This window comes from Salvelinus namaycush, chromosome 6, assembly GCF_016432855.1.
Source record: "Salvelinus namaycush isolate Seneca chromosome 6, SaNama_1.0, whole genome shotgun sequence".
Lineage (NCBI taxonomy): Eukaryota > Metazoa > Chordata > Actinopteri > Salmoniformes > Salmonidae > Salvelinus > Salvelinus namaycush.
This window is the reverse complement of record NC_052312.1, coordinates 16,317,514-16,605,871: the sequence shown is the minus strand read 5'-3', so window position 1 is coordinate 16,605,871 and position 288,358 is coordinate 16,317,514. Positions and strand designations below refer to the sequence as shown.

Sequence of the window (288,358 nt, the reverse complement as noted above, 5' to 3'; positions counted from 1 at the left end):
AACCATTTCCGCAGCATTCCACCAATCAGGCCTTTATGGTACAGTGGCCAGACGGAAGCCACTCCTCAGTAGAAGACACGTGACAGCCTACTTGGAGTTTGCCAAAAGGCAGCTAAAGGACTCTGACCATGAGAAACAAGATGATCTGGTCTGATGAAGCCAAGATTGATCTCTTTGGCCTGAATGTCAAGCGTCACGTTTGGAGGAAACCTGGCACCATCCCTACGGTGAAGCATGGTGGTGGCAGCATCATGCTGTGGGTATGTTTTTCAGCAGTAGGGACTGGGAGACTAGGATCGGAGGAAAGGAACAGAGCAAAGTACAGAGATCCTTGATGAAAACCTGCTCCAGAGCCCTCAGGACCTCAGACTGGGGTAAGGGTTCACCTTCCAACAGGACAACAACCCTAAGCACACAGCCAAGATAATGCAATAGTGGCTTCGGGGCAAGTCTCTGAATGTCCTTGAGTGGCCCAGCCAGAGCCCGGAATTGAACCCAATCGAACATCTCTGGAGAGACCTGAAAATAGCTGTGCAGCGACACTCCCCATCCAACCTGACAGAGCTTGAGAGGATCTGCAGAGAAGAATGGGAGAAACTCCCCAAATACAGGTGTGCCAAGCTTTTAGCATCATACCCAAGAAGACTCTAGGCTGTAATCGCCGCCCAAGGTACTTCAACAAAGTACTCAGTAAAAGGTCTGAATACTTATGTGAATGTAATATTTCAGTTTAAATTTGTTTATAAATGTAACAAATGCCAACTGTTTCTGCTTTGTCATCATGGGGTATTGTGTGTAGATTGAGAGGGGAAAACGTTGTAATAAATTTTAGAATAGGGCTGTAATGTAACAATGTGGAAAAAATCAAGGGGTCTGAATACTTTCTGAATGCACTGTATTTGCATGTGGAAATGTTACAAAATGCATATTTGAGTCAGGAGAACAGTACAATGTATGAATTGCCAGTGTCAGTCCATTTTTGAGGCGATAATCCACAATGTAGTGTCATAACCAGAAGTAAACACTTGTATAATGCGTAATATCTTTTTGCAAGACTACAATGTCCTCAAAAGCCACATGCCATTATCGGCAGACCATTTGGCCAAAATGCATTGAGGTGAGCCACCTAGGTTTTGTTAGGCTAATGTTCAGAGTAAAAACCAAATAAGCTTCTGCTGTGTTATTGTACCGGAAAATCCAATATAAAGAGCTCCATTTGAGCAAAAGCCCATCTGCTATATGATCTGAGGGCTTCCAATACTACATTCAGCATAAAATGGCATATGACGGTGTTGATAAATAAAGTCCTTTACACTTCTGTCTTTTTCCTTCGATATCTGAAAGGTAATGATGAATGGAAGCATTTCTATCAAGCCCAATAGGCCGTAGTACTATTCCTGTTATGAATTATGCATATACAGTATAATATTGAGTGGAAGGCTCCTTTTTAATTAGTAGAATGCACATTTCCAATACATTCAAGGGGGCTCAATCCATTCGCTTGATCAGAATCTGATCTCGAGTGAATCTTTAAAAAATATATTTCACTATCTCCCGCTACACTTGTCTGAGCCCAAATAGATTTCAATAGTGATAGGATTGGATATAAACTGAGCGGGACAGACTGCCTTATCCAGGAGGTTCCTTGCAGCAGTCACTCACTTACATTGATACATGCGATTGGCCCATGAGAGTAGTGATGTTGGCTATTCCAGTCCCAACCACTGTGTGCCTGCAATCATCCCTTGAACCAGGATCATAGTCATTAAGGCACACTGTAAGAATAAAAAATGAGCAGTTATTATTGGACAGGGTCAGGTAGTCCCTCCCTGTTTCAGTCTGTTTTCTAACATTTTGTGTCTAATAAATTACCCAGGTTGGTATATAAGGAAAGGTTCCCCTTTCAGTTTGTGGTGCTGCGGAGCCAACTGGCAAAATAATCTTGCCTGCCAGACCTTTCTCACCTTTCGATGTGGAGATTCCTGGATTGACGCAGCGGCCTGCTGGAGCAAAACGTTTTTTTTTTTAAGTGACCCGTTTTTGTCTTACCTTGAACTTTTATTGACTGCCTAAAAGCCGACGTCTGAAAAGCGCTTAAGCAGGGTAGTTCTTCTTCCTCTGTCATTTGAAAAGGGTAGCTGTTGACAATGCAGACCCCCCCCTGCCCCCCCTGTCGTGCTCTTTTCATACGTATTTTGACACTCGCGCCCACGTGTGTGTGTGTGTGTGTGTGTCATTCATAAGAGTGCAGGCAGGGTTGCCAGGTCTCGCAAAAATGTCCACTCAAAACCTGCACAAAAAGGCCTGAAAACTAGCTCAATTAGTTGTTTTTCAGAGCAGGAGTTGCCACATTTATACAATAAACCCTTTCCCCCCAACGTTATCGAGCCAATAAAGAAGTAATATCAACGTAACTTGTAACGACATTAGAAGCCACATTCTGTTTAAATCAAAATAATATTTCTTGTGAACTATGACGTAATAAACATATTTGAAAAGGTAATTTGCCCTTTATTAAACTCGCCAGATCATTTTACATCAATTGATGTGGATTTTAACTCGTTTGACTGCTATGATTAAGCAATAATGCATGACGCAACACGCAGTGCCTGGATACAGCCGTTAGCCGTGGTGTGTGTATATATCCCAAACCAGATGTTAAGACTACAGACCGTTATAAATGGTCAATTTTTGTGAGATTGACTTGTCATTTCAATAGGTATAATCTGGGTTTATGATTGTAATTCAACTTTGGTTTGCAGGTATTCTGTAGGCCTACGTCTTATTTCAGATAGTCTACAGTAGCCTAGGCAAGCTGTAAACTGAGCGATTTAGCAGCTTGCTTAGTTCAAATCAACAGACTCATTTATTCAACATGAATAGCTTGGCGATTTTCTATGGTAATTGCTTGTGTTTCCCAATAGCCGGCTGGAATAGGCTACTAAAGATGGGGTTGTACTTTCAATCACTGAATTAAATATGAATATGTATGTGAAGTGAATATGCTTGTCAACAGCAGCCAGTGTTTTTATATTTGTTTTAACGTGTAGCTTAATAAGACTGATTTACGTCAATTTAATGTGTAATGAGAACTGATCGGCAATTGCGAAAGTTTTGATAACTTCCAATTGAATTAACTGAACATGGCCATTTAATAATAGCATAATAACACAAGGCTACTACAACAGCAATACACTGAAGTTATAGGCCACTCCAGGTAGACTACATAAGTGGCACATTGATTTGCAATGACTCCAGTGATATAGTAATGTCAACATATTTCTTGTATAAAACTGTACAGTAGCCTACAATGGCATATAAATGAACGGGCTACTTGATGGCCAACAAATGTTAATAAATGCAAATGTTATTCTCCACATTTAATGTCAGTTTCATTGAGCACTTTTCCCCATAACAGAAGCACGTGAGGGAGTTCCATAACTTACATTTCAAATTCCCTCTCATGCATAATAACAAGTTAAATAGACTACCTACAACTGGTAAAACGTTGTCACGACGTGAACGTGCTGCTCTGTCTCCTCTCACTCACGTGACTCAGCCAATGGTGGACTAGGCTGCAGTGCTCTCTCAACACACACACCCACCCCTCCAGCCCTACTCACTCACTCACTCACTCACTCACTCACTCACTCACTCACTCACTCACTCACTCAGCAACAGCCTGCCTCATTGCCTGATAGTCAGCAGCAGCAGGTCACAGTGAAATAGAAAAGTTTTTTGTTTATGCCATGGCGGCCACAGAGCAACTTAGAAGTAGGCCAAAAATCTGCGACCAATACATTGTCACCCACGACATTGTTATCAAAGTAGCCTAATTTTGCTGGAAAACCGCAGATATGGCAACCCTGAGTGCAGGAACTTGAAAGGCGGCTAGAGAGGGATCATGCAAATCATGTATACCACCTGTCTCCTGTCATAATAAAAGAAAGCGTTGCCACATACAACGGATAGGTCAACCTGGACTTGGGGATAGACGTGAGGTAGTGGGTTCGTGACGAGGCAATCCGTGATGGGCACGGAGTGACCCAGGTGTCCAGCCGCGTCTCTGTCAGCCGTGACAGGTAGAGAGGTAGCTCAGTTAGGCTGTCATCGCTCCCCCTGGCCTCTCCCGCGGTGCCGAGCTGCCGCCTGCCTGTTGGTGGCAACGTTGGGATTTCGTGGGAGCCGCAGACTGTAATCAGTCATTATGTCAGCAGCGCCCCCAGGAGCCCCGCTCCGGCTCATTCAGCCAAATAATAAGCAGCCGATAACTGTGATGGCGCGCAGGCAGGGGCCCCGTAGGGTGAGGAGCTGGAAAAGGGGGCCTTTTCCACTCGCCCTTGTACACAGAGCTATCACCTTCAGTCAAGGGCTGGAGCAGGCTTTCATAGACCCCCAGCAGCCTCTCTTCTCACGGTCAGAGGGCCACACGCTCTTCTGGCTGGGGCTAACATGGAACGTGTGTCTGTGTGGCTTGCTCTGTCTCTGTCTGTCTGTTCACGTCTCCAGGTTTTCTGATTAATTCAATATTTCTTTACAGATCTGTAGGAATGATGTTGATGAGGAGGATTAAACCACAAAGAACCCCTACCTTAGGTTGACACAGTGGTGTAGAAGCCTACATTTCCTGGTATTCCCTACATTGGATAAACCTGATGATGGTTTCACCTGAAAATATGATCTGGCTTTCGAAGTTGTAACAGACCCTGTTTGTTCACCAAATATTTAAGCGTTTGCCAAAAAATGCTATATTAAATCTGCGTATCAAGTGGTAGCTTTCCTCTATCATTCTTAAACCAGACGATGGCTTTGTGCCGAATGGCACCGTATTCCCTATATAGTGCACTACTATTGACTAGGGCTCACCCACAAGGTCCAAGGATGGCCATGGGGCTGAGAGAAAAATGTGCAGTTTTATAAAGATAATTTCCTATTTTATTTATATATATATATATATTTTACCATAGCATATGAACACATAAGACATCTGGGGAGCCTGACCTCCGGGGGATCCCCCCCCTCCCCCCCCCCCCCCCCCCTAAAATCCTGTGCCCCCCCCGAGTTTGTGGGGGTGTGTAGTACACCAGTGGCTGACTGTTGAAACGTGTATTGAATAAGATATCCCCCCCACTGCCCTCCCCTAGATTTTTGTCATTCCATAACAAGGTCCACAGTCTCCCATTGTCCCTCTAGCATTCCTCTGCTCAGTAGTATTGACTGGTTCTGCTGGGTGACTGGTGCCATATTACATCCATTTATCATCAGTACGACAGAGCGCTCTGAACGTCCCGTCCTCTTCACCAGACGTTTGACAGCCACATCCGTTCAACAAGGCTCACTCCATCTGCCTTGTCCATAACTGGTGGCTATGCACAGCCTACATATAGACACATCACATCCTACACGTCACATCTGTAGTACAGAGCAAGATCTCAGCAGGATTTTTTTCCCAGCTGTAACAATGGATGGAGGGAAATTTGTACAACGATTGTTAGATTTGTATTTAGCTTTTATCACTTTTATTTAGGTGCTATGTGTTGGAGGTGGTTCGATGAACCGTGCTTTAGTGACGAGTAACCTTGGCTGAGACCTGAAGACTTGAGCTGATACCTAGGCTTTACCTCAACCGGCGAACATCCATCTGCTCGCACTGTGGTAATTCGTTAACTTGCAACTGATGTCACAGGCATGCAGTTAGATCTGGGCTGCCTAGTTATTCACAGGCCATGGTCTCATAAATTACCACAATGGGGGGGGGGGATACCAATTCAGTCAAGATGAACTGTTAACATTCAGTGCTGTACATGCCAAATGGATGGCTACATATCAGCTCATATCTAGACCGATGAAAGAATTTATGAGCATGCTTATCATACTGGAGCAATGTGAGACTGCAGTAGGTAGCTAGACTATGAGCTCAGGTTTGACCCTTCACAGTTAAACTCCCACCCTTAATGATTAATAGGCACTCGCAGTCATGATATTGTTGCAGCAGTCTTTGTCTAAAATGGCACCCTATTCGCTATGTAGTACTTTTGACCAGAGGACATAGAGGGGATAAGGAGCCATTTGGATAGAACACAGTTTAAGTCGCTCTTAATCTGCCAGGGTCCTGTGGCTTTAACTTTAATGTGATATCAACCCGGGATATTTCTGTGCCATTCCTGTGGCTACAACTCCCCCCAATGAACAGAATTGATTGAGATGAGAATCATAGATTGCTTTGTGCCGGGCAAAAGTTATCTAATTCGGGGAGGCACATTGCAACTTGTTTTTTTCTCTCTTTCAGCCCCTTGCAGTAAGACATTTAAGCACCTCACTGTGGTGAATCTTTTTTTTTGTTGTATAGTTTGCGGTGGCGGTGCGGCTGGCGAGACCAAATGTCCACTTACTGGCTCTGCTGTCAGAGATGAGTCGATGTGAAAGGTTACGGTCTCTAATCTTGTTTATGTTTTTGGTGGTGGTAAGCCCTCTGAAAGCCAGCTTTGTGTCAAACACAGCTGGGTAGCCTCGTATAATTGCAACAGGGCAGAAATAATTGGAGCAGCAGCTTAAATGCAGCCACTACACCCAGGTCACTAACTGATTTCTATCTGCACAGCTTTCAGAACAAATGTGTCACATGATAAATCGTCATATTCTGCCAACTTTAATGAAAAAAAAATGGGAATATGGCAGTGCACATGTGCCAGTTGATGCGCTGCGATCAAGATAAACTGATGTGACGTTGGCTTACGGTACATAAACTAATAATGTAAGTCTGGCGCTCAAACTGAAATGTGGCATTTGAAATGCTGAAGCGGTCTAAATGGTGAGATGGCGGAGCAAATTCTGTTGTATTAGTTACAAAAGCACTCTGCCAATTTATCAACCTGACATTTAATTTATAATAGTAACAGTGAGATTGGTGCATTTAACTAATTACAAAAGCATCCGGTCTTTCCATGACTGTCTAGCACAATCTGAAACTAGGCTTGAATTGATACTCATATTTAAAACAACTTTGTCCTCTCACCTGATGCTCTTGTCATCCCCACTCAATATAGAATCCCTTGACACATGAACCTAGTATTCGGACCAATACAAGCCTCAATACAACAGGCAGCCGCTTTCTCCTTCCCTAATAGGCCAAAACCTCCATCGGAAGAGTTCGCCACCTTTCTCCACCCACTGCTTGGCTTTAGATTGGCTCCTCGTGACCCTATAGAATTCATCATTGGCTACAAACCTACAGCCCCTCCGTCCAATGAATCCTCCATCCTGAAGTGGTCAATAACCTGGCCTTCCATCTAATCATTGGGAGTGTGGAATACGTGGTGCCAATGCTTCTGCCCCGGGGAAGGCTTTTTGCACCGCGTTCGACTGATGACTTTGACGGTCTTGGTTGTGGGGGAAATGTGGATTGGAAAGATGGTCGAGAGCAGTTTTAATTGTACTGACACTAAAGGATGAAATTGAACAGGAATGAAGTGCTTTTGGTGCATCGATCTTGCTCTGGACTCTGCTGAGGCAAAGGGAGAGGGAGAGACAATTGTAACCTTCTTTCCATTGCCTGGCTGAATGCAAATTGAGCATCCGCATCGCTCTTTAATTTTTAATAAAAGGGAAAAGCACACCGAATACGAGAGCTCCTCTCAGACTCTCAACCATCATGTCCAATTAGAGCCTGTCTCTGAAAGGACCCTGGACGGAGAGTCAGCCTGGACTGTGGCCATACAACCACTTTATACACATTTTATGATGTTTGGATCTGTTTTGACAGATGACAAAGGTTGCCAACCCCAGGTCCCGTACCGTTGTCTCTCGTATGACAAAGGTGGCCAACCCTGGTCTTGAGGGGGCTGCAGTGTCCTGCTGGTTTTTCCTTCAAGGCTCTCTGCCCATCTGATTTAACTGAAGCCATTATTTTAGCAGTGTCACCCCACCTGGGTGTCAAGAGATTGACTGGGTCCTTAATTGCTTTCAAGGCCCCCTAAGTACGATTGCGGCTCCAACTCTATTGTGCAGGAGTTAGGTCTCCCCAAATAAAATGGCTGGATTTCTTTGAACACAGATAACCGCACTCAGCTTTCGTTTGCTTCCGTATGAACAGTACTTTCCCGCTAGAACTTCACCCCGGCCAGGAGACCTGAAGTCACACACCAACAGATGCAGCGAGTCCTCATGCATAAGAAACCCCTCTCCGACAGCCATCTGTCTCCCTCTGTCAGTTACCATGCGCCGTCAGTTTGTTTTGTTAGCGCCGTGTACAATTTTAATGACATGCAAAACGCAGCATCCAATCTCATGGTCCTCACACCTCGTTCTGAAAAATCTCATTCCTCGACCTATCTTTGACCTGAGTAACAGAAACCAGAACAATCTCTACTGAGAGATCCGTAACTCTGAGTAGGTCTGCCGCTGCTTAACTGTGCTATACTGTTACCCCACAAGACTGCTGGTTTAAATTACGTTGCCGGGCTACATTAAAAAGTTGAACCTCACTTGACCTTAAGCAAGAAACCCTAACAACAACCACCACAACAACAACCACCACCACAACCATCATAATGGATCAGTCTTACCTCTCCATGGTCTGACATTAAATTGAGGGGCTATTCTGTTGGCTGTGGAAGTGAGGAGGATTTGAAAAGGAAAGTGCACATTGACGTGAGTAAATTAGACAGACACTCATAAGCAATGTATAGACTTAGACAATTGTTGTCTGTTGTTTTGCTTGCAACCTGCTCAATTTGAAAAGTGGCCAATAGCGAGTGCTCGCAATCTGCTTCAAAGAATCCCAGTGACATTAGTATGCAGCCCCATGTTCCTCAGTCAAGCATAGAACCGCTACCCACAACACACTGCCTGCCATTATGATTGCTTCGGCCCTTTTTCTCAGCCTGAAATGACTGAATTCTTTATTTTTGTGACGGAATATCGCAGTTCATAGAAAATAAACTGCCCAAGTTTATCTGGAAAGCTGTTGACGACTGGAATCATGACTCTGCTTGAGCAATTCATCACAATGTCACCCTCGGCAACGCTCAGAGAAGGCGATATATCTGAGGACTTCTCATTTCGAAGATGCCAAACACTCTTTGGTTTTGTTGAGTTTTCATTTGAAACCCAAATGTTTACCACCAACACTGCTATTTACTCTCTCCTGCAAGCTTTAACGGTATTCCTCCCAGGCTCACCATTAGCAAGGGGCATCTAGCTACCCGATGAGGACATGGCCCTTATCTCTCCCTGCCCCTAACAAGAATTGAACACGTTTGCCGAGGCACAATGTCACTTTACAGCAGTCGACTGTCAGTTCTTATCGCGTCAGCCACCGGCAGAGAATAATGCAACAGGGCTTCACCAAAACAGAGATGCCTATCACTCCATCCCTAGTTTTTATTTAATTTTTTATTATTATATATATTTTTTGGCCTACATATTTAATGTAAACTTGGCAACACAAATGTGATTTACTGGGTTGATAACCTGTGGATTTAGGGGTTACACATTGTGACCCCCCCCGCGTAACTTTTTTAGTAAGACTTTAGAGGTCTCATACGGAATTATTGGCTGTTGTAGCAAACTGTTACAGGGCCCTTTTTCTGCACATACTGTCATCATGCCTTTTTTAAGATGGATGGCTACAAGTGGTATAGGCCTTCTCAGTAAATCGTGTGCTTAACTCCTTTCACAATCTCGGTTGTTTCTGGCATCACACCCGATTTTACTTTTCCCAGGCACCGTTCAGAATGTCTCTTTGGGCAGTCCGTTTTATTCATTGATTGCTATTGGAGATCGTCCACTTGTATTGTTAGAAAATGATCTACACCTTTATAACTATCATTATCAAGGAATTAATATTCCAGCATTTTATAAACAAAACAAGTGCACACTTTCTTTCCCAATAGTTTGTGAGTAGAACCAACATGACAGTTAGTCAATCAGTCAGTCATGAATGAATACATTGTTCACCCCCTGCTGAGCGTGGAATTCACACGGCCATGTTTTTGTACCTGTAATCCAGCCCTATTGAATCGCGGATTCAATTACTTTTTTTTATTTATTTTTTTAAATCAGAAGTTCATTCTATTGTGCTTCTCCCCATGTAAAGCCAGCCATAGATGTATGCCTGGGCTGAGGGATGGCTGTCCAATTTTACGCATGGATGGCTGCTCTGCCTGCGTTGTCTGTGTTTTAAAAGCCTCTGTCAGATGTACGTTTAGGATGTATTGCTGCGCGGCCCGTGTGTAATTTTTCCAGACATTGACCATTTCTGTCAAAGCCCCCAATCAGCTTGTGCAGTGCTATGATTTGCGACGTGTGTGTGTGTGTGTGTGTGTGTGTGTGTGTGTGTGTGTGTGTGTGTGTGTGTGTGTGTGTGTGCGCAGGCGTGCAGGCAGAGGCTCATACTCTCTACTGAAATAATTGTCCTGTTTTCCCCCGTCATTATTCATTTTGGAGCTACTCAGAATTGAACTACCTCAAAGGTCAAAGGGCATATCTTGTGTTTTTGATAATGGGAAATGAATACCGAAATGGGGGAGTTGTCGGATCAATTACGTCTGATACCTTTGTTGTTTTTGGGGGGGGGACTTTTACACACTAGTTGCCTTCCCAGAACTGATACGTAGTGAGGCGATAATAGAACATGTGAAACTTTGATACGAAAAGAAGTCGGTGATAAATCAAGAAGGTTATCCGTAGAAGTTAGGTGACTTGTGTTTATACTGTGTCGTATTAGGAAGTAGTTCATATGCCACTAACTAATGAAAGACAAAATAGCACTGTTCATAGGTGGAGGAGAGACTTCCAATCAACTCCAATATGTAGTCCAGTGTATTCAACTCCTAATCCCTCTCTTCTTAATGTCACTATCACCTGGACAGGCCAATTAACAGTATTACAGTGGGACCTATACACTTGTCCACAATGTGATATGAAAGAGCGACATGTTCCCTTTTGTGTTATGATGTGTAGATCAATACAAGGTCAGACTACCCATTTAAGATGTTGATACAGGTTCAGTCGTGTTTGTTTGTATCCCAAATGGCAACACGTTCCCTATATAGTGCGCTATGCACTACTTTTGACCAGGACCTATAGGCTCTGGTCAAAAGTAGTGCACTATATAGGGAATATGGTGCCATTTGGGACACAATCTGCATGTTGTAGTAGTACAGAAGGCGTTGACGTTGTTTATCACCTCGTGGAGAAATGGGCACCCTTTCTAACCTCCCTGTTACAGGGGTCCTGGGATATCTCGGCTGTCTTCCACAAAGCCTGAATGGGAGCATTGTGTGTGTGCCCGACCCCGCTCCTTACACATGGAAGCAGGACACTAGACGGGCCTTGCCAGTAACTTGATCCCCAGTTTCAATCAGATGCAGGTTTGTTTTGTAACCCATTCCCAATGCCAAAACACAGTTTTTGTGTTGATGTGTGTTGCAGTGCTTTTGTGCACATGTTGAGTTTCATATCTGCATATTATTCCTCCACGCCCCCACACAAGCAAAAAATAATATTACAAACAACTAAATACGCCTTTACATATTTCTTCAAGTAAGGTCTTTAGATAATTTTCCTTTGCAGTGGAATATTGGTATTATACTCTAATAGTCTGCATTAATCTTGATCACGTCTCCTTGCCCTACAATATCACCCTGCACTGCAAAACGTGATGCTAAGTGCCGTTATTATGTGAGGGAGGAAAAAAGCGACACGTCTGATTGTACATGCACACGATGCTGTAGCCCTTTGAAGGACCTCCAGTGTCAAGTCCCACTAACGTCACCCATACAATTTTCTCCTCTATTGACTTTTATGTTCCGCCCGCAAGGTTGGTCATCCCATTGAGAGTATGTATGTATTCCAAAGAAAGAATAGCATCATTACCATAATGATATTCCATCTCAAAGATAAACACCCGTTCTCTTCCCCACACCTTGCCTCTCAAGCTTCGGCGAAGAGGGCAAAATTGTGGGGTTGACGCTAGTTCGCCTTGACACCCGCGAAGGTGGCCATCTTTGAAAGGTGTCTTCGACAAGGTGTTTTGCATGTTTACTGTAAATTGCGGGGTTGACGCTAATTCGCCTTGACACACACACAAAGGTGGCCACTTTGAATGGTATCTACTACAACAAGGGGTTTTACACATTGTGGGGTTGACTCTAGTTTGCTTGACACGCACAAAGGTGGCCAGTTTTTGGAAATGTTTTCTTACTCACAAATTGTGGGGTTGATGCTTGTGCACCTTGACATATACATTTTCTAAAATATATCTTTAGCAAGAAGCTGTTTTACACACCAGATTTCCCACCCACCTACCTTCTCTCATTGTGTGAACATAGCAGGGATATGAGGAAGCCTCCTCCGCTCCTCGACGCTTTATCCATCATTCATATCATAGGACACACAGGGACAACCGTCTGCTTGCACACTCAATACACACAGAGACAAACACGTCAGTAACACACATCTCGCATAGTTCAAGGTTCTGCCATTCACTAATAAGGCCATTAAGGACGCAAGCATGTGGGAGACTGCAGCAGAGTATCTAAAAGGTTGGAGGTGTTATTTGAATGTACGCCCTTCTCCACCTCCACTCAATGTCATGCAGATGGAGAGAGTTAGGGAGAGGACGGAGACGGAAGACTCAGCAGAAGACGCAGAGGGAGATTTGAGAGGAAGGACGATAGGAAGATGCAGAGGGATGGCGAGAAGGACGGAAGGGATGGAGAGAGGGGGGGAGAGGGAGAAAGATAAGATTATGCAGAAGGGAGTGAGATGGAGTGAATGAGGAGCAGAGAAAGTGAAAACAAGGCTGCAGGAAGGAAGGCAGAAAAAGACATTCTATCTGCACGTCCTCTGGTCTGGGTCGCCAACAACCGCAGTCAATTGTTATCAGTTTGCCTGCATTTAATTTGACCCTTGGGTCCAGATGTTGCCTATGCATAGTTTGTGTCTGTCCTGCTTCCCCATTCACGCCTAATGGTAGCCTCTGCTAACACCCCTAGACTGACTCCGCACATAATGTTTGACCTGCTGAGAATTACTGGAATAATATTTGCCATGTGTTATCTACCTGTAGGTTAAAACAAAGCTCTCATTTACTTGAATAATGTTATCAAATGAAATCAAATTTGTTTGTTCACATACACACACATTCATGGAGGTCCAGGCCCACCTCTTGTTTTCAGGAATTGCATGTCTGTCGTTTTATATAGGCTACAATGAGAAATGCAACTCAGTTTGCAGACTCGTTTTTGGAAACCATGAAGTTTGTATGAATAAATGGCAAGTATTAATAGATTTGATGGACAAAACTACCACGGCATCTCGACTCCATAGTATGGATACACAATGTCAATTGAGCTCTTTGTGTGGTATCCACTCTCTCCAAGCTGGTCCTATTCATACCCAGGACACTTCAATCACAATGCATTTTCTCTACATTAACATTGTCCATATAGCCTCTGGCTGTGTTCTGGCCTGTAACAACCCATGAGTTGAGAGACTTTCTTCAGCCGTTACGGCGTTCTGTCGCTAATGTGTCGCTAGTAACGCCACACTAGTAACGTGTGTGTGTGTGTGTTTCGGTCGTGAACAGTGGCTTAGTGAGCCCTGTCCTGTGACTTCCCGTCCTCTCTCTCGCTCTCAGCACATTCTCCACTCAGCTGACAAAGTAAGCCGCTCTTTGATGAGCTCCGGGGACCGCGACTGCCTCGCCTTTTGTGTACGACACAGGCCGTCACCCTGCATTAGTCAGCCATTAGTCAATTGTTAGCAGTGGTGGAAAAAGTACTCCATTGTCATATTTGAGTAAAGATAATAGAAAATGACTCGAGTAAAAGTCTCCCAGTAAAATCCTACTTGAGAAACAGTCTAAAGGTATTTGGTTTTAAATATACTTAAGTATCAAAAGTAAAAGGTGTATAAATCATTTCAAATTCCTTATTAAGCAAACCAGGTGGCACCATTTTCTAGTTTGTATTTTAACTATAGCCAGGGTTACGCTCCAACACTCAGACATTTACAAACAAAGTTTGTGTTCAGTGAGTCCACAGGATCAGAGGCAGTAGAGATGACCAGGGATGTTCTCTATTTCCCTGTCCTGCTAAGCGTTCAAAATGTAACGAGTACTTTTGGGAAAATGTATGGAGTAAAACTATTTAAGTAAAAATATTTGAAAGTACTACTTATGTACTTTACACCACAGGTTATTAGTCATTTGTTAGCCATTAGCCACTAGTCAGTCATTAGTCGGTAAATGTGTGCTCTTTCTAGTTAAAATTGTATTTTTAGCAGAATGTATATGGGCCTGTTAGGAGTGTTGATGTGATAACCCTTTGATTAGGCTATGTGCCTCTAGTGCTGTAAAACCTAGATTGAAGCAGCTATAGTTGGCTGTATGAATGGACTGTAAACTCTGTATAGTCCGCTAAAAGCTAGATAAAAGCACTTACAGCAGAATATATGAATTGTTTCGGTATTGTGCACTAAATGCCTGTTGAATGGACTTGGGTTTCGCAGCACACGGTATAGATTAACCTTTTATGTGTGTAGCATTGTGAAGACTTTTAAGGTCCGCTATCTCGGGTTGTACAATAGCTGTTTCCTTGGATGCAATCATGGTATGAATCAAACCTGAGGCCACACTCGATGCCTGTTCATTTGCTGTACCCTCAATGCACTGAAACTGATATGACAACAAATGGTCGACTTTTTGAAAGAAAGTGACGTTTCAGTTAATGACGTTTCTTTGGTTGATGTTGATTTGAACCTAGATGAAAAGCGGCTCGGGCAGCGATCTTTTAAGTTTCTCCTTTGGTATTCTCAACTAAAATGTTGCTTTCCGGATAGGTTACTCTGTAGTCAGCACGACAATGATATAAATGTGTATTCTCCTGTGAAGGCTCCCCGCAGTAATACAACAGTGTCTCAGACACCTGTAAGTGCCTCATGAAAGGCACATTTGTCTCTGTTTCACAACCCTTTGAAGAGGTTTTAGAAGCTCCTATCCCTGGTCGCCACCACCACTTCTGCCCCGATGAAAGTAGTGGAAGGAATCCAATATCTGGCTGAGAAAACACCTCAATGTGTAGCTCAGACAGAGAAGGAAAAGAAAAAGAGAGGGTAAAGTGTACTTACGAAGAACAAAACAAACATTGGTATAAAGATCCATTAAATCTGCATTTGGAGCGTCAATATCACTTGTGCGCTGGAGTTTATCTTCATGATTGTACAGAGTTGTTCTCCATGACACTAAGCGTGCAAGTTAAACCATTTTCAATTGAGATGTTCACTCCAATGTGAACATAATGCTTTGTAATTCAGCTAGTTTCCACTGTGCAAAACTCTTGCTTGGGGGGATTGGTGCAATATGGCTGGTGCAAAAGGTTCTTCAAACCCCAATGGACCTTCAAATAACTGACAGATGCTATGTCTGACCACCAGCCTGGTTCTCCAGATATTGACATATGGTGTCTGCCAATCTAACAACCTCCGATTTGTTTGGACGTAATGAATAATGTACGCGATGAGGCACACACGTTACTGGTTAGGAAAAAACATTGGGCCAGACGATGTGTAGACAGTCTAGACCAGCGGTTCCCAAACTAGGGTTCGCAACCCCATGTGAGGTCGCAACCATAGATTTGAATTGTTATAAAAGATATATATTTTATTTATATATATCTTGTCTTTATCTCAAAATCATTGTAATGTGGTTAACCTTAAACATCTAAATGAAAATTATTCATATCTAAATGAAACCAGAGTGCCCTTCGATTGTGGGAACAGGCTGCACTTGACCGTTGTGCTTGAGTCAGAATCAAAGAGAATACTTCCTCAGAGCATTAAAACTCATGGTACACTTCGCCAGCTCATATCTGTGTGAAGCTGGATTCAGCAGTGTTCTCGTCTGCATTAGTGCCGCGTTCAAAACCACTGGGAATTCGGAACTGGTAACTCCAAAATCTCCAACTTCCGATTTCAGTGTGTTCAAGACAACTGGGAACTCTGGGGGGGATGACCTTTCAAAAATCATTTTGAAATGTCATCCAACTCTGCATTCCAACTCTGGAACTCAGGACTCTTGTATTTTTCCGAGTTCCCAGGTTGGATGTGACCGCAGAGAAATTTGCACTGTTGACCACGCCCCCTGACTTTGAGAAGCGCCGATGCGACATACATCAAGCACACCATCTCGTTAGTGGTAGTGAGATGATACATTATGTCAGACTAATTTACAATTGACCGTCATTGACTGTCATAGCCCCACATTAAAAGTATGTGATCGTGAATTAAGACAATCAGAATACTGTTAAAAATGTTGGGGTCTTGAGAATTTTCAGATATCAAAATGGGGCTGTGGACGAAAGGTTTTGGAACCCCTGGTCTAGATGGTAATTTGTAGTACAGGGTGTCCGTGTCATCGGTACAACATTTTGATATTAAAATGAAGCAAATCAAACGGAAGTGTGATTTAGTGAGTGTTGTTGCTATGAACCTTTCAGATTGGTTCATTTTTAAAACACATACTGTGACAGCTGTTGACATGTTACATTGATTGGTCTGAGCATGTATTTTCTATACATTCTATACATTCTATAGCATGAGTAATATAACAGGTCAAAGATGCCAGTTTGGTAATGCAGAATAAAACAAGGCATGAGAGAACTGCATTACTGCAATATAGTACTTCCATGAGGTTTGTAGTATTGCTTTGTTGATGTAGGCTAGGATACAATCTTGTATATATTTGGTCAGATAAGACCACACAGTCAGTCTACACTTCTGTTCAAGCAAATTGGAGTGAAATTGCATTTATCATTTGATTAGTGCTTATTCAACCCCTCGTTTGATTTCGGATTTAACCCTTTGTATGATTTACTATTCCGATCCAGATGTGTGGACTTCAGCTGCCGTCTGCATACATTTAGTGTTTGCGACGTGGATGACATTTCATCAAGATCATTTTTGAGGGAATGCATTTCACAGCTCCTTTTGCTGCCACAAACCATAACATCATTACAGGGAGAGGATGACAACACATGTTTTGGCGCTTGCTGGTCTCACACACACACACACACAGAAACCATGGGAGTTTCTTTGTGTGTGTGAGTTTATTTTATTTTTTCAATTACGCACATTTCTGTAGAATTAATTATAGGGGAGTTGTCGTAAATCATATTAATTCAGCTGTAATTAAACTCGGCCTCTTCACCTCTGAAGCATTTTCAAAAGGTGAAAGGAAAGAGAGTGCAGAGGGAAAGAAAGATCGAAAGAGAGAATGAGAGGGGAAGAGAAATGGAACGAGCAAAACAAAGGGATGAAGAGGGAAAGCAAACGCAAGAGACGGATTGATACAAAGACGCCGAGAGAGAAAATGGAGAAAGGGGGTGAGGTGTGTGTGTGTATATAGATATATTCAGCAAAAAAAGGTAAATGGTGGAAAGATAAAGCGGTCATCAAAATGCTGATGTCGTATGGGGATATTTACTGCAGGGTGTTAATGCAGTTTAAATCAGGCTCTTTGTCCGGCGGCCATCAGAAGGGCCCTGTTGGGTCCTAATAAATCAGCCATTAAACGCTGATGTGTCCTGAATAGCGCTTCATACATATATAATCAACACATCACCAATACAGAGTGCACCCAGACCACTTGAAACATTTATGAGGATGCTGCTAAATAACTTGTAATGGTCAACTGAAGATGCACCAACAGTTAATATGCAGCTAAAATATACATGCAAATGATCATGTGTGTAATCATAACAAGTTGTAATGATGCCATTTTCAAAATGATTCTAATCCACATCCTCATCATCGTCATGGATTAAATCGATTCATTGTGTCGTGAATATCTTTTATTTATTTATTTTGCTCATCGGTCATTTTGGATTCTAACCGGTTTCTTTCTCTGTTCTAGGATGGGATATATGGTTCTAGACTCTGAGATGTGATGTACTGGATTTGTAAGGAGCTTTGACGAGAGAAGAATCATTCCCAGGTATGTGACAAGTCAATCCACTTCCTCATCAGATCAAACAGTTGTGATTAGCATAAGACAATTCTCTGCACTGTTTCCTCAAACTCACTCCCAAATACAGATAGTCATGAACACTTGAGTCAAAAAAATAATAATAAATTGGCTTGCTATCAAGTTACCCTCTTCAAGTGATTCAACCGACCTTGCAGAAATTCCAAAAAGTTTCCTTTGAAAGCATGAATATGCATCAGGGAAAGATTAAATACACATGCAGTCTCCTACACAGTATTCTAATGACGAGCATTCATTGGGTCCAATTTCACTTGTTTCCTTGTGTGCGATTTGATGGTTATGGAAATGATCTATGATAGGTGCTCATTAACATATGCAAAACTACAGGACAGCCCCGGTAAGCAATGCCCCCTTGGCAATGGGAGAGTTTTCTGGTTGATAACCACGCACATCCAACAAGCATGTTTGGATTGCGCTCCCTGATGCAAATTATGTTTTCGGCGTAATCATGCAAAAGTGCAGCTGGCTTCCATTTTGCTGTGCCTCGAGTCTCTACCCATCCCACGCCAACCCCCCCCCCCCCCCAAAACCTCTCCACCCGTACCTTATGCCTGTCTCGCCCCCCCACGAACGAACGAACACACACACACACAACCCATCCCCCCTCCCCACCCATTACTGCAGGCTGTGCGTTTTTCAGTAAACGCCACCCCCCTCCTTGTTTACGTTTGCTTCTCGCTCCTCTGCCCCCCCCCCCCCCCCGGCCCCCCCGGGTTGTTTCTTCTCTTTGCCACTCTAAGCGATTTGAGGCGAAGATATTGACGGCTCATCTGAAAAAAATGATTATCCAGGTCACCTGACATATCATCCGTTGTTGATGAAGTGACTTAATCGTAAGCCGTGGGATACGGCGGGCGGAATACGTTCTCAAAAGCGGTTTATAAATTCAGCAAAAGGTGGCATGTCACCTTTTTGAATAACTCCACACGGAATCACTCCAGGAGGTTTTGCAAGTTACAGTACATGGCACCCCGGCAGTCGAAAGGATTTGAATGGCATTTCCTCCTCAGCCGGGTTTTTCAGAAAACAGTGCAGGCGTTTATGCTAAGAGTAATCTGAGTGATAACCTGTTTTAATGTACAATAAATATGCATTAATGTCACAGCCAGTCCTTTCCTCTGCACAGTATGAAATTAAGCAAGGGCAGGAGTCAAATCTAATTGGCATATTAGTCACAAGGTGTCAATGAAGCTGAGGTGCATTTGAGTAACATAGGAGAACAGTGGGGTGTTTTCTTGAGTTGCACCTCACAGCCTCAGTTCGTCGGGACGTGGACTCTACAAGGTGTCAAACATTCCACAGGGATGGCCCATGTTGACGGCAATGCTTCCCACAGTTGTGTCAAGTTGGCAGGATGTTCTTTGGGTGGTGGACCATTCTTGATACACACAGGAAACTGTTCAGCGTGAAAAACCCAGTGGCGTTGCAGTTCTTGACACACTCAAACCTGTGTGCCTGGCACCTAATACCATACCCTGTTCAAAAGCACTTATATCTTTTCTCTTGCCCATGTCTCAATTCTCTCAAGGCTTAAAAATCCTTCTTTAACATGTCTCTTCCCCTTCATCTACACTGGTTTAACAAGTGACCTTAAGGGATCATAGCTTTCACCTGGATTCACCTGGTCAGTCTGTCATGGAAAGAGCACGTGTTCCTAATGTTTTGTACACTCGGTGTATGTTGTATGGAAGGGCTTATGTTTGGATTGTATCTTAAAGCTAGCACATGTGTAATGGATGTTATCCTTGTACAGGGGGAATCTCAATTGTATTTCCTTGATTCATTGCGTTCCTCCCCTCAGATATTTTCCTCATACCTTTTGAGGAGGAGGCTAGGACAGAGGGCATGAGGAAACAATTAAATACAACTGAGATGCACCCATATTTTTATTTAAATCTCTGGGACTTCAACTCCCCTGCTCTCTTCTCAGATCTATTGTAATGGTACGAACCTGCTGCTACCAAAAAAGGAGTGTAGGAGTGTATCTCACAAATGAACTACTATATTAGTTTTGACAGGTGTCAAAGGAACTTATATCCTTATATTACTACTTTCATTCCAAAACATCTTAACTCCCGATGTGGAATTAAGACCTTCATTTGATGCACCTTATATTGCCTAATGTGCGGTCACTTTGATTTAAGTCCAATCTGGCGGAAGGAGACATGATCGCCTAGGAGAGTGAGGTAGATACCATGCCGCGGGAACATGGAGGGGAGCCTTTGACTAGTCACCTCATACACCTTTCCCAGCATGCTTTGCATACCCATCTAGGTTACCATAGTGACAAGTGTAAGGTCTATTTGACCACAATGGGTTCTGATCACATGCACTCCTAGGTTTTGGTTTTGTTATCTTAAAGCAGTGCCATTTGTTTTGTTAGTTTGGCTCGACAGCCATGCTGTCTAGGTCTCACTGAACGACGCAGAGTAGTTTGAATGGAGTGATGTCTGCAACGTCCTCAAATTTGAATTCAGCCTGAGGACGGTTTACTTTACAGGTCTTCTAGTGCTTTGGCTAACAAAATGACCTAACGCCACAAATGAGGAACCTGTTGGTGTTCGGCCTAAATGAGTGAAAAGCCACAAGTCATTTGATGCACTTTTGATATCTATAGTGGTGACTTTTTTGACATGTGGCACCACGACACTGTGAAATATATTTGCCCAGGCATGTTTACAGTCACCTCTGCCCCAGCAGGTGGAGAGGTCCTCGCAGGGTGTGATACGCCCCCCCATTGCTTGTTTCTGGGCAAAAATGTCACGACCCCTTCCTTTCATTTCCATGATGCAAATTAGAATTGTCTGAAATTATATGCATGGGCATATTTTTTGTAGAATTCAGCTTTTGTGAAAAATAATCAAAATACTATTAATTTAATAGAAGAATTCCTCAACATACTCAACTAATAGAAGGTGTATTCCTTGATTTTAATTTTGTTTAAAAAGACCTTACCCCTTTTTGTCTTTTTGTATGTATCACATTGCCTACATCCCAAATGGCATCCTATTCACTACATAGTGTACTTAGAAATCCTTGAACCTGTCTCCTCCCCTTCATCTACACTGATTTTGAAGTGGATTTAATAAATTACATCAATAAGGGATCATAGCTTTCACCTGTATTCACCTGGTCAGTCTATCATGGAAAGAGCAGGTGTTCCTAGTGTTTTTTGTATACTCCGTCTATATGGAATAGGGTTCCATTTCGGAACCACCCAATGTCTTAATGTAGAGAATGTGTACATGCCTTGTCCTTGCTTGAATTCATTTTGTTTTCCTTTCTTATGCTCTAGTTGTACCACACTGCGTTCAACCTCTCCTTCACCCACATCTATCTCTCGCTCTTTCACCATCTTCCTTTTTTTTTCTGTTCATCCCCCGTCTCTCTCTCCCTCCCTCTTTTTTCTGTCTCTTTCTGAAACATCTCCCCCCGTCCCTCTCTACCCCCGGTCATGCTTGCTCAGCTCTTAGCCTGGCTGTGTCTGAGTGTCTACCTATGTCCCCCCGGCCTGCATATGCATACCGTGCTGTTTGCCTCGCTGCTGCTGCTGAGACAAGGGAATCTCAGCTCCTTTCCCTCACCAGCTTACATAACCAACTCATACAGTATGGATGGTTTGTGGCCCATCGGTGGCACGTTGTCAGGGGGGATTATCATTATAACGATGGAGCATAATGTGGTGGGACGGCTAATTGCACGGTATGGACCAAATTGATTGAAACAAAGCCAATAATAACAATGTACACTACACGACCAGAATTATGTGGAAAACTTATTGTCGAACATCTCATTCCAAAATCATGGGCATTAATATGGAGTTGGTCCTTCCTTTGCTTTAACAGCCTCCTCTCTTCTGGGAAGGCTTTCCACTAGATGTTGGAACATTGCTGCGGGGACTTGCTTCCATTCAGCCACGAGCATTAGTGAGTTTGGGCACTGATGTTGGACGATTAGACCTGGCTCGCAGTTGGCATTCTAATTCATCCCAAAGGTGTTCGATGGGGTTGAGGTCAGGGCTCTGTGCAGGCCAGTCAAGTTCTTCCACACCAATCTCGACAAACCATTTCTGTATGGACCTCGCTTTGTGCACGGGAGCATTGTCATACTGAAACAGGAAAGGGCCTTCCACAAAGTTGTCTAGAATGTCATTGTATGCTGTAGCGTTAAGATTTTCCTTCACTGGAACTAAGGGGCTTAGCCCCAACCATGAAAAACAGCCCCATACCATTATTCCTCCTCCACCAAACTTTACAGTTGGCACTATGCATTAGGGCAGGTGGCGTTCTGGCATCCGCCAAACCCAGATTAGTCCGTGGGACTGCCAGATGGTGAAGCGTGATTCATCACTCCAGAGAATGCATTTCCACTGCTACAGAGTCCAGTAGTGGTGAGCTTTACACCATTCCAGTCGATGCTTGGCATTGCAGATGGTGATCTTAGACTTGTGTGCGGCTGCTCAGCCATGGAAACCCATTTCATGAAGCTCCCGACGAACAGTTATTGTGCTGACGTTGCTTCAAGAGGCAGTTTGGAACTCTGTAGTGAGCATTGGCAGACTATTTTTACGCACTACGCACTTCAGCACTCGGCGGTCCCATTCTGTGAGCTTGTGTGGCCTACCACTTCGCGGCTGAGCCGTTGTTGCTCATAGACGTTTCCACTTCACAATAACAGCACTTTCTGTTGACCGGAGGAGCTCTAGCAAGGCAGACATTTTACAAACTGACTTGTTGAAAAGGTGGTATCCTATGACGGTGCCACGTTGAAAGTCACTGAGCTTCAGTAAGGCCATTCAACTGCCAGTGTTTTTGTCTATGGAGATTGCATGACTGTGATCTATTTTATACACTTGTCAGCAATGGGTGTGGCTTAAATAGCCAAATCCACTTCTTTTAACGGGTGTCCACATACTTATATGTAGCGTATATCACCTGTTTGAAAGAAAATGCATGGGACTTTCATGGTTGAATCATGAAATGATTTTCTCTGAGACAAACTGGAATGAAGTCATCAGCCTGGAGATGACTGGGGGGTGTTCAAGAAGGGTTGACTACCCCCCTCTGTCACACGCTGCATCCTCAATCCCAGAGGACCGTGCAGTGTGCAGAAGGTTCCACTTGGCTTGATTGGTCGGCCCGGAAGCCGCACCCCCTGCCATGTCGCCTCCGACGCATGACGAGTAGGGAGGGAGGGAACAAATTGGCAAAGTGAAGTCGGATTAAGGCCAGGGGGGCTTGCGATAGACACACTTCCTGTCCAAGTTTACTTGTACATCAATCTACAGAAACAGGGGATCCTGCCCTTTCTGGCAACTTACTATTATGGCGAAAGGGGATATTGTATTGTGACTTACAGTAGGCCTATTTCTGGGGGCCTCTCCCTAATGCAGAGCCTAGATCATGTACTCTAATGTAAACTAACAGCTAGAATGTGTTGATGCAGATTAAAGAGAACTGCCAGTCATACCACAGGGCCTGTTGGATATCGTATGATATGACTGAGGAATCTCAACCAGCACCACCCTGTGGTTTATACTGTTTTCATATATGTGCATACCGACTACCATTGAGGAGCTACAAAAATGTAAGCAGATATTGAACAATGGCAAGCGGTATGAGTCGTTCTGGCTCGGACAGGGCTTACTTCTTAATTACGGGGTATTTGAAACTCATACATCAGAGTATGCTGCAAAGATATACGGTTAGCTGGAAAGAGTCCCCTGAAGTACCTCATTTTCCAGTGTAATTGATGGATTTCACCTACAGAGATTTAGACGACTCTTAGGAGATTTTGCGTTTCTCCTCTTTCGTGGTCACAAATGCCTTTCACTGCTCCTTCTAAAGCTTCGACTAGGTGCGAGAGCAGTCACTGAGCAGTTTCTGTTTGAAGTGTTTGAAGCCGGCTTACTGGGAGTGATGATCATTTGAGGACATTACGGGGAGGAGTGGAGCAGATTACAGTTGGGCTTTTTATAGAGGGATCACTTAATCTTGTCCTTTTTAGCTCACTCATTAGTTCCTTCTTCTCCCAAGGCGATGCTCACCAAATGCTCGCAAAACCCTTCTTCCTGTTGGATGGCAGACCGTTAGACTGTCAGTTAACCAAATGGGACTTCCTCTGCCGCCTCCTCACCCACCGCCACTTTGGCTCAAGGGGCTTTAGTGTGGTCGTAGTCAGTCTCGCTCTGGAAAGGTATGCAAAGAGCTGTATAGGAGTGAAAGAGTCAAGGCACACGCCCTCCTATGTTGTCAGGCAGGTTGTCGCTGAGATCGTCATCTTTTTTTCTTCTTTTCGTCCCTTCCCTTCCCTCAGGCTCACACCTGTGAAATTAGGTGTCCCTTTGTGCCCGTCTGACTGAGAACTCAGGGTAGTGGCTACATAACAACCAGCGCACGCACACGCAGAGGTAATCAGAAGTTGACAAATGGGAAGGGCTGCGTTTTGAGGGGCAGGTTTCTCCGGTCTCCTCACTGGTCCAATTTGGGCATGGGGTACAGTGGAAATTATCCCAGTATCAACATGGGGACATTAACTTCTTAACTGTGACAGGTGGAAGCAGCAAAACGCATGTAAGTGAAGATAAATAGACCCCATCTAGAAAGCAAAGCGGCACCATCTTGTCAGTCATAGCCTAACCAAACCCTGCTCGCAGAATGATTCAGGACCACTTTGAATAGCCCAAATATCGTCCCTTTTCTGTGGTTTTCTGGAGACTAACGAAAGCGCCGTTCTCCCCAGCCTGGCGTATAGGGGGCCCTCTCAGGTCCGATTGAACGAGTCTGCCCTGTAACGGGTGGCTCTAAACCGTGGACAGACACGGAACTCCGCCGCAATCTGTTTCAGCCATTCCTGCGATTTATTTACCGCCGCGGCCCTCGCAATAAAGCCCCGAATTTATGGCATACTTTTTAATTAGAAATAATGTCTTGTAGAGTTTATGTGATGTACGGCTTAATCAATATATAGACTGTGGCAAGACCGGATGACGGACGACACTTGACAGCTCGCGGAGGAGCCTAACTTAACACTTTGTGTTTCAGAGAAATATGTTGTTTGCAGAGTAAGGAAAGTATATTCTCTCTCTCTTTCTCTCCCTCGTCTCTCGACAATCCACCAACATTTTCGTACAGATCGTAATTTCCTCCAGATTGAATCAGGCTCCCTTGTCACTCTGTATTTACCCAAACTATTATTTTACCACGGAGAGCCCCACTGTGCTGGTTATCACTGTTGTATATGTTTAAATAGCAGGAAAGCTGGAGGTTGGTTTTAGTGAATATGAACTGACAGATCAAGAGAGGAATGAAACTCAAGTGGGTATTGTATGAATCTCTCCCTCTCTGTAAGCTAAGGAAGAGAGGGAAACTATAGGCCCATTCAATTGAAACCGTTTAGATTCAGTGGCTTTGGTTTTTAAGTAAAACATTATTTTTTTTCACACAATACATATAGTTTGATTGTTTAAACACAGGAAAATAGGCAGTTGCTTTTAGAATGTGCTAGAATCACCCACCCTAACCCATAACTATTTGGACAAAAGGGTAACCATAGTTAATGTTTGTCCAAGCTAAATTCATGGTTAAGTCTACCAACATTGCATTAGTATTTTTAGATTACATATTATCATTACACTACATTAGTATGTTTAGATGACATATTATCATTACACTACATTAGTATGTTTAGATGACATATTATCATTACACTACATTAGTATGTTTAGATTACATATTATCATTACACTACATTAGTATGTTTAGATTGCATATTATCATTACACTACATTAGTATGTTTAGATGACATATTATCATTACACTACATTAGCATGTTTAGATGACATATTATCATTACACTACATTAGCATGTTTAGATGACATATTATCATTACACTACATTAGCATGTTTAGATGACATATTATCATTACACTACATTAGCATGTTTAGATGACATATTATCATTACACTACATTAGTATGTTTAGATTACATATTATCATTACACTACATTAGTATGTTTAGATTGCATATTATCATTACACTACATTAGTATGTTTAGATTGCATATTATCATTACACTACATTAGCATGTTTAGATTACATATTATCATTACACTACATTAGTATGTTTAGATTGCATATTATCATTACACTACATTAGCATGTTTAGATGACATATTATCATTACACTACATTAGTATGTTTAGATTACATATTATCATTACACTACATTAGTATGTTTAGATTACATATTATCATTACACTACATTAGCATGTTTAGATTACATATTATCATTACACTACATTAGTATGTTTAGATGACATATTATCATTACACTACATTAGCATGTTTAGATGACATATTATCATTACACTACATTAGCATGTTTAGATGACATATTATCATTACACTACATTAGCATGTTTAGATGACATATTATCATTACACTACATTAGCATGTTTAGATGACATATTATCATTACACTACATTAGTATGTTTAGAGGACATATTATCATTACACTACATTAGTATGTTTAGATGACATATTATCATTACACTACATTAGCATGTTTAGATGACATATTATCATTACACTACATTAGTATGTTTAGATTACATATCATTACACTACGTTAGTATGTTTAGAGGACATATTATCATTACACTACATTAGTATGTTTAGATGACATATTATCATTACACTACATTAGTATGTTTAGAGGACATATTATCATTACACTACATTAGCATGTTTAGATTACATATTATCATTACACTACATTAGTATGTTTAGATTACATATTATCATTACACTACATTAGCATGTTTAGATGACATATTATCATTACACTACATTAGTATGTTTAGATTACATATCATTACACTACGTTAGTATGTTTAGAGGACATATTATCATTACACTACATTAGTATGTTTAGATGACATATTATCATTACACTACATTAGTATGTTTAGAGGACATATTATCATTACACTACATTAGTATGTTTAGAGGACATATTATCATTACACTACATTAGTATGTTTAGAGGACATATTATCATTACACTACATTAGCATGTTTAGAGGACATATTATCATTACACTACATTAGTATGTTTAGATGACATATTATCATTACACTACATTAGTATGTTTAGATGACATATTATCATTACACTACATTAGTATGTTTAGATGACATATTATCATTACACTACATTAGCATGTTTAGATGACATATTATCATTACACTACATTAGTATGTTTAGATGACATATTATCATTACACTACATTAGCATGTTTAGATGACATATTATCATTACACTACATTAGTATGTTTAGAGGACATATTATCATTACACTACATTAGTATGTTTAGAGGACATATTATCATTACACTACATTAGCATGTTTAGATGACATATTATCATTACACTACATTAGTATGTTTAGATGACATATTATCATTACACTACATTAGTATGTTTAGAGGACATATTATCATTACACTACATTAGTATGTTTAGAGGACATATTATCATTACACTACATTAGTATGTTTAGATGACATATTATCATTACACTACATTAGTATGTTTAGATGACATATTATCATTACACTACATTAGCATGTTTAGATGACATATTATCATTACACTACATTAGTATGTTTAGATTGCATATTATCATTACACTACATTAGTATGTTTAGATTGCATATTATCATTACACTACATTAGTATGTTTAGATTGCATATTATCATTACACTACATTAGTATGTTTAGAGGACATATTATCATTACACTACATTAGCATGTTTAGATGACATATTATCATTACACTACATTAGTATGTTTAGATGACATATTATCATTACACTACATTAGTATGTTTAGATTACACTACATTAGTATGTTTAGATTACATATTATCATTACACTACATTAGTATGTTTAGATGACATATTATCATTACACTACATTAGTATGTTTAGATTACACTACATTAGTATGTTTAGATGACATATTATCATTACACTACATTAGTATGTTTAGATTACATATTATCATTACACTACATTAGTATGTTTAGCTCTCTAACATTTACTTACTTAAATCTGCAGTACGACCCAACCAAATTCACTTAGAAATGTGTGTTATAGACCTGTCATTCTCATTGAAAGTAAATCTAAGAAGTGGTAAATCTGTTTTATGTGCTTGTGAGCTTTTATTTCTATGCTTCCCGTTCTTAAGTTTCGTCTTTGCGTCTTTTACTTTTGGTTTTGTACACCAGCTTCAAACAGCTGAAAATGCAATATTTACGGCAAATATATTTCAGAGGTTTAGATGGTACAATGATTGTCTTTACACTATACTTGCTTGTTTTGTCATATAAACTGAAATTAAGTAACTATAAACATTTTCACAACCTTGAAATGGCTGCCATTTCTGCATTGTGCAGCTTTAACATTTTACATACAGGATACAGGAATCACATGTACATGATTCATGTTCACATGCAGTCTCAAACAAATAAATGACAGATTATATTGCCATGTTATGTTTTAGGGTACAAAGTTAATATAAGCAAAAAGATGTCAAAGCTTCTGGACATAAATCTCAATCTTTTCAATTCCGCTTTCAGTGTGTTGTCCTGAGGTGGTTACAAGGTCAGATCTGAAGGTTGTTTGTTTATGGAATGGGAGTTAGCGGATTTACCATTTACGGAATGAGCTTTTCTTTTTTAATGTACGGCTTGTCTTTTTATATTTCTCTACAAATATTTCTCTGTCCCCTGCCCCTAATCATTGAAATTTTATAAAAACCGTAAATACCACATCGCTTTTGGCGTGTGTTGTGAAAAACTAGGAATGGTGTCTTTGGGAAAGAATGAAGATGTAAGGACGAGAGGTGACAGCCAGTGAATCACATGCGTACAATGGTGAGTTGCTAACAACACAACTGCGCTAATCAGATAGATTGAGGGAGTCTCTGAGTAGCTGAAAGGCTATTGTCTCATTGTCTCTGCTATACTCATTTAATGAGTAAATGAATAACAAAATAATCTCCATCAGAAAATGTATGGAGAATGTCTGTGCATGCACGCACACACCATGTCACCAAGAGTATTGCACACGTGGACCACCTAACATCATTGACTCACTAATGGGTATGAAAATGTGATTCTCTCACTCGTTCGCGCATAAGACCCTCCATTCTCATTGATTAGTGTTGTGTACACTTCTCAGGGCTGGTAGAGACTCCAATAATGATTTCATGCTTTGTCTTCACAGACCAGTGAGTTAAATGGCCAAGAATGCTACGCTACCTGACCTTAGTCAATGGTTAACTGTTATCAGGCGATTCAAAGCATCCGGAATCTGTCACAACTGACCCTCCCCGACATCTTGACCCAAGTCCGCTTCCTAGGCCCATTTTTTTTCCCCTCTCTGAGCTTATCTGAGTACTTTGCGTACCCCGAGCGTATAGATAAGAAGTATTGGGCCGTCCTCCCATTCATCATGATCCTCTAATGCCCCAAAATACCCAGAATCGTATTTCCTAGGCCACAGGTGGGCCCGTGTTGCAACGTTGCGGCCACACAGCGGCTCTCCCCAAAGCAAACACAGACATTTAGTCACCCGCCGTCGCTTTTGTGTACTCTGAGGGTGTCGACCGAGCGGCGGTAATACCCGATACGGCTATGGTACACACGGCTAATCCGTCAACTGTTGTACAACACACCACTGTCAGGTACGCAGCTTTGGACGAGATTAACTGTGAAGTCCAGGTATTACTCACATGTAGTTTTTTCCCCTTCACCGTTTCTGACAGACATGTGTAGCGTGTATGGGAAATACCCCAGATTTCCAAAGCAAATTCTCCAGTTTAGTACAAAGGACAGGTGTTGCCAACCGCACCAAATGTGGCTAAAAGCAAAGCTTACGGCTGCCCAGTTTCAAAGTATTTTTGTGAGGGGATTTCTTGAGTAGAAAGAAGCTTGGGCAGACATTTTTTTTAGAAGACGCGGTTGCATGCCAGAGTAGGCTACCAGTACTGCCCCCGAAACCATAACTGGGCCTGTTCACAAGAATAAGGTCACAACTGGCTGTGAACTTTTTGCCTCGCCCTTAATTAGAAATTAGAACGCCATGTGACCCTGAGCATGTGCTCCATGGGTAGAATAATGAGAGCGAGCGAGAGAATGCTAAATTATGCATTGTACGTCTTTATGCGTTTTTAAACTCACAAAAAATGTAAATACTGCATTTACATACCGGTATGCTAGCTTGGATTATGAGGCCCTTTGCTCCACCAGGAGCTGAAAAGGAATAAGTCGAATTGGGTTTTGCTTATTGAAGTTTTCCCTCAGGGTGTAATGTGAGATGTCTGCTCATAAACATACCGTACAGTTTGTACTTCTTAACTGCTCTTGCAGGTCACAGGGCAGCAGACAGTTAGGTGAGGTAGTTCTCTGCTCTAGTACACACACGTCCCTTGATACAGTGTGGCAGGCCCCGGTGAATCATTCCCCTCCGTCACAGGTGGGGGAAATACAACTGTGCTATTGGCAGTCTGAACATGGCTCATAGCCTAGTGCTCAGCAAAGTGTTTGGATCTGGTGGAAATTCAATGTTTATGTGACGGGTGGGAGAAAGACATGGATCAATCGATTGAGAAGGAAGAGGAAAACATTGACTCTTAGGGGAAGTTAAGAAAAGACAAGATACTGTATGTATGGACAATACATGAGACGGGAGTATACAGGAAGCAAAATGTATTTTCAGAGGTTTTCTGTGTTTTTGTCTGTGTGCTTTTGCGCACGTCTAAGTCTTGTTTATTTTCTCGCACTTGTGTACGTCTGCGGGGTGCGACGTCTGGGCGCTCTCTGTGTTTGTGTTCGTGGAAGTCTGTGTTGTGTGGGAAGAGTCCGCAAGGCCCTTTTGATGAAAGGCTGATTGCCGGGGCAACGGGAGGCCTCTGTGTTTGCAGCAGATGTTTCCTGTCCCTGTCAGCGACTCCGGTTAACGGTATCCTTATTTAACCGCTCTCTGCTAATGGCCCTCGCCCGGTGTCGGATACCCGGATGGCTTTCCTCCTCCTTGTATTTGCAGGCCGTGGGATGGAAGGCGAACAGGAGGGGATATCACGTTCCACTGTGACGTTCCCTTCATTGTGTGGCTCTGCAAAATACTGGCCAAAATGTCCCTTTTACGGTAATTGGGGTGTGAAAGTGACACTCGCTTGCCTATTGTCTCGGTATCTGATCCTGGAATGCATTCAGACCGCACTAGTAGAGCAAGAGAGAGAGAGAGATATGGGAGGGAAAAAGTGACAGAGGGAGTATGTGGTGAAAAGAGGGGAATTCAGAATAGAGATTTCTGAGAGATGTCAGATAATGATTCTGTGGCTGAGTAACATGTGGACAAAGGAGGGAAATTGACAGAGTAATTATACATAGACAGAAATAACATTACTGTTATAGAGAAAGGGTGGTTGAGTTGGAGAGGCTCCAGAGAAAGCAACGGTATACAGTTGTAGCAGACTGTTGGATTCTGCAAAAACTGAAAGAGAGAGATGTGCGAGTGAGTGTATTTGACAGCTATAACCAGACTAGGTCCAGCTCTTTATACAAAGTACACGAGATGATTGAGAGATTCAGAGGGCCTAATTGTGCCACACCATCTGCCCACACTAGGAAACACGCCAAGCATGTGACACCTTCCAACAGGCTCGGAGACGAGCAGATGTGTCCGTCTGTCTGTCTTTTTGTCCTGTATGGTTGTATAATTGTGTGTACGTCTCTATATTTTAAGTATGTTTGCGTACGCGCATGAGTAAGGTAACGCTAGAGGATGCGCTTTGAAATCCCCAGTGGGCAGACATTCCAAACTGACACTGAAATATCAGTCTGTCATCCAGTCCAATCTAGGCATGGTTGACGCTTAAATAATTTTATTTTTTAAATTGGAAATGCCCAACCAAAAGTAGGAAGAAGAAGATGTTGAATTTCTGAGAAGAAACAATGACGACCCAAGATTCCCTTCTGTTCCACCCTCCTTGCTCGAACTGTGCTGAACTTGAAAGGGCTACGTGTAAGAGATAATAGCATTGGTTACATTCATCAAATTACCTCAATCTCTTTACTTACAGGTCTGAAGGTGATATTATCAACCTGAAAGCTTACTCCATTGTCTTACTGAAGGGATGGCACCCGATTAGGTAATAAGGAAATTGCATTTGCATGGCAAATGACCGAGAACTATCCTGACTCTGGCTATGCCAGGATTTCCATTTAGTTTCAGCACCCTCTGTTTAATTGTTATTGTCAAGAGTATTAAAGGGTGTTTTCTCAATGTCATTTCATCCGCAATTGCATTAGGCACCTCCATAATGATGCAATTATATAATTAAGCAATAAGTCACGAGGGGGTGTGGTATTTGGCCAATATACCTTGGCTAAGGGCTGTTCTTAGGCGCAACGCGGAGTGCCTGGATACAGTCCTTAGCCGTGGTATATTGGCCGTATACCACAAACTCCTGAGGTGCCTTATTGCTATTATAAACTGGTTACCAATGTAATTAGAACAGTAAACATATGTTTGTTGTTGTCATACCTGTGGTATACAGTCTGATATGCCATGGCTTTCTGCATTCAGGGCTCGAACCACCAGGCTTATAATATAGAGGATAACATTTCAATCAGTATCCCCAACTGCTCTTGTGGTGTTTCCGCCTGCAAAATGGCTGTGTTATGATGTGTTTTAGCTAATGTGAATGTGCTGAGTAAATGCTCAATGAAGTTAATGTATTTGTTCATAAAGCACTTTTTTAAAATGGCTTTTGTATATTTTCTCTATACAAGTTAATTGAGTTGTCCTCAGTGGGAACACATTTAAGGACTTTATTCATAGTTATCAGCTACCTTATCTTCTGCTAGTGCATTTACATAAAATCTCTGTTAATATCTGTTGGTTTTCCAAGCCACTAAATATGACAATAGATTAATGGATTGTTAATTTACTTGCCCGACAGCAATGTGTGTTGGTGCCAATCATATCCTATTTTAAATATGAAATAAACATTAGTAGCTCATCTGGTTCAAACATTTGGAAAATATTTATTGACTCTCAGTATATAAATCGAAATGGACTATGAGCTGATAAACACTTATACAGTATCATATCAATTCTTTACTCTCTTCTTTGCACAAAACAAATAATGACAAGACAGGCTCCAAAAAGCTACCTCAATTTGTTGATGTTTAATGACAGATTAAAACACATCCCACCCCTCACTCTCGCTCTGTGTCTCACTCTCTCTCGTGTTTGGCCACAGTAAGAAAGGGACGTTGGCATTCGCCTCATCCTGCGTACTCATGTACCCAAGTCCCTCTCATAATTATTATTCAGTGGATGCATTGGTTGGCACAAGGACAACACGTTGCATAATTTATGCAAGACCATCATACATTTTTGATAAACGTGCCCAGCCCCATTCTTGTGCTTTGAACTAAATAGATAAGCTATGGCCGGACATAAAATCTAGGCGGAGGAATGAAAGATGTTGTTTTTTTATCTTTATCTAAACTTTGAACCAGTGTTCACTTTATATATTAGTAGTTTCCATAAGGGGCCAAAATAAAATATTTCATGTGCATACTTCTGCATTGCCTGCCATTGACATAATAATGCAATGCTACGGAGAGACGCAGGGATGAAGGTTTTACAGCGTTAAGCATATCCCCCCCCATTTTGAAGGTGTTAAATACATTCCCAGGTATGCCGTTGATGCAGATGAGGTAGGTGTGTTAAGGTAGAGCGGTCTTCCCTGGAGAACCACCTCGGGGCCTTTGCTCAGTACTTGGAAGGTATTTTCAGTGCAGTGCACAAAGTAAGATGTCCTCAGAGAGAGAAGGTAGGCGCTGACGTTGTTATCCGGTATCCCAGGACGTTGCCGGCCTATTTATACCAACCTTAATGAAGAAAAAGCGGTGTAAATAGCTTCTCTTTAGTACCTAGCCACGTCCAACGGGAGCTGTGTGGTCTGTTTCACTTTGCATTCCACTCCCGTGAAATTCCAAGTCATAAACCTGTTTTCCCACTGCGTTGTCCATCGGTAGGGATATCGCACACCAGCCGTGTGCAACTGCCAGACCATTGCAATGCATTTATGGCTGCCAGAACCAGGAAAGTGCAAGTCATGACCACACCGCAGTGTTTACTGAAACACTGGAATATTGGCTGTGTGCTCTTCCATTTCTAAACAGAGAGGATTTAATGGACAAGGGGGGAACCATTCCCAACTACCCTCCCACTCCAGAGGTAAACGATACTAGTAAATGACAAGTCCCACTAATGAGCTTTTTGGCTCCTATCGCTGTCCCTCTGTCTCCGGTGTTGTGAGGAACGTAAAATAAACAAGATACCTTTTCTTCCATTATTAAATGAGACGTGGATATTCCATTCCGCTGCCAACCCCCATTTGAATCTCCGGAAAGAAGGTTTCTTTGATTACATTATATTGAAATGGAGCATTCTTTGAAATGTTCTTTGAATAATACATTGTAAGAGATGTTATACATTGAACAATGATAAACATTTCAGTTCGGAATGCAATTAGCTGACTTTCTGGCTTAGCTGAGCAACATTAAACTACTGCATATATCTTTATTTACTTTAGTTTTGTAAATTTTTCCGCTAACACTTTAAGTGATAAAGTGTTGCACTTTTAACTTGTTCAAATATTTACACTTTAAATGTGTTAACACTTTACAACTAGCTAAGTAGTACCTAGTTACAGTAAAAAGCTGATACTAGCAACATCAACATAATCATAACTGCTTGCTTAATTTGTTTATGCATGCGTCCTAATTCCAAACTAGTTTCTTATTTTGCTCTCCCATCTGCAATCATTCCTATTCATACAGAGCTCATCTGATTTAAGATCTGTTCTTTCTCCATGCTGCTCGAGCATTTCCATTTAGGCCAGCTGTTCATCATAGTGGAACAGATCAATACACTTCCCAGAGAGACTTATTTGCTTGGTAACCGTTGTTTTGTCTGAAAAATATGCCGGTCTATGGAGCATCAGAAAAAGGCGGCCATTTTACCCCAGAGGGTGTAGGACATTGCTTGATTACTGTTCTGTTGACCCTAACTTGAGATTGAAATTAATTTGAGGATGAGCTCTGATTGAATAGAAATGGTGCAGCATTGTAGAGGCATGGCCTATGGCTGTTTTTCTTCTGCATAATGAACATTGTGAAGGCAATGTTGTAGAAATGCTGCAGGAATGATGCAATACTTCACTGTTTATGAATAACCACAGAACAACATTTCAGTCCCACATAGACATACTGTACAGTACCAGTCAAAAGTTTGGACACCTTTTTCTTTATTTTTACTATTTTCTACATTATACAATAATAGTGAAGACATCGAAACTATGAAATAACACATATGGAGTCATATGTAACCAAAAAAGTGTTAAACAAATCAATATATTTTAAATTCTTCAAAGTAACCACCCTTTGCCTTGATGACAGTGTTGGATACTCTTGGTATTCTCTCAACCAGCTTCACCTGGAATGCTTTTCCAACAGTTTTGAAGGAGTTCTCACATATGCTGAGCACTTGTTGGCTGCTTTTCCTTCACTCTGCGGTCCAACTCATCCCAAACCATCTCAATTGGATTGAGGTCGGTTGATTGTTGAAGCCAGGTCATCTGATGCAGCACTCCATCACTCTCCTTCTTGGTCAAATAGCCCTTACACAGCCTGGAGGTGTGTTGGGCCATTGTACTGTTGAAAATGCTAGTCCCACTAAGCGCAAACCAGATGGGATGGCATATCGCTGCAGAATGCTGTGGTAGCCATGCTGGTTAAGTGTGCCTTGAATTCTAAATAAATCACCCCCACACCATCACATCACCACTTCTGTGCTTCACGGTGGGAATTACACATGCAGAGATCATCCGTTCACCTACTCTGAATCTCACAATGACGGTTGGAACCAAAAATGACACATTTGAACTCATCTAAACAAAGATTTCCACCAGTCTAATGCCCATTGCTCGTGTTTCTTGGCCCAAGCAAGTCTCTTCTTATTATTGGTGTCCTTTAGTAGTGGATTCTTTGCAGCAATTTGACCCTGAAGGCCTGATTCAAGCAGTCTCCTCTGAACAGTTGAAGTCTGTTACTTGAACTCTGTGAAGCATTTATTTGGGCTGCAATTTCTGAGGCTGGTAACTCCAATGAACTTATCCTCTGCAGCAGATGTAACTCTGGGTCTTACCTTTCCTGTGGCGGTCCTCATGAGAGCCAGTTTCATCACAGCGCTTGATGTTTTTTTGCGAGTACACTTGAAGAAACATTCAAAGTTCTTGAAATGTTCCGTATTGACTGACCTTCATGTCTTAAAGTAATGATGGACTGTCGTTTCTCTTTGCTTATTTAAGCTGTTCTTGCCATAATATGGACTTAGACTTTTACTAAATAGGGTTATCTTCTGTATACCACCCCTTACCTTGTCACAACACAACTGATTGGCTCAAACGCATTAAGAAGGAAAGAAATTCCACAAATGTACTTTTAACAAGGCACACCTGTTAATTGAAATGCATTCCAGGTGACTTCCTCATGAAGCTGGTTGAGAGAATGCCAAGAGTGTGCAAACATGTCATCAAGGCAAAGGCTACATTGAAGAATGTCAAATATAAAATATATTTTGATTTGTTTAACACTTTTTTGGTTACTACATGATTCCATATGTGTGATTTAATAGTTTTGATGTCTTCACTATTATTTTACAATAGTAAAAAGAAAGAAAAACCCTTCAATGAGTAGGTGTGTCCAAACTTTTGACTTGTACTGTTGTTCTACATGAAGTATTGCTTGAGCTTGTCTTTAACAGCTGCTATTGCCAGATGTTTTCGGTCAAAAAAAAATATATGCTGATGCAGCAAAAATAAACTAGTGGGCTTTGAATGTATACAAATTAACGGGAAATAATGTTTTTTTTCTTGGATGGTGTGATTTGTTTTCCCCTTGACTCCATGCCATCCATTGTGATGTCAGCTTTCAGTTTAAAGTGATCCTTTGGGGTTTTGGAAATGATGCCCTTTGTCTTCTTCCCCAGAGTCAGATTAACTTGTGGATACCATTTTTATGTCTCTGTAGACTTCCAGTCATTGCGCTAATGCTAATTAGCATTGACTCACAAAACTACATCTAACTTCCTTCATACTGGACACCGAGATATAAAAATGGTATTTTCAAGTTCATCTGACTCTGGGGAAGTAGATAAAGGGCCTAATTTCCAAAATCCTGAAGTATCCCTTTAAGTATTTATTACAATCCATACTAGAGCAGATGCTAAGACAGTGATGAAATATCCTGAATACTCAACTATCTTTCTCGGGGGACTTTAAATTCAAAATAAAGTGAGATGATGTAGCCTCTGCAGTCATACACCCGTACACTTGACAATTTCATGAGTTTTGTGTGACCGTTCATGTGTTCAGACCTCATAAGTAGATATTAAATCACATGGATGTGAGAGATAAAAAAAATAATCCACATGAATGGGAAATAATTTCCTCCATCTTTAATATTAATTTGCTATTGAGGCATATAGCCAATACATATCTACACAGCCGATAACACGGAACTCATGGACTCATCTTAAAATGTGAATATTTTGAGTTCTGAAAACATCTGACAACCTTGATTTGGGAGTGAACTATCACTTTAAGACAGTAGCTGGGGCTACGGCCTATTCCTTTGTTCAAAATATAAATAAATAGTTAACAACTTAACAATAAGGACGGGTGGCGGAAACAAATATTATCACATTTCCTTGTCTCACAGTGCCACATGGCACAAAGCTACTTACTTGCCCATTTGTTAATTAGCATAACACTAGCAACTGCCGTAAACTGATTCCTTTGTCTAACTTTTTAAAAGGAGTGGTAGAGTGTGATAATGTGGAGTGTGAGAGCGTTGCTGGAAATGGATATAAAGACCATATGTGGTTCCATGAAGCTCCAAACTTATTTCCAGTGTATTAGTGCTGCAAACTGCCTAGTGTTAAGTGCTTCATTTTTCATACTTGTATGGGATCCATGTTATGCATAATTCATGTGTGGATGGGCCTGACTCTGGAGGTACCTTAGATAAATATTTAAACACCAAAGTACCCACTACAATGTGACAGGCGGGCCCCACATTCTACCAGACACATCTCTGGCACTCCGGCACTCCCTCCTATTCACTACACAGTGCAGAACTTCACACACAGGGATAGAGCAGAGCAGGCCTTTCTTTGTGAGTTCAATTCATCCAGTTTAGTCAATGTGGGAGATAGGCTTTTTCTCCTCCTCATAACTTCAGTGTATTTGTGTGGCGACGCGCTTGGTTACGCAACCCTATTATTTCCTTGCGATAAGCAAGTTATTGACAAGTCAATTAAATCCACAATAAATGGAAACAACGATTATTTAGCCTGTGTCCTCCATCTAGTCCACCTTCATCCAAATATCCAATTTGTCCAAACATCCCGATGTCACGAAGTTGCATTAACCTCTCCGACACATATTTTTCGAAGGGAGACTGTTGTTGTAGTTTTTATGTGTGTTACAGACATCCCGCTAAGATAATTATAGACAATGGTTAGAAATGCATAAAAATGTCGTTTTTTTGTTGTTGTTGTTGCCATTTGTCTTCCGCATGGCACAACAGAGGTTAAAACCGTTGATCCAACATCCATCCATACAGGTAGTGAATAGGCTAGACAGGGTGGTTTTGGCACTGAAGACTGGAGAAGAGGAACATTGGTTTTTCGGGCCCCCTCTCTTCGAACTGATATCCTCATTTAAAACATCCCAGTGGAAGATAGAGGAGATGAATAGAAGGAGGGAATGTTACCATCGTCAATCACCCGTAGCAACACGATAACTCTGGAGCGTCAAAGCATGACATCCTTGTTTCCCGAATCCCAATGAGATGATGGCACCATTTACAGATTAAGCTAATATTTATTTAGAAATGATAATTTCCTGATTGTCTCATTCAGATCTCCTTCTTGCTTGGCATTGTGGCTCCTTTTATTCCACCCCTGCTATTTATTATTTTAATGATGCCCAGTCTGAATGTTTGCACTGAATTACACAAATTTGCCTTGGACTAATGACAATGCCCCAGAGGAACTGGGACACTGTGATTCTGCTGACTATGCAGTGCATACATTCAGAAGTATTACAAACAGTCGGGCATAACATCGAAAGGCACTCAAAATCTATGTAGCTGTGCCCAGGCAGTTTCTAGACCACTTGGGCAATGCTTTTCTGGGAAAATATCAGCAGAGCAATATGTGAGCCTATATCTCCAGAATGACAGATCTAATTTTTGAAACTATGTGCGGAATTCAATGCAGCCTCTCTTAACTTAGTTTCAAGTTGTATTAGTCATATGTTCGGGATGCACACGTTATACACCATTCAATGAAATACTTATGTGCAGGTTCCTTCTCGACAATGCAACAACAATAAATAATAAAGATAGGAATACGAACAAAGTAAATGGCTCAGTAGAATAAACATTTTAGCATAAGTGTATAATACAGGAAGGCACAATTTATAGTCCAGTCTTTATACAAGTTTTGGGAACATAGTTTAAACATGGCTGAAAAAAGTAAATGGTGCAATGGCTAATCTATATTAATTATTTTAATTCACCATTTATTTTTGAGTCATCTGTTGATCATTACTGGTAATAATTTAATGCTAATGCAGCGTTAAATGATTTAACACTAAGTGTTATGATTACTTGGGTACCACATGCCAGACAGAGTTTTGTACTCATTTATCAACCTTATCACAAATGTTATTAAACAGTCTTAATAACTGTCAAATCCCTACTGAGGTTACCACTGGGGCATAGCTGCCGAGTGCAAAAATGCATCCTGACTTCTGTCCGAATTGTTGACTTGACTATTTCGGGTTGGGGGGCATGCAATAATATTTTCTCATAACGGGGACATATTGGGGAAATAAATGTTAAGTCCTCTGGTAATGTCTCGCACAGATGATGTTATTACTTGCCAGCCTGAGGTATTTGTGTGCTTTGGGCGGCTGTCAGAAACCCCCATCCTCCCCTCCAAACTCCCCCCTGCGCTGAAACCAACTGGTCCAGGAAAAGGCATGCCAGACTCCCAGAGTCGGTCCCAGAGCCTCTCAAAGCTGGCTGCCAAGAAGTCAACAGAGGAACTCTGGCACGACAATGGACTACTACCCTCCTAAATTCATCGTGCCATACCCACATCCCTCTCCTAAAATGAATTTTCCTTTTTGGCCCCTCTTCAATGTGGAAGGAGAGGGGTGGGGGTTTGGAGAGGAGGAATGAGGGGAGTTTCCAGAGTTTGCTTTAAAGATTACCCCACTTCTGATGACCCTGTCCCGAAGGCAAAGTAATATAGCTTGTCAGATTGAGCCGAGAAAGAAATTAGGAGAAAAGGAAAAAGAGAGAAAGGGAGTGGAGAGGGGTAAGAAGAAAAGCTCCGCTTATCTGAGCTTTGAGGTCTCTGGCATTAACAGGAACACAGCAAGCCAATGGGACTCCCCAAAAAGAGGGCCGTATTATTGCTCCTGGGGTGGGGGGCCTCAGGATGGTTTTGGGGGGGATCAAAGATTGAGACCTCTTTCTGGGATTAGTGACACTAAATGTTTTGACCCAATGCTTTTTCAATGGAGTGCTAAGAGATTCCATCCAAGACGTCCGTCCAAGACGCCATCCCCTTACTAGCTCCGACTTTGCAGATTGAGATTGACTGTGATATGTGGTTGACCCACTTAGCCTTTTTAAGATGAATGCACTTACTATGTCATTCTGGATAAATGACTAAAATGTAAGACGCAGTGGGACTGAAAAGACCGAATCTGGTTCGAATCCCAGAGCCAGCCCAGCAAGGTGGAAAAATCTGCAAGGCAGTTAACCCCCCCAACAACACCTGCTCCCCGGGCGCCATGAACGCCGATTTAAGGCAACATTCTACAGGCCACAATGAGATGTGTTGCGCTGCATGATGCAAATGGTGGTCACAAATGGTGGCCTTTGTTTAGGTAGGGGTGTGGATCAGAACCAGTCAGTATGCTTGTTGGTATCTGTGACCAACAGGCATATCTGTATTCAGTCATTTGAAATCCATAGATTCGGGGCTCATTAATTTATTTAAATTGACTGATTTCTTTATATGAACTGTAAGTCAGTGTGTGTGCCTTTTTGAAGTTGTTTCATTTTATATTTTTGTTCACTGTAGAACGGCCAATTATACACGAAGTGTACAAAACATTAAGAACACCTTCCTAATATTGAGTGTTAAGTGTTCCACAGGGATGCTGGCCCATGTTGACTCCAATGCTTCCCACTGTTGTGAAGTTGGCTGGTTGTCCTTTGGGTGGTGGCGCATTCTTGAGCCACACGGGAAACTGTTGAATGTGAAAAACTCAGCAGCGTTGCAGTTCTTGACACAAACCTGTGCTCCTGGCACCTACTACCATACCTTGTTCAAAGGCACTTAACTATTTTGTGTTGCCCATTCACCCTCTGAACGGCACACAATTCATGTCTCAATTGTCTCGAGGCTTAAAAATCCTTCTTTAACCTGTCTCCCCCCCTTCATCTACACTGATTTGAAGAGGATTTAACAGGTGACATCAATAAGGGATCATAACTTTCATCTGTCAGTCTGTCATGGAAACAGCAGGTGTCTATAATGTTTTGTACACTGTGTATATAAACCTTGGATTGCTGATGCTACGTATTGGCAAGTGAGAGGCTCTGAAGCCACCCAGTGAATTGCAAACCACTGCGTATATAAATAGAAGTTGAGACTCCTTTCCTTTGTGTTAGCGTTAGCATTGTAGCTATCGCCGTTCTCTTGAGTGACTTGTTCGATGTAAGGATATCATATTGCGTTACAAGGAGAAAGGAAGTGTTCTGGCCTGGCCACTGTCCTCTAACACACTCCAGGCCCTGGTCTCTCTTACGAAATGAAATACAAGTTGCTCTCTGAAACTCCCCCGCCAATGGGTCTGTGCGCTGGCGTGTTATTGACACGGACAGCCAATGCTATCAACCAATGCTCTTATCCTGTCCATGTCAGGCGTCTGGGGCAAAACTTCTTCACATGTGGAAGTCCAGTGTGGTCTAAAAAGCCAAAAGCAATCATTGACTCTCGTTAGTCTGGTTTGATGAAATACCGAAGGGGGGGAAACGGTGTTTGTTTGCTGCGGCGATAAGCGGAGTTACATTGCTACACAGAGGGTCAATTAGAGATCGCTGGCTCAGGTTCACAAGGCCAGAAAATATGGAGGAATATATGTGTGTGTGTGAGGGAGATCAAGCTTATATATGTGTGTGTGTGTGTGTGTGTGTGTGTGTGTGTGTGTGTGAGTGTGTTTGTCAGACTTTCCAATAAGTGTCAGCTCTTTCCCTTGCTCCTAGTACATCTTTGGCTTTTGCCTAGGTTCGTCATGTTGTTCTGTCTGAGCCCACCTCCCACTTGCTTGGTTAGTTTCACTGGCTGTGCAGCTATGGTTAATAGTCCTCACTGTCAATCTATCCTCTCCTGTATTTGAATCTGCATTGTGCCTTTTTAAATCCTAAAGACCTATAAGATCAGCGTGGGATGCCTGGTGTAGTAAGCTGCTAATCACCAGGCAGTTAAACCCAGTGGTTTACAGTCTCTTTGCCTAGTTGGACGTCCTCCACTGCCTCGGACCGTCTGCGGTTGCGGTAGGCTTGCCCCAAGGGCTACCACTGCTCACAGAGTTTAATAGGTTGAAATCTCCAAAAGCAAACACAATCCTCTTTACGGCCAAGAGCCGTGGCCCTATCACACCCTAAGTCCACGGACAGTTTGTGTGTGTGTGTGTTCATCTGTGTCTATAGCTGTTCATGCCACTCCTCAAAGTGCACACCGTCTCCATGCTGATGGCTTAGTGGTTGGAGTATGGAGGCTGATGTAATTATCAATGGCAGGGATCGCCAATGAAATTCCTCCAAACCCCTAGCATTTGCATATTTGTGTTTTTAGACTGTGCTGTTAATGACTTAGACCCTATTCGACATTGGATTAAATTAAACAAGAGCACCATAAATTGTTATTTTGTGCAGTGTCTTTAGTAATCGAGTGACTGCACTTGATAAGCAGAGGAGGTACACGTAACTGAACTTAAAGGGGTTGCTAGCTGGGTTTGAGCTCAATTCAGGAAGTAAATTGCAATTCAGGTAATCCATTTAAACACCCTCATGAAAAACGAGTGGATAATTTGGACAAAATTATAACTGAATTGACAGTCAAGGTGGGTGGATTTTCAAATGAGTCTTACACTTTGTGATACTCACCCCCTGGTATAAAATGTTAAGCCATCTGCTTTCATTTCCCAGAGTGCCTTGCCCAAGCCCGAGTAGGCCTCTTGTGATTTGTCAGGTCTGAGTGCATTTTCTCTGACAAGACCCTGACTGGGTGTTGCTCTCCTGATGTCGAGAGACAAAAACACCCCCCGCGAACATGTTCGGTCAGCCCAATCGAGCTTCCATCAAACTACATTTTAATGCCTGAAGGCGTGGGGAGCTCGATAGCCCGGCTCACGCCTCACTCAAACTATTCCGCAGACACCACTCTTCTACGCCTCTGGCAGCGAAGAACAACATTTCTTAATTTCTTCCAATTATAGATGATTATCTCTGAATTTTTCTCATGAGTTGGATTCGGGGATCTAAGGGGGTTTGGGGTATGGAATTGTATTTTAGGTCAAGGACTGCTGACCACCGTCTCTGTGAAAGGGTTACATATTGGTATATGCAAGCAGTATATGCAAGCAGTAGTGAAAGATGGCTGGGTTAGCACATTTGGGACTACTCTATTTGTGCAGTCGCTCCTGACAATCTTGAACAAGCGCATCCGTAGTAAACTGAAGACAATTTGAACCCACCTGTATGCAACTTTTGCCAATCAGTTTTCCACTGAATCCCCTGATGCCTCCATCTCAACATTGAATCTCCAACGCTTTGAAAGGTTGAGGGGAAGCTACCTTTGTGGCGTTCAAACCAGAAACGTACCTGTTTCTCTCTACAAGGTCACCTGTTGTTCAGTTGCAAGAATAATCCTCAAAATTTGTATTATTCAGTGTGTGAGACCCTCAGACGTCAATCACTGCCCAGGGCTATTAGACATCACAAAGGCAGAGCACTAGGCCATATTCACCACTTTGACCTTTGACCTGTGTGTCAGCCATGTTTGTCAGTAGGGCACTTATCTCCAGACCTCCAGACGCCCGCTAGGTGACTAAGGAAAACTGGCCCAACCCAACCCAATGGAGTGGCCAATCAGAGGCATCCAATTGGGTTTGGCCGATCGCAGCATTTTTTTTGTTTCACCCTTTCCTGCTCTGATGGTTACATTTAGTGACCAGGAATGAATGACATATTCAGGAAGGAAGTCAGTTGGAACTTGAAGTCATTGGATCCTGAGGTAGATCTATGAAAGCCTGTACTCCAGCCATACACTCATTCATGCATGATTCATACACACACACGCTGTATACTGTATAAGAATGTGTGCATCTTCACACATACACAAACGCATACATTCACTAACCCACTCTCAATTTCTCGCTCTCTCTCGCCCGACCTCCCTCCCTCTCTCTCGCCTGCCCTCCCTCCATCTCTCTCGCCCTCCCTCCCCCTCTCGCCTGCCCGCCCTCCCTCTCTCTCTCTCGCCCGACCTCCCTCCCTCTCTCTTGCCTGCCCTCCCTCCATCTCTCTCGCCCGCCCTACCTCTCTCTCGCCCGCCCTACCTCTCTCTCGCCCGCCCTCCCTCTCCCTCCCTCTCGCCCTCCCTCTCCCTCCCTCTCTCTCGCCCTCCCTCTCTCTCTCTCGTCCTCCCTCCCTCCCTCTCTCTCTCTCCCTCCCTCCCTCCCTCCCTCTCATCCTCCCTCTCTCTCGTCCTCCCTCCCTCCCTCCCTCCCTCCCTCCCTCCCTCCCTCCCTCCCTCCCTCCCTCTCGCCCTCCCTCCCTCCCTCCCTCCCTCTCGCCCTTCCTCCCTCCTCTCGCCCTCCCTCCCTCTCTCTCTCTCTCCCGCCCTCCCTCCCTCTCTCTCTCTCTCGCCCGCCCGCCCTCCCTCCCTCTCTCTCGCCCGCCCTCCCTCTCTCTCGCCCGCCCTCCCTCTCTCTCGCCCGCCCTCCCTCCCTCTCTCTCTCCTTCCCATCGTCCTCCCTCCCTCCCTCTCTCTCTCCTTCCCATCGTCCTCCCTCCCTCCCTCTCTCTCTCTCTCGCCCTCCCTCCCTCCCTCTCTCTCTCTCTCTCGCCCGCCCTCCCTCCCTCTCTCTCTCTCGCCCGCCCTCCCTCCCTCTCTCTCGCCCGCCCTCCCTCCCTCTCTCTCGCCCGCCCTCCCTCCCTCCCTCTCTCTCGCCCGCCCTCCCTCCCTCTCTCTCGCCCGCCCTCCCTCCCTCTCTCTCGCCCGCCCTCCCTCCCTCTCTCTCGCCCGCCCTCCCTCCCTCCCTCTCTCTCTCTCTCTCGCCCTCCCTCCCTCTCTCTCTCTCTCTCGCCCGCCCTCCCTCTCTCTCTCTCGCCCGCCCTCCCTCCCTCTCTCTCTCGTCGCCCGCCCTCCCTCCCTCTCTCTCTCTCGCCCGCCCTCCCTCCCTCTCTCTCTCTCGCCCGCCCTCCCTCTCTCTCGCCCGCCCTCCCTCCCTCCCTCTCTCGCCCTCCCTCTCTCGCCTGCCCTCCCTCCCTCTCTCGCCTGCCCTCCCTCCCTCTCTCTCTCGCGCGCGCCTCTCCCTCTCTCTCTCGCCCGCCTCTCCATCTCTCTCTCGCCCGCCTCTCCATCTCTCTCTCGCCCGCCTCTCCATCTCCCTCTCGCCCGCCTCTCCCTCTCTCTCTCGCCCGCCCTCCCTCTCTCGCTCGCCCGCCCTCCCTCCCTCTCTCTCTCGCCCACCCTCCCTCCCTCTCTCTCTCGCCCACCCTCCCTCCCTCTCTCGCCCTCCCTCCCTCCCTCCCTCTCTCTCTCGCCCGCCCTGCCTCTCTCTCTCTCGCCCGCCCTCCATCCCTCCCTCTCTCTCGCCCGCCCTCCCTCCCTCCCTCTCTCTCGCCCGCCCTCCCTCCCTCCCTCCCTCTCTCTCGCCCGCCCTCCCTCCCTCTCTCTCTCTCTCTCGCCCTCTCTCTATCTCGCCCTCTCTCTCTCTCTCTCTCGTCCGCCCTCCCTCTCTCTCTCGTCCGCCCTCCCTCTCTCTCTCGTCCGCCCTCCCTCTCTCTCTCGTCCGCCCTCCCTCTCTCTCTCGTCCGCCCTCCCTCTCTCTCGCCCGCCCTCCCTCTCTCGCCTGCCCTCCCTCCCTCTCTCTCGCCCGCCCGCCCTCCCTCCCACTCTCTCGCCCGCCCTCCCTCCCACTCTCTCGCCCGCCCTCTCTCCCGCCCTCTCGCCCTCCCTCCCTCCCTCTCTCTCGCCACCTCCCTCCCTCTCTCTCGCCACCTCCCTCCCTCTCTCTCGCCACCTCCCTCCCTCTCTCTCGCCCTCCCTCCCTCTCTCTCGCCACCTCCCTCTCTCTCTCTCGCCCGCCCTCCCTCCATCTCTCTCGCCCGCCCTCTCGCCCGCCCTCCCTCCCTCTCTCGCCCGCCCTCCCTCCCTCCCTCTCTCTCGCCCTCCCTCCCTCCCTCTCTCGCCCTCCCTCCCTCTCTCTCTCTCTCGCCCGCCCTCCCTCCCTCCCTCTCTCTCTCGCCCGCCCTCCCTCCCTCCCTCCCTCTCTCGCCCTCCCTCCCTCCCTCTCTCTCGCCCTCCCTCCCTCCCTCTCTCTCGCCCTCCCTCCCTCCCTCTCTCTCGCCCTCCCTCCCTCTCGCCCGCCCTCCCTCCCTCTCGCCCGCCCTCCCTCCCTCCCTCCCTCTCGCCCGCCCTCCCTCCTTCCCTCTCGCCCGCCCTCCCTCCCTCCCTCCCTCCCTCTCGCCCTCCCTCCCTCCCTCTCGCCTTCTCTCTATCTCGCCCTCCCTCTCTCTCTCGCGCGCGCCTCTCCCTCTCTCTCTCGCGCGCGCCTCTCCCTCTCTCTCTCGCCCGCCTCTCCCTCTCTCTCTCGCCCCTCCCTCCCTCCCTCTCTCTCTCCCCCTCCCTCCCTCTCTCTCTCCCCCTCCCTCCCTCTCTCTCTCCCCCTCCCTCTCTCTCTCTCTCCCCCTCCCTCTCTCTCTCTCTCGCCCTCCCTCTCTCTCTCTCGCCCTCTCTCTCTCTCTCTCCCGCCCTCCCTCTCTCTCTCTCGCCCCCACGCCCTCCCTCTCTCTCGCCCGCCCTCGCTCGCTCGCCCGCCCCCCCTCGCTCGCCCTCTCGCGCGCTCGCCCTCCCCCTCCCTCCCTCTCTCTCTCTCTCTCGCTCACCCTCACTCAATAACATTTGTACAATATTCCCTCATATTTCCTGCGCACACACTAGGCTAGCATCAGATAATGACATTGCAATACATGCAACATTGGGATCAATGTTATTCATGTCTAAAATCTCTGTTTTCCATTCACCCGTCATCTAAAATTGCTGTTTGTATTTGTGTTTTACTCCCCGCGTTACAGCCTCTGAGTGAAGTGTCTGTGCTGACAGGCAGCCCTTTTGAATGGATTTGAATGGGTCTGTGACTTAAGGAGTCAATTTGACTTGGTTGCAGACGCCGCAGTCTGGTGTGAATGGAGAATTATGCAAACCCAGGCGGAGGAAATATTTCCGAGACGACAAAATTGAGACCTCAGCCAGTCAAACCGAGAAAGAAACGGAGGAAAGGAGAGCTCACTCTGACGACGTTTAACTTTGAGCGACGGCTTGTCAATAGGCAACGTGCCAAAACACCATATCTCATGACATAAGTGATTAGTAAGGTGGTTTGTCTTTGCTATGGGTTCAATAGAGTGGGACCCTCATAGTCTTGGTGAGCAATTTAGTGGTTGCCGTGTTTCCTGTTGTTTCTTGACCGTATTATTTGACCGATTTTTGTCTCCGGTTCAGCCAGAGACCGACTGAATCCCAATACAGGAACGGTCAGCTAGGTCATAGCCAATTACACTCCCCTGTCTCCCAGTCCATCCAATCAGCTGGGGTTATGTCAGACAGCATTGCAGGTTGACCCCCTACCCTACACAATCCATATGTGCCTGCATCGACTCAGGGACAGGTCATGTTTTTGTAGAGTTTTACATTCCGTGTATTGTTCTGCCAGAATCCAACTGCCTGTCTCTTGTAAAATTGGCTCCCGCCATTTTAGAAGTTTTGGTTTAAAAAAGAAAACCCAACAAGAAATAGGCTAGGTAGATTATAATGTGTTTATTCCAGTTCCAATATTTCAGTATGACGTTTTGGCAAAGTACATCATCTCAGGTTTTGGCTCGCCCGTCGAGGGTAGTTAATCGCAAACAGGGCGAGGTGGTTGTCATGGCAACGCCCGCTCACCTGACGCGCCATGGCGACATCAGCCGTTGTTGCCATGGCTTACCTCGAGCCAGGCCTCCCGAGGGCGCCTTATGACAATTCATGAGCTGGAACGCCACGCTTATACACCCACCACCTTCATCCCTTGCTCCACCCATCCCTCACTCCTCCATCTATCCATCCCTCTCTGTCCCTCTCCCTCCCTGCATCCATTTGTGCCGTGAGAGGGAAGAAAAAAAAGAAAAATTGATGGTGCCTGAGCTTTGCATCATAATAGAGGAGTGTCTCAAGGCAGATTTCCCTTGCCTTTTATACTCAGAATATCTGCATTTATTCAGTTAACTACACAACAGCTCCTGCATGCCTTTATTCTCTCGCCTGGTGGGACAATGGAACTCAGGCCATTTGAGTATGTGCATGTGTTTAGTAATACTAATAATAACGCTAGCCTACTGACAATATAGTGCTTTTCAAGACAATCAAAGGTCTTTCTCACCTTGGGATTGTGTGTGCGTGCGCTTACGCTAACATCTCTGCCGACGAATACCTCGGCCATCACTCACACACGGACAGGTGTCTTGAAAGTGCCAGCACATAGTAACTGAATGGGCTAAAGCTAGTGCTATTATCTTCTACTAGCTGTCGATCGGTGGCTAGCTGTGGCGTAGGACTCACTTGACAGCAGGCAGTTTAGATATACACTAGCTAACCAATCCGAAGTCCATTCCCAGTAGCATGTCTGAATCTAATCTAAATACAGGAAACCTGCCCTCTGTGACCATGTAGGGAAGTGGTATTTCTACATGAATTTAGGACAATATTTTTGATAGCTTATTTTTACATAATACATCAGCAAGACAAGTAAAATAAAAAGTAGCACTACAGTATTAATGAAACAAAATCTGGCGGGTTGGTATTTAGCCCCATATTAAGTAGTGTATGTGAGAGTGACTCAAGCAGGCGTGGCATGGTAACATTATACTTAGCATGATCCCATCAGATAACATTGAGGATCGGGTTGCACTTTGTTGCTGCTCGCATTGCATGGACGCATAAGCTCATTCTACCCTAATGAAAACGGCTTTAGTTTCCTTGCGTGGGAAAAACTGTGGAGCTACGTGAACTAATTGTAGGTGGTGATGTACATTTAGGACAACTCTGATCGCTATCATACCAATATAGGCCTAGCCAACTAGGTTTTGAAACGGGTGTTGTAGATCTGTGATATCCCAAATCATGTTGACTTGTAAAACGTAGAAGTTTGGAGAAGTAGCAATTTCAGAAAATATCCTGTTACTATCATTATTTAGAAAAGCTACTGGAGCTTTTGAAGTGTTGGCGTTCAAAGCAAGGCATTACTTGTTTGGTTGTGCGTGTAGTGCATTTTTGTCCGAACAAATCATATGTTTTCAACATGGAGCTAGTGGCAATCACGTTTTACAAGCCAATGACATGCAAACGAGCAGTTGTATCCAAATATGTAAAATGGTTTGGCGTACCTGATTACTGATGTGTTCTGGAACACATTCAAAGTGAGGAGCAGTGCAGCTTGAGATTGGATGTTGATATCAGTTTCATAGTGCCAACTGATTGCAGTGAGAGAGGTATGATTGCGGTGTCATCAGACAGCAAAAGCAGGGCCACAGGCTAGAACGATGAGCCATAGCAGCTTGGCTTACTGAAGTTATATGACTTGGCAACTGCTTTAGCCTGTTCATAGAAATTCATGCTATGACACTCTTACAGGATTCCTGACATGACACACAGGCTTTTGTAGGCTTTTGTTCCAGCCCTCACTGTCACACCTGTTTTTTATATTTTTTATTTTTAATAATCAATCTGGTATTCCGTCTGGGGGGTGTGATGCTGGGCTAGAACAAACACCTGTATGCCAGCTAGCTCTGCAAGGTGGTTGGAGACCCCTGCTGTTGTGCTTATGAAGCTGGATATACGCAAGACATCTCAGGCACACTTTGATAACCACACACAAACACCCATTGTGCATTGTGGGGGGAAATCATTGTTTTGCGTTAGACTGATATTGATTTAGATTTACCCATGAGCCCCTTGAGAAACAGCTAGTGTTTTCATGCTGTTCTGAGACAGGAAAAAGCAGGTGTTTGGAAGCCTAATTGTCTAACACAGTCAACTCCACTGTTCTTAATATCTCAATATTTACCCATGAAGAGGTTATCATTGTTAGGTACGCTGGAGGTGTTTGACAGTAAAGTTAAATGTTGAGGGACTGAAATTCATATGCAACTAATAAGCTAGTCAACTACGCTGCACAAAAATATAAATGCAAAATGTAGCGTTGGTTTCATGAGGTGAAATGAAATGTTCCAGACACGTTTCTCTCAAATTTTGTGAACAAATTTGTTTACATCCCTGTTTGTGAGCAGTTCTCCTTTGCCAAGATAATCTATCCACCTGACAGGTGTGACATATCAAGAAGCTGATTAAACAGCATGATCATTACACAGGTGCACCTTGTGCTGGGGACAAAAAAGCCACTCCAAAATATGCAGTTTTGTCACACAACACAGTGCCACAGATGTCTCAAGTTTTGAGGGAGCGTGCAATTGGCATGCTGACTGCAGGAATGTCCACCAGAGCTGTTGCCAGAGAATTGAATGTTAATTTCTCTACCATAAGCCGCCTCCAACCTTGTTTTAGAGAATTTAGCAGTACATCCAACCTGCCTCACAACTGCAGACCACGTGTATGGCGTCGTGTGGGCGAGCGGTTTGCTGATGTCAACGTTGTGAGCAAAGTGCCCATGGTGGCGGTGGGGTTATGGTATGGGCAGGCATAAGCTACGGACAATGAACACAACATTTTATCTATGGAAATTTGAATGCACAGAGATACCGTGACGAGATTCTGAAGCCCATTGTTGTGCCATTGATCCGCAGCCATCACCTCATGATAATGCACAACCCCATGTCACAAGGATATGTACACAATTCCTGGATTTACTTATATGAACTGTAACTTAGTAAAATCTTCAATTGTTTCATGTTGATTTAATAATTTAGTTCAGTATAGCTTGTCGGTAATTTTTAAGGAAGGAAACAGTATTGTTGAATGTTAAGGGACTGAAATTATAATGGAACTGATAAGCTACTCAGCTAGCTAGCTGTTAGCTATGCTACTTGCTAGCGTTTTTGTTGCAAGGAAACATTTGCATGGCATGGTAGGTAGCCTGGTGGCCTGGTGTTTTTTTATATTTTTTATTAACCTTTTATTTAACTAGGCAAGTCAGTTGAGAACAAATTCTTGTTTTCAATGACGGCCTAGGAACAGTAGGTTAACTGCCTTGTTCAGGGGCAGAATGAGCGTTGGGCCATTAACCAAAATGTTGCTGGATCGAATAGCCGACAAAGTACAAATCTGTCGTTCTGCCCATGAGGCAAGGCAATTAACCCTAATTTCTCCAGGGTCGCCGTCAATACTGGCTGACCCTGGCTGTGTCCCCACTCTCCGAGGGTGTCTCAGGGGAAGTGGGATATGAAGAAAAAAACACCTCACACTTGTGCAGCTTACCCACTTGAACATACAGTGAAACAGGACTATATACGCACCCCCTAATTATTATATTATTATGCTAGCTTAGCTACCTCCATTTTACCTTTGTTTCCATTTTCTAAAACCAAAGAAAAAAGGTACTACATGATGAAACTGGATGGGGGTTTGTGAAGAGAGAACACTAGATATTGCTTTTGCTTGGATCAATACTATCCATTACAACTGAAGGGTAAGCTATCACTGTAGCTCCATGTTCCCTAGATTTGAACTGAATCGGGGGCCTTTTTTTACTTTCGCTCAAGCGAGGCCAGCCAAGTGATTTGCCTGTTTCTTTTGTTACTTCCATATATCTTTGTCTCCCATTTTTTGCCTCATAATTTGAATAACAGTACTTCATCAATCAGTGGATATATATATATATATATATATATATATATATATATATATATAATATATTTATATATATATAATATATTTATATATATATAATATATTTATATATATAATATATTTATATATATAATATATTTATATATATATATATATAATATATTTATATATACATACACACACACACACACACACTTCCTCCTCTGCTATCTTCATCCACTGTCCTTTCCCCTTTTCACCAGATAGACCATGAAAAACACAATTAAAATCCATCTAGGCTATTTGGCACTGGCGGAATGCTAAAATAACGGCAAACAACAACACTGATTAAAAAGTTTTCTGTCTGAGACTCTGTAATGAAGTGGTTTAATTGAAGTGGTTTTAACTGGCGCTACTGCTAGCATGCAGTGAGTTTGGAAGCCTTATCTAAAGGGATTTAACTGAACAAGTACCCTTCTAACGCCAGCCACTATAATGTATCATAAGGCTCCTCGGAATATAAGAGGAGTTGGCAACCTAGTCTGGGTTTTCAACCGAGTCTCTTTTACTTTTTGGATTGAAACCGGTCCAAGCCCTTACTCATAAATATGCATTTTAGATACGTGTTCCTCAGTGGCTGGTTACTTTTCCTACTTACGCTCACACTTCTTTTGTAGAGAGATCGTGTTAATGATTGTGATGACAAGATTACTGAAAGGTAGCAAGTTCTGCATGTAAGGTGCATAATGTAATGCAATCATTTGAAGTTACAATCCCGTTATTAGCTGCTTTCATATTGTTTCCTTAGTGAAAGGCTGTAAATGTGAAAATTGAGAAATACTTTGTTTGGAACAGACACACACACACACACACACACACACACACACACACACACACACACACACACACACACACACACACACCACTGATGTAGATTGAAAGCGACTCTTATGTCCATGGTGCTTGGCCGTCTAGATTGGCCGTCATTGTCCCCTGTCAGGAGCAGCAGCCCTGTCGTTCTGGTGACCAGCCTCCTGTATTTTTGTGACAGTTTGGGTGCAGAGCTCCTAAAAAATACAAAAAAAGGCTACATCGCCAAAGAGGACATCTGAGGAATCAGTGATAGTGTCCCCATGAATCCTTCAGGCCATCTTTTTTGATCGCATTTTAGAATGTCTCCAACTAGCTGGGTCGTGTTCAGTGGGGCACACCTTAGCAAAAAGTTTTGAATTGGTAAATGAAAAGGTCTGTTTCTTATTGCACAAGTCCAGGTTGTCCCTTTCAGTTTCAGTCCATTTTCTTCCGTTTGGTGCATAATTAACATGCCCCTTGCTTGGTAGCACGTTGACATGACATTTTCCTCACTGTGCACCAATCAGATCAGGGACCTGTATTTCACGCTTCAAATTTCCTGTATTGCGATGATCAATCTTATCCTGTTTTGAGATCTTCTTTTTCTTACCTCCCCCACTAGACAGATTATTCTCAATTATTAGCTCATATGCAAGGGTATCTGTGTCATCAAATAATGGGATGCCATTCCACATTACCTCATGCGCAGGCCTTAAACACTATGCCTACAGAACAAAATTAATGCGTTATGGTCTAAACCAGTTGCCCTCGCTAGACCATGGTTTGAGGGGGGGGGGGGGGGGGGGGGGATTCAGCACTGCATTGTCTTCAAAACAGCCCATGTACATACACTACCAGTCAAACATTTTAGAACACCAAAACTATGAAATAACACACATGGAATCATGTAGTAACCAAAAAAGTGTTCAACAAAATCAAAATATATTTGAGATTCTTCAAATAGCCACCCTTTTCCTTGATGACAGCTTTGCACACTCTGGCATTCTCTCAACCAGCTTCACCTAGAATGCTTTTACAACAGTCTTGAAGGAGTTCCCACATATGCTGAGCACTTGTTGCCTGTTTTTCCTTCACTCTGTGGTCCAACTCATCCCAAACCATCTCAATTGGGTTGAGGCCGGGTGATTGTGGAGGTCAGGTCATCTGATGCAGCACTCCATCACTCTCCTTCTTGGTCAAATAGCCCTTACACAGCCTGGAGGTGTGTTGGGTTATTGTCCTGTTGAAAAACAAATGATAGTGCCACTAAGCCCAAACTAGATGGGATGGCATATCGCTGCAGAATGCTGTGGTAGCCATGCTGGTTAAGTGTGCCTTGAATTCTAAATAAATCACAGACAGTGTCACCAGCAAAGCACCCCACACCATCACACCTCCTTCTCCATGCTTTACGTTGGGAAATACAAATGCAGAGATCATCCGTTCACCCACACCGCATCTCACAAAGACACGGCGGTTGGAACCTAAATCTCAAATTTGGACTCCAGACCACTGTCTCCTCTGAACAGTTGATGTTGAGATGTCTGTTACTTGAACTCTAATAAACTTATCCTCTGCAACAGAGGTAACTCTGGGTCTTCTATTCCTGTGGCGGTCCTCATGAGAGCCAGTTTCATCACAGCGCTTGATGTTTTTTTGTGTGTACACTTGAAGAAACGTTCAAAGTTCTTGAAATGTTCCGTATTGACTGACCTTCATGTCTTAGTAATGATGGACTGTCGTTTCTCTTTGCTTATTTGACCTGTTCTTGCCATAATATGGAGTTGGTCTTTCACCAAATAGGGCTATCTTCTGTATACCCCCCTACCTTGTCACAACACAACTGATTGGCTGAAACACATTAAGAAGGAAAGAAATTCCACAAATTAACTTTTAACAAGGCACACCTGTTAATTGAAATGCATTCCAGGTCCACCTTATGAAGCTGGTTAAGAGAATGCCAAGAGTGTGCAAAGCTGTCATCAAGGCAAAGGGTGGCTATTTGAAGAATTTCAAATATAAAATATATTTTGATTTGTCTAACACTTTTTTGCTTACTACATGATTCCATGTGTCATTTCATAGTTTTGATGTCTTTACTATTATTCTACAATGTAGAAAATAGTAAAAATAAAGAAAAGCCCTTGAATGAGGGGTACATATACAGATTGTTGCCAATATCTACAAAGTAAGAGGTGTAGCTACATAGCTTACATTGTTGTGTTGTCTAACTTTTTATTGCACAGATTCAAGATGGTAGCATCATTTTAGGTGGAGTTCAATGTGTTCAGGGAGTTTAGTGTGCTGATGGTGAATGACATTAAGCGATGCAGGTTTGCATTTTTCGTCTTGTATCTCGTTCGAGGCAGCTCTGCAGAGTGGTCACTAGCTGGCACAGCCACAGTCATAAAATCAGAGTTTAAACCTAACCCTTACCTTAGCCCTAACCTTAACTAACCACACTGCTATTTCTAACCCTAATATTAAATTAAGACCAAAAAGCAATTTTTCCTCCCTTCATTTACAATATAGCCATGTTTTACTTTGCAGCTAGCCTATCTAAGGGGGATATCACTTAATTCTACCTTCAGGACAAGGCTGATGACAATAACCGTCAACCTGCTAAAACTAGTCAGGGCTTAACTGATGAGTACAGTACAATGACCTACAACCCTATACTAATTCCCTTTATAAATTCCCTTTGTATGGAATGGGCCACTCTTGATAGGCTGCACCCCTCTGTTTTTTTAACTCCAATATCTGTCCTCAAAATCTTAATCTAGTTTGGATTTTTGGAGGGATTATGCATTAGATAATTCCTGCTACATGCGATCTGAAAATGTCATGCAACGGAGGAAGGGGGATTATCAAGAAAGAGAACGCGTAACCAAATGAGATCACCAACATGCATGGGAATTGAGATTGAGTACAGCAGGATACAGTCATTTTGGTTTGCCTAGTCAAACTGTGATTGCTCTTTGACCTTTTTTTAAAGTCAGTTGAGACAGAATTTAAAAAATATATATTTTCTATTGAGATTAAGTGCAGCATCTCAATACCATTTGTAGAGGGTATAAACATTGTCTGTGCTCTTTTGGATTAAATAGCTCCAGATTATAATTTGGGATTATGATATGTTGCAGATGCACTATAATAGATAGTTTGGGGGCTATTCGCTAAATCTGTCTTAACCTCTATTTTGACGATACAGTTGCATTTTTATCCTGATATTATGATTCATGTCAAACAACACAACATCAAATGGTGAATATTAGACAATGCGTATCATATTCCCAAATGTTTCAAAATTGACATGCTACCTTTGTTTGACAAAATTCCTTATCAACATATTTAATGTGTATGATGACCCTGTTTTATGGTAACTAGCAATAGCCTCACAATTTTACCCACCAGTATTCACATTACCCACCAGTTCACCAGTGCCAACCCTCCCATGCGCTTACCATGGGTCACTGCGGCTCAATACAATTACATGGGAGACCATTTTGTTTTCTGATAATGGGGAAAAAGGCGGCTATACCACAATGGCCGCTTGTGACGCACTGTACTATACATTCTCCGCTGCAGACAAATCTCAAACTGTGAAGATAATGTTCACACCCACAGCAAAGGGGGAAAAAAGGCACTCTCTTTTCCGGTAGAAATTATCATCAACTGTCTGAAAATACTCTGAGACTGACTGGAATAGTGTGTGGTGGTAGTGGAGTAGTGTGTTACTCTACATGGGAGTAACTGGGGCTGGTTGACACAACATGGACAAACAAAAGTCAATCGCAAAACATCCTCCATGACCGTTATACTGTTGTACGGTTGAACGCTCCCAAACACTGTCATACTGACCCAATGTTGAGAAACTAGCTGTATCTCATTGACGGACAATTGGTGAAAGAATACATGAATGACTCGTAGCCTGAGAGACTGCTAAAGTTACAATACATCAAGCTAGTTTTCTTCACTGGAAATAAAAAGTAATTTTATTTCACAAAACATTGCCTTGTTGGAATATTCCTTGACTATTTGTCTTTATACACCACCTAAGGTTTACAACTCGAATTCAACTATTCATTTGGTACTTTTTTTACCTAAAACACATTTCTCTCTCTTCAGGATAGGCTTTGAGGACCGTAAAACAGGACTGCGGCGCAGCGGAGGGAACCGTAGCATACGGAGCACTTGCTTCAGGCCCACCAGGGAAGGCCTGACCCCTCCATTGGGCGGATCGGCAGCCAGGCGGAGGGGCCATGTTGACTGCACGCCTGCTCCTCTTCGCCAGCCTGTTCGCGCCAGCAGCTCTGGGTAAGCCCGGGATGCCGCTGTCCCATTTCATGTGTCAGTTTGTTTCAGTGTCTGTCACTATTTTAAAATGTCTTTCTCTTGCCCCATCCATGGTGACTGATTACTGGTTTTTCCCAAATTCCCTTGCTCTCACTTTTTCCCCAAATCTCTGTCTCTCTCTCTCTCCCCCTCCCCCCCCCCTGTCCCCTATGTATCAGTCTGTCTATGTATAGTATATTTCTCTCTGACACACTCTCTGTTTTTCTCACTCTCCAGACAATAGAAATATAAACTGTTTTCAAAGAATTATTAACACAGTTTTGGCATAGCGCACGTAGGAAAGATAGTAAAATGTGTGGTAAAGAAAGACATGACCGGTACACTGGGCTCTGCATTAGGATATTGAGATCACTTCGCAGGATTTTTTTTTTTTTACCTTCTGAACAAATTGCAACCACCTCAGATTTGACCAGTCTCCCCTTGGCCCCTGCCATTTGTTTCAGTGGAAAAGTAAATTAAGTAATTTAAATTCAGCTTAAACTAGGGTTTGGGAATGGGGGGAGGCATCACGCAATGGCCCATGAAGATGCTAATTTGATACGGCAAAAACATTATCGAGAGATTCCATGCAAATGTTATTGTTTTGGTGCCGTATCTTTTGGCTGGGTGGCGTTGCGCTTTAGCGGCACGCTAATCAAAGCTAGCTCTTCCGCATAATGGTTTTGCCATAATGTTTATTGGGAGTGGTGTTACGTGACTTCGATGTGTCACGCACCTGCCTTTTGTATTACTCTATTGATCTGAAGGGAACCGAGACATTATGAAGCTGCAAATTTACTGCCGACCCGCCAAAAGAGCTTGGGAGATAAAATGTCGGACAATGGGTTGCATATTAAAAACGCTGCGACTGCTGTGGCGCTGTAATTCTTTCTCCACAAAGAAGAGATACAGATGCACAGAAAACATAACACCCAGTATTTTATTTGGTGTCTTAGTTATTATTTTGTTAGCCTCAAAGTGGCTTAGTGTTTATTCTTTGAAGTGGGGCAAAGATCATGCATTACTAGATGCTGTCAGCAGATTAGTCCCAGATGTTTTGGAATGCTTCTGGTTGTAATGCTCGCACAGGGGTTTCTTTTCTCTCCGCAGTCTCTCTCCCCTCCGGGGGACACTGTCCTACTTTGGAATGGAAATCCCTTGTCAACCCCCTCCACTCCCAATATGTTCAGACCATGCACATGAATATGCTCCAATCACACCCACATACTGGCTGTGTCCCAAATGGCACCCTTTCCCCCGATATAGTGCACTACTTTTGACCAGGGCCCACCAGGGCTCTGGCCAAAAGTAGTGGACCATATAGGGAATAGGGTGCTATTTGGGATGCAGAGATGGTCTCCTCTGCTCACAGCTGCCTCTGCCTGCCTCCTATGTTTGTACATCAACATGTACACAACTGTCCGACCCCCTTCCCACTTAAACCCGTCTGAAGTAAGGAGAGGGAACGAGGGAATGCCCTTGGGGGAACGTCGGTGCGGAGTGGCTGGGATCTCTAAACATTTCTGGGATTAACTCAATGATGGATTCCAAGTTGAGGAGCAATGGGAAGGCTGAGGGAGGGAGGGAGGGAGGCAGAACAGACAAACAAGCTGACAGAGAAGGGGTGAGAAGGGTAAGCCATGCTCCAAAACACATGAGAAGCGAACACACACACACACAGTTCTCCTGTCATTGGGTAATGACGAGGATGCCAAACGCCTTTGCAACGCCACATTCATCATGACAAAATAATGGAAACACTTAAATGAGGGAAATGAGGGAGGGATACAAAGTATATTGAAAGCAGGTGCTTACCCACAGGTGTGGTTCCTGAGTTAATTAAGCAATTAACATATCATCATGCTTCGGGTCATGTATAAAAATGCTGGGCAGGCCATTATTCAGGCCACCGTGGCTATGCACAGGGCATGAGTGGTCACTGAATGGTTTGATGAGTGTGAAAACGATGTGAACCATATTCTGTATGCCCTCCAATAGAGTTCCAGACACTTGTAGAATCTAGGTGCATTGAAGCTGTTCTGGCTCGTGGTGGCACAACACCCTGCTAAGACACTATGTCTGTGTTTCCTTTATTTTGGCAGTTACCTGCATGTCTTTGTGCGTGTGATTGTGCAATACCACAGGAAGGATTCCATATTTATTACATTCTAGGGAAATCAAAGGGAGAATGCCCCATGGGCTAGTCCTCGAGACAAGAGAATCGTGAAACTGACACCCATTTCTCACAAAACGAGCCCAGCGCACACATCTAAATAGAAGTGGATTTGGCCACACTGGAGAGGGAAGAAGACATTTGCCGTGAGTGTGTGTGCGCCTGTGCATATTGTTCAGCTCAGAGCTTTAGCAGGTAATTGACCATCCAGGCATACACCCACACATAAAGGGAGACATACAGACTGGAATACACAGGAATACCTCACACTCATTCACACACACACAGGCACGCACACTCACAATCCCAACTGCAAGGCATTTACACGGCTCAGCATCTGCATATTGTGTGTTAATTCAGATCGCTTCCCGCAGCCGATGTGAAATGTCACCTGAGGGTATCCCAGCATCCCCGGCTACGGTTATCCATCAGAAATATGCTAATTCTAATCCAATCCCATTGGCTCCATACAAACCCCACCAAAAATAGTTTATTTCTCAACGTTTCCAAACCTGACATCCCTTAATGAATCTCCTTGTGCTGAGGCATTCACTACTGTACACCAGGGTATCCCTGCATTTGCCTAATTAAACCAATTACTTTCCCCGCTCCTATTTCAAATGGGGAAACTTCAAGAGAGCCTACTGGGGCATGTTCAGTTTTGTTGTGATTATGGAGCGTTTGTGAAGCGTGGAACGTAACAGGCCTGCTTCGTCTGAGCAGGTCGGGGTACTGTTGGTGTAAAAGGTCAAGCTCTATCTGAATTGTGTGAGTAGTTGTTTTAGTTCTCCCTTGTATCCCGGAGAACGTGACACGCATGTCAACAAAACAAGATGACAGGCGCTAGCATCTTATGCCAAAGAGAATTGAAGGTCATTTGAGATTTAAAGTTGGAAGTGAACTTTTACTTTGACTATAATTGGTATGTAAAGTGCTTACAGCGAGAGTGAAACGCTGCATGTTTTAGGGAAACGTTTTGATTCTTTGGGGGTTCGGTAAGACTTTTACCTGATTTTTTTTTTTTACTCAAAGAATCCAATATGAGCAATACAGTTTAGCACATTAGCATTCATGGGCACAAATTACTTGATGTGTGTTGCTCTCAACACCTTACTATAACTCTGTTAGGCCCATTTAATAATATTGAAATTGCAGATAGTCAGGAAAAAATTATTCAGGTTGATTAAACATTTGTCAATTGGATGCCAGTTTATTCCATATCTCTCATTACTGAATAAAATGTTTATTTGCTGTGTCAGTCTTTCCGGTTCGTTCCACCCATTGTCAACTCACCCGTGTATAATTTTCATAGAATTATTTGTTTTAGGATAACCTGAATGTGCATAATCCAGGTTTCTTTGTATTCTAATTCAATCATCTAAGTGGTGTAATTCCCCAATATATCTTGCCTGGCATTTTGGCTTTTATTATTAGATTTTTTTTATTTTTATCTTCCATACCTAGCAACAAAATCAATACCCTGTTCTTACTCATACTTGAGAGGAAAGTGGCTTTTGCGTTCTCGTGGCGTCCATCGTCTGCCTCCGCCATTGCCAAAGTGCTGTCAGAGCTCAGAACCCGAGTGAAACATGACAGCAACATTAAGCAGCGCTGGGCTTTTTGTGCTCGTGGGGTTAAATACCCCTACAAGTTTTATAGTTTGTTCGCACTGCCCCCCCCCCCCAAATATATCTTCCAAATGAATGAATTAGGATTCCCCCCATGCGGCTCCCATTGCATAATTCGGTAAGCATCGGGTGATGCCATTTAAAGTGGCTTGTGGCGGGCTGAATGGCATTTAATGAGGACTGATATTGACAGCTGGGTCAAGTGGCGGAGGATGTTGGTTTACATTAGGTGGAGTAATGTGTGCGTGTGGCGCCCGACGGACTACGCAGATAAATATTATAGAGTGACCCTTCAAACGCTACAGGGTTCCCTGCCCAAAAGACCAGGGGTTGGGGAGAAAATGGTCAAGTGGGAGAAAAGTGAGTAGGCAGGGACAAATGGAAGCCATGGTGTGTGTGTGTGAGAGAGAGAATCACTTTATCCAATTTGCATAATTAAGTATTTATCTCGGCAGACATTTCTGTGTATTAACCACACACGTACACCAGATGGTTAAGCTAATATTAGAAAACAGCATTACGTTAAAACAAACTGACATTCCTTCACATATCTGGCTTATTTGCATTCCATGGAAAGTCTAGGATAGGATACCGTAGGTGTTCCAATCAAAGCCTGCTATACATACTACTCATAGTTATGCAAATCTCCCAGTGCTTTATAGGATTGGCCCTGTAAGCTCATCCACCGCCACATACTGTATTCACACACAGGCACAACGTGGGGGGGGGGGGGGGGGGGGGGGGGGGGGGGGGGGGGGGGGGGGGGGGGGGGAAGGCTGTCCTTCATCCTCTTTGCCTGGTTATGTGTCACCACGGCAGCAGCGATTTTTTTTTTTTTTTTTTTAAATCCACCCCTCACGGTCATACAGTATGCTTTGCCTAATTACAGGGATTATGGCTCTATCTGCACTTAGGCACTTCTCATGCAAATTGATATGTGTACTTTGCATGGGCTTTTTCATTTGAATCTCATGATGAATCTGGTTTCATACGAGCGTGCTGTTCCGTGCTGATAAAACAAAGAATAGGCTACAGTAGGTTGGGATTCCTTCGGTTTTTTTAGAGGTGCGTTTTTACTTCCTGGGTCCAAGGTAGACGTTAGCCAATTGTCATTGATTGGTTTGTTTTGGTGTTGTTGATTTGTGAAATGGGACACATGGCTCGTGTTTGGACATGAAACAGTTTAAGCACCAATAGGCTACAACTGCTAGGATGGCCTGCTGAACAGGCTCCCCCTACAGTATGTCCGCTGAGAACGAAGGCACATCAACTCAAGGACACAATCATTTGTTCTTGGTCTATTCCTTTTTACTGTGTGGCATTTTATGTCAGTCAAAGGGTCAACCTAACAACAAAATATAACCATATCAAACAAAATTGCCACAAAAGGCACACAGTACATTACGATTCCACATTTAGCATCTTATTAATAAAAGCCTTGCCGTTGTTTCTATGTGTGAGAAATGGCTTTAGTCTGGTATTCTTAGCTGATTGTTCTCTCCCACCTGGGGGCAATTGGTCCACTGTAGAGTACCATGATAATGTTCCTAATGGAGCTCAGAGGACAATGTAGACAAGCACAGCCTTTATTTTACACCACAATGGAATGAGGAAGGGATTAATCATTTATCATTCAATCCAAACTGCCCCCCCCCCCCCCCCCCAATTGTAATTTACCACTTCACCAGCGAGGGAGAATTTAAGTGCTTTTTCTTTTCTTCTGAAACCAAGAATACAAAGGATATAATTACATTTACCTGAAACAAAAGTTTAGTGCTGAAAAAAAAGTGCTTTACACGCTCTCTCCCCAACTCTCTACTCTACCCTAAGTTTGGTAGGAAGTGATGGACAACACGAATGCCCCCTCGAATCAATATATGAAGTATTGTAAAGACTACATTGGGACCGAAGGCTGGGATCAAACATTACAGTGAGACTGATTAGCCCTGTAGACCTTGAGGATAAGAGAGACAGAAAGGGATGGCTACTGAGGATGGCCTTCAATATGACACACTAGCGATGGAGGGAATTCAATAGAGCCCATTGACAAAAGAAGGACTTTATTGTAGGAAAAAGCTGCGGCCTCGTTTGGGAATCTGGCCGGCCCATTGCATTTCCTTAATAATTGTGTTTGAAGACTAAAAGAGGAGGGAGGAAAGGGTAGAAGAGATACACAGCTTTCTCTCAGAGGAGTAGGATTCCCTACTCCTACACATTTTGTTTGTAACAATGTCAGGGTCACGCTGATTCAGGTTATCTGTGTACTTCTTGATTGGACGAGTGGTATCTTGAGAGAGACACACATGCACCCCCCCCCCCCCCCCCCCCCCCACACACACACACTCCCTTAACCTCTTTCTCACACACACACACACCCTCCACACACACTCCACTATAGCCCCCCTCCCCACTAGAAATTGTTGAGGCAGTCTTTGAGGTCACAGCTTGCCTTCGATCCCATTCGGGAGCTGTCGTGCCGCTGGAGAGATTGTCAATTTAGCCATTGATGGATCACCCTGTGAAGTCACCTCCCACTGTCCTCCCCTAAGTCCACCCAGGGCCCAGCTTAAGGCTGTTAGCTGCATGCCCGTGGGAGTGGGGAGACATGATAGGAATGAAACCTCCTCTCTCACCCTGCAGACACTACAGGTTACAGTATACACCAAGGAAGATAAGAAAGAAAATGAATTAAGTGCTTGGGCATCCGGTGTTTTTCCTAAGGCATCATTTGTATGTATTTACTTCAGAGCTGTTCCTGAAGAAGTTATGCATTTTTAGGTATTGGTTGTAGTTGTTTTGGACTTTTTGTGTGTGGCATTAGATCTATTACAACCTCCCTCTCTCACTGCATCCATGAGAAAAAATTGGCCCGTCTTTATCCCTGTCCATAATAATCGGAATCATTAGGATCTGAAAGGCAACTCTGAGATGCTTGACACATAGTATGTCGTATCCAACCTAAAATGGCAGGACAGTCCAAAATGAGAGGAGTCCGCAGTTAACAGCGGTCATTTAGGGGCTCTGTAATTATTTTCATCCTGGAAAACCACTGAGATTTCAATGGATAGGACATGGAGAGACCTCACAAAAGACTGACTGTGTCAACTGAGAAACATTGCAGGTGCACATTCCCCAGTAGTGCCCCCCCCCCCCCCCCCCACACACAGCGCATACACTCCCTGATCACTGGCCCTTGTTCAGTGGCATGGGGGACTTGAAGGGGATCCTTTTTCACTGTGATAATGCAGTCCTTTCTGTCTGGTGAGATGGGCAGGAGAGAGCAGTGGAACGGGAGACCCAGGGAAAGGAGCATGTCACTCTGCAGTGCAGCATCAAGCAATGTGGCATGAGATATCTCTCTCTACAGGCCCTCGAAAAGGGACAGTATGTGTACTCAGTCTGCTGTTTGAATAAAGGCTCATTAAGTATGGAGACATTTTAATAGTGTTAGTACTGCCTTTCTTGTTGATGCTAATTAACTAGATCTTTGGCAATGCACTATACGTATTAAGGTTCTAGCCTTTATCAAGACGACTGCCTTGTTCCCGGAGCCTTGTGTACGACACTGTGTGCGCGTGAACTTGGTCACCTCATGTTCACGCCTCATTCTCAAGTGAACTGCGTAGCTACGTCTGACTGTTGCCCAAATCAAAACTCTCCACAAGTTCCAACTCACGTCACGGTTCGTTTAACGCACACGGTGGGTAACATCCCTTGCCATGCATATTCCAAGTCCCCGCCTTTTGTCTTCGCGTAATAGCCTTGCGTGTGATCACTTCCATTTGAAACGTGGGGAGCGAAAGGGAATCAAAGGAGGTTCACTGGGTGCTGTTATTGCAGTTGTAGCGTAGCCACCCAAGCTAATCGAAGCGACACCACACCATTGTTGTGCACCGAGTGTATGCTCAATGAGATTACCTGCTCTCTGTGGGTGCCTGAAGAGCGAGGCATCGAGGAGTTGTCGCCTCCACCACCCCCTCTTTATTCCCCGTCCAACTTTCTCCTCCTCTCTCTCATCTCCTACCCTCATCTTTTTATGCTCTCCTCTTTCTCTTCTCACTCCTTCATCCTCATCTTTTCATTTGTATCTCGTTCTCCCCCTTCTTTCTCTCCTTTAGCGTGTCACGGTATGACTGGCAGGTCCATGTTTAATAATAATCTCGGGGAGAGCTCCGCCGCGCGACTCAATTAGCTGCTCACGCTACTGTGCGCTCCCGGAGCGCCAGCAGAACATGAGCTTTTTGTCACCCGGCACGTGTATGGGTGCTACGCTACACATGTGCTGTAGCTACGCTAGCCACGCTAGCCAGCACCATTCCCCTGGTTGTGTAGACTAGAGTAAACAAGGAACTATCTTAACATTGTCTTCGTCGTCCTAAATATAGAGGGACAAAGGGACATCCTCATATATGTACATCTGGGCTAAATGGTGCCACCATACTTGTATGTTTTGGGGACTGTCCTAGAAAACGTAATTGTGGGGATGGGGTGTTGAGTGACCCCAACCATCCATGGGCATTTATAGACCCAGAGGGAGGGATAGATGGAAGGGAGGGTAAGAGAGGTTTGAACGGTGCCAACCTACACGTAGCCTACTGTATGAGTGCTACGCTAGCTAGCATCTTTCCTGTGGTATATAGGTATCCCTCCCTACCCACATTACTACAACACCCAATGCTATATATGCTAATTAACAGAGCCGGGGGGAGGAGGGAGAGACTACTGTATATTCTCTCTAACCCTTGAAGTGTGTGTGTGTGTGTGTGCGCGAGTGCATGCTTGTTGGGGGAAGTGTGTGCCAGAAAAATGTTTGTGCATGCCCGAAGGAGTGGACCAGCAATTTTTAAACTCCTTGTGTACTTGTCGATTTTTATCAGATCAATCTCTCAACAGTTTGCTAAACCACTTGTATCTGATACTGTTGCCCATTTAGATGTGATAGATGTTGCTATAAATATGAAATGCATTTAATCCCATTTTAATTTACACGTTTGAATAATTTGTGTTTTTCATTATGCAAGTAAACATAACCGCTAGAAGCCATAATTTGTATTAATTCATGCGTTTTACCCCTCGGATATTAAACTGCAGCAAAAAATGACGTTAGACAGGAAGAATATGCAATTTGGAATACATAAATGACCTAAGTTTATCATGAAGGTTCAAGCTACTGTACTCCAATAAAGTATGTGTATATGTCATGTGAAGAGGAGGGATCTTAAGGCAAACAAGTTTCTATAAGGGTACAGCAGTTGTGAACGTAGCTTTGTTGCCTAGGCTACCTCTCACACTAAGCAGGAGGACCAGACAAAAGTTAAGAATCCTCTTGTCCTTACTTGGCTTACCCTCGCACTCCAAAACAAAGATATTGCCACATTTCTCATAAGCATGCAGAGTTCATAAATGCAACACAGGTTCTCATCCCGAGACAATATGGGCTTAATGTCAAATGTATTATCCGTTATTATTTTTGCTGCCGAAAACGACTCTTCCTCTCAGTCCTGCTGTTGAATATAGAATCTGTGTGGTGGAGAGGGAAAGATGTGTGTCCTAAATGGCACCCTATTCCCTATATAGTGCACTACGTTTGTCCAGAGCCCTATGGGCGCTACATATGAAGAGGGCGCCATTTGGGATGTGGTCGGACTGTGAGTGAGCGTATGGTAGTTTATTCTCTGTGTCGACTGATTGAGGTCAGAACAGATTAAGTGCTTTTCATTGTCAGTTTGAGGTCCGGGTTTCCATTGACAAACATTACCAGATGGGATCCTCACCCGCTGGTGTTCGCTCCAATACACTGTTATTGGCAATCCACATCATATTGTGGCTAAAGATACTATTATCCTTTATGTGGTGATTGTCATCAGGAGGGTGACATCACGGGCGTGAGTTATGCTGTGTTTACTCTGCTGTCTGTGCTCACAATAGCACAGTTGATGCAATTCACTTGAGGCTTGGATGCCTTTCAGGCTGGAACATTGCAGGTTTTCCCTATTCATTACAACATACAGTGGATTTAGATGAGTTTTTTTGTAAACCCTGTGGCCTTTGTCATAGGAAAACCTCAGGATAATATACTCCCAAAATGTTAACTTTTCAGGGTTACTATCACCTCTGGAAAGGCTTGAGGTCCAATCCAGCCTTCATATTCGTAATTTTTTTGGGGGCGGGGGGGTTGAATTAAAGATACTTAAAAATGAAAACTGTAGAAATGATAATGGACCTACATTCATACAGTTTCTTGCCTGTGTCCAGCTGGCTAATAATCACCTGAAATGAAAGCTAGACAGTCAGGGAGCATCAAATTCCCGAAAGGATGCTGGATCGAATCCCTGAGCTGACAAGGCAAACATCTGTCATTCTGCTCCCGAGCAAGTCAGTTAACCCACTGTTCCCCGGGTGCCGATGACGTGGTTGTCGATTTAAGGCAGCCCCCCCGCACCTCTTTGATTCAGAGGGGTTGGGTTAAATGTGGAAGACACATTTCGGTTGAATGCATTCAGTTGTACAATTGACTAGGTATCCCCCTTTCCCCTAGAGGATCATTTTTGGGCTAATTTTGACAGCGAGGAAATATAACACGTGTTCAGTGCGGCCCACTGGATCTCATTGAAGACCGAATGCGGCCCCTGGGTCGAAATGAGTTTGACACCCCTGGCCTAGATCGTAATAAAGGTCTGTGGCGGTCCGGTTGAATGGCATTTTAAGTGACTTCCCTTGGTCATCCAGTCTCGGAACGTTCAAAGTAGATAGAGACAGACAACATTCTTTGTCTGAAAAATGAAAGAGGAGACAAGACGTTGACACTGTGAGGTGAGTCTTACTGTCTCATTTTACAGGGATAGATTTATACGTTCCTTCCTGTGTGCAGTCAGTCAGGTGTTGCTGGTTGATGCCATCTGCTGTGTGTCAGTGGTCCATGTGAGAAAAGGCTGTTCCTTTTCTCTCCTCACACAGGCAAAACATATATATTTCTTTACCTCAATTAAACTTTGTGTCTAGGCTGAGGTAAGAATAGTAATGCCAAATCTGGAGGTTTGTGTGGGTGTCTCTGTCAATGAGTGTGTGTGTGTGTGTGTCTGGGTGGGTTGAGGAGGCCGAGGGGGTGTAAGTTTTGGCTGATAACTTCCCCAGAGCAACACTGAGGCACACGGGGGTTGCAGCCAGGGGAAAGAGGGGGGAGATGAAAGGAGAGGAAATAGACTAACAATGTCGATGTGACGGCTAGCTGAACAAAGCCCAGATTTCTCTCTCTTGCTCTCTTTTACTCACCCTCTCTTGTGAATCACCACGAACAGCAGTAGCCTCAGTGGCTGTCTTCCGGCTCCCTAGGCTGTCTTCCGGCTCCCTAGGCTGTCTTCCGGCTCCCTAGGCTGTCTTCCGGCTCTGGAAGAGCGCTCAGACCAGCTGACTAAGTCAGCAGTTCGCTAATGTGAAGCCGGACATTTAATTCAACTGAGTTTACATGTAGAGCATAAAAATGGAAAATGTACTTTCCCCCCCTATTCAGTCCTCAATATTACTGGATTTTAAGATCCTGTGGCATTCATTTCACTGTATTAGTGATCGTTGATTCGATATCGACTACACATTTGTCAAATGGCTTCAACTCGGGATTTTTTTGTCTGAGAATAATGAAGTAATTGAACCACACTCTTAATTATCCCTGATATTCCTTGAGCCGAAGAGAAATTGACGTCCACATGAACTATAATTTGCTTATTGGAGGGGAGTATCACGCTCTGACGACCCTGAAAAGCCACCTTTTTTTCATCTTGTTTTTAGGTCTGCTACGGTTCGGCACTTAATGCATGGAGTATCGTTTAATTAAATGAATCCTTCGTTGGATGGAAAAGTCACTTCACCTCAAAGTTTCAAGTGTGTGAATCAACAGTTAATGGGAGTGTCGCTGAGACTCACTTTCATATGTTGCTCCACTGTGTGGTTGCACTGTGAATATGTAAGGTGAGCCACTGTCACAATTTGTCTTGCTAACAGTCCCATCCCTAAGCATGCATGGGCTATATCCAATGAATTAATTAAAAGGTGCAATTCACAGCTTTTGCAGTTTCAGGGCAAGAGCTAGCGAGGTTTAGTTGTTACTCAGGCAGTCGATGTAGCCCCAGCCATTGACATTGCTGATTTTGTTCCCCTGTAATTTACCTTGGGGCTAATTCACAAATTCTCTGATGCAGTAAGAGCTTATTGCCTCCCTTGGCACAGCTGGCTGCTAAATTGACAGGTGAGGCACATATTTGAGAGTGTCGCTAGCGCTGTCAAGCCTTACTCACTTCCCCTATACTGGTGAGCTTGGTGTGTTGCCAGATGTGGAAAGGTAAATGCCGATGGAGAGGAGTGGGAGCAAAACAAATGGCCTGTTTTCACTGGCAAGTAGAATGGCTGACCAGACCCTGCTTTGTCCCCTATTAGACTAACTCATCCTAATTGCCACAGCGCTGTTTGAGGTGGTCAAAAGCCAATAAATAATCAGTGTGATTTGAAGGGCCAGTCAATCTAGGATCCACTGAAGAATACCTGGAACTGGAGAGCTAACCATGTTTCATTTGGTGTCTGGTCTTCCACGACAAGCATTTCATGTGAGGAATTTTTTGACACATCAAAGGTTCTATGGAATCGGAACACATAATTGGGAATGAACTATGACATTTCTCTGCATTGCAAAGCGTGTTTGATTAAATGTCTACATGATGTATTTTTGTTTTCGCTTTGTTTTATTAACTGCAATTGTTCAAAAGCACATCTTGCTCAATGTTGTCTTATAATTGTCTCTGATTGAGTAGGTCCCTTAGATTTGAATTGCCTGAGGATATATCTAAACTTAATTTACTCATAATGCTAGTTCTCACTTAAAAATGAACAATTATTTATACTGAATGGAACATTTCAACCTTTCAGTCACTTTTGAAGTAGGCCTACCCCCCATTCCATAAACAGTCTTGGGATGCCACAGGTGACGCAATCTCATTCGCTGTAAAGCGCAAGTGGGCGTGACCGCCTCCCTCTGCTCTAATCAAATAACAACCACATGATTCATGCACTAATTAATCACCCGCTTTGTGGGCCGAGCAGATCCAGCGACGTGGGGAAGAGAGACAGACGTTGGATGTGTTGAATCAGCCCCTCCCTCGTTAATTCAATTCAATCAGAGCTCATTTGAATTGGCCGCCCTCTGATTTGGTTTGTGTAGTTTGCAGCCGGAAACGAAATACTGTATTTCATCATGATATTTCCTCGTACTTTGTATTTTTTTGGTGTATTTTCCAATCCGGGCTTGATTTGAGATTGCATATTTATCACAAATCATCGACTGTGTGCATGCTGGTGCTTTCAGAAACTGGCTGACACTAGAGAAGGTTGAATAATTGCACAAGCCAGCATAGGGACTCTTTAGTCTCGGAAAGCCAGACCCTAGGCAACAGTGACTAGAATCTGGGATTAATGACGGACTCTTTGTTTACTTCGAAAAAACACAGAGGAAATTATCCGGCGAGGGTCCAGACGGACAACTCTCAACAAATCACGAGGCAGACATTCCAGAACATCACAAAAACCTTTTGTAGTGGTTTTAGTGAAGATAGTTGATGCAAACTAGCCACTTGCGAAATGCGCTCATAAAAGAATCGGCATCTTGCTTGCTATTGTTTTGTGTTGACGGGATGTGAGCAACAAGCGGATAAGGCAGTGATGTATGCAGTGACCGATCTGTACAGATGTGAAGCCAGAACATTGGTACATTGTGGGAGGCAGCCCTTCTTTTTAAAGAGACGATGGACAATTCCAACGGTACGAGTTGTGTTTATCTCCATTATGACAGCCATTTACACAAACAAACTCTCCAATCTTAATGTTTGCAGTCGTCGACCCCTTCCATCTGACAATTTTTCTGTTTCTTGGGCGATCAACTGAAATGCGTGCCCCAAAGGCCCTGTTTTGATATTAATGATGACTTTTAAATGTCATTGCTAGTCTGCTCTGTCTGAGCTGAAGTGCCCTGTGGCTCGGAGGGAGTAAAGGAAGAAGGGTCGGAGGGGAGGAGGTCTGGGCTGGTTTTCAATGACCTCTGTGACGCTCTACATGCAAGCCCTCTCTACATGCAATTTCCCCCAATTACTTAAGAAAATCCGCATTCAATGCCCACAATCAAACTCCTCTTTTGGTTTTCAATTTGCGGCCTCTGAGTGATTTGAAAGCTCGGGAAAGAGCGACATTATTTCAAGTGACCTTTCCAATGCCCTTTTTTGGTGAGTAATTGAGTTTCAGTATTTATTTGTGAATTATGGCATGTGTCTGTAGAAATGACTTGCTCCTCTCTGTAGATTCACTGTGAATTAACACTTTTGGATGAGTTGAAGTAAAGACATCTTAGTTGACCTTAACGTTTTATCAAGCGAGTTCTCCCACAATTCTACTTTTATTTTGCGTATTCAGCAGTGTGCTCGTCAAGAGACTTATCTTGGGGAGAAATCTCAGGAGGATGAGTACAGCAGGATATTCCTCTCAAGTATTAGAGAGCGAGAGAGTGGAACAGGATAGAACTGAGAGCTTAGATATCAGGAAGGACTTTCAATGAGACTCCATCTTGCTTTTAGCTCGATGGATGTGTGGACTTAGATAGCGATACGGGCAGGATGCTGGTGTTGGTAGCCGGGGAATCTGGTTATTGCCTACATTAGCGGCTGAGGGAATCTGTCGCCCAAATGTATTTGTATGGCTTCGTTTCCTTGTTTGTTTTAATGTGGGAGGAAGATATCACTTCGCTGACATGCTGTGTTGTTACCTTGTCTTTAGGTTACAGAGTGAGTGTCCCTTTTTAAGATCCACAAGGGATGTTGAGGTCATTCTAATAGCCCAGTCAATTGTCAATGGACATTCAGGGGAGTACAAAATCAGATCTATAAAAAAGTGTGTCAAAATATTTCTCAACTTCTTATTCAGACCTATTAAATACAATTAGAGAAGACTTTTAAGTGTATGCTGGTGTCTTTGTATACTTTCATGTTGAGTTAGCATAGCAAGTATAGCTTAGCATAGGCTGTAGTAAGCTTTGCTAGTTTTGACTCCCATCTTCAAGTATAACATGGAAACACTATTAGCGTTCCCTTTCCCAATGTTGGTCTATCATACCTGTTGGTAATTGGTTCTGGACAACTTTTGAAGCTGAATATGTCATGACGTTTGATTATAGTTGTGTGTGTGTGTACACTGTGTATATAGAAGTGTTACCAGTGATGCACAAGTTAAAACTTGTCAAAAAAAGTCTGTTTTATGAATTGCTTTGATTTCAAACAACCCAAGGATGGCATATTCTGTTGCTTAAAATTGCACATGGATCAATTTGTTCCTCTTGCCTTGTAGAGTAACTACTGCACTTACTTGACCCAGTGAATTGAAACAGATCAATGGTACTCGGTAGAGCAAACTCATGTTTAGGCAAGCTATTCAACAAAGCATAGGATGAAACTTCAACAGAACTCCAATCTGCTTATAAATTGATGTTGTGTTGCGTTTTGAGCACGATCTACTCCATAGCAAGAGAATATGAAACAGAATGTGGAATAAATATGAAATTATTGATTGATTTCAAGGATTGTGGGGACAAAATGGCATTTTAATATTCCGTTTGGTACTTTGTACATACCACCCGCTTATGATAGCACCAGCATTTTGACATTCTCAGTGCATATGTTTAGGAGAAGACGTGTCTATGGTAACCATCCATGCAATGGGATGTGCCTTTGGATAGAACTATGAAAATACTGTGCCATCTTGTTTTTTGATCTACATTTGCTTATTTATTGTTTTACAAAATGCATGGTGTCATCTTTTCCACATGCAGTGCATTCTGAAATTATTCAGATCCCTTGACTTTTACCACATTTTGTTATGTTACAGCCTTATTCTAAAATGAATTAAAAACAATTCCTCAGCAATCTACACAGAATAGCCAATGTTTTTAGAAATGTAAAAGAAATGCCTTATTTACATAAGTATTCAGACCCTTTGCTATGAGACTCGAAATTTTGCTCAGGTGCATCCTGTTTCCATTGATCGTCCTTGATGGTTCTACAACTTGATTGGAGTCCACCTGTGGTAAATTCAAATTATTGGACATGATTTGGAAAGACACACACCTGCCTATATAAGGTCCCACAGTTGACAGTGCATTTCAGAGCATAAACCAAGCCATGAGGTTGAGAGAATTGTCTGTAGAGCTCCGAGACAGGATTGTGTCGTGGCACAGATCTGGGGAAGGATAACCAAAAAATGTCTGCAGCATTGAAGAACCCCAAGAACAGAGTGGACTCCATCATTCTTAAATGGAAGAAGTTTGGAACCACCAAGACTGGTCCTAGAGTTTTCTGCCCGGCCAAACCAAGCAATTGCGGGAGAAGGGCCTTGGTCAGTAAGGTGACCAAGAACCTGATGGTCACTCTGACAGAGCTCTAGAGTTCCTCTGTGGAGATGGTTCTCCTTCTGGAAGGTTCTCCCATCTCTGCAACACTCCACCAATCAGGCCTTTATGGTAGAGTGGCCAGACGGAAGCCACTCCTCAGTAAAAGGCACATGACAGCCCGCTTGGAGTTTGCCAAATGGCACCTAAATACTCTGACCATGAGAAACAAAATTCTCTGGTCTGATGAAACAAAGATTGAACTCTTTAGCCTGAATGCCAAGCGTCACATCTGTAGGAAACCTGGCACCATCCCCACGGTGAAGAGTGGTGTTGGCAGCATCATGCTGTGGGGATGTTTCTCAGCGGTAGGGACTGGGAGACTAGTCAGGATCGAGGGAAAGATGAACGGAGCAAAGTACAGAGAGATCCTTAATGAAAACCTTCTCCAGAGCGCTCAGGACATCAGACTGTGGTGAAGGTTCACCTTCCAACAGGACAACGACCCTAAGCACACAGCTAAGACAACGCAGGAGTGGCTTCGGGACAAGTCTCTGAATGTCCTTGAGTGTCCCAGCCAGAGCTTGGACTTGAACCCGATCTAACATCTCTGAAGGGACCTGAAAATAGCTGTGCAGCAACGCTCTCCATCCAACCTGACATAGCTTGAGAGGATCTGCAGAGAAGAATGGTAGAAACTCCCCAAATACAGGTGTGCCTAGCTTGTAGCGTCATACCCAAGAAGACTCGAGGCTGTAATCCCTGCCAAAGGTGCGTCAACAAAGTACTGAGTAAAGGGTCTGAATAATTATGTAAATGTAATATTTCAGTTTTTTAGCAAATTAGCCAGACATTTCTAAAAAAAAACATTTTTTTGTTTTCTCATGGGGTATTGTGTGTTGATTTGAGGGGGGGGGGGAGACAATTGTATCAATTTTAGAATGCTGTAACATAACAAAAAAAAGTCAAGGGGCCTGAATACTTTCCAAAAGCACTGTACATGGATATTTTTTTTGCTTTAAGTGTCTCTTGCTCTGCTACTTTGAAAATAGTGCCTCAAGTATTCTAGATAGATAGGCGCATGATATTGAAATTGAACAAGCTTACCTGGCAGTGGCTTATCAAAGATTTTTCTTACAGTAGATTCAGGCAACAACTCATGTATCACGTTAAACATCTTACTACACTACCTCTTCATGGCCTTGTTTTCAACACATGTAATATAAATTTCACTGGCAAATCAAATGTGTGTCCTTTCTCTTCCATGGTGCCCCGGTGGTTAATCAGCCATCAATTATTTGTGTAATAAGATCCAGATCACTGAGAGGGAGAGAGGGATAGAGAGAGACTTCCATTAAGTACACATACTGGCTGTCTATCCCCCTTCCAGCCGATGATAAATGCCTGCAGTACACATTGTCCAGTGTTGGCGCTGCAACACAGACACTTCTGTTAAGGGGTGTTTATGAAAATCCATAACTGTCACGGTCCCCCATGGTCACTCAGCCCAGCGTTTACGTTTCCTACTCATTTTTCATTCCCACTGTAAACACCAAACCTCTGGAGTCTCTCCACTGTTCGTCTGGCGAGAGGCAAAGCAGAAACGTCCGAACAGACAGACAGCAGGCTCTGGTCTCTTACCGTTGGGCTGCCTGTGGTAAACAATTAGAATACTGCCAGAGGGCAAGCAGCTAGCCACTCGTTCACCCCCCTTGCCACCTTCCCCTGTTAAGTGGGCGTGGCCACCTCCCTCAGCTCTAATTGAATAACCACACGATGATGCGGTAATTGTGTGGTACATATGGACGTTTTAGTCAGGCCTCTTTTCTCTCTTACTCCCTCTCCCTGTCTACTTCTCTTTCCCTCCATCTCTCTCTCCTCTCTCTGTATTCGTCTTGCTGGTTGGATGGTCATCATGAACACAACTAACATGCTCCCCACCTACTCTTTGACGATCTTGATCGCCGTATCTCTCCGTCTCTCACACAACCTATAGCTATGTTATTGTCTCCCACCCCCAACGAGGGCCCTGTCAGCTCAGCTTCCTACCTCCCAATATCTGACCTGTGACCTTTGCTCTAATGTCACCTTCTCTCTGTCTATCTATCGGTCTTTCTCGCTGTTTTATCTCGGTCTAATGGTTAAGACATTAGGTTGGCTATTGGGAGACTCGTGTGCCCGGTGGGAATCGAACCTGAGTCCCACATAGTAAATATACCCACTGTTACGCAGTGTTTGCTGACGTTATTTTCTCTTTATATACCCACAGCCTTCAGTCGAGCGCCCATCCCCATGGCTGTGGTGAGGAGGGAGCTGTCGTGTGAGAGCTACCCCATCGAGCTGCGCTGTCCGGGCACTGACGTCATCATGATCGAGAGTGCCAACTACGGCCGCACCGACGACAAGATCTGCGACGCAGACCCGGCACAGATGGAGAATACGCGCTGCTACCTGCCAGATGCCTACAAGATCATGTCCCAGAGGTGAGAATCAAGAACTGTACATCTATGTTTCTGCTGGTGAGAATCTAGAACTGCATATCTAAGTTATTGCTGCTACCATCTCAACCGCTACAAGATCATGTCTCGAATCTAGAACTGTACATCTATGTTTCTGCTGGTGAGAATCTAGAACTGTATATCTATGTATGGTCTCTCTACATTACGATGAATAGATTGTCTATGCTTGGTAATGCTCAATGACACCGGCCCCAAATACTGCCGTTGCAATATTGGCTACCTTTTATTGAGTCTTTGTCTGTAGTTCATAGACCAGAGTGGAGGGGATTTCATGAATTAACTTTGTCTGTTACGGGGAAACAAGTCCTCATTGAAAATAATAAGCAATTCCCCTATGTTGATAATTGGTGTTCCATTTCTAATTCCTGAATTACGTTTAGTTGGATATTGATTTGATTGAGACTGAGGTGATTGCCACTTATATTACAGGTGCCTCTCGCTGTTATCGATTTCCATTTTCCTCAAATGAGATGAAAGGTGCTACATACATAGTCCTGGAAGTGTATATTTGGGACATATACACTTTTGAATCTGGTGTTTACGATACACTTGACATGTTTTATTACAAGGGGATTTCATGAGTAGGACGTGTTTGGGTATTACGTTTTGTTTAGAGATCGGAATTACGAGGATGTCTTCTGCAACGGACCACCTTTGAAGAAATCCAATATGAAACACTCTTTTGGTTTGCTGTCCGGCGGTGAATCGATCCTTGTGTTCTCAGTAGAATATGTTAAGAATTCCAACGAGTCTAGAAAATTCTCAGATCGAACGCAATAAATCCCTGTCTTGGGTGTAAATTCATACCACCTATACATTTTGCCTGTGATGGAAATCAATGTTCATTTGAAATAATTTGAATACTTTAAATCTTATTTATCTAAATAAATATGACCTCGGTGAGCTCCCCTGCCAGACTTAAGCACTTTGTGTAGAGTTATGGCTACGTTGTGGGGAAATCAGGAAACGGAGGCCGATTTGTCAGTGCAGACAGAGAGTATACAGCACTTTGACAGTGATATAAGAGAATATACACATAATTTGATGATTTACATTATGTAAATGTTCACATCATACAGGCTTTGAGCATACATGCAGCTAATGGGCTCTATTTAAGAAAAGTAAGCACAGTCATTGTTATTTTTTGGAATTTGCTATGACTATCATTATACACAGTGTTGGGTTACTAAGTACTAGGAATGGTTGTCTGTAAAACCATTTTCCATAGATACACAGCATGACTTGGTTCAAGCCCTCTTTAAAAGCTGCAGACATGCACCAGGATTTGTAGCTGTTGTCGCGCTCATGTTGTCGTGAATAAGTTACGAGCACTCCAACGAGATAAGGTTTATCTAAATTGCTTTTCAGTGTTGACACGTCCCCGTTTTCCAAACCCAGTGTTCCATGTGCTACCCTTTTGAGAATACTAATGACGTTCTGCACATTATCTAACTGCCTCTCCCTCCACTTTGTGTATGGCATGACAAAGGTGAGATACGCACTAGTGTGAGAAGTATGGATAAAAAGGTAGGTCTTAACACCACTGTCAGATAATTGATCCGGCCCATAGTATCTGCCTCGTTCTCCCTCCTGCACCACCCACTCAGAAGAGTAATCCCTGCCGGAATGAATCCAACTGGAGATGAGGAAGAAACGGAACAACAACAAAAAAGACCAGCGCTAGGGAACTGCACTTTTCTCTTTAGCATCACAGAGCTAGCGGGGGCAACTCACAAAAGATAAACGGCGAGTGAAAGCAAATTCAGAGATTCAGAGCGAGCTCTTATTGTGTTTGGGGGCAAAGTTGGCAAGGGGATGACGGTTGTGGGTGGTAAGGGGGGCTCGGGGAGCAGGGGGAGGGGGGGGGGGGGGGTCCTGAGATATTTGTAGCATTGGCAACACGGCTAACACATTAGCATGTGAATAGGGATGCGCTAGTTAGCGCGTAGGAAAGTGCGACGGTCACGCGATGCCCCCGGCTGCAACAGAGCTGGTACAGCTATTGCTAGGAACCCGGTAACTAAGCTCATTAGAAGACAAAAACAGGAATAGAATCAAAACAAACAACAATTCAGAAAACTGTCGCTTCAAAGACGACAGATAGTGCAGAGGTCGACACGAGATGAAAAATGGGCCCCAAAACTGCTCGCTCGGCGTTTTGTTTGGTGGATTTGTCTGATGTCGCTGACAGGATAATGTGACAAATACACACAAAAGAAGAATGGACTGTTCAGCACGCCGATGCCGACTTTGACATGCTTCTGAGCATTTGTCATTTTTCTTTGAGCTTTTTCATGATTACAATTGACTGCCTTTGATCAGATTATCTAAGTATTGCATAACAGTAAGTACATTTAGCTTAGTGTTTAGACTAAGCTTAGATGTTATAACAAATAGAAAACAGCAGTGATTGTTTTCATGTCTATCTTAAGGGGTTTGAATGAAAAGTATGTCGGTTACTTTCATGTTGTTGGCTATTGGCTTCGTACAGAATGTCCTCCAAACAGAATGGGCATTGGCATTGGGACTGAGGCACACTTCCCTGATATTTGATATCCTACCCTGTAGAGACTACCCCTCCCCCTTAGTGGAATGTTCCTCCTTTGGGATTTTCTTACATTTTTTGCCAGCCCATGAGCCACCTGTCTTTCCTGCTGGCATGGTCTGGGTGGGTATCACTCTGTCAGACTAAGCTACAGGCTAACATCCATCACGAGGAAAATGCCCAACCATGTCACCAAGCCTGCTATCAGTCAGTACACATTTGGTCAGTGGAACTTCCTTTTCCTTCCCCTCCCCCTAACTATTAAAAAAGGGCCCCATTTGATATTCAGAAGAATGGAATGACCCCCCCCCCCCCCCCCCCACACAAAAAAAGCAGAAATGGTTGCTTATCAGCATACAGAGGCTCCTCCAGCTAGGTGTTTGGTTCCATTAGTTTTTTAAGCGAGTTCTAATATCGCCTGCCTGAGTGATAGCGAGCCGGTGAGTGCCGTAATGCATCTCAAAATGAAGGCTGTCTTCCCAACATGCCCCCGACAGGATGAATGGCTCTGAGTCATTACTGATGCTCTCGCATGCAGCGGCCATTACGTGTCTGGAAAATCACAGCCACTCAAAGACGTGTCACCTGTGTGTGGCACCGGGTTACAACTGGAAGGTGGCTAATGATATTGTAATTCAAACATATGCCACCAGGACTCATCTGGGCGTAATTGGCAGCAATTACCATACTTTAGCCCACCTACTCTTCCCAATGAATTTTAGCTGGCAACTAACTCTGTATATTGAGTGTTTGGGAGTTATCTACATGCGGTTTATTGTTTTGGAGCCTCTTGAAATCTCTCCTCAATAAACTCTGCAGTGAAGCTAGATTATTCCTCAGAAGTGCTTCCGCCCGTCCTCTACAACAACACGGTGCTATCATATCAATCGGGCTTGATCTCGCCAACGCGCGTGCGACGCGCCGTACTTCAAAAACGAGCGCCGACGATATCGAACAACATCTTCCATCGTTTTCTCATCAGCGGCCCCAGCGCCTGTCGTCTTTTGTGTTCCCCCTCTCTTTCCCTGAGGCGTCGTGGCCTTCACGGTTAGTAATTACCGGCAATATCAAAGTCGTATATCACCCGGCATCTCTGCAGACCTCTCCGGGTACCTTAAGGGAACGCCTGATAGGAAGAGAAGAGGGTCAAAAAGGAGACTCCTCTCCCACCCCCCATTTCTATCCCCTTTTCTCTGAACTTTTTTTTTCTCCCCTCCCATCTCTTTCTCTCTGTCTACGAGGCATTGGGTCTGCTGATTCTCTCTACACATTCAAGAGTCTGGCCTTTCATCAGCTAAGTGCAGTGTTGTGTTTGCTCCCCGGTTGAGGCAAATACTTAACATTTGAAATAATTACAGTCTAAAAACATGACATTTGAAGGAAAATATGTTTTTGTAGCAAAAGTGACTCGTGTGTGCTTTGATTTTACACTAGTTCCCAGTCATTTACCAGGAGGTTGAATGTCAAGGGTATTGCATTGTATGCCACTTGGGATTGAAGCTATAGATCTTCAGTCAATAGTTCATTTTCTTTTACAAGTACACCATAATATTTTTTTGCATTCATTCACTTTGTCATATACAGGCTAGAATGTATGAAACAAACAAAACATACTTATTACTTAAAGTTCCTCAATGTAAAAGCAAACTATCAAAGATAAGAGGGCGAGAAAGGGGGAGAGAGAGAGCATAGGAAGTAAAAATCCTACTCCCTCATCGTTGAGCTTAACATCCGGTCGAGTTTCTGTCATTCTTGGTATTTGACCTGCTTCAGGGTTTACGGATTTGATAAGATATTTATTTAAAAGAGAGAATATTAGCTGAAGGTCCCTTTTCAGTTCCAATGCCCTTCCTCATCCAAATCCCTCGGCTTAACTGTCGTATGCGTACATTTCACCGGCTGGATAGGCAGACACTCAGTGTATATTACAACACAGCAAATATCCAACCAGGTGGCAAGTAAATGTAAAAAAATAAATAATAATCCGGCATTCCTGTTTTTCAAGTCACATGTTGATGCACATTGTGCGTTCGTTCCTTGATGATTTTTGCGTTGTTTCAGCCAATGCTTATAATGGAATACATGGCATGTGACTGTACAATTTTCTCTTAATACATGTTTGAGGGGTATTCATAGTCTATGTGGTTACCATCAGTGGTGGAATCCATTAAATGCTAGTCATATTTTGAGGAGAGGAAGAACACACCACTTAAGCACAAACCAAGCGGAATGTCCTTACACAGAGTGTTTAGAGTCCCTAGTTGCCACCAACAACGAGCTAGAGAGTTCAGCCAGGCACAAATGATTCTACATCCAACTGCCTTGTATCCCATTACGTATTCATCCTCCCGCGTATTACCACTTCTCATCTTTTTCTCATAAAAGTTTGGCCGTTTTGAGTTTTGGTGATTTGGAATAGATGAGGAAGCATGGTGAAACAGGAGTTTGCCGAGCTGAAGCGGGATACTGTCTCGTCTAAGATCAATTGGCTCTCTCTGAGGGAAAGTCTCACCTTGTAAAAAAAAAAAAAAGGCTTTTGGCGTTTGCAGCGCCCTAACTCATGTTTTTAAAGGGAGGTGTCCCAGTTCATGCGTTGCAATGCACTGTTTGGTTGGTAGTAGATAATTGGTATGTTTGCATTTTAAATAGATTATGACCCATGGATATAACCGTATATGTGATTTGGGTTGATACACAGTATGTAGTTTGGCTTGGTGTTGAACTTCCCATATAAATGAAATCTTGAGAGTCAATTATTCGGCTAAGATGTGCTAATGCATGAATTTAATCTCTGAATTAAAAACTATCTTACATGTGGTTCTCGCACACACCCGCAGGGTTATTTTCAGAAAGAAATGACCAACCTCCAGTTTGCGGAGTTTGTATTTTGTCCATGTTGTCTATTGAGGACATTGTGTGCTGTATGAGGTCTGTATAAGACCAACAGCAATATTTGTATTACGTTCATAAGGCAGAGTAGTTTGCCTCTGACGAATCAGTGTCGACAAACTATTAATCAAGCTATTCCCCTCGGAACCATGGTTGTGTTGGTCACCTGTCAATTATAGATTCCATCAACCACCGCATGAGATGATGGCATGTGGTGAATACCAAATCAAATGTGACATAATGAAATTGAGCCAAGGGAGGTTTTCTGTGACTACAACCAGTAATAAGTAAAAGGGTCATATCCCCTTCGGAATACAAAGAGCATGCAAGCAATACAATTCATTCCAAAGTCTGATTACTTAAGGAATATAAGCCCAATTTCCATCTGTGCATGTTTGCCTTCCCAGTTCATCTAACTCTCTTTTTGATGTGGTGCCTTCTCACAGAAAAAAGGAAAATAATATTTTTTTTCCTTTTTCTTCCCCTATGGATGAAGTCACCCGACATTCATTATCCCCTCTCGTTTTTCATCCCCACCTGCCTCCATTCTCTCCATCCGGCTTGATAAGAACCTGCTGCATTTCCATTTGGACAATTGGGTACAGTAAATTCAGCCTGGCAGTCTAACCTTCCAGCCTACGGGCAAGACCAGGTCATAGACCAAACGAGACTTAATGGTGATTAAGAAAATAAGGGCCTAAGCTGGCAGTGGAAAATGTTTTTTGGAGGTTTTTCTATGCAAAGCAGATTGCTAACTCTCAAAGGATAGAGGGAGAAAAAGAAAGAGGATTGAATCCAGCAGCCGGGCGGTTTGAGAATCCCTGTGTCGGATGCCATTTGCAGTTGTCTTCCGGATGCCCTCTGGGTTTCCTTATGCCCCCACAAGTTGAAGTAAAAAAAAAAAAATGAATTTGAGAGGTATTAACTTTTCAACTGTTACCTGTTCTCCTCAGGAAACCCCGGCATAGCTCAGGCCTTACGTGATAGAATGTCAGATGAATAGCCTTGCACGGTGCGGTCACTGGCTAAACATGTGTCGTAATGGAATGAAAGTAAATGGTTGGGAGGAGGAGGGCTCAGTCCATTTGTCAGCTGTGGGATTGGGTTTCACTTGGATGCCCCAGAACAGTAAAGAAAGAGCTAATTCAGATTGGGGGTAGGTGGTCAAATGACACACTGGAAGCAGACTCCGCTACCATCTTATGTTTTCCTCCTTCGCTCAGAAATCCCTCTGTTGTTTTTCCCTTCCGTCTTCCCTCTTGTTCTCTTCTTCTCTTAATTGGCAGGCAGGAGTAGACACCTATTTGATGTCTACTACAGCTCGCCGCTTCCAACTCGAAGCTAAAGTGCCGAAGGGGGCAATTTCTCTGTCGTCTTATGTAGGAGTGGGCGGCCGTCTTCGCTTGACCTTTGGGTAACATTACGTTGATCCATCCTTGCCTCGGAGATAAAACATCATCATGCTTTTCTGATTGATGTCTTGTCTCTGCATCATTACCAGTCCTTTTACATTCTCTGTTACTCCCTTGCCTGAACCCTGCCCCCAAAAATAACTTTCCCCTGATGTAAATTCCTGCACTAATCACTTGCGCTGAGGGCTATTTAATTGAAATTGATGAGCGAGCGGTAGAATGGTAGAATTCACCTGAAAAACTATGCCCCTATGAATCAGGCTCCAGGTGTCAGACCAGGCTCCACGTTTCATTACACCACAACCAGTCTAAATTAGCTGGGTAATGAAAGCCTCTCCTTGTTTGTACCATATTTTACCACTCCTTACACATAATCTATAGAGAACTAGGTAGACATGTGGGAGGGAGGTGGTTTGGAGGGAGGGAGGTTAGAGGGGCTGAACTAGTTCATTTTCTTGGGAATTACCTCACCCGTAGCGGAGCGCACTTAGCCGTACTTTAGTCCTGTGACGACCCTCCCACTCTGTCTGCCGTATTCTCTCTTTGTTCTTGTTTCCTTATTAGGATGCCGGTGGGCGGAGTTGGGAGGGTCGTCAGCTACATGGGAAACACCTGGGCCCACTGTCATAGGATAAATGCACCACTTCCCCATTCATGGAGGAGACTCTCTCCAGGCAGACACCTTGATAAGATTTGTTTGTGTTTCTTGGTGGTTTTTTGGTTGTTTGTTTTAGCATCTTTCAACACCCTGCATTATCACATTCATGCATGCAAAACACTCACTTACACTACTGATTACTGATTACACACACCATGGTATATTATACTTAGTTACTTTAGTTAATAAATATATATTACCATGGTGTGTGTTGAGCCTCCACTTGTCACGAACCGGCTCAAAGCCCGTAACAAAAGGGAGACAACGTGGAGAGAAGGAGTAACAAAATATATATTTATTAACTAAAGTAACTAAGTATAATATACCATGGTGTGTGTAATCAGTAGTGTAAGTGAGTGTTTTGCATGCATGAATGTGATAATGCAGGGTGTTGAAAGATGCTAAAACAAACAACCAAAAAACCACCAAGAAACACAAACAAATCTTATCAAGGTGTCTGCCTGGAGAGAGTCTCCTCCATGAATGGGGAAGTGGTGCATTTATCCTATGACAGTGGGCCCAGGTGTTTCCCATGTAGCTGACGACCCTCCCAACTCCGCCCACCGGCATCCTAATAAGGAAACAAGAACAAAGAGAGAATACGGCAGACAGAGTGGGAGGGTCGTCACAGTCCTGAAAAGAAAACAGCCGTTGTCGGAGAAAGAAAAGGAGGACATCTCAAGTTTCTGGAGTGTACATTAGTTCCAAATAAACAAGACATCATTTTCATCTGTGAGGAAGTCAATATTTATGCTCAAATGAGCTTTGAAAATGGTGTAGTTTCTGATTATTTAGCTTGTCTACTCCTCTCTCACTGCTAGCCCAAGTGGTGCAGTGACATTGAATCATTCATGAGAACGGGAGCTCATCTTGGAGTTTGTTTGTCAGAATTGAAGTCAGATTTCTCTCTGTTGTGCCACTGCTAGCCCTTCTAGTTGTCGAGGCGATGGTTCTCTTTCTGCTTTTTTTCTCTGTGTCTTTACAGCTGTGGATTTACTGCATTTGTCACGGAGCGCAGTAAGTATGTGGGTTGTTTGAATATGTCAGCTGGCTTGGCCAGGCGGCACTGTGTACTCAGACGATGGGGAGAGAGTGTGGGCTAATCTTGTAGAGGCCGAGGCCCACGAGGTGCCCTGGTCCTCAAACGGTGACTCAAGTTGTTCGTCTGGGATGGCGTCTAGTCGTTGCTCAATTCTGACATTATAGTCTCCCACTCCATACTATGGATATTCTCTCTCTCTTGCTCTCTCACTCTCTCAATCTCTCACACACACCCCTCCCTCCGCGGGCCGAAACTGGACATGAATGGGTGGCCGCGGGCCAACTCCTATGGGTACGGCACTCAGGGGAAGGAGAATAGTTGCCGCCGGCGTTGCCACCTGCTTCCACAGTCGAGGCGTGGATGCCCCTTCTCTCCCTGTTTTCCTTTCTCAGGCAAAAAGCGAGTCCCTGGGGACCCGTTTCTACCAGGCATCCCTCGCTCACCTCTAGTCCCCTCACCTGCTCCGTCTGTTTCGTTTTGGTAGCCCGTCCTGTCATCCATGCACAATTGTCTCGGATTTCAAGAACAGGGTTTTTCCCCAAGTAACGCTTTCAAGACAAGTTTGTATAGGGGCCCTCTGGTGGCTTTTACAGTATGGGATTCATTTAAAAGTCTCTGAGGCTGTCTAACTAGTTTCAAATGGGTTTGATTATTATTACATGGGGTGACGTTTCAGTTGTTTTGGCAACTGTCACAACTTCTGCGCTGATGGTTTCTGCTCCTCAATCTATAGGCTTAATATGGAATTCTATGGAAGGGGATGAATGGGATGTCAACTATTAATCTTTAATCTGGAAAACTGATGACACAATCCTTATGATCAATGTTTCATACCACAGTTGCATAATTCACTTTGATCGAGCGCAGATGTGGCATTGAATATTCTATCAGTTCGTACCCCCAACCCTAAACGTATAGAAAGCTGTTCTAAAATATGTTCAGAATGATGATAATACTGTATCATGTGTGATTTAAGTGCTGGGAGCTTTTGGAATGACTATTGTAGCTGGAAACAGCTGATTTTTAATTCATATATACGTAAAATGCAAATTAATTACTTAAAAATCATACAATGTGATTTTCTGGATTTTTGTTTTAGATTCCGTCTCTCACAGTTGAAGTGTACCTATGATAAAAATTACAGACCTCTACATGCTTTGTAAGTAGGAAAACCTGCAAAATCGGCAGTGTATCAAATACTTGTTCTCCCCACTGTATGTGTGTATGTATGTATATATGTGTATGTACTTGTGTGTGTGTATATATATATATATATATATATATATATATATATATATATATATATATATATATATATATATATATATATATATAGGCATAGGCATTTGGAAATTGCTCCCAAGGATGAACCAGACTTGTGGAGGTCTACAAATCTTTTTCTGAGGTCTTGGCTGATTTATTTTGATTGTCCCATAATGTCAAGCAAAGGGGCACTGAGTTTGAAGGAAGGCCTTGAAATACATCCACAGGTACATCTCCAATTGACTCAAATGATCATAAGCTTCTAAAGCCATGACATAATTTTTTGGAATTTTCCAAGCTGTTCAAAGGCACAGTCAATTTAGTGTATGTAAACTTCTGACCCACTGGAATTGTGATACAGGTAATTATAAGTGAAATAATCTGTCTGTAAACAATTGTTGGAAAAATTACTTGTCATGCACTAAGTAGATGTCCTAACCGACTTGCCAAAACTATAGTTTGTTAACAAGAAATTTGTGGAGTGGTTGAAAAACGAGTTTTAACGACTCCAACCTAAGTGTATGTAAACTTCTGACTTCAACTGTGTGTGTGTATATATTTCTTGTTTAAACTTCTTGCCACTAGGGGGGTGCCATTTCGACATAGTACAAATTCGTTTCCAAATTAAACTGCCTCGTACTCAATTCTTGCTCGTACAATATGCATATTATTATTACTATTGGATAGAACACACTCTCTAGTTTCTAAAACCGTTTGAATTATGTCTGTAAGTGAAACAGAACTGGACTTAGAGCAATTCTCCTATGAGGATTTGAAAATGCTGAAATCTGCTCGCTGTTCCCAGACCTGTGTATAACTCTGACTGTCTTCTATTGGTTGAGATGCACTGCATACACCTTCCCCTGGTTGTTAGCGAATAGGGAGACTTGAAATGAACTCTCTACGTAGTTCCCAAAGGTTATAAATTGCTTGGGAACGAGGTGGCTCATTCCTTTCACCTTCGCTCGGACGCATTGAGGACCTTGGGACGTTCTTTTGGAAACATCGGTTATAGATCTCAGACATTTCCGGCTGTGTTTTTATTCGATATAGGCTTTAAAGACATCATAATCTTGTTATTTTGAACCGAATTATATCAGTTTATGTCAGTATATTGCGATTTTCGGGTATTTATTTCCTTGGCGCTGTAGGAATTTGGGTATCTCTCTCTTTCGTCCTAATGTTTACTGCTAATTGCAACTCTGAAGACGACGTTCTCCAACCTAGCAACGATTCTTTTGGACAAAGGACACCTATCCCAAGATTCTGATGAGAGTTCATCGAAAAGTAAGAACTATTTATGCTGATAATTCATTGTTCTGTTGAAAAAAGTAAAATGCATGAGACGCCATTTCTTGCAGTGTAGCCTTGCGTTATCGCAGCCTGTATTGCGCAGTAAGGTTAATTTTAAAAATGTAATTCAGCGATTGCATTAAGAACTAATTTGTCTTTCAATTGCTGTCCAACCTGTATTTTTTTAGTCAAGTTTATGAATAGTTTTCGATAAGAATAGGTGCCGTTCCAAGATGGCGCCGGACAGATTGCTTGATATTTTGGACACTATTCTCAATGTATAAGCACGATTTGTGCCGCTAAATATGCACATTTTCGAACAAACTCTATATGAATTGTGTAATATGATGTTACAGGACTGTCATCTGAAGAATTCTGAGAAGGTTAGTGAAAAAATTAATATATTTTGGTGGTTTATACGTTATAGCTATTTTTGCCTTGAATCAATGCTGGTGTGATGTTCGCTATTGTGCTAAGCTAATATAACGCTATATTGTGTTTTCGCTGTAAAACACTTAGAAAATCTGAAATATTGTCTTGATTCACAAGATCTGTGTCTTTCATCTGCTGCACGCTGTGTATTTTTAAGAAATGTTTTATGATGAGTAATTAGCTAATACACGATGGTCTCTGTAGTTATTCTAGTCGTTTTAGTGAGAGTTGTGATGGGGGCTGCAATGGTAAACTATGATTTATACCTGAAATATGCACATTTTTCTAACAAAACCTATGCTATACAATAAATATGTTATCAGACTGTCATCTGATGAGGTTGTTTCTTGGTTAGTGGCTATTTATATCTTTATTTGGTTGAATTTGTGATAGCTGCTGATGGAGTAACAAAAAATGGTGGAGTATGGAACTGGTGTCTTTTGCTAACGTGGTTAGCTAATAGATTTACATATTGTGTCTTCCCTGTAAAACATTTTAAAAATCAGAAATGATGGCTTTATTCACAAGATGTGTATCTTTCATTTGGTGTCTTGGACTTGTGATTTCATGAACATTTTATTATATGATATCCCTGTGGCTTTAGGCTAGGCTATGCTAGTCAGCTTTTGTGATGGGGGGGATCCCGGATCCGGGTTTGGTAGGCGTTAGAGGTTAATACATTCTATTCATTGAGTGCATTTGTTGCAACTATGGAACAGAAAGCATATGTTTGGAAGATGGCAAAATCCTATTTTTTATAACGACAAAATTATAATACCACAACCACCAAAATGCACAGTCAAGACGCACGGTTAAATGACATCAATAGCCTAAACATCATTAAAAGCGCCAAGTGGCCTTGATAAATAGTGAAACTCATCACAAAAGCACTAATGGCATTAAAATGAATGTGTCCATATGACAGCAGCCAAAAACAGTCAGTTATTGTCAGCTCGTGCTTGTGTGCATCAGTTGAATTTCAATAAGCTGTTATCTCCTTGTCTTAACAGTTGACACAGTTTTCGTAACTTTCAGATGCTTGACACACTTTGACATACAGTGCCTTCGGAAAGTTTACAGCCCCCTTAGCTTTTTCCACATTTTGTTAGGTTACAGATGTATTCTAAAATAGTTTTTTTCTTTCTCCTAATCGACCTACACACACTACCACATAATGACAAAGCAAAAACTGTTTTTTAGAAATGTTTTCTAATTTATAAAGAATTTAAAAGTATTCAGACCCTCTAATCAGTACTTTGTTGAAGCACCTTTGGCAGCGATTTAAGCCAGGATCTTCTTGGGTATGACGCTTCAAGCTTGGCACACCTGTATTTGGGGAGTTTCTACCATTCATCTCTGCAGATCCTCTCAAACTGTTTTAGGTTGGATGGGGAGCATTGCTGCACAGTTATTTTCAGGTCTCTCAAGAGATGTTCGATCGGATTCAAGTCCGAGCTCTGGCTGGGCCACTCAAGGACATTCAGAGACGTGTCTCGAAGCCACTCCTGCATTGTCTTAGCTGTGTGCTTAGGGTTGTTGTCCTGTTGGAAGGTGAACCTTCACCTCAGTCTGAGGTCCTGAGCGCTCTGGAGCAGGTTTTCATCAAGGATCTTTCTGTACTTTGCTCCGTTCATCTTTCCCTCGATCCTGACTGGTCTTCCTGTCCCTGCCGCTGAAAGACATCCCCACAGCATGATGCTGCCACCCATGCTTCACCGTAGGAATGGTGCCAAGTTTCCTTCAGACGTGACGCTTGGAGAGGTCTTCCTGTCGGGAGGAGGAGGGGCAACAGGGAAACATTTTTAAAAAAAGCCATTCCCTCCTAAAACTCCTAGAACTCCAGTTCTGTTTGTGATATTAAGATTCTGACACCGACTATGCGTTATATAGACTCATTTAGGAAAAGTCAAGTGGGGCGTGACTTAAAAAATGGCAGTGTAAAAAAATTATAACAATCATGAGGAGTCAAAATGACTGCTTTAGCGATTCTAGTGTTAATAATTCTAATATGTCAAGCTGGCCACAACATTTAGTTGTGAATTCCATACTGTAACTAGATCACCTGGCGCGCGCTGCACAACAGTGAGTGACTCACAAGGCTCCGGTCTGTTGTCGCTGTGTGCTTGTAAACAAACACCACGTGACTGGGGACTACCGGTAAGCTTCATAATGAAAAATTGTGACAGGTGAAATGAAGAACGCCATCTTCATCTCCTAATGTATTGCACAAGTTGACTGCGGGTGTGTTATAAACTAAATATTCAAATGTATATAAAAAAAAAAAAATACAACTTCAAAGATGATTTCCAAATACCTCGGTATACGGTATACCACCCAAGCCTATGCCAGTGTTATTAATTTTGCAGGAGCTCAACCCTGACGTGTGTTTATCAAAAAGCTTAATCTCTCGCCAATAGATGCTTTTCCTCATTCTCTTTTCCTCACCCGAACACAAATACAGTGGCGTGTTCCCTCAAGGTTTATATTGGTCTGGAGACAGGCCTCTCATGCTGCCCATACTTGCTTGTGAAAGCTAATTATACCAGGTTATTTTCTGACTGTGAGAATGTCAATATGGCACAGTGGGGAAGCTCTGTCCTCAGTGTCACATTGTTGTTCATGACACTAAATTCTGTCAATGTCCCCCGCAGCAGACAGTGGCACCGGCCAGTGAGAAATGAGAGCCCTGTTTGGGATATGCTTATTGCCGCCTCTCAGAATGGTAAAAATGTCTCGCGTTTGTCTCGCTGTTGTGTGTTGTTTTGATGCTGCCTTTTAATGTCGCTATAGCAACCAGCTGAAAGAAGGGGAGGGTAACGAGTAGAAGAGAGGGAGGGAGCAAGGCAGAGGTAAAGAGGGAGTGTAAGCAACAGAGGGGAAAAAGTGAGAGAAAAAGATTAAGCACAAAAGGAGGGGAAAAAGTGAGAGAAAAAGATTAAGCACAAAAGGAGGGGAAAAAGTGAGAGAAAAAGATTAAGCACAAAAGGAGGGGAAAAAGTGAGAGAAAAAGATTAAGCACAAAAGGAGGGGAAACAAGTTATCGCCAAGAAGGAGAGAAAGCGAGAAGAGGTTGTGACCTGCCGGTGCACCCTATTCCTCTTTTTCCCCAGAGATTGCGTCGCCACTCAATCCAGTTTTTTTTCCCGTGTCACCTTGGGATGTCGCCGGAATTGACGCTGTCCACTGTTTCCTAATGTTGTATACTGTTGACTCTCGGCAGGGACAACATCTGGTGGCTTTAAATTAGTTATGAGGCCCAAATATTAAATCAAATGTGAAGGAAAAAAACTGCTACAGTGTCATCATGTAGCAGTTTTGTGTGCACACCTTCAGTGGCAGCACAGGCTATTTTGGTAGCTGTTCTGGGGATTTTGACACCCATTTTGTTACTCATTTGATACTGGCTCTTCTTGGTGATAATGGGCACTTAAAATGTATTATATTTCCTCGTATCAAAATTTGCTTTTAAAAAAATGTATTTTTACTCAAACCACCCGCGGGCCGGATTGAACCACCCGCGGACCGTATGGGCTGCTCTTGTGATGTCAACAGATTTCTGGACCACTGCCATGATATTATAACACCTAACATTCTAGTCTGTTTCTGTGATGGCGTTCATAGATACAACTGTGATATTGTTCGTTTCAATTACAAGGGCTTTTCTTTTGGCAACATGGGCACTATTAGCATTGATGATAACTGGTGGTTCTGCAGAGATTTAACCCAGCAGTGAGCAATGCTTGGCTCATCCACACATCAAGCAGTTCACTCTGGCACCTCTGCTCCTCCGATCAGTGTTGGCTTCCATGCTCCAAAGGCATCTAAACTTGCCCGACACCCCTGTTTTAATTTCTTCCTCTCTCTGCGGATAATCAGGAATGGGTCTCACTGTTGCGGCATTATAGAACTTGTTTTCCACACCACATGGCTACGGAACGGGTGTAGGGTAAATTTGCCTCGAGACGCTGATCTTGGGTCAGTTTAGCATTTTCCCCTAATTGTAAATCTTAGCATTGGCGAGAAAGCTGATCCTAGATCTGTACCTAGGGAAAACTTCACCCCAGAGCAGTCGCTCCAGAAACCAATAAGCTTAGACTATAGCTCTGTTGTGTTTTATTTAAATACATTTTTATTGAACCTTTATTTAACTAGGCAAGTCAGTTAAGAACACATTCTTATTTACAATGACAGCCTACACCGGCCAAACCTGGACGCTGGGCCAATTGTGTGCCGCCCTATGGGACTCCCAATCACGTCCGGTTGTGATACAGCTTGTTGCCTGTGTTACAATAGCAGTGTTAGGTCTGTTGAATTTCCCTGACCGTCTATCATTTAAAATGAGGAAATAGCCCAAAAAGAAAAGCTTCTTGCTACTCAGTGTTGAGGTTAAACTCAAAAAATATAAACGCAACATGCAACAATTTCAATGATTTTACTGTTACAGTTATAAGGAAATTAGTCAATTGGAATAAATGCATTAGGCCTTAATCTATGGATTTCACATGACTGGGCAGGAGTGCAACCATGGGTAAGCCTGGAAGGGCATAGGCCCACCCACTTGGGCGCCAGACCCAGCCAATCAGAACGAGTTTTCAAATCAAAATGTATTTGTCACATGCGCCGAATACAACAGTTGTGAAAATGCTTAAAGGTAGCGTGAAATGCTTACTTACAAGCCCTTAACCAAGAATGCATTTTTAATTTAATAAATGTTTCTTTATTTAACCTTTATTTAATAAGTCACTTAAGAACACATTCCTATTTACAATGATGGCCAAACCCTCCCCTAACCCGGACGACGCTGGGCCAATTGTTCGCCGCCCTATGGGACTCCCGATAACAGCCGGTTGTGACACAGCCTGGGAACGAACCAGGGTCTGTAGTGATGCCTCTAGCACTGCAATGCGGTGCTTTAGACCACTGCGCCACTCGGGAGGCATAAAGAAAATAGAGTTAAGAAAATATTTACTAAATAAACTAAAGAACAAAAAAAATTAAATAATATAACACATGATAATGAGGCTATATTCAGGGGGTACCGAGTCAGTGTGCGGGGGTACAGGTTAGTTGAGGTAATTTGTACTTGTAGGTAGGGGTGAAGTGACTATGCATACTTAATAAACAGCGAGTAGCAGCAGTGTAAAAACAAGGGGGGGAATAGTCCAGGTGGCAAGTTGATTAATTGTTCAGCAGTCTTATGGCTTGGGGGAAGAAGCTGTTAAGGAGCCTTTTGGACCTAGACTTGGCACTCCGCACCGCTTGCCGTGTGGTAGCAGAGAGAACGGTCTACGACTTGGGTGACTGGAGTCTTTGATAATTGTTTGTGCCTTCCTCTGACACCGCCTAGTATAGAGGTCCTGGATGGCAGTAAGCTTGGCACCAGTGATGTACCCTCCTGTAGTGCGTTACGGTCGGATCCCAAGCAGTTGCCATACCAGGTGGTGATGCAACCGGTCAAGATGCTCTCGATGGTGCAGCTGTATAACATTTTGAGGATATGGGAACCCATGTGAAATGTTTTTAGTCTCCGGAGGGGGAATAAGCGTTGTCGTGCCCTCTTCACAACTGTCTTGGTGTGTTTATCCCACAAAAGGGCTTTATTACAGACAGAAATACTGTTTCATCAACTGTCCATGTGGCTGGTCTCAGACAATCCCGCAGGTAAAGAAGCCGGATGTTGCAGTCCTTGGCTAACATTGTTACACGTGATCTGCAGTTGTGAGGCTGGTTGGACATACTGCCAAATTCTCTAAAACAACGTTGGAGGCAGCTTATGGTAGATAAATTAACATTTAATTATCTGGCAACAGCTCTGGTGGACATTCCTGGATTCAGAATGCCAATTGCACGCACCCTCAACTTGAGACATCTGTGTTATTGTGTTGTGTGACAAAACTGCACATTTTAGTGGCCTTTTATTGTCCCCAGCACAAGATGCACCTGTGTAATGATCATGCTGTTTAACCCCCTAACGTCCGCGCCCCCACTGAAATCGAATTAGCATAATAAAAAAATCCCCATTTTATTAAATCTGTCAGTTTAAGCAAGAGATCTATCTGTGCATTGGATGCGTCTCAATCCACCACATCCGCCTATGTAACACTTCAGCATCTGCGGCGAAAGGTGACAGAGCTAGAGCGGTGTTCGTCAGACCATGAGACATCTTCTCACAAAATCATCTGTAGCAGCCGGACGGTTTAGGTACAAACTATTATGACCCATCTATGGCAAGAAGAGACTCTCCCAAACACAACGGTTGTTCAGTATAGTTGAACTACATGTAATAGCTTTTCTTTTTTTGTCCATTTCAAATTCAACAGACCTAACAATGCTATTGTAACACAAGCAACACACACACAATAGAGTTATAGTTGAAGCTTATTGGTTTCTGGAGCAACTGCTCTGGGGTGAAGTTTTCCAGATCTGAACACATTTGTGCAAAAAATATGAGAGAGAGAAGTTTTTTGGTGCATATTTTCGTTGAGTATAGTAATTAAACTACATTTTGCAGTAGCTTGGTGGTAGTTGAACTAAATTGAAATCTTGGTAGTGCTTTCATTAGTTAATACTTTTTTCCCCCACGTAGTGGTATAACTAACTACTGGAACTACACACAACTTGTTTTGCAAAAATAGAATATGGGTGATGTAGGCAATTTCCTTTCTTTTTGGTGTCAGACCTATCTAATTATCACTTGAAATTGTGTGTTTAATAGGCTAAATTACACATTCTGTTAAATAAAATACAAAATCAAACACCAAAGTGATATGTTCTTACAATTCGTAGTGTATGACGTTTCAGATTTGCATTTGATACTTAAAAAAAAAAAAAAAATAGCTTGAATGTAGTGAACTACTTTTTCAAAGTAACTTTAGTTAAGTAAACTATATGTTTCTTTAGAGTAGCATTAGTGTACCTTAATTTCTTCCAGTTTGAAGTAATTGGTAGCTCTATTTTCAGAGTTGCTTCCCCAACACTTCTGCTATCTTATTAATTTGACGTTATTATGACTCGAGCAGCAAATGTACACTGTTATTGCACTGCTCTCGTGGTTTGCCCTGTAGTTAGGCACATCTGACAACGATCTGCATGCACATCCAACTAGCGCCAAGACAAAAAGACTAACACACACCCCATAGTTGTTTTTTGGAGGGTTTTGTCCCGTCCATCGTCCCCTGCCATTGTGCGTTATCTCAGGAGACCTGTTGGAATGGGGCAAGTTAAGACAGTGAAATGGCTCAGCTGCGCTCAACAAATTGATACAAGGAACATTCTGTCACCTCTCCCTGCGTACAGACCGATGCACGCGCGCACACACACACACACACACACACTCGCACACGCACAAACCTCTCTGCCTCCATCAGTCACCTCTACTCAATCACAGATTGTCAAGGAAATGTCATCTAAAAAAACAAACATCATATTGGTCTAGTTTTTCCTCTAAGATATATAGATTATATTTTGAAAGTAAGAGGAGACTGAGTAATAGAGGCCGGTGATGTCACAGAGAGAGAAATGATACATTGTCTAAAGCAGTGGTTCTCAAACCTCTCCTTGGTGACCCCCAGCCGTTCCATATATTTAATCTATTCCAGAGCTAGCACACCTAGCTCTGGAATAGATTAAATATATGGAACGGCTGGGGGTCACCAAGGAGAGGTAGCACACCTGATTCAACTTGTCAACTAATCATCAAGCCTCTGACTAGGTGAATAAGGTAAGCTAGTTCAGGGCAACATCAAAATGTTGAAACGTCTGGGGGTCCCCGAGGAGAGGTGATATCTAACTCCTCTACAGCTGACTGTCTGGGCTTTTGCTTCAGCCCATCAAAAACACACCTGATTCGAATAATCAAGGTGCAGACTGAAGACCATAGTTGATTATTGGAAACGGGTGTGTTGTTGTTGGGGTTGAACAAAAGCAGTATCTCTCCAGAACAGGATGTTGGAGACCCCCTGCTCTTTCCATTTCGTTCGATGGGTAAACACCATACATTTCTCAAAAGGTGAATGAGCGTGATATTTGGCAGTTTATATCATTGTCAGTTTCATTGTGTCTTTACCAAAGATTTCGGTCGAGATGAGCGCTTCACGTCCACACTTTTATTTCCAACACTCGGCCTCCCCAATGTCCGAGGAATAAGTGTGTCATCCTGGTGAATTAAGACCTTCACTGTCAGTAAATTACTTTCCCCTCACACCAAAGTTGTGCCGTGCTGAGCTGAGGGCCCTTGGGTGTATTGACTTGGATGGAGGAGACAGGAGAGCTCAGTCCGGCCCAGAGCTCTTAATCCCACCCATGAATCCAGCCAGACAGTTCCTTAAGACCTGCGCTAATTTTTTGCATGTCAATGCGTGAAGCAGTGGAAGAGGGCCTGTATCGATGGCTGACCCCACTATTGAATTGGATGGTTACTTATATCCCCCTCTCCGTCTTTCATTATTGAGACGTGAATAGGGAAGGTCACGCGGGGGGGCGTTCATCGATCTGCCAATGCAGAAGATTTAATTGTTTCGTAGCCTGGCCTTCACCACGACTTTCATCAGGGGTCAGCCATCGATATGGCAAGACAAGGGCCCCCTTCTGCATTAACAGATCTTTGGATGGCCCCCCGCATGACCTTCCCTATTCACGTTTTGTATTATCAAGAGTGTTGCACTTGTGGAAAAAAAGTTATTTTGGAGTGGCTAGATGTCTACATGTACAGTCACTTCTCACCTTCTCATTTGTGTTTTTCAAGGGTTGTGAGTGGTCACGGAGATATTGTTTGTTGAGAGACACTGCAGTGGCGCACTAGCTGAGCAGACAGGGAGGGTTGTTAGTCTGTGTGGTGCGGCCATCCCTCTTTCTCCCTTTGTTGGAGTAGGAAATGAGCAATTAAAGACCACTAGAAGCAAAGGGTGGCTGTAGCTGAGGAATGCAGGGTGTTGCGGTCTGGGTGACTGTAGCTGAGGAATGCAGGGTGTTGCGGTCTGGGTGACTGTAGCTGAGGAATGCAGTGTAATGCGGTTTGGGTGACTGTAGCTGAGGAATGCAGGGTGTTGCGGTCTGAGTGACTAGCTGAGGAATGCAGGGTGTTGCGGTCTGGGTGACTGTAGCTGAGGAATGCAGGGTGTTGCGGTCTGGGTGACTGTAGCTGAGGAATGCAGGGTGTTGCGGTCTGGGTGACTAGCTGAGGAATGCAGGGTGTTGCGGTCTGGGTGACTGTAGCTGAGGAATGCAGGGTGTTGCGGTCTGGGTGACTGTAGCTGAGGAATGCTGTGTAATGCGGTTTGGGTGACTGTAGCTGAGGAATGTAGGGTGTTGCGGTCTGGGTGACTGTAGCTGAGGAATGCAGGGTGTTGCGGTCTGGGTGACTGTAGCTGAGGAATGCAGGGTGTTGCGGTCTGGGTGACTGTAGCTGAGGAATGCAGTGTAATGCGGTTTGGGTGACTGTAGCTGAGGAATGTAGGGTGTTGCGGTCTGGGTGACTGTAGCTGAGGAATGCAGGGTGTTGCGGTCTGGGTGACTGTAGCTGAGGAATGCAGGGTGTTGTGGTTGGGTGACTGTAGCTGAGGAATGCAGGGTGTTGCGGTCTGGGTGACTGTAGCTGAGGAATGCAGGGTGTTGCGGTCTGGGTGACTGTAGCTGAGGAATGCTGCATGGTGTTGCGGTCTGGGTGACTGTAGCTGAGGAATGCTGCAGGGTGTTGCGGTCTGGGTGACTAGCTGAGGAATGCTGCAGGGTGTTGCGGTCTGGGTGACTTTAGCTGAGGAATGCAGGGTGTATGCGTTCTGGGTGACTTTAGCTGAGGAATGCAGTGTGTTGCGTTCTGGTCGGCTTTGAGAAGAAAAGAAAGTGCTAGAAGTACACATTAGGGGTTACCATGGTAACGGCAAATGGAAATAAAGAAATCCAGTGCTTGAAGGGGTGTGTGTGTGTGTGTGCGCTCTTTGGTATGCAGACGAACCTCTGTCAGGATTCCTTCACAGATTTCCATGTCTTATCGGCCACTGAAAGACGGCCCGGCTGGAGACAGTGATTATAATCTTTTTGTTGTTGCTATGCAGTGCATGTGGCCGCTATAAGCATTTTAAGCACTCCTTCTGACTCCTCACGGGTGCAGTCATCGCTCTTTGTGCTTAACAAACAGGACTTGATGCTTTGAAAAGCAGAGCCAGCCAAGCCAATGGCATTTTTCTACCCCCTCTTCTCCTTGTCCCTTCTCGTCTCCGTCTGAAGCTACAGTGGTACCGTTAGGTATCTGGGCAAGGGATGGCAGTCTGGTTGGGAGCTCTTGAGGGAGGTTAAGGATCTTAGCAGGCCTAGTTCAAGGGGCTAACGTCGGTCAGCAGATCAGCGTCCCCAGAGATGGCCAATGGAGTGTATGAGAATGAGTTCCCACCATGATGGATTGTAAGCGCGGAAACTGAAAACATGTATGTGTGTGGACATACTGTGCCTTCAGAAAATATTCATACCCCTTGACTTGTGTTGTATTACAGCCTTAATTCAAAATGTATTAAACACTATATATATATATATATATATGTTACGCATCTACACACGATACCCCATAATGACTAGGTGAAAACATGTATTTTTTTTGCAAATGTATTGAAAATTAAATACAGAGATGTCTCATTTACATAAGTATTCACACCCCTGAGTCAATACATGTTAGACTCACCTTTGGCAGGGATTACAGCTGTGAATCCTTCTGGGTAAGTCTCTAAGAGTTTTGCACAACTGGATTGTACAATACTTGCCCAATTATAATGTTCTTCTAGGATTTTGCCTTTGCTTAGCTCCATTGCGTTTATTTTTTATCCTGAAAATCTCCCCAGTCCTTAATGATTACAAGCATACCCATAACATGATGCAGCCACCACTATGCTTGAAAATATGGGGATGGGTACTCAGTAATGTGATGTATTGTATTTGCCCCAAACAGGGTAAAAAGTGAATTGCTTTGACAAATTTTTTGCAGTATTACTTTAGTGCCTTTTTGCAAACAAGGTGCATGTTTTGGAATATTTGCATTATGTACAGGCTTCCTTTTCACTTTGTCATTTGGGTTAGTAATCGACCTGGCCTGGGTATCCTGGAAGGATATTGACCTCTTCCCGTCAGTAAAGGATGCCTGGTTATTCTTTAAAAATGCCTTCCTCACCATCTTAAATAAGCATGCCCCATTCAAGAAATTTAGAACCAGGAACAGATACAGCCCTTGGTTCTCTCCAGACCTGACTGCCCTTAACCAACACAAAAACATCCTGTGGCGTTCTGCATTAGCATCGAACAGCCCCCGTGAAATACAACTTTTCAGCAAAGTTAGAAACCAATATACACAGGCAGTTAGAAAAGCCAAGGCTAGCTTTTTCAAGCAGAAATTTGCTTCCTGCAACACAAACTCAAAAGTTCTGGGACATTGTAAAGTCCATGGAGAATAAGAGAACCTCCTCCCAGTTGCCCACTGCACTGAGGATAGGAAACTCTGCCACCACCGATAAATCCACTATAATTGAGAATTTCAAAAAGCATTTTTCTACGGCTGGCCATGCTTTCCACCTGGCTACCCCTACCTCGGTCAACAGCACTACACTCCCCACAACAACTCGCCCAAGCCTTCCCCATTTCTCCTTCTCCCAAATCCAGTCAACTGATGTTCTGAAAGAGCTGCAAAATCTGGACTTCCACAAATCAGCTGGGCTAGACAATCTGGACCCTTTCTTTCTAAAATGTTCTGCCGAAATTGTTGCAACCCCTATTACTAGCCTGTTCAACCTCGCTTTCGTGTCGTCTGAGATTCCCAAAGATTGGAAAGCAGCTGCGGTCATCCCCCTCTTCAAAGGGGGGAACACTCTTGACCCAAACTGCTACAGACCTATATCTATCCTACCCTGCCTTTCCAAGGTCTTCGAAAGCCAAGTTAACAAACAGATCACCAACAGCCTTGGTTTCTCAACTGATTGCCTCGCCTGGTTCACCAACTACCTCTCCGACAGAGTTCAGTGTGTCAAATCTGAGGGCCTGTTGTCCGGGCCTCTGGCAGTCTCTATGGGGGTGCCACAGGGTTCAATTCTTGGGCCGACTCTCTTCTCTGTATACATCAATGATGTCGCTCTTGCTGCTCGTGAGTCTCTGATCCACCTCTACGCAGACGACACCATTATGTATACTTCTGGCCCTTCTCTGGACACTGTGTTAACAACCCTCCAGACGAGCTTCAATGCCATACAACTCTCCTTCCGTGGCCTCCAACTGCTTTTAAATACAAGTAAAACAAAATGCATGCTCTTCAGCCGATCGCTGCCTGCACCTGCCCGCCCGTCCAGCATCACTACTCTGAACGGTTCTGATTTAGAATATGTGGACAACTACAAATACCTAGGTGTCTGGTTAGACTGTAAACTCTCCTTCCAGACTCACATCAAACATCTCCAATCCAAAATTAAATCTAGCTTCCTATTTCGCAACAAAGCATCCTTCACCCATGTTGCCAAACATACCCTCGTTAAACTGACCATCTTACCGATCCTCGACTTCGGTGATGTCATTTACAAAATAGCCTCCAATACCCTACTCAATAAATTGGATGCAGTCTATCACAGTGCAATCCGTTTTGTCACCAAAGGCCCATATACTACCCACCACTGCGACCTGTACGCTCTCGTTGGCTGGCCCTCGCTTCATACTTGTCGCCAAACCCACTGGCTCCAGGTCATCTACAAGACCCTGCTAGGTAAATTCCCACCTTATCTCTGCTCGCTGGTCACCATAGCAGCACCCACCCGTAGCACGCCTTCCAGCAGGTATATCTCACTGGTCACCCCCAAAGCCAATTCCTCCTTTGGCCGCCTCTCCTTCCAGTTCTCTGCTGCCATTGACTGGAACGAACTACAAAAATCTCAAACTGGAAACACTTATCTCCCTCACTAGCTTTAAGCACCAGCTGTCAGAGCAGATCACTGCACATAGCCCATCTATAAATAGCCCAAACAACTACCCCTTCCCCTACTGTTATTTATTTATTTTATTTATTTTGCTCCTTTGCACCCCAGTATTTCTACTTTGCACACTCATCTACTGTCAAATCTACCATTCCAGTGTTTTAATTGCTATATTGTATTTACTTCGCCACCATGGCCTATTTATTGCCTTTACCTCCCTTATCTCACCTCATTTGCTCACATTGTATATAGACTTATTTTTCTACTGTATTATTGACTGTATGTTTGTTTTACTCCATGTGTAACTCTGTGTTGTTGTATGTGTCGAACTGCTTTGCTTTATCTTGGCCAGGTCGCAATTGTAAATGAGAACTTGTTCTCAACTTGCCTACCTGGTTAAATAAAGGTGAAATAAATAAATAAAAAGTAATGGGGAGTAACTACAATGTTGTTGATCCATCCACAGTTTTCTCAGCCATTAAACTTTGTAACTGTTTTAAAGTCACCATTGGCCTCATGGTGAAATCCCTGAGCGGTATCCTTCCTCTCCAGCAACTGAGTTAGCAAGAGTGCCTGTATCTTTGTAGTGACTGGGTGTATTGATACACCATCCAAAGTGTAATTAATAACGTCACCATGCTCAAAGGGATATTCATTCATTCTGCTTTTATTTATTTTTTACCATCTACCAATAGGTGCCCTTATTTGAGGCATTGTAAAACCTCCCTGGTCTTTGTGGTTGAATCTGTGTTTGAAATTCACTAAAGATAATTGTATCTGTGGTAGAGGTCGACCGATTATGATTTTTCAACGCCGATACTGATACCAATTATTGGAGGACCAAAAAAAGCCGATACCGATTAATCGGCCAATTTTTGTTTTGTTTATTTTTTATACATTTTTTAAAAAATACATGTATTTGTAACGATGACAATTACAACAATACTGAATGAACACTTTTATTTTAACTTAATATAATACATAACTAAAATAAATGTAGTCTCAAATAAATAATGAAACATGTTCAATGTGGTTTAAATAATCCAAAAACACAGTGTTGGAGAAGAAAGTGAAAGTAAAATATGTGCCATGTAAAAAAGCTAACGTTTAAATTCCTTGCTCAGAACATGAGAACATATGAAAGCTGGTGGTTGCTTTTAACTTGAGTCTTCAATATTCCCAGTTAAGAAGTTTTATGTTGTAGTTATTATAGGACTATTTCTCTCTATACCATTTGTATTTCATATACCTTTTGACTATTGGATGTTCTTATGGGCACTATGGCAATACTAATCTAATCTCGGGAGTTGATAGGCTTGAAGTCTTAAACAGCGCAATGCTTGAAGCACAGCGAAGAGCTGCTGGCAAACACAGGAAAGTGCTGTTTGAATGAATGCTTACGAGCCTGCTGCTGCCTACCACCGCTCAGTCAGACTGCTCTATCAAATATCAAATCATAGACTTAATTATAATGTAATAAACACACATAAATACGAGCCTTGGATCATTAATATGTTCAAATCCGGAAACTATCATTTCAAAAACAAAATGTTTATTCTTTCAGTGAAATAGGGAAAATGCTGTATTTTATCGAACAGGTGGCATCTCTACATATTGCTATTACATTGCACAACCTTCATTGTTATGTCATAATTATGTAAAATTCTGGCAAATTAATTATGGTCTTTGTTAGTAAGAAATGGTTTTCACACAGTTCGCAACGAGTCTGGCGGCCCAAACTGCTGCATATACCCTGACTCTGGTTGCACAGAACGCAAGAGAAGTGACACAATTTCCCTAGTTAAAGGAAATTCATGTTAGCAGGCAATATTAACTAAATATGCAGGATTAAAAAAATATACTTCTGTGTATTGATTTTAAGAAAGGCATTGATGGTTAGGTACACATTGGTGTAACGACAGTGCTTTTTTTGCGAATGCGCTTGTTAAATCATCACCCGTTTGGCGAAGTAGGCTGTGATTCGATGATAAATTAACATGCACCGCATTGATTATATGCAAAGCAGGACAAGCTAGATAAACTAGTAATATCATCAACCATGTGTAGTTAACTCGTGATTATGTTAAGATAGATTTTTTTTTATAAGATGAATTTAATGCTAGCTAGCAACTTGGCTCATTGCAGCCACAAGGTCCTTTTGACGCGGCACTCGCGTAACAAGTGGTCAGCCTGCCACGCAGTCTCCTCGTGGAGTGTAATGTAATCGGCCATAATCGGCGTCCAAAAATTACGATTACTGATTGTTATGAAAACTTGAAATCGTCCCTAATTAATCGGCCATGTCGGCCGACCTCTTATCTGTGGGGTACATAAATTTACTCCTGAACTTATTTAGGTCATAACAAAGACTCGAGACATTTCAGCTTTTCATTTTTAATACATTTGTAAACATTTCAAAAAACATCATTCCACTTTAACATTATGGGGTATTGTTTGTAGGCCAGTGACAAACAATCTCAATTTAAATGCAGGCTGTAACACAACAAAATGTGGAAAAGTCAATCATCCACACTTTAGGACAGAGACTCACTTTAAAAAAACGAATCGGCCAAATTACGCTTTACATGTTAACATGCCAAATGATCATTATTCACAACAAGCTGACATGCTAATATCCACGTGACCTCTAAAAACACAAGGCCCGATCCTGCACTTTCTACCGTGTCTCTCGGATTGGGGCTTACTTTAACTCGGGCTGCTGGCTTAGAATGAATCCTACAGGCTTTTGCCTGGAAGATAAATCAAGCGTCACCACCTAAGATAGGAGGGGAGCCGCATCATTTGTTGGCAAGAATCGAAAAATTCATCCTGGAAACCATAAATCATCTGTTGAAGCAGACCCCGGTGGATAACCTCCCCCACCAAACAAATCCATTCAGAGGTTATTGCGTATTTCAATCCTCCCATCTCGAAAGCGCACCCTAGACCTTTTTGTTGGCGAAAGCAGTTACATACACACAAAGAGATTAAAATCTCATTAAATCGGATGGGATATGTACACCGCAACTCATTATTTCGCGAAATATGTTAAAAAGCTTTTTTGGTATACGCAAGTGATGAATTGGGTTGTTTGGTTGTGGGACATGGGTGTGTTTCCACGCCTGTATGTGTATGTCTGCGTCATGTCATGCAAAAAGCCCCTTCTGTGCCTCCTTATTGCTTCCATTCTAATGGACTTTGTATAAAGCTTGTGTGGTGGTCTAATTCCTATTGTAGATTAAGACTGCATCTGTTTTGTTAAATTGACAGAGATATTAGAGAGGTATTCTTGGACGCAGAGGCTCAAGATCTCCTACTCTATTTTCCACTGGAAGTGTAGAAAGTCCTGAAACGTACAGAAGAAAACAATCCACTCTATCCTACTCACCTTGTTTACTCATATTTTGTAATACAGTTTGTCATTCTCTTAGTATTCAACATTTCCCTCCCAGGTTTAGGGGATGAGAATGCAATGCAAAATGGGTCAGTCATCACTTCCCAGGTTCACCAACATACCTCATTTGAATCTATTAGGAGTAATGACTCAGGCCCAAAAGTGTCTGTTTGCTCTCTAACCGACAGCCCTAAAGAGATGGACAACCTCCCACCAAGAGATTGACACATTCATCACCTATCAGAATTCAGGGAAACGGGCCGCACGAGGGGAATTGGACAATAAATCTCGGCAGTTGTCGCAGTGCGTTGAGCGAAAGCGCAGGGGTGGGAGAATTCCCTCAGCGACTATTGGGCGGGATATTTAGACGTGCGCCCCAAGGAGTTGTCCCCGGTTGCTTTGGTTTTGATTGACTGTCTCTCAATCGTATATGGAGAAAGAAGGGAAGAGTAGAAGCAGGAAATGTAAAAAAATAAATAGACTAGTGTGCGGTGGCACCAGTCATTTTAATGAGCATATAGTCTATTGCACGTACCCGTGTACATTATATAATCTTATTAAGTTAGCCGGTGTCTGACTGTATGACAGCATGATTTGCATAGGACTCTATGTTCCTAGATATTTATTTTATTTTATTATGTCCAAGGATGGAGCAACATCCAAACGTCTGTGGAAATATGGTAATGATGGTTTTAATTAGAATTTAAAAGGTACCGATGATTTGAGTCAACAATAGTGGTTCAGTGCGAGGGTGAAACTAGAATGGTAAGAACTGGGGAACTGGGAGTCATGCATTATGGATGAGATTTGGAGTTTGTCGACTGGGCTATGTTCAACTGCAAATGATCTGGATGAGTCTGATTGAGAAATGCTGTGCAAAACACTCTTTAAACCAATATTAGCAATGCAATAATGCAAATTTTATTAGAGATTAAAAAAGCAATATATCCTGATTTTTTTATTTTTTTTCATATCCGGGTCTCTCTCTTCCTTTTATGCTTTTCAGAGAAAGAGTCAAGTAAAACAGCATATTTATGAAGGGTTGGATGGTACCCAAGAAGTTTCCTCATTTCATATCTCCATAGCAGTTATTCAAAAGATAAGGGTCATGATCAAAGGAGGATGCTGCAACTTCAAATCTGAGCTGTAAAATAATCACGTCTAGAGTATAGATACAGGGGCGTGATAAGCAAAAAAATGGCACAAATATAAATTTCCAGCGAGCTTTGGCTACATCAAAGACCTAATTCCATTTTTTTTTTTGAAAGAGTTCATTTTTTGGAAGATCTAAAAGAATAAGAACTGTGAGAATAAGAACTCTGAACACAGTCGGCAATAGTCATGGGATTGAGCGATTCATTCTATTTATAGAAGGAAAGATGATGCTCTTTTTAAGGCACTACTTGAAGTAGGATTGTTAGTTATAGTAGTTGTGGCGGATGTGGAATGACACTAGTAGCTTCAATACCATTATCAAAGCAAGTAGCTAGTAGATTTTGTAGTAGCAAGGATGGCGGGCTTAAGGCATGTAATACACATTCTGATGAAGGCTCTGACGAAATATTCCATGCCAAGATTTTTCCCCCTGCTGCTGCAAGAAAAACATTACATTAAAAATGGCAAAAGGAATATATTGGAGTCTGTTTTTGTGTGCGAACCTACTCTCTTTTTAGTATTTTATTTTATTTAACCTTTATTTAATTAGGCAAGTCAGTTAAGAACAAATGTTAATTTACAATGACTGCCTAGGAACAGTGGGTTAACTACCTTGTTCAGGGGCAGAAAGGCAGATTTAGCAACCTTTCGATTACTGTACCAACGCTCTAACCACTAGGCTACCTGCCGCGAGTCATGCCACACATCTCTTTCTATTTAACAACATTCCCAGACCTCTTCAGCTGCGTTTTTCATTTTAGATTCCCGTATTCTTAATATCCGAAGTATCCTCTTAATGTTTTTACTATGGTGTGTTATACTCATATCTCTTACAAAACACCCTCGCGTTGCAATATTCCCTCACGCTACCGTCATACCCGCCATCCACCTTCCACCTTCCACCACTTCTATGAGGCGTACGGTGTGTAGTGACTCCGTGGAGGCTGAGGTGATGGTAGCAGAGTTTGTTCCCTGAGGTCTGGCCATAACCTTTGGCTCGTCTCTCCTCATCCTAGGTCTTGTGTTGCACCAACAGTGTCTGGGCCAAGCAAGGTTAGATTTATGTTGTATTTATTATGGATCCCCATTAGCTGCTGCAAAGGCGGTTTTCTCATGTGGTGCATTGTGTAAGATCTCTCATCTGTAGCCTGAGTCATTTCCGTAAGAGTCAAGGGGTTTAGCCTGTAGCTTAGGCCTTTTTTTGTTGTGGTTCAGGTTAGTACTATGTGTACCTAATGGGTTCATCAACCCTGGTTAGTGAAGGATAAAGAACTTGCTGAATGTTGATTTATGTTAAGCATTTGAGAGACCCCTTGCGAATGTTTATGAATATTTCATATCAAAAGAATAATCATACGTAGGCAAAGCCACTTCTTTCTGACCACAGTCAGTAAGTATAGAAAAGTTGAATAAATCGTAGAGGGGGAATGTTTGAAGCGCTTGGCTATATTTGTCTCATCAATCATCGGGACCTGTAAACTGTCCCGACCCAGCCTTACATTCCGGGAATGTGGTTTCAGTCATCCGGCCTGAGAAAGCGCCCATTCTTCAAAACACGTATCAGTGTACCAGGAAATGCATATGTTTATGACGGACTGAGCTTACAGTGTCTTGGACTTCTGCCACGGTGCTAGAGGGACAAAGCCGTAGTACTCAAACCCATATGTTTCGTTCATCCATAGGCCCTTCGATATGAAATGGTATTAAAATACAATAACCCACAAGCTCTGCAGCAGTCTGGGTTATTGTCCCTAAATAGGGAGGGAGAAGAGAGACAGTCGAAGTCCATTCTGTGGTTTGGTGCCTAATTCGTTGTTGACTCGCTGTTCCTACAGGATGAACAGGGGCTTATCTTAGAAATACAACATGTGAGAGAGGGAATTGTGAGCAGTCAAAACCCACTATATAAAAAGCCGCTAATCTGTCGCAATGTCTGAGTAGGATTATGTTCGTCAGGGAAAAAAAGTCCCAAGCCGCTCATATTTGGAGAAGTGCTCTCTCCCTCCGTTCTAAAATCAAAAGGAATGACCCAGATTCAATCAATCAAGACCCTTTCAATGTCTCCACAATTCCCCCACAACTCATAACCCTATGGGTAATACAACTCCATTCATTCAGGTCCCAGAGAATATCTTATAAATACGTTCCAAGTTAGTCGTAGTGATTGAGCAGCCACTTTTGCTAATCCTGTGGCAGTATAGAAAGGGCATCAGGTTTGTCGCCCGGAGTGCTTTTGTCAAAAGACTTCCACACAGCTTGCCTCCTCTCAAACTATTTGGATGTTTCACTAATGTTAACCGACCATCCACTTCTCTAAACGTTTGAGTTGACGTAAGCCACAATATGTGTCTTATTGCGTCTCCTTTACGTTCTGATTGTCTTGGTGGCTTGTCGTGATGCTTCATGCGGGTCACACATTTGTTGAAGAGATTGGTAGACAGAGCCTTGAATACACTGCAGGGCTTGAGTGGTTTAAAATAGGGGTCCCCTTCAGCGCATTTAATCCCCCTCCCACACGCCTTCCTTTGTATGTACTGTTTACATTCCTTTCCCATCTATCGGCTTCGTTGTTTAAATCTCCATTCGGCCTGGGTTGTGATGTCGGAGGACGGAAAAAGACAAATGGATAAAAAAATAAGTGCTGTCCGCCAACTGTGGTATGATGAAGACTCTGGGTTTGTGTGATAAATGTAGTCGGTGTTTCCATAATATATCCTTTATCATGTTTGCTGTGTGTGTGTGTGTGTGTGTGTGTGTGTGTGTGTGTGTGTGGCGAGGAAGCCAGTACATAAACACTAGCTCACTCTATGCGTTCATGCATGCATGTCTGTGTAGGTTGGTGTGTTGTGCCCGAGAACTCTTTAACATTGCCGATGCTTTCCATGTACGTGTGGGCATCTTCATAATATGCACTTTGAACCAAATCCCTGTCAAGACTAATGCCGTTTCAATGCCAAATTTAAGGAATGGACTTTAGTCCACGGAAAGATGCAAGTTATCATGCCTTTCTTTGTATGGCAGACACGGTATGACTTGCACTCCGAAGAGGACTGAGTGAAAGGGGTCAAAGGGCATACCCAATTGACACACACACACAGTACACGTGTACCATGGTTCTCTACGACGTCCTTGACTCTCGTTTTAAAAACCTCTTGTCACTGCTTAAAGACATTTTGTTGTAGTGTGGGGATAAAAGAAAGAGAAGACTCATTTGCCTCTTCTTGAATTGTTATTATTATTCTAACTTTTTTTTTAAATGGTCATGCAGTTTTTAAAGGGTTTTTGTGCCAGGCTGGGAGACAGGCTGAATGAAAAAGATTGATGCTGTGGCATGCAGCTGGGATAGACAATGAATGAAGTCTACTGTGGACAGGAGGACCATCACTAAAGCGTAATGGGTCCCTACAGAGGGACAAGGATATTGACCTGTCCGTCACTCTTGTTCGCTCCCTTTCCTTTTTTCTTGGTGTTCTCTCTTTTTTATGCCCTCTCACTCACTCCCTCCCTCTCCCTTCCCATTTATCTCTACCACTTCTCTCTCACTATCTACAGTGCCTTCAGAAAGTAGTCATACCCCTTGACTTATTCCACATTTTATTGTTACAGCCTGAATTCTAAAAATGATTAAATAGTTTTTCCTCATCAATCTACACACAATACCCCATCATGACAAAGCAAAAACAGGTTTTTAGAAATGTAGAAATAAAAAACGGAAATAGCTTATTTACGTAAGTATTCAGACCCTTTGTTATGAGACTCGAAACTGAGCTCAGGTACATCCTGTTTCCATTGATCATCCTTGAGATGTTTCTACAACTTGATTGGAGTCCACCTGTGGTTAATTCAATTGATCGGAGGGGAAAGAAACGCACACCTGTTTAGGCGACGTGCGGCTAGCAGAGAAGAACACTTGAAAAAGAAAAGAAAAGCTTCGCACTCTAGGAGCTCAGATGCACTAATTTAATAACATAATAACCAACGTTTCGCCAGACAAGCTGTCTTCATCAGGGTATAATGGTAAACACTGCGTGTCACTAGTTTATATAGTGTCAAAGGACACACACAAGTATCTGTAATCATGGCCGGCTGTGGCGTGATAGCTTTGGTTAATTTACAGATGTAAATAGAACATATAAAAAACAGTAATAGATACAATTAGGTTACATAGGCCTACAAACATTTAAAATTAATAGAAAAATCACAAGAATGGCTTCAGATAAATTCTACGTTGAGACCGACGGGAACAAGGGTCTTTTAAATTAATGATCCAGGCAGGCTCTCCTTTAAAAAAATTATAATAATTTGAAATGTTTTGTTGGATTTGCCCCAAACATAATGATTTTTTGCCAAATTGTTTGCGGTATTAATTTAGTGCCTTGTTACAAACACAATGCATATTTTGATCCATCCTCAGTTTTCTATCACAGCCATTAAACTTTTTTAAAGCGTTTTCCTTCCTCTTCGGCAACTGAGTTAGTAGTGACTGAGTGTATTGATACACCATCCAAAGTGTAACTTCATCATGCTCAAAGGGATATTCAATGTCTACCAATAGGTGCCCTTCTTCCTCTGCGAGGCATTGTAAAACCTCCCAGGTATTTGTGGTTGAATCTGTGTTTGAATTTGCACACAGTGAGTCCATGCAACTTATTATGTGACTTTTCAAGTGCATTTTTACTCCTGAGGTTATTTAGGCTTGCCATAACAAAGGGGTTCAATACTTATTGACTCAAGACATTTCAGCTTTTTTAGTTTTTTAACTGATTTGTACAAATGTTGAAACAATTCCACTTCCACATTATGCGCTATTGTGTTACATAATCTAAATGTAATCCTTTTAAAATTCAGGCTTTAACACAACAAAATGTGGACAAATTCAATGGGTGTGAATAATTTCTGAATGCACACTGTACACTGTTGTACAAATGTGCAACCATACACACTTCACTATAAAAGTGCTTACTTTTTGTATTATGTACTCTTTCCTCCTTTCTTACTGTCTCTTTCACCCTACCACACCATCCACACCTCATTTCAGACCTTTCCAGACCAGGTTAGATGAGACTTGTAGCTCCTCTCTCCTCTGAAGAACATAACACACCATTTTCCCTTATTGCCACTGGAGACAGACTAATAACAGATACTTTGTCAGCCTGAGTGTTGCACTGTGATGCTCTTCCCCCAGCTAGTACACTCAAACAGACATGCAAGGGGGACACAAACGGGACTCGTTTTCTCTGAATAAGTGAAAGTAAATTCAGTGTTTGTTTCTTTTTGACACGTTTATACCTCAAACGCAACTGACCTGAGGAAGAACTCAGTCCCTGTTGGTTGTGTCATCGCACCATATTATGGCTGTTTTGACGAAATGTCTTGAAGATATTATTGTAAACATTGATTATGTAGCAATTCAGTGCAGCTAATGCTACAGGTCACTTATCTCAAATCCATGACTATTGTTCTGTCATAAACAGCTTTTTGGACTCATCTGTATCCTTTTGATTTCAAACAGTATTTCAGTTCATTGATACATACAGATACATACAGATTGATACAGACTCTATCCTGTATTTTAGTTGTCTAACACTGAAGAATCTGTGTCATCGACAGTGGACGTCACAGCCCCAGTATTGGACAGACACCACAGTAGTGTCTGTTTAATAGGAGGGGGATGGGGTGATGACTGAACCCATTCATTGTCATTTGGTGGCAGCGGTGGGATCAAGCAGCGATTATAGCGATTACGATTTGTGCTTACATGGGGCTCTGCGTTTTGTGCCACATCTACCGTCGTCAGCTGTGCTGTCTAAACCCTAATCTGTCCGCTATAACAAACGGCAGACGAGGGAGCAGGCGGCAAAGGGTAGGGAGGGAAGGCTTGGCCGGGGGCTGCTGTAGCAGGGGTTGTGGCCAAATTGAAAAATGAAGAAGCAGACTCTGCCCCCCCCCCAACAAGCCCCGAGATGTTGAATTTTATTGAAGCAAGCCGTTAATGTCAACAAGAGTCATTTTTTTCTTCTTCTCCTTCCTTAATACGATCACCTTTTTTCTTTCTGTCCGTGTTCTGAGACGGAGTAAGTATGCGAGTCGTACTTGGCTCAGTCTGTCGAAAAGTGAAATAGTCTTTATCCAAATGTCAAACAGTTGACAAGACGATGACAAGCGTTTATTTATTTATTTATATCATGTTCTGCTGGACTGATTACCGCAGATGCTGAATGTACTATATCTTTCTTTTTTTGCCAGTTTTTGCTGCTTTTTCTGCAGTAATTTAGGACCTACTGCAATGATATGTCAAGTCTACAGCATACGCCGTACATCACATAATCCATAGTAATTTGACTTCTCGAATCAAATAAAGAACATTTTGAAATTCCATTCCGTTAGACAACACATCTTGCACGTTAAGCATTTGGAAGGTACATATTGATACTTTCCACATTTTCTTATGTTACAGCCTTATTCTAAAATGTATTAAATTTCATTTACATTACATTTAAGTCATTAAATAAAACTATTACCTCAGCAATCTACACACAGTACCCCATAATGAAACTAGTTTTATTTTTTTGTTTGTTGCTAATTTATAAAAATTAAAATAAAACATTTTTACATAAGTATTCAGACCCTTTGCTACATTGAGCTCAGATGCATCCTGTTTCCATTGATCATCCTTGAGATGTTTCTACAACTTGATTGGAGTCCACCTGTGGTAAATTCAATTGATTGGACATGATTTGGAAAGACACACACCAGTCTATGTAAGGTCCCACAGTTGACAATGCATGTCAGAGCAAAAACCAAGCCATGAGGTCAAAGGATTGTGTCAGCACAGATCTGGGGAAGGGTACCAAAAAATGTCTGCAGCATTGAAGGTCCCCCAAGAACACAATGGAAGAAGTTTGGAACCACTAACACTCTTCCTAGAGCTGGCCGCCCGGCCATACAGAGCAATCGGGGGAGAAGGGCCTTGGTGAGGTAGGTGACCAAGAATCCGATGGTCACTCTGACAGAGCTCCAGAGTTCCTTTGTGGAGATGGGAGAACCTTCCAGAAGGACAACCGTCTCTGCAGCACTCCACCAATCAGGCCTTTGTTAGTGGCCAGATGGAAGCCACTCCTCAGTAAAAGGCACATGACAGCCCGCTTGAAGTTTGCCAAAAGGCACTTCGACTCTCAGACCATGTGAAACAACAATCTCCGGTCTGATGAAACCAAGATTTAACTATTTGGCCTGAATGCCAAGCGTCACGTCTGGTGGAAACATGGCACCATCCCTACGGTGAAGCATGGTGGTGGCAGCATCATGCCGTGAGGATGATTTTCAGCGGCAGGGACTGAGAGACTAGTCCGGATTGAGGGGAAGGTCAACGGAGCAAAGTACAGAGAGATCCTTGATGAAAACCTGCTACAGAGCTCTCAGGACCTCATACTAGGGGCGAAGGTTCACCTTCCAACAGGACAACAACCCTAAGCAAACAGCTTAGACAATGCAGTAGTGGCTTCGGGGGAAGTCTCTGAATGTCCTTGGGGGGCCCAGCCAGAGCCCGGACGTGACCCGGTCGAACATCTCTGGAGAGACCTGAAAGTAGCTGTGCAGCGACGTTCCACATCCAACCTGACAGAGCTTGAGTGGATCTGCGAAGAAGAATGGGAGAAACTCTCTAAATACAGGTGTGCCAAGCTTGTAGCGTCATACCCAAGAAGACTCGATGCTGTAATCGCTGCCAAAGGTTATTGAGCAAAGTACTGATTAAAGGGTCTGAATGCTTATGTAGATGTGATTTCCTTTTTTTTTTTTTTTTATAATTTAGCAAATATTTCTGAACCTGTTTTTGTTTTATCATTATGGAGTATTGTGTGTAGATTGAGGGGGAAAAAACTATTTTAGAATCAGGCTGTAACGTAACAAAATGTGTTAAAAGTCAAGGGGTCTGAATACTGTTCAAATAATACCCCTTAAAGCGGTGAATTGGCAGCGTAAACAGTGTGCTGGCCTTGCTGTTTTTCACAGGTGTACTTTTTCTCTTGTGTTTTTTCTTACTATATTTTGTCTTTTGTTTTTTTTTCCTCAAGGGTGTGGATCAGCTTTAATATTGCAGATATATTGTTGGTTCCATCAATGTAATTGTCTGCATCATTTCCAATCCCCATATATTTTTGGGGTAAATGTATATCCACACACACACACACACACACACACACACACACACACACACACACACACACACACACACACACTCTTACATATACATACTTTTTTTAGAATATACCTTTGTTATTCCCCGCAAACCCTACCACCCCTCCCCCAATTGGAGTAAACTAATAAACAATAAGACTTAGGCTTCTACCTTCAATTTATGCATATTATACACATTTTACAGACACAATCTCTTTTACAATAGTGTTTGTTTTTAGTCCTTTATTTCTGATGTCCATCCAGTTTGATTTATATTTGTAACTGTGCTCTTTCACAACATTTCTGAACCTATATAAATTTTACAAACCCCGTATATTTTACATTGGTTGTTGTTATTAGTCCCACCCTTCAGCTCCATTCAACCCCTCCCATATATCTCTTAATACCATCCATTTTTGTTTTCTGTTTGCCATATATTTCTCAACTGTGCTGTGATGCTTCACAAAAGTACTGACCCTTTCTATTCTCATAGCTTCTACAGATTGTAAATTAAAGATAACAGGTTTACTAAAATAATTTATATTTTATTGATCGATTGACTGACTTTTCAAATCACCTAGTATTGCTATCTGCAGCATTAGTTCTAGGTAAATGTTGCAAATTCTTCAGCCATTCCTGGACCTGTTACCAAAACGAGCTACTTATGGACAGTACCAAAATAATTGATCTAATGACTATTCCTCCTTGCAGCAAAATCTGCATGCTGGGAAGATTGTATCACATATATATACACTGCTCAAAAAAATAAAGGGAACACTAAAATAACACATCCTAGATCTGAATGAATGAAATATTCTTATTAAATACTTTTTTCTTTACATAGTTGAATGTGCTGACAACAAAATCACACAAAAATTATCAATGGAAATCAAATTTATCAACCCATGGAGGTCTGGATTTGGAGTCACACTCAAAATTAAAGTGGAAAACCACACTACAGGCTGATCCAACTTTGATGTAATGTCCTTAAAACAAGTCAAAATGAGGCTCAGTAGTGTGTGTGGCCTCCACGTGCCTGTATGACCTCCCTGCAACGCCTGGGCATGCTCCTGATGAGGTGGCGGATGGTCTCCTGAGGGATCTCCTCCCAGACCTGGACTAAAGCATCCGCCAACTCCTGGACAGTCTGTGGTGCAACGTGGCATTGGTGGATGGAGCGAGACATGATGTCCCAGATGTGCTCAATTGGATTCAGGTCTGGGGAACGGGCGAGCCAGTCCATAGCATCAATGCCTTCCTCTTGCAGGAACTGGTGACACACTCCAGCCACATGAGGTCTAGCATTGTCTTGCATTAGGAGGAACCCAGAGCCAACCACACCAGCATATGGTCTCACAAGGGGTCTGAGGATCTCATCTCGGTACCTAATGGCAGTCAGGCTACCTCTGGCGAGCACATGGAGGGCTGTGCGGCCCCCCTAAGAAATGCCACCCCACACCATGACTGACCTACCGCCAAACCGGTCATGCTGGAGGATGTTGCAGGCAGCAGAACGTTCTCCGCGGCGTCTCCAGACTCTGTCACGTCTGTCACATGTGCTTAGTGTGAACCTGCTTTCATCTGTGAAGAGCACAGGGCGCCAGTGGCGAATTTGCCAATCTTGGTGTTCTCTGGCAAATGCCAAACGTCCTGCACGGTGTTGGGCTGTAAGCACAACCCCCACCTGTGGACGTCGGGCCCTCATACCTCCCTCATGGAGTCTGTTTCTGACCGTTTGAGCAGACACATGCACATTTGTGGCCTGCTGGAGGTCATTTTGCAGGGCTCTGGCAGTGCTCCTCCTGCTCCTCCTTGCACAAAGGCGGAGGTAGCGGTCCTGCTGCTGGGTTGTTGCCCTCCTACGGCCTCCTCCACGTCTCCTGATGTACTGGCCTGTCTCCTGGTAGCGCCTCCATGCTCTGGACACTACGCTGACAGACACAGCAAACCTTCTTGCCACAGCTCGCATTGATGTGCCATCCTGGATGAGCTGCACTACCTGAGCCACTTGTGTGGGTTGTAGACTCCGTCTCATGCTACCACTAGAGTGAAAGCACCGCCAGCATTCAAAAGTGACCAAAACATCAGCCAGGAAGCATAGGAACTGAGAAGTGGTCTGTGGTCACCACCTGCAGAACCACTCCTTTATTGGGGGTGTCTTGCTAATTGCCTATAATTTCCACCTTTTGTCTATTCCATTTGCACAACAGCATGTGAAATTTATTGTCAATCAGTGTTGCTTCCTAAGTGGACAGTTTGATTTCACAGAAGTGTGATTGACTTGGAGTTACATTGTGTTGTTTAAGTGTTCCCTTTATTTTTTTGAGCAGTGTATAACATTCTATTGGTTTCAATCATTTTGTATAATTTAAATAGAAAAATTTGAAGTTTTGAATCCGGTGTCGTTTTGCGTGTCAATTCATAAACCATGTGCCATGGAATCGGTACATCGAAAATCTCTTCCCAACTATTTTGCAATTTATATGGCACAGCTGTACATTTTTTGGTCCTGAAATGAAATTGGTATATCTCTTTATTTATCACAATTTTCTTTAACCATTTTTGGTCTTTAATGCAGGGCCGACACAGACTTTTCCCCCCTTCCACTTCCCTCTTCCATTTTTGTGGTAATGCTGCAATTAGTTGGTTGTAATTTTGGGTAGAGCAGACATTTCCATATGTCTGTGTTAGCTGCATGTGTGACAACTCCACCAGTCCTATTTATGATGCAATTTACAAAAAATATACCTTTAAAAAAAATGTAATCTAATTTTTTTCATTTTTTAAATCAATTAGTATATTTGAGTTTAACCACTATTTGTTGTCTTTTCAGGTGGATTAAACTGAAATTGCAACCAACTTTCTAAGGCTTGTTTAAAAAATTATATTTTGGAGATTTTGTTTTCAAATAACCGAAAGTGAGCAGTTGTAATCTATATAAAGGGAAAAAGGCCATCCTTGAACATGGGGTGAGACATTCTTAATAATTTACAAGAGAACCATTTTGGATTTAAGTGTAACTTTTGTATGACTAATGCCTTTAGTGAGAGGTCTAATGCTTTAATATTTAATAATTTCTGCCCTCCAAATTCATAGGTGTTCTTTATTAACCCAGCACCTACGGTTTGAAAGATGTGCGTATGACCACAAACTTTTCAAAGCATACCCCTACAATAAAGATTTTGTCTTCATTTGTCATTTTGTAAAAAAATTCTCACCAATTGAATGAAAAAAAGTTCATTCAAATATGTATTTCTGTTTGAGCCTTACACTTACTAAACACGACACGAGTGATGTTATTCTTAACCTTTCCCTAGAAGGACTCCAACGCACATTGTTCCAGGGTGAAGTTTCCCCAAGGTACAGATCTCGGATCAGCTTCCCCTCTCCCAATTACATATTTAAATCAATCAACACCATGCGAATCCGTTGTTTCACCCTGCTAGTTCAAAGGGTTTGCGTCTGAGCCAAGAGTCTGATGAAACCCTGATTTATCCTCCTAATTGGTCATTGTGAAGTCGTAGCGCCAAGTGGGACTTAATGTGTTTAATTTTAACTAATTATTTTGTATTTCTTTTTGGGGGTTATTCATCTGGAGTATTCATGTGCTTTGAGAAAGCCAGATCACATGAGACTGAGGAATTTGTTCCAAATGGCACCCTATTCCCTACATAGTGCACTACTTTTGATCAGAGCTCTATTGGTACTGGTCTAAAGTAGTGCACTAAATAGGGCAATGGTCAAACATAGTGTTGTAAATAGGGAATGGGGGGTGCCATTGCGGTTGCAACTTGATAGAGGTTAAGTTGTAGGCTGTGCATTGCATGATATGTGCCACAATGCCTTGTGGGAACTGGGATATTGGTCAAGACCGATGTAAAGGCAGGGATTAAATGTGCAACCCACATCGTGGAGTATTGTATAGTTTAATCCACCCCAGAGGAAATGTATTACAAACCATGATGAAAGTTTTGAAAATGACATGGCATTCAGTCAACATGTTTTAATCAAAAATAAACTCTTATGTGGAGGATGGTATTGGCTTTGTATAATAGCCCTTCTGCAAAGAGAGCTCTCCTCTTTAAATATTCAGGGGGGTATATTTAAATCTATTAATCATGATAAACAGGAGAAATAACATGATTGCTTCTTCAAGTAAAATATATTTAAGATAATGTACTGTGTGTGTATGTTCACAAGTATATGTGCACGCCTTTGTGTTTGAAGAGCTTACCCGTAATACCTGTCCCAATTGACCTTGCCTTTCTAACTCCAGCTGACATCCAATCCCAACATCTACTCACCCCATCACCTTTGACAATTACAAGAGCCCCCCATTCCTTGATAATAAACCGAGAGAGAAACCTGCCTGGCGATAAGGAAGGCTTCTATAATTGTCTTCTTTCATTGGCCTGTACCTTATTTATTTGAGTGGCGTTTATAGCCTTTGGAATGAACTCTTCCTATGGACAAACGACCCTCCAGACATTTCTAACGGAGGCTCTCGCCCCGTAATCCGGGGTGAGTGAGTGACGGGGGGGGGGGGGGGGGGGGTCACGACCCCATAAAGCCCGGATGGGTGCTGAAGCTCCGGACCATATCTCATTAAGGGGCGAGGTTGTAAACGAGACTTGCCTTCACTCTCTCCCCTTACTGGAGCGATTGATTAGTCCAGGGACAATCAATGTTAATTAAGGTGTGAGGGAACCTTTTAATTGTACTGCATGAATCATTGTGTCAGCTTGCGCCTTGACCTTCTTTGATTTACATTGTGAATGAATGGCTCCTCGTTGAGAAGCAAATACATTCTAGATATTGCCAGATGAACCTAGTAGATATCAGAAGATTTTGATATGAGTTTTAGATTTATGCATAGCTTGTCAAGGATGATGAAGAGGATTGACTCGCATGCATAGGGCATATAGTATATTGTGAATGGCTCTTGGTGACAAGTTATTGAATTTTAGATACTACCAGATGAACCTAGTAGATTGAAGTGGAGATTTGGTAGTCAATACGTTTTAGATACAGCCAGGTAAGGCGTGTAGATTTGGTAGTCAATACGTTTTAGATATAGCCAGGTAAGGCTAGTAGATTTGGTAGTCAATACGTTTTAGATATAGCCAGGTAAGGCGTGTAGATTTGGTAGTCAATACATTTTAGATATAGCCAGGTAAGGCGTGTAGATTTGGTAGTCAATACGTTTTAGATACAGCCAGGTAAGGCTTGTAGATTTGGTAGTCAATACATTTTAAATACAGCCAGGTAAGGCGTGTAGATTTGGTAGTCAATACATTTTAGATATAGCCAGGTAAGGCGTGTAGATTTGGTAGTCAATATGTTACAGATATAGCCAGTTAATGCTAGTAGATATTGTATGGCTTTAGAGATTTTTGCATAGCTTGTCAAGGGATGATAAGCAGAGGTTCACGTGCGTAGGGTATGTGACTTCTATCTCCTCTAGCTGTGGCATTGACCTTTTGTCTACTGATGTGCACAGATGATTCGTTCATATCAATCAATACACTTTAATCCAATGAGTCCCTCCGTAACGCTGGTGCGTTTTGGACTAACCCTTTTTTAAACACTGTTTGAGCTAAGGAATTCTGGGTTGTACCATTTGGATTCGTTGGATTTTGTCCGTAGATACCATTAGTCTGTGTAATTTACGGGGGCTGAGCTAGAGCGGTGTTTGTGAGACAAGGGCAGATCCCAAAAGGGCCCGGTAACGGGTATTTTTACGAAAACGTCTATAGAGTCTGAATGGTTTGAGCACTAAGCTGAGACTCTATGATGCTCACAAGCTACACAAGAGTTGTTAGAACGTAAGATGTTCTTCTCCATAGAAGATCATAGGAAATCCCAGGACAGTGTCTATAATACTGTAATATGCTCACATAGTCGCTGTCACAAACTCCACACTGACTAGTTGGATATTAATTTTTCCGGTGAGAAAACAATTTCTGTGCTATAAACAGCATTTATACACTATATATACAAAAGGATTTGGACACTCCTTCAAGTTAGTGGATTCAGCTATTTCAGCCACTCCCGTTGCTGACAGGTGTATAGAATCGAGCACACCGCCATGCAATGTCCATAGACAAACATTGGCAGTAGAATGGTCTTAGTGACTTTCAATGTGGCACCGTCATAGGATGCCACCTTTCCAACAAGTCAGTTCGTCAAATTTCTCCCCTTGTAAAGCTGCCCCGGTCAACTGCAAGTGCTGTTATTGTGAAGTGGGAAATGTCTAGGAGCAACAACGGCTCAGCCGCGAAGTGGTAGGCCACCCAATCTCACAGAACGGGACCGCCAGGTGCCTCGGTTTCAACACTCACCAATTTACAAATTGCCTCTGGAAGCAACGTCAGCACAATAACTGTTCATCGGGAACTTCGTGGAATTGGTTTCCATGGCTGAGTAGCCGCACACAAGCCTAAGATCAAAATGCGCGATGCCAAGCGTGGGATGGAGTGGTGTAAAGCTTACTGCCATTGGGCTCTGGAGAAGTGGAAACGCGTTGTCTCTCGAGTGATGAATCAGGTTTAACCATCTGGCAGTCCGATGGACAAATCTGGGTTTGGCGGATGCCAGGAGAACGCTACCTGCCCAAATGCATAGTACCAACTAAAGTTTGGTGGAGAAGGAATAATGGTCGTGGGCTGTTTTTCATGGTTCGGGCTAGGCCCCTTAGTTCCAGGGAAGGGAAATTTTAACGCTACAGTATACATTGACATTCTATATGATTCTGTGCTTCCAACTTTGTGGCAACAGTTTGGGGAAAGCCTTTCCTATTTCAGCATGACAATCCCCCCCAGTGCAAAAAGTGAGGTCCATACAGAAATGGTTTGTAAGTTCAGTGTGGATCAACTTGACTGGCCTGCACAGAGCCCTGACCTCAACCCCATTGAACACCTTTGGGATTAATTGGAACGCCGACTGCGAGCCAGGCCTAATCGCCCAACATCAGTGCCCAACCTCACTAATTCTCGTGTGGCTCAATGGAAGCAAGTCCCCGCATCAGTGGAAAGCCTTCCCAGAAGATTGGAGGCTATTATAGCAGCAAAGGGGTGACCAACTCCATATTAATGCCCAAGATTTTGGAATGAGATATTCGACGAGCGGTGGACCTTAATGGATGGATCTGTTTATGTCAAATTGTTTAGTGTTTTGCGTGTAGCCCTGGTTGTCCTGAAAATAAAATGGTAAAACCATTCAATGTGAGGCTAAATATAAGGTCTGGACAAGCAGATAAATGGTCAGATACTGTAAATGAAAAGCCGATTTTTGCTGGGATCTGTGGACTGATGGGGTTAAGCATGTGATGGTACATTTTGTGCAGTAAGTGGTGTCATTACGCCTGGCGACATCATCAGGTGCACGTGGTGGTTGAGCTTTGATTGATGAATGCCAAAAGTAAAATGGCAGACGTAAGACACTGCCAGCCAAGTAATTGTGTTGATAATGAAAGCCGAGGTGAAGGCTCTTTCGCGTCTGAGACGATTTTGCACTCGGCCGACTGTTTCCTGTCCCCATCCGTCATACCCTGAGTATCAGTCTGCACACAGTGCAAATTCATATCACGGCACAGAAATCGAGTACGTCCCAAATTGCACCCTATTTCCTACATAGTGCACTACTTTCAACCAGGGACCATATTCCTTTTGTCAAAAGTAGTGCACTATAAAGGGCATAAGGTGTCATTTGGGATATTGACATTGTTTTAGCCTTATTCTTCTCGTCAAATGGATGATTCTACAGTTGACAGCATGGCAATCAATGTCCACAGAACCCGCAAATGCATCGACCTCTTAATCTGAGCAGTGAAATGAAATGGGAATTAATTCTAGTTCATTAACCACATGCTAAATATTTATCATATTTGCCAGTGTAGCAACATCAGCGTTTGATTGGGCACCTCTGGATATTGACTTTATGATTCTATTGTCAGTATATCTGAATCCACAAACACACACTGTAAGGTTTTACACATGCTGTAAAACCATCATTTGGATCATCCTGGATGGTCAGTCCTTGCGACCATAGGTCTGTCTATGAATTTGAGTGTTAACATTCCTCTTGCTCTGTCCCTCAGCTGTTGACCAAAAACCATTGCAGGCTGACTGCTTTGTTGTTTGAATCCCAGGTTGCCCCGTTAACCTAACGTTTCTCTTCCCTTTCAGATGTAATAATCGGACCCAGTGTGCTGTAGTGGCTGGACCAGATGTATTTCCTGACCCTTGCCCCGGAACCTATAAGTACCTAGAAGTCCAGTACGAATGTGTACCCTACAGTACGTATCTCTTCATTCTCTTATGTTTCTCGATGCAGTTCATTGCTTTGTCCCATATTGCACGCTATTCCCTATATAGTGCACTACTTATAGGACTTTGGTCAGTAGTGCACTATATAGAGAATAGTGTACCATTTGGGACAAAGTCTGTGACATAGTACATGATGATTTCTGCATTGTAACTTTCTTCGTCATCACGCTTAATTTCCATGTAACAGCAATGCCACTTCACTCTGTCATATCCTAAAATGTATGATTATGTCATTTAAGTGAATGTGGTCCCTTTTTAAGGATGCAACAATAAGAAGGGGTCTGAAGTGCGGTAGCATGGGTGCTGGGAAATGTCAGTATCTGATTCCGGTAACCTCTATTGTGCAGGACTATCGGTTGTGCCCTCAAATGTAATGTGAAAAATGAAAGTTCAAATTCACTTTAGCGTGTCAAAATGATTACCTTTATTCCAAACCGTGGTCGATTTTATCTCCGACAATATCTGTGTGAATGTCTGATACATTTTTCTCCTTTATCCAACTCATCATTTTGTATCTTCATGTATGAATAACACATTGTCAATGATATTCCAGCACATGCCATATTGGGCTTATAAGAAATACATGTTATTAGATTTTCTGATGTGCACTGTATTGATTGCTATGGGGATCTGGTATACAAGTGAGGCATTGGATTCAAGCTAGATTAAGATTGAATGTAGTATTCTACTTCAAAGGGCTATCACCCATACATAAATCAACATTGACATTTCGATGTTGATGTCATTCTTATTCCACCTGTTCTTCCTTTAACAGTGTTTTCAGACAGCTGACAAGACAGACTAGAGGTAATTATTAATGATAAGACCACATAAATAGCCCTATTTGATGTTGAAACATAAACAGATGTTTTGCAATTGGTCAATTGATTTGCTCACACACATAAAATGAAAATATTGCATCGGTCGTCAACTGATACTTTTCTGAGTATTCAGCCTCGGTTCTAAGCATTGAGAAGGGAGCTAACGGAGCTGTCGGAGCTGTCGGAGCTATTACCAAGTGTGTCCATCAAGTTAGTCCTTTAGCATCAAAGGAAGTTTAGCTTTATTCGAAATGCAGTCAAGTTTTTAGCTGCCGTGTTCAATTCAATTCCAACAGAACTCAATTGTATTGGCTTAGCTTCTAGCTAGGCCAATTATTTGACAAACACACTTCGTATATGGGATGAGAGACCTAGGCCTGAACCTTTTAAAACCTTCAAAACAGCATGCCTTCCAGCCACAGTGGCATCATAGCATGACCGAAGCACCCCAAAGGTATCCATGGGTGAACTGGAAATGGAAAAGGTTTGGGGTGTGAATGGAATACCCAGCGTGTAGACCGGGTTAAACAGACGAACAGGAAGAGAGGATGTGGTCACTGGAAGTGCACGGCCATTATCATACGTCCTCCCACATTGTTTCGCTGACCTTGGAAAGAGAACGTTGTTTACCGTGAAAGCCTGTGGTACCGAAGGTGTCAAAAGCTAACCACATGGGATTTAGAAGCTATTGTAATTTGGAATGAACTGGATGTGTCAGTTAAAGACAATTATATTTGCTGCCATCCGGCTTTGTGCCTTTGGAGAATGCACAGTATCATGCAGCGTTTCAAATGAAACAAATGTCGCATATCAGATGTTATTTCATTTTGTGGTGCTTTTATCTACGTTTTCTATATACAACAAATCTGAGGTGATTATGCAATGAAAAGGCAGCCTGTCAGAAACTATATATTGGCTAATAAAAAAAAAAGCTCTAATTTCCAGGGTGGTGGTTCTTATCGTAAGATTATCCACCATACAGTACTTGGATAGATTTGAGCCACAACCCATTTGTTCAGTGGTAGCATTGGACTCAACAGTCCACATCAAATAATGGATCTTCTTCCCTGGTGGTGAATTCAGACACCTCCTACAGTAAGCACGCCTCTCTTTTCTCAGAATCAGTGTTTTGTTTTGTATCAAACACTGGTGATTACAACTACCTCCCCTAGCATCACAATTGCAACTCCATGTCAGAATCCATCAATACATTCCTATAACTAGCTCCAGTACTGCAATGCTGACGTGAGCGCTTAAGACACAGAGAAGACATAGAGGGCTAATAGCTAGGATGGCCAAAAGCACTGACTTGTCTGTGATTTTACTTATTGCCAGTTAAATGAGTAACATGTTGGGAAAAGGAGTGGATTTGAGATGAGGCAATTATGGGCAGATAGATGGTATAAGGAGGAATGGGTAGTAAACCAGCCCCCCACACCCAACCCTTCTCCAGAACCATACCCCCTCACCCTTCTCCAGAACCATACCCCCTCACCCTTCTCCAGAACCATACCCCCTCACCCTTCTCCAGAACCATACCCCCTCACCCTTCTCCAGAACCATACCCCCTCACCCTTCTCCAGAACCATACACCCTCACCCTTCTCCAGAACCATACCCCCTCACCCTTCTCCAGAACCATACCCCCTCACCCAACCCCATCTCCAGCCTATCACCAGACAGACTGACTGCGAGACTAATAAGAGGACCAGCCACCCACGGTGTGAATTTTCCTCCAGCCCGAAAAATCTCCACAGTATATACCACTGACAAGTTCTCTCTCTCTTGTTCTCTCTCTCTCTCGTTCTCTTTCTCTCTTGTTCTTTCTCTCTCGTGTTCTTTCGCACCCTCTCTGCCTATATCTCTCTCTTCCTGTGGAAGATGTTTTCATCAGTATTCCGGTGCTGAAAGCAGGCACTTTCAGAATAAGTTACAGCTCCTCTCTCCGTCTTCCATCAGCAGAGGAGAAGGGCTCCATCAGACCCACACCTGCAATAGTAGTGAATGAGACGCCGCAGAGAGCTTCACTCTGACGCCATATGATATTGTTTTTATTAGTTGGTGAATTCAATTCACACCATGAATTGTAATGGCGGTTATTCTGGGAGCTAGCTACACCTGTGTTTGCCTGTGATTTGGGGAGATGCAGACCAATAGTCGGAATAATCAGAGATAAATAGAGATAAAAGAGCTTCCTTTTTCTAGTCGGTCCAAGACGACAAGACGGTGCTGAGTCGAAGGCAATCATGCTGGCGCAGAGCCCATGCGCGTCATGATAATAGAGTCATTTGGGGAAACCAACTCTACTTTTATACCGCTTCTCGTCGGTAAACAACTACTTTCTGATATTGCCACGTTGCCAATGATATAAGCCGTTGTTATGTTCGCATCAGCATGAACTTGTGTTTCTCCAACGCCAGTACACTCACTTACCTCCACTGTGCTTCCCTTGTTTAGACGTGCTCTGCAATGCAGTTTGTGGATTACTACGGCTACCCTTTTGGAATGAGTGATGCGCCCGTCGTCCTGTTGTGATGATGACCTATAACCTTGACTCTCAGGCCCTGTTTGAATACTCTTAAAAACGCCTCGCTCCTTCAACCCTTCCTTGAAATAATCACTGATATAACGTGAATGGGTTGATCAGTGCAAGCGTGTCACCGCATTGCTTTCACCAATCATACGTTGTGTCAAATCAGTGGTTTGCTCAAGGACGGAGGAAGGAAGGATACACTTTAAGAGGATTCAAACCGGGCCCTTGATTCGAATTCTCTCATGTCTCCAGAAAGATTCAGAAAGACTCCGCCCCCGTCAGCCCCGTCCCTCGCTTATCAAATCTTTTGTTCTTTAACGAGCAGGTCCCAACCCAATCTTTTAGCGGTCAACACTGTTTCTCAGTAGCCCTCTGACCCCACTCTTTCATAACTTTAATGAATCCATATAGTCATAACACCTCAGAGTGCTCCTTAGTTCCCCGCAGGGTCATGAAAGAAAACACACCCCCTGTTGAAAAGGCGGCAGTGTCCCTTGTGGAATGTTTGGCCGAACACCAAACTCCCTTTGGAGGAAAAAGAGGGGGTTGCAACCTGGCATCGGCCTTTCCCAACTCCCTACCTCCTCTATGACTAATTAGATGGCGAATGTACTGACCTTGATTTCTGCTGATAAATCCCGATACGAGGTAAAACCAGAGCTTTCCTGTTCTTGCACGCTAATAAATACATTGTAAAAAAAAAAGGCACAATGCACAGCGGGATCTCGCCAGCTCCGAACACGGCTTGTGTGCACAAGCTAAGCCAAGATGTATAATCATGTAATCAAGGCCTTTTTGAGTTGGCTGAAATAAGGTAGTCAGTCCTCAGCTATACGCCGTGGCGCACAGCCACATACTTTTGCCCGACAATAAGCCATTTTTATTTATTTATTTTTGCTTCTAATTATTTCCGCATGGACGAGCAATCAATCGTTAATAAGCAGAAACCGGTTCGGCGGCCTAACCGAATCAAGCAACTGATTATTTTTGGCACAACACTCAGCACCTGCCTGGTGCTGAGACGGCAGATAAAAATGTGAAATCAATGTGGCACGTGGGTGTCGTTTACAGTGCCGCCCCCACAAAATGTGGTGTCATTACGGGCGCCATTACGCCACGGTCACACCTTTAGTAAACAGCACCTGTGTGAACGGACTGTTTGGCTGACCAGACACTTTGTCATAGTCAGCCGGGCTCCCTGAGGCCTGTTGCGAGATTGATTTCAAATCTGATTTGATATGAAAATGATGACATGAAAACGTAAAGTCTTGGCTAAATGCTTAAGAGGAAAATACAAATAGTCTGCGTCAGTGTAACCTGTCATTCACACCGCAAGTAATGGCATCAATATCTAGCCTGTGATGTATAATTGCATATGTATTCGTCTTTATCAGATAAACAGTATATAACTAACTCAGTCAGTCATTTCGTCGTCAGTTGTATATAAGGCATTCACACAGCAGGCACCAGCATTAGCTTACAGACTGACAGGGAGTCTTGTCACCTGAATGACTATCTACCTCTCCTAATGTGTGAAAGGGGGATTGCAGTGCTATCATATCGTTTAGTGACAGCTGACCACCCTGCAACTGGGGAAAGCTTATGATGATGGCTTATGGTCTTACACTGTGTGTGTGTGTGTGTGTGTGTGTGTGTGTGTGTGTGTGTGTGTGTGTGTGTGTGTGTGTGTGTGTGTGTGTGTGTGTGTGTGTGTGTGTGTGTGTGTGTGTGTGTGTGTGTGTGTGTGTGTGTGTGTGTGTGTGCAAATATAAGGGGGAAATAAAATCACTGACTTGTATCTTGAATGTCAGTCATTGGTTTGAACACTGACCTGAAACTGATTATATCCATGGTTTTGACTGGTAGGCTCCCAGATCCATAGTCATTGTGTTTTGTAATTAATTCATCACATTGTTGCTAATTGATTAAAGGGACAATTCCAAATGTTCAACATCAAATTGATCATCTCTAGAACCACGTGAAAATGGCGCGTTTCTGTTTTGTAGTCAAATAGATAGATGCGTTTTTCCGATGACATCATCCAGAGAGACTGATGACGTCATCTGGTGTGCATCATGTGATTTTAACCAACTGTGAGCAGGCGAAGGCTGCTTACTAAGAGGAATACATACTAATACAGTGTTAAATGCACTGACTTCTCACTACAACAAGGATACAGAGTGTAACTTGATTATCATACAGGATACATGGAAAGGCGAGGGAAATTAGTAGACATTAATGCATGTATTTTCCTGCATTGTTCCAGTAGTGGGTCAGTAATTGCACAGGAAGGGTGTGATTACCAATGTGGATAAATGGGGGTGTTAGAGGTGAATCTGGGCATGTGGAAAAATGCTTTCCCCCCACTAATAGCCATGTAATTTATCAGGTCCTCGTTCTGGCCTCTCTTTTGGTTCTTCATGCGCACAAACACAGGCACACGCGTATGCACGCACGCACGCACATACACACACACGCAGATGCAGGCATGAACACACACACACACACATTTTTGAAAGGGGTGCTAAGTTCAAAGAAAAGAGAGACCCGCACACAAGGGATACTTAGTGCCAGGGCTATCACTCTGAATGGAGATTGGCCTCATTGGGGTCTCTCTCTGCGATATCGCCCTGCTAATCCGAGTTCCTACAGTGTGACTGGTGTAATGAAGCTCCCTCTTTCTTCTGTGTTCTCTCACCAAACACTCTTTATCGCCCGACTAAAAGCTTTCTTATTTCCCCTCTGCCTGCTTTCACTTTCCTGCTTCCCTTCTGTAATTTCAAGGTTTCTGGAATCAAGGCATGTTCAGGAAGTGAAATTAAGTTATTTCTGCTCCAATTCCGGTCCATGTTCCTGAAAATGTATTTAATCTTTATTTATTTTTCTTGTGTTATTTTCCCCTCTATCGGTCTGTCTGCTGCCTCTCCCTGGTGTATGACTGGTTGGCTGTGCGCCAAGTCTTTGCACCTGTCTCTCTCTCACACACGCACTTGAAAACACACACACACACACACACTAATGCTCACACACACACACATACACACACTGGCGGCTTCCTGCACTGTCAAGGTTATGAGAGAGCACAGCTACTGCTCCCAGGGAGGGAGAGCAATAGAGGAGAAAAGGAGAGGGAGAGGAGAGGAGGGAGGGAGATGGAGAAATGGGGGACAGAGGAGAAGCGAGACAGGAGGAGAATACAAGAGGTACAGGGGCGGAAGGAGGCAGAGGGACAGGGGCGAAAGGAGGCACAGGAGGCACAGGAGGCAGAGACTTAGACCGAGCAATTGTACCCGTGACCCAACCCCTCCCGCCCCTCAGGGAAAAATAATAGAAATTGTATCCGTGACCCCCCCCTAGGCACATGCTATTCAAAGCCCTCTAATTTGTGTCATTAATTAAGAAGTGGGAGTCTAGTCACTGTGCCCTCCTAGGTTCAGAGAACAGGAAGAAAGGAGGGGAGGAAAGAGGGTGAAATATGACCAAAATGGCCTCCGCTCAGCCATGAATCTCTATTAGCGCCTAATGATACCATTCTGCCACCTCGCTGCTATAATGATGGAATTGTGAAATATTAATTATTTAAATGCAGATCCATACATCTGTCGTTCTCGTGGGCAGTGCTAGCGAGGGCTTAAGAGGGTTACAAGGTCACTAAGGCCTTTAGCATTATGCAGAAGCCATTATTATTTGTGTGATCCCGAAATTCTAACATACACTACCGGTCAACTTTTATAACAGCTACTCATTCAAGGGTTTTTCTTTATTTTTACTATTTTCTACATTGTAGAATAATAGTGAAGACATCTGAATGCATTTCAGCCAATCAGTTGTGTTGTGACAAGGTAATGGGAGGTATACAGAAGATTGCCCTATTTGGTAAAAGACCAAGTCCATATTATGGCAAGAACAGGTCAAATAAGCAAAGAGAGATGACAGACCATCGTTACTTTAAGACATGAAGGTCAGTCAATATGGAACATTTCAAGAACTTTGAAAGTTTCTTCAAGTGCAGTCGCAAAAACCTTCAAGCGCTATGATGGAACTGGCTCTCATGAGGACCGCCACAGGAATGGAAGACCCAGAGTTACCCCTTCTGCAGAGGATAAGAACATTAGAGTTACCAGCCTCAGAAATTGCAGCCCAAAGAAATGCTTCAGAGTTCAAGTAACCGACACATCCCAGCATCAACTGTTCAGAGGAGACTGTGTGAATCAGGCCTTCTTGGTCGAATTACTGCAAAGAAAACATTACCATAGGACTCCAATAATAAGAAGAGACTTGCTTGGGCCAAGAAACACGAGCAATGGACATTAGACCGGTGGAAATTTGTCCTTTTGGTCTGGAGTCCAAATTGGAGATTTTTGGTTCCAACTGCCATGTCTTTGTGCGCCGCGGTGTGGGTGAACGGATGATCTCTGCATGTGTATTTCCCACCGTAAAGCATGGAGGAGATGGTGTTGGGGTGCTTTGCTGGTGACACTATCTGTGATTTATTTAGGACACTTAACCAGCATGACTACCACAGCATTCTGCAGCAATACACCATCCCATCTGGTTTGGGCTTAGTGGGACTATCATTTTCAACAGAACAATGGCCCAACACACCTCCAGGCTGTGTAAGGGCTATTTTTACCAAGAAGGATAGTGATGGAGTGCTGCATCAGATAACCTGGCCTCCACAATCCCCGACCTCAACCAAATTGAGATGGTTTGGGATGAGTCGGACCGCAGATTGAAGGAAAAGCAGCCAACAAGTGCTCAGCATATGTGAGAACTCCTTCAAGACTGTTGTAAAAGCATTCCAGGTGAAGCTGGTTGCGAGAATGCCAAGCTGTCATCAAGGCAAACGGTGGCTATTTGAAGAATCTCAAATATAAAATATATTTAGATTTTTTTTTTTACACTTTTTGTTATTTCATAGTTTTGATGTCTTCACTATTATTCTACAATGTAGAAAATAGTAAAAATAAAGAAAAACCCTTGAATGAGTAGTGTGTGTATTAAATACCTATTGATTATTATTATCATTTATTCATTTTTTTGTGACACTTTTTGGGGGATTTTGAAAAGCATGTTACAAATAAATTGTGTTATTATTATTTAGGACGGAGGGGGGCATGACTCAACATTAAATGAATATGCGGTGTTCATTTGCAGTGTCATGTAGCGTTATGATTGTCCATATTGATGGAAATCACTAAATGCCTCTACATAAAAAGCGACATTCTCTTTTAAGATATCAACGTCATTTTCCTAATAAGAATGCATAGGGTGTCCAAGCGGCTTATTTGATTTGATAGGGCAGCTTGACCAATTAGATTCACTTGAGACCATGTGCCCTTTTGACGGCTCTGCGTTTTGCATGGTGAATTACTTGGTGTTGAAATACTATCTGCTGCCAACACATGGCAGTGCAGTTACAGCTGTGTTGAATATTAGACATCATAGTCGGTGGTAGATGATGATCTTACACACTAGAATGAAACGAAAGGTATCGGCACCTTTTGTCACCATCTTCTCCATCACAGCCATCAACACATGACACTACGTCTACCATGTATATTTACAGGAATAACAACTAGGAATCTATTTCTGGGATAATTGTATACGACCTCTGCTTCAGCAGATAGCAGGAAAGACCTTGCTGTTTGTGCCCTTGGCCAAATATGAAAATAGACAATGAATATATCTACTCTAGTGCAGCAGAGGCTGTGTTTGGCCTGGAAGCCATTTTACATTCACTCCACTGTGCCGGAAGGTCATCCGTTGTATCGCTGAAGTCTTCTGCTCCTGTTCTACGTCGAAGCTGTTGTCGATCCAACGCTAGTAGGGTTCATAAGGGTTAGTCCTCTTCTTGACCAAGATAAATGTACTGCTAAAAGTTGTTGAAGTGGCATTTCTGTATGATACTCTCTCTGAACTGTCTATATGCATTGCTATCCATGGCATATCAGTCTGATTTGGAGAGGATATATCCATAAACCATTCTGCTTTGAGAAGATCACTTGGCTGTGCCAGTCCACTTAGTACACTCTGTTTTACATTGTCTTCGGTTTCTTTCCCTCTGCACTTATCTTGGAGAGTGGAAGGGAGAGCGGGAGGAAGAGAGAGTGGAGTGCATTTTAATGACTCGATGACAACCATGACCGAAATCGTATTAAGGTCACAATGGGGTAGGCGCCTTTTTTTCTACCAATGGGGTAGGCGCCTTTTTTTCTCCCGTCTCTCCATATTCCCTCCTTCCTTCCATTATTTTATCTTAGTGCCACTGATCTTAGATATTCCGGCTACGTCGCTAGTATCCCAACCCCGCCGCCGCTAGATAAATAATCTCAAACAGCCCGAGAGATTTCATGTTTGACCTTGGGGACTTACACAGAAGATTCCGTCCTGACGAGCGATGACAGGAAACATGGGTAACGTGTATCCACGGACGCGGCTGCGTGTTGCGACGAGGATCCCCGGCGCGTCCCGCTGCTACTTGGTCGTCCGTCGCTTCGCCATCACGCCATCTCTTAAAGCGCTAACGGGTTTTGTTATAGACCGTGACCCTACCTCGCAACCGCTAGCGATCACTCAAACAAATACAGTAACACCCTGCCTTTATGTTGTGTGGTAGCTAATGGTCTGGTGGAAGATTAGTTTAATGTGAGAGGTTAACATTGTCTGTTTACCTAGATTCAGTTCGTAATGTTGTTAAATAATGCTTGTTTGAGATCAACTACATTGCTGTCAGACTGCACAGAATCACAGATCTGGAAATCACCTTGCACCCCAAACTACTCATTGTTGATGGAGATTCTCCGTTGAGCATGCTGGAACATCTGGGGAAACAAGCCCTCAATAATCAAGATGAGTTCTCGCCTTTGCTCCGACTGATTCCCTCAAACACGCTGTGTTTGTGTTCTGTGTGCTTGTCCATTCCCAGTTTCAAGCTGTGGTCATCATTGATATACTGTAGCTGAAATATGGCTGAATTGATCATTCCTAACGCTTTGTGAAGATCAAGTCCAAACAACAAGGGATCAGAATATATTGAGTTGCAATATCAACGGTGCGTGGTCAGGCACAGTATGAGTCTTTTTGAAAACATAATTAAATCTTATCTCTTTCTCTCTCATTCTCCCCCACTCTCTTCCCCTTTTGTTCTTGTCCTTCAATGTATCTCTGTGCCTTTCTCTTTTCCTCAATATCCAGTTTTGACTCACTTTCTTTCTCTTTCTGTGCTTTGCTCTCATACTCTCCTTCCCTCTCTCTGTTTTTTTCCCTTCTGGCTCTCTCTGTGCCTCACTCATCTCCTCCTCTTTCTTACTCTCCCCTTTCATTTCCCTCTCTCTGTGCACTGCCCCCCTCTCTCTTCCACCCAGTTTTGAGGAGGAACTGCCCTGCTAACTGGGGTTAATTTGGTTTTATTAGATTTAGGGGAGGGGAGCAGTCCCATGGGGGCAGATGCCTGTCCTGCCGTTAACCCCACCAGGGAACCAGCCCCTTATAGACTAGAACCTTATGGAGTATTTATTTTTGTTTATTTATTTAACCTTTATTTAACTAGGCTAGTCAGTTAAGAACAAATTATTATTTACAGTGACGGCCTACCAAAAGGCAAAAGGCCTCCTGCGGGGATGGGGGCTGGGATTAAAAATAAATGAAATAAAAAATATAGGACAAAACACACATCACGACAAGAGACACCACAACACTACATAAAGAAAGACTTAAGACAACAACATAGCATGGCAGCAACACATGAAAACACAGCATGGTAGCAACACAACATAGCAGCAGCACAACATGGTAGCAACACAAAACAGGGTACAAAAATTGTTGGGCACAGACAACAGCACAAAGGGCAAGAAGGTAGAGACAAGAATACATCACGCAAAGCAGCCACAACTGTCAGTAATAGTATTCATGATTGAGTCTTTGAATAAAGAGATTGAGATAAAACTGTCCAGTTTGAGTGTTTTGTTGCAGCTCGTTCCAGTCGCTAGCTGCAGCGAACTGAAAAGACAAGTGACCCAGGGATGTGTGTGCTTTGGGGACCTTTAGCGGATTGTGACTGGCAGAACGGGTGTTGTATGTGGAGGATGAGGACTGCAGTAGATATCTCAGATAGGGGGGAGTGAGGCCTGAGAGGGTGTAGGGTGAAGTTGCCCCTTTACTTTATTACTTTTATTTTTACAGGAACGGTGCACGTTAATCAACATTTTGGAAAATGTCGGTTTTAGCCAGCCGGCTAATTTTCGACCGCATTCCCTGGACAGGTTATTAGACTCACTAATGGTTAAGATTAGAATTGGGGGAGGGGAAGCTGATCCAAGATCTAGTGGAAACTTTGAAGCACAGACCACAGGGACTAACAGCAAATACATGTCTAGATAATCATGTAGTTTTTAAGTGCAACAATTGCTGCAATCATTTTGCTACATACAGTATCTATATTACATTTAGACTTGCTTGCAAGTCTTAGACCAGCAAACAAGCCCTTCTATACCAGCATACACTGACTAGAGGCATCTACAACAATGATTACTGAATAAAGTTCAAATTCAAACCGTACAGTAATATTACACTTAGTCTCACTGGACAGTCTTTGACACACATGGCTGGCGAACAGGGCTACATGCCACTGTACGTTAAAGTCCCGCCACTCCTCACCAGAAGACCATACAATCAGTGTATACAATGAGGAGGTTGAATAGCAGCACGAATCCATACGTAACACAAGTGAATCATACAAAAACATAGACACTGTTGGTCTGGCTTCCCTAGCATAGATAGGCACAGGTTTGCTGTCGTTATCAATCAAGTTTATTTTATATAGCCCTTCGTACATCAGCTAATATCTCGAAGTGCTGTACAGAAACCCAGCCTAAAACCCCAAACAGCAAGCAATGCAGGTGTAGAAGCACGGTTATGATTGATTCAACAATTACTCGTGATGGTTGTCGACAGTTTCGCATCTGCAAAGGGAATTTGCAATATGAACAAATGATTACATTTGCGTCCCTTCTCTCCTGCTAGCACTATAATGGAGGTGGCCATATGCTATTAATTGTTATAGTCTTATCAACCCACAGGTGATAAATCACCAGTTATCAATTTAAAGAAAATGTGTTTTTTTTCTTCCAATTTGCACATGATGCACTCGTGTTCCCTCTCGTGTGACTCCTGAACGAGCGTTCAGCCAGTCTGAAGGAGTCTATATGGAATGCAACCGTATGTTCTGCCGTTTTTAATGAACGCCTCTGGAGTTGACTTCTGGACAAGTCATTTAGCGTTTCTTTTTTCTCTCTCCCTCCCGCCAACTTGGAGTTCTCATCACTTCAAAGCCCTGTTCACGCGTCTAAAGATATTACTTAATCTCTCTTTTCCCCCACAGGCTGTGTGTGACGAGCGACACACTTCCTTCCCAGAGCTTTGTCATTGAATGTTTGGTCACAACTACTCTGCTACTAACCAACCTCATGATCCACTGTGCTATTGTTCCAATGTGTTTGACCTGCTGAGGTAAACTTGACTCTTTTGCAAATTATCGCATCATTAATCTATTCTGTATCTCTCTCTCTCTCTCTTCTTTTCTCTCCTCATGCCTAAAATAGAAGTGGAACAAAAAGGTAACTAAATGCCCACTCCTTTATTTCACCTAGAGTTCACTGGGATTCATGCTTTGCTTGGTGATGGGTGTTGCCATAGCAGCTTTTCTCTTGTGTCATCCATCTGCTTTTTAATGACCTTCTCATGTCTGCTAATTTAATGTGTCTACTGGTAGTGATAACCATGTCTGTAATGTTCTTTCTCATAAAAAAGGTGGGGTCCAACATCAAGTAATTTCGTTGGTGATGGAAATTGTGGTCTCCATTTTTTTATTTTTTATGTAAAAGGCGCTAGTGTCAATCAATCTAGACTAAAACACTGCCAACACTTGTCAGGAAACTTGTAGAATACAGAACCGGTGATGAAATTCTATGAAGTTAATGCAAAGCAAAGATTATTTCAATAGTTCAGATACAAGTCACATTTTAATGTTTAGAATTGTTCGGATAGTATTTTGACAATATCATTGCATTTACAGTGTCAAAATGTCCCTTAACATAGTAAAACGGATGACTATCGTTCTACCGTAATACACTTCGCATGCACCCCACTCCATATCTTTCATTCAGTATCTTTATATATCCAGAACATTCTATTTCCGATGTAATTGAAAGTTATTCTGTTCATGTTACTCAGCAGCAGCATATTAAAAACCAGATGTGTGGACGCCAATCAATAGCCTCGCTCAATAAACTGTCAGAATTTCAGATTATAGGCCTAACATGATGATGATGTAACCTTCAGTGACTCCCAGTCAATATGGCAGAATGTACTTGACTTGATTTCTCAAGGGCCAGGGCCAAAACATAAAAACAACAATATATTAACATATGGGTGTACCCATATGTTAATATATTATGGATTTGACATGCTACCATACATGATAGGATAGTCTACTACTGCACCTGAGTCCGAGACCCAGTTTTGTGGAAGTAGTTGTTGTTTATATGTTTTGGCCCTGGCCCTTGAGAAATCAAGTCATGTTTAAGTTCAGGGGCACCGATAGAACAAATATCAACATTTTGACACTAGCATAAAATGTCTGGCTAAAATGTTATGTTGAGCCATAACCTTTTCACAACCTGGTCTCAGAGCATTTCATATTAGTATGTATACTACCAGTCAAAAGTTTTAGAACACCTACTCATTCAAGGGTTTTTCTTTATTTTTACTGTTTTCTACATTGTAGAACAGTAATATCCGAACAATTCATGTCAAAGCCAAGAGTGTGCAAAGCTGTCATCAAGGCAAAGGGTGGCTACTTTGAAGAATCTCAAATAAAAAATATATTTAGATTTGTTTAGCACTTTTTTTTGGTTACTACATGATTCCATATGTGTTAATTCATAGTTTTGATGTCTTCACTATTATTCTACAATGTAGAAAATAGTAAAAATAAAGAAAAACATTAGAATGAGTAGGTGTTTTAAAACTTTTGACTGGTAGAGTACGTAAATCCGAGACACTCAATTTAGTATGATATGTTATATGTGGTATGGTTACATAAGACCAATGGTTACTTAAGGCAAAAACTATTGTCAAAAATGAAAGCAGGTTGGTTGCGAGTTCAAATCTCATCACGGACAATTTTAGCTAATTAGCAACCGTTCAACTACTTACTACTTTATATCTGTTTTAAAACAACTTAGCATGTTAGCTAACCCTTCACCTAACCATAACACTTTTAACTAACTCTTCCCCTAACCATAACCCCTTTAATAACTAACTCTTCCACTAACCGTAAACTTAACCCTTTAACCAAACTCCAAAACGTAACCCTAACCCCTAGCTTAGCTAACGTTAGCGTTAGCTAATGCCACAGATGTCTCAAGTTGAGGGAGCGTGCAATTGGCATGCTGACTGCAGGAATGTCCACCAGAGCTGTTGCCAGAAAATGTAATGTTAATATCTCTACCATAAGCTGCCTCCAACATCGTTTTAGAGAATTTGGCAGTACGTCCAACCGGACTCACAAACGCAGACCACATGTAACCATGCCAGCCCAGGACCTCCACATCTGGCTCTCAAGTGTTTGGGCCTATGCCCTCCCAAGCCCACCCATGTCTGCACCCCTGCCCAGTCATGTAAAATCCATATACTAGGCCCTAATGAATTTATTTCAATTGACTGATTTCCTTATATGAACTGTAACTCAGTAAAATCTTTGAAATTGTTGCATGTTGCGTTTATATTTTTGTTCAGTATACATATAGCATCATATAGGCTTCATAAGATCTCTGTGGTTTCAACTGCTGTCTACCAGCTATGCTATGTACTCCCCTAGTCTAACCACTGAATCAGTCATTTGCAGTTCACAGTAGAGTTCCCTCTAAATAGCTAGATGATGCAAATGTAGGTAATTGAAGCAAAGAGGAGCATATCTGACCAATGAACGCTTGTTATTATCACCAATATTATTGTTAAGTCATGTTTTCTCTCGCCGCCACTTGTTAATTCCTTGTTTCCTTTCTAATAACCTTCACTGTCACTTACCTCCTTGTCTGGGGTGTTGGGATCCATTTCTAACGGCCTCTTCAAAGCTCCACGTACATTCCAAATGACATCCTCCTCCCTATATAGTGCATTACTTTCAACCAGAGCTTAAATTTGGATCAGTGTGTGATATGGGACGCAGCCAGCCCGGTTTCTGTCCTGTCAGTAGAGGAATACCGACCGGGCACATTAGATTTCAAAAGCCTTCTTAAACCGTAGAGACCCTCTTAGCATTTTTGTGCTTGTCTAGATGCGTGCCAAGGGAGGCGTGCTGTCGACGGCTGGAATCACCATATATTATTCACATGCAAGTAGATAACATGTATAATCTTAAGAGGTTACAGAGGAGTAAGGCTTGTTTTTCTTCTCCGAGCACACTGCTTTCACCTCCGCCCAAATCCTCGGGAAGAACCTGTCACCGACTGTGTCCTCTTCCTCGCCCGTCAGAATCATAGAAGCTTTCGCATACGTTCTGTTTTTGTTAGTTTGTGTACTGCACCCTGAATCTTAGGCTAACACTTCCACCCAAGTTAGTTATCTTAATTCTTTGTTGCTTTCGTCTAGCGCTTGACGCCAGCGCTGCTCTTAGAATCAGTATCACATGCTATGGTCAAATCACTCTTTTTAAAAGTATAGACCTATTTCAAACCTTATCTCTACTTTTATCTGTGTTATTGTTGCATTTTAAATGGAATAATATTATATATGTTATCATATAAATGGTATTAGAGTGTTTTCGAGAGCATAAGTACATCTACAACACTCGGAAAAAATATAAATTCAAGAGGCACTGTCATTGCTCCCCTTTAGATAAAGCTGTGTTTTGTTGTAGTCCCAATACATGACGTGCTCCGTGTATTACATTCGTATGAGTAGGATTTAAATTCAAATGTAATCTTTTTATCAAGATGGCCAACTTGAAATTTACTCAGTCGGAGGTCCAGGATTAATCGATCTTGAAACAGAATCACCTTCGGCAAGGGATGCACACTATCGACTCATATGCTGCATCGCTTCATAAGATTTGAGTACAAACCAGTTAGGGTATAATTAGTTTAGAACGCAGATGCATTTTAAATCATAATGTCACAGACCGAAGATATCTCCAGCGTCCGAAGTAATGAAACAAATATTCTCATGTATTAATATTGATAGTCATTGTTGTGTTCCCGGGCCCCAGCTGCCAATAAGTATGCTTGCACTATTTATCAAAATCTTTTAATGTTTTTTTTTTTGTATTAGACGTCCATATTAATGTTATTCCTTAACCACTGATAGCTCGGAGGAGATGGGATGGATGCAATAAGTGGATGGAATGTATTGCTTTTTGTATTACATTGATTTTGGCACTGATTACATGCCTTTTGTAATTATGTGGATAGCTGGTGTAATGAGAAATCATTGCCCTATGTGTGTGTATGTACATGTGTCTGTGTATGTTGCGAAATTATATCAGCCTCGAACGTTGTTTTTTATGTATTTAATCAACATTGACAGCTACAGTGAGCTCCAAGTATTGGGATAGTGACAAAATGTTGTTTTGGCTCTGGACTTTGGCTCTGATTTTTTAAATTATAAAATGACTATGAGGTTAAAGTGCAGCTTTAATTTGAGGATTTTACAGCACTTTTTTTTACATAAGCACCCCCATTTTAGGGGACTAAAGGCATTGGGAAAAATTAACTTGTGTATTAAAGTTGTAATTGGTCCCATAGCATGCATGACTACATCAAGCTTGTTGGATGCATTTTCTGTTTTGGTTGTGTTTCAGATCATTTTGTGCCCAATAGAAATGAATGGTAAATAATGTAGTGTCATTTTGTTGTCACTTTGTATTTGTCACGTTGTGAATAAGAATAGAATATGTTTCTACACACGTCTACATTAATGTGGATGCTACCATGAGTGAGGATAATCCTGAATGAATCGTGAATTTTAATCAGTGGCATAAGTATCATTCACGATTCATTCATATCCGTAACCATGGTTGCATCCACATTAATGTAGTAGTGTTTAGAAAACAGTCTTATTTACAATACAAGTGACTCCAAAATGACACAATACATTATTTAGCATTTGTTTCTAATGGGCACAAAATGATATGAAACGCAACCAAAACAAACAGCAAATGCATACAACAAGTTTGTAGAGTCACACGCTTGATGTAATTATTGCGTACTAGGAATATGGAACCAAATACTAAACTTTTGACTAATAAATAAGTAAATTTGTCCCAAGACTTTTGGTCCCCTAAAATGAAGGGACTATGTACAAGAATTGCTGTAATGGTTCACCCGATATGGATGAACATGCCCTCAAATGTTATTTTATTTAAAAAATATATATATTTAACCTTAATTTAACTAGGCAAGTCAGTTAAAATAAGAACAAATTCTTATTTACAATGACGGCCTAGGAACAGTGGGTTAACTGCCTTGTTCAGGCGCTGAACGAAAGGGATTCGATCTAGCAAACTTTCGATTACTGGCCCAAAGCTCTAACCACTAGGCTACCTGCCGCTGACAGTCTGCACTTTAACCTAATAGTCATTGTATCATCTCAAATCCAAAGTGCTGGAGTACAGAGCCAAAACCGACAACAAATGTGTCACTGTCCCAATACTTTTGGAGCTCACTGTATTTTCCCTGTTCTATTTGTTATTGAACATTCATAAAGCAATACAAGGTGTTAAAGCTAACGCATTGTAAACTTCGTTAATGTCTTGATCATTTAAATCAAGGTGAAAGCAATGATTTCCTTCTTTGTCCTAGTTGCAGTAGTCCAATACTGATGTCCCATTCATGCCAAAGTAACTTTCTGCATTGTCTTTCCTCCATTTTGGCTCCTCAGTATTCCTGTGCCCCGGCTTGCTGCGAGGGGTGTACCAGAGCGAACACCTCTTTGAGTCAGACCACCAATCCGGTGCCTGGTGTAAAGACCCCCTCCAGGCCTCTGACAAGATCTACTACATGCCCTGGACGCCATACCGCACGGACACGCTGACCGAGTACTCCTCCAAAGAGGACTTCATCGCCGGGCGACCCACGACCACATACAAACTACCGCACCGTGTCGACGGCACAGGCTTCGTAGTGTACGACGGCGCACTGTTCTTCAACAAGGAGCGCACGCGCAACATCGTCAAGTTTGACCTGCGCACGCGCATCAAGAGCGGTGAGGCCATCATCGCCAACGCCAACTACCACGACACGTCACCGTACCGCTGGGGCGGCAAGTCGGACATCGATCTCGCCGTAGACGAGAACGGCCTGTGGGTCATCTACGCCACGGAGCAAAACAACGGGCGCATCGTCATCAGCCAGCTCAACCCCTACACCCTCCGCGTGGAAGGAACCTGGGACACCGCCTACGACAAGCGCTCGGCCTCCAACTCCTTCATGATCTGCGGGATTCTCTACGTGGTGAAGTCGGTCTACGAAGACGACGACAACGAGGCGACCGGGAACAAGATTGACTATATCTACAACACGGAGCTGAGTAAAGATGGCTTCCTGGACATCCCCTTCCCCAACTCGTACCAGTACATCGCCGCCGTGGATTACAACCCGCGGGACAACCTGCTGTACGTGTGGAACAATTACCACGTGGTCAAGTACTCGCTGGACTTTGGTGCCTTGGACGGTAGACCAGGTAGGCCCACATATTCTTATTTTTTCGCTCTTCTGTTTCATGTCTTTCACTAGCTTGTTGGTAATTCAGAGAGATGTTGGTATCTTTGGTAGACGTTAATAGTGCTTGCAGTCGTTTTGATGGCAGGAGAAGAGAAAGGGAGGTTGTTGAGGCTACTGTGTGTGGATAGAAGACATATGGTTTGGTAATATTTTCTCCAAGGTCTTTACTCGAAGTGAGTGAAACACTGTTCAAAATGTATACATTTTAGCACATTTCAGTGTTGCGATAAGTGTAATTGAATACAAATGGCTTCACTTTCATACTCATGGCCTATGAGTGTCAGTTGTCATGTTCCTAGCTTGTTTGACATTATGATTGGTAGGCTTTTTTAATTGGAGAGTAAAGAGCAGAGTAAATGAAGAGGAAGTATGTGTATTGTTACACGTTAGCACTATTGCGAGTGTATGGGTTGGTGATAATTAGCTATGGAATATGACACCTCAATGTGTCATCCTCCTTTTGCCATTTAATTAAACCCCTTGAATGAGAGAAAAAAAAACAAGCAAACCACACACCAGCTGTGGGAAAATGTAATAACTGCAGTCACATTGTTGTGTTACAAGACATTTTAACTGTCGGAGAAAAAAAGGATTTGCGTTCAAAAAACTAAATAATTTGTTTGCGGTCACGTGATTGGTTAGTTATTTTTTCTCACGGGGATTGTATTTCTGGGTAGTTATCCCTAGTTTCTGCTGTTTATTAGATATGACATTATTTTCTATATAATTCTGACAGAAGGTTAATAGAACTACAAGAGTTGTTTGTTTACCTTTTTTAGTCTGTTCTCAAAGTTTGTCTGTCTGTCTCTCTTACGGTACCTGTCACCTTTGTAAAGACAGATGACTGCTCTCATTAAACTTGCCACAACTCTTTTTAAGAAAAAGTAAAAATTCTTCCCTCCGATGCTCCTTCTTTAAAAGTAGTCATCAAGCCTACCCCAAGTTGTTTTGACATGCCAAGGTAATTCTTTGCACTGGCTCATTAACAGCCTGGTCTGAAGTGTCACATGTTATTTGGCTGTGAAGTCTTTACCATCCTCACTGGTGGAAATCAAATCAAATAACATTGTATTTGTCACATGCGTCGAATACAACACAATACAATACACCTTACAGTGAAATGCTTACTTACAAGCCCTTAACCAACTATGAAGTTTTAAGAAAAATAAGTGGTTCAATAAATAAATAAATAAATATATATATAATAATTAAAGAGCAGCAGTAAAATAACAGTAGCGAGGCTATATACAGGGGGTACCGGTTGTATTCGATATATATATATACACTGCTCAAAAAAATAAAGGGAACACTTAAACAACACAATGTAACTCCAAGTCAATCACACTTCTGTGAAATCAAACTGTCCACTTAGGAAGCAACACTGATTGACAATAAATTTAACATGCTGTTGTGCAAATGGAATAGACAAAAGGTGGAAATTATAGGCAATTAGTAAGACACCCCCAAAAAAGGAATGGTTCTGCAGGTGGTGACCACAGACCACTTCTCAGTTCCTATGCTTCCTGGCTGATGTTTTGGTCACTTTTGAATGCTGGCGGTGCTTTCACTCTAGTGGTAGCATGAGACGGAGTCTACAACCCACACAAGTGGCTCAGGTAGTGCAGTTCATCCAGGATGGCACATCAATGCGAGCTGTGGCAAAAAGGTTTGCTGTGTCTGTCAGCGTAGTGTCCAGAGCATGGAGGCGCTACCAGGAGACAGGCCAGTACATCAGGAGACGTGGAGGAGGCCGTAGGAGGTCAACAACCCAGCAGCAGGACCGCTACCTCCGCCTTTGTGCAAGGAGGTGCACTGCCAGAGCCATGCAAAATGACCTCCAGCAGGCCACAAATGTGCATGTGTCAGCATATGGTCTCACAAGGGGTCTGAGGATCTCATCTCGGTACCTAATGGCAGTCAGGCTACCTCTGGCGAGCACATGGAGGGCTGTGCGGCCCCACAAAGAAATGCCACCCCACACCATGACTGACCCACCGCCAAACCGGTCATGCTGGAGGATGTTGCAGGCAGCAGAACGTTCTCCACGGCATCTCCAGACTCTGTCACGTCTGTCACATGTGCTCATGTGCTCAGTGTGAACCTGCTTTCATCTGTGAAGAGCACAGGGCGCCAGTGGCGAATTTGCCAATCTTGGTGTTCTCTGGCAAATGCCAAACGTCCTGCACGGTGTTGGGCTGTAAGCACAACCCCCACCTGTGGACGTCGGGCCCTCATACCACCCTCATGGAGTCTGTTTCTGACCGTTTGAGCAGACACATGCACATTTGTGGCCTGCTGGAGGTCATTTTGCAGGGCTCTGGCAGTGCACCTCCTTGCACAAAGGCGGAGGTAGCGGTCCTGCTGCTGGGTTGTTGACCTCCTACGGCCTCCTCCACGTCTCCTGATGTACTGGCCTGTCTCCTGGTAGCGCCTCCATGCTCTGGACACTACGCTGACAGACACAGCAAACCTTTTTGCCACAGCTCGCATTGATGTGCCATCCTGGATGAACTGCACTACCTGAGCCACTTGTGTGGGTTGTAGACTCCGTCTCATGCTACCACTAGAGTGAAAGCACCGCCAGCATTCAAAAGTGACCAAAACATCAGCCAGGAAGCATAGGAACTGAGAAGTGGTCTGTGGTCACCACCTGCAGAACCATTCCTTTTTTGGGGGTGTCTTACTAATTGCCTATAATTTCCACCTTTTGTCTATTCCATTTGCACAACAGCATGTTAAATTTATTGTCAATCAGTGTTGCTTCCTAAGTGGACAGTTTGATTTCACAGAAGTGTGATTGACTTGGAGTTACATTGTGTTGTTTAAGTGTTCCCTTTATTTTTTTGAGCAGTGTATATTGAGGTAATATGTACATGTAGGTCACCTGCAGTTTTTAAATGAAATTACTTTTTTCCCAGAATCTCAGCAATTCCACAGTCTGTTGATTTTTCACTTTAAAATGTATGTCAAACAAAAACTAATGATTGACGTTGTTGCATGCACAACATTGTCAAGTTTGACCTGCGTGTCATGAGTGGCGAGACCACGTACAAACTACCTCACCTCGTTGTAGTATACGATGACGCACTGTTCTTCAACAAGGAGCGCACGCGTAACATCGTCAAGTTCGACCTGCGCACGCGCATCAAGAGCGGACGAGGCCATCAACGCCAACTACCATGACACCTCTCCGTACCACTGGGATCTGCGGGAAAGGCAGTGGAGTTCTGTTATGTGACTTCACGTACGCCTGACCCTAGAGGTTTCACTTCCCACAACCCATAGGGGCTACACAAACCGTCATTCTGTTAGCAAATTTTCTTCAAGTAAATGTTTTTTGTTCTGTGGAAAAAGTAGTGTTAAAAGTAGTCTTTGAAAAAAGTGTTAAAAGTAGTCTTTGCACGTTGTTGTATGGTTTAACTTTGCAATAATTTAGTTTTTGTTTGGCATACATTTCAAAGGGAAAATCTTTGTCTTAGCATCACTCTGTTACTGTGGAATTGCCTATATCCAACCTAGTCTAGACATCAAAGGCAGCATAGTTCTGTTATGTGATTTGACTTATGCCTGACCCTAGAGGTTTCACTTCACACAACCATAGGGTTTACACATAGGAGCTACACATAATTGCTTCCCTTGTTGTTGCTTAAAGGAAAAATCCACCCTAATTCATTTAATTTACAGTGTTAAATAAGTGAGAACAATATTTTTTGTGAACAAATGTTTAATTTTGGCGTTATAGTAAAGTTGGTAGCAACATGGAAAATCATTGTGGAAATCTGTTGCAGATCAAGTTGATTACAAAATCCACAATGCAGTGCTCTCGCTATGGGCTTGCTGGCTAGCTAGCAAACGTAGCTACACACAGTAATACCAAAGACAAATATCAGCAGGGGAAGCAGCTAGTTAGTGCAGTTTGTTGAGGCGATTTTACAGCTATCAATTTAGGAGTCTACAATCTCACCATGTTCAACCTGCAGATCAAAGTGCTTCACAGAGTGGAGTTTGACATTTGCAACGGCAGATATACTTTGAGGCAATGGTAAATGTTGCTCATGCTACATCAATGGTCCGCGCTGTGCATTCTGGGCGATTCTGGAACAAGGAGCGCTCTCCTTCAAGGAGTGAATAGGAGTGAAATTATTATTTTTATTTTTTTTACAAAACCTTTCCAAGATGTGAGATACAGTGGGGCAAAAAAGTATTTAGTCAGCCACCAATTGTGCAAGTTCTCCCACTTAAAAAGATGAGAGAGGCCTGCAATTTTCATCATAGGTACACTTCAACTATGACAGACAAAAAGAGAAAAAAAAATCCAGAAAATCACATTGTAGGATTTTTAATGAATTTATTAGCAAATTATGGTGGAAAATAAGTATTTGGTCACCTACAAACAAGCAAGATTTCTGGCTCTCACAGACCTGTAACTTCTTCTTTAAGAGGCTCCTCTGTCCTCCACTCGTTACCTGTATTAATGGCACCTGTTTGAACTTGTTATCAGTATAAAATACACCTGTCCACAACCTCAAACAGTCACACTCCAAACTCCACTATGGCCAAGACCAAAGAGCTGTCAAAGGACACCAGAAACAAAATTGTAGACCTGCACCAGGCTGGGAAGACTGAATCTGCAATAGGTAAGCAGCTTGGTTTGAAGAAATCAACTGTGGGAGCAATTATTAGGAAATGGAAGACATACAAGACCACTGATAATCTCCCTCGATCTGGGGCTCCACGCAAGATCTCACCCCGTGGGGTCAAAATGATCACAAGAACGGTGAGCAAAAATCCCAGAACCACACGGGGGGACCTAGTGAATGACCTGCAGAGAGCTGGGACCAAAGTAACAAAGCCTACCATCAGTAACACACTATGCCGCCAGGGACTCAAATCCTGCAGTGCCAGACGTGTCCCCCTGCTTAAGCCAGTACATGTCCAGGCCCGTCTGAAGTGTGCTAGAGAGCATTTGAATGAACCAGATGAAGATTGGGAGAATGTCATATGGTCAGATGAAACCAAAATATAACTTTTTGGTAAAAACTCAACTCGTCGTGTTTGGAGGACAAAGAATGCTGAGTTGCATCCAAAGAACACCATACCTACTGTGAAGCATGGGGGTGGAAACATCATGCTTTGGGGCTGTTTTTCTGCAAAGGGACCAGGACGACTGATCCGTGTAAAGGAAAGAATGAATGGGGCCATGTATCGTGAGATTTTGAGTGAAAACCTCCTTCCATCAGCAAGGGCATTGAAGATGAAACGTGGCTGGGTCTTTCAGCATGACAATGATCCCAAACACACCGCCCGGGCAACGAAGGAGTGGCTTCGTAAGAAGCATTTCAAGGTACTGGAGTGGCCTAGCCAGTTTCCAGATCTCAACCCCATAGAAAATCTTTGGAGGGAGTTGAAAGTCCGTGTTGCCCAGCAACAGCCCCAAAACATCACTGCTCTAGAGGAGATCTGCATGGAGGAATGGGCCAAAATACCAGCAACAGTGTGTGAAAACCTTGTGAAGACTTACAGAAAACGTTTGACCTCTGTCATTGCCAACAAAGGGTATATAACAAAGTATTGAGAAACTTTTGTTATTGACCAAATACTTATTTTCCACCATCATTTGCAAATAAATTCATTAAAAATCCTACAATGTGATTTTCTGGATTTTTTTTCTCATTTTGTCTGTCATAGTTGAAGTGTACCTATGATGACAATTACAGGCCTCTCATCTTTTTAAGTGGGAGAACTTGCACAATTGGTGGCTGACTAAATACCTTTTCTCCCCACTGTAATTAACTCGTGACGTTACGTACTTACAAGGAAAATGGGTACGTTTCTTAACATATACGCTGAACTGCATTGTTGGTTAAGGGCTTGTAAGTAAGTATTTCACGGTAAGGTGTTGTATTCGGCGCATGTGACAAATACAATTTGAATTATTTGACTTTGAGAAGGGATTGTGTGACGATTAGCTTAGCAACCGTGTGACGCAGCATGACAACGTGAACGCGATTGGTCTACAGTCTGCTGGGTGGGGCATTATATGTTCCTTCATTCATTGGATTGCTATCTCCTTTCTATAATATATCTGGCAACGGCACCATGCGATGCACCCTGGACTAAAGATGCAGACAAATACGAAAAATGTGCTAGACCCTCCGTTAAATTACACATTTCTCGAGGTAGGAATATTGCAAAAATATGATTAATGGCTCATTCGAGAGGAGACATCCTCCCGAGTTATGACATCAGCCAGTATTGAAATCTGACATGTATGATAAACGTTTTTGCGATCTAGAAGATGTATTTCTATTAACTTCCAGTGTAGTGAGAGTGACTTTATCACTGTGCTATGTCATACTGCCCGCATTTCTGCCTGCTTGAACGTCAATAACTCCGATACACATGAAAACAAGTAATGACCCAGTGAATCGATAGTACATCACTCAGAGTTGCACAAAAATAAAATACAATTCAAAATGGGTGAACCCTTCCTTTAAGCAAAAACAACACTTGTTAGCCGCTTGCCTTATTAAATGACGGTGTATCAAGCAATGCTTTTACATGCATTTGGGAGGCAAGCTGCAGAACATTACCTAGTGACGCTCTGCCCCCCTCTCTCTCGCATAGAGTAATGGACCTTTCAGTCTCCAGGGAGTATCAGTTCAGTATCCCATGGTGCGGAATGGGCTGACCTCCAAACGGGCGAGCAAGGAGGCTGCTGACAGAGGATAGGAAGGTAGAGGGGGAAAAAGAGAGCGACGGACACAGTTGATAAATCCAGTTAACTGATAGATAAAGTAGATAGATGAAGTGTCCGAGACAAACAGCGCCAGATAAACAGACTGATCTGGAGTGAATGATTGAGTCGAATGACTCACGATAGATGGGTCAATATGTAAATTGACGTGCACTATTTGGTTCCGGGATGGGATTTTTGATGTATTTGGTGCAAGGAGTGTGGTCATTGTCAAATTGATCAGTATGGATTCATGTTATGAGTTGATATTATGGGTTAGACATCATCACACTTCAGGTACTGTATCTCAAATGGATTCAGTTAATTTGCTGTAAAAACTACAGGACTGGGACTTTCCATGAAATGCCTTGCTACAGATGTTGCGCAACACAATTGACCAGTCAACCTCACCTGTACCTTACTGCAGCGAAAACATTAACATGAGGGTGACATACATACGCACAGGATATGCTCTCTCCCTGACCAGACCATTGATGATGTAATCACAGGGAGCTAACACCAACGGCGAGGTGATGTTGCGTAAGATTCCCGCCACACAGGCTCAGTACCACCTCTACCCCGCCTCCCAAACCCCCATAGGCACGCGACGCATGAGCTGCTATGGCGATGGAGCATGGGAAATGGAGCAGGGGAGTCATGTCAATGCCCACAGCTGGGTCTTAGCTCAGCACGCCATGCCACGCGGCTATGGGCACAGGCGTTTTGCATGGGATTCTGGGAATGCATTTTTGGAATGCTGTTTGGTTTTCCCTTTTGTAGTGGGTTTGATTCGCAGAGTTGGTTGGGTGCATAGTCTTATATGATGAATTGTGATGCATACAGTAGGTGTGCATTGTTTCTGATTGGTTGGTGGATGAAACTGAATAAGATGGAGCGGCAGGTAGCCTAGTGGTTAGAGCATTGGACTAGTAACCGAAAGTTTGCTAGATCGAATCCCTGAGCTCACAAGGTAAAAATCTGTCGTTCTGCCCCTGAACAAGGCAGTTAACCCACTGTTCCTAGGCCGTCATTGTAAATAAGAATTTGTTCTTAACTGACTTACCTAGTTAAATAAAGGTAAAAAATAAATAAATAAATAAATAAGATGACGAGAACAGCTGTGGCTACTGTATATATGCTTTATGACTGATGTTTATTCCATCAAATGTTGTGGAAATAGTACAGATATATTGCAGAAATGTTGCTGCTTGACATGTCATCGTATTCCATGTTACATACTTAAGAATGAAACTGTGGGCCTGCCGAGTGGCGCAGTGGTCTAAGTGTGCCGCTAGAGATCCTGGGTTCCAGTCCAGGCTGTGTCGCGAGCGGGAGACCCATGGGGCGGCGCACAATTGGCCCAGCGTCGTCCGGGTTAGGGGAGGGGTTGGCCGGCAGGAATGTCTATGCCCCATCTCGCTCTAGCAATTCCTGTGGCGGGCCGATCACGCTGACGTGGTCGCCAGGTGTACAGTGTTTCCTCCGACACATTGGTGCGGCTTGCTTCCGGGTTAAGTGGGCACTGTGTCAAGAAGCAGTGCGGCTTGGTTGGGTTGTGTTTCGGAGGACACACGGCTCTCGACCTTCGCCTCTCCCGAGTCTGTACGGGAGTTACAGTCTTGTCCCATCGCTGCAACTACTAGTTGGATAACACAAAATTGGGGAGAAAAAGGGGTAAAAAAAAAAAGAATGAAACTTACAAATGGAAAATAATCCAAATGCTTAGGGGGCATAATTTGTATGTCTGTAGGCAAGGCAGTGGTACGATTATCAACAATTAGTTATAAGAGCATCATTTAGCAATAAGGCACGAGGGGGTGTGGTATACGGCCAATATACAACGGCTATGAGCTGTTCTTATGCACAACGCGGAGTGCCTGGATACAGCCTTTAGCCGTGGTATATTGGCCATATACCACAAACCCCTGAGGTGCCTTATTGCTATAATAAACTGGTTACCAACGTAATTAGAACAGTAAAAATATTTTGTCTTACCTGTGGTATATGGTCTGAGATACCATGGCTTTCAGCCAATCAGCATTCAGGGTTCGAACCACCCAGTTTATAATTGCTCTTGGAGAACCGATACCTCAATCTCTCCAGAGAACAGATCGAGGATAGATGACACATCCAAAACTACTCCATTCAAAGCATATGTTTTACTGAATTTGATTGAAAAATGAAATTCAAACCTTCCCAACATTAAAAGCCCACATCTCCTTGCCCTCACCTGGCATTTTCTTTCAATAAAATTTGAGAACGAGCGAGCGCAAATAAAATGTATCAAAACAGTCTTCTTTACAAAGGGGCATGCAATTTTTTTGGGGGGGGGGAATTGCCAATAAATAAGGAAATATAAAGTGGAAGAAAGAGGGAGGCCTGTTTTTATGTCTCTGACAGTTTTATTTTATAAGCCCACTCCATCAGGCAAAATACACATCTGAGGGAGAATAGTTGGGGGGGAAAGCAGACAAGAATGAACATTATACTGTAATATGGGAACACTTAAAAGTTCATGTGAATCTATTTCTCATGGATACGTGTAGGTTTGAAATAGCAGACTTGCCATTAATAGTAAACATACAGATTGAACGATCTAAAGATAATGAAAGAGGAAAACAAGAGTCCTTATGAATTCAGCTGGACGTTCCGGCTGCCTCACTAATACTAATCTGCCACAGTGAGCAGAGGAGACAGTCCACAAGCCTACTTAGTGCAGGCAGTCACTTGAGAGAATTTACCCTGCCTTAGGCTCAGACACCTGCTACTGGTGCCTGCTTGGTGTGTGTGGGTGGGTGGCAGGGGGAGGTGTATGTGTGTGTGTGTGAGAGCACATACAGTGCCTTCAGAAAGTACTCACACCCCTTGACTTTTTCCTCATTTTGTTGTTTTACAGCCTGAATTTAAAATAGATTAAATTGAGATTTTGTGTCACTGGCTTACACACACAACGCCCCATATAATGTCAAAGTGGAATGATGTTTTTAGAAATGTTTACTAATTAATAAAGCATGAAAAGCTGAAATCAAGACATTTCAGCTTTTCATGCTTTATTAATTAGTAAACATTTTAAGTCAATATGTATTCAACCCCTTTGTAATGGCAAGCCTAAATATGTTTAGGTGTGAAAATGTGCTTAACAGGTCACATAATAAGTTGCATGGACTCACTCTTGTGTGAAATAATAGTATTATCTGTAAGGTCCCACAGTCGAGCAGTGAATTTCAAACACAGATTCAACCACAAAGACCAGGTAGGTTTTTCAATGCCTCTCAAAGAATGGCACCTATTGGTAGATGGGTAAATATAAAAAGCAGACATAGAATAATATCCCTTTTAAGCATGGTGAAGTTATTAATTACACTTTGGATGGTGTATCATTACACCCAGTCACAACACAGATACAGTTGTCCTTCCTAACTCAGTTGCTGGAGAGGAAGGAAACCGCTCATGGATTTCACCATGAGGCCAATGGTAACTTTAAAACAGTTACTGCCAGAATTCTATGGCACGTTATTTGAGTGTCAACCACTGGTACCGTTAGTGCTAGTTTGACCACCAGAGGGCATCTTTGAGAAGCATTTGATAGCCTTCAATAGTGGCTGTACTAGAGAAATTATAAACCTTTTTTTGTAAGAACATAGTATATGGGACTGATTTCAAGAAATGTTGCTTAATTAATTTGATTAATATCATGGTGTTTCTATTCCAAGAAAAACGAAAAACCCTCTGGATTTCCGTTAGGATGGAACGGAAAATATGGCACTGTATAACGTGACGGTCGGGAGTAGGCTACAGTACTGGGCTATTTACTAATATACACAGGCAGTTAGGAAAGCAAAGTCTAGCTTTTTCAAACAGAAATTTGCATCCTGCAGCACAAACTCCAAAATGTTCTTGGATACTGTAAAGTCCATGGAGAATAAGAGCACCTCCTCCCAGCTGCCCACTGCACCGAGGCTAGGAAACACTGTCACCACCGATTAAATCCACGATAATTGAGAATTTCAATAAGCATTTTTCTACGGCTGGCCATGCTTTCCACCTGGCTACCCCTACCCTGGTCTACAGCCCTGCACCCCCCCACAGCAACTTGCCGAAGCCTCCCCCATTTTTCCTTCACCCAAATCCAGATAGCTGATGTACTGAAAGAGCTGCAAAAGCTGGACCCCTACAAATCAGCTGGGCTAGACAATCTGGACCCTCTCTTTCTAAAATTATCAGCTGAAATTGTTGCAACCCCTATTACTAGCCTGTTCGACATCTTTTGTATCGTCTGAGATCCCCAAAGATAGGAAAGCTGCCGCGGACAGCCCCCTCTTCAAAGGGGGATACACTCCAGACCCAAACTGCTACAGACCTATATTTATCCTACACTGCCTTCGAAAGGTCTTCGAAAGCCAAGTTAACAAACAGATCACCAACCATTTCTTATCCTACCACACCTTCTCCGCTATGCAATCTGGTTTCCGAGCTGGTCACGGGTGCACCTCAGCAACACTCAAGGTCCTAAACAATATCATAACCTCCATCGATAAGAGACAGTACTGTGCAGCTGTATTCATCGACCTGGCCAAGGCTTTCGACTATGTCAATCACCACATTCTTATCGGCAGACTCAACAGCCTTGGTTTCTCAAATGATTGCCTCGCCTGGTTCACCAACTACTTCTCAGACAGAGTTCAGTGTGTCAAATCGGAGGGCCTGAGTGACGCCTTTGGTGAGAGGGCTCATGCTTTAATATTTAATAATATCTGCCCTCCGAATTCAAATCTAAGGGGCATTTTTCACGCCATTATTAGTTACATTGTTTTAGTTTGAACGTGCAGACAGGCACTAAGAACAGCGGGAACGTTTCCCCAGTCAGCGCCATTATTAGTGCAATGCCCCTTAAAGTGTTGCTCTGTGCTACCCAGTGTGGCGGGGTGGGGTTCCACCCCCCCCCTCCCCCTTCCTCCTCCTCCCTCCCCCATGGGCTAGGTCGGTCTTCTGTGCGCGGCTCTGCATCCCATCCCGTGCCCCCTGCCCTCGTGCCTTGAACCTCGCATGCCCAGGGCTGTTTCAGTGGATACAGCTGGAGAACTGCAAGGCAATCCCATTGTGTGCCACTCGGAAGCCATGACCAATATATATTGTTCTGCTAATAACAGGGTTAATAATATATCTGAGAATATCCAAGGGGCTTTTATATCATTCTAAATTAATAATAAAAGTAATAATAATTGTAATCATCACTTTATTTAAAAAATAACAATATTTTGGAGATTTTGTTTTCAAATAACGTAAAATGAGCAAGGAAAAAGGCCATTCTTGAACATGTTACTATTTTGTAAATAAAGCCAGTTTGTTATTTAGAATTATTTATTTCTGTTTTTAGAGGGAGAGTAACTAAAAACCTACAGTCATCTCATGGGTCTACCAGTCGAAGCCGGCACAGGTATTGAACCAGAATCTGTAGCAACGCAGTTTGCACTGCTATGCAGTGTTTTAGACTGTTGCGCCACTCAGGCGCTGTACAACATGATCGGTCGGGAGTGGGCTACAGTACTACAATAAGAGCAAAATAATTCTAATAAAAACCTTAGTGTAATGACAGTTTTAGTAAGTAATACTGAATTCGTGCACAATTATCAGTTTCTATTTATGTTTATGTCGCCCATTCATTGTCAGTCAGAGACATGGTAGGACCCAAAAGCATAATCAGTGCTCTAACTCCCCCTTGCGCTGGTCTGGAGCAATGAAGTAGTGACGCAAGGTACTGTAGTAAACCGCAAATTACCTCTAAGTCCCGCAGCATAATCGCAAAAATTTGTGGCGCAACCACTGTAATACTGCAAAAAAAATGTGGCAAAGCAATTAACTTTTTGTCCTGAATACAAAGTGTTATGTTTGGGGCAAACCCAATATAACACATTACTGAGTACCACACTCTATATTTTCAAGCATAGTGGTGGCTGCATCATGTTATGTGTATGCTTGTAGTTGTTAAGGACAACAGCGTTTTTCAGGATAAAAAAAAAACAGGATGGAGCTGAGCACAGGCAAAATCCTAGAGAAAACATGGTTGTCTGCTTTCCACCAAACACTGGGACAGTAATTTACCTTTCAGCAGGTCAATAACCTAAAACACAAGGCCAAATATACACTGGAGTTGCTTACCATGATGACATTGAATGTTCATGTGTGGTCTAGTAACAGTTTTTTGACTTAAATTGGCTTGAAAATGGCTGTCTAGCAATGATCAACAACCAACTTGACATGGCTTGAAGAATTTTTTTAAGAATAATGTAATGTGCAAGTATTGTAAAATCCAGGTGTGCAATGCTCCTAGAGACTTACCCAGAAAGACTCACAGCTGTAATCTCTGCCAAAGGTGATTATAACATGTATTGACTAAGGGCTGTGAATACTTATGTGAATTAGATATTTCTATATTTCATTTTTAATAAACGTACAAACATTTCTAAAAACATGTTTTCACTTTGTCATTATGGGGTATTGTGTGTGTGTGTGTGTGTATATGGGTGAGAAAAAAGGCTGTAACGCAACGAAATGTGGAATAAGTCAAGGGGGTATGAATACTTTCTGAATGCACTGTAGCCGTGTGCTTTCGTTTCCCATTTTTGCATGTGCATGTGCAGATATGGGTAACGTAATGCAACAACGCATAATAATTGTCCTTCTGCCTCTTGAAGATTGTGACAGCCCATCATCACATTTATTATCCCTGTGACCCATTTGCAGCATAGATGGAAATTGGTGCAGAGATGAAAATATGCCAGCATGCGTTCCCAGGGGGATCCACATTATGCCATACCGTGTTATAGGGTTATAACAGGTATACTGTAGATGTAACGTATTCATTAACACAGACCACTAACTTACTGGATTCTACAAAATAATTACATTAAGACACATTAGTTCTGAATTTATCAAATGCCCATTTCAATTGACTTACAGATCAGACATTTATCAAGTTGTTTTTAAAAGAAGGACATGTTTAGTTAGGACATTGACATTTTGGTCATTTAGCAGACGCTTTTAGTTGATGGTTGGCTGGAATTATATCTCTAAATGAATATGTATCTCTATAGTCGGTGACAATCAGCCGCATGTGACTGGTTTGTTGGTACACTGCAACAACATTTGTTCTCTGGATATGTCCGGGTTGCCAACCTCAGTCATTCTTCTGTCAACTCAGGCCATCTGCGGAGGATGGGCACGGGAGGCGGCACAGGAGGCGTTGTCCCTCCACTGTCTGGCGTGCCTGCTGTAATCTTGCCACCTGTTGCCATCTGGCCAGGGCAGAGTAGCAGCGCGTGCCAGAGGGTGCCTAAGACATGGGCATCGACCTTCATACTGAGGCTGGCATGTTTTGGGCAAGGCCTGCCAGTCTTGGCCTTGTCAATAGTAACAGAGAGCTTCTTAATTGAATAAGAATGGCTAACTGGTAGATGCAGACTGACAGAGCTGTTGTTACTGGGGTTTGGAAGCTGCTGTTACTGGACTATAGCACTCCTGATGAAGTATGCTAATGTTTTCCCTATGCCTGATTTATTGGAAAGCATTCTTGGATGCATTGCCTTATCTACTTCCAACCCTCAGCTGCTCTTTCAGAAGCATTTTATTGGAAACGGCCATTTGCATGCTGTATAATGCCCCTCTGATGTTGGCGGCTTGGCGAAATGTCTTACCTGCTTATTACAGCCTACATGCTTATTACAGCCTACATGCTTATTACACGTCTGATGGACTCCCTACAAAGGGCAATCATTTCCATGGTGAGGCACTGACAAGACTGTGTCTAGGGTTTAGGATTACAATAATAATCTATTTTTCCTATGGACAAAGGCTTGCTCTGAACCAGGGGAGGGGAAACAATGGAAGCCTGTAAGGAATATAGCTTGAGATTTGCCGCATGCCAGTATCGCTCGTTTTCTAGTTCTTTGCTGGGCTTCGAATGGTGTATTGTGCAATGCTGTGCTGTCGTCTTTGTCACATTCAAATACAGTGTGCGACCAACTTCAGATGATCTGCTAGTTCCTTGTTGTTCGCTGTCCATTTTGTGTCCTGCAAAACTTTCAAATGTAGCCCGAGCTTTGACTCACGCTTAGTAAACATGATGTTTACATCTATTTGAAGGGCAAACCTGCTTAGTTCTCACAGCGGCCAGCGGGCTGATTTGATATATCAGCCGTTGGAAACGTGGCATATAGACATTCAATTCGTGTGGTGGAATTTATGCATCACGTGGTGTATGTTTTCTGTTCTCAACCAGAGGAGCCATTCATCATCTACATCAGTCTGTATCATTATCCAGAAATCATACACAGCTCACCTGTGTGGTTCCAGAGAATGACAGGTGATTCTTCACTTAAGCCTAACACCACCCCATCCATCTCCCCTGATACACGCACAAAAAAACGTCAAAATATTCTGTGCCTAGAAGAGAAGCAGAGACCGATCGTCTCATCTCTGCCTTTGTTGTTTTAGCATCTTTTTTTCCGATGTCGTGCTTGCAACTTAAGCTAACTCTTCATCTGGCACCAAAAATTGCCCTGAATGAACTATAACAGTCCCGACCGAAACTGAGTTATCAGTAGAGTTGATCTGGGCCACTGTGGTTTCCTTTGAAGAGTCTGAATCAGCTTGTTATCAGCAGTGTTGGAGTTCTAGCTGAGAGGCTTTTTATTATCCAATCGGCCCCAGCTCTGTCGGTTGACAATGTTCAAATCCAAACCCCAGGCTTTTTGCCCGGGAGCGAGACAATGTGTCCTCCTTGTGAATCTCTTCTTCCCCCTTCACTCCCCTCCTTCTCGCCCTCCTTTCAACCACTCAACGGTCATTTTGACAGTGCAGTGCAACAGAAGCCTGACTGTCTCTGGCCCTGAGAAGGAGCTGGTGAGCTCTCAGCACCCCTCATTTCAGGCTTGACAGGAAACTGTTGTTTGTTGTACCACTGTCTGTGTGTGCTTGTGCACAGGCACAATAGGTGTGTGCACCCAGGTGTGCTTGAGAATATCCTTGTAGCTTAAGTATGTATGGAAGAAGCTGCGTGGGCGAGCGGGGATGTGTGTGTGTGTGTGTGTGTGTGTGTGTGCAAGCGTGTGCGACCACGTACCAGTGCATATGGCCTTCTCCCAGTGACATGTGACCTCTACAGCTGACCTCTCTAGTCTCGGGGAGCCGGGATGAGGAATTAATTACCCAACAACACCCAGCCTCTATCCATTATGACCTCATCACGTCAGATGATATCAGGGTTTTACCGAATGTGTCGATGCAAAATATACCACGGAGACCCACTGACCGATTTGTGGGCCTGCCACAAAAGGCTCATTAAACAACATCATCATTTACCTTCCAGCTCCACTACATGCACAGCATTCTGGGGGGGATCGTGTGACCAAAACACATCGAAGGGTATGTACGGCTTACCGCTGCAAGAATGGTCATTATAGAGAGAGGATGAATTGAGACAGCAAAAATAGTTTGGTGTGTCGTTGAGCGCTGTTTGATTGGTATGAATGGGTGTTGTGATGCATATAACTGGCTTAGTTTGCTTACAAGTACGTCGTAGGCTTTGCTTGTGACCTGATGTTTTGAGGATCTAACGTTTACTTAGGTACTGTGATATTCATGTAAAACAATATGTAATATGCAGTTAATGAAAAACGAATTCAACAAATCATATAATGATAAAGGGTTCAACATACTCTACGTCAATCAATGAATCACCACGTGGAGCCTTGCTCAGTCAAAGTGCCTGTTATGTAAGTGGTAGCATCAGTGGTGTAAAAGTACTTTAAAGGGCATCTGTACTTTACTATTTATATATTTCCCAAATTTTACTTTTACTCCACTACATTCCTGAAGAAAATAATGTACTTTTTACTCGCATACATTTTCCCTGATACCCAAAAGTACTCGTTATTTCGATTGTGCAGGCAGGACAGCAATATGGTCCAATTTATGCACCTACAGTACCAGTCAAAAGTTTGGACACACCTACTCCTTGAAGTGTTTGTCTTAATTTGTACTATTTTCTACATTGTACAATAATAGTGAAGACATCAAAACTATGAAATAACACATATGGAATCATGTAGTAACCAAAAAATTGCTAAACAAATCAAAATATATTTTAGATTCTTCAAAGTAGCCACCCTTTGCCTTGATTCCAAGACCGTGCAACGCTGTCATTCTCGCAACCAGCTTGATGAGGAATGCTTTTCCAACAGTCTTGAAGGAGTTCCCACATATGCTGAGTACTTGTTGGCTGCTTGTCCTTCACTCTGCAGTCCAACTCATCTCAAACCTTCTCAGTTGGGTTGAGGTCCGGTGATTGTGGAAGCCAGGTTATCTGATGCAGCACTCCATCACTCTCCTTCTTGGTCAAATAGACCTTACACAGCCTGGAGATGTGTTGGGTCATTGTCGTGTTGAAAAACAAATGATAGTCCCACTAAGTCCAAACCAGATGGGATGGTGTATCGCTGCAGAATGCTGTGGTAGCCATTCTGGTTAAGTGTGCCTTGAATTCTAAATAAATCACGGACAGTATCACCAGCAAAGCACCCCCACACCATCACACCTCCTCCATGCTTCAAGGAGGGAACCACACATGCGGAGATCATCCGTTCACCAACTCTGCGTCTCACAAAGACATGACGGTTGGAACCAGAAATCTCAAATTTGGACACATCAGACTAAAAGACAGATTTCCACCACTCTAATGTCCATTGCTTGTGTTTCTTGGCCCAGTCAATTTTATTATCCTTATTGGTGTCCTTTTATTAGAGGTTTCTTTGCAGCAATTCGACCATGAAGGCCTGATTCACACAGTCTCCTCTGAACAGTTGATGCTGGGATGTGTCTGTTACTTGAACCCTAAAGCATTTCTTTGGGCTGCAATTTCTGAGGCTGGTAACTCTAATAAACTTATCCTCTGCAGAAGGGGTAACTCTGGGTCTTCCATTCCTGTGGCGGTCCTCATGAGTGCCAGTTCCATCATAGGGCTTGATGGTTTTTGTGACTGCTCTTGAAGAAACGTTCAAAGTTCTTAATTTTCCGTATTGACTGACCTTCATGTCTTAAAGTAATGATGGACTGTTATTTCTCTTTGCTTATTTGAGCTGTTCTTGCCATAATATGGACTTGGTCTTTTACTAAATAGAGCTATTTTCTGTATACCACCCCTACCTTGTCACATCACAACTGATTGGCTCAAATGCATTAAAAAGGAAAGAAATTCCACAAATGAACTTTTAACAAGGCACACCTGTTAATTGAAATGCATTCCAGGTGACTACCTCATGAAGCTGGTTGAGAGAATGCCAAGAGTGTTCCCTTTTGAAGTTATTTATTTGAAGTTCTATTTAAGTATGTTATAAGTTTTTCCATGGGTGGCTACTTTGAAGAATCTCAAATATAAAATATATTTTGATTTGTTTAACACTTTTTTTTAGTTGCAACATGATTCCATATCTGTTATTTCATAGTTGTGATGTCTTCACTATTATTATACAATGTAGACAATAGTACAAATAAAGAAAAACCCTTGAATGAGTAGGTTTGTCCAAACTTTTGACTGGTTGTTTGCTTCTATAACAGCCTCCACTCTTCTGGGAAGGCTTTCCACTAGATTTTGTCAGGCCAGTCAAGTTCTTCCACACCGATCTCGACAAACCAGTTCTGTATGGACCTCGTTATGTGCACAGGGGCGTTGCCATGCTGGAACAGGAAGGGCTTTCCCCAAACTGTTGCCACAAAGTTGGAAGCACAGAATTGTCTGGAATGTCATTGTATGCTGTAGCATTAAGATTTCTCTTTACTGGAACTAAGCTCCTCCTCCACCAAACTTTACAGTTGGCACTATGCATTTGGCAGGTAGCGGTCTCCTGGCACCAGCCAAACCCAGATTTGTACACTGCATTGTCAGATGGTAAAGCGTGATTATTTTGTCATCTATGCATAGTCACTTTAATAACTCTACCTACATGTACATACTACCTCAACTAACCTGTGCCCCCGCACATTGACTCTGTATTGGTACCCCCCTGTATATAGTCTCGCTATTGTTATTTCACTGCTGCTCTTTAATTACTTGTTACTTTTATCTCTTCTTATCCGTATTTTTTTTAAACTGGTTGGTTAGGGGCTTTTAAGTATGCATTTCACTGTGAGGTCTACACCTGTTGTATTTGGCGGATGTGACTACTAAAATTTTATTTGATCACTCGAGAGAACACGTTTCCACTGGTTCAGACTCCAATGGCGGCAAGCTTTACACCACTCCAGCCGACACATGGCATTGCGCATGGTGATCTCAGGCTTGTGTGTGGCTGCTCGGCCATGGAAACCCATTTCATGAAGCTCCCGACGAACAGTTCTCGTGCTTACGTTGCTTCCAGAGGCAGTTTGGAACTCGGTAGTGAGTGTTGCAACTGAGGACAGACTATTTTTACTTGCTTCAGCACTCAGTGGTCCTGTTCTGTGAGCTTGTGTGGCCTACCACTTGTTCCTCCCAGGCGTTTCCACTTCACAGTAACAGCAGTTGCAGTTGACCGGGGCAGGGCAGAAATTTGACAAATTGACATGGAAAGGTGGCATCCTATGAAGGTGCCATGCTGAGCTCTTCAATAAGGCCATTCTACTGCCAATGTTAGTCTTTGGAGATTACATGACTGTGTGCTCGATTTTATACACCTGTCAGCAATGTGTGTGGCTGAAATAGCCAAATCCACTATTTGAAGGTGTGTCCACATACTTTTGTATGAATAGTGTATATACTTATAAAAAAAAAACATTTCTTTAGGATTTCTTGATTCTGATTTACAGTACCTTGTCTATTGATTGAAGTGTATCCCAGGGGAAGTTTGAACTTCAAGACCTCTAGAACACGTAGCCAAGCAGAAAGGTGTGAACACAGTTCAAATATTAACAATGAAGGATTATTGAGTTTAGCCGTTCACTGACCAAGTCCCTATCTTGTTATGCTCGCTCTCCTTCCAAACCCAAAGCCTACATCTCTTCTTTTGATCTCACCGATATGTAAAGTCTTCTAGGCGGCTAGACCGCCGTTATGCAAATGATCGGTCATAAAAAGTGGATTCATTTCAAAATAATGGGCCCATTCCTGAAACGGAGTGTCTAGCTTATCTAATTGTAACTGCCGTAAAGCCCTGAGAAACAAAGGAAAAGACTAATTAGCCAGGAAGGACTGGTTTGAAATGAGGCACGTAACTCTGTCTGAGGTGGAAACATCTGCAGGCGTCATGGCGTGTTGCAAGGGAGTGGTGTTTTCTAAGAAGTCTGCAGCATGTAAAGAAGTCTGCAGGATGAGGAAAGTTTTTATATGAATGAAATAATTTTGGGGGTCTTCAAGATTTGAAGACCCCCCGAAATGTTTGGCTGAAGTTAACAATTGACCTCTGACATTTGAAACAACTACTTGTTCTGGATAGAGAGGGTTTCCAGTTTTAACTGCATTTCTTAAATTGGACTAAAGATGGTGGTTTAACGATGGTCATAGGTGCGTCTCTAATAAGAAAAGGAAGAACCGCTGCACTCCATTTGATTACTGCTGAAGAATATTGTCAAAAATGTTGCCATTAAACGTCAACATGTCAAAGCATTTGGAATTGTTTTTATTTTTGTGTTTTCTCCTTCCTCTGACATCATTTGTACTCTGCACCTTTGGAAGTTTGCTGGATGTTCTTTGTACCATATTTTACAATTTAGTAATTAAGCAGAGGCTCTTATCCAGTGAGACTTACAATCATCTTTTAATTTTTTTAAATTTAACTAGGCAAGTCAGTTAAGAAAAAATTCTTATTTATAATGATGGCCTACCCTGGCCAAACTCCAATCCGGACGATACTGGGCCAATTGCGCTCTGCCCTATGGGACTCCCAATCACGGCCGGTTGTGATACTGCCTGGAATCGAACCAGTGTCTGTAGTGACGCCTCTAGCACTGAGATGTAGTGCCTTAGACCGCTGCGCCACTCATGTGATTGTCCCATCTTGCCCCTATCACAGGCATAGTACGTAGACGTTTCTTTAAAAATGATTATCAGCAAAGTGAGAGCTAAACTCAGCAAAAAAAAGAAACGTCCCTTTTTCAGGACCCTGTCTTTCAAAGATCATTTGTCAAAATCCAAGTAACTTCACAGATCTTCATTGTAAAGGGTTTAAACACTGTTTCCCATGCTTGTTCAATGAACCAGAAACAATTTAATGAACATGCACCTGTGGAACGGTTGTTAAGACACTAACAGCTTGCAGACGGTAGGCAATTAAGGTCACAGTTATGAAAACTTAGGACACTAAAGAGGCCTTTCTACTGACTCTGAAAAATACCAAAAGAAAGATGCCCAGGGTCCCTGCTCATCTGCGTGAATGTGCCTTAGGCATGCTGCAAGGAGGCATGAGGACTGCAGATGTGGCCAGGGCAATAAATTGCAATGTCCGTACTGTGAGATGCCTAAGACAGCGCTACAGGGAGACAGGATGGACAGCTGACTGGCAGAAAGTGCTCTTCACAGATGAGTCGCGGTTTTGTCTCACCAGAGGTGATGGTCGGATTCGCCTTTATCATCGAAGGAATAAGCGTTACACCGATGCCTGTACTCTGGAGCGGGATCAATTTGGAGGTGGAGGGTCTGTCATGGTCTGGGGCGGTGTCACAGCATCATCGAACTGAGCTTGTTGTCATTGCAGGCAATCTCAACGCTGTGCGTTACAGGGAAGACATCCTCCACCCTCGTGGTACCCTTCCTGCAGGCTCATCCTGACATGACCCTCCAGCATGACAATGCCACCAGCCATACTGACAGGAATGTCAGTGTTCTGCCATGGCCAGTGAAGAGCCCGGATCTCAATCCCATTGAGCACGTCTGGGACCTGTTGGATCGGAGGGTGAGGGCTAGGGCCATTCCCCCCAGAAATGTCTGTGAACTTGCAGGTGCCTTGGTGGAAGAGTGGGGTAACATCTCACAGCAAGAACTGGCAAATCTGGTGTAGTCCTTGAGGATGAGATGCACTGCTGTACTTAATGCAGCTGGTGGCCACACCAGATACTAACTGTTACTTTTGATTTTGACCCCCCCTTTGTTCAGGGTCACGTTACTCAATTTCTGTAAGTCACATGTCTGTGGAACTTGTTCAGTTTGTCTCAGTTGTTGAATCTTATGTTCATACAAATATTTACACAAGTTTGCTGATAAATATACGCATTTGACAGTGTGAGGATGTTTCTTTTTTTGCTGACTTTAGAAGGGGGTGAGGGGGAGTCAAGTGCAAGTGTTGATTCATGAAAGTTTGAGAAGGGTGATTATTTAAGATAATATTTGAAGTATCCTATTTAATGTTGGGTTTCAGTAGATGGGCAGGGACTCTGCTGTCCTAGCATTAGGGGGAAGCTGGTTCCACCATTGGAGTGCCAGGACAGAGTAGATCTTGGACAGGGCTGAACTGGAGCTGCCCTCCTGTAGGGGTGGGAGGGTCAAGAGCCCGGAGGTGGCAGAATGGAGTGCACGGGTTGGGGTGTATGGTTGAGCATAACCTGAAGGTAGGGAGGGGCAGTGCCTCTTGCTGCTCCATAGGTCCATGGTCTTGTAGCGGATGCGAGCTTCGTCGAAGCCAGTGCAGTGTGCAGAGGAGTTGGGTGACATGGGAGATCTTGGGAAGGTTGAAAACCAGGCGGGCTGCAGCATTCTGGATAAGTTGCAGGGGATTGATGGCACAAGCGGGGAGCCCAGCCAACAGCGAGTTGTATTAGTCCAGACGGGATATGACAAGTGCCTAGATCAGGACCTGCTTCACTTCTTGTGTTAGGTAGGGTCGTACTCTATGGATGTTGTAGAGCTTAAACCTGCAGGAGCGAGTCACTGCTTTGATGTTTGCAGAGAACGACAGGGTGTTGTCCAGGGTCAGGCCAAGGTTCTTTGCACTCTGGGAGGGCAACACTGTGGAGTTATCAACCATGATTAAGATTTCTTTGAGTGGGCAGGCCTTCCCCGGGAGGAAGAACAGCTCCGTCTTGTTGAGCTTGAGGTGGTGGGTCGACATGGTGGGTCGACAAGTTGAGATATCAGCCTGGCATGTAGAAATACCTAGGTGTTAGAAGGGGGGAAGGAGAAAAGTATTGGAGTGTTGTCCTCATAGCAATGATAGGAGAGACCATGTGAGGATATGACAGAGCTGAGTGATTTGGTGTATAGAGAGAAGAGGCCTAGAACTGAGCCCTGGGGGACACCAGTAGTGAGAGTATGTAGTGCAGACACAGATCCTTTCCACTTGGTGACGTGGAGAGGATCAAACCTACTTTTTATCCTACACTACTTTTGAAACAAAAATCTCTCTCAAAATATTTTTCTCCTCTCCAAGTGTACTTGTCTTTTGGCCAATTGAATCATAACATTCTGAGGTTTCACTGACCTAGTGAAGCTTGAAATAGGAACACTAAACCGACATAGCAAAAGTAAATAGGTCACTCAAGCCCTGCACCACACTCATATCGCCAAGGCCATTTTTGGTTTCTTTGTTCTGAGCAGAACGTTTTAGGCATTCAAGGAAACCATGTATAAGGTTAAGGATGACTCCCTCTAAGAATAAAAAGTGAAGACAACATTTCTATTCACATAGCCGCTGAACTTGAACCCTGATCTTAATTTTTTTGCTCCTAGATAAAATGAGGAACCAACAGAGCACAACAAAATGTCCTTGTAAAGGTGGTGAGACGAGACTTCTCCCAAAACATGAGTGTCTACTGACCCGTTTGTCCTTCTGTAATTGCTTCATGCAAAATACACAACTTTGCTCAAGGACATAGTCGAGCTTTCTTTATTTCTCTGCCCTCCTCTGCCTCTTATAGCGGCCTGTGGGAACAGGTTTTAGAATAAGCGTATCCATAACAACATTACTCAGAATAGCCAAGCAATTTATTAGCCAATAGCCAAGCAGTTTGCTGGTCATCATGTAACCATTATTTTATTTCATGACTCACTAGGTGTTGTGCTGGTTTTTATAAATATATATATATATATATATATATATATATAAATAAAATATGTTTTATTGTCACAGTGAAATGTGTTGTTTTACGGGTTCAGCCATAGTAGTACGGTGCCCCTTGAGCAAATGTAGGGTTAAGTGCCTTGCTCAAGGACACATCGGCATATTTTTCACCTTGTCGGCTCGGGTATTCAAACCAGCAACATTTCGGGTTACAGGCCCAACACTCTAACCGCTAGTCTACCTGCCGCGTAATAATTCCAGGCGCCCAGTAATTTTCTAACCGTAATTCCTGTCTCTCAGACAACCTACTGTAGTGACTGTGATTTATTTATTTTATTTGACCTTTATTTAACTAGGCAAGTCAGTTAAGAACAAATTGTTATTTACAATGACGGCCTAGGAACAGTGGGTTAACTGCCTTGTTTAGGGGCAGAACGACAGATTTTTACCTTGTGAGCTCGGGTATTCGATCTAGCAACCTATCGGTTACTGGCCCAACGCTCCAACTACTAGGCTACCTGCCACCTGTGATGTCAGTGTTGCCCTATAACCAGGGGAAAGATCACAACTAAATCTTTCATAATATGTGGTGAACTCATCTTTGTATGTCCATGGTAGCAATAGTCTCATTGTGTTATTGTGCAATTTGAAAACGCTATTATTTGAGGGTCTGTTCATTGGTCAACATTGACCTGGGTTTGGGGTCATGGTGTGAGGTCATGGTTGGTATGTGCTGCCTGCTTCCTCTTTGAAAATATCTCTGAAATATTAAAGGGGAAAACTGTAGTTGCTACATCCATTTTTGGACTTATAAATTAATGATATGCCCATGGATTCTTGAAGAATATAACTTAATTCCTCAGGAGCTAACTGTGACACCCTGTCAGAACCCAGAAGATAAGCTTGTTTTACTCCAATGTTTGTACACATTGTACATATAAAGAAACACTGTATAACCTCGAAACATGGTTAAAACGATCATTTTGATATCATGGATCAGTCACTGCATCCATAGCTCTGTCTATGAGATTGAGGTGATACATTTCTCCAGGCCCACCCCTCCGCCTTATTACCAAAACCGAGATGGGGTGTCTACTTTTTTTCCACTGCAGATTGGCCCTTTAAGTATTTGGCCTGTAAATAAAAAATGGGAAAGGGATAATAGCGTAATACGGTATCACAAATACTGACTTAACAAGGTCCCAGGGAATTTAAATTGGCCGTCCTGAATGCTGCCAATCATTTAACTTTTACCGCCTCAGAAACCCGGATCCGGGATCACCCCCCACCCCCCCCACACTGATTAGCATCGCTAGCATAGCGTCACAATTAAATAGTAGCATCTAAATATCATTAAATCACAAGTCCAAGACACCAAATGAAAGATACAGATCTTGTGAATAAAGCCACCATTTCAGATTTTTAAAATGTTTTACAGGGAAGACAAAATATGTAAATCTATTAGCTAACCCCGTTAGCAAAATACACCACTTTTCTAACTCCATCAGTTTCTTACTCCATCAGGTGCTATCACCAATTCGGCCAAATAAAGATATTGATAGCCACTAACCAAGAAAAAACCTCATCAGATGACAGTCTGATAACCTATGCTATACAATAAATATGTTTTGTTAGAAAAATGTGCATATTTCAGGTATAAATCATAGTTTGCCATTGCAGCCACCATCACAAATCTCCCCAAAGCGACTAGAATTACTACATAGAGCAACGTGTATGACCAATTTACTCATCATAAAACATTTCTTAAAAATACACAGCTCACAGCAATGGATAGACAGATCTTGTGAATTCAGACAATATTTCAGATTTTCAAAGTGTCTTACAGCGAAAACACAATAAATCGTTATATTAGCATACCACATATGCAAACGTTACCCGACCATTGATTCAAGCCAAAGAGAGCGATATCGTTATCATCGCCAAAATATATTAATTTTTTCACTAACCTTCTCAGAATTCTTCCGTAACATCATATTACACAATCCATATAGAGTTTGATCGAAAATGTGCATATTTAGCCGCACAATTCGTGGTTACACAACGTGATTAGTGGGCAAAAAATCAAGCAATTTGCCCGGCGCCATTTTGGAAAGGCACCTAATCTTATCGAAAACTATTCATAAACTTGACTAAAAAAATACAGGTTGGACATGAAATGAAAGATGCATTAGTTATTAATGCAACCGCTGAGTTAGATTTTTAAAATTAACGCTACTAGACATACAGTGTGCGTTACAGCCAGACTAGTGCCGCAATAATGGCGTCACTAATCGCCATTATTGAGTTTACATTTTTCCACATAAAAACGGAATAACATCATAAATAGCTCTTACTTTTCGACGAGCTTCCATCAGAATCTTGGCCAAGTGGTCCTTTGTCCAAAAGAATCGTTGCTTGGTTGTAAAACGTTGCATTCAACTTCTGATATAGCAGCTAACAATAGCTAACAATAGCTATTTTGCCCCAACGTGTCCAAATCCTCAAGACGCAATACTGAGGAAATTCCGAAAAATAGCAATATACTCGCATAATCTGATATAACTCGGTTTAAAATAGCTTCGTTATGATGTTTCTAAAACCTATATCGAATTAAATTACAGACGGATACATCTAACGTTGATAATTGAGCGTTTGAAAATGGCATCCTGAGGTCCCTCTCTGCGCAATGGTCAGCGTCGAAAAGAGGGCGCACCTCACTCCTTGGCCTTTTATAACCTCTGAGAGCTACGTATAAAGCCCATTCCACTTCTCATTGGTTACTGACATCCAGGGGAAGGCGGGTGCAGTTCATGTCGTTCCATAGGATACACACAGACCTTTAAAACTGATCTGAGACCAGAGCTTCGCTCTCAGACCATCGCAGTACCTGTCATGGATTTCGCTGTAGAAAGAGTTCTGGGTCACCCACAGACATAATTCCAACGGTTTATGAAACTAGAGAGTGTTTTCTATCCAATAGAATTACTAATATGCATATTGTACGAGCAAGAATTGAGTACGAGGCAGTCTAATTTGGCGACACCCAGAAAAAAAAAATGCTAACTGCTCCCCCTATTGACAAAAGGTTAAATGTTTACATTTTAGTCATTTATAAGACACTCTTAACCCTAGTTGCTCTTGTAAGTCGCTCTGGATAAGTGCCTTGCTCAAGGGCACATCGACAGAATAGTTTGCCTATTTCTCTCCAGACATAGTGCTTTGCATTCAGGCCAAAGAGTTACATTTTTGTCTCAAACCACAGAGTCTATTGCCTAATGCTCTCGAGTCTTTCACGTGCCTTTTTGCAAACTCCAGGCGTGCTGTCATGTGCCTTTTTCTCAGGAGTGGCTTCCATCTGTCCACTACCCCATAATGCCAAGATTGGTGAAGTGCTGAGACTGTTGTCCTTCTGGCAGGTTCTCCCATCTCAGCCAAGGAACTCTGTAGTTCTGTCAAAGTGGTCATTGGGTTCTTGGTCACATTCCTGACCAATGTCATTTTTTTATTGTTTATTGGGGGGTAGATCAGCTTTAATATTGCAGATAGATTGTACTGTAGCTTCCATCAATATAATTACCTGCATCATTTCCAATCCCCTATATATATACAGTCGTATGAAAAAGTTTGGGCACCCCTGATAATTTCCATGATTTCCATTTATAAATAATTGGGTGTTTGTATCAGCAATTTCATTTTGATCTATCAAATAACTGATGGACACAGTAATATTTCAGTAGTGAAATGAGGTTTATTGGATTAACAGAAAATGTGCAATATGCATCAAAACAAAATTAGATATGCATCAAAACAATAGAAAAATCACATCAATATTTAGTAGAGCCTCCTTTTGCTAAAATAACAGCCTCTAGAAGTTCCCATAGCCCGTAATGAGTGTCTGGATTCTGGATGAAGGTATTTTGGACCATTCCTCCTTACAGAACATCTCCAGTTCAGTTAGGTTTGATGGTTGCCGAGCATGGACAGCCCGCTTCAAATCATCCCACAGATTCTCAATGATATTCAGGTCTGGGGACTGGGATGGCCATTCCAGAACATTGTACTTGTTCCTCTGCATAAATGCCCGGGTAGATTTTGAGCAGTGTTTTGGGTCGTTGTCTTTTTGAAATATCCAGCGCCGGCGTAACTTCAACTTTGTGACTGAATCTTCAACATTATTCCCAAGAATCTGCTGATATTGAGTGGAATCCATGCGACCCTCAACTTTAACAAGAATCCCAGTACCGGCACTGGCCACACAGCCCGACAGCATGATGGAACCCCCACCAAATTTTACTGTGGGTAGCAAGTGTTTTTCTTGGAACGCTGTGTTCTTTTGCCGCCATGCATAACGTCCCTTGTTATGACCAAATAACTCAATCTTCTTTTCATCAGTCCACAGCACCTTATTCCAAAATGAAGCTGGCTTGTCCAAATGTGCGTTTGCATACCTCAAGCGACTCTGTTTGGGGCGTGTGTGCAGAAAAGGCTTCTTCCGCATCACTCTCCCATACAGCTTCTCCTTGTGCAAAGTGCGCTGAATTGTTGAACGATGCACAGTGATACCATCTGCAGCAAGATGATGTTGTAGGTCTTTGGAGGTGGTCTGTGGGCTGTTTTTGACCGTTCTCACCATCCTTCGCCTTTGCCTCTCCGATATTTTACTTGGCCTGCCACTTCTGGCCTTAACAAGAACTGTGCCTGTGGTCTTCCATTTCCTCACTATGTTCCTCACAGTGGACACTGACAGCTTACATCTCTGCGATAGCTTTTTGTAGCCTTCCTCTAAACCATAATGTTGAACAATCTTTGTTTTCAGGTCATTTGAGAGTTGTTTTGAGGCCCCCATGTTGCCACTCTTCAGAGGAGAGTCAGAGAGAACAACAACTTGCAATTGGCCACCTTAAATACCTTTTCTCATGATTGGATGCACTTGTCTATGAAGTTCAAGGCTTAATGAGCTCACCAAACCAATTGTGTGTTCCAATTAATCAGTGCTAAGTAGTTACAGGTATTCAAATCAACAGAATGGACAGCCTATTTATAGCTTATTTTTCACATCTGATTTAATTTCATACAACTTAATATTGCCACACTAAAAATCTTTGTCTGGACAATACCCCCATACTCAGCTTTTATTAGAAAATGAATGGCATGCCACTGTGATCATTTTCTGTGACGACAGAGTAAATTATTATGCAGCCCCAGAGGGGTGCCCAAACTTTTTCATACGACTGTATAGCAAAAAAAGAAACGTCCCTTTTTCAGGACCCTGTCTTTCAGAGATAATTCGTAAAAATCCAAATAACTTCACAGATCTAAATTGTAAAGGGTTTAAACACTGTTTCCCATGCTTGTTCAATGAACCAGAAACAATTAATGAACATGCACCTGTGGGACGGTCGTTAAGACACTAACAGCTTACAGACGGTAGGCAATTAAGGTCACAGTTATAAAAACTTAGGACACTAAAGAGGCATTTCTACTGACTCTGAAAAACACCAAAAGAAAGATGCCCAGGGTCCCTGCTCATCTGCGTGAATGTGCCTTAGGCATGCTGCAAGGAGGCATGAGGACTGCAGATGTGGCCAGGGCAATAAATTGCAATGTCCGTACTGTGAGATGCCTAAGACAGCGCTACAGGGAGACAGGACAGACAGCTGATCGTCCTCGCTGTGGCAGACCACGTGTAACAACACCTGCACAGGATCGGTACATCCGAGCATCACATCTGCGGGACAGGTACAGGATGGTAACAACAACGACCCGAGTCACACCAGGAACGCACAATCCCTCCATCAGTGCTCAGACTGACCGCAATAGGCTGAGAGAGGCTGGACTGAGGGCTGTAGGCCTGTTGTAAGGCAGGTCCTCACTAGACATCACTGGCAACAACATCGCCTATGGACACAAACCCACCGTCGCTGGACCAGACAGGACTGGCAAAAAGTGGTCTTCACTGATGAGTCGCGGTTTTGTCTCACCAGGGGTGATGGTCGGATTCGTGTTTTTCGTCGAAGGAATAAGCGTTACACTGATGCCTGTACTCTGGAGCGGGATCGATTTGGAGGTGGAGGGTCCGTCATGGTCTGGGGCGGTGTGTCACAGCATCATCGGACTGAGCTTGTTGTCATTGCAGGCAATCTCAACGCTTTGCGTTACAGGGGAGACATCCTCCTCCCTCATGTGGTACCCTTCCTGCAGGCTCATCCTGACATGACCCTCCAGCATGACAATGCCACCAGCCATACTGCTCTTTTTGTGCGTGATTTCCTGCAAGACAGGAATGTCAGTGTTCTGCCATGGCTAGCGAAGAGCCCGGACCTCAATCCTATTGAGCACGTCTGGGACCTGTTGGATTGGAGGGTGAGGGCTTGGGCCATTCCCCCCCAGAAATGTCTGTGAACTTGCAGGTGCCTTGGTGGAAGAGTAGGGTAACATCTCACAGCAAGAACTGGCAGTCTATAAGGAGGAGATGCACTGCAGTACTTAATGCAGCTGGTGGCCACACCAGATACTGACGGTTACTTTTGATTTTGACCCCCCCCCCCCCCTTTTTTTTGTTTTTTTTGACCCCCCCCCCCCCCCCCCCCCCCCCTTTTTTTGTCACATGTCTGTGGAACTTGTTCAGTTTATGTCTCAATTGTTGAATCGTGTTATGTTCATACAAATATTTACACATGTTAAGTTTGCTGAAAATAAAACGCAGTTGAAAGTGAGAGGACATTTCTTTTTTTGCTGAGTTTATTTATACACACACACACACAGTACCAGTCCAAAGTTTGGACACACCTACTCATTCAAGGGTTTTTCTTTATGTTTTACTATTTTCTACATTGTAGAATAATAGTGAAGATGTCAAAACTATGAAATGACACATATGGTATCATGTAGTAACCAAAAAAAGTGTTAAAGTAGCCACCCTTTGCCTTGATGACAGCTTTGCACACTCTTGGCCTTCTCTCAACCAGCTTCATGAGGTAGTCCCTGGAATGCATTTCAATTCACAGGTGTGCCTTGTTAAATACATTTGTGGAATTTCTTTCCTTCTTAATGCGTTTGAGCCAATCGGTTGTGTTGTTACAAGGTAGTGGTGGTATACAGAAGATAGCCCTATTTGGTAAAAGACCAAGTACATATTATGGCAAGACCAGCTCAAATGAGTAAAAAGAAATGACAGTCCTTTACTTTAAGATATGAAAGTCAATCAATACAGAAAATGTCAAGAACTTTGAACGTTTTTTCAAGTGCAGTCACAAACACCATCAAGCGCTATGATGAAACTGGCTCTCATGAGGACCGCCACAGGAATGGAAGACCCAGAGTTACCTCTGCTGCAGAGGATAAGTAGATTAGTTACCATTCTAAGAAATTGCAGCCCAAATAAATGCTTCACAGAGTTCAAGTAACAGACACAACTCAACATCAACTGTTCAGAGGAGACTGCGTGAATCAGGCCTTCATGGTCGAATTGAAGACAAGACTTGCTTGGGCCAAGAAACATGAGCAATGGACATTAGACCGATGAAAATCTGTCCTTTGGTCTGATGAGTCTGAGATTTTTGGTTCCAACTGCCATGTCTTTGTGAGATGCAGAATAGGTGAATGGATGATCTCTGCATGTGTGTTTCCCTCCGTGAGTCTTGGAGGAGGAGGTGTGATGGTGTTGGGATGCTTTACTGGTGAGACTGTGATTTATTTAGAATTCAAGGCACACTTCACCAGCATGGCTACCACAGCATTCTGCAGCGATATGTCATCCCATCTGGTTTGGGCTTAGTGGCATATTATTTGTTTTTCAACAGGACAATGACCCAACACACCTCCAGGCTGTGTAAGGGCCATTTGACCAAGGAGAGTGATGTAGTGCTGCATCAGATGACCTGACCTCCACAATCACCCGATCTCAACCGAATTGAGAAGGTTTGGGATGAGTTGGACGGCAGAGTGAAGGAAAAGCAGCCAACAAGCGCTCAGCATATGTGGGAACTCCTTCAAGACTGTTGGAAAATCATTCCTCATGAAGCTGGTTGAGAGAATGCCAAGAGTGTGCAAAGCTATCATCAAGGCAAAGTGTGGCTACTTTGAAGAATCTCAAATATAAAACACTTTTGTTTTTTTAACACATTTCTGGTTACTACATGATTCTATATGTGTAGTTTTTTGAATCCACTATTAATGTATAATGTAGAAAATAGTAAAAATAAAGAAAAGCCCTTGACTGAGTAGGTGTGTCCAAACCTTTGACTGGTACTGTACATATATTTTTTAAATATATTTTCCTTTACTATTTTTCATTAACCCTACCACCCCTCCCCTAATTGGAGTAAACTAATGAACAACAACACTTTGGCTTTTACTTCCAACTGTTACATGCTATAAACATTGTTTTTAGTGCTATCCTTCCTCTACCCTCAACCTCTCCCATCTATTTCTGATGTTCATCCAGTTCTATTTGCAATATATTTTTAACTGTGCTGTTTCACAAATGTTCTGAACCTATATACATTTTACAGACGCAGTATATTTTACTTTTGTTCTCTTGTTGTTATTAGTCCCAACCTTCAGCTCCATTCAATCCCTCCCATCTCTCTTAACACCATCCGTATTGGATTTCTGTTTGCCATATATTTTTCAACTGTGCTGTGATGCTTCATAAAAGTTCTGAACCTTTCTATTCTCATAGTTTCTACAGATTGTAAATTAAATCTTTTTTTTGCTAAAACGATTATATTATTGAGCGATTTGACTATGACTTTTCAAATCACCAAGTATTGCTATCTGAAGCGTTAGCCCCAGCTAAATGTTGCAATTCTTCAGCCATTCCTGGACCTGTGACCAAAACAAGATCCACGGACAGTTCCTTAGACTTCATGGTATAGTTTCTACTCTGACATGCACTGTCGACTGTGGGACCTTATATAGACATGTCCAAACAATTGATTTGGCCACAAGTGCACTCCAATGAAGTTGTAGTGACATCTCAAGGATGATCAAAGGAAATTGGATGCACCTGAGCTCAATTTGGAGTGTCCCAGCAAAGGTGTGTGAATACTTATGTAAATGAGCTGTTTCAGAATTTCACTTTCAAAAAATGTGCTAAAATATTTTCAAATTGGGCTATTGTGTGTAGATGGGTGATTTACATTTTTTAATTACATTTTCAAAATGTAGAATAAGTCAAGGGGTATGGATGCTTTCTGAAAGCACTGAGGCCTATAGGGCTCTGGTCAAAAGTTGTGCACTATATAGGGAATAGAATGCCATTTGGGACATAACCATAGACCCTCAGGCCAAGAGAGGTCCTTCACAATGCGTTTCAAGGGAAATTGAAAGCGGCCTAGCCACCCAAGTGTTCGCGTGTGATATTGAGAGATGCTCATCGCTATCCCTTAAAAATGGATGAATAAATAGAGAGCATCATGAACAAGTGAGGTAGATGTAACGTTGTGCTCTGGGATATGTTCCCCTCCATCACTCCATATGATCATTTCTGCGGAAGGAGCCGTTGTGCATTGTAGCACAGATTAACGTTAATGCGTTAATGTCATTGCTGATGGCGATGGTCAAGTCTTTGCCGAAGGGAGACATGTTAGACCTATTTCTGCGTTCGTTCTCTTTTGATTGGCGGGTAGAAGAGTTATATGACACATGTGGGTGGGTGTGTGCGTGTGTGGGTGGGTGCACATGTACGCAATGTGTGTTATTAACAGTGGCTGTATACGTTTACGTATGATGTGCACGTATGTTTTGTGAGCAGGCAAAAGTGCTATAGGACGCCATTAAATGTTCATTACGATTAGGGAAAACGATGCCTCCTGTTAGTTTGATTAAATAGGATGCCTGTCAAGATAGTCTTTATTGATGGAGTAGCCCCACAGCAGTCGACGGATACCTAGGGATCTTAAAAGCACTTCAACACACTGTTTGTTGGAGAGAATAAAGCCTTGAAACTGTTTTTTACCACTAGAAAGAAAAAAACATATTTAATCAAATAGCGGGATACTTTTGTTTGTTGTTGAATGTCACTGAATGTGTTTCACTGCTGATTTGTAATTCTTACCCTTTAATCAAGGACTTATTTAGACCTGGGACACCAGGTGGGTGTTAGTTATCAGGTTAAACAGAAAAGCAGCAGTAGTCCAGACCTCTGGACCTCCAGGCTGGATATAAATACCCCTACCATAGGCTTACACATTGTCAATGTAACATGCTTCACACTTACACAAAGGCCGCTGTACTACTTTATTTACTTTTGAAGGTGTTTTCTGACTTTATGGAACAGCTAGAGAGAGAGGATGACAGTGTTTAAAGATGGGGAGAGAGATTGTGTCAAAGGGTAGTAGGTTGTCACTGTAGACAGTTGTGCCAGAGGCTGCAGCATTACCGCTAGACCAGCCAGGCCACACAAAGGACCCTGTTTTCATCCTGTATTATCCCCCTTTATTGTAGGATGGTATCAGCATCGTCGATCATGCTTGTCACTTTTGCTGCACTTAACTATTTGTAGGAGAGCAAACGCCTGCTTCATGATTGCATTTGGAATGGATTGCCGCATCGGAGTGGCTATGGGAACTAACCTCTATTCTCCAGAGAGCTAGGTTTCCCTAGGGTTCTACCTCCTATATCCTGGGGCCCACTAAGACACAAGATAATGGCCACAAAGGTGAGAGTTAAAGGGACAGCTCCCTTATAAGAGGACGTGTGTGTTATTCTTGTCTTCCTCTGTGTGTGTGTGTGTGTGTGTGTGTGTGTGTGTTGTCATTGATTTGCCTGCCCTCTCCCACTGTTTGCTGGAGTGTTATGAGGCCTGACCTTTCCATCCTGGCCCTAACCATTTACAGCTAAGCTTAGACCACAGTCATAAGATGCTTGTTTCTAAATGCAATCAGGGAGAGCAGGGGAGGGAGGAGAGTGGAGGTGGGCTTTAGCTGAAATGATTGATGAGCATATCATGGGGGATTGTAATGATGTAGAGGGGTGTGTTTGTTTGTGTGTGTGGTGGGGGTGTGTGTTTGTAGATCTGCCTACGGTGTGTTTGCCTTTGTGATAGCTAAGGTGTAAGTATGGGGGGGGGGGGGGGGGGGGGCTGGCTGTGTGTGGAATCAAACCTTTAACCCAAGACCTCAGGGAAACAAGATCATAAGAGAATCTTTAATGTGTATCTGCGCTTGTGGTGTACGGGTCAGCTGTTTGGTCACCCACCCCTGCAATTGCTAATAACCCATCCATAACTGCCCGACTTTGTGATAAAGTGAGGCCCGCACCTGACCCTAGACCGCTAATATAGAAAATGCTCTGAGAGGGCGGAATGATTTGTTGTCGGGGTGCAGGATTTTCTTTTGCCTAAATGTTTCTGCTTATAATTTCCACCATTTTGGTCGACTATTTGTTAGTCAACTTGTCTATAATTAGATACATGCATCATATCTTCTGTGATTATGTTGCCCTAGAAGACTAAATAAACCCTTGCTCACCAGAATAATGTCATAAATCGACAATATTCAACAAAACCGACAAAGGCCTTGAGGACAATACGTAAAGCTTAATAAAGAACAGTAAAACTGGCAAGAGCAGTGTGGGTTTGTCTTTCATAAATCGATAGAATGAAATGAGTGCTTCAATCTACACAGAACAAAAATATAAACGCAAATGTAAAGTGTTGGTCCCATGTTTCATGAACTGAAATAAAAGATCTCAAGAAACTTTCCATACGCACAAAAATATTTAGTGTACAAATTTGTTTATATCCCTGTTGGTGAACATCTCTCCTTTGCCAAGATAATCCATCCACCTGACAGGTGTGGCATATCAAGAAGCTAATTAAACAGCATGATAATTACACAGGTGCACCTTGTGCTGGGGTCAATAAAAGGTCACTCAACACAACTCAACACATTTCCATGTCTCAAGTTTTGAGGGAGTGCACAATTGGCATGCTGACTGCCGGGAATGTCCACCAGAACTGTTGCCAGAATGTTCATTTTTCTACCATAAGCCAACTCCAGCGTCGTTTTAGAAAATTTGTCAGGACAACCAACCGGTCTCAAATGCAGACCATGTGTATTGGGTCGTGTTGGCAAGGGGTTTGCTGATGTCAACGTTGTGAACAGAGTGCCCCAGGGTGGCGGTGTGGTTATGGTATCGGCAGGCAAAAGCTACGGACAACAAACACAATTGCATTTTATCGATGGCGATTTGAATGCACAGAAATACCGTGAGGAGATCCTGAGGCCCATTGTAAAGGCCAATTTTTATTTTATTTTTAAAGTATCTGTGACCAACAAATGCATATCTGCTTTCCCAGTCATGTGAAATCCATAGATTAGGGCTTTTTTTGTTGTTGACAGATTTCATCATATGAAATGTAACTCAGTCAAATCTTTGATATTTTAGCATGTTGCGTTTTATATTTTTGTTCAGTATAGTTGACATCAGTCAAGTTTTCTGTCGTCTCTGCTTCTTTCGTGGAGCAGACATTACTGGCCTTCCCTTATCTTTATTTTCAACTCTCCATTTTGCAGCTTTTCTCTTCTTGAATTAAACACCGACATTGTCCTTTTTGCCTCTGTAGATTGACATGTACTTTTTCTGCCCATTCCCAAAAGCATTTGGCGATTAGCGTGTAGGCTGTTAGGCACGCGTATACTTAGGCCCTAAAGCTTATAGGCTTACACACTAATGCCAGATAGCCTAAAAATAATGAAAAAAAACAATGTAGCCTATAAATAAATAAGTTGTACACGAACGATACATTTATACATTTTTGTATGTATCGTTTTCTCTTTATTCAACCCACCCAACCTTCATCCACACAATATTTCATGACTCTAAACCCGCCCGCCCCGCAGATATAACCACGGGGACTGCGGGTTGAACCCACACATCGCTGATCCGCGTCGCGGGGAGACAAAGAAAAACAATGTCATATTTACGACACCATTGTCTTCGTCCTCCGCCCCTGGAATCGCACAGCTACAATACTGTTATTGACTTGTTATGCAGAAAGGCTTGGTATGTACACAAGCACACATTTTAAATACTTTTTTGAATCCACAAATCAAATTATGTCATAAAGGATTCAAACATTTTTAAAGGTTGTTGATGCAAGGACACTTAATGAAACAAAAAGCACCTTCTCCACCACACATCTAGTCTCCTCCATAACGGCTGAAACACAGCAGTACATTCTCCACCACGCAGCTAGGCTCCTCCATAACGGCTGAAACACAGCAGTACCTTCTCCACCACGCAGCTAGGCTCCTCCATAACGGCTGAAACACAGCAGTACCTTCTCCTCCTCACAGCTAGGCTCCTGCATAACGGCTGAAACACAGCAGTACCTTCTCCTCCACACATCTAGGCTCCCCCATAACGGCTGAAACACAGCAGTACCTTCTCCTCCACACAGCTAGGCTCCCCCATAACGGCTGAAACACAGCAGTACCTTCTCCTCCACGCAGCTAGTCTCCTCCATAACGGCTGAAACACAGCAGTACCTTCTCCTCCACACAGCTAAGCTCCTCCATAACGGCTGAAACACAGCAGTACCTTCTCCTCCACACATCTAGGCTCCCCCATAACGGCTGAAACACAGTAGTACCTTCTCCTCCACACAGCTAGGCTCCTGCATTAGGGTACCTAGTCAGTTGTTATGCACTACTCTTAGGCAGGCCTGCAATCTGAAGGCCACGTACCCGAAGTCTTTGTATGAACTGCAACCATTAACAACATGTGCAACAGACTCCATTACATTTAACTCAGGGTGTAAAATACAGAAGGGACCATGGTTTTCAGGGTACCAGAGTATTAGGTTGTATTTTGTTGGTAGAACTTGCAGCCTCACCTTAACAGTAAAGGTGAGCATGTCCTCACCAATGGCAACGTTCTGGTACATGGAATGGGAGACAAAGTGGTCAGCACAGTGCAGAGCACCAAGTTTCCCCTGCAGCCTCAGGCCAGTCCAGTGCTGCCGTAGCTACATCCGTCTGATACCGAGGAGTGTAGTCCTCGATTTAGGATGCGATGGTCCATCATGGGTGACAGAAGCCTCCACAACAACACAGGGGTCTGCAACAACTGCATCAGAGGCAGTCACACACAAACGCGCACATACACTCACACACACAGCTGGAAATGGATGCCTGTGTACTTGTTCCTAGCTGTGGGAGTCTGCCAGCTCCTCAGTAGAAACTGAGCCTGCACAACCAAGCCACACCTGCCAGATCCAATTGATCCAGTTTGAACTATCTCCTCCTAAACTGACACTGGAGATAGGAACGATTGAACCCCTCTGAGTGTTTTTGCGCTGACCCTAAAATAAATTAGCCTCTCAGACATAAATGTAGTGTGACTGAATAAATAAAGGAAATACATTGCTCAGAATCTATTTTTTTCTCTTTCCCTATTCCATTTCCATTTCTCAACTCTTTTTTTTTTTTTTTTTCTCGGTTTACTGATTCTCTTTCTTTCATCTCTCTTGCTACAGAATCGTCATCGTCTGTGATCGTTTTTATGGATACCACGACAACGCGGACTACAACTCGACCGGCGACGGTTTCCATGACGACCACGCCAACAACCAGCTCCACCACAACCACCAGGGCCTCTGCGACGACCCCCGTTGCCCAGCGACCGCGCACCACCTCGACTACTCTGCCGCCGCCATTGCCGCCAGCAGAGGGCAATATCCCAGAGGGCAACACAAGGTCGTCCCCGTCCTCTAAGCTCCCCAACGTCGGCATTGAGTACTGTAACCCCATGATCATGTCAGACGTGTCTTGGCCCAAGACCAGGCATGGACTGGTGACCAGGCAACCATGCCCAACTGGAACAATAGGTAATGGGTTTGTTCTACTTAATACTGTGGTTAGCCTGCAGCAGGATGGCATTTATTGTCATGACTCTTGACCTGGAGGTGTCTCTGCAGAGTGGTGACTAGCTAGCACACCCACAAAGTTGTAAAATCTGATTTTGAACCTAACCTTAACCAGACTGCTAGCCCTAATGCTTAACCTTAAGTTAAGACCAAAATGTCATTTTTTGTTTTCATAAATTTTTACAATATAGCCAATTTTGACTTTGCAGCTTGCCCATCTAGCGGAAATCGCTCAGTTCTGCCTCTAGGACAAGATTCATGACAATAAACGTCAACCTGCTAGCCTGCGTCTGAAATGACATATTCACTGGGCCCTGGTAAAAGTACATAGACCACTATAGGCCTACACTAGGGTCATGTACAGTTGGTAGTTGTCAAATATAGCAGCTCACTATCCGGGGTTGAATTATCTGACAGTGCAACAAACATGTCAGTTTAATTGTTATATGTGTTGCATATGTTTACGTGAATTATGTCATCAAACAACTGCTTAAAGCACTGTGTAGTCCAGGCAACGTAGGGAATGTCTGAAGTATCACCAAAATAGATTAGTGATCCCTGCGGGAATCAAACCCACAACCTTTCTATCGCCATGCTTTTACCAACTGAACCCACTGTATGGAATATTGAACATTATGCATAAGGATGCCATGAGTCTGGCCCTCGGAGACAAACCAGAATCCTCTGCAAGCTCCTGAATTGGCCCCTCAGGAATGGAGCTGATCATAAAAGGCAGAGCTTTCCCCTTAAATCTGCTCTTTCTCACTGGGGGTGAATTTCCAAATGTAGTCATGCAGTTAACTCAATTAATCGTGACCCCCCCCCTTCAGTTTTCCCGAAATTTGTCGTCAAACACATTCTGCCGTTGATTTTCTCAACTGTGTACGGCTACCAATATTCAACTGATTATGAAAACCTATTGAAGTGTGACGTTTGGCTCGCCTGAATGTTTCCCTGAATGTTTCCCTGAATGTTATTTACAAGAATGTTCTGTTGTTTGTATGCATCCTCCCATGCCTTATGTTCGACTCGCTGAGAGTAGAGAAGCTAAAGATGGCAACGGTACAGGGCGTATGGAACCAAGACGTGGAATCCTCCCCTACGCTTCTTCAATCCCAGGAAACAATTAGCCAAATGAATTAACACTAAACTGTTGTTGTGTGTGTGCTCTTTAACGAGGACCAGGCGCTTACTGTAGCTCGTAAGGCGCCACGTCACTCGTTTCTTCGTCTCCTCCTGTGCCAACTGGAAACAGTTGGCTCGGGTCAAAAGGAATGGATACCAACATATTAAGATCCGAGAAGGTCAGGCACCTCTGAAATGAAGTGAAATAGTTTTGAAGTCAATAGTAAGCATAGATCCACATGGAGAGAGTGATATTAAAGAGAGATGGAAGAAATGCATGTGAATGTTGCCATTAGGATCAGTATCGAGGTATTAGAAGATTTGTGTTGTAACATGGCGCCCATGTTGGCAAGGGTGTCAGTGGTCAGTTTTGCTGTTTAGATCATAATGAATATGATTATATGGAAAGGAGTGGGTCCTGATCCTAGATCAGGGCTACTATTTTTAAGATAGGTTTTGATCACAAGCCCAGAAGTATTGCAACCGGGTTTGGGGACAGTCTTGTCTCTCGCCTTCTTTTCATCATTACCTGGAGACACCAGTCCCCGCGACGTGGCCTCTCGAACGCCTCTGGCGTACAGCACAACAAGCGGGACACGAAACCACCGAAGTAGAGGACGGCTTTGAGTTTCCTCACAGGCTGTCTTTGAAAGTTCCTTGAAACCCTACCCTATCTCTCTTTCCCTCTCTCCAACATTCTCTCCCTCTCTCTCCATCTTTTATGTCTTTCTCTCTCCATCTTTCTCTCTCTCTGTCTCTCTCACTCTATCGTTCTCTCGCCATCGTTATCTCTCACTCTGTCAGGTTGAGGCCTATCTGATAAACCCATCAAACGTTAGGAAGTCCAAGGAGGACTGGGAAGGAAATTGTGTGTCAGTCAAAGTTGATATCAGTTAATGTTCGCAGTCTGTCTCCCCCTCCTCTCTATACCCCATGGACATGTATCAATCGGAGACTAGTGTTTTTCTTCCCCAGTCATGGAGTTGATAGTTTAAAAAAAAATACACAATTGCAGTTTATACACAGATTGAATATAAACACTATCAATGGCATAGCCCACATGAACTTGTCCTGTTTTCCTCGATCTGTGTCCCTTTTAAAATGCTGTGCATCCCAAATGGCACCCTATTCCCTTCATAGTGCACTACTTTTGACTAGGGCCCATAGGGGAGTGTGAGTTTATATAGACGCAGTCACCGTTTATACGCAGAGTTAGTAAAAGCGCTGATAGGGGCGTAGTCCCATTTTTAACGGACCCTTTTTCAGAAGCCCTGTGTGACCCAAAGGCCAAACACGCGCCGCTCCACATCCCCGTCAGTACCAGTCGTCTCCCTCAGGCAGCATTAATTGACCTTTCGTAACGAACTCCAGGATTTCCGACTTAATTGGAACACAGTTTGGTGTATTTTTGCCAGGGGTTCAACTGTCGCACCCGTTTAACACATGCAGAGCTCCGCCGACTCTTAATTACTAGATTCACACACTATCCAATATACCTCTGTGGGCCCTGAAGTGCTACCACAAAAATAAATGACTTAATTTAACATGTAGATGATTTAATTTAGCGTGTAGATGATAAAACCAGTCGATGACATACATTTTTTCACATCCCCCAAATATATTTATTTTAACATTAAGTTGAATTGGTTTTAAGGACATGGTAGTTTGATTGGGAAATTGATATTTCGGGGGCAAAGTCGTGACATGCACATTCATACGGACAAACGCCAACAGATTGTATGAGGATGAACAATGGAAATACAGGCAGAGCGGTTGCGATAAACAGTTGTTTCGAAACACGCGTCTCGCAGTGGAATAGTTTTTTTTACCCTGGGGGATTGTTGGGTAACTGAAGCATGGTCTTCAGATTAGCGTTGAACCCCAATTCTGCCCTCAACTCTCCCCCTCCAGACATACGTTCAGGGGACCAACCTTTGTTTTCTTACCAACACGGTAAATGTCGTTGGTAGCATAGCGATAATCTCCAGGGATAGCTTTGCTATATGCTCTATTGCCTCTAACTCTGAGTGTTGTTTTCTTCCACAGGCGTGGCCATGTATCTGTGTATGGGGCCCGAAGGATACTGGGACCCCCAAGGGCCCGACCTCAGCAACTGTACGTCCCCGTGGGTCAATGTCATCACCCAGAAGGTAATGAGACCCCAAGAGTCCCTACTTACAGATGCACGCACACTCGCGCATGGACACACACTTCGCGCTTGGCAATTCACACTTGTTCACTTGGCAACAATGGAAACTTCTTCGACCAAGGGGATACTACGCCCATCCTCCCATCCTCTAGGACAGGGCCACTGTGTTCCACTGGTTTTCTTTGTCCCTGCTGAGAAGAACTTAGTCAATTAATGTCCACTCACTATAGACCCAAGGACGACAGTTGAAAGCAGCTGTCTTAGAAAACTTTCCTCCCTACTGCATTGAGTTCACAATGTTGGCCAATACACCCACTACCCAATTGTGCCCCCCCCCCCCCCCCCCCCCCCCATTCTGCCATTTTCTTTTGGCCCAGAGGGGTCTATCTCATTCCCCGGACGAGAGTTACTCGAAGAGCTCCACGCATTCTGTGTATAAATCTATAATGGCACTCACAGAATATGTGGTTATTGGGGCTACAGCAGTAGCGCTAGTAGTAGTACTAGTAGCATCACTATCCCTGTTTATGAAATGCATCGGATCTCAAAAAACTCGGAGGAGCCCGAGGCATGCGGGCTATAACACTTATAATCCACTCCAGAGCGGGAAATCGCAGCCCCTTAACCAAACAGCGCTTTGTGGATATGGATTCACAGGTGACTAAAAAAAGTGAGGGAGAGAGGGAGGTAAAGAGAGAGAGAGGGAGGTAAAGAGAGAGAGAGGGAGGTAAAGAGAGAGAGAGGGAGGTAAAGAGAGAGAGAGGGAGGTAAAGAGAGAGAGAGGGAGGTAAAGAGAGAGAGAGGGAGGTAAGAGAGAGAGAGGGAGGTAAAGAGAGAGGGAGGTAAAGAGAGAGAGAGGTAAAGAGAGAGAGAGGGAGGTAAAGAGAGAGAGAGGGAGGTAAAGAGAGAGACAGGGAGGTAAAGAGAGAGAGAGGGAGGTAGAGAGAGAGAGAGAGAGGTAGAGAGAGAGAGAGAGAGGTAGAGAGAGAGAGGGAGGTAGAGAGAGAGAGGGAGGTAGAGAGAGAGAGGGAGGTAGAGAGAGAGAGGGAGGTAGAGAGAGAGAGAGAGGGAGGTAGAGAGAGAGAGAGAGGGAGGTAGAGAGAGAGAGAGAGAGGGAGGTAGAGAGAGAGAGGGAGGTAGAGAGAGAGAGGTAAAGAGAGAGAGAGAGAGAGAGGTAAAGAGAGAGAGAGAGAGGGAGGTAAAGAGAGAGAGAGAGAGGGAGGTAGAGAGAGAGAGAGAGGGAGGTAGAGAGAGAGAGAGAGAGGGAGGTAGAGAGAGAGAGGGAGGTAGAGAGAGAGAGGGAGGTAGAGAGAGAGAGGGAGGTAGAGAGAGAGAGGTAAAGAGAGAGAGAGAGAGGTAAAGAGAGAGAGAGAGAGGGAGGTAAAGAGAGAGAGAGAGGGAGGTAAAGAGAGAGCGAGAGGGAGGTAAAGAGAGAGCGAGAGGGAGGTAAAGAGAGAGCGAGAGGGAGGTAAAGAGAGAGCGAGAGGGAGGTAGAGAGAGAGAGTGAGCGAGAGGGAGGTAGAGAGAGAGAGTGAGCGAGAGGGAGGTAGAGAGAGAGAGTGAGCGAGAGGGAGGTAGAGAGAGAGAGTGAGCGAGAGGGAGGTAGAGAGAGAGAGTGAGCGAGAGGGAGGTAGAGAGAGAGAGCGAGAGGGAGGTAGAGAGAGAGAGCGAGAGGGAGGTAGAGAGAGAGAGAGAGAGTGAGCGAGAGGGAGGTAGAGAGAGAGAGCGAGAGGGAGGTAGAGAGAGAGAGAGAGAGGGAGGTAGAGAGAGAGAGAGAGAGAGGGAGGTAGAGAGAGAGAGGGAGGTAGAGAGAGAGAGGGAGGTAGAGAGAGAGAGGGAGGTAGAGAGAGAGAGGGAGGTAGAGGTAGAGAGAGGGAGGTAGAGGTAGAGAGAGAGAGGGAGGTAGAGAGAGAGAGAGAGAGGGAGGTAGAGGGAGGTAGAGAGAGAGCGAGGTAGAGGGAGGTAGAGGGAGGTAGAGGGAGGTAGAGGGAGGTAGAGGGAGGTAGAGGGAGGTAGAGGGAGAGAGCGAGAGAGAGAGCGAGAGAGAGAGCGAGAGAGAGGTAGTGAGCGAGAGAGAGGTAGTGAGCGAGAGAGAGGTAGTGAGCGAGAGGGAGGTAGTGAGCGAGAGGGAGGTAGTGAGCGAGAGGGAGGTAGTGAGCGAGAGGGAGGTAGTGAGCGAGAGGGAGGTAGTGAGCGAGAGGGAGGTAGTGAGCGAGAGGGAGGTAGTGAGCGAGAGGGAGGTAGTGAGCGAGAGGGAGGTAGTGAGCGAGAGGGAGGTAGTGAGCGAGAGGGAGGTAGTGAGCGAGAGGGAGGTAGTGAGCGAGAGGGAGGTAGTGAGCGAGAGGGAGGTAGTGAGCGAGAGGGAGGTAGTGAGCGAGAGGGAGGTAGAGAGAGAGAGGGAGGTAGAGAGAGAGAGGGAGGTAGAGAGAGCGAGAGAGCGAGCGAGAGGGAGGTAGAGAGAGAGAGAGAGAGAGAGCGAGCGAGAGGGAGAGAGCGAGCGAGCGAGAGGGAGGTAGAGAGAGAGAGAGAGCGAGAGGGAGGTAGAGAGAGAGAGAGCGAGAGGGAGGTAGAGAGAGAGAGGGAGAGAGAGCGAGCGAGAGGGAGTTAGAGAGAGAGCGAGAGGGAGGTAGAGGTAGAGAGAGAGAGAGTGAGCGAGCGAGAGGGAGGTAGAGAGAGAGAGTGAGAGGGAGGTAGAGAGAGAGAGAGTGAGCGAGAGGGAGGTAGAGAGAGAGCGAGAGGGAGGGAGGGAGGGAGGGAGGGAGCGAGCGAGAGAGAGGGAGCGAGCGAGAGAGAGGGAGGTAGAGAGAGAGGGAGGTAGAGAGAGAGGGAGGTAGAGAGAGAGAGAGAGAGCGAGAGAGAGGGAGGTAGAGAGAGAGGGAGGTAGAGAGAGAGGGAGGGAGGTAGAGAGAGAGGGAGGTAGAGAGAGAGGGAGGTAGAGAGAGAGGGAGGTAGAGAGAGAGGGAGGGAGGTAGAGAGAGAGGGAGGGAGGTAGAGAGAGAGGGAGGGAGGTAGAGAGAGAGGGAGGGAGGTAGAGGGAGGTAGAGGGAGGTAGAGGTAGAGGGAGGTAGAGGGAGGTAGAGGTAGAGGGAGGTAGAGGGAGGTAGAGGGAGGTAGAGGTAGAGGGAGGTAGAGGGAGGTAGAGGGAGGTAGAGGGAGGTAGAGGTAGAGGGAGGTAGAGGGAGGTAGAGGGAGGTAGAGGTAGGGAGGTAGAGGTAGAGGTAGGGAGGTAGAGGTAGAGGTAGAGGGGGGTAGAGAGGTAGAGGAAGGGGTAGGGAGGTAGAGGTAGAGAGGTAGAGGTAGAGAGGTAGAGGTAGGGAGGTAGAGGTAGGGGTAGGGAGGTAGACGTAGAGAGGTAGAGGGGGGTAGGGAGGTAGAGGGGGGGAGAGAGGTAGAGGGGGGGAGAGAGGGAGAGGGGGGGAGAGAGGGAGAGGGGGGGAGAGAGAGAGAGAGGGGGGGAGAGAGAGAGAGAGAGAGAGAGAGAGAGAGAGAGAGAGAGAGAGAGAGAGAGAGAGAGGTAGAGGGTGAGAGGTAGAGGGTGAGAGGTAGAGGGTGAGAGGTAGAGGGAGAGAGGGGGCGGTAAAGAGGGGGAGGTAAGAGTGGGGTAAAGAGAGAGGGAGGTGAAGAGAGAGAGGGAGGGAGGTGAAGAGAGAGAGGGAGGGAGGTGAAGAGAGAGAGGGAGGGAGGTGAAGAGAGAGAGGGAGGGAGGTGAAGAGAGAGAGGGAGGGAGGGGTAGAGGTAGAGAGGGGGAGAGACGAGAGAGAGAGAGGGAGGTAAAGAGGGAATGGGCTGATGTTTTGGGTGTCAACTACAGCTCAGTTCCATTCTTTTGAAATCGATATGGAGATGATTCCACTCTTCTGTTCTATCCTTTACGATAATGTCGCTCTCTGTTTCCTGACTCAAATTCATAGTCTATTATAGAATGCATCTCACACGCAAAGCAGCAAAAAACTTGACACATATACACTTCTCCCCTATGCACATACTTGGTGGGAGTGACTATTGGAATATGGATACATTTTTAACAAAAGTGTTATTAATCTTTATTACGCAAATTAGGCATGAGCGATGTGCCTGTCATCCCTCGTTGTCGCTGTGGCGACAGGGAATTTAAATGAAGATCAACCTGTCAGGCGTCCCAGAATTCCGTCTGGCGCTTATTTTCACACCACTGTCCCTGGTTCTTCTCATTAACAGAAAGACGCAGAGAGATGAACTCGGAGAGAAAGAGACTGGAATTGAGGGAGTTGAGGCTGAGAGAGAAGGAGTGATTGGGATAGAGATGGGGAGGCTGAGAGAGAAGGAGTGATTGGGATAGAGATGGGGAGGCTGAGAGAGAAGGAGTGATTGGGATAGAGATGGGGAGGCTGAGAGAGAAGGAGTGATTGGGATAGAGATGGGTGAGGCTGAGAGAGAAGGAGTGATTGGGATAGAGATGGGTGAGGCTGAGAGAGAAGGAGTCATTGGGATAGAGATGGGTGAGGCTGAGAGAGAAGGAGTGATTGGGATAGAGATGGGTGAGGCTGAGAGAGAAGGAGTCATTGGGATAGAGATGGGTGAGGCTGAGAGAGAAGGAGTCATTGGGATAGAGATGGGGAGGCTGAGAGAAGGAGTGATTGGGATAGAGATGGGGAGGCTGAGAGAAGGAGTGATTGGGATAGAGATGGGGAGGCTGAGAGAAGGAGTGATTGGGATAGAGATGGGGAGGCTGAGAGAGAAGGAGTGATTGGGATAGAGATGGGGAGGCTGAGAGAGAAGGAGTGATTGGGATAGAGATGGGGAGGCTGAGAGAGGAGTGATTGGGATAGAGATGGGGAGGCTGAGAGAGCGGTGACAGACCTCACTTTTTCTTACTTTGGCCATAGCTGTTCTTATTAAGATGGAGAGAGAAACCGAGAGGAAGAGAAGGGGGAAAGAAGAAGACAGCTTCTCTACCCTCCACACACTGTCCACACAGGGTCGGGGTTCTCGAAGAAAGGCAAATTAAGCCGGTGTAATTGGATCTGCTAATAAACACAGAGGCAATGATTGCAAGGGATGGCCAAGTAAATCATGTGAGACCCTTTGCCGTGGACACCGCAGTCTCCCCCTAATGCTTCTATTAATTCCTTTTATAGTACACTACTTTTAACCAGAGCCCTACGAAATCTGTTCAAAAGTTGTGCACTACATAGGGAATAGGGTGTAATTTGGGACATAGTCCCAGACTTTGACTCCTACAGTGCATTTGGAAAGTATTCAGAGACCTTATTCTGAAATTGATTAAATGTATTTTCTGTCATCAATACACACAAAATACCCCATAATGAGAAAGCAAAAACAGGTTTAAGAAATGTTAGAAAATGTATAGGGAAAAAACCTGAAATATCACATTTACATAAGTATTCAGACCCTTTACTCAGTACTTTGTTGAATCACCTTTGGCAGCGATTACAGCCTTGAGTCTTCTTGGGTATGATGCTACAGGCTTGGCACATCTGTATTTGGGGAGTTTCTCCCATTCTTCTCTGCAGATCCTCTCAAGCTCTGTCAGGTTGGATGGGGAGCGTCGCTGCGCAGTTATTTTCAGGTCTCTCCAGAGATGTTTGATTGGGTTCAAGTCCGAGCTCTGGCTGGGCCACTCATGGACCTTCAGAGTGTCCCGAAGCCACTCCTGCATTGTCTTGGCTGTGTGCTTAGGGTTGTTGCCTTGTTAGAAGGTGAACCTTTGCCCTAGTCTGAGGTCATGTGTGCTCTGGAGCAGGTTTTCATCAAGGATCTCTCTGTACTTTGCTACGTTCATATTTCCCTCGATCCTGACTAGTCTCCCAGTCCCTGCCGCTGAAAAACATCCCCACAGCATAATACCTCCACCAATGTGCTTCACCGTAGAGATGGTGCTAAGTTTCCTCCATACGTGACTCTTGGCATTCAGGCCAAAGAGTTCAATCTTGGTTTCATCAGACCAGAGATTGTTGTTTCTCATGGTCTGAGAGTCTTCAGGTTCCTTTTGGCAAACTCCAAAAGGACTGTCATGTGCCTTTTACTGAGGAGTGGCTTCCGTCTGGCCACTTTACCATAAAGGCATGATTGGTGGAGTGCTGCAGAGATGGTTTTCCTTCTGGAAAGTTCTCCCGTCTCCACAGAGGAACTCTGGAGATGTGTAAGTGTGACTCGGGGTCTTGTTCACCTCCCTGACCAAGGCCCTTCTCCCCCGATTGCTCAGTTTGGTCGGGAGGCCAGCTCGAGGAAGAGTCTTGGTGGTTCCAAACTTCTTCCATTTATGAATGATGGAGGCCACTGTGTTCTTGAACTTTCAATGCTGCAGACATGTTTTGGTACCCTTCCCCACATCTGTGCCTCGACACAATCCTGTCTCGGAACTCTACGGACAATTCCTTCGACCTCATGGCTTGGTTTTTGCTCTGACATGTACTGTCAACTGTGGGACCTTATATAGAAAGGTGTGTGCCTTTTTAATTTTTTTAATTTTATACATTTGCACAAAAAAAATAGCTTTGTCATTATGGGGTATTGTTTGTAGATAGAGGATTTTTTATTTATTTAACCCATTTTAGAATAAGGCTGTAACACAACAAAATGGCGAAAAAGCCAATGGTTATGAATACTTTCCGAATGCACTGTACTGTATGTATGAAATATCAGAGGAAAGAAGTGCATCATCCACGAACACAGCCGACTAAACACAGATGTCTGACTTGGTTAGACTCCTAAACACGGCCCAAATTATATGTAGCCCAAATGCTGTCTCTTGGTCTTCACTAAACCCGAGGCTAATCGAATGCAGGAAGCTATAAGCGTTCCAAAAATAGAGGGACCTTAGGAAGAATAGCAGACCTTCGGAACCATGCTCCAAATCAGATCCAACCTCACCTCTTCAATGTCCCTGTTGAATTTACTGTATATCCAGATTTGAAAGATTTGAAATGTCTTAAAGCTGTGTTTAGCACTCTAATTTTGACCAGATGAAATGTTCTTTCTGAACGGTAGTCAAATCTTCTGCATATGAAAACATTTCCCATTTGAATGGAACAGGTGTTATTCAATTAAATGTCTGGGTTGTAGAAACAAAGAAAGCTAAACATAAAGTTATTTTTTTCGTAATCCAATTCAAGATAAATTAAAAGCACAGAAACACATTGCACTATGAAATGAGACTCCTCGAGACATCATTAGGCCTCTCTGCTTGGCAGATTTATATGTTGTAATTTAAAAACCAAGAGACACGACGACTACAAAAGCGGTTGCTAGTTTGTGGGCAAGTGGAGACTCTTCGGAGACAGTCTCATCCATGGCTTGAGGAGATGTTTTTCTTCAATTTTATTCAATTGTTTCCCTCAGAAAATTTAAATAGGTACGCTCTCCAACCAAGTGGCGTACATAGGGAATGGTTCGTGGTTGTGCTTTGAAAATATTTGTTTCTCTTCCTCCATAGTCTAAACAAAAAGCTTTTACATGCAATACAACAATAGACTGAGAGAGAAAGAGAAGGGGGGGAGAGAAAGGGGGGGAAGAATAAATTGATTGGTATAAGCAATATGGTGTAACTTCCACCTAGTGAGGCAAGGTCGAGCTATTATCAGATTGATTACAAATGTCAAATCATCTCAGATCTCCACAGGTGCATAAGGGCGTAGGGTTTAGGGGATGATTTGGGATTGGGCCAGACAATTGGAGCTTGAGAGGGGGGATTATTGAGGATAGATGGAGAGCAGGGGGGGAAAAAACGTATTTCATACCTAAAGACCGCCAAAGTGAAAGACTGGAATGATCAATGTTGTTTTTTTGCCGAAAGATCTCGCCAAAGCACAGTCACGACAATCACAGAAGTTCACGAGACAAAATGAATTTCAAACAGGCGCCATCCTCCGTGTGTGACATGTCTTCCCCCGAAAGCTAGCAGCCATTAGTTTCACGCTGCCTATAGACTTTTAGGGGAGACTTGTCTCCATAGTTGACTACATAATTGTTTCCTGATAGTCTATTAGCCCCCGTGTGCATTCAATTAAACATTTCCTCACCTATTCAATTGCAGGCGATAGTGATATAATCAGGAAATCTGTACATGCTAAACATTCTTTTCTAACTTCAAACATTTTGTATAATGCCATTTGTCATGTTAGAAATGTGTATGTTGAAAATAATAGGTTCAATCCAGAGTATGTATTTAGATACAGGGAGACGGATGACTGTAGGATTGTATTTATTTATGATGTAATAGTGTTTGACTTTGTCACACATTTGAGACTGGAATGGATTTGGTTCTAGCCCCTTTAAATCAAATAGCATAACATAGTTTATACTTATACACTGGTCATTCAGCAACATTGAATGTAATATTGAATCCTCATATTATTGATAAGCCAAATAGTGATAATTCTGTGCAAAACCTCCAATTTAGACCGGGCCAACTGGGTTCATGTTTGGCCAGCTCATCTGCATTTGCCCGAACTGCCCTATGGCCAGTCCGTTGGTACTATAGCTACATAGCATGATAGTCAGTGGTTAATTGCATACTGTGTATGTGTCAATGTGAATATGTGTCTGCCATCATGCTTGGTTAAATATGTGTATGTTGTTTTTCCAGCTCAAAGCAGGAGAGACTGCAGCCATCATTGCCAGGGAGCTGTCGGAGCAAACTAAGAGTAACCTTCAGGCAGGTGACATCACCTACACAGTCAAGGCCATGGGTCAGCTTGTGGACCTACTTGACGTGCAGCTGAGGAACCTTACCCCTGGAGGCAAAGATAGTGCAGCCCGCAGCCTCAACAAGGTAGGTTACTACCTCCAGTCTGGGATAAGCAATGGCTGTGTCATTTCCTTTCCTCGTCTCCTTCCCTTCGGGACTAGTTGATTTGACAGATTGTGACAGGCGAGAGCAACATAACCAGTAGGGTTTCCAACCTTTCGCTTCACCTATCCAGATTGTTCAGCTCAATGGTCCACCAAGGACACAGGATGAAGAAAGGAGGATATATATGAGAATTGATTCATAGCCGAAGGCAGAACTGACTTTAGTCACCTTTTCTTTGTTTCCTTCAATCTCTGCAACTTTATTTTTCACCGGTGGAGGCCAGACAAGGATTTCAAGCCAGTCAAACCTGAACAGTGGGCATTGTTTTAATGATCTGTACTCCGGCCACAGCACTGTCATACCAAATTATCTCCTGCATTATTTCTCGCATCTAGCGATCTGCCCGGGCCTCAAAAAAAATACAAAATCTACAAGCAGCCAGACGCAAGGGGGATATCTCAAAACCTCTACCGCATAGGCGGTTCTGCTTTCTATTACCAAAAGTCAGTAGGGGTTATAACTAATTATAACAGCAAACGCGTGGGTAGGATTATTCCAAAGTAGGTAGACTTTTTTTAAAGAGGTCATACGGATATTCCAGGCACGTCTGAAGCGGTTCTCATGCCATGCTCGTTTCTTTCTAATGACAGACGAAATGTATTAAACATAGCTGTTTTCTAAACCCAAGAGTGCCTGAGTTTTTTTTTTTTGTAGCCCCAACCTAATGCAATTATTCCCAAATTCACAGTTGGGTACACATAGGGGCACTCAGGCAATGTGACGCAACCAATGGAAAAGCAAACATCAGTGAAATTCAAAATGTCAGCCGTTAATTTGTTTTAGCGGCTTCACTTGTAGTGGAACAATAACACCTGTTTCCCAATAGCTTTTTTTTCACAGACTTTATTTAATTGCTGCATGCAGCCAGATGCCTCCATTGAGATTTAAGTGTCATTCCCTCCTTGGAGAGCGAGGCGATGGTGATAGCCAACGGGCCGAGGAGAAACCTGACGGCTTGCACTTCTGATCTCTTTATCGATGGCTTTTACGAGGTAGCCGTCTTGAAAATAAAAAGTTAAGAACAGTTACAATTCAAACTACGTTTTATGGGAGAGGATCCTTGATTTTTATTGTTATAATCTTGTTGTAAAACTGAAGCCAATGTTCTATGAATATACAGTATGTAAAAAAATAAACATTAGCCTAGACTAGAGGGGCTGCAGGTAGCCTAATGGTTAAGATCGTTGGGCCGGTAAGCAAAAGGTTGTTGGTTTGAATCTCCGAGCCGACTAGGTAAAAACAAAATGCCGATGTGCCCTTGAGCAAGGCACTTAACCCTAATTGCTTCTGTAAATTGCTCTGGATAAGAGTGTCTGCTAAATGACAAAACATTTTAATGTAATTTTTTTCTCTTATGATGATGCCAAAAAAGATAATGTCTAGAACAAGGAAAGCTACAACTGGGAGCATATTATTTTTCCCATTTGATCATTATCTCTTAGATAAATACACTAACTACCTAGTACACCAAGGATTTATGAAAAATCTCCCCTAGCGCTCTCTCTCTACTATTCAAGGTTGTCCTCTCCGCTCTGTCCTCCATCCTTTCCCCTTTAATCCCGGCTGGCTTAGCAGCCCCTAGCGCTGGTGCTCCACCTCTCTCTCCCTCTCGCACGTGTGTTTACCTCTGAGTTCAATCATTTTGACACAATCTGCTAAGAGCTAACGGAATTAAAGATCCCTTTGATAGTGAGCACAATGCTTCTCCGCCGGCAGACAAAGAGCCGATTGAGTTGGCAAACACCAAGATCTGTGGCACTTTTATGATCAAAGTGTCATGCGAAAGGCACTAACGGGACCATTTCCAGGAAAATGGGCTGACTGATGTGAAGGAGCGAGAGCTTTCCTTTATGAGGAAGACGCCACCCATCACAGACAATCAGGAGCGCATCAGCATTCCCTCTATGCTACGCGCTACAGCTAGGCTAGGCTAACAAAGTAGGCTTCTGTTTATTTAGTCTGTTCCCAGCCCAATGCTACGTGCTAGTCTAGCTAGCTGTCAGTACTCCAGTGCTAATTCGAAATCTCTACATACTGTATTGACCTGCTCCTTCAGCTTTAGCTTTACTTCTTTAGTTCATTTTTTCTCCACTTACCCACAGGTACGAGCGGTAACCTTGAAACTCCAACATGAAAGCTGAACAATGTCTCAGCCCCAATCCCCACTTGGGCTGTGTGGCTTGTTTCTGCTCTAATTGACTAAGATTCTTTGTGATGTTTTCTATGAGAGGGAATAATTAATGTGCATGCCGGTTTTCACACAGTTTATGTAAAATGAGAAAGTCTTAATTAGCCAAAGTCAAGAGGTGACATTTTGTTATATATTTATTTTCTCTCTTTTCATACTTTATTTCCTACTAATGGAACTTGTATGTCGTGTCAACCCTTTGCTAACTGTTATTTCTTCCGGTGGTTTGCAGCTGCAGAAAAGAGAGCGCTCTTGCCGGTTTTACGTGCAGGTATTTTGACTCTTATCTTTCACCCAGCTTCCTACCCTTCCCATCCGCCATGGTGCTGTGTTTTGGTGTAACCATGATTTGTGACTTGTTGCCCCACCATAATGTCATGCTTTGTGCTAATGATTGTCCTGGCTGTGAAGGCATTTGTTGCTCAATGTTGGGCCTGCCAAGTAAACTTTGACCTTGTAAAATTGTGTCTGAAAACTTGGATCTAAACATAACACTTGGCGCAGCAGGTAGCCTAGTGGTTAGAGTGTCGGGCCAGTAACCGAAAGGTTGTGAGATCGAATCCCCGAGCTAACAAGGTAAAAATATGTCGTTCTGCCCCTGAACAAGGCAGTTAACCGACTGTTCCTAGGCCGTCATTGTAAATAAGAATTTGTTCTTAACTGACTTGCCTAGTTCAATAAAGGTTCAATAATAAAAAAAATAAAAATTTATCAGTGTGGATGCAACTATACCTAGTTGCCATTTTTTTATCCTAGTTGTTGCTCATCTCACTTTCTCTTAACCACATCCCAATGTCCTAATTCTCCCGCCAACCCCCACCCCTGCAACCAATTCCCATAGCCACCGTTTCCCAGCATGTTTTGCTTGTTAATGCTGTCGTCATGCCTCTGTGTTTGTGTTGTGATGGTTTTTGATGGTAAAACAACACTCCAAAGAAGAAACTGTATAAATACTGTATGTAATGCATACTATATTATAAGATCCTCGGTTGGTCATGGTTGAATAGGTTATGGTCTGGATATAAATGTCAAACAAGATATCAGGTTTTTTTGCTTGAAGGAAATGTCACGTATGTTTTCCCTGCTGGAGACGCCAACAAGACAACTATACAATACGTTTAAGTTGTTTTCTTAGATGAAATAAAGAGAGCCATATATAATCATCTATAGCAATATACTTGTTCACAACACCACTATAACCTGATTATGTAATTCTAGCATATACTCACAGCTTTCACGTTGTTATAACCGTCAGTGGTTATGCACTCGCCCCCAAGCTACCATCAAGTCATTTCATTTCAATGCCCCAAAGATTTTTTCCCCCCAGAAATTTAAATCCGACTTCCACATTTTTGTGTAATAAGTAGATATGGTAAAGAGCCAAAAGTGACCTCATTTTAACCAAAGCAAGTCAAAACCCACCGTCCACCAGTACTCCCCTGACAGGCAAGACTCACAGGGGGGTGTTATGACTCGTCATGATGCATAAAGCATGTGTGTCCCAATTTGTAGGGCCTCCACAGCTATTTCTTGAGCTCCAGTGTGGATTTGATGTCCCGGCTTGTCAGTAAAATGTCATCAAAATCTGTTCTACCTTGAGAAGAGCTACCGGATGAGTTGACATGAATGCTTCCCACCGCAGGAGGTTCCTATAGCTTACAGATGCTGTCCTACATTGTCTGTGGTAGGATCACATCTGTCAGGCGACATGAATTTGATTGTTTCAAATATTTTGCGGCATTTCTGAACTCACTTCAATACGTATGGGTTGTTTGATTGACCATTTTCCAGTGGATAAAAGTGGAGTATGTATAAGTGTGTATAAGTATGTATAAGTGTGCACAGCATTTGAATATCAGTTGGCGTTTTGCAAATTTTACATTTTAGTCATATAGCAGATGCTCTTATCCAGAGCGACTTACAGTGGTGAGTGCATGCATTTTTGTACTGGTCCCCCCGTGGGAATCAAACCCACAACCCTGACGTTGCTAGCGCCATGCTCTACCTACTGAGCCACACGAGACACTTATTGTTTTATATGCACTGACTAAGAAATCAATTAATTATAGATGCCTGTGGGTTTGTGTGTGTATGCACGCTGTGCACACGTGTTTATATGCACACAAGTGTGTGTGTGTGTGTGTGTGTGTGTGTGTGTGTGTGTGTGTGTGTGTGTGTGTGTGTGTGTGTGTGTGTGTGTGTGTGTGTGTGTGTGTGTGTGTGTGTGTGTGTGTGTGTGCAGTACCAGTCAAAAGTTTTGACACACCTACAAGGGTCTTTATTTTTTACTATTTTCCACATTGTACAATAATGGTGAATACATCAAAACTATGAAATAACACTTATGGAATCATGTCTTCACTATTCATCTACAATGTAGAACATTTCAAAAATAAAGAAACACCCTGGAATGAGTAGGTGTGTTCAAACTTTTGACTGGTAATTTACCTGGGCAACTGTTGAACCGTGCGCTGGCGTCAACTCAATACCTTCCCTGAGCCTGACAGTGTCAAACAAACGGGGATGGAATCTCATTCGACGAACCAGAATAATGGAACAACATCTGCTGGTCTTCTGTAAACGCAGACATCGATTGCGCTGTGTCATGGCTTTGAGGGACTTTCATTGATTAGGGAAATTGAGCAGTGTTTTCTCCAACTAGGCCCCTGGTGGTTCACGTAAGTGAGATTAGTGGAAGCATACAAAACAAACCAAGGCAGATGCCTCTCTGCTGCACCTGCCTGCCCAGACCTAGACGCACGCACTTGAATGCATGCACACAAATAGACAGACACACACACACACATCCTCTGTTTTGGTACCGGGCTGAGCACACCATGCACAATCATTGCTGGCAATGAGGTAGAGGCATTATGTTAAACACAGTCTTCTCAGGGTCAAAAATATCTTGAAAAATCGAACAGATTATAGCAGTGCGAGGGTGGGCTTGGGTGAATTAACTGCCAGTGCACGTCGGAGGGCGTGGATGTTATTAAGATTGGTGATCAGGTATGCAGTGCCAACTGCTCGTTAGCCCCCTAATTGCTGGTTAGGAGGATGGAGCAGGTGTTTGCTCTCTAATGGAGATGAGAGGAGCCCGGTTCACCATCTTGATTTAGGGAATCCATCTTGTTTTATGTGGGGTGCTTGACAAAGCCATTTGCATGCCACCGGATCTACCTGAGACCATTATGGAATAACATCTTAGAAAGAGATTTGAGGTTGTCAGTAGTAGGCCAATATTTATAGATAATTCAACATGTCATGTTCTAGAGACACCTTAGTTGAAAGTGTTGAGAATATTGGGTCCCACGTTAAGCTAAACATGTCTTTTAAAGCTTAATGAAGCCTACATAAACCCTTCATAAGGTCTATGTGGATGCGTGAGGAATTATAGTATTCAGTGACTAAATATACTGTAGCCTAGAGCATCATGGGAATTATCAGTAGCTTTTCTTTGCTCCCTTTTTGAAAATAATATCTAACCTTCATTTACTACAAACATTCAGTACAAACCAGCCTCTCTATATTCACCCTAAAGGATTATGTCCCTATCAGATACATAAAAGGCCTCTGGTCTTTGATTTTGAACAAACATAATCAAAATGGCACCCAGCTTTCTATCCTCTTTGGTGTATTAACTACTATCTTGTTTAGGTGCTTTGACACCATGGTTGGCCAATTACAGTGATTACATCCCCTTTGCGTCAAACGAAGGTCAAACGCCCTTATTTAAAATGGCTGTGACACACAATATTTCCAAAGGGATACGATTTTCAGCCAAGTGTATGTGGAGTTAAGGGATTTATCACATGGTATGACTTTCCTAGCTCCAGTAACTCCGAGTCGAGTATTAAAAATGGGAATTGTATCTCCTGGCGCGAGTGAAGGTCGTAAACCAATAAATTCCGGGATATAGAGAGGATATTGGGTACTAATCCATTGTTCACCGCAACTCCCGCTCCCCTTCTTCCTCGTATATGGGGGTAACTAGTGATTGTGTCACAGTAGAAGGCGACCTCAGAAAGGCCGGAATGGAAGGGGGCGCCTTGTTCAAGAGCCTAATGCGATTATAACATTTTATCGGCGGCCAATTTGTTAAAAGATGAGGTTTGTTAAAATGACCACATAGTCATAAAGACTTCCCCGTCTAGCTACCCCCGACAACCATTCTGCCCTGCGGTTTACTGTCTACAGACTCCACCCTCGCTATGTTATATGGACCGTGTCTGTTCACGGTCAGAGTTCGACAGCAGTAAAATAAGGTCATTCAATGAAAAAGTACCTCCGCCTCAGAACCATACATTTTTTTTGTAATTTACTAACAGACACCATAGAACTTCTCATGAAGTGTCTTCCTATTGAGTTCATTTCTAGTAATTTGCATGGCGGATAGACTTGATTTGGGGTCGTAGTTGACTTTGCGACGAGGTGCTGTTTGTTCTACTCTCCCTTGTTAAATAATGAGCAGTGTTCATATTGACACACCTTTGGATTAGCTTTCTTGAGTGCATCTGCTTGTTTTTGTGTTGTATGCGCTTACTGTGTTTGAATGCCCAACACATTCCTCCACGGAACTATCGATAGCGGATATATTAGTAGTAATTGCGTTTATTGGTAGTGCGCAGCCATAGATTGAATTGGTCACCAATTGACAATTGGATCATGTAACGCAACTGTGGAAATACATGGAGCTTTTAATGTCACAGTCCACTTTATTGATAACCAGGAAGTATTGAAGTGTCTTGTTGAGATTGGTCATGCATGCTGGCAGTCGCGTATTGAGGACCATTGAGTGAGCAGGGTTGAAGGGTCAAGCACACTGAGAATACTCGACTGATATTGTGGCATTACCACATTGTATTGCAGAGTATATTGTAGAGAGCGAGAGCAAAAGAGGGGGAATAGAAAGGAAATGGTAAAAGACTCATAGACACCAGCAGTGTGAGGCAGAATTGGAGTGAAGGAGCACATTATATTTTCCAACCGAACATGTTACAGAAAAAGATAGGGGATGAGTGGAAAAGGGAAGTGGAAAGTGAGGAAGTGGGAGTCGGACTCGCGCTCCATTCCTCTTCCGTTCCGCTAAGCCGTTGACGGGAGTTCAGGCTCAGCCAGAATCAACTTCCCCGACCTGGAGTTCATTTCATCAATCAGCGCGCACACACACACGCACACGCACACGCACACACCACACAGGCTGACTTGGACCAGTTCCAGGCCCCAGTCTAACATCCCACCCCTTCCATCCCCTTCATTGGTGTAGAGCAATCAGAGCGTGCAACAGAACCGTGTACTGTCTACACTCGGTTTGTTGTTTTTATGAAATTGTTTTCATTAAATTGTTTCTAATCATAGCTAAAGTTTGTATTGCTACGGATTCCGCGATGCGGTCAGCCTTTCCCGGCTGGGACCGTAAGTTTGTCCCAGATTCCTGTTAAGTAGCAGTTAGCTGCTAGCCATCATGAAAATGGAGCAAGCTAACGCTAGCAGTGCTAGCACACCAGTGTTTCTATCCACAGCTGGGCACAAATGCTTCAGGTGTGGGATTATTTTCACACAATCACAAGATGGAGATAAGGTGTAACTGCAAAATGGACAAGGATTTGTCTGCCCTAAATGCACCACCATCAAGCATTTAAGGGAAGAGGTCCTCCGGCTGTTAGCTCGGCTGCGACCTTGCTGTAACCCAGGCAAACCAAATCTGTTTTTAATGCCTCCTATAGCAAATCTGTCGATGACTCGGGCGGTCTGATCTGTCCCAATCCAACGGACAGATGTTCAGCTCAACTCCGCGACCTGTGAGAGACTGGGCAATCGCAAGGCGTAGGAGATCATGAGGCAGTCTGGCCACCCATCTATCCAAGAAAATCAGATCCAGCTATCAAACAGCTTTGCCCCGCATGAGATGGACCTACCATCCCCGGGAGTCAACACGGATCCTTGGTGTATACCAACAGCTGGCGGCCACCCAGTGGCACCCTCCCCCACGGCCACCACAGTTCACCGGGTCCTTTCCCCATAGGATTCCTTCACTATCATTGTGGGCAGCTCGATGGTGAGAGATTATGGCCTGCCTACGGTCTGTGGACTGACCAAGGTCCACTGTCACCCAGGAGCCTGTGGTGACCACAATATTGACACCATCATCACTCACGTAGGTTATAACAACCTTCGTTTTAGGCGATCTTTGGGAGAACTACAATAATTTTTTGAAAGACCCTCACTAGCACAGGGAAGAATAATGTATTATCTCCCATGCTACAGAAGGGGTTCGCAACATTTCAGCTGACTTTTTGCCCTAAATGAGAACCTATAGAAACTTTGCAACAACAGGAATGTCTCTTTTTGTGACAACTTTGATTTGCTGTGGGAGCAACCAACACTTTTTTTAAAAGAGACTGGATTCACCCCAATCGCAGGGGTTCCAGGATTATTTCCAGCAACATCGCAAACTGTTTTCGAGACTGACGGACAGGGTCTGGTAGTGCTCCAGGTGATTTTAATCTTTTGAGTTCTATGGACTTTATACAACATGTTATTGGGCCCACCCTTACCTGCAGCCATACTCTGGACCTGGTTATTACCAAGGGCCTTTCTATTGACATATCCTCTATTGTTGATGTTGCTTTATCTGATCACCACTATGTATTTTTTACTGCCTTGTTGCCCATAGCACAGGGTAAAACTGAACTCATTAAGAAACACTATATTAACTCTGAAGTTGCTCCGGATTTTATTGAGTCTATGAACAATATTCCATTACTTATTCTGCCTTTCTTTTGTGATGATTTAGTTGATAACTTAAATAGCAAATTAAGGGAAACCGTTGATGCCACAGCTCCAATAAAGTTCAAAAAGGCCACATCCAAACCCGAGAGCCCTTTGGATGAGTGAGGAAACTAATAAATGAAAGAGAAATTGCAGGTCCATTATGATTTTCCGAGAAAGCAACTTGGCATATATAACAAGGCAATTAGAAATGCCAGACGGGCTCATTTTCCTAACTTGATCACTAATAATCTGAATAATTTGAGAGTGCTCTTCTCGACCATTGATGGTGTGATAAATCCTACCCCCGCAAACCTATGTGAACTTTCCCCCACATCTAAAAGTGATGAGTTTATGGTGTATTTCAGAGATAAGATAACAAACATTAGGCTGGGTATCAGTCAAGCAAGACCTGATGAGAGGTTTGATACTGTATGTACGCTAGCCCAGTGTTTCCCAACCAGGGGTGCTAGGATGGGGGTACTTGGCCTATCCACAGGGGGTACTTCAGAAGACTCATGAGACCATAGGCTTACTGGTAAAATGCATATGAAGGGGTACTTCAAGGGTAATCTGGGCAGAGCAAAATGTACTTGGCGGTACAGTGACTGAAAATGGTTGGGAACCACTGCCCTAGCCAACCACGCAAAGGCACTATGGATTTTTTTTCCCTGGTTGACACACATGCTCAGATAAGTGATATCACAACTTAAGCCTTCACAACCTGCCTTCGCGATCCTATGCCCACCATCTTCTTCAAAACATTTTTTGAAGTGCAAGCTATTGTTAATCACTCTCTGTTCACAGACACTTTCCCCACTGCACTAAAAACTGCTATGGTAAAACCCCTTCTGAAGAAAAGTCATCTAGATTCTTCAACTTCAACATTTTTCAAAATTTCTTCAACATTTTCGGCCAATCTCCAACCTGCCATTCTTCAGCAAAATTCTGGAGAAATTGGTGTTCAAACAGCTAAAAAACAAATATGTGCCAACTGGAATTTTTCAAAAATACAATCTGGTTTTCGTGCCCAGCCTTAGTTAAAGTGGTAAATGATCTTAGAGCCAGCACAGATGCCAAACAGCTCTCTGTCCTTGTACTCTTGGATTTAAGTGCTGCGTTCAACACGGTTGACCATGATGTCCTTCTGGACAGACTGGAGATGTGGGCTGGCCTCTACGGCCCAGTTCAAATTGGTTTAGGACCTATTTAACCGCTCGAGTTTTTTGTCATCCTTTGTGAACATAACTCAGAGAAAATTCATATCTCATGTGGTGTTCCAGAACATTTGTTTTTTGGGCCTGGTACTGTTTAGTTTATATACTGTATGTTACCCCTTGGCAGCGTTATCAGAAAGCACAGCATTCATTTTCACTGCGACGCAGACAATACACAACTTAACATTTCTGTGTCACCAGAGGATTTTAGAGCCACGGATAAATTATTAGACTTTATTAGTGATTTAAATACTTGGATGGCTCACAACTTCCTCCAGCTAAATCAAGAAAAGAGAGGTAATTATTGTTGGAGCCAAAGCACAGATAGAGAATATGGCCGCACATTTTAATTTACAGGCAATAAGGATAAAACAGCAGGTAAAAAGCCTAGGTGTTATGTTAGATTCTAAACTCAATTTCGAATCACACATTAGGATTGTGACCAAAATAGCTTTTTACCACCTGATGAACGTTGCCAAGGTGCTCTAAGGCTGATACAGAGAGACTCATCCATGCTTCTATTACAAGCAGGCTTGACTACTGTAATGCTCTCCTGTCTGATCTACCCAAGAAAGCCATTGGTCAACTGCAAAACATACAGAATGCTGCAGCATGGGTACTGACCAAGACCAGACGGAGAGCACACATTACACCGGTCGTAAGGTCTCTGCACTGGTTGCCTGTGAGTTTTAGAATACATTTTAAGATTATTCTATTGGTTTTTAAATCAATCCATGATTGTGCACCCCAATACATGTCAGACATGCTTTTAAGTTATGTACCCAGTAGGTCCCTCAGGTCCTCTGCCACTGGCCTTTTAACTATCCTAAAGCCTAGGACCAAGAGGCATGGAGAGGCAGCCATTAGTTACTGTGCCCCCAGCCTCTCGAATAGCCTGCCAGAGAACCTGAGGGGAACCGAAACTGTGGACATTTTTAAAAGAGATCGTAAAACACACCTTTTTAGCTTTGCTTTTCCTTGGGGTGCTATTTAGTCGTTCAGATTTTATTGTTATTCTTTTGGTTTTTTATCCTCTTGTTGTGTGGTAAATGTTTCAGTTGTTATTTTCATAGTTTTTATTTGTTTTTTTCCTGTGAATCACATTGTGTTGCATTCCATGTCTGAAATGTGCTGTATAAATAAAGCTTGATTTGATTTGAAATGACTGCAGCAAGATAAGTTGGCCCTGTTCGAATTCTTCTAGACTGCATCCTTTCTTTACCCCTTATTTGGAATGATCACTGATCTGATATCGATCTGGATTGGTTAAAGCGAAGTATTGGAACCTGTGCTTTAACCTAGTAAAAATCAAATCAGTAAGTACTCAAAGAAGGGAGAGAGTACAGAAGGATGTAATTCACAAATATTAGAACAGGGTATTTTTCTTGCCCGGTCATCAGCTTGTTACAACCATAGCATTCGGGGGTGTAGGCTATCTAGTTGATGATTAACATTTCCAGACCAGCCAAGAACCAGGAAGGGCTGGTTTCCCTGGGTGTCTTGGATCTTTCAAGAGAGCAGAGGAAACTGAGTGGGGGGGAAATACAGAAACATAACAGTGGTTGAAAATTTGGAGCTCTCTGAGCCGAACCACTGCTTCTGACAGATGGAGAAGCAGTCTGTCTGCAGTAAGGCATCCACACTCCTCTACTCCGCTACACTGAGTGTGTTGTGCTGCTTGAGTACATCCCTCTCGGCTCTCTCTATCCCTCTCTCGCTCCCTCTCTCTCTCTCTCTCCCCCTTTGGAAATAAGAGGCTCTTGTGAAAAGAGTTTGTTGTCCCCAGGGGTAAACCATAGATCTCATTTGTCTGTGAAGGTTGCCTGCTAGACTTGTAGACTCAGTGCTAAGCTTAATTACTCCGACTTATATATTTTTTGCCCAGAATCCTTAAACTTGCTTGCCACAGTCTTCAGAAAGTAGTTAGAGACCTTTCAAGAAGTAAATGTTGGGCTGTTGGTTCTACTAAGCTAACGTATGGAATTTTTTAAAGATGGTCATCCCATGGGTCATTTAGCCATTTGATTTTGAATGTTTAGAATCCCTGCAGGTATACAGTACCAGTCAAAAGTTTGGACACACCTACTCATTCTAGGGTTTTTCTTTATTTTGACTATTTTCTACATAGTAGAGTAAGTCTTGACAGTCTCGTCGTTGTCGGTGATCAGGCCTGTTGTCGTCGGCAAACTTAATGATGGTGTTGGAGTCATGCTTGGCCATGCAGTCATGGGTGAACAGGGAGTACAGGAGGGGACTGAGCACGCACCCCTGAGGGGCCCTTGGCAGGTGTGGATCAGCTTGGCAGGTGTGTTGTTACCTACCCTTACCACCTGGGAGCGGCCCGTCAGTAAGTCCAGGATCCAGTTGCAAAGGGAGGTGTTTAGTCCCAGGTTTGTTTGATTAGCGATGAGCTTTGATGGCACTATGGTGTTGAACCCTGATAGCATCCTCACATAGGTGTTCCTTTTGTCTAGGTGGGAAAGGGCAGTGTGTAGTGCAATAGAGATTGCATCATCTGTGGATCTGTTGGGGTGGTATGCAAATTGGAAGGTCAACATTCACAAGGCCTGCTTCAGTGTTGTTTGACTCGAAGTGAGCATAAAGTTATATAGCTCGTCTGGTGGGCTCGTGTCACTGGGCAGCTCGCAGCTGTGCTTCCCTTTCTTGTCTGTAATAGTTTGCAAGCCCTGCCACATCCGACAAGCCTCAGACGGTTTTGTACTATGTATTGACGCTTTTCCTGTTTGATGGTTCGTCGGAGGGCATAACGGGATTTTTTATAAGCGTCCTGGTTAGAGTCCCGCTCCTTGAAAGTGGCAGCTCTACCCTTTAGCTCAGTGGGGATGTTGCCTGTAATCCATGGCTTCTGATTGGAGTATGTACGTACGGTCACTTCATCATGTACTTAATGATGAAGCCTGTGACTGATGTGGTGTACTCCTCAATGCCATCGGAGGAATCCCGGAACATATTCCAGTCTGTGCTAGCAAAACAGTCCTTTAGCTTATCATCTGCTTCCTCTGACCACTTCCTTATTGAGCGAGTCACTGGTACCTCCTGATTTAGTTTTTGATTGTAAGAAGGAACCAGGAGGATAGAGTTATGGTCAGATTTGCCAAATGGAGGGTGAGCGAGAGCTTTGTACACATCTCTGTGTGTGGAGTAAAGGTGGTCTACAGTTTTATTTTAAAAAATTAATTTCTATCTGGTTGCACAATTAACATGCTGGTAGAAATTAGGTAAAATGTCACGACCTGACCTTAGAGAGCTTTTTATGTCTCTATTTTGGTTTGGTCAGGGTGTGATTTGGGTGGGCATTCTATGTTCTATGTTTTGTATTTCTTTGTTTTGGCCGGGTATGGTTCTCAATCAGGGACAGCTGACTATCGTTGTCTCTGATTGGGAACCATACTTAGGTAGCTTTTCCCCACCGATGCTTTGTGGGTAGTTATTTTCTGTTTTGTGTTTCTGCACCTGACAGGACTGTTTCGGTTTCGTTCATTCTCTTTGTTATTTTTGTTATAGTGTTCAGTTTAAATAAAAAGCATGAACACTTACGACGCTGCGCTTTGGTCAGATTATTCCTCATCCGACAACGACACCCGTGACATAAAAGAGATTAACGTTTCCCTGCATTAAAGTCCCCGGCCACTAGGAGCGCCGCCTCTGGATGAGCATTTTCTTGTTTGCTTATGGCCTTACCTGTGGATGTATTTCAAGGCCAACCTTCAAACTCAGTGCCTCTTTGCTTGACATCATGGGGAAATCAAAATAAATCAGTCAAGACCTCAGAAAAAAAAATTGTACACCTCCACAAGCAATTTCCAAATGCCTGAAGGTACCCCATTCATCTGTACAAACAATAGTACGCAAGTATAAACACCATGGGACCACACAGCCGTCATACTGCTCAGGAAGGAGACGCGTTCTGTCACCTAGAAATGAACGTACTTTGGTGCGAAAAATGCAAATCAATCCCAGAACAGCAGCAAAGGACCTTGTGAAGATGCTGGAGGAAACAGGTACAAAAGTATCTATATCCACAGTAAAACGAGTCCTATATCGACATAGCCTGAAAGGCCGCTCAGCAAGGAAGAAGCCACTGCTCCAGAACCGCCATAAAAAAGCCAGACTACGGTTTGCAACTGCACATGGAGACAAAGATTGTACTTGGAGAAATGTCCTCTGGTCTGATGAAACAGAAATAGAACTGTTAGGCCATAATGACATCGTTATGTTTGGAGGAAAAAGGGGGATGCTTGCAAGACGAAGAACACCATCCCAACCGTGAAGCACGGGGGTGGCAGCATCATGTTGTGGGGGTGCTTTGCTGCAGGAGGGACTGGTGAACTTCACAAAATAGATGGCGTCATGAGGAGGGAAAATGATGTAGATATATTGAAGCAACATCTCAAGACATCCGTCAGAAATGGGTCTTCCAAATGGACAATGACCCCAAGCATACTTCCAAAGTTGTGGCAAAATGGCTTAAGGACAACAAAGTCAAGGTAGTGGAGTGGCCATCACAAAGCCCTGACCTCAATCCTATAGCAAATTTGTGGGCAGAACTGAAAAAGCACGTACGTGCAAGGAGGCCTACAAACCTGACTCAGTTACACCATGTTTGTCAGGAGAAATGGGCCAAAATTCACCCAACTTATTGTGGGAAGCTTGTGGAAGGCTACCCGAAGCGTTTGACCCAAGTTAAACAATTTAAAGGCAATGCTACCAAATACTAATTGAGTGTATGTGAACTTCTGACCCACTGGGAATGTGATAAAGAAATAAAAGCTGAAATAAATCATTCTCTCTACTATTATTCTGACATTTCACATTCTTAAAATAAAGTGGTGATCCTAACAGACCTAAGACAGGGAATTTTTGTCTATATATGATGAATTGAATTTGGCCTTTCTGCTGTTACCCCATAGAAACACATTGCATAATACATTTATACATGGCAGAAGAGATGGGTTGATACAGCTTCCTCTTTCTCATAATGTTTTCCCATTTGCTTGATTATGCTGGCAATTGGCATCAAACAAACCATCGAACAATATAGCTCTTTCCTGTATCCACATTTTATGTCCGTTTTATATCCTTCATTACGCCCTTTATACATTTGCTGTAAGTCCATGAAGATGATTGACGCAGATGTCATGTCACTCAATAATGCGTCCGGTAATGGCTCTGTTTTATTTCCATCTTTTGTAGCTAGGTCAAAGCACATGTAACAGAGATTATCCATATCCTCAAAACCGGCATTTTGAAGCCAAAATACATCCAGATTTATATTCATAATTGATTTGTCCTCTGTTAGGTCCACAGATAAGCATCATAACCCCATATTAAGCAGCTAAACCCATCATAATTTGACTTTCTGATTCAAAATGAGGGGCTTTATACTTGAATCCGCACACTAATCAATGCCCTATCATTTCTGAGTACCCCTATCCAAAATACGGCTTTGTGTCGCATTGATTTGAAAATGCTACCCTATTAGGTACCATACCCAAAGACTGCACTTTACTCAAAATTGAGTTTATCACATTTTTGATGGCTCCAGCATGTACACTCTGGAAGGACAGATTGCTTAGTAGATTGCAGTTTCAGACTTCATCATATTTAAACTGGCGAAGGGGAAAATATTCCAGTGCTGCAGAGAAACAGCTCCTTAATTGAGAGCCAGTCAACCTCGGCGTCTCTGTTAATGTCAAAAGGTACGATTTGAGTTTGGCTGAAGGTAATGAATAATTGCATCAAAGTTGGGCGCTTGCCTGGCTTAAAGACAGTGTTTGTGCGCCGGGGAGTGTGGAATAGCCAGCTGGTGCTATTTGATTTTCCCTTCATCTCAGCGCACTAGTGAGTTGAATACAACCACCTCTCTTCCTCATGCTCTTGTCTATTCTGTACCAGATATAGTCTAGATTAGCTGCCACTGTGTCCACAACAAAGACACTCGTCTTAAGGATCTACATAATTAATTGGAAGCTGATAACTCTTGTGTGTATAGGTTATGTAATTTATAATGTTTGTAGTATCAGGCTTTTTTAAATATCTCAATCAGTTTGATTCTGCAGGGCAGCTCCAATGGGCTGCTTTGTCATTGCATTGCCTGAGGTTTCCTACCCCTGCTGTTTTGGATCCCGCTGTTCTGGAATCAGCTCTGAAACTCCTATTCTCTTTCATAGTCCATTGATCAAAACGGAACCTATTGTAGCCACTGGGATAACACCAAGGTATTGCCGTATGCAATGTTGGAGGAGCTTTCTTCCCCCCTCTTAAAAAGCTTGATGTTTCTCCCTTAGATTCTCGCCAATGAGCATTTACGATCAAGCGCGGTGTCCGTCTTTGCAAACGCAGAGGTGTAAATTGGCCTTTGAAGCTGTGGGATATCAGAGAGGCTGTGATGATTTCTTTCAAATTATGAATTATTTTTCTCAGTCTGTTCTGTGAAACCCTTTGTTCAATAGTACTCATCAATGTTTGATTATTAGATTTTAAAACGAAAAAGCACCTGTGAATTCTGTGCGAACACCTATTCATGGACAGAATTTTCAGTTTTGATAATGCAATTTCTTCTGTTGCATCAGAGGGATGGAGTAGTTTACCTTGAACAATTAGTTTTCTATTCAAATGTCTTTCCATCAGTTGCTCACAATTTCTCCTCTTGTCTGGAGATTGCTCCCTGTTTCTGTTTCCCTGGTTAATTGGTTTAAGGTTATTGTGTTCAATTATTGTGGGATTAGGGAAAATATAATTGAGGTTAAACAATATTAATAGACAGTGTTCCTCAACGAGTGGTCTTCCTGAGTAGCCGACAACAAAAGTTGTGTACCACCATTGGCTTCTGTACTAAATAATATTATATTATGGTTAATTAATGGTATTCTGTTTCAGTGTGTTTACATGCATGCGTTAATGTAGCATGGAGATTTTTGGGGGTGCATCAGCCTGGCCTACATGTATCAGCCTGGCCTACATGCATCAGCCTGGCCTACACCTGTTCTGTGATGTACAGTGCATTCGGAAATTATTCAGACCCCTTGTCTTTTTCCACATTTTGTTACGTTATAGTCTTGTTCTAAAATATATTACATTTTTTTCCTTATCAATTGACACACAATACCCCATAATAACAAAGCGAAAAGTTTTTTTTATTTACATTTTTGCTAATTTATTAAAAATAAAACAGAAATACCCTTATTTACATAAGTATTCAGACCCTTTGCAATGAGACTCGAAATTGAGCTCAGGTGCATCCTGCTTCCATTGATCATCCTTGAGTTGTACTACTTGATTGGTGTCCACCTGTGGTAAAGTCAATTGATTGGACATGATTTGGAAAGGCACACACCTGTCTATATAAGTTCCCACAGTTGACAGTGCATGTCAGAGCTAAAGGAATTGTCCGTAGAGCTCCGAGACAGGATTGTGTCGAGACAGATCTGGAGAAGGGTACCAAAAAATGTCTACAGCATTGAATGTCCCAAAGAACACAGTGGCCTCCATCATTCTTAAATAGAAGAAGTTTGGAACCACCAAGACTCTTCCTAGAGCTGGCCGCCCGGCCAAACTGAGCAATCGGGAGAAGGGCCTTGGTCAGGGAGGTGACCAAGAACCAAATGGTCACTCTGACAGAGCTCCAGAGTTCCTCTGTGGAGATGGGAGAACCTTCCAGAAGGACAACCATCTCTGCTGCCGTCCACAAATCAGGCCTTTATGGTAGAGAGGGCAGGCGGAAGCCACTCCTCAGTAAAAGGCACATGCAGCCTACTTGGAGTTTGCCAAAAGACACCTAAAGGACTCTGGCCACGAGAAACAAGATTCTCTGGTCTGTTGAAGCCAAGATTGAACTCTTGGGCCTGAATACCAAGTGTCACGTCTGGAGGAAACCTGCAACAATCCCTACGGTGAAGTGTGGTGGCAGTATCATGCTGTGGGGATGTTTTTCTCTGCGGCAGGGGCTAGGAGACTAGTCAGGATCGAGGGAAAGATGAACGTAGCAAAGTACAGAGAGATCCTTGATGATAACCAGGACAACGACCCTAAGCACACAGCCAAGACAACGCAGGTCAGTCTCAATGTCATTTCGCTTCACTCGCAATAACATCTGCTAATCATGTTGTATGTGACCAATACAATTTGATTTGATGTCCTTGAGTGGCCCAGCCAGAGCCCGGACTTTAAACCTATCGAACATTTCTGGAGAGACCTGAAAATAGCTGTGCAGCGTCTCTCCCCATCCAACCTGACGGAGCTTGAGACGATCTGCAGAAAATAATGGGAGAACCTCCCCAAATAGGTTCAAGCGTCATACCCAAGAAAACTCGAGGCTGCCAAAGGTGCTTCAACAAAGTACTCAGTAAAGGGTCTGAATACTTATGTAAATGTGATATTTCTGTTTTTGCTTTGTCATTATGGGGTATTGTCTGTAGATTGAGGGGGAAAAAACAATTTAATCAATTTTAGAATAAGGCTGTGATGTACCAAAATGTGGAAAAAGTAAAGGGGTCTGAATACTTTCCGAATGCAATGTATATAATGTCATTGTTTCTCTTGGTACGATTTACTATTGACTGTTTGACATGAATAATGAGTCATTTAAAAGGGGTAGTTAATAATGTTATGCCAGGATTTTTCAGAGGGAGAAACATCAGGTAAAGGTAGTCACAGATGTATGTAGGAACGTTGGCGACGTTAGATATTAGCAGAGCCCTTCAAGAAAAACATCTGGCATAATTCATAGCAACATTGAGCCGTGGTGAATGTGTGGAGACAGTCAGTGGTAAATTGTACCAATATATACATCACAGAACAGGTGTAGGCCAGGCTGATGCATTTCCATGAATGTATTCACCCCCCAAAATCCTCCATGCTACATTAACACACTGAAGCAGAATACCATTAATTAATCATAATATAATATTATTAAGTTCAAAAGCCAGTGGTGGAACACATTTTTTGTTGTCTGCTACTCAGGACAACCACTCGTTGAGGAACACTATGTTAAAATAGTTTAACCTCAATTATGTTTCCCCTAATCCCACAAATGAACAATCCGAAACCAATAAACCAGGGAGAAAGAAAAGAGAGCAATCTCCAGACAAGAGGAGAAATTGTGTCTAGCCGATGGCAAGACATTTGCCTACCCTTACTTGATATTTCTCCCTCTGGAAAGTCCTGGCATAGCTTTGTTAACGAACCCTTTTAAATGACACATTATTCAAGTCAATTGGTGATTCTACAGTCTAAAGTCCTTCCATAACCCACACTGATGCCATTGTTATCTTCCCTTTGCTAGCTCCCTACTGATGCTCTGGTTGGTTATCCCCCTCCACTATCATCATGTCGCTAACTCTCCTTGTTGTCTGGTGCAGGCCATGGTGGAGACTGTGAACAACCTGCTTCAGCCCCAGGCCCAGTCGGCGTGGAGGGACCTGAGCACCGGGGAGCAGTTGAGAGCAGCCACCATGCTACTGGACACGGTGGAGCAAGGAGCCTTCGTCCTGGCCGACAACCTGCTCAAGACGGACATCGTGCAGGAGAACACCGACAACATTCGTGAGTACAGACCGAGACCCATGTACACACACAGAGGCATAATGCCCACTCACACAGCACGAACATTAACTTAGATCTTATCACACACACACATGCATGAAGGCAGGCGGTCGTGTACACGTACACACACACACACACACACACACACACACACACACACACACACACACACACACACACACACACACACACACACACACACACACACACACACACACAGTGTTATAACTTATTGATGTGGCAAAAAGAACTCTTCAGACACTGTTTTGTGAACACAAGAGGAGCTGTCAACCTGCCAGAACATGATTTCTGGAATGTGTAAGAGACACGATTGACTGAATGTTTTACAAACCTTTTCGTAGTCGTCATAGGACAGTGTGATCAAACACTGTCATCTCTTGATGTACTGTATATTTGTACTTCTGGAATATACAAGCTTGGTCCTGTGTGGCTCAGTTGGTAGAGCATGACCCCTTGCACTGCCAGGATTGTGGGTTTGATTCCCGCTGGAGCCACCAATATGAAAATGTATGCACGCACCACTCTAAGTCGCTTCCGGTAAAAGTGTCTGCTGAATGGGATATGTTATATTATTGTGTTACGATATACTGTACACACAAAGAGTAGAACCTTTTACCTAGCGAAACGAGCAGGAAAAGTGTCTAGTCTGAAAGAGCAGTGGCTGTTGTCCAATCACGTCGTATTAAACAGATTACCACGTTTGACAGTAATATGAGCATTAAGCCATCCTAATGTGATTTGTTTTGGTCGTCTAAGGAAATCAATTTGGACAAACTAAGTTCCTGTACAGTCATGCAGCCTTTGCGTCCCAAATGGCATCTTATTCCCGATATAGTGCACTACTTTTTTTTTTCAGAGTCTTAGTCATTGTTTGAGTTTAGTTTCAAGTTTCACGTTTTATTAGTCGCATGGACACCATCAAATGAAACTTAATAATAAAGGATAATAAATATTATGAATACCAACATAAAGTAAATGGCTCAGTAGAATAGAATAAACATTTTAGAATAAGTATAATAAAGGAAGGCACAATTTATAGTCCAGTATTTATACATGTATTGGGGATGAGGGGCAGTTTTAAACTGAGCAGTATAATAAGAGTCTGGTAGCAGCAGTTGTGATGTGTGTGTGTGTGTGTGTGTGTGTGTGTGTAGCATGAATGTTTATGTGTGTGTGTATGTCTGTGTGGTTGAGTGCATGAGTGAGTGCATGAGTGAGTGCATCAGTGCTAAGGTGTGGAGAATCAGAGCAGGTGGTCAGTCCAGTTCCAGTGTTCAGCAGTCTGATGGCTTTTAGATACCAACAGGCTCAGAGACAGATTCTATCAGACCTCATGCTCTGATACCGTCTGCCCGACAGTAAGGGAGAGAACAGCTCGTGGCCGGGGTGTGTGTGTGGTGTTTGAGTTTAGGCCAAATCTAAGCTAGTGTATTCAAGTTTTTTCAGAACCTGAATGTGATCATTTAGATATTGGGATATATTGTAAAACGAGTTATCCAATGATTGTTCCATGGAGGCAAGATGGTTTTTGATGTAGTATTGTATAACTATTTTATACTGAACAAAAATATAAAAGCAACATGTAGCAATTTCAACAATTGTACTGCGTTACTGTTCATATAAGGAAATCAGTCAATTGAAATAAATGAATTGGGCCCTAATCTATAGATTTCACATGACCAGGCAGGGGCACAGTAATGATTGGGCCTGGGAGGGCATAGGCCCACTCACTTGGGAGCCAGGACCAGCCAATCAGAATGAGTTTTTCCCCACAAAAGTGCTTTATTCCAAAGAAAGAATCCTCAGTTTCATCAGCTGTCCAGGTGGCTGGTCTCAGAGGATCCCGTAGGTAAAGAAGCCAGATGTGGAGGTCTTGGGCTGACTTGGTTACACGTGGTCTGCGGCTGTGAGGCCAGTTGGACATACTGCCAAATTCTCAAAAATAACTTTAGGAGGCGGCTTATTGTAGAGAAATGAACATTACATTTCCTGGCAACAGTTCTGGTAGGCATTCCTGCAGTCAGGATACCAATTACATGCTCCCACAAAACTTGAGACATCTGTGGCATTGTGTTGTGACAAAACTGCACTTAAGTGGCCCAGCACAAGGTGCACCTGTGTAATAATCATGCTGTTTAATCATCTTATTTATATGCCACACCTGTCAAGTGGATGGATTATCTTGGCAGAGGAGAAATATTCACTAAGGGATGTAAACAAATTTGTAAGCTTTTTGTGCGTATGGAACATTTCTGGGATCTTTTATTTCAGCTCATGAAACATGGGACCAACACTTTACATGTTGCATTTATATTTTTGTTCAGTCTACATAGCTATTGCATAGCTATTTAGATGACCAAAATGGTATGATGCATCATGTTTTGACCAGAACCCTATGGGCCCAGGTCATTTTTATTGCACTCTATTTGCAATAGGATGCCATTAGTGACGCATCCATAGTTCAGATTACACAGAGAACCTTCTGGCTATTGATCCTGTGTGCTCGAATATTCACCAATGGGCTCTTGAAGATTCCAAATGAGATCAAAGGTCAACCAGTAAACATGGAGGTCAAGTTCAGCCCGGTTAGGAATGGGTGAACTTTCCGTCGGTGGTCACCTATAAATTGACTTAATTATCTTAAATCAATGTCTTTATATCCATATGAATAACGTAACTTGATTCAAGCCCCAGTTCTGTGCATAATGAATCAATGGTCAAGGCCTGAGGGTCTTCTGGGGATATGTATTGATATTAGAGGTCGACCGATTAATCGGAATGGCCGATTTCAAGTTTTCATAACAATCGGAAATCGGTATTTTTGGACACTGATTTGGACGCCTATTTTATTTTTATTTATTTTTTTTTTATTTATTTTTTTACACCTTTATTTATCCTTTATTTAACTAGGCAAGTCAGTTAAGAACACATTCTTATTTTCAATGACGGCCTAGGAACTGTGGGTTAACTGCCTTGTTCAGGGGCAGAATGACAGATTTTTACCTTGTCAGCTCGGGGATTCAATCTTGCAACCTTACAGTTAACTAGTCTAACGCTCTAACCACCTGATTACATTGCACTCCACGAGGAGACTGCCTGTTACGCGAATGCAGTAAGAAGCCAAGGTAAGTTGCTAGCTAGCATTAAACTTATCTTATAAAAAACAATCAATCAATCATAATCACTAGTTAACTACACATGGTTGATGATATTACTACTTTATCTAGCGTGTCCTGCGTTGCATATAATCGATGCGGTGCGTATTCGCGAAAAAGGACTGTCTTGCTCCAATGTGTACCTAACCACAAACATCAATGCCTTTCTTAAAATCAATACACAAGTATATATTTTTAAACCTGCATATTTAGTTAATATTGCCTGCTAACCTGGCTCGTTGCGAACTCTGTGAAGACTATTTCTTCCTAACAAAGACAGCCAACTTCGCCAACCGGGGGATAATTTAACAAAAGCGCATATGCGAAAAAAGCACGAGCGTTGCACGACTGTACCTAACCATAAACATCAATGCCTTTCTTAAAATCAATACACAGAAGTATATACACTGCTCAAAAAAATAAAGGGAACACTTAAACAACACAATGTAACTCCAAGTCAATCACACTTCTGTGAAATCAAACTGTCCACTTAGGAAGCAACACTGATTGACAATAAATGTCACATACTGTTGTGCAAATGGAATAGACAAAAGGTGGAAATTATAGGCAATTAGCAAGACACCCCCAATAAAGGAGTGATTCTGCAGGTGGTGACCACAGACCACTTCTCAGTTCCTATGCTTCCTGGCTGATGTTTTGGTCACTTTTGAATGCTGGCGGTGCTCTCACTCTAGTGGTAGCATGAGACGGAGTCTACAACCCACACAAGTGGCTAAGGTAGTGCAGCTCATCCAGGATGGCACATCAATGCGAGCTGTGGCAAGAAGGTTTGCTGTGTCTGTCAGCGTAGTGTCCAGAGCATGGAGGCGCTACCAGGAGACAGGCCAGTACATCAGGAGACGTGGAGGAGGCCGTAGGAGGGCAACAACCCAGCAGCAGGACCGCTACCTCCGCCTTTGTGCAAGGAGGAGCTCTGCCAGAGCCCTGCAAAATGACCTCCAGCAGGCCACAAATGTGCATGTGTCTGCTCAAACGGTCAGAAACTCCATGAGGGTGGTATGAGGGCCCGACGTCCACAGGTGGGGGTTGTGCTTACAGCCCAACACCGTGCAGGACGTTTGGCATTTGCCAGAGAACACCAAGTTTGGCAAATTCGCCACTGGCGCCCTGTGCTCTTCACAGATGAAAGCAGGTTCACACTGAGCACATGAGCACACGTGACAGACGTGACAGAGTCTGGAGACGCCGTGGAGAACGTTCTGCTGCCTGCAACATCCTCCAGCATGACCGGTTTGGCGGTGGGTCAGTCATGGTGTGGGGTGGCATTTCTTTGTGGGGCCGCACAGCCCTCCATGTGCTCGCCAGAGGTAGCCTGACTGCCATTAGGTACCGGGATGAGATCCTCAGAGCCCTTGTGAGACCATATGCTGACACATGCACATTTGTGGCCTGCTGGAGGTCATTTTGCAGGGCTCTGGCAGTGCTCCTCCTGCTCAAAGGCGGAGGTAGCGGTCCTGCTGCTGGGTTGTTGCCCTCCTACGGCCTCCTCCACGTCTCCTGATGTACTGGCCTGTCTCCTGGTAGCGCCTCCATGCTCTGGACACTACGCTGACAGACACAGCAAACCTTCTTGCCACAGCTCGCATTGATGTGCCATCCTGGATGAGCTGCACTACCTGAGCCACTTGTGTGGGTTGTAGACTCCGTCTCATGCTACCACTAGAGTGAGAGCACCGCCAGCATTCAAAAGTGACCAAAACATCAGCCAGGAAGCATAGGAACTGAGAAGTGGTCTGTGGTCACCACCTGCAGAATCACTCCTTTATTGGGGGTGTCTTGCTAATTGCCTATAATTTCCACCTTTTGTCTATTCCATTTGCACAACAGCATGTGAAATTTATTGTCAATCAGTGTTGCTTCCTAAGTGGACAGTTTGATTTCACAGAAGTGTGATTGAGTTGGAGTTACATTGTGTTGTTTAAGTGTTCCCTTTATTTTTTTGAGCAGTGTATTTTTAAACCTGCATATTTTTCTAAAAGAAATCCAGGTTAGCAGGCAATATTAACCAGGTGAAATTGTGTCACTTCTCTTGCGTTCATTGCTCGCAGAGTCAGGGTATATGCAACAGTTTGGGCTGCCTAATTTGCCAGAATTTTACGTAATTATGACATAACATTGAAGGTTGTGCAATGTAACAGGAATATTTAGACTTATGGATGCCACCCGTTAGATAAAATACAGAACGGTTCCGTATTTCACTGAAAGAATAAACGTCTTGTTTTCGAGATGATAGTTTTTGGATTCGACCATATTAATGACCTAAGGCTCGTATTTCTGTGTGTTATTATGTTATAACTAAGTCTATGATTTGATAGAGCAGTCTGACTGAGCGATGGTAGGCACCAGCAGGCTCGTAAGCATTCATTCAAACAGCACTTTCGTGAGTTTTGCCAGCAGCTCGTCGCTGTGCTTCAAGCATTGAGCTGTTTATGACTTCAAGCCTATCAACTCCCGAGATTAGGCTGGTGTAACCGATGTGAAATGGCTAGCTAGTTAGCGGGGTGCGCGCTAATAGCGTTTCAAACGTCACTCGCTCTGAGACTTGGAGTAGTTGTTCCCCTTGCGCTGCATGGGTAACGCTGCTTCGAGGGTGGCTGTTGTCGTTGTGTTCCTGGTTCGAGCCCAGGTAGGGGCGAGGAGAGGGATGGAAGCTATACTGTTACACTGGCAATACTAAAGTGCCTATAAGAACATCCAATTGTCAAAGGTATATGAAATACAAATCGTATAGAGAGAAATTGTCCTATAATTCCTATAATAACTACAACCTAAAACTTCTTACCTGGGAATATTGAAGACTCCTGTTAAAAGGAACCACCAGCTTTCATATGTTCTCATGTTCTGAGCAAGGAACTTAAACGTTAGCTTTTTTACATGGCACATATTGCACTTTTACTTTCTTTCCCAACACTTTGTTTTTGCATTATTTAAACCAAATCGAACATGTTTCATTTTATTTGAGGCTAAATTGATTTTATTGATATATTATATTAAGTTAAAATAAGTGTTCATTCAGTATTGTTGTAATTGTCATTATTACAAATGCATTTTTTTTAAAAATAGGCCGATTAATCGGCATCAGCTTTTTTTGGTCCTCCAATAATCGGTATCGGCGTTGAAAAATCATAATCGGTCGACCTCTAATTGATATATATATATTAAAAGCAGTCGGGTGATAGTGGATTTGTTTACACTCTCCCCTGATTGCCCTCAGCTGTCAGTTTTTGCAGAAAACGTCCATGTACACAGAAATGAAATGCTTAAAACATCTCTATGTTCTGGCCTATGCCCCTGGGTGATGAAACGCGAAGATACAGTGAGGCTTTGAACAACTGTTGTTGAATTGTAGACTTAACAAATCAACAGTTTACATTTCAAACGGTTGTTGAACACAGTTGTAAGGAAGAGGGAAAGACGAGGGGAAGGAGGCGAGTGAATAAAACATGTTTGCGAGCTGTTGAAACGACCAGCGTGTATCCAGCATTTGGGAAAGATAATGTTATTATATAGCGCCCTTAGCATAAAAGGGATTTCTTTAAGCTCCTGCTGCCATGGCAACCTTAACATGTAGGTCTGACAAGTCGAATGAAGCAGCCTAGGTTAGGGAATTAACAAAATGGGAATTTATTGTCTATGGTACTCAATTTATCCGGGTATTAAGGGATCCTAGCCGTGTTTGGAAGGAAACTAAGCAATCCCCTCATGGTGAACTACTGGTGTTTTTATATCCTTCATGGAGGTAGTCTGGTTAATCGTGCACAGTGACATGTTTACTAGGCCTTCACTTACGGTTTGCTTTGTTGAGTTTGCCAGCCAATGAGGTTTGTTTGTCCCCCGCGGTCACAGGTGCCCACCCCGTCATGCACATACATAAGTATTTAGACACCACAAAATAACAATGTCAAGTCATTGTATTTGTTACATGCGCCGAATACAGCAGGTGTAGACTTTACATTAAAATGCTTACTTACAAGCCCTTTCTCAACCATGCATAGTTAAATTAGCTAAATAAAAAAAGGAAATAGTAACAATAAATGTACAATAATGATGCTATATGCAAGGAGTACCGGTACCGAGGCAATGTGCAGAGGTACGAGGTAGGTGAGGTAATATGTACATGTAGGTAGGGGTAAAAGTGACTAGGCAATCAGGATAGATAATTAACAAGAGTAGTTGCAGTCTGGGTGTGTCTGGCATCAATATGCATGTGTGTATGAGTGTGTATATATACAGTTGATGTCGGAAGTTTACATACACCTTAGCCAAATACATTTAAACACCGTTTTTTTACAAATCCTGACATTTAATCCTAGTAAAAATTCCCTGTCTCAGGTCAGTTTGGATCACCACTTTATTTTAAGAAGGTGAAATGTCAGAATAATGGTAGAGAGTGATTTATTAAAGCATTTATTTCTTTCATCACATTCCCAGAGGGTCATAAGTTTACATACACTCAGTTAGTATTTGGTAGCATTGCCTTTAAATTGTTTAACTTGGGTCAAACATTTTGTGGAGCCTTCCACAAGCTTCCCACAATAAGTTGGGTGAATTTTGGCCCATTCCTCCTGACAGAGCTGGTGTAACTGAGTCAGGTTTGTAGGTCTCCTTGCTCGCACACGCTTTTTCAGTTCTGCCCACAAATTTTCTTTGGGATTGAGGTCAGGGCTTTGTAATGGCCACTCCAATACCTTGACTTTGTTTTACTTAAGCCATTTTGCCACAACTTTGGAAGTATGCTTGGGGTCATTGTCCATTTGGAAGACCCATTTGCGACGAAGCTTTAACTTCCTGACTGATGTCTTGAGATCTTGCTTCAAAATATCCACATAATTTCCCCTCATGATGCCATCTATTTTGTGAAGTGCACCAGTCCATCCTGCAGCTAACCACCCGCACAACATGATGTTGCCACCTCCATGCTTCACGGTTGGGATGGTGCTCTTCGGCTTGCAAGCCTCCCCTTTTTCCTCCAAACATAATGATGGTCATTATGGCCAAACAGTTCTATTTTTGTTTCATCAGACCAGAGGACATTTCTCCAAAAAGTACAATCTTTGTCCCCATGTGCAGTTGCAAACCGTACTCTGGCTTTTTTTATGGCGGTTCTGGAGCAGTGGCTTCTTCCTTGCTGAGCGGCCTTTCAGGTTATGTCGATATAGGACTCGTTTTACTGTGGATATTATGTCGATGTAGGACTCGTTTTACTGTAGATATAGATACTTTTGTACCTGTTCCCTCCAGCATCTTCACAAGGTCCTTTGCTGTTGTTCTGGGATTGATTTTCACTTTTCGCACCAAAATGCGTTCATCTCTAGGAGACAGAAAGCGTCTCCATCCTGAGCGGTATGACGGCAGGCATTTTTTCTTAGGTCTTGGCTGATTTTCCCATGATGTCAAGCAGAGGCACTGAGTTTGAAGGTAGGCCTTGAAATACATCCACATGTACACCTCCAATTGACTCAAATTATGTCAATTAGCCTATCGGAAGCTTCTAAAGCCATGACATCATTTTCTGGAATTTTCCAAGCTTTTTGAAGGCACAGTCAACTGAGTGTATGTAAAATTCTGACGCACTGGAATTGTGATACAGTGACTTATAAGTGAAATAATCTGTCTGTAAACAATTGTTGAAAAAATGACTTATGTCATGCACAAAGTAGATGTCCTAACCGACTTGCCAAAACTATAGTTTGTTAACAAGACATTTGTGGAGTGGTTGAAAATGAGTTTTAATGACTCCAACCTAAGTGTATGTAAACTTCCGACTTCAACTGTATACACATACACACAGACACACACTACCGTTCAAAAGTTTGGGGTCACTTAGAAATGTCCTTGTTTTCCATGAAAACATACACAAAAGGAGTTGCAAAATTAATTGGAAATATAGTCAAGATGTTGACAAGGTTATAAATAATGATTTCTAATTGAAATAATAATTGTGTCCTTCAAACTTTGCTTTCATCAAAGAATCCTCAATTTGCAGCAATTACAGCCTTGCAGACCTTTTGCATTCTAATTGTCAATTTGTTGAGGTAATCTGAAGAGATTTCACCCCATGCTTCCTGAAGCATCTCCCAAAAGTTGGATTGGCTTGATGGGCACTTCTTACGTACCATACGGTCAAGCTGCTCCCATAACAGCTCAATAGGGTTGAGATCCGGCGACTGTGCTGGCCACTGCATTATAGACAGAATACCAGCTTCTTCCCTAAATAGTTCTTGCATAGTTTAGAGCTGTGCTTTGGGTCATTGTCCTGCTGTAGGAGGAAATTGGCTCCAATTAAGTGCCGTCCACAGGGTATTGCATAGCGGTGCAAAATGGAGTGATGGCCTTCTTTCTTCAAGATCTCTTTTACCCTGTACTAGTCTCCCACTTTACCATCAGCAAAGCACTCCCAGACCATCACATTGCCTTCACCATGCTTGACAGATGGCTTCAAGCACTCCTCCAGCTTCTTTTCATATTTTTTGCGTCTCACAAATGTTTTTTTGTTATCCGAACACCTCGAACTTAGATTCGTCTGTCCATATCATTTTTTTCCAATCTTCCTTTGTCCAGTGTCTGTGTTCTTTTGCCCATCTTAATCATTTATTTTTATTGGCCAGTCTGAGGGATGGCTTTTTTTTTGCTACGCTGCCTAGAAGGCCAGCATCCCTCTTCACTGTTGACGTTAAGACTGTTGTTTTGTGGGTACTACTTAATGAAGCTGCCAGTTGAGGACTTGTGAGGCATCTGTTTCTCAAACTAGACACACTAATGTACTTATCCTCTTTCTCAGTTGTGCACCGGGGCCTTCCACTCCTCTTTCTATTCTGGTTAGAGCCAGGTTGCGCTGTTCTGTGAAGGGAGTAGCATCCTAGAGCATCCCACAGTTGTGAAAAGGGCACGACAATGCCTCCTCCCCTTCAGGAGGCTGGAAAGATTTGGCATGGGACCTCAGATTTGGCATGGGACCTCAGCATTGTACGAGATCTTCAGTTTCTTGGCAATTTCTCGCATGGAATAGCCTTCATTTCTCAGAACAAGAATAGACTGACGAGTTTCAGAAGAAAGTGTCTGTGTGTGTTGTAATGTTTATTTTACCTTTATTTAACTAGGCAAGTCAGTTAAGAACAAATTCTTATGTTCAATGACGGCCTAAGAACAGTGGGTTAACTGCCTTGTTCAGGGGTAGAACAACAGATTTTTACCTTGTCAGCTCGGGGATTCGATCTTGCAACCTTTCGGTTACAAGTCCAACGTTATAACCACTAGGCTACCTGCCGTCCCTGTAGTATGTGTGGGTAGAGTCCAGTGAGTGCGCATAGAGCCAGTGCAACAAAAAAAGGGGGTCAATGCATGTAGTCCAGGTAGCCATTTGGTTAACTGTTTAGCAGTCTTATGGCTTGGGGGTAGTAGCTTTTCAGGGGCCTTTGCCGTGCTGTACCGCTTGCCAGTCTATGACTTGTGTGGCTGGAGTCTTTGACAGTTTATAGGGCCTTCCTCTGACACCGCCTCGTATAGACGTCCTGGGTGGAAGAGCGCTCGGCCCCAGTGATGTACTGGGCCATATGCACTACCCTCTGTAGCACCTTATGGTCAGATGCCAAGAAGTTGCCATACCAAGCGGGGATGCAGCCAGTCAAATGCTCTCAATGGTGTAGCTGTGTAACTTTTTGAGGATCTGAGGTCCCATGCCAAATCTGTCCAGCCTCCTGAAGGGGAGGAGGCATTGTCGTGCCCTTTTCACGACTGTCTTGGTGTATTTGGACCATGCTCGTGTCCACATCACTAAGGATCTGATGAACTTTTAAGCTCTGGATGTGCTCGGCCCTCCCTTTCCTGTAGTCCACAATCAGCTCATTTGTCTTGCTGACATTAAGGGAGAGGTTGTTGTCCTGGCACTACGCTGCCAAGTTTCTGATGACCTCCCTCTCATCATTGTTGGTGATCAGGTCTACCACCATTGTGTCGTCAGCAAACTTAATGATGATGTTGGAGTCATGCACAGTCAAGGGAGAACAGGGAGAAAAGGAGGGGACTAAGCATGCAACCCTGAGGGGCTCCCATGTTGAGGGTCACCTTGGCAGATATGTTGCCTACCCATGTCGCCATGTCTGGAAGACCATTATCTAGTTGCAGAGGGAGGTGTTCAGTCGCAGAGTCCTTAGCTTAGTGATGAGCTTTGAGGGCACTATGGTATTGAACGCCCAGCTGTAGTCAATGAACAGCATTCTCACATACAGTAGACGTTTATTTTGTCCAGGTAGGAAAAGGCAGTCTGGAGTGCAATAGAGATTGCATCATCTGCGGATCTTTTCGGGTAGTATGCAAATTGGAGTGTGTTCACAGTGTCTGAGATGATGGTGTTGATGTGAGCCATGACCAGCCTTTCAAAGCATTGTTTGGCTACAGATGTGAGTTCTACAGGGCGATAGTCATTTAGACAGGTTACCTTGGCGTTCTTGGGCACAGGGACTATGATGGTCTGCTTGAAACATGTAGGTATTACAGACTGTGTCAGGGAGAGGTTGAAAATGTAATTGAAGACACTTGCCAGTTGGTCAGCACATGCTCCGAGTACGCGTCCTGGTAATCCGTCTGGCCCTGCGGCCTTGTTAATGTTAACCTGTTTAAAGGACTTACTTACATTTGGCTACAAAGAGCGGGACCATATAGTCGTCCAGAACAGCTGGTGCTCTCGTGTCCACTGCTCCGATTGCTCTCTCCTAGGCAATGGCTAAATAATGTATGTACCTGTAGTCTTTGTTTGTGCGTGAAACATTTACATTTTTATGTGCAGTACTCACAAGCAATACAAAAGCTTACCCAGGATATATTATTCCTGTTTTCATGCTCTTGTTGGCAGAAATACATGGCCAGTTTATTAGGTACACCCTTCGTGTGCCGAGTAAGACCCTCCTTTGCCTCCAGAACTGCCAGAATTATTCTGGGCATGGACACATTGCTCAATTGGTTTCAAGGGCCCTAACGTGTGCCAGGAAAACATTCCCCACACCATTACACCACTGCCACCAGCTTGTACCGTTGACAACCGGCAGGATGGAACCATGGACTCATGCTGCTTATGCCAAATCCTGACTCTGCCATCTGCATGATGCAACAGGAACTGGGATTCGTCGGACCAGGCAATGTTTTTTTTTGCACCTCAATTGTCCAGTGTGGTGATCATGTGCCCACTGGAGACGCTTTTTCTTGTTTTTAGCTGATAGGAGTGGAACCCGGTGTGGTCGTCTGCTGCAATAGCCCATCCAGACAAGGACCGACAAGTTGTGCATTCTGAGATGTCGTTCTGCACACCTCTGTTGTACTGCACCATTATTTTTCTGTTTGTGGTCTGCCTGTTAGCTTTCACGATTCTTGCCATTCTCCTTCGACCTTTTCTCAACGAGCCCACAAGACTGCCGCTGACTGAATGTTCTTTGTTTGTTGCACCATTCCCAGTAAACCCTAGACACTGTCGTGCGTGGAAATCCCAGGATGCCGGACGTTTCTGAGATACTGGAACCTGCGCTCCTAGCACAGATGATACCACACTTAAAGTAGCTTAGGTCACTCATGTTGCCCAATGCTAACGTTCAATCGAACAGTAACTAAAGGTCTTGATGCCTGTCTGCATGCTTTATATAGCAAGCCATGGCCACGTGACTCACTGTCTGTAGGAGTGAACCGTTTTCTTGAAAGGGGTGGTGTGCCTAATAAACTGACTGAGTGTATGTACTCCTCGCTAAACACGATCCTAATCACGTTAGTTAGTCTGTGTGTGCGTGTACTTACAGATGTATTATCTTCATTTGATCACCCTGTTGCAGGATAACTTTCTTTATTGAGTGAGGAGGAGTTCAGGTGTAACAGAGGGAGCCTTGTTGTACACTTTCTCGCTTTGTGCGGTTAAAGAATGGTTGAAGCTGACAAACAATTTTGCCCTCTAAGATTGGCCCTCGCTTTAAGGAAGTGATCATTTTTGGGTGTGAGCTGAGAGGAAAGCGATGGGTAGATGAGATCGAGATGAATGGTGAACACAGCCACGTTTTGGAGTGCTGGCACAACAGCTGTTGTGTCTGAGGGGAGATCATCATTTGTGGTTCAGAGACTGCCGCATCGGAAAATGAGGCGTTGAAAGAAGATCATTTCAAGGTACAGATTTGATCACTCTGTTGCAGGAAAACGTTCCTGCAATGCATGAAATATACAAGTTGTAGTGTATCTGAGGATAAAAGAGGTAATTTTCACTTTGAAATTTCAGACTTGATTTTGCATTGTGAAAAATGTATCAACCCCTACAAAAATATAAATTCATTATAATCCACATAATAATTCACATTTTCTGTGCTGCAGGATTATTTTCCTGCTGTTGCAAACTGGCTCAAATTAAGATCCTAAATCTGCATGCCAGCATATGCTTGTGCGTGTGTGTATACAGTACATTCAGAAAGTATTCAGACCCCTTGACTTTTTCCACATTTTGTTACATTACAGCCTTATTCTAAAATTGATTAAATAATTTTTTCCCTCATCATTCTACACACAATACCCCATAATGACAAAGCAAAAAAAAAAAAATGTTAAAAAACTAAAAGACTGAAATATGACATTTACATAGGTATTCAGACCTTTTACGTAGTACTTTGTTGAAGCACCTTTAGCAGCGATTACAGCCTCACGTCTTCTTGGGTATGACACTACAAGCTTGGCACACCTGTATTTGGGCAGTATCTCCCGTTCTTCTCTACAGATCCTCTCAAGCTCTGTCAGGATGGATGGGGAGCATCGCTGCACAGGTATTTTCAGGTCTCTCCAGAGATATTTGAACGGGTTCAAGTCCGGTCTCTTGCTGGGCCACTCAAGGATATTGAGACTTATCCCGAAGCCACTCCTGCGTTGTCTTGGCTATGTGCTTAGGGTCGTTGTCCTGTTGGAAGATGAACCTTCACCTGTCTGAGGTCCTAGCCTGCTCCCGAGAGCTTTTCATCAAGAATCTCTATGTACTTTGCTACGTTCATCTTTCCCTCGATCCTGACTAGTCTTCCAGTCCCTGCTGCTGATAAGAGTTCAATCTTGGTTTCATTAGACCAGAGAATCTTGTTTCTCATGGTCTGAGAGTCCTTTAAGTGCCTTTTGGCAACTCCAAGCGGGCTGTCATGTGCCATTTACTGAGGTGTGGCTTCCGTCTGGCCACTCCACCATAAAGGCCTGATTTGTGGAGTGCTGAAGTGATGGTTGTCCTTCTGGAAGGTTCTCCCATCTCCACAGAGGAACTCTGGAGCTCTGTTCGAGTGACCATCTGGTTCTTGGTCACCTCCCTGACCAAAGCCCTCTTCCCACGATGGCTCAGTTTAGCCATGTGGCCAGCTCTAGGAAGTGTCTTGGTGGTTCCGAACTCCTTCCATATAAGAATGATGGAGGCCACTGTGTTCTTGGCTACCTCCAATGCTGCAGAAATTTTTTGGAACCCTTCCCCAGATCTGTTTCTCAACAGGTGTGTGCCTTTCCAAATCATGCCCAATAAATTGAATTTACCACAGGTGGACTCCAATCACGTTGTAGAAACATCACAGGGATGATCAATGGAAACAGAATGCACCGGAGCTCAATTTCGAGTCTCATAGCAAAGTGTCTGAATACTTATGTAAATATGGTATTTATTTTATTTTTGAAATTTGCAAAAATGTAAAAAAATATATCTGTTTTTGTCATTATGGGGTATTGTGTGTGTGTATATTGATGAGAAAAATGCGGAAAAAGTCAAGGGGTCTAAATAGTTTCCGAATGTACTGTATTTGTTAATCTTCTCTCCACCTTTTGTTTGTTTGCATGCCTGTCTGTGTACCACTCCCTCTCATCGCTGATCTTATGAACAGATTTCTGCCGTCTTATTTCAATCGGCATACACATCAACACCTATTGTGGGTGTGTGTGATGCCTAAAGCCAGTCTTAAGCCTTTTTTTCATCCAGTGGGATGAAAAACAATGCAACTGACTCAGTTAGCTCTGATCTGGGATTGTTCGGTATATCGTCCATTGTCACTTTCCAGTTGAATAGGAATACATCTCGCCATCTCCAAAAGAATCCCTTGCACCATTGTGTAGCAGTTGCGAGGGTGCCACGGAATGTTAATACAAAGGTTATCTTTCTTAAAGTGAGAGCATGGCATGGCATGAAAACAACTTATTTTTTCAAGGGTAGCCACAATAAGAACATTTTGCCTTCCCTCTGTGGGTGTTTTGTGCGAGCATTCGAGAGGTGGCCTTGAAGCCAGAAGTTGAAAGAAGTTTGAAATATTTGATGCCATCTCTCCCAATTAACAGCGTACTGTCCAGGCCTGTGTTCAAATAGTATTGTTTTTCCTTAAAATACTTATAACGTTTTATTGGGCCTGTCTGGAGTGACAGGTGGGAAGGGTTTGCACTTTGGGGACTATTCCATTAGTTCCCTTGCACTAGACAAGCTCAAATGAAGAATTTAAAAGACGACGTACTCTTTTAAGACGGGTCTTGTTCTGTATTCTCAAACTAAATGCAAGCACATGAAAAGTACACGATCTCTTAGAAACTGATTATTTCTGCCAATCTCCTATTGACTCCTCATTTTCCTCTGCTGTACGATGCAGCAGTCTTTAAGCCACAAATGATGATCTCCCCTCAGACACAACAGCTGTTGTGCCAGTTCTCCAAAACCTGGCTGTCTTCACCATTTGTCTCTATCTCATCTACCCATCGCTTTCCTCTCAGCTCACCCCCAACTTTGATAGCTTCCTGGAAGTGAGGGCCAATTTTCTCAGTTGGCAAAAGTGGACTTAGTGGACTTCAGCACGAAGCAAGGAAGTGCGCAACCAGGCTCCCTCAGTTACTCGGAACTCGATGAAGAAAGTGTTGCGAGACGTGTATAGCCCAGTGTTGATCGGAAGGCTTCAGTGGGACGCTACTCTTCAAAGCCTACCAAATTCAGAGGATGATGCACTTCAGTCAACATACCCTGAAACCACTGATGAATGGAATCAATTATATCAGAGTGAAAGGCTTCTGAGAACAAATCTGACAAGGTATCCCCTTGAAAATCCATTTGAAGTTTGTGAAATGCATAAAGTAATGCATAATAGCTGATGTTGGGGAAGGGAGCATCTTTTGATCAAGTGTTTCTTAAACTTTGTTGTTACCCCTTTGTCTGCTTTGTCTTTGATCTGAAACAAACTCCAGTGCTGTGATGCATACAGTCACAGCAGAACTGAGTTTCATATTACAATGTAAAGCTATTGTTCAATGCTAACACGTTTCGGTAGGTTGACAGCGAGCGCTGGTGGGTGCATGGGTTTTCATTCATATACTGCAAATGTTATCCCAGATGGAATTCTCTTGCATCCCTGTCGACACTTTCACCCCTCATAATAATGTTCTTTAAATGGTCCTTTTTCTTCTCATTTGCTTCTGTCCAGAGCTGGAGGTGGCCCGGATGAGTACGGAAGGGAATCTGCACGACCTGAAATTCCCACAAAGTGGCGGCCATGGTAACTCCATCTCCCTGTCATCAAGCACCTTGAAACAACATGGGAGAAACGGTAAATGGCTTTGCCTTTTAATTTAAAAATATATATATATACTGTATATATCAGGGCTCTCCAACTCCAGTCCTGAACAGCTATTAGTTGTGCAGGCTTTTGTTCCATTCCATCAGTTAGTGCCTGCATACCCAGTAGATCTTCTGGACTGAACATCCCTGTCTGAGATAAGTCTGCCATTCATAATTCCATGCATAGTTTGCTTCTTTTTCTGATGCCATAAGAGTGTAGGAAATGTTTTTTCTTTGTAACCAGTAAAGGACAGAAAGGCTCTAATATCTTAAAAGGGCAAACCGTGTCTCAAACAACAACAAAGCTGGCACCCTGTTTTTGCTCACCGTTAGCTAATATTTGGAAAAAGTAGGTCAATTCAATAGGAACAAAAGTGTAAGCTGCTTTGGAAGGGGCTTGGGAGTTTAAAACATGCCCATTTGTAGGGCCTGGTGTGAATGAGAAATATAACTTCCCTGCAGCTAATTATACTTGCATACCACCTGCTTCTAACAGGCTGTTAACCTCTCTGGGATATGGCCAAAATCCAGTGAAAATGCAGAGCGCCAAATTCAAATAAATTACTATAAAAATGCAACTTTCATGAAATCACACATGCAAGACACCAAATTAAAGCTACACTTGTTGTGAATCCAGCCAATGTGTCAGATTTCAAAAAGGTTTTTCCGCGAAAGCAAACGTTGATATTATCTGAGGATAGCACCCCAGTAAACATACACAGACAATCCTATTTCAACCCTCCAGGCACGACATAAAACGCAGAAATAAAGATATAATTCATGCCTTACCTTTGACGAGCTTCTTCTGTTGGCACTCCAATATGTTCCATAAACATCACAAATGGTCCTTTTGTTCGATTAATTCCGTCGATTTATATCCAAAATGTTCATTTATTTGGCGCGTTTGATCCAGAAAAACATCGGTTCCAACTCGCGCAACATGACTACAAAAGTTACCTGTAAGCTTTGTCCAAACATTTCAAACTACTTTTGTAATACAACTTTAGGTATTTTTTAACGTAAATAATCAATAAAATTGAAGACGGGATGATCTGTGTTCAATACCGGAGGAATACAAAGTGTAGCTAGCTTTCATGTCACGCGACTCTAACAAAGAGTACACTTCCCTCGAGCCTCATTCTGAACAGTGCTGCTACTTCATTTCTCAAAGGAAAAACCTCAACCAATTTCTGAACACTGTTGACATCCAGTAGAAGCAATAGGAACTGCAAGAAGGTCCCTTAGAAATCTGGATTCCCAATGAAAACTCATTGAAAAGTGTGACCTCAAAGAAAAAAAAAAGAATCTGAATGGTTTGTCCTCGGGGTTTCGCCTGCCAAATATATTCTGTTATACTCACAGACATGATTCAAACAGTTTTAGAAACTTCGGAGCGTTTTCTATCCAAATCTACTAATAATATGCATATCTTAGCTTCTGGGCCTGTGTAGTAGGCAGTTTACTTTGGACATGCTTTTCATCCGGACGTGAAAATACTGCCACCTATCCCAGATAAGTTTTAAGAGCGTGGGTTGCTTACCAGTAACATGTTTTTTGTGTGTGCAGAGTTAGGGTGCCTTCAAACCAAAATGCAGGTTCGACGCGAAGCTACGTTTTCAATTGGTTGACAGATACGTTGTTGCTACTGTAAGTGTAACCACTTGTACTTACAGACCCGTTCCCCGGTAATGGAATAGTTTCCCTGGAAATAACATCAATATAATTCCAAGTGTGCCAAAATGTTAGAAGCAGGTGGAGGACTTACACTTGGTTTCAGGCAGAGGTGACCAACCCTCTTCCAGGAAAGAGATACTGGATCTACCAGGGTTTTGTTCCAACCTTGTTATAACACAGTCGATTCTGCATAGTATCAAGGTCATGGAAAGCAGCTAATTAGTAGAATGAGGTGTGCTAGATAAGAGCTGGAGAGAAAGCCTAGCAGAAGGGAAGTTCTCCAGGAGGAGGTTTGGCCACCGCTGATACAACCTCTGATAAAGTAAAGCGCCTTTTTTACTCGACTTCAAATGGACAAAAGAGGGTCCCTGGTTGCGGAATTAGTTGTGTTCAAGAGCTGCTTCAAACTTTAATGAGGCTATTATACACAATGCGGGGCTACCTACGGGAGCTCCACGGCCCGTTTTTGGACTTGATTACTTGTTCATGCAAATGAGTTAGGCTGTTAGCGCGTGCTCACCGCTCTTGGCTCTCGATGAATGTCCAGCAGTGCCTGATGTTTCATTATATCTTCATTTGCTTTTATTTCCCGTTCATTGAGAGGTAACACACAAATTGTTTTATTTTCATCTGGAGTGAGTGATCCAAGTCGCTGTGGGAGGGGTGTGCTTTCATATCCACCTTCTAAAGAAAGACGCCAGGAGGGGGATAAGGTAGTGCGATGGGAGTGGGGAAAGAAACTAGGAAGAGTATCTGTTGCCTTTGTCAGTGCAATAAAGCAATAATGACATTTCATTGAAGTTTAATTAAATTGAGCTATCATACCTACAGAGGTCTTTTTTTCAGCCTCGACACCTTTGTTGCTCTTGATAACATGCTCTGAGCATGTTAATGCTCAAATCTAAAAAGAATGAATGCAGTTTTTACCGTACCCCAAAATGCATCCTTATTTTTAAGTCTTATGAATTTTAATAAGTTATTGTGTGCTCCAAGACTTTGTGGAACTGTAACGTTTGACATCTGTAGATTGAACGGTGGTGGTCCAACGCCGTTATGCCCTGGAGCAGGCACTTAACCCCAAAATAGTTCCAAAGGCCGGCTGCACTCCGGCTGACTCTGTGCTCTTCAATGTGTGTGTGGGTTTCTCGTAGGCACATAAAACCTTGGCACATCTAGCCTAGGTTTACAAACTTTTTTAATTTATGGACAGAAACATATGTTGACCAGATAGTAATTTTTCACGTTTGGTTCTCTGGCGCTAATGTCTCTGCTACTTTAACATTGATTTGCGCTTTTAAGTCACATGTACAATAACATTATACTGTATGGTAAAACATTTTAACCACACACTTTCAGTTTGTCAGTGGTGGCTCTGTCTCAAGTCTCAATTGCCTTAAATTCTACTTTCCTTCATCGCTCTGATCTGAAAGAACTGACCTGGTGAAAGCCAGCCTAATGATGAGCTTACGCCATATTCTTTTCACCTGTCACTACAGACAAAGGGGAGGAGATGAGCAGAGGATGGATTTTCAAGAAATTGAGACTGAGCCATGTGTTATTTTTCCTAGGAGAGATCCGGATGGCCTTCGTCCTGTACAAACACATCGGTGCCTACCTGTCTACAGAGAATGCCAGCATGAAGCTCGGCAGGGAAGCCATGGCCACCAACTACTCTGTCATTGTCAACTCTCCCGTCATCACCGCAGCCATCAACAAAGAGAACAACAAAGTCTACCTGTCTGAACCGGTCATATTTACCCTGAAACACCTGCAGGTAGAACGTGTACACACACACACACACTTTGGGATTATCATGAAATTCACTGAGTTTCTTAAATGGCCAATTTGCAATTGGTACATCCATTTTGGACTTTTAAATGAATGGAGTCACCCCATATTCCCCCATTTTTTAAGTTTTACCTCAATCTTTCATAACATATTGACGATGCAAACCTTTGTTTTCATTCGTTTTCTCCCTATTAGTTTTAGAACAAACAGTCTAACCTGGAAGGCTGAGCTAATATGAGGGTTCTATTGTTCATCCCTGAAGGCTGGTTAGTCATAGGCGGAGCATTAACTTCCTCCCCGACTGCATTATCTTCCCCCCGCACGACTCCATCGAAACAGCCCCGGTTTGTCTCCCAACGGCGCCCAAAGCTGTTATTAGGCAGGGAGAGAGAGAGAGGGTGGGGGGGATGTAACACTTGGGGCCAATGCAGTTATTACTGGGGACCAACTGGAGTCCGCTTTCCTACGTTTTTCTTTCCCCACTGGTCTAAGCTCAATAAAACAGTGCTCTTATATACAGTAAGTTTGTGCTTCCCTCCACTGCACTTCTGTCAGTGAGGACATGTCTTATTTTCTGAACGGCTGTTTGCTCTGTCTTCTAAAAAGTTGATTATTTTAAAGAGTATTCTAAGATTCGTCTAGAGAGTATTCAAAAAGATGAACTGTATCTATATGGATGGTTATATAACTGCAGGTACACTAGAGTATGAATGGATAGGAGGACGTACTTCTCATAGCCTGGTTCCAGATCTGTTTCTGCTCTCTTGCCAACTACTATGGTCATTGTCATGCCAATCGTGACAAAAACTGACTTATCCTAGGATAAGGATAGCCTGGGTTCAGATCTATTTGTGTCATCTTGGCAACTACTATCTTCATTGTCATCAGTGATGTAGTGGTAAAGAGAATAGGTGGTTAAACTTGGTCGCAGCGAATAAAGTAACGCTCCTTATACTTTCAATGCGTTCTTCCGCAAAAGGTGGGTAAACTGCGTTTACTTGTGTTTACCCTCCACTACACCACTGACTGTCATACCAAACACCACCATAGTACTTGGCTATACACCATAAACAGATCTAGGATCAGGCTGTACTGCTCTTCACTCTAGTCTTTTGTTCCATCGCTCTACAATGAAAAGCCTTTAGATCAGATGGTGTTGGACCACTGGTCCCAGGGGACTGTGGTCGTCCTCTAGTTGTTGTTTCGCTTCCTTGCCTCAGCACTTAATGGTCTAATTAAAGTTGTGAATGGGACAGAAGGTCACCTGGTCTGGTTATACCACGACTGTGCTGCACTGTATCCAACTAGCCATTGGTTGGCTGTGTGGAGGATAACTCAATAAGGTGGGACGTTTATTTCTGAGAGGATCTGCTGATTTATTGATGTGTCACAAATGGAATCCTATTCCCTATACAGTGCACTACTTTTGACCAGAGCCGTATATGGTGCCGTTTGGGACACAGCCCCATGTTCCACAGTTACAGTTTTGAGTGCATTGTCAGTAGCAGCCAGATTGACTTCTGCTGTGGACAATTCCCTTAAATGCACCCAGGATTTAAGGTGCAGTTGAAGTGGCCCGGCAATATCTAGCTGCAAGAGATGGCGCTTTCCCACATCAAGGAAACTTTACCCGTTGAAAACTATTTGAGGCATTCCTATGCATCGGCACGTCTCTCCTCTCGCGCTTTATCTGCATTAAGCTCTTAAGTGACTGTTTTGAAACGGGCCAGCGAGATGGCAGGCGACGCTAGCCGTTAAGGCCGCCACCTTGCAGAGAGCAACGGGGCAGTCTATTGTCGCACAGTGAAGGTTAAAGTGAAAGGTTGAAAAACACAATGAAAGGCTGCTCGCCGCCGCCATTAAACTAAACCTGCACTGCCACCGGAAAAGGGAATTAAGGGTCTTTTTCTGAAATATTTAGTCCGGATCTGGAGTTATGGCATTGTGGCGTGTCGAGGTTATGGGAGCTTACCTGGAATTAGCCCCATGCGTTTCCATTTAACCCAGCCAGAGCCGTTTAGAAAAGAAACATGACTCAACCTGCAATCAATGTGTGTGTTTTTCCTCCCATTAGCTCCATTGTGCAGGGGCCCATAGGCTAATTGTTATGTGGTTTGTCCCCCACAGCAATCCAAGGAAAGCTTTAACCCCAACTGTTCTTTCTGGAGTTATTCCAAGAGGACCATGACGGGGTACTGGTCGACGCAGGATTGCCGGTTGCTAGGCACCAACAGGACTCACACCACGTGCTCTTGTACCCACCTGACTAACTTTGCAGTCCTCATGGCTCACGTGGAGGTCAAGGTAAGGCCTGTTCCACCGGCTCCTCATTCCGTTTGCTCTCAGCTCAGATCCCGTAGAAGCAATACAAATTCCACAAGTAGTAGACGATGGAGAGCTCTGTTTTGCAACCTTCATAGCACATTCTACAAAATGGCAGAGTTAAGATCAAAATCTTAATCGTCCTTAGTGTTGGGTGTATTAATTGTCCCCTTGCCTTGTGCTAGGCCTTGTGTGAATAGTTGGAGAGAGTGGCAGTTGTAAAAGGAAAATGCATTTGGACCTTCAAGAGTTCTAGCTAAGAGGCTGCCGTTCAGTCGTCTGGATACATACTATGCTTGAACGTATTTAGAATACCTGAACGCATGATTCAATGTTTCGAACATTCCGATATTCGCATGTTGATGAATTGAAGGAGAATCAGCATCTGTTTACGTTGTGTTGGAGCTGGGTACTGGGAAAGCATAAAATAACACATTTACATTTTCTGTGTATAATAGACCAATAACGATAAAGATTGTATTTATGCGCCTCCTAAACTATTTGGGGTTGCTGGTGTTTGTTGTTGTGCGTTTAAGTGTCTCACTGCGATGCTTAAATCCAAGATAACTTTTCAATTGATGTTATTTCGTTACATTGACGCAAATATATTGCAACTCATTTTTTTTTTAAACTTTGACTTTTATTTGTTGCTGTCTCATTTCCCTGAGAGGTCTTCTCGTTCCTGAACTTCTACCCCTGCAGTTTCTGAGGGGGAACAAAGACTCATATGAAAGAAAGATTTAGCGAAAGGGTGCATTTTATTTTAAAAGCATGAATTTATATGTTGTGTCTTAGTGCTCTTTTACCTGGGAGAAAAGATCTGTGCGTTCTTTCTCTGCACTGTTGGGGGCTTCATTGTCCGCTTTAGTCTTCTGGGAAAACAACAGAAAGTGATGAGAAATACAGAGCTGTTTGACAGACACAGGAAAAGCGAGGAGGTAGAGAGGGATAAAGGGAGGAAACATATAATAGGAGAGATCTCCTCTTTTTTTTTCTCTCCCTCTTTCTCCCTCCCCTCTCTCTCGCTCTTTCCCTCTCTCTCTCCCTCCCTCCCCTCTCTCTCGTGCTCTCTCTCCCCTCTCTCTCCCTCCCTCTCACTCTCTCTCTCCCCTCTTTCTCTGTCTCTCTCCCTCCCTCCTCTCTCTTGCTCTTTCCCTCTCCCCCCCTCCCCTCTCTCTCGCGCTCTCTCTCCCCTCTTTCTCTCTCACTCCCTCTCACTCTCTCTCTCCCATCTTTCTCTCTCTCCCCCAAGGCAGTGAACCTTAGTCAGCAGGGAAGGATGACTCTATAATGTCTCTCCCAGTTTGCCCAAGGCCATGTAACCACAGACCTCCCCTCCACCCCAGCTCCCACCCCGCTCCAACCAGCCCCTCTGGTCCAAAGGGGGTCACCCCCAGTGAGGAGAAGTTACTGTTTGTCACTAAGCCGCTTGGCTTGGGGAAGCCAGTGTGCTCAAGCCTTGGTGTCAAACCGGGCCATGAATGCAGAGGGAAGCTGTGAATAAGCTAGTGACCTTAACAGAAAAAAAACTGGTGAAAAATAGGGCAAAATGGGAGTGAAAGAAGCACTTTGTCATATGATTCACTCACCTTTTGGAAACCCCAGGATGCTGGTGTTCATTCAGGGGGAAAGTGGAAAGTCGTTACACCCCAATTCCAAAATTGCTGCATTTTTCTACTCGAAAGACATTTTGGTTCTGAGGAAACGCAGGCATCCATTGACACACTGCCAAGGCATTCCAATCCGGAAGCGCTAATGAATGGTGAAGAAAGAGCACAAAAATGCCATAAATTGGAGTGACCATATTTTGTCTCCATGGTAACTAAACATTTCGCGCTGTTCTGTCTAGGCATTGTTATTACACATTACCCTCTGAGTGAGAGTTTACGGATTGGCATGCCGCAATTACCATCTTCACTTTGAGCGGGCAGAGGCCCGCTGTCGTCGTCGTCATCTGTATTCCGGCAGATAGACAGGGTGTTCCAGTTAGAAATGGCAATAATACTACTCTACTTTTAAGTTTGGGAAGTGTTTGGCCTTTTATGATAAGACGTTGTTTGATACGTTCAGTTGTTCATAAACAGCTTATTATTGTAGATATTACTTAGTCCTAGATAGAGATATTACTAAGTTGAGGTATAGTTAAAAGGCTGTAGTAGTTGGTTGAAGTGATGTCTCTACAACCTGTTTTCAACCAGAACTGTACCCGCTGGACATTTTGAAAGCTGACCAAATGCGAGTACATAACCTGTATTAGAAGCAGGAACTTGGTTATTTAATGATGAGCTTTTTCTTAATTCTATTAAGACAACATAGAGAACAGCTAATGTGGTGCCTTTCAACAGTAACTGCCCTCACCTCCTTCTTGATTGCACCACGTTGCCCAGTCTAACTTTCATGTTTGTATTTTACCTTTGAACTTAAAGCGTATGGGTGATTATCACGCTAGCTCAGTATTGTAGATATGTGTATCCAGAATCCCCGGACTCTGACTCTCTGAGGAATTCATTATGTAACTTTGATCTCTGCCAAAGGAGGGGGAAAAAAGATCCACCTTTGTCTATTGAAAAGGGTTATGGGCTTGTTGATTATCTGTGGACTTGCACTTATTAAAGTGTTGTACTGACTGAAGCATGGTCAACTTTTAAAAAGTCAACACAGTCCTGAAGGCCATCGACAGTGTGACTCACTATCATGTCCCAATAGGCAAAGGCACATATACTCACACCGTGTCTGTCAACGACAGGGAATGAGGTAGCTGCCATCCAAAACAATCAGGAAGGGATTAAGTGCCGTCACTTTCGTCTGTCTCACCTCTCAGGCCTTTTGTTCACCAACATGAGCTGTTCCTGCCGACGCAAACGACAGGGAATGAGGTAGCTGCCATCCAAACAATCGGGAAGGGATTAAGTGCCGTCACTTTCGTCTGTCTCACCTCTCAGGCCTTTTGTGCACCAACATGAGCTGTTCCTGCCGACGCACTGAAGTACACCCGTCGGCCGCGTAAACAAATGAAACTAAATGGCCCGTCACCAGATGTGTGTTAGTCAGAGATTATGTCGCTTTTGTGTCTCCAGGAAGATTGCGAGGGAGTTTCGAGTGAGGATGAGAGGGATTGCTTAAGCGGTCTGTCAAAGTACAGTATGATGTCTCCTCTAATCAGTCAACTCCAATTGCTCTCTCATCAAACATAGGAATGTATGTTAATAATAACGGATATTTTAAAGGGTTGTTTAAGTCTATTGATAAGCTCCTCTATCCAGCTGGAAGTTATTCAAAGAGAAAATGTGGTTGTTGTTTGAATGGTTTCCAACGGCTGTTGGGAATTGCTTCAACTTGTCCCAGCAGGTTGTCATTCCTGTAAATATCCAACATGATCTCTTTTAACCCTAAAAGTGCCAACGGGTCAATTTTGGCCTCAAGGGGTGATGCAGTACATGTCATTATTTCGATATCCTGTTTTTGATCCTGAAATGTTGGACTTTTTCAAGCAACTACTTACTGACAAAAAAAAACACAATTTCCTATGTTTTTTGTGTTTATATGGAAGAATAAAAAATGATCTCTTTTGTATACTAGTGGTGTGCGGCAAACATGACGACCTAACCAGCCTCTCACGCCATCGTGCACATGTTGAGTTTGTCTATCCCCACCAGACGGACACGCAGGTTGAAATATCAAAACTAACTCTGAACCAACTATATTCATTTGGGGAAAAGGTCGAAACATTCATGGACATTTAGCTAACTAGCTTGCTGTTGCTAACTAATTTGTCCTGGGATATATACATTGGGTTCTTATTTTACCTGAAGTGCACAATGTCCTTTTTTTATGCTGGATCTTTGTAGAATTTTGACCCATTTTGACCCACAAAATTGTGTGACACTCCACAGATAAAATGGTAAACTTAATTTGTTTCTTGTAATCTCTCCGCGTTCTTCTTCTTCCTCCTCTTCTCCTTCTTCTTCTTCGTCTCCTCTTCCTTTTTCCTTTTTCCTTCTACTCCATGGCGGTTGGCAACCAAGTGTGGACCTCATTCATCTTTCAATCACCCATGTGGGTATGTGCTCCTAAAAACCAATGAGGAGATGGGAGAGGTGTGACCTGCAGCGCATCAAGCGTCACAAATAGAACCAAGTTCTATTTTAGCGCCTGGCTACCCCAGATTCAAAGGCCCCTTTCATTTCTACAGAGTGATGTCATATTCATTCCAGTAATGCCATTTAAGCGGTTGATCAAACATGACACCAGTGTTACTAAAGGACCAACATTTGGAAAAGCCTGCTTTAGACTTGTTCAGTACCTTAATAGTCCAGACCCACCACCCAGCCAGCTACTCAAGGCATCAACAGTCTACTCTTCATCGAACCACCCTCCTTTGAATTTAAGCTTCTATTTCCAAGACAGCCCCGGGGTTGTGGAGGCACTGTTTAAATAGCAGCTACAACCCCCCAGCCGAGACTTAGAAAGATAGACCTGTTGTCCCTCCACATACAGGCCATTACTTAGGTAGTGAGCGTGTATGCCGGGATTGGGCTGGAGGTAATATCGAGCCACCTGTAAGTAGCACCATTCCCTAGGGACCACCGGGGTATAAATCAATGGTACCTCTCAATAGGATGATGGTGGGGGGGGGGGGGGGGTGGTAAACCCATACATCAGTGTCCTGGTGGGGTGTCTGAATTGGAAATGATGAAGATGCCGTGATACGTTCTAGGCTTTGGACAGTATATTTGGCACAGTCAATGTGTGCACAGTTCCTCACAATGTTAACTTAGAACCTATTATAACTTGTAACTTCCATCCATCCACCTATGTAGAGTAGCTTTCGAACCATCTAAATCTTGATGTGGCATGATAACCTGTTGTCGTCTCAGTGTCTTGATGTTCATAAAAAGAGGTCATCCATGTGCTTTTCTGTCTGTTTATTTAGGATAGGATGAACTTTAATGTCCCATGGGGGAAATCATCTCAGACACGTACCCTGGTTCGATCCTGGGCTGTATCCCAACCGGCCGTGATTGGGAGTCCCATAGGGCGGCGCACAATTGGCCCAGCGTCGTCCGGTTTAGGGTTTGGCTGGGGTAGGCCATCATTATATATAAGAATTTGTTCTTAACTGACTTCCCTAGTTAACTAAAGGTTAAATACTGCTGAATACAAAATTGAGACTGTACATTACACACTCAACTTAATACATACATTACCCATATCACCATACACTTCTCATACAGCCACATACATAATCCTTAGCATATTCCCTTATCTTGTCAGTGGCGTACTAACACAGCTCAGCTTTACTTGTTGCTGTTCAGGTATTTGATGGCCATGGGAGTGAAGGAGTGCTTATACCTGTTCAGCTTACATGTGGGGACCCTATAGCGTCTGCCTGAGTCGGAGGAGGAGGGACCCTATAGCGTCTGCCTGAGTCGGAGGAGGAGGGACCCTATAGCGTCTGCCTGAGTCGGAGGAGGAGGGACCCTATAGCGTCTGCCTGAGTCGGAGGAGGAGGGACCCTATAGCGTCTGCCTGAGTCGGAGGAGGAGGGACCCTATAGCGTCTGCCTGAGTCGGAGGAGGAGGGACCCTATAGCGTCTGCCCGAGTCGGAGGAGGAGGGACCCTATAGCGTCTGCCCGAGTCGGAGGAGGAGGAGGAGGGACCCTATAGCGTCTGCCCGAGTCGGAGGAGGAGGAGGGACCCTATAGCGTCTGCCCGAGTCGGAGGAGGAGGAGGGACCCTATAGCGTCTGCCCGAGTCGGAGGAGGAGGAGGGACCCTATAGCGTCTGCCCGAGTCGGAGGAGGAGGGACCCTATAGCGTCTGCCCGAGACAGAGGGACCCTATAGCGTCTGCCCGAGACAGAGGGCCCCTATAGCGTCTGCCCGAGACAGAGGGCCCCTATAGCGTCTGCCCGAGACAGAGGGCCCCTATAGCGTCTGCCCGAGACAGAGGGCCCCTATAGCGTCTGCCCGAGACAGAGGGCCCCTATAGCGTCTGCCCGAGACAGAGGGCCCCTATAGCGTCTGCCCGAGACAGAGGGCCCCTATAGCGTCTGCCCGAGACAGAGGGCCCCTATAGCGTCTGCCCGAGACAGAGGGCCCCTATAGCGTCTGCCCGAGACAGAGGGCCCCTATAGCGTCTGCCCGAGACAGAGGGACCCTATAGCGTCTGCCCGAGACAGAGGGACCCTATAGCGTCTGCCCGAGACAGAGGGACCCTATAGCGTCTGCCCGAGACAGAGGGACCCTATAGCGTCTGCCCGAGACAGAGGGACCCTATAGCGTCTGCCCGAGACAGAGGGACCCTATAGCGTCTGCCCGAGACAGAGGGACCCTATAGCGTCTGCCCGAGACAGAGGGACCCTATAGCGTCTGCCCGAGACAGAGGGACCCTATAGCGTCTGCCTGAGACAGAGGGACCCTATAGCGTCTGCCTGAGACAGAGGGACCCTATAGCGTCTGCCTGAGACAGAGGGACCCTATAGCGTCTGCCTGAGACAGAGGGACCCTATAGCGTCTGCCTGAGACAGAGGGACCCTATAGCGTCTGCCTGAGACAGAGGGACCCTATAGCGTCTGCCTGAGACAGAGGGACCCTGTAGCGTCTGCCTGAGACAGAGGGACCCTGTAGCGTCTGCCTGAGACAGAGGGACCCTGTAGCGTCTGCCTGAGACAGAGGGACCCTGTAGCGTCTGCCTGAGACAGAGGGACCCTGTAGCGTCTGCCTGAGACAGAGGGACCCTGTAGCGTCTGCCTGAGACAGAGGGACCCTGTAGCGTCTGCCTGAGACAGAGGGACCCTGTAGCGTCTGCCTGAGACAGAGGGACCCTGTAGCGTCTGCCTGAGACAGAGGGACCCTGTAGCGTCTGCCTGAGACAGAGGGACCCTGTAGCGTCTGCCTGAGACAGAGGGACCCTGTAGCGTCTGCCTGAGACAGAGGGACCCTGTAGCGTCTGCCTGAGACAGAGGGACCCTGTAGCGTCTGCCTGAGACAGAGGGACCCTGTAGCGTCTGCCTGAGACAGAGGGACCCTGTAGCGTCTGCCTGAGACAGAGGGACCCTGTAGCGTCTGCCTGAGACAGAGGGACCCTGTAGCGTCTGCCTGAGACAGAGGGACCCTGTAGCGTCTGCCTGAGACAGAGGGACCCTGTAGCGTCTGCCTGAGACAGAGGGACCCTGTAGCGTCTGCCTGAGACAGAGGGACCCTGTAGCGTCTGCCTGAGACAGAGGGACCCTGTAGCGTCTGCCTGAGACAGAGGGACCCTGTAGCGTCTGCCTGAGACAGAGGGACCCTGTAGCGTCTGCCTGAGACAGAGGGACCCTGTAGCGTCTGCCTGAGACAGAGGGACCCTGTAGCGTCTGCCTGAGACAGAGGGACCCTGTAGCGTCTGCCTGAGACAGAGGGACCCTGTAGCGTCTGCCTGAGACAGAGGGACCCTGTAGCGTCTGCCTGAGACAGAGGGACCCTGTAGCGTCTGCCTGAGACAGAGGGACCCTGTAGCGTCTGCCTGAGACAGAGGGACCCTGTAGCGTCTGCCTGAGACAGAGGGACCCTGTAGCGTCTGCCTGAGACAGAGGGACCCTGTAGCGTCTGCCTGAGACAGAGGGACCCTGTAGCGTCTGCCTGAGACAGAGGGACCCTGTAGCGTCTGCCTGAGACAGAGGGACCCTGTAGCGTCTGCCTGAGACAGAGGGACCCTGTAGCGTCTGCCTGAGACAGAGGGACCCTGTAGCGTCTGCCTGAGACAGAGGGACCCTGTAGCGTCTGCCTGAGACAGAGGGACCCTGTAGCGTCTGCCTGAGACAGAGGGACCCTGTAGCGTCTGCCTGAGACAGAGGGACCCTGTAGCGTCTGCCTGAGACAGAGGGACCCTGTAGCGTCTGCCTGAGACAGAGGGACCCTGTAGCGTCTGCCTGAGTCGGAGGAGGAGGAGGAGGGACCCTGTAGCGTCTGCCTGAGTCGGAGGAGGGACCCTGTAGCGTCTGCCTGAGTCGGAGGAGGGACATGGGAGGGGTCTGAAATAATAATCTGGGGGGATGTTGCCTCACACCCATGACCTTCATGGCAGTTTTTATCAGGCGGGCAAATTGGGATTTCAGTTGGACTGATAACTTGGCAAACCAGACTGTGATGCCATATCTCAGGATGCTCTCTATGACTGCATAGTAGAACAGGAGTCTACGTAGGAAATAGAGGCGTTGTAGTCAGCAGCAGACACTCTCCACTTCCATCTTCCAGCTCACCACATTGTCCACATCTACACCCAGGTAATTATACGCACTAACCTGTGCTATGTTGGGATTGTGGACAGGCACATGGTCACCGACAGATTTGGGGTCAAACGCCATCTCATCCTATAAGGAAAAAATGACGTTGGATAGATCCACGTCCCGACTGCTATCTGGACGCATTCCACTTTAGGAGGCCGCATACATAGTCTACTGCCGGCATTATATCATGGTTATTGTCGCTGAAGACATTGTACGTTTCTATTAGGCACATGCACTGAATGGAAACGTCAAGGTCTCCTCCTGGCCCTTTAAACCTGATGAATGGTCCGAGATCCCTGATTCATGTGCCCTCTTTGCTACCCTCTCTTCGTCCCGTACAGCTCGTAAATCCTTGCCGATACGTGAAAGCGCCGCGCGACACCCCTCAGTAGGGCTACTGATACCCTTACTACAACATTTGCCCTGCCCCACCATATTTTATGACTGAAGCATGCTATCTCTCGCTCTCTCTCTCTCTCTGTGTCATCCAGGCAGATTTATGAATTTTAATTGGATTGTCGTCATGCTGCGAACGGTTCTTTGTGGAATATCAAGGAAGGAAACTTATCTCCTCTCTCCCATTGGCCCACATGATCTTGACACATCCAGAGCCCAGTGGAGGAACACCTGTTAGGATGAAGGATCTCAACGGCGATTCATTTGTTATAGTTTGATATCTGATTGGATGGACTTGATTGGAGGTGTCAGGGCATGCTGTTGACATGTACACTGAGTGTACAACACATTAGAAACACCTGCTCTTTCCAAGACATTATTGATGTCACTTGTTAAATCCAGTTCAATCAGTGTAGATGAAGGGGAGGAGACGGGCTAAAGAAGGATTTTTAATCCTTGAGACAATTGAGACATCGATTGGGTATGTGTGCCATTCCTGGTTTGATTGTGTCAAGAACTGCAATGCTGCTGGGTTATTTACGCTCAACAGTTTCCCATGTGTATCAAGAATGGTCCACCACCCAACGGACATCCAGCTAATTTGACAACAACTGTGGGAAGCATTGGAGTCAACATGAGCCAGCATCCCTGTGGAACGCTTTCGACACCTTGTAGAGTCCACGCCCCGACGAATTGAGGCGGTTCTGAGGGCAAAAAGGGGTGCAACTCAATAATAAGGAAGGTGTTCTTAGTGTTTTGTCCACTGTCTGATTTCCTGGTAACAGCAGGCCATATGTTGTGCCTCGCAGTAACAGATCAGGGGCAAACCCAATCTCCCCAGGCATCTGTCTGGAATGAAAAATATGTGTGTTCAAGAAATAAAAAAGTGACGGGAGAGATTGGAAGAGAAATCGAATGTGCACAAGGCGCGTACCGCCCTAGTAAGTAACATATCCACTGGTATGACTCGGTGGCCACCCACGACACAAAGAGAATTTTGGAGCGAGTTAGTCCGCTGCTTTGGGGACCCCGTGCCCCTTCCCGCCGCGGACGCCTGTTAAAGGAGAGGAGCATTGAGGTTGAGCTACCGTGGCTCTGTGACAGTAGTGTGCGACAGCCAGCTGTCATCCCGGGCGAGACCCCAGAAAAGGTCCTTCATCGTAGGGATGAAGTCGAGGCCGGTGGCGCCTTAGCGATCATCCACCCTTCCAGAACAATGAGATGTCACTGCAGTAGATCCATCACACAGGTGGGGCTGCATCCTACCCCTCCCTCTCCTTTTGACCCAGCACCCCCTCTCCATATCGAGGCAGAGATTGTGATGGATAGAGATTGAAGCCATGGCACAGCTCGCTAGCTCAACCCACCCTAGGCCCCCTTTTCCAAACAATCTGCATCTGCCACCATCCAGCGCATGAGATGCCTTTGTAGCAAAGGGGGACCACACACACACACACACACACACACACACAGCTCCACCCCCCCTGATGTATACACTACGGCTCATCAGGCATGAGAATCAAGAGGCTCAGGGTAGCGGGTCGACTGTTATTGTACAGCAGCCCCTTAATGATCAGCATCTGTTCTCTTCTCTCTCCCCGCTAGCGTTAGCCCGTGCTCCGCGCACCCGTTAAACAGGCCTTTTGTGTGTCGTTTCCTACCAAGATCCCCTTGCTGCAAAAAATCCCCCCTGGTTGCTCTAGCCTTTCACCCCGCCCCCTGTGGAGAATCATACTGCTGACTCGGGTGGAAGTTTGATTTAAAGGCAGTGCTCGTTTGTGTGAAAAGATACACTGTGTGTTTTCTGTAAGAAAACAGTGAGGAGCGCATCCTCTATTTGCGACTCACTGATATTGTCCTTGAGGAATATTGTGTAAGCCTTTGGAATTGCACATACACACACACAAACACACATGTTTCTAGTGATTGAATACCTGCTCTGCAAAACGTACATCCTCAGGAAACACTGCAAGTAAATAAAATGTGCAATCATGTTCATCACAGCTAAAGGCTATGGAGAAGAATAGCGGTCTGTTTCAATTCCTATTGTGTTACCTCTGTGATCCTCATTACTACTCATGCGTAGTCGAGTCCGGAAACGTCGAGCCCAGCAGGGACAGCAGTCAGTTTGACGGCAGATACCACGGATACCAGTTTTCTTTTAAGTATTTTTGAACAAAGCCTTAAAGTTAATGCTTACTGGTGGGAGAATTGAAGAGAATTCTGTGGGGAAATGAGGAGTGTCTGAAGCTGACCAGTGTTTGGTTGGCAGTAAATATGTTATGTTAATAAATCACGATGTCTCGGATGCTTAATTGCCTGGTTTTCTAGATATAAGAGACTTAGTTTCTTGGGAACGCATCACTTTTTCACCTTTATCTTGAATATATTTTAGGTGTGTGTCGTGGAGATTTATGATGACTAGAGACAAATGGTGTAGGGTGAAGTTTCCCATAGATGCTGATCTTGGGTGAGTTTTGCATTTCCCCCAACTAATGGTTAGGATTGGGGGAGAGGAAGCTAGCTGATCCTAGATCAGCCCCCCCCCCCCAGAGCAGATGGTTTTCAAGATCCATGTGTGTATTTGGTTGGTACTTGAGTTGCCAACTATCCACAGCATTCCTTAAATAATAACAACGGTAATAACCAATATAATTTGGACGATTTCCTCATCTAAATGTGCTGACTAAGCAGAACATGGGCATTGCATCTTAATGAAACAAGGGTCTGCGTGGTATTGATTAGGCCATAATTGATTGATGAGGGCAAAAACGGTGCCAGAAGGGAATTGTATGGTAATCACGAAGCACTGCATGCTTTTGGACAGTGTGTTTATATCAATTGCTGTGTCTTCTGTGTGTGGATGTTATCCTTATGAGGTTGTAAGCACAAATCTCTACGCACATGTTTTTGGGGGGTTTTTTTTGGTCCCTTTCTGGAAATGTGTCTTGCATCTCATCTCAAATAGCACAGCATGACTATATACAGTATACAGTGCATTCTGAAAGTATTCAGACCCCTTGACTTTTTCCTCATTTTGTTTTACGTTACAGCCTTATTCTAAAATGTCTGAAATAGTTTTTTTCCCTCATCAATCTACAGACAATACCCCATCATGACAAAGTAAAAACAGGTTTTAATTTTTTTTTTCAAATGTATAAAATAAAAAACTGAAATATGACATTTACATAGGTATTCAGACCTTTTACTCAGTACTTTGTTGAAGCACCTTTGGCAGCGAATACATCCTCGAGTCTTCTTGAGTGACGCTACAAGCTTGGCACACCTGTATTTGGGGAGTTTCCCCCATTCTTCTCTGCAGATCCTCTCAAGCTCTGTCAGGTTGGATGGGGAGTATCACTGCACAGCTATTTTCAGGTCTTTCCAGAGATGTTCGATCGGGTTCAAGTCTGGGCTCTTCAGAGACTTGTCCCGAAGCCACTCCTGCCTTGTCTTGGCTATGTGCTTAGGATTGTTGTCCTGTTGGAAGGTGAACCTTCGCCACAGGCTGAGGTCCTGAGCGCTCTGGAGCAAGTTTCCATCAAGGATCTCTCTGTACTTTGCTCCGATCATCTTTCCCTCGATCCTGACTAGTCTCCCAGTCCCTGCCACTGAAAAACATCCCCACGGCATGATGCTGCCAACACCATGCTTCACCGTAGGGATGGTGCAAGTTTTCCTCCAGATCTGACGCTTGGCATTCACACCAAATAGTTCATTCTTGGTTTCGTCAAACCAGAAAATCTTGTTTCTGATGGTGTGAGTCCTCTACCATAAAGGCCTGATTGGTGGAGTGCTGCAGAGATGGGAGAACCTTCCAGAAGGACAACCATCTCCACAGAGGAACTCTGGAGCTCTGTCAGAGTGACCATCGGGTTCTTGGTCACCTCGCTGACCAAGGCCCTTCTCCCCCGATTGCTCAATTTGGCCGGACGGCCAGCTCTAGGAAGAGTTTTTGTTGTTCCAAACTTCTTCCATTTAAGAATGATGGAGGCCACTGTGTTCTTGGGGACCTTCAATACTGCAGACATGTTTTGGTACCCTTCCCCAGATCTGTGCCTCGACAGAATCCTGTCTCTGAGCTTCCTTTGACCTCATGGCTTGGTTTTTGCTCTCTCATGCATTGCGGGACCTTATATAGACAGGTGTGTGCCTTTCCAAATCATGTCCAATCAATTGAATTTACCATAAGTGGACTCCAGTCAAGTTGTAGAAACATCTCCAGGATGATCAATGGAAGCAGGATACACCTGAGCTCAATTTCGAGTCTCATAGTAAAGTGTGAATACTTATGTAAATAAGGTATTTCTGTTTTTTTATTTGTAATACATTTGCAAAAATGTCGAAACCTGTTTTCTCTTTGCTATTTTGGGGTATTGTGTGTCGATTGATGCGAAAAACATTGAAATCTGTAACGGAACAAAATGTGGAAAAATTCAAGGGGTCTGAATACTTTCCGAATGCACTATATGTAGTACAATATACATAGTCGGATCACATATGGTCTACAGGTTTACAGTTGTGATCGTGTACCAATATGAATGTATTTGAGAGGGCATGGTAAATGGAACATGTGACACTGAAAGAATTGCCATTTCAGAATGTGTTACTTTTTTGCGGTTCATTTAAGTAGTCCTTTACACTGACTTATAGTTTACTGTAAATTCCCTTTGATTGTTGCTGTTGCGGCATAGTGCCTGCTTATTTCCTGTAAATACAGGTATCTGCCATCAGAAGGGTGCTTTTTTTTTTTATTGCTGGGCAATTTATCCGTTAAAAAAAGCATTGACTAAAAGCAGTGATGACATTGATTGACTGTAGTGCGGTTGAATATATTACCCATAGTGCCTTTCACAGCCACCTGTGACCCTTTCTATGACGTGACTCATTTTGTTACCTTGCCAAATAACCTTGGTGACACATTTTCATGCCATTTCCACATCACCACCTGTGACAGCTAGGTCATTTCCTGAAGAGGTTGAGGGGTAGCCCTACCAAACAGCAGTTTCATCTAGTTTTGAGTGTATTAGTGAATATACCATATCAAATTTGATTTGTCACATGCACCGAATACAACAAGTGTATAGCATACTGTGAAATGCTTACTTACAAGCCCTTAACCAATAATGCAGTTCAAGAAATAGAGTTAGTCAAATGTTTTCTAAATAAACTAAAGTAATGAATAAATTAAAGTTATACAATTTAAAAAAAATAACGAGGCTATAGACAGGTTATGAGTGATTCTATCTGCCAGTACTAACTAAAACAGATTGGAATTATATTGTGATCTGAATAGTCATTTTGGCCAGTGATTTCTTGATTCAATATAGTATCGTTAGAATGTTGCAACACAAATACCCTAAAGAATGATAAGAAATTACAGTAATCTCATCTAATGCATTTCCTTGATAATAACGAGTACCACAATGGAAATACGTCAGTGGACTTTATTGTGCCTTGGTCATTTTAATGCATCTATTGTGGTACTTAAGTGGTTGAGGCAACTCTATATGTATTTTAAATATGTCTAATAAAATACTTTAATTAATTTTATTTTTTTACCCTTTCCCAGAATACTGACCCAGTCCATGACCTGCTGTTGGATGTGATCACATGGGTTGGCATTCTGCTCTCCCTGGTCTGCCTGCTCATCAGCCTGTTCACCTTCTGCTTCTTCCGGGGCCTCCAGAGCGACCGCAACACCATCCACAAGAACCTCTGCATCAGCCTCTTCATTGCAGAGTCCCTCTTCCTGGTGGGGATCAACCGAGCTGACCAACCGGTAAGAACACTCCTAAGCCGGACAGATGATGCTCAAAAAACACAGCCGACTCAATCTATTTTCAATGGCAGCAGTGTGTTAGTGGAGGGTCTAGGGTGGTGTTGCTCTGTTTGTCTGAACATTTGGGGAGGTTTCTACTTGTGATAGACTCCACCACACACCTGCATCAAGCATGTCTCATGCGTTTTGGTATTTAAGCCCCCGAAGGTCCCAGTGGTTGACAGAGGGAGGCGTGTCAGGGGGCTTCATCTCAGTAGTCTAAAGTTGCTCCCTTGTCTTGTCTTCTTTATATGCTCTATTCTGAACATGCAGGATAGGTGACTCCAACAAAGTCTATTTGGGATCTGTCACCTGTCTACCAAATCAGTTCTGATCAGGGAAAGGAGGCGAGGAGAGGGAGCCACGTTTGACTATTGAAATGCATCCAGGGTGTCAGCTCTCTAGTGCTTGAAGGGCCAAAGTGCCCACATGTTTTCATTTCAACCTGGCGTTTGATTCATTAGTGTTACTGATTGGCCAGAGAGGTTTCACACCTGGTTCCTCAGGTCTAAATTAGACATGCTTCTGTGCTCTGTGTATTAGTGCAATTGCCTATTATACAACTAGTAAGTCACTACGGTAACCAGGACTTCAATAGAGTTGGTCCACTGGTAACGGCTAGATAGTTAACCATATAACCAGTTTCATTCCTTATGTTTAACTTTTGCTTCCAAGTTATTCTGTTCACACAACAACCCTGGTAAGACTCTCGAAATGATAGTAGAAAACCAGCATAAGCTGAGACAGGAATTGAGGAAATCCGTCAGCTTTTGACCTTAACCCTTATGAACTGTTTTGCTCACATCTTCCTATTGCAGTTAAATATTTCAAAAGCATGTCGGATACTTAAGCATTCAGCGTGCGCTTCACCGTGGCTCTCTCATCTCTTGAGGGCCAGTTCCACTCGAGAAAGCAATTCAGTAGTCTGAGCAGAACATTAAGGTTTGAGTGTACCTCGATGTACTTCCTAGGGCATCTGTGTATTTTGAAGGGTGAACCGCTCAAGTACAATGGATCTGTAGATGCTATATCATATTTGTGCTAGTCAACATTAGCAAGGATTCCTGGTTCATGGGAAATTGTCTGCTATCATAATTTAAAGAAGTGAAGGATGCAGAGAGTTGAATGTATCTGTTTCCTCTAGAGTTTAAAACAAATATAATTACCCCTTAGTCTGTTCCGATTCGAATGCCTCAACTGAACATGAGAACATGAGGACTTTGAAGCTGTAAGTATCCATGGTTATGTGTGTGTGTGTGTGTGTGTGTGTGTGTGTGTGTGTGTGTGTGTGTGTGTGTGTGTGTGTGTGTGTGTGTGTGTGTGTGTGTGTGTGTGCCACTCATAACAATGTTGTTCATCAATTTATTGGAATGTAATGTTTATAATGTATTGATCGTATAGGTCAGTCACGTGTATAAAGGAGAGAAATAAAAATGTGCTCAGCGAACAAACATCTTTCATGTATCTTTTCAACTAGCAATGATAATCAACACCATGGGATACCTTTGCTAGTCAACCCTGACATTTGCACTAATCTAGACCTTTCTAAGCCTCTCCCCTCAGTCCCCCTGGTTCCCCCCCTGGTTCTCCCCCTGATTCTCTCGGTCCCCCTGGTTCTCCCCCTGGTTCTCTCAGTTCTCCCCAGTCCCCCTGGTTCTCCCCCTGATTCTCTCGGTCCCCCTGGTTCTCTCGGTTCTCCACAGTCCCCCTGGTTCTCTCTCTGGTTCTCTCCAGTTCCACCCTGTTACTTCACCTGACACAGCTCAAGCTCCAATGTTTCTATCAAAGAACCACACGCACCCTCACCCCAGCCTCCCCTTTCCACCCTTCACCACCCCCCACTGCAATAGCCCTCCCGTCGTGGAGCAGTAGACTGATCTCTAAATGCTGTGGGTAATCTGGATTAGGCGATCAATATGTCAACCCCCCCCCCACCCGCTTTTATTGGCCGCCGCTGGATTGTCACTTAGAGAGCTGAGCTGACCTGCTAGAGCTCTGCACTAAGGACACCGTCATTATCAACAGGGTGCGGGGGGGGGGGGGGGGGGTGAGAGAAGTTGTTTGAGGTTCTCACTTTGTGTTAATGAATGAAAGTGTGTGTGTGTGTGTGTGTGTGTGTGTGTGTGTGTGTGTGTGTGTGTGTGTGTGTGTGTGTGTGTGTGTGTGTGTGTGTGTGTGTGTGTGTGTGTGTGTGTGTGTGAGTGTGTGTGAGTGAGTGAGTGAGTGAGTGAGTGAGTGAGTGAGTGAGTGAGTGAGTGAGTGAGTGAGTGAGTGAGTGAGTGAGTGAGTGAGTGAGTGAGTGAGTGAGTGAGTGAGTGAGTGAGTGAGTGAGTGAGTGAGTGAGTGAGTGTGTGAGTGTGTGAGTGTGTGAGTGAGTGAGAGAGTGTGTGTGAGAGCTGTAGTTTCCAAGGTATGGAATGTTGCACAATTAGAACAGTGGCAGACACACACACACACACACACACACTTGCTGTCATAAATGTGAACCCTAGAGTATGGATGACAAAGCAACATGTATATTATCTTAGAGTTTTCAGACTGTGCTTTTGCCCTCTACTCATAAGATGTGATGGTTTTGATTCAGTGGGCAGTTTTAAAGATCACTCTCTCCTGAATTGCATTGATGGCCACTGGTCCTGACAGTCATTTAATTGAACCAATTTCAATGACCGCTGAACAAAGGACCCCGGGTATGACCAATTGCTTCAATAATCTGATCAATTACAGTCGTTATAAGTAGTGTGTGTCTGTGTGTGTGTGCGTGCGTGCGCGTGCGCGTTTGCATGTGTGCGTTCTGCATATTGTTTTTGCTCTGCTGTGTCTAAGCCAAACTCATTCAGGTTTTGAACTTGACCTTTGACCTGTACCTTGTCACCTTTCCCCTCAGATTGCCTGTGCTGTATTCGCTGCCCTGCTCCACTTCTTCTTCCTGGCGGCCTTCACCTGGATGTTCCTGGAAGGCGTGCAGCTCTACATTATGCTGGTGGAGGTGTTCGAGAGCGAGCACTCGCGCAAACGCTACTTTTACCTGGTGGGTTACGGCGTGCCAGCACTCATCGTGGCCGTGTCGGCCGCCGTGGACTACCGGAGCTACGGCACGGACCGAGTGTGAGTATTTACCGGAAATGGAACCACGGCTTTAGAACCATACCATTAGAACGTTGACCGTAACAACCTCGTTATTTAAACCATGCCCACCATTAACCCATTCATTGCTACGGTGTACATTCTAAAGCAGTGTTGCTCAAACCTCTCCTCAAGCACTTCCTTTATTCGATATTTTCCAGTACTGGCTTCAAATGGGGTTGCAATTGAACAAATGTGTGAAACGTCAGGGTGGTCCTAAGGACGAGTTTGGGAAGCACTTCTCGACAATCTGTAACTGGGGAAACTTTAACGTTTTAACTTATTGTAGTCAACGTATTGAAATAATGGCTCGTTCCAACATGTTGTCGTCCATGCGACCAGCACCTTCTGATGGCACACAATACCAGGCTGTCGGCCATATCTGAACTATTCCAATATGGTTGTGATATGTTCACTATGGCTGTTGTGTAGGCAGGGTGGTCCACTGCTGTTCGTGTTTATTAGTTTACCGGCTGTCTAGACGTAGTGACGTTCTGCTGTGCCGTTCTGTTTGGTTTTTGAGAGCATGGTGGAAGTTCTTCTGCAGTTCTAAATCAGGGTCTGTATTCATAAGCGTCTCATATTAGCAGTTCTGATCTAGGATCAGGTGCCCTCCCTCTCCATGCAAAACTGATCCTAGATCAGCACTCTGGCCCAGATGACCCCATGATAGAGGCGTTTCCTGAACACCTGACCTGAACGAGAAACATCTGGTAGACTAAAGCAAGGGCACGTAGGAGTTTTTCTTCTGACCAGGAACAACTATCTTGACACTAAATGTGGTTTATTTCCAAATGTATTTGTTCAGGTTAATTCACACAACCGCACTGAATCAGCTGACTAATTTCATTGAATAAAAACAGTTTGCGGTGGTCGTTATAATTGCAATGACTGCTGCAATAACTAATGCTCCTCATCACTCCTGAGCGATTATTCTAACGCAGAACTTCTGCTGACGTGACAAAATGTCTAACAGTGGCAAATGCAAGCCATGGCTGTGTGAATGTCAAGCCATTGTGGTTAGCGTCTTCAGCATTTACATAACTCCTGTATAACTGAGCAATAGGTGGAGAGATGAAGCACTAGACGTAGCCGGAGCGAGAAAGGGAGACGTCGGGAAAGTAATTGTCATACGTTCTTATGTTTCCCCGCTGAAGATACTGGAGAAATGATTTGATTTGCTCTCGCACTTCTCTCTGAAACATAAACCAGCGATCCTAAAAATGACACAGAGCAGAAGTAGAGAGAAACTGTTCCTCTCTCACTAAATTTGTAGCCAATCTGGGAAAAAAATACAAAAAACAGCATCAGCAGTTGTCACAAAATGTTTATCGTACATGTCACTGTAGGAACGTTAGTGGTCTAATAATCGGTGATAATTGGTGACTTCATTGTATCATTAATTTGCCTACTGTTTCAAATTAATAATGTTGTATAAGGGCACCATTAATCATTTTAATTCAAAGAGAACAATTAACTTGAAACTCTAGTTTAGCCTTCGTTCATCAAGTCTCATATCAACAATCTTAAAGGATACATAAGGTCTTTAATTGTATTAGAGCCAGCATTTGTCAAAGCAAGAGAGAACCACATTTAATAAAGATAGGATTTATTGTTACGCCAGAGAAACACACAACGAAAAGAAACAAAGACTACGATTGATCTATTAAGATTATAATTTTGCAATGCCGAATATTCAAGAAGGAAACACAGAGAATGTAATTTACCGAGTCAATGGTCAGATTCCTCTCTCTGTCTTTCTCATCGACCTGCGTCGGTACCGTCTATTGGCGCAGCCAGCTTTGTGTTGGACACAAGCTATGAAGATGTCCAAGAACCCACTCTTGTGGGCCATTCGTTCTTCAGCAAAGTCTGTCCATTGTTCTTAATTCCTGGTAAGTGTTCCATCTCCGATTCTTCGTGAGGAGACGTTTGTCTGAGTTCAGAGGCCGTTTCCTAGAGTTCTGTACCAGTCCAAGACTGACAATTCTTTGTCATGCCTACTTTCCTCTCTCCCTCCTGCAAGACAAGTCTCTTTCTCCTCCAAATCGATTCAATTCTCCATTCGTTTCCAACTGAATTTCCAACTGCCAGAGGGCAGTTTTTATTAGGGTGGGTATGACTCTTTATCCGATGGCCTCAGACATCAAGGGTGATGGGGAGTTCCCCATCCCGCTTTGAGTCAGAGTGACTTGTAAATAAGACATCATTACAAAAAAGACTATTAGGCTCTTATTGTACATATGAAATTGTTTCCAAAGTGTTTGTCTTACATTCTAGAACACAATGATACCAGATATGTAATATGTACTAACGTGTATTTAGAAGATACTAAATATTGCAATTGCAGAGTAGATATACAAAAGTACACAATTATTAACAATACCTTCACGTAATATGTCGTTATTTAAGAGTAGGGATAAAGGTCTATACTTTATTGTTTGCCTGTGTTACAGAAGAGTTGGGCCTTTTCCCGCCCAACATCATGGGGAAACCTTTGATAGACACACCACATGACCTTGGTTGTGTCTCCTGAGAGGTCAGAGTTCAACCTTTTCCTTCGAGCTGGTGTGACTGGTCAGCTATCTCCTAAGAGCAGGAAGTAATGCTGTGAGTCAGTTCCTAAAGGTTTTGCCTGTTGGGCAAAGATGGTCTGTGGGGGTGAACATGGAGAGTCACGCCATGGGAATGTGATCCTGTGACCCCCTAGAGTAACAACATATACACTACCATTCAAAAGTTTGGGGCCACTTAGAAATGTATTTGTTTTCGAAAGAAAAGCAAAAAAAAATTGTCCATTTAAAATAACATAAAATTGATCAGAAATAGAGTGTAGACATTGTTAATGTTGTAAATGACTATTGTAGGTGGAAATATGGATTATATATGGAATATCTACATAGGTGTTCAGAGGCCCATTATCAGCAACCATCACTCCTGTGTTCCAATGGCACGTTGTGTTAGCTAATCCAAGGTTATCATTTTAAAAGGCTAATTGATCATTAGAAAACCCTTTTGCAATTATGTTAGCACAGCTGAAAACTGTTCTGACTAAAGAAGCAATAAAACTGGCCTTCTTTAGACTAGTTGAGCATCTGGAGCATCAGCATTTGTGGGTTCGATTACATGCTCAAAATGGCGAGAAACAATGGGCTTTCTTCTGAAACTCGTCAGTCTATTCTGAGAAATGAGAAGGCTATTGCATGCGAGAAATTGTTAAGAAACTGAAGATCTCATACAACGCTGTGTACTACTCCCTTCACAGAACAGCGCAAACTGGCTCTAACCAGAATAGAAAGAGGAGTGGGAGGCCCTGGTGAACAACTGAGCAAGAGGACAAATAGATTAGAGTGTCTAGTTTGAGAAACAGACGCCTCACAAGTCCTCAACTGGGAGCTTCATTAAATAGTACCCGCAAAACACCAATCTCTATGTCAACAGTGAAGAGGCGACTCCGGGATGCTAGAGCGTTGGACTAGTAACCCGAAAGGTTGCAAGATCGAATCCCCGAGCTGACAAGGTAAAAAAAATATGTCGTTCTGCTCCTGAACAAGGCAGTTAACCCACTGTTCCTAGGCCGTCATTGAAAAGAAGAATTCGTTCTTAACTGACCTAGTTAAATAAAGGTAAAATTAAAGCCAATCCAACTTGTGGGAGGTGCTTCAGGAAGCATGGGGTGAAATCTCAACAAATTTCCTTAACAAATTGACAACTAGAATGCCAAAGTTCTGCAAGGCTGTAATTTCTACAAATGGAGGATTTGTAGACACAATTATTATTTCAATTAAGAATCATTATTTCTAACTTTGTCAACATCTTGACTATATTTCCTATTCATTTTGCAACTCATTTCATGTATGTTTTCATGGAAAACAATGACATTTCTAAGTGACCCCAAACTTTTGAATGGTAGTGTATACATACACACACACACACACTAGACATTTGTGTGTAGCAGGAGCCACATTTCTTGGTGATGGATTGAGACGATAGCTGCCACTGCCTGCCGCCACAGCACCATGTGAATAATTAAATTCTAGCCACCGGTGGAACAATTATACGCAGCCGTGAGAGATGGGGGGACGGGACAGGGCGTGACATGCTCAGCTAGAGATGGTGGGGTTTGGGCATCACACAGCTCAATATTCCACCTAGAATCGGAATAGAACCATTTGAGCAATAAAAACATGACCATTGGTTGTCCTGTTAACTGAGGAGAAAGTATCACACTTTACAAATTCAAAATGGCCACTGAGATTTTGCTTAGTCACATCTCTAAGTGAGTCCAGTGACAGAGAACATAATGAAAAGCATTGTTTTGTTTTACATGCCCTCACGTAGTTCCATTTAGGCTGTTATGGGGCTAATTCGCTCAGGAGTTAAACAGTAAGTGTGTTATAAGTGTTTCTGTTCCTTGAATAGCAGCATGTTCCAATTGATTCCACAATCTGTTATTTTCAACTGTTTACCGAAATGCTAAATTAGTCTAGTCTACGTTGCCAGAGTATTCTTAGACTATTGTTAGATTGTGTTTGTTGTTGGGGACAATATCTCTGTATGAACAGTGAATTTATTAATTTTAAAAAGCCCTAGGTTTGGGGTATATACTATTCTACTGTAAATTATATACCATGAGGTGAACTCAGTTCATATTTACAAATGACAATAATGCTTTACCAAAAAGCCACATAGCTCACATTTCACCCAAAATAATTTACTTAATCATTTAACTGACGTTTAATAACGACAGTTTGTTATAACTTTGAGAGCATCTCTGTCCATTTTGCAACAGATAAACTGCGTTTAGACACCTTGGCATACGTGGAGCCCCTCATGTCCTCGCGCGTGACTTTAAGTCTCTTTAGGTTCTCTCGTCTCGAGAGAACCTAAACGTCTCTCCCCCTCTCTCCAAAGTGTCTCTGAGCTAAACTAATGTGTCAAGTAGCTGTGTATCAGTGTCACCTATACGGCTACACAACACTAGACGTTGGGAGACAAAACGCTACCTGGGTTTCTATTCTCTTTTGCGTCGTAACCAACAAGATCAGAGGAGGCTGCCGCCAACGCAGTGTCAGGCCGGCACATGGGGAAAAGAATACGCTCAAAAAGCAACAGAACCCTGACATGACTGTAGAGGAGAACATGCAGATAGTCGGAGGATTGCTGCCTCGAGTATTCTCCAGAAATGACAGCCCTTTCCCTTTAAAAAAAAATCAGCTTTCAGCATATTTTATAATGACTACTTAGGAAGCCTTTGATATGCGCATGCGTTTACATCGTCTCCTCTTATCCATTGATAAGAGTCAAGTCCCAGTAACACCAAAGTAACACTCACTGGCTGTTTCCCAAATGGTACTCTATTCCCTATATGGTGCACTACTTTTGACCAGGGCCCATAGTGCGGTGCCATTTGTAGGGCTCTATAAAATCGGGATTTTTTTGATGTTGCCTTATTCAATAATTTATTTTCCCAAATTCTGTATTTTTTGTGAGGTTTCCATTTTTTCCTACCATTATTATAAATTTTTTTTCAATCTTAAAAATCGCGCTTTTTTAATAGAAAAATAACTAATTTGGATGGTTTAACTCCACAACAATGCTTAAACCAGGAGACCACTTTTGAGGTCGGAACAAAAATGTTTATGTTGATTTTATTTGTCAAACGTCAGTCAAGCCTCGATCATCATGTCACCAGAATTACACCCTCAATTTTTTGGGGAAAGGAGCATCAAGCTCATAACGTGCACTTTCACCACCCTGTGAAGTTCATCATAACTTATCATCTGTAGCCATTCATAGCTAGAAGGGATCAAGCTTTTGTCAAATTAACGTCAGATTTTTCGTTTCGTAGCAGGTTAGGAGAACCTACGCATCAGGTTAGGATAATTAACATAGCAGGTTAGGAGAATTAGGTTAATGTTAGGAAAGGGGTTAGGCTTAGCTAAAATGCAAAATTGGACCAAAACATCCTGTTTCCATCACAACAGTCGTGATTTTCTTGAAATATGCAGTATGACTTTACTCGCATAAAAACTGTGAATGGAAACGTGTGTAGTGTTGTTAGCTATCTGGTCATCCAGAATCAAAACAACTCATGGACTCCTGCCCCATTGAAGCGTGGGCATCGTTTCCGTGACAACGTCAGCTAACCCATCTGTATTTATTTTCTTTCAAAGCCTCTTTTGGCACCATAACGGTGCTAGAGCGTGTTGGTGTGTGATGTAATTGCACATACTCTGCCAAGGAATTTGAGCTTGTAGCTGCGACTGTAGTCTAATAACGCTACTGACACCTAATATGGTTGAAACATGAGTGAATATTGCACTAGGGCCATTTCATGTAAGAAAAATAAATATATTTTTCAGGACTCAGTATGTATTTCTGAACACTCGTTATCGTAGTCTGTGTTCGGGGTGACACAGAATGTTCGTCACTGAGCAAATTTCAGGTCTTGTGAGTGGAAATATTCATTTTGCAAGCATTTTGTGCAACATCCGGCGTGCGTTACCTGTGAATGCTGAGGCTGTACCCACTTTGATTTTGTAAGTAAAAAAAATCGACCACCCCCCCAAGAAAAGCAACTTCCTGTCTCTTTCCTGACTTTTCCTAAATGTTTGTATTTTACATTGCTCATTTGTCCGAATTGTAGAATCACAAACAGAAAAGTATTTACAGCCTTTTTACCAGTTTTATTTTCTCACACCTATTCCCAACTTAACCCGCCAAGACAATGTGTTGTAGGACGTTGGTACCCAGCCAGGCGCTAATGCGTCTCTCTCTCCTCACTGAATGAATGATAAATAGTTGAATAGGAAATAATTGTGCACTTAACTTCACAATTAAAATTAAATTAGGCCTTACTGAATGGCAAGGAGAGTGAAGCGGTTGATTTTAATTTAGAACAACAATAGTGTAATGATGAGTGTGTGTTATGCCTATTTATCAGAGTTGGCAGCCATGTTTGTAGCAAATCATTTCACCGTGCACTTTGTGAGTTGATATATTCTTTTACGTTTTACTTTGTAATTGGAAGCTGTTAAGGGACTGTTTTATTTACTATAACTCTATTACTTATCATATTTATTGTAAGGCAAACGAAAATTGCAAAACATGTATTTTACTCTATCCATGTTGATGAGCTAGGGGAAGCAAACGATGCCAGTCGTGCAGAGTATATTCTGCATTCTATGACACTTTGTCAAATAACTCTCAAAATTCAAAAGGTGCAGCTCTATTTTTAAATGTCACTTTTTCGAAGAATATCTGCGCTTACCATTCAGCACTTGCGCGACAGCATTGCTCTGGCTACTAAGCAAAGATTAGTAACATAATATTCTATCCTGATTTTTCAAATACATTTTCTTATTTCTACAATGTTTCTTTAGACCTTCCAAAACAAAATTATAATGATTTCTTTGTGATTTGATTTTCGTTTTTTACTTATAGGCTAAAGCAGGTGTATTCAGCTCTTACCAGCAGTCCGGAGCCTGCTGGTGTTCTACTTGATCATTAATTTAACCCACCTGGTATCCCAGATTTAAATCATCCTTGATTAGAAGGGTACAAGGGAAAAAATGCAGTGAGACTGACTTCAATGTCCTGAGTTGAGTTTGAGGGGCCTAGAGTAACCTAAACTAAAGGAAATGCTATTATGTTCTTTTAAATAATATTTTTCTTTAGTGTTCTAATGTTACCCAAGACATTCTTAAACACGACCTAATGATTATTGTTCCAATAGCGTATATCAAATGTGTTGATTAAACTGTTAAAATGTTGATACGTCTGGAAGTGGTGTCGAAAATAGGCTATATACTTTTTCAGTAGGACTTTCTCAACCTTCTCTATAAGGTACTTATAGGCTGTAGGGCCAGGTGGTTCTAGTGTTAAGTTACAGATTCAGACCGTGGCCATAGGCTATTGCGGCTATTTGAGAATAATGTAGACCTATCATAGTGGACTATCAACAAAACATTTCCACATGGATATAGCTATAGCTGTTGTCTTCTATGATATCGCCTACAATAGCCAATATGTGGTGTTCAATGTAGGCCTACATTCCATGAGACTTTTTAAAAACATTATGCATGGCTTGACATTAATTAACCATTTTAGAGCTGATGTTTAGTTGTCTGAAAGCTCAAATCACTTCTTAACATTTAAGAAATGATCTGTAACACAATTGGCCAAGTAGGTGACTGAAAAGTACATTCTATTGTGTTATATGATGCAAGAAACCACTTTACCAAATTCAATTCATACTCTCTTCCTTTTGGCTTATTTGCATATTCAAGCCTGTCTCAAAACAGGACACTGCCCCTTTAAGACAAAAAAAAGCTCTTTATCTGACTCGCTTTTTAAAGACTGTTAGATATCTACACGTTCCGTGCTCTTGTAGGAAGCAATCACTCCCTCATTGCTGACCCATATTAGCTGTAACCGGGCTAGAAACTCACTAACTAATGTGCACACGCACACACGGCTCTGCTCTGTGATCTCAAATGTGCATCTAGGCTAGCTACTCTGACAGAGGGTGATGGAAAAAAGGCTTATGCCCATGAAATAGATCAAGGGTACGCCAATGTGCTCCTCAGCAGGCTCAGCCTACATCAAAACCACCAACTTAGTCTTGAAGTTAGATTTGGTTTGTTGCATTAAAAGGGAGTGTTATTATGTTGATTCAGTCCCACTTTCCACAGTAGATGTAAAAATGTATCTGTTTAAAGCCAGGAAAGATGGTGTACATTTTAGTGAAGTTCAATCTCGTGCCGGCTGGCAATTATTGAGCGGCTTAGAAGGAACACTGGTGACACGTTACAGTATTATTAAATCTCCAGTTGCATTGTTGCGTTTCCTTCCAGTGTTCGAGTACGGCCCGCACTGTCCGAAGCCAAGTGCTGTCCTCTCAATCTGCCTTAAAATGCCGTTGAATTACAGAAAATTTGTTGCCCCTTCCATTTTGCCTATTTGTCAGTCTGAATGACTACAGAGTAGGAAACTGTCATTTCAGATGGCCAAAAATGGAGGTCTACCTAGCAGCGGCGGAGATGAAACGATTAATAATTTAGCTGACAGGTCATGTATCAACTTCATTTTTGTCGTCCCAGTATTGCCTTCATCCGGCATCCAGCCCTGTGTGATCATATCTGGGCCCATTCGAGTTCAATCAGCCAAATAGCGTACTGTAACTGCCATGTCTTGTATTTGTGTGATGGGAAAGGGGATACATAGTAAGTTGCACAAATGAATGCATTCAACCAAAATGTGCCTTCCCCATTTAACCCAATATCTCTGAATCAGAGAGGTGCGGGGGCCTGCCTTCGACGTCCACGTCTTCAGGGAGAAATTGCTGTTGGGGTTTAACTGACTTGCTCAAGGGCAGAACGTCGGATTTTCTTCAACTTTTGCAAGCTCAGGGATTCGAACCAGCGACCTTTCGGTTACTGGCCCGACTCTCTTAACCCCTAGACTACCTGCCGGAGAAGTGAAGCAAGCGCATGTGTTGATGTGGTAATGGACTGTAAGAGGGGTTCATTGGTTAACGGTAGACTCCGCGATATGACGTAGATCCATAACGTAAACCGCATAGTGGGTAAATATCCTCAACAACTAAGAGCATTGAAACGCAAGGCTTTGGGGCCCTGTTTTGGGGCCCTGACTATGGAATTCAGTTGAGGAATTCAGTTGGAATTCAGTTGAGGGCACGGAATTCAATTGAGGGCATGGAATTTATTCCATTGTTTTCTGTGCAAACTTTTCCAAGTATGAACTGTATTTCTGTGTTCCTATTCAACTCCTGATATGGAATGGACCTCAAGCCTAATTAACATGTTAACATACCAACCTGGAGGTGCTGCAGACAGGATCATATCAGAGACGTAGAGTGAAGGACTGACCATCCATAGTATCAAATGTATAGTTTGAACCATGTTTTGAGGCTGTACAGTGTTTGTTTACATTTACGCTGTTTACAAACATGTTTACAAACATGGGAGTAAAAAGTGTATGTTTTGGTTTGAGCTAAGCTCATGAGGCGTTTATAAGTTGTAAGAATCAATGGGGATATGTCATTCATTTATTAGGCCAAAAATGGATGTAGCATTTAAGGATTCTAGCTTTAATTTTAGGATTGGGGAGTGGACCTGTACCTAGGGGAAACTTCACCCCCGAGCCACTTTACAGTTTTGTTACTCTGTCCTTTGATAACTCTGTTGTGACCATCACACCCTATAAGCAGTTATGGCACTGAAACTCCAAAATCCCACCCTCCAAACCCTCATGCAATGGTCATAACTCTCCTACCCCCTTGCGGCACTGTGTCTTTGAAGTGCTCATTTCTCTTTGTCATTCCAGCCTCCATGTTGATGTATGTCCTGTGTGCCGGCCTCACCTTACCTCTCGCCCTCTCTCTACCCCGCCCCACCCCCTTCTCGCTCTCAATTTCTCCATCCCTCTCCCTCTCCCGTCTCTTTCTTCACTGTTCTCTCCTCTCACACATTCTCTCTATTCATGTAGCAGAGATGGTCAAACAAGACAAGGAGATGATGATGATGATGATAATATTCCATAAATGATGTACTCTCTCTCTTTCTTCTCCCCTCCAGGTGCTGGCTTCGTCTGGACACTTACTTCATTTGGAGTTTCATAGGACCGGCAACCTTGATAATTATGGTAAGCGTCCCTACTTCCCCCACTCCCGTACTATCTCATTAACCCTATTTAGCCCCCCAGGTCACTGCTTCAATGGTCCAGAGAGAACTTAACATCCACTTTCCTCTGTAACACCGTTGGGTATAAGCCACTGCTGGTCATGTGTCATGGTGGGAAATGGATGAGGATGTGAATTGTGAAGTATTGCGGTTAGTCGCTTGCCGCACAACTGACAGAGAGGGCTTTGCTGAGGGAGAGAGGAACTCCACTTAGAAATCAGTCGCCAAGTGATGCCTCTCTACGATTTATGATTGATTTTCACCCAGAACTTCCACCTAGAATCGTACACTAGGTTTACTATTACTTTGTACCTTGAGGCACAAAGAGAGGACACACAATCCGACACAGGCACACAAGCAGGCACTCCGAAGCCACAAAGGCTGAGGTAAAATACACACACACACACACAAATGTTCAATTCCTAACTTGGATATTTTCAAAACCCGAAATGCATGTCTAATGCTCTTTCTACACGCTCCAATTTTCTGAAATCACAAAACACTATTATTTCCACTTCATGACTCATGCTTTTTCTCTGTAACAACCAGAATACTTCCACTAAGAAAGGCTGACTCCTCCTGGAATCGTAGTCCCTCTAGGACTTGGGGGGGCGGGGGGGGGGGGGGGGGCGGGGGGGATAAGTAGAAGAGACGTAGAAAAGGGCTAGTCACTTCCCCAGCACAGTGTATTATGAGTTACAATTCAATTGGTGTCAGTTCGAGGGGGCCATACTATTTTGAGATGGCGCCACCGCTGGTCCGTTACTATTTAATCTAAACTGATTTTAAGTGGATTTAACAAGTGACATCAGTAAGGGATCATATATTTCACCTGGATTTACCTGGTCAGTCTCTCATGGAAAGAGCTCAGTGCATACGTGGTAGTGATACTGTATACAATGTTCATATAATGTTGTGCTCTATTTGGCAAAGTTGGAAACCGCTTCTTGTTCCTACACTACATACTCAACTAGCTCTAACAATGTCTCCCCGACTTAAAAAAATAAATGAAAACATCATCTACAACACACAAACTCCATCTCAGCTATGCTCTCTGCTTTCTTTTACTCCATTCTCCCAGCTGAACGTGATATTCCTAGGCATCGCGCTGTACAAGATGTTCCACCACACCGCCATCCTCAAACCCGACTCGGGTTGCCTCGACAACATCAAGTAAGTCACGCGTCCTCCCATGCATTGGGACCTTGCAGACATGACACTTGGACTGTACATGCCAGTGGTAACCTGATATGACAAACCAGGTTCCGATGGCTCAGTGTGTTAGAGCATGGTGCTTGTGGGTTCAATTCCCACCTGGGCCACATATACTGAACATATGTTAACTGTAAGTCACTTTTGCTTATAAGTTGCCAAACACAAAGATATTATAAGGAACGATTGATCTCATGTACATCATAATAAGCCTAGACTTTGGGATGGAAGCTGTATAGTTATGAGATGTGTCGCTGCTTAGAAAAACGTCTGTGTTATTTGTGAACCTCTCAAAACACATCTGAAGGGTGAGAATGGCCATGCAGGAAGTGTAGCCCTCCGGGTTCATAACTCTGTTTCACTAAAGGCTGTGTCACGGCGGGGAGGCAAGGGTTAAAATGAGACGGGTCTTCCGGCAGGCGTCCTCCATTATCTGGAGTGCACGCTTGTCGGCGGCAGAAAAGGCCAAGAGACAATCTGGTGGAATTAACCCGACCTGTCGTCATCCGTTAACACACGGATGAATATTCATAAAAGGAAGTGTTTGTGTGTGTGCACGCCTGCATGCGTGCTGTACATGTGCGCTCACGTGAATGCTCGCACCCTGCCAGTCAGGATATGAAAATATGAATGACATTATAAATCCCACTGGTAGCCCTTCCCTGCAGTCAATTGACCAAATCGCCCTCTCTTGGCCTCAAGGGTGAAATGTTTTTCATAATTAATCCTTTTTTTCCAACCCTGAAAATGTGGTGTTTCTATGTCAAAAGGTTTTGTTCTATTTCAGTCTGTGATGCATAAAACGTGTAATATTGGGATGCAAACTCAATGGAATAGATTTCAACTCTATAGCTGACATGGTACAGGTGTCTCCTCATTAAGCCCATAACCATGTGTGTGAGGTGTATACTTGTGTTTCAACGTAGATTTGTGTAAGAACACCAAGAAAACACTCTGTGTGACCCTGATTGAGCGCACTGCAGTAACAGATTAACTGGCGTTGCAATGTATGAGTGACAATTAATAAGTATAAATAAATGTGTTTTAATATCAAATGTTATTTGTAACGTAACAGGTAGACCTTACAGTGAAATGCTTACTTACAAGCCCTTAAACAACAATGCAGTTCAAGAAATAGTTACTAAATTAACTGAAGTAACACAATAAAATAACAATAACAAGGCTATATACAGGGGGTACCGATACAGAGTCAATGTGCGGGGGCACAGGTTAATCAAGGTAATTTGTACATGGAGGTAGGGCTAAAGTGACTATGTCTAGATAATAAACAGCGAATAGCAGCAGTGTAAAAACAAAGGGGAAGTCAATGTAAATAGTCCAGGTGGCCATTTGATTAATTGTTCAACAGTCTTATGGCTTGGGGGTAGAAGCTGTTAGGGAGCCTTTTGGACCTAGACTTGGCGCTCCGGTACCGCTTACCGTGCAGTAGCAGAGAGAATATCACCACAATAACAATTGGATAGAATGTTGAAGGTTTGGTCATTCCTAGACTTAGTTCATTTAAATTTGAATCATAGATGTGTTTCATGCCCATCTTTGCTGGTGTTGTGTGTTCATTATGTGGTGTAATTCTTGGTCATTTTGAAGAAGGTGGTGTTGGTCGTGTCTTTACATTAGTGCATAATGACACAGTGGGGCCTTTTCTCCTCTAGGAGCCATGTCAATACAATGACACAGCGGGGCCTTTTATCCTCTAGGAGCCATGTCGATACAATGACACAGTGGGGCCTTTTCTCCTCTAGGAGCCATGTCAATACAATGACACAGCATTTTTGTGGTGTTGACTTGGGGTGTAATTACAACCAGGTGTCAGGGTAGACTTATTTTGTGGCTAGGCTAAAGTCATTTCTCTGCCTCTAACAGTCCTATATCCTGCTGATGGATAAAGTTACTTTCTATGTTTTACCTGTCCTCCTGTTTGAAGACACTGGTGGCATCGGTGTGTTTTAAGGCGGTGATACTAGTGGCACCATCTCGAGCGTCTTGTCACTGCTTTTGTCAGAGTGGAGTGAGCCTCCGCTGGCCTTGTACTCTCAGCAAGTGTGCACATACACACACGCACACACATACTTCACACACCCCGCCGCACACTCACACTCTTTCTCGCTTTATTCCTATGCGCACACACACACACATTATAGTTCGCATTCTAGCGGGTGTTGAGGCCAGTTTTCCAGAGGATGCCTGCTCTGTGAACTCCAAGTGACATCCCTGTCTAAATTGTAATCCCGAGCTGATGGGAGAGCTGAGTAAACACTCGACTGGACAGGACCGTCTGTATCAGAATCAATAGTAATCTGTTGGATACCATTGATAGCAGTCTGAGACATGTTGGTGTGACAGAGTTTAAAGCCCAGAGCTGTGTATACATCCGTGACTCAATAACAACCAGTTAAAACCAGGTTAGTAAATATGATTATATGTAATAATAGGCCATGAATACTGTTGTGCCTCTGCGACTATGGACTCTTATTACAGCAAGAATGACCATCAGTTTAGCTTGCCTTTGTTTCATTCTAGGATCTTAATGTGAGCACCCTGTTGCAGGAGAACTTTCCTTTTTACACTTATAGTGTATTTGAGATTTAAAAAGGCTTCTGAAGTTTGTAATTTCCACTTCCACTGATTTTTCCTTACAAAAAAAGTAGCACCCCTACAAAAATGTCCAATATTATAATCCACATAACAATTCACATTTCCTCTTGCTGCAGGATTATTGAGAGCCTACGTTACAGCCTGATTATAAAATGAATTACATTGTTTTCGCTTTGTCATTATGGCGTATTGTGTGTAGATTGATACAAAAATGTAAATATTTAATCAATTATAGAATAAGGCTGTAACGTAACAACATGTGGAAAAAGGGAAGTGGTTTGAATACTTTCCTGTACAGTAGGTCAACCATCTTAGTGCTAACACGTTTGACAACAGCTGTTGATACTGTGACCTGATTTTGAACCTAACGGGTTATTGAGTAGATAATCATCACCAACTGAGTGTTTTTAAAGGCGACTGGAGAAATTTAAGCACACCATTTTTTTAAATGTTTACATCTTAAAGTTTAGTAAAGACAGTATTTTTGAACTCCCCTTAGCCGTTTATCAAGCAAGTGTTACGATTTCGTCTAAGAATACTGTGAATGAGTTACATATGGTTCCTTTTAGATGCATTGCCTTGTTTGTCTGTGGAGAGAATATTGACTAGCGTTCGTTCTCTGCATCATAGGATTTATCACGCTAGTCTACCTTGGCCAATCAGAAACCTCACCTGCGGACTGTCTCTCAGACCACACCATAAATGTCACGACCCCTTCTCTCCCAGCTCTGACGTCTGATAGACCTTCCTCTAGATTTATGTATCTCATTCACCAGGACTACGTCCCAAATAGCACCCTATTATTGTGCAGAGCCTTCTGAGCCCTGGGCAAAAGTAGTGCACTATAAAGGGAATTTGGGATGCAGACATGGTCAGTGTGTCCAATGCTTCCCCTCTACCCTGACAGTTTGTCAAAATATGGCTACGAAAACAAATGTGGTTTACAAATATGGTACAACGTAATAGGCCTAGGATTCTGCTACTCTGAGAACCACACTCTTGGTTACTTTTGAATGGACTGTAGCACATCAGTTCCAAATCATCAGGTTCTATACGATTTAGGCTGCTACTAACAATGTGGGCTGCTACTAACAATGTGGGCTGCTACTAACAATGTGGGCTGCTACTAACAATGTAAAATTGATGGAGATATTTTAGTTTTTTTAAGCCTCGACACCTGCTAGTTGGTAATTAAGTAGGATCTTTTATCTTTCTCTTATATTTTGTGCTCTTTATATTTTGATGTCAAACTTCATTCATTTCATCACGTTGCTTTGTTTTGTAATGAATGTTCTATGCTCTCTCTCACTCACTCACTCACTCACTCACTCACTCGCACACCCTCACTCACTCACTCACTCTCTCACTCTCTCACTCTCTCACTCACTCACTCACTCACTCACTCACACTCGCTCACTCACACTCGCTCACTCACACTTGCTCACTCACACTTGCTCACTCACACTCGCTCACTCACACTCGCTCACTCACACTCGCTCACTCACACTCTCTCACTCACACTCTCTCACTCACTCACACTCTCTCACTCTCTCACTTTCTTTTCTTTTGATTACTACTGCATGGTACCATTTCTGTCTTATTGAATCATTTTTTGTTTTGATTTTAACCCCTTATTCTTTCTCTTTCATATTTTCTTCCTCGTGGTAGCTATCGTTATTATGATGGAATCATTATTGTGGAATGGCACTGGTAAGATGTAACATATTTCTACAGAGGACTGCACTATTAGGCCTTCACATATACTGTATTGCGTGTGGACCCCATTACCCTTCCCTTTAAACATAGTACTCTTTCCCATGTGGCAGTAGTTTAGCAATTCCTCATCTGTTTGTGGTGTGCTGTGTTGGCGTAACCCGTTGTATTTTCGCCCCACTGGTATTGGTACTCTAAGATTTAGCTTTGTTGTTCCTTTGGCACAAATTGGATGCCATTCTCCTCACTTACTCAAACTTTTACTAAACTTTATCGAACCCTATGTCTGGGAAATGGCTGAGCGTTCATGACTGCAGTCCACAAGATGCTGAGAAATGTGCAATTTTTCATGACACGACTCTTTCATGACTCTTTCAGCACAGTGAGTAGATGTACTGTATATGCCTCATGGCAAATACATTGAGGAGTTCGTTACATGTTGAGGAATCCCCCTACAATAGACCCTGAAATAATATGCAAATTAAGATGGTATCGTTGCTTTAAAAATGATCCTGTTCCTGCATCAAACGCTCCAAATTTATATCTGAAGTAAACAATTTCAGGTAATTAACATTTCTCAGATGCATAGCTTTAGTTAAACAATTAGCATCCCGCTGAGTAGATCGCAGCATGTTTTCTTTCCTTTCAACTCGCCAATGAGACTCCTTTATGCCGAGGTGAAAGGCGACTCAATTGACCAATTGCGATCAGCTTTGAAATGCATATCACCTCTCAGACTTGTCTTTTGTCTCTTTTCAAAAAAGGAAATTGGTGCCAATTTAATGTGGTTGTTGTATTAGAACACTTTACTCCTCAGCTTCTTTTCATTTTTGATATTTATACCCGACTATTAACACAATGAACGCTTTCCCCTCGTTTTCCGGTGAATGTGCACAAGTGCTCTTTTTGCGGCGGTGGAACCATTGAGCGTGTCACTCGAGTGGCATCATTGCGAGGGTATTCACTGGCTCAGCGGGAGCTACTTAAGCTTTTTTTGGCAATGGGCCCAGGTCTGTAAGACTGAAAGTGGTACGGGATTAATTAGGAGAGTTTCTCAACTTAAAAATAAATAAATAATAAAATGCAGGAGTAAATGATGCACTTTTGAAAGGCGTTTTTAAATAACAATGCATATAAAGTACATATTTTGAACTTTTACGGAGTGAAAGCAGGAGGACATACTGGTTGTTGGGGATATCTACTACCTTGAACCATGTTCTTCCAAGATGGCCACACACGGGAAAATGACAATCATCATCAATTCTTAGTTGCAGATGTGAAAAGCAACGGCGTCCAGATCCAGTGCTCATTATGTTGAAATATACAAACCAGGAAAGATATGATAAATATCCTATTTACATCCTGTTCATGTCCTCCCTACTACTTTTATTATGTCCTCTGGCATCTCTATCCAATTTCCACTGTTCGAGTCGTCCATCCCTTTGCAAAATGTCCATAGTTCCAGGTCAATATTTCCCAGTTTTTAATTAATTATTTTTGCACCCTCGTCTCTCTGACCGTCCAGGGGAAACCAGCTTGATGAAGTGCCTCCCCCAACAGGTCATTAAGATAGAACTGGGAAAATTATGTTTAATGGTTGGCCCCAGTAATTTCATATATTTATTTTTGCCATCGCACCTGGACCATTTATTACGATTGAGGCGGACCCCCACCTGTATTCATTGAGGAGTGGAAACGCCCGAGATAATTAGGTTTAGCACCTGCAACTCACTCACAAAATACGAGTGAGAGCGAGAGGATTCTGGCTGGAGATATGTTGGATGTAATCAATATAGTGTTTTATTTGATCAGCCATTTTTTTTATATTTCCTGTTTGTCTTTGTTTGTGTCTGTGGTAGTCCTCCTGAGCCCTCTCCTTTAACTACACTATATATACAAAAGTATGTGGACACCCCTTCAAATTAGTGGATTTGGCTATTTCAGCCACACCTGTTGCTGACAGGTGTATAAAATTGAGAACACAGCCATGCAATCTCCATAGACAAGAGCTAGAGCTGCCCCATCAACTGTAAGTGCTGTTAAGTGGAAATGTCTAGGAGCAACAACGGCTCAGCCGCAAAGTGGTAGGCCACACAAGCTCACAGAATGGGACCGCTGAAGCTCGTAGCGCATAAAAATCGACTGTCCTCGATTGCAACACTCACTACCGAGTTCCAAACTGCCTCTGGAAGCAACGTCAGCGCTATAACTGTTCGTTGCGAATTTCATGAAATGGGTTGCCATGGCCAAGCAGCCGCGCACACAATATCACCATGCGCAATGCCAAGAGTCTGCTGAAGTGGTGTAAAGCTCGCTGCCATTGGACTCTGGAGCAGTGGAAATGCCTTCTCTGGAGTGAAGAATCACGCTTCACTATCTGGCAGTCCGACGGACCTATCTGGGTTTGGCGGATGCCAGGAAGAACGCTACCTGCCCGAATGCATAGTGAAAACTGTAAAGTTTGATGGAGGGGGAATAATAGTCTGGGGTTGTTTTTCATGGTTCGGGCTAGACCCCTTAGTTTCAGTGAAGGGAAATCTTAACGCTACAGCATACAACAAAATTCTAGACGATTATGTGCTTCCAACTTTGTGGCAACAGTTTGGGGATAGCCCTTTCCTGTTTCAGGATGACAATGCCCCCGTGCACAAAGCTAGGTCAATACAGAATTGGCTGTTGAGATCGGTGTGGAAGAACTTGACTGGCCTGCGCAGAGCCTTGACCTCAACCCCATCTAACAACTTTGGGATGAATTGGAACGCCGACTGCGAGCCAGGTTTAATAGCCCAACATCAGTGCCTGACCACACTAATGCTCTTGTGGCTGAATGGAAGTAAGTCCCCGCAGTAATGTTACAACATCTACTGGAAAGCCTTCCCAGAAGAGTGGAGGCTGTTATAGCTACAAAGGGGGAACAACTCCATATTAATGTCCATAATTTTGAATAAGATGTTCGACAACCAGGTGTCCACATAATTTTGACAACGTGTGTAAATGTAAGCATGTAGCTTTCAAAATCATTTTCTTTTAATATTTGCTTTGGTGTTTTGTTTGATTATTGATTTAATTTTATGTTTTTCATTTATTTTGATTATTCCTGTCAGCTATGAGGATTACGAACCTGAGATCAAGTAAGTAAAATGGACAATCATATTTATGACACACCGTTCATTAGCCATTCATTTTCTCAAAACAAAGTAATGCGTAATGTTGATACCACCTCCTGCCTTTACTAAATGTTAAGTGACGCTCTCGGTCAAGTCGTAGGGAATGCATACAGACATAGTAACACACATCACTATTCTCTACAGTAAGTGCGCTTCTCTTGAAGTCATCTCCAAACCCAGCACCAAATCTCCCGGTTTGTCACGAGAGAAGCAGTCATGTACTGTGCAATTTAAGCTTTGAAGAAAGTAATTATGTTTTCATAAATTCCTTGATTTTGAATGCACAGGTATTTCTGATTATACTAGCATAAGTATTCAGAGCTTAATTATCTGTCAAGGCCTTTGGCACAACCCTCGGGCACCACATTCACAATACTGTGTTCACATGTGTTCATATGCAAATTGCCTTCCAGTGATTATGCCTTATATGCTAGCCCTGAGGTCATACAGGCTGTATCGCCTATTATTTACATATTCATTATACACCAAGTACTCATTTGATATTGGAGAGTTACCTTGACTTTTCACTAGAGTTTTCTACTGCTACTACTCCTGAGATGATAATAATAGTGTGTCTCCCATTTTCAAGTTTTTTAAAGACTATTTCTATGGTCTATTGGTCTGTTACTTTTCAAACACGTAATGGATGCAACACTTGAAAGAAGGCGAGCGAGAGAAAAATCCTAGGTGTCCCCTAGGAGCAGACAATAACAAAAACAAGATTAAATTCAATTTCACTCCTTTTTATTTTATCTCGAGTCGATTTGTCTCCTCTGTCGATTTTCCACTTCATTTCTCTCCTCCCTCCCGCCTTCCCTTCGTCCAACTTTTGTCTGTCTGGTGGACATTTTATTTTCACCTGTTTCTCTTTATTATTCATCAGTATGTTCACAGACCAAGGTTGCAAGTAGAATGGGGGAAGTCTGTAAACTAATTCTTGCAATATGTACTTTTTCAACCTGAAAGTTTGTTTTGAAATCTTTCTTTGCCTTGTGCTTCAGTGAACACCTAGTCGCGATGTTCCTTCTGAGTTGTGTACTACTGACAGAATGCTAAGTGGGAAGTCTAGGAACAGTCACCACTTCCTGCATCTGGTCTTGAAATATAGAACCAGACGAAGACCTTTATTATTTAGCTTCAACAAAACATTTACACTTTGTGCATTTCCACCTTTAGCTTCATGGGACAATGACATATTTACATAGTTACAGACTGTACTGTCAATTCATAGTTTAACCAGCTGTATGTATGGTGATAATTCACATTCATTTCTTTAGGAAATTACAGCCAACAAAAAGTGAGGGCACGCAACTTAAAAGTTATTGAGTTCATTTGGTACTCCTGTATCAGTTCTGAGGACGTCCAGAATGTTGACGTTGTCTCAACGTTGTGTTTCCAGATCGTGGGTGATTGGGGCCATCGCTTTGCTCTGTCTGCTGGGCTTGACCTGGGCCTTCGGCCTGATGTACGTCAACGAGAGCACGGTCATCATGGCCTACCTCTTCACCATCTTTAACTCCCTGCAGGGCATGTTCATCTTCATCTTCCATTGTGTCCTCCAGAAGAAGGTACGTGTTTCCCTCTAACCTTGTGGTCCAGTGCCCGTGTTCAGAAAGTATCTCAGAGAAGGAGTGCTGATCTGGGAATCGTATTAATTGGGATCTAAAGGCAAAACCGATCCTAAATCACCACTGTTACTCTGAGAAGCATGATACAAGTTAGCTCCTCTTACTAAGAAGAGTTGGTTAAAGCACTTTCAGATGGGGAGCAGGCTAATTTCACTGCCCGTACCATCAAAAAAGTGAATTTATTAACTCACAATCTCACAATCAAAAGTATTGTAGTTATTAACTAGGTCTGAATAGGAATGTGTGCGTGCGTGGTTCACAGGTGCGTAAGGAGTACGGAAAGTGTCTGCGTACCCACTGCTGCAGTGGCAAGAGTGTAGAGAGTTCCATTGGCTCTGGGAAGAGCTCAGCCTCCCGCCCACCAGGGCGCTATTCCACAGGGTCACAGGTAGGAGGTGCCTCTCCTCTCAACTCTGTCAGCTGTCAGTGTATTCTGTTGATTACAAGCATATCTGATATTTAATTGTTTCTTGATTCTACCTGCTGGTGTAGACCAGAGAATTTATTTTATTATGTGTATTGTATTTACTTGTTGAAATAGTACATTGTTAATTAATAGTTAACAGTACACAGTACAAATAGTCAACAGTACAGCATCAGCACCTGTCACGATGAAAACTGATTTCAGCATCCATAACCCTTGAATTACATACAGCAGCACGTTGACCACCTACCCCTGGTTTTCCCCGTGAACCGCATGTGAACGGAAGCGCTCGTAAACACGCTGTAATTTATCGGCAACTCTGAGACTTTTAAATTAACGTGTAATTAGCAAAGTACATCGTAAACAGGTGTGCTCTGGGTGGTTACGATGGTAGGGTTCTCTCTCTCTAAATAAAAGTTGGAAGGCGTGAAAGGTAGATTTGGATAGAGAAAGAGACCTTTGAACTTGAAGTATGAACACTGAACAACCCCACTCCCACACAGACCTGGGTTGAAATACACTGAACAAAATATAAACGCAACATGTAAAGTGTTGGTCCCATTTGTGGGGTACACACATTTGTTTACTTCCCAGTTAGTGAGCATTTCTCCTTTGCCAAGATAATCCATCCACCTGACAAGTGTGGCATATCAAGAAGCTGATTAAACAGCATGATCATTCCACAGGTGCACCTTGTGCTGGGGGGCAATAAAAGGCCACTCTAAAATGTGCAATTTTGTCACACAACGCAATGCCACAGATGTCTCAAGTTTTGAGGTAGCGTGCAATTGGCATGCTGACTACGGAGTGTTCGTCAGATCTGTTGCCAGGGAATTTAATGTTAATTTCTCTACCATAAGCCACCTCCAACGTTGTTTTAGAGAATTTGGCAGTATGTCCAACCGGCATCACAACCGCAGACCACGAGTATTGGGTGGTGTGGGCGAGCTGTTTGCTGATGTCAATGTTGTGAACAGAGTGCCCAATGGTGGCAGTGGGGTTATGTTATGGGCAGGCATAAGCTACGGACAACGAACACAATTGCATTTTATCGATTGCAATTTGAATGCACAGAGATACCGTGACGAGATCCTGAGGCCCACTGTCGTGCCATTCATCCGCCGCCATCACCTCATGTTTCAGCATGATAATGCATGGCCCCATGTCGCAAGGATGTCTACACAATTCCTGAACTTGGAAAATGTCCCAGTTCTTCCATGGCCTAAATACTCACCAGTCATGTCATCCATTGAGCATGTTTGGGATGTTCTGGATCGACGTGTACGACAACATGTTCCAGTTCCTGCCAATATCCAGCAACTTCGCAGAGCCATTGAAGAGGAGTTGGACAACATTCCACAGACCACAGTCAACAGTCTGATCAGCTGTATGAAAATGAAACATTTGCGCTGCATGAGATGGTGGTCACGCCCTTTTTTTTTAAAGGTATCTGGTAACTGATGCATATCTGTATTCCCAGTAATGTGAAATCCATAGATTAGAGCCGAATTATAATTTTTTAATTGACTGATTTCCATATGAACTGTAACTCCGTAAAATCTTGGATGTTGCGTTTATATTTTGGTTCAGAATAGTTTTTTTTCTCTCAAAGACTTAAGCTGTGCTTGATTGAGCTTGTGTAGCGCAGTGGAACCAATGGAATAGTCCCAAAAGTGCAAACCCTTCCCATGCTGTTACTCCAGACAGGCCTGCTCCCACAAGCAATCACAGCCACGTACAGTTGAACATGGCCTTGACTCTTACAGTAGTGTAGAGCAACGGGTTAGCAACAACAGCAGCGAGAGGTAGCGATGCCAGTGGCAATGACTTTATTGTGAGGTGTTGAAGTCAAACCTTTACAAAGACTTACGAAGACACCGTAACAAAGAATACAGGAATTGAACTGCAGGGAATTCTATGTTGAGAGGTCTGAATGAGAGCGTCATCACAGGGTTGAGGTATGTGTTTATATGGCCAGTGAACGATGCTTCGCCCGCCCAAAACGCATACAGTGCCTATAGAAAGTGTACACCTTGAACTTCTTTCACATTTTGTTGCGTTATAAAGTTGAAATAGATATTGTTGTAGCTTTTTGTCATTGATCTACACAAAATACTCCATAATGTCAGTCTTTTTTTTGTTGTTGTACAAATTAATAATAATTGAATAACTACAATTTAGTTGTTGCGTAAGTATTCACGCCCTTGGTTTAGGCAAGCCTAAATTAGTTCAGAAGTAACATTTGGCTTAGCAAATCACATAATAAGTTACATGGACTCACTGAAATAATAGGGGTTGACATATATATTTTTTTTTTGTCCCCCATACATACAACATCTGTAAGGTCCCTCGGTCAAGAATTGAATTTCAAGCACAGATTCAACTACAAAGACCAGGGAGCTTTTTGACAACCTCATAAAGAAGGGCAGTGATTGGTAAATGGGTAACAATAACACATCTGACACTGACTTTATCTTTAAGCATGGTCTAGTTAATAATTATGCTATGGATGATGTATTAAACCACCCAGACACATCAAATATGGAGTCATCCTTCTGAGCTGAGCTGCAGGACAGGAAGGAAACTGCTTAGGGATTTAACCATGAGACGATTGGGGATTTTAAAACAGCTATAGAGTTCAATGGCTGTGATGGGAGAACTGAGGATGGATCAACAACATTGTATTAACTCTACAATAATGACATAAATGACACATTGAAAAGAAGAATAAAAATGAATACTTATCTAATCAAGGTATATTAGTGTTTTATTTTTCATTCATCTTTTTTTTTTAAGATCATTTTTCTTCCACTTTGACATTACTTTGAGTATGTTGTGTAGATCGTTGACAACAAATGACAATGAAATCCATTTTAACCCCGCTTTAACACAAAATGTGACTTTCTAAAGGCGCTGTACTTTCTAACTGGAGGCCATCTAGTCTTTGAGCGCTGATTTCCATTACCGTTACAAAACCCCACTGACGTGTTAGTTGTGTTGTTCCCCCTCTGCAGAGCCGGATCCGTCGCATGTGGAACGACACAGTCAGGAAACAGTCGGAGTCATCTTTCATAACCGGCGACATCAACAGCTCAGCGTCGTTGAACCGAGGTAATAATAATTAGTCAGTTAACACCACGCATGCTTGAAGGCCCAGCAACCCACCAGCCTCACACTTAGGTTTTCAGGGTTGTGTGATGTCAAGGAAGAAGGGAGGAATTGCATATGCAGGCTTTTGTTCCGCCACAGCACAAAGACACCGTTTTCCTTTGTCTGGGTTGACGAATAATGGTCTTATGTCTGGACCGTGATTGTTTGAATCAGGTGTGTTAGTGCTGGGACAAAATGCTCATCCATTGTCCTGACAGTGAAATATGCTATCCATCAAGTCAGCATAGTGTGGGTGGTTTTCACACTTGATCGTGGCATGGTTGCTTGACGAAAGGTGGTCCACTTTGTGTTTTGTGCACAGAACAAAAGTATGTCTCCAACTCACCTTCTCATATTTATATATACAGTACCAGTCAAAAGTTTTGACACACCTACCCATTCCAGGGTTTTTCTTAATTTTGACTATTTTCTACAATGTAAAATAATACTGAAGACATCAAAACTATGAAATAACACATGGAAGCATGTAGTAACCAAAAAAGTGTTAAACAAATCAAAATATATTTTAGATTTTAGATTCTTCAAATAGCCACCCTTTGCCTTGATGACAGCTTTGTACACGCTTGGTGTTCTCTCAACCAGCTTTATGAGGTAGTCACCTGGATAGTCCCACTAAGCACAAACCAGTTGGTGTGTACAAACCTTTGACCTGTACTATATATATATAAGGGGTCCTGTTGTTTCTAAAATAATTATTTAAATAAATAATTTATTAAATTAGTAGCTGGGTCATTCCACCAATTAGGTGCCTTTTTGAATAGTGTAATTACACAATGTTTTTACATTATGTCATAGACATGTTCAACTTAATAAAATACACCATCTCAAGAAGTTAAATTAAAAAAGGACTATAGTAAGTGCCTTTTCAATTCCAAATAAAGTAACAGGATTGACGGTAACAGGATTGACGGTAACAGGATTGACGGTAACAGGATTGACGGTACCAGGACGTGTTGACGATTTCATTTTAAATCAGTCTTAAATCCCCTTGTGACATGGGCAATGGACACTGCTTGTGTGCAACAGGTAGGGACAATTGTATGCAAGCTTCACCCCCCAAAAAATATTTATTAAAACATTTCTAGCCGGTCTATCTATGGTTAACAGGGTTAACGTGTTATGCTCAACCCGCTCTGTTTTCGTCCACAAAACACCAGAAAATGTCAGAAAAGAGTAAAACCAACTCACCTGGTTTTACACTGATTTGACAGTTTTTTTAGTGTTTTTTTAAGAGTAGTCTCACCATATTGAAATAAAATAAGTTCAGTTCACGTAACCTTCAAATGAGGGACAGGTTGTTGTTTTTTTACCTTAAAATGAATCAATAATAACATGTAATAAATAATACTCTTCAGAAATGACTTAACAATGATGGTGAAAACTTGGAGACATTTTGGGGTTAAGTGGGTTAAAATCTTTCTAGAAGTCACAGAGGATGCTGTATTTTGACTCTTTAGTATGTTTTCATTCATTAAAATGTTTTATTTATCTGATTTATAGAATGGTCCATGTGGTCTACAGTGCCTTGCAAAAGTATTCACCCCTTTGGCGTTTTTCCTGTAATTTAAAATTATTTTTATTTGGATTTCATGTTATGGACATACACAATTCCAAATTGCTCAAGTGAAATGGAAAAAGATTTAAAAAATTATAAAAAACTGAAAAGTGGTGTGTGCATATGTATTCACCCCCTTTGCTATGAAGCCCCTAAATAAAATCTGGTGCCACCAATTACCTTCAAAAGTCACATAATTAGTGAAATAAAGTCCTCCTGTGTGCAATCTGTGTGCAAGTGTCCTGTGTGCAAATGTCACATGATCTGTCACATGATCTCAGTATATATACACCTGTTCTGAAAGGCCCCAGAGTCTGCCACACCACTAAGCAAGGGGCACCACCAAGCAAGCGGCACAATGAAGACCAAGGAACTCTCCAAACAGGTCAGGGACAAAGTTTTGGAGAAGTACAGATCAGGGTTGGGTTATAAAACAATATCCAAAACTTTGAACATCCCACAGAGGACCATTAAATCCATTATTAAAACATTTTAAGAATATGGTACCACAACAAACCTGCCAAGAGAGGGCCGCCCACCAAAACTCACGGACCAGGTAAAGAGGGCATTAATCAGAAAGGCAACAAAGAGACCAAAGATAACCCTGAAGGAGCTGCAAATCTCCACAGCGGAGATTGGAGTATCTGCCCATAGGACCACTTTAAGCCGTACACTCCACAGAGCTGGGCTTTATGGGAAGAGTGGCCAGAAAAAAGCCAGTGCTTAAAGAGGAAATAAGCAAACTCGTTTGGTGTTCGCCAAAAGGCATGTGGGAGTCTCCCCAAACATATGGAAGAAGGTACTGTGGTCAGACTAAGATTTAGCTTTTATGCCATCAAGGAAAATGCTATGTCTGGCACAAACCCAACATCTCTCACCACCCCGAGAACCGCTTCCCCACAGTGAAGCATGGTGGTGGCAGCATCATGCTGTGGGAATGTTTTTCATCGGCAGGGACTGGGAAACTGGTTAGAATTTAAGGGGTGCTGGATGGTGCTAAATACAGGGAAATTCTTGAGTGGGAACCTGTTTTTGTCTTCCAGAGATTTGAGCCTGGGACGGAGGTTCACCTGTTTTTTTTCTTATATCTTGTTTGTTTCACAATAAAACATATTTTCCATCTTCAAAGTGGTAGTCTTGTTGTGTAAATCAAAAGATACAAACCCCCCAAAAATCAATTTTAATTCCAGGTTATAAGGCAACAGAATAGGAAAAATGCCAAGGGAGGTGAATACTTTTGCAAGCCACTGTATATTAAAGGGCTGTTAAATCCAATATTTTTGCACAATTTCTACTTAAAATATCAAAGGGACTCAAAAGACACTCAACACCTTCCTAAATTACCTTGACTTTTGTAAAATAGCTAAGCTTTTAAATATGACAATGCAAGTCAAAGTTTTTGTTAATTTATTTAATTAAGACAACACTTTTAATTAATTTGAAAAGGGTTAATTTTGCACCGGATGGAACCAAGAACCAAAGTAAATGTCAATATGAAATGCTTAAAGCATAATTTAATTTGCCTAACCAAACAAACAGTTAGACAAGAGCATGTTTGTTAATGTTCTACACATCTTCATGAGAACTGTCAACCAAACTAGTTTGAAACCAGGAAAGTAATAGTAATTGCTTTATTTTACATAATTGTCACCTAAAAATATGTATAACTATCAACAAAGGCTTATCTCCCAATTTCATTATATTGTGAAAATGATCTCCTTTAATGATTAAAGAAATACATCATAGCGTATTGGATGGCGGTCCAAATGAATAACATGTGTCAAGTGCTCTGTCTCTGAGGTCTCAGTGTGAGAAGCATCTATCATAGGTTCCTAGATCCTATCTGCACTAGATGATGATGCCACCACCCTGACATTTCTCAGGGATGACTCCTCTCCAGTCATGGGGTCCCTTGATGGAGGGGTTGAGTCCATGTCGCTACCTCACTCTCTAAATCTGCTCGTCGCTCCCTTGCCCTCAGACACTAATGCCCAGTTATGATGACGGATTGATGTTAGACGGCGAAAGGAAGTGTGGCCATCTCAATAATTAGGCACTCCGCAACGAGCGCCATCCCAAGACGTTCGCTTTTAGCAGAGGGAGGGAGGGGTAGAGAGCGAGAGAGAGAAAGAAAGGGGTGGGGCGCGGTGGGGTGGACAGGCCCAGAAGACACTGCCATAGATCTATCATGAAGACCAGGAAGAGAGGAGTAAATTAATTAACACGTTTTCGCTCGAGGCGTTGAAACGCATCGGGTCTGATGTATGAAGTGTTCGAATAAACACGAAGTCTGCCCAGATGCATTTTCCGTCTGGCGCAGGGTAACGCATCATGTTCTGAAGCGTCAAAAGCATCACAAACAGATGGGAATAGAATCCCACCTCCCCCTTGCTCTTCTCAGCAATGTTATTATGGAATTATGTGTATGAGCCTGCATCTCTCCCTGCTAGTCCTTTTTGAATCGGTATTCAGTACCCCGCCTCATAGTCTCTACATAACTGCAGCTGACTCCATACTTCTCTCCTCTCGAGTAGGAAGCATGCAATCATCTTGATAGCCTCACATGTTTAATTTATCCCCACATTCACGATTATTGCTACACAATCGGTACGGTTTGGAAATGGTCCAATTTATCAAACACAGACACAAGTGGGCGAGCAGCCGGGGGTGGGGAGGAGCTGTTTATCATATCAAAAGAGGCTGGTATTTTTGGAAGGCTTCGTAATTAGAGAACCAACAGCAACAAGAAAGGAGCACGTAGTCATTATATCAAACAGAAGCAATAACCTAATGGATACATCCATGTTAATTGACACATCAAACAACGTATGTAAATTATGTCTAAAAAAGGAATTTGCTTGAGTAAATCATGATTTTGCTTCGATGCATCAACATGGTCACCAACCTTTTCTCTGCCGAGACCACTTTCTGAGTCAAAATGCAGGCCAAGCTCTACCGCTCAGAATAAAAAGAAAATTGTGAAATTGTGAAAATGATTATCATGCCCTTTTGGTGTAAGACCGTCTGAAATTTCAGCCTGATTTGGTGGGATGCACCAGGCGGTAAATTAGTTAAAGATCAACAAGAAAGACCGTTCCAAACCTCTCTGCCAATAACAGCTAGTTTCTAGTGTTCCCCTCCCTACTCAGACCACTCCGACAGGCCAGGAAAAATTCTTTCTTGAGAAATTGCTCTTTGCTAAGAAGTTTTTTGTTTGTTTCATTTTTCCCATTTTAATTGAAATGACCACTGGGATAGATAGTGTTGGAGTTGAAGATACTCCGGCAATGATGCATTCATAGAAAGATTGCCTGTTGAAGCTATCTTTGTGAAGTTTTTCAACTGGATAACTGATATTCAACTGGACTTAAAGATGTGTTTTAAGCGTAAGGTTGTCTTTCACGCAATTATGATGTTGGCCCTTTTGTTCCCTGTACGCTCAGAGGAGTAGAAAACCCAGCAGGAACCTGATGTAGATTATAGTTCTAGTCATTAATAAATGTGGTAAGACAATAGCACCGATATATCGCCTCCGTATCATTCCCATCATGCCCTTGCTGGCCAATTAGCATACAACACATAACACATACTGTAAGTGTTAGCCCATTCCCAACATGTCATCATTAGCGCAGTGCGTGATGCACTTAGTACAGGATGCGTAACAGAGCTGTGCTCAATCCTCAACGTTAGCTATCATAATTAGTCATACATCATCCAACTCCTGCCATTTCCTTAAGTCCTACGTATACCTCTCCATTCAGAGTTGGTTGCGGTTCATTTTCAGATGTGTAATTGAGACAGTCATTCCTCGAAACTGTTTGTCAAAGACGAGAGTCATATGTCGTTAGAGAAGTGGTTTATCTCCCTTGCTTTCTTTCTTTCCCTCTCTCTCTCTCTTCCTCACTCTGACAGATTCAGAGCACTGCAAGAGAACAGTGTAGGATACTGCGTCGGTAGAACTAATTGGCGTGCATTTCCACCTCAGATGAAAGATGTTTTCCGAAGATATTTACGCACTCTGGTATTGGTACACTGCACAGTTGAATCGGGCATATCACAGAGCACGTTAGGCTCCTGATATGTGCTCTGAATCTGAAGAGAGAAAACTCTTAGGCGTTTGCGAACATAACATATAAACAGTAGCTTATTGCAGATATGTTCGCAACTGGATACCGTAACTCTCACTATTTCACAAAATGAAGCAATTTTCCCCTCCAAAAAGTCAGTCAGTTATTCCTCACTAACGGCTGCGCAGAATCCAAACCCACATCCAAACTACAGTACTTCCTGCTCCTTCATATAAATATTCTTATTGTCTAGCTACAGTTAGTCACATTGCTCAAAGTCAAAAAGATTATTTAGAACTGATCTGGGAGCAGATTAGTCACACAGACCAAGACATCAGCCACATAGTCCAGGGGTGACATTTGGACAAATAGAATCAGAAACCTCTGCTTATGTTCAAAGGCAGTGGAGCATAAAGAGCCGGTATTGTGCGAAGGGACCACAATGAGCGCTGTGACTGGGCCTACCATCCATGAGGATGTTTCATTTAAGGGTGTTCCTTTGCGGGAAAGTTGAATGCAAAGAGTTTCACTGGAAAAAATGCATGGGAGATCTAGAACATTTACACACCGTAATACAGTAACCTTGAAATGGTACCTGCCAAAAGCTTTCATAGCGTATTCAAATCAGATTTGAGTAAAGCAGAAAAACCTGGTATACTTTGGTATTAACATGTCTTAATCTGTCAACAGTGGTGATTTGATCATGTTGTGTTCAGGTCCGTTACTGAAGTGTTATGTCTTTGCTTTGAATGTGTCTATGCTTAAACGTACTGTACTGTTGCACACGCAGCTGATCCTGTCTTGAATGTGAGCACACCAAAGCTAGCAATGCTAAATGTCCATTTATCCCATTAAGAAAAAACCCAAACATTATTGACCTACCTCACTGCTGCCGTCTTGATAAACCATGGTCATGTCAATCTGTTTCAAGCTTTGCTACGTCTGTAGCCCAACTGTTTAACAACTCGCCCTAATGATCGTGTGAATGTTTATTGCTGCCATTGCCTCGGCTGCATCTGCCTGACTGACATGTCTCTCTCTCTCTTTTTCTTTCTCCCTCTGTCTTATCTCTCTCTCCCTCCCTCTGTCTTATCTCTCTCTCCCTCCCTCTGTCTCTATCTGGCTGCTCCAGGGGCTATGGCTAACCATCTTATAACTAACGCTCTCCTCCGTCCCCATGGCACTAACAATCCCTATAACACATTGCTCGGGGATTCGGCCATCTATAACAACCCGTCAGTGGGCATGTACAACACGCAAGGTGTGCTAGCCTTCTTTTCATTCCTTCAAAAATGTCGCTAGAATGTCGCTAGAGCTTACTTGTTTGCTACAAAAAAAAATTTGCTTTATCACCTTTCTCTTGTTTTTTTTTTCGCTGGATGCTTTTGGTGGGAGGGGGTGTATGGTGGCTTCCCATTGGGAATCATTTTGTCACACTCCAAACTTATTCATGTGCCTGCATGCATAATTCAGTGTGGGGAAATGGTGCGACAAACACAAAACAATTGGGAAGGGACGTTGGTGCGCCTATTGGGAGCCGAACACACCACCGGTCACTTGTTAAGGTTTTGCTGCACTGTTGTCCTGTGCGTCTACATTCTTATGTCTGTTATCTTCTAAGTGTTGCTGGTAGTTGGTTAAATGAACATCTTTGTTCTGTTAGTCCTCCCAATCTATGATCCTAATATGAAAAATACAAAGTTGTGCAACTGATGAACTAGTATAAACAACATAACTGTTCTGCCTCTGGGCCCCTTTCCAATAAGACAACATGATGTTATAATGTTGGAATGTTTACGACTCTATATATAATCCGACTGAACATTCCCAATGATGTAAATGGCCAGTATTGCATTGGTACTTAGGTGCCTCAAACTCTGTGAAGAAGTCTGTTTGTACAACCAACAAAAAACAACATCAAGGCGCTACGACAAAATAATACATTCTTCTACCAAAGCTGCCCATTTATATTAAAAGTACTTGTGTCAGGCAAAATGTGTCACATCTGAAAATGGGACTCAATTTTATTTAATCAGGTCAGTAACTCCAGCAGAGACTATACTGTATGGATGAGTTTAACCAATCCAAAAATAGTACTCAATAGTGCTACATACAGTAGTACTCAATAGTACCACATACAGTAGTACTCACATAGTACTCACTGGATCATTAGGACAATATCAATAAAGTGATGCATGTGAACTAATCCATTAAAAAAAAATCTTGCTCATATCTTACACATTCTACAAGTCTGTCATGACTTGGTGCATGTCAGTTGAATATAACGGTTTTGCCCAAATGTTACCACAGGAAATACATGTAGGTTGCTGTAGGTGTGATTTTTAACACCTGAGCTGTAAAGTTAAAGGGGACGTTTAGGATTTTTCAATTTGTTGTCAGGTGGTTGCTCACCTGGGAAGTATTCTATGGGCCACGAGAACAGAAACTGTAATCCATGGTTTGGTTTGATCTTAACAGCCACTACAAACCTCAGCAAACGTCTATGCAAAACACATCTAATAGTGATAGGGGAATGTGCTCAAGTGTTTGTTGGCAATGGAGATCACTAACATGTTATAGCAAGATTAATACATCATATATGTAAACTCATTTCCCCCCCCTTTGAATATACTGTGATCATAGTTTCTTAGAAAGGTTTACATGACGCACGGGAGGTCATTTCTGGAAGCATCATCAACCCTGTGTGCACGTCTCTTCTACCTGTCACTGTTATGCTTACTTGTGTTTTTTCTTTGTCTTTCCTTTTCCTCATGCTGTCCCTAAAAGTGCCCTACAGAGAGACAAGTATGGGAGTCAAACTAAACATTGCTTACCAAATGTAATTGACCTTAGATTTACTTTCTTTTCACTCTATGCTGACGAAGGGGAATGAAAATACAGTCATCTTATTTGGAAGTAGAAATCCAATTTCAAAAACACAGGTCTTCCTCTGACAAATAGAAATGTGAGAGTCAATCTAAATTCATGTGTGAATACTATTGTTCATTGAACAATGTTCAATGAGCTGTTCAAAATGTCAGACGTTCCTCCGAAATGATTAACCTCTTCTGGAGAATATCCGTCAACTATATTCACACAAAGGAGATGCTTTGAAAGATCTTAATATGTTCTTCAAAATGACCAGCCCAAGGTGCATCCATTTGATATCATAAGATGTCATTGTCACTTATAGTTGACATAATTGTATTCCATCATTTAAGATTAAATTGGCCAAAGTAGCCGACATGCTCATGGTCCTCAGATATCGGATTCATCTCAGATGTCGGCCAATCTTGGAACTCGGTCATCACCAGCATAGTTTTACGTTGTACATTAATATTTTAACTGCAAAAAAAAGGTAGGGGAAAGAGGCTTAACTTTAGAGACATTTGAACTAGCCTGATGACCTTGTGTGAGGCTGCATGTTGACATCTCCGTGAACATTTTACAATTGGGAATCCATACTTTCTCTGCATGAGAGAACAGAAAGTCCTTTCCTAACGTATAATTGTCAAGTTTACCCTCATCGCCGAACCCTCTATGGCAGCGTTTCCCAAACTCGGTCCTGGGGACCCCGAGGGGAGCACGTTTTGTTTTTTCCCCTAGCACCTCACAGCTGATTCAAATCATTAAAGCTTGGTGATGAGTTATTATTTGCTGTGTAGTGCTACGGCAAATATCTCAAATGTGCACCCATTTGGGTCCCCAGGACCACGTTTGAGAAACCCTGCTCTATGGTCTACAGTATATTTATCATTACAAAGTTAGTAAGTTTACCATGAACTTTCTTTCTATGTTATTCCATAGTCAACACAATTTAAGATGAAGCTTTCTGAGAGGTAGACTCAGCAGTATGACATCATGCTTACAGATATCAACAACAACATTAAAATCTATCGAGACTGCTACTATTGGCTCTTCCCAATTTGCACCATCTCCATTGCCCACATTGTGGCAGATTTTAAATGCTGTTTTTGTTGATTTGCTGTAGGCAGGAAGTTGCCCCGCACTAGATGATTATTGCATATTGCTGAGTGAACCTTTAAATCGGGGGCCTATATGACTGGGGTCCAGAAGATGTATGTTGTGTATCTCGCTCTTAAAATGAAATGCATGGCTGTGGTTTGTTGTCGTTGAGTGTATGTGCATAAAGCTTTACATGTTGTCGATTGTCACACATGTATAAGTGTTCTCATCTTTGGACAACGTTATTCCCAACTACAACACAAGCCAAACATATAGACTTATGACAGAAATGTAATTGCATTACAAGTACGATTTGAATATATTATATTACTCTGCATTTGTGTTTTGTGTGTGTGTAAAAAGGTAAGTATATCTAGAATCGACTGACTATGTTAAATCATTTAGAGAATCCTGCCATTTGTAGACATACCATATATACCCAACACAAAATTATAGTGAAAAGGTTCAACTAAATAGCACAATCTGTGTGCCACCCTGAAGTTTGCACCTCACATTTAAAGAAAGCAGAGTTTTGCCGGGCTTAATGTGTGCGTGAACACGTCCAAGCGGATGACATTTAGCCATTCTAATGAGCGACCGCTACTTCCATCCCTCTCATATGAGCTTCTCTCCTCTATCCCTCTCTTCTCTCCAGAGGGAATCCTGAACAATGCCCGGGATACAAGTGTCATGGATACTCTACCACTGAATGGTAACCATGGCTACAGCATCGCCAGCGCCGACTACATGAGCGACTGCGTCCAGATCATCGACCGGGGCTACAACCACAAGGAGACTACGCTGGAGAAGAAGATCCTGAAAGAGCTCACGTCTAACTACATCCCCTCCTACCTGAACAACCACGACCGCTCTGCCGAGCAAAACCGCAACCTCATGAACAAGCTGGTGAACAACATGAGCAATGGAGGCAAGGATGTTGGCCTGGGGGGGATGGGGATGGGGGGGATAAACGTGGCGTTGGACTTGGATGAGCATTCTTCCTTCCCTCCGCACCTCCATGATGAAGGTCTGGGCCTGGAGTTGATTCGGGAAGAGTCCAACGCCCCCCTTCTGCCCCAGAGACCCCCTTTGCTGCCACCCGTTGACAACCTCCACCACAACCACCTCCACAACCAGGGCCCGCCGCATCAGCCTCCGCTCCCCCACCACCACCACCCAGCCTTCTCCTCGGCCACCACCACCTCGTCCTCGTCCCGCCGGCGGATCCCGCAGGAGAACAGCGAGAGTTTCTTCCCCCTGCTCACCAACGAGCATACCCTGGATGTGGAGCCCACTTCCCCCAGCCGCCACCCCCACCACCTGCACCATCCCATCCCACCTCACCTCCCTCTACATCCCACCTCCCTCTACACCAGCATGCCCGTGCTGGCAGGCCTACCGGATACCACAGACTCCGGCACCACCACCACCACTACCGCCATCCTCGCCGATAAAGATGCCGGAGAGGGCCACCCGGCAGGGGGCAAGAGCCCCGAGGCCAGCCAGGACGATGTCTACTACAAGAGCATGCCTAACCTGGGCTCACGTAACCAGCTGCACTCCTACTACCAACTAGGGAGGGGCAGCAGCGATGGGTTCATCGTGCCCCCCAATAAGGAGGATCTGTCCCCTGAAGAGTCCCCCCAGGAGCCCTCGCACCTGGTCACCAGCCTATAGGCCTACAAAACCAACTCTCCTTACCCATCCGCCCCAATCCCTTCTCTCGCCGTGGTTCCCCTTCTTTCCCCCCCCCCCACTTCGCCCTACGCGTTCCCTTTGTGCTGATCAATCGTTGGCAGTGGTAGCCTTTTTTTTTACTCTTTGTCCCGAAGACTATAATCGAAACTGATGCCAGTCCCAGTACTGACCGCAGACAGAATATTGAAACTGTTATGTTTTGTGGATAATACATCTAGTCTGGGTTGGATGTTGGAGAAGTCTATTGATGTGCATTTCACTTTTTTTTTTTTGGTTGAGATGCCCGAACCCTGTGTGGATTGATGTTTTCCCCTTAGTGTGAGGGGAGATGAGCACTCGGGACGGTGGGATCTCGTGCTCTGAAATGCGATTTGACAGTCCAAAGGAACTACAAACAGCCACAAAAAAACATTCTGCTACTAGTAGATGTGTAGAGTTCAAATCAGAACAAATCAAGAAAGACTATTTTATTATACTTCTGTATACATAATGGCTTTTTAAAGGGTTTTCTTCCTCTCTAGTGATATTGCAGCACATTTTTTTCTGAAGTGTTCCTGCAAGTTCGACTAAACTGATTTTGAACAATATCATGAAGGACCTCTTTAAATCCCATGTGCTTTACAGCATATTTTTTGTTTTGTTGTTTTATTTTTATTTTGCTGTAACAATAACAGTTGTCGAAAAAGAGGGAGAGAAAAAAACAAATAACAGAATTATGAGATATTTCTATGTAAATGTACAGATACTAGCGTTGCACATATTAGTATAATTTTTGTTCCACCCAAACCTTTGTCTCT

General features: G+C 43.2%; 1 protein-coding gene across 1 annotated transcript; it reads left to right on the top strand.

Annotated features, from left to right (window-relative positions):
• The first annotated feature begins 76,075 nt into the window (after positions 1 to 76,075).
• On the top strand, positions 76,076 to 287,540 carry adgrl3.1 (adhesion G protein-coupled receptor L3.1). Its single transcript, XM_038995240.1, has 22 exons — positions 76,076 to 76,281; positions 121,700 to 121,809; positions 134,796 to 134,810; positions 140,134 to 140,934; positions 179,218 to 179,568; positions 182,779 to 182,882; positions 191,469 to 191,654; positions 194,156 to 194,194; positions 211,292 to 211,475; positions 228,109 to 228,231; positions 231,485 to 231,690; positions 233,832 to 234,008; positions 248,264 to 248,473; positions 251,400 to 251,620; positions 262,240 to 262,306; positions 263,426 to 263,517; positions 270,990 to 271,016; positions 272,452 to 272,620; positions 272,943 to 273,068; positions 276,119 to 276,215; positions 284,685 to 284,702; positions 286,519 to 287,540. Exons 1-22 carry the CDS (start codon positions 76,091 to 76,093, stop codon positions 287,538 to 287,540), a joined length of 4,536 nt encoding a protein of 1,511 aa, XP_038851168.1. The 5' UTR covers positions 76,076 to 76,090.
• The last annotated feature ends 818 nt before the right edge of the window (positions 287,541 to 288,358 follow it).

Coding starts and splice junctions, on each gene's coding strand:
- adgrl3.1 (XM_038995240.1), top strand. CDS start 76,091: ATGGCTGTGGTGAGGAGGGAGCTGTCGTGTGAGAGCTACCCCATCGAG. Junction 211,476..228,108: donor GGAGAACACCGACAACATTC/GTGAGTACAGAC, acceptor GCTTCTGTCCAG/AGCTGGAGGTGGCCCGGATG. Junction 272,621..272,942: donor ATTGTGTCCTCCAGAAGAAG/GTACGTGTTTCC, acceptor CGTGGTTCACAG/GTGCGTAAGGAGTACGGAAA.